A 246,560-nucleotide genomic window follows, 5' to 3' on the forward strand; every position below is an offset into this window, starting at 1 on the left:
TAACTTCCTCAAACAGGTAAAAAATTCACAAAATGTGTAAAATCCTCATCCAAGTAAGAGTTGTGCAAGGCTGAGTGGATGATCGCCTGTGCATGCTGAATGATTCTGACTTGAAGGGGGAGCCCAACCAGCATACAAAAAAAAAAATCTTTTATATCTAATATTGTTGTTTGACTAAAACTGAGTTTCCTCACAGCTTTTCCTCTCCCCGCCCTGGATGCCTCCTCTCTGAATTTCCCCTCCCTGATCTGCCGAACACACCTCCAGCACATGAAAGAGTTTAGTGACAAATCACACTCCGATGGTGCTTTCATGTCTCTTTATCTCAGTGCTTGCTCTTTAAAAGCAATTTTAAATGTGTGCATCATACTCCTCATGTGTTGGTGGTGAGTGGGTGGAGTATATTCTTATCTGATCGCATGCCGCTTGTTTGGCAAGACGAGGAGAAAGACAAAATGTGCTGCTGTTTGAGCGGGCACAAAACTGCATTTTGGTCTCTGGTTGTGCCTCGATTGCCTCAGAACCCCGTGGCTTCAACTCAGTTCAGAGCCTGTAATCCAGATTATAAAAGAATCCAACCTCACGTTGAAGTTTTGGCCACAGTTTTCACATTTATTTCTTAATCTGTAATTAAAGTAATTTAAAAAATACTAAGTTTCTCTGTTTTCTGTTTGCAGTTCAAACTCATCTGGTACCCCAATTCCAAAGACAGAGGGTAAGTTCAAGGTTATTGTGAAGTGAATAACATTTATGATGTCATTACAATGCCCCTGGCAGTGGGTGGGATATATTAAGCAGCATGTGAACATTTTGTCCTCAAAGTTGATGTGTAGGAAGCAGGAAGGAAGCTTTAGGGTGTGAGTGACTTTGACAAGGGCCAAATTGTGATGGCTAGAGTCAGAGCATCTCCAAAACTGCACCTCTTGTGGGGTGTTCCCCGTCTGCAGTGGTCAGTACCTACCAAAAGTAGTCCAAGGAAGGAAAACGGGTGAACCTGCCACACTGCAGACATGGTTCAGGAATGGTTTGAGTAACACGATAAAGTCAAGGTGTTGACTTGGCCTCCACATTCCCTAGAGGTATGTGCTGGACAAACAAGTCCGATCCATGGAGGCCCCACCTCGACACTTTCAGGACTTAAAGGATCTGCTGCTAACGTCTTGTCGCCAGATGCCTCAGCGCACCTTCAGAGGTCTAGTGCTGCTACTAATCAGGGCTGTTTTGGCAGCAAAAGGGGGCCTACACAATATCAGGCAGGAGGTCATAATGTTATGGCTGATCGGTGTCAATCATTTGTCTGATTTGTTTCCTTGTCTTCCTTCGCAGTGCCTCCTCAAACTGTATAGAAAATCCTGTAATACACTGGAGAGAGAGGTCGGCACAGGAGCCACGCCAGCAGATCACCATGGTCGCCCCTCTCATGGCCTCTGTACCTCGGCCGGCTGGATGACCAACAAACAGGGTTTTCTAACATATCCAAACCTGGTTTCATGAAGTCTCTCAATAGAGTCTGTAAAAAGTGAACAAAATATCTACCTACAGATTATTCAGTATGTGTGAGTGTTGGGATTAAAAACTTGTGTAACAAACATAAATAATAAAAAGTACTGTCATCCATGAGGCTTCATGAGGCGCGTTTAATAAAAGAAGTTGTCGTCTCTCTTATTTACATTTTATTTCAGTGAAAGAAAAACCTTCAGAGCATGATTCAATATCTATACACATGAAGAACTGCATGCAGCGATCAATTTTAAGTGTTACTTTGCCTTTATTTATAATTATGTACGGTACTTTTTGAGCCCTTTTTAAAAAAAAAAAAAAGCATGACAAAATAATGAAGTAGACACACAGTTGAATGGTAAGATTAAATAGCATTAATAATATATCAATGAAAAGAAAAGACCTGTTTTATTTTGAAACTTCTTTAAAAAATATATTGATGGATGTCATGTGTAATAAAGTGTTTACTCAGTGTTCATTCTGTGTTTTAATCTAAAGAAAAGGTGTTCAATGTGAAATTACATGAACAAATAAACAATGATCAAACTGTTACAAATAAAGGTTTATCAGTTTCTTCAGTAAACTTATAACAGTCTCAGAATAATGTATCTAAAGTTATGTAATGGTTTGTAGAAAATATGATATAGAATTTCCTTTGTGCTCTCAGGGATTTACACTGTCTAATACCAGAGATGACACATAGGTGAGAGACATCAAACAATCATTCAAATGACAGACAAATGTCAACCTCATTTCACCTCACTAAGGGTCACTGTCCTGGTAGTAAACAGGGTGAATACTACAGAAGTGTGACTGTTGCAGACACAGCTTTCTTGTGGGATGTTAAAATTTCCATTCTGCTAATTTCTGAAGCCAAATGTCAAAACAACGTGATGGAATTGAACTACAGTGTTATTGTACTTTTACTCATGAGTCATGTTTAAAATGTACAGTTAGTCAGACCGTTAGTCACCACACCTACTCATGCCGTGTCTCTGTTATAAGCACATTCTCTGTCACAATCACTTTTCAATACACAGTAATTTTACACAATAAAGTTTCGTTTTCCACAAAGAAACATAAATCATACCTGATGTTACACACATATGTGTAATCCATACAGACAGGCGGCTAAATCATAAATCATCCTTAACATAAGCGCACATGCTGACTGAAATCAAAACCATCACCACTCAGTGTATCAATATGATCACCGACCATGGCGGGGGGTTTTGACAGAGGGTTTCAGGGACATTGCCCTGGAGCTCATACAAACGATTTCACAGAAATCAACGTTACACTGGGAGTGTAGCTTATAAGGAAAATGAACATTACATCTTCCACATTGCCTTCTATTTTTTTTTTAATCACTAATGCTATTTGTATCTGATGATATCAAAATGTTAGATATCCAATACGGCCGAAATAAATACATAAATTAAAATGTGCCTAAAATCTCCAATAAATGTTACAACAATGAAAAAAACATTCCAATGTATCAGCAACAGCAGGAGCAATAAATGGAGGTCATCACTTTTTACATTACATGTGAATAGAAAAATAAATAAAGCACAACATTTTAACCGACAACAAATCACAGGTATTCCAAAATGTATGAACTAATATTAATTTGTGTAATCCAATGTGAATTATATCCAGAGATTAATATCTCAAAGTAGTTTGTTAACAATATATAAGCAAGAGACCCCCAAAAACATAAAAATAAATCCCCTTCTGAACAGAGGCAACATCAAAGACTCATTCCCTCCAAATAGGGATTACAAGTGGTTTGAATCATTCCTGGTCCTGCAAGGACACGATACGTCGACGAGAGGAGGCACTTCGTTTCTTCAGCATGAGCTTGAGCTGGGAGAAAATGAATGAAAAATAAAAGATAAATAAACATGATAAGTAATTACCCCTGAATAAAGCTCAAACAGCAGGGTTGCATAGTGCAGATGCTGCAGCTCACCTGCTCTCCCTGGAGGCCGCTTTGCAGCAGGTGAGCCGGCTGGTCGTGCTCCAGGTTGCGGATGCTGGGATCGGCTCCTCGGCTAAGCAGCAGCTGCAGGATCTCCACCTGGTGGGGGTTAGCATGGAGACCAGCTGCCATGTGTAAAGCTGTGTGTCCATGAGCCTGAGGAGAAAAGGCGGGAAATGCAGCATGACTCAGACAGTTTACAGTCACACAGTGTGTGTACAGTACGTATATGTTCATAAACACACAAACACGTGCATATCTATATTTCAGTTTTGAGTGTCAGGTCAGTGTGGGACTCACTTTTAAGTTGACAAAGTCTTTCATGTTCTGCAGGGGAATCCTCAGCAGGTATCGCACCAGATCAATGTCCCCCTCCTTCACAGCCAAGTGCAGCACGGTCTTGTTACTTTTGATTTCCTTGAAGTGGAGAAATGGAATTCATGTCAAACCAAAGAAGAAAAATAAAGCATAATGAAACCAAAAGTCATAATGATACATTTCAATGTTAAACAAGAGAGATAGTACAAAAGAGGGAGAGGGGTGGGGAACTAAACTATGGCATCATCATGGTTAGATTACACCTGGGTACTTCCCCTGAAAGGTCACAGTTTAGTATCATGGACTGTACCTGATCGTTGACCAACCGGTAACTAGTTGTTCTGACACACATCTCTGAATTATTCACTCACATGTTTATTAAAAATGCAGTTTCACAAGTTTCTGTGACGTTCAGAGAAGAGAGAGAGTGCTGTACCTGGCTGAGCAGGGACGCCCCTGAGCTGAGAAGCATCTGAACACAGGAGAGCTTCTCTGCTGCCTTGTTCTGTAGATTAACATCTGCCAGCACGCTGCTGGTCAGAGCCTTCATGGTGACGCTGTGCGAAATGGCTGCGCAGTGCAGAGGAGTCATACCTGAAACAAAGGAGAGGAAGCTTTTACATTTTGCGGAACCCATAGTATTATGGAGCATTTAAATGAACACTATTGAGTATATACATGGACACTGGGCACCCCCTTTCTCATGTTTTATTTTGTATATTAACTTGTTCCGTCGTTATGTAGTATATACTAATTTACAGAAGCAACTATAATATTTTGGTAGGTTTAGTTGTGATTTAAATGAGTAAGGTTCACACAGGCACTTCGGGCAGCCTAGGGGTCTTCAGGATACACGGTTGCACGCGCATAATTCAGTGGCCCGAGAATCCCAGCGCTAAATTTGGCCACGTTAAGCTGTTACGCTGCTTGTGTTTCTGTATTCCCAGGTGAGCAAAAGTGATGAAACCACGTATAAATGTAGCGACATAGACGTATAAAGAATGCGTGAGAGAAACAGACTACTGGTAATGCAAATAAGTCATTTATTTCGAAGTTTTGCGAGTCAATTTAAGTCTCTGAAGTGCCGCACCACCGAGTTAGGTGGTCAGTACCGTCACCACCTTAAGCTTACCGTTTGCATCGTAAACATAATACTAATAATACAAAACAATAAATTACCTTCAAAATTGCGGGCCTCCAGGTTGACATCTGGCCTGCTAGACAGAATTGCCTGTACAAGAAAAGGAACCAATCAAAGGATATTCTCGGAAGTCAGTATTGCCTAGTTAAGTCAGTGTTACTGCTACTTTACCTGCAGAACTCCAGGTAAGCCATAGTGGGCAGCAAGATGAAGAGCAGTTTGTCCATGAACATCACAGGCATTGATCTCTGCTCCTAATAACAGCAAATCTTGCACAATCTCTGCCTGGTTTGCTGTCACGGCCACCAGTAAAGCAGTCTGCACAAGAAAACACACTTTATTTTGAGAAATTGAAATTCAGTGCTTGTTGTTTTGTTTTTTTTGTAAGATGTAAACTTTTTTATACCTTTCCCTTGTGTTCTTTGGCATCCAGACTGTCCACAGCCCTCAGCCTCTCTGCAGCAGCATAGGCACACTCCCTGAGCCCCTTGGCAGTGTAGATGTGCAGGATGCTGACAGAACAAGAACACAAGATGAATTAGACTTCAACGAGTCTGGAAATTTTCAGTTAACCCCACAACCAGTTTCACAATATTGTGTGAATATACACAGTTGACACTTAGTTGAATTTCTCTTTCCACTTTATTTGACTTGAGCATGCAAGGCTGACTCATTGACATCTCTTTGTTGTTTTCATCTTTCAAGATTACCAAACTGCATTTGTGGCTCTCACTTTTAACTAATGAGTGAAAGCGAAACTCCTTTGAAAGTTAATAAATTGTGCTCTCTTATTTGCATTCAACAAAGTAAAGGTGCATGAAAGTCTGGAAAGGAAGTAAAGGCATTGTTTTTAAGTCTTCCTTCAGAAAATAAGCTGAAAAAGATCTCAAAGTAAAATGAAAGGGCCTACACAGGTTTACTGGTGTTCATTTTGGGGGTTTACTAGCCTGAAACATGTATACCAATCACACACGCTTTCACTCCTATACTCACGTGTCTCCATCTTCATCCTGCCTGGTGGCTCGGTTGTAGTCCATCCCGTTGAGCAGCATCCGGGCCTCCTCCAGCTTGGTGGTATCCATGGACGAACCAAAACTCGGCTGTGTGGTCGGACTGGGACCCAGAAGGGACCAAGACGAAGGCAAAGTGGGATCTGTGGCCGCCATCGGACACTCCTGCTCAAAAGAGGCAAGGTTGTCATTTAAACCAACAGCTTACACACACCTACAGAAGTTGCAAAGAAGGGATTTCTCTTACAAATGTCTGAGGCATTGTGTCTCCACACGGCATCACCTGTGTGCTGTACTCAGGTGTCATTTGGCTGTAGGGGGGGGCAAAGCTGGATCCTTGAAGGCTGCTGTAGTAGCTGAGCGTTGACTCTGGTGCTGTCCACTGCTCAAAGCTCACGGCCATGTCTGAGTAGCTGCTTGATGCACCTATAGAGGAGAGGGCAGACTTATATTTATGCTCTGTGACAAATTATACTTGATATAAAAGTATTTTAAGTACAAGACTGGTAATAGTCTATATTTCTGTTATCCCCAACAAATCCCCTGGAAAGGCAAAAACCAACAAATTATTCTGTCTTCCGGTGCTTTTCCTTCTCCGTCTGTGGCTTAAGTGAAGACACAAATCCTAGTAATCAAGATGTCACAAAAACACTTTGATATTAAAAAAAAAAAGGCTTATATAATTTCCATAATCTCTTGGGCATGGTTGCCATCTCCATTTCTCAAAAGGAAGTAAAAAGTGTTTTTCTAAGGGACTATTTTCTGCCATGGATTTGACGCATTAGTGAGTATTTTCAGCAGCAGGATGGTGAATGTGGAATTAACTCCAAATAAACTACTGTGCTGTTCATCATGTCAGAACTTTTCATCCAGAGCAACATTGAGGGTCATTGATGGTAGTTTGTGGGCAACATAAGAGCTCTATGGTAAAGAAAAACATCGGGCTCCAGCTACACAAAGTACTCGTCAGGATCTATTCATTGTGCGTTTAGTTCATTTGTGGGATTTGTTTGTAATACCTTTTTCCCACTGCTATAAGCGCGTTGACGCAGGCTTTTCAGACCCGGGAAGACCCGTGTATACATGCCGATTGTCTCTTTTCCCATTGACAGTGGAGTATACTGCTTTCGGTCTCTTTTCTGCTGCGTCATCATCGGACGTCACAAACGCGCCCGAAACAGGGTTAGTAAACAGTGAAGATGTTACGGTGGTTAGGTCTTTATTGTATCTATTACTCATTCAGTCTGTGTATCAAACTTGGCGCCGACAAATTTGGAACGATGTTCGAGCGCTGCTCGGACGGAGATGGTCGGAATTTGTAGCTGAGATGACAAGGAGTCGCAGAAGTTACCGATGGAGCATAGCATCGCACCGGAAAGGGGGCGGAGATTAGCGTGTCGACACACGTTTCGTGTTCCCATCAATGCCGATCAGAGCCGAGGCGATAATTACCCGGGTCTACTGCAGTCATTTTACCCGGGTCTGAATGCCGATTGTAACCTTTCCCACTAAGCGCCGGGTGTTAGCAGGTGTTAGTGGGTTTTTTCACAAATGGGAAAGCGGCTTAAGAAAAGCAAAGAACATCACCGGACTCATCCATTAAGTGTTGACTGAATGTGGACCTACCTGTGCAGGTAAATGTTTCTGATGGAGAAAGCTGCTGTGAGAAAAGAAAAAAGAGCAACCATAAGCCATCACATCTCCATGATGTAATATTTAGATAGAAGCTGAGCGCCTGTGTGTGTCTGTCTTACTGTAGCAGCAGTCTGAGGAGCTGGACTCGTGCTGGCTGCAGAGCAGGAGGGCGGCACAGAGGACGTCTCACGTTTTCTCTTCTGCTCCAAGAGCTTCTTCACTGTGGGCAGAGTGCAACACGGCTTCTCTTTCGGCGCTGAAGAGAAAAAGAATGCAGAAAGGGTTAAAATCAAAATGTCATCTGGAAATGTGAAGTCAAAAAACTTAAAACAGAGTAAAGCTGCAAACATTTCAAAGGGTGAGCTATAAGAATATTTGGTATTTGAAATGACTAAATGATTATTAATGATCTATCCCTTTTAGTCACAATATACAGTACTGTGCAAAAGGTGCACAGGTGTTTAGGCAGGTGTGAAAAAAATGTTAATAGTTCATTTTCATCAATGAACAAAATGCAGTGAATGAAAAGAAGAGAAATCTAAATCCAATCAATATTTGGTGTGACCACCCTTTGCCTTCAAAATGGCATCAATTCTTCTAGGTACACTTGCACACTGTTTTTGAAGGAACTCGGCTGGTAGGTTGTTCCAAACATCTTGGAGAACTAACCACAGATCTTCTGTGGATGTCGGCTTCCTCAAATCCGTCTGTCTCTTCATGTAATCCCAGACAGACTCCATGATGTTGAGATCAGGGCTCTGTGGGGGCCGTACCATCACCTCCAGGACTTCTTGTTCTTCTCTAGCTGAAGATAGTTCTTAATGACATTGGCTGCATGTTTGGGGTCGTTGTCCTGCTGCAGAATACATTTGGGGCCAATCAAACGCCTCCCTGATGGTATTGCATGATGGATGAGTATCTGCCTGTATTTCTCACATATACATATCTCACCAAACTTGCATGAACCTCCACCATGCTTCACTGTTACCTGCAGACACTCATTATTGTAGCGCTCTCCAGCCCTTCGGCAAACTGCCTTCTGCTACAGCCAAATATTTTACATTTTGACTCATCAGTCCAGAGCACCTGCTGCCATTTTTCTGCACCCCAGTTCCTCTGTTTTCGTGCATAGTAGAGTCACTTGGCCTTGTTTTCATGTCGGAGGTAGCCTATGGCTTTTTGGCTGCAACTCTTCCATGAAGACCACTTCTGGCCAGACTTCTCCGGACAGTAGATGGGTGTACCTGGGTCCCACTGGTTTCTGCCAGTTCTCAGCTGATGGCACTGCTGGACATCTTTCGATTTCGAAGGGAAATAAGCGTGATGTGTTTTTCATCTGCTTCACTAAGTTTCCTTGGTCGACCACTGCGTCTACGATCCTCGACGTCGCCCGTTTCTTTGTGCTTCTTCAAAAGAGCTTGAACAGCACATCTGTGTCTGACCTGTGACATGAAACTACACCTTCCACAGCCTCACCTTGGTAGCAGAGTTTGGCTGTTCCTCACCCAGTTTTAAGCCTCCTACACAGCTGTTTTTGTGTCAGTTACTGACTGTGTTTCAACCTACATGTGAAATTGATGATCATTAGCACCTTTTTGGTATAATGGGTTGATCATACACCCGACTATAATCCCTGACTTTGTGCAGGTGTACCTATAAGAATTGATGCTGGTTTGAAAGCAAAGGGTAGTAGCACCAAATATTGATTTGATTTAGATTTTTCTTTTGTTCGCTCACTTATCATTTTATAAATTGATGAAAATAAACAATTATTATTTATATTTTTGAAAGCATCCTTAGTTTCACACCTGCCTAAAACCTTTGCACAGTACTGTATATCAAGTAAAAAAAACCCAACAACGATAGGATAGATAATAATGTACCATTAAAGCTCTAAATTGTCAGCCAAACAAATACTAAAATAGGAAGCTGAAATGTTTGACACTGTAGAAATAAGATATAAATCATGCTGCATTCATAGATAATTGATTTTAAGTCTGAACTAGTTGTTATAAGTAGGATAATAACACTAAGATGAAATAACTGAGATGATACTACAAACTCAGTTTCTCCATGGTAACACTTTTTGATAAAATATCAATAACAAGTCACATGACTGCGTGTTTTCCCTCCTCTTAAATAATAGTATCATTTCCATCAAACAGGTAAAGGAAATGAGAAAAATAGGAACAAATATTACAAAACAGAATTCTGATGTTTCCAGCTGACATGATGTTACCACACAGGTTAGTTTCCCTTAAAAGCCTCGTACCTGAAAGATAAAGAGATATTTCCACCGTGTGCGTGGAACCAGCGTGCAAAGATAAAGCTCTGAGAAACCTCCTCCATTAGGAACACAGATCCTTTGTGGCTGTGCAAACCAGACTAATTCATCAGAAAATCTCTAGCATGGGATTGCCACTGCTTATTTTCTATGACATCTTCCTGTCTCGCTCCGTTACGCTAACAGAAAGGGAAACCACATCTTCCTGCCTTTGGTGTGTCACAGGCACGTCACCAAAACACGTGTAGCTGCTTTGTGCTGTCTGTTGCTCCTACATGTCTGGGAGGCAGAGAAGAAGAAGAGTGACATGTTCTTTTGTTGTTACCTTTTTTCTTTTAAAGACTGTGGATGTCGACTGCTGTGGTGAGAAGCACAGGGACAAGACAGCTCTGTTCACCAGAGCAAACACAGAGCGTGTTCTTCCGAAAAAGAAATATGCAAATTCAGCCTGTGAGAACGAAATGTGAGTTTGAAAACTTTAACCCTTTAGTTTCTGACTGACTTCTTCACCTGAAACTGATAACCTCCCAAACAGTAAGCCCCTGTGCTTCTGTGTTTGACCACACGATAAAGGTCACTTTATGAGAATACATGACATCAGTCAGAACATTTCAGTGACACCAAGTTTCGTTTTCAAGTTCAAAGGTGTTACTATATATTACTCAATCCCGACTCATTTGATCTTTACAACTAAATGCCACCTTTGACCTTTTTACAGGTGATGTAATGCTGCGACATGTAGCTAATCTCACTATATTAAACAAGAGCTGAGTCAACTGATAGCTGATAGAAGCTTCAAGTAAGGTTTGAAGTGGGTTGTCCGAGAGCAGCAGGATATTTTGCTTAACACACATGATTTTAGGGGTTTACACCGACTGCCCCCACACAGTTTTGGGCAAGTCTGCTCTATTCAAATAGGATTTGTGGAAACCCCTGGACTTGACTCATGTTGCGTGGGAGGTTGGGGATTCCGACGACCTTTCTCTTTTGGCCTTTCTGTGCAGAGAAATAAAGAAGCAGTGCAGAGCGAGTTTCCTCATTTTTGTGGTTTAACAGACCCGACACACACAACAAAACATGTAAGCATTCAGGCCTGAGTTAAAGAAGGCGCAGAGGCAAATAAAGTTAGGGTGTCACGTCACAGTTAAACTGTCTGCCTGTAATAAAAAGGGGAAATGAAAACAAACGGAGCAGGGGTGGAGGTGTTAGGGTTTCCCCACATAATGTCCCAACCCATGGATTCACCAGAACTTTGTTTTGTTTTAATGAAAACCGAGAGAAAGGCTTGTTAGTAAATGGAGGTATTACCAAACTGTACACTATCAATAGAGAAGTATTTCAACTAAAATCCCCACTGCCTTATTGGACAGAAAACACAGTTTAACTTAATGACATGCTGCAAGTTTACAGAGGCTCAAATGTCAGATTTAGGATCAAAAGTCCAAAATATAGTTAAAAAAAGATGCTATCAGAGTTGTAAGATTGTAAATAAAATTTAAATTAAATTAGTGTGCATTATAAAGATGAATGATAACAAACACAGTAAATAAAAGAGTGACAGGACTGTATTCTGTCCATAAATGCAGTACTTTACAAAAGTAAATAAAGTAAAAAAGTAATAGTTTAAGTAATAATCATAACTATCTAACCCTTCAAATTAAGACTATATGAATATAAAGACCCAAGCATAAACACCTGCACTGCCAGAACCACCAAAATAAAAGCCTGTATACTCACATTTATCAAAGTGCATGTCAGAAGCGGTGTTGCTGTGAATTCTTCAACAGGTCGTCCTCTCTGTCACTGCTCCGTTCAAAGCTGGGTGAACTGATTTACAAAGCCGGAGGGTCGTGTGATGATCTGCTTGTTCTGAAGCGCAAATGCCTTGTTGACTTTGTCGCTTCTGCTTGTACACACAGGGCCGCCCACAAGCTGGTCCACGCCCCTCCAGAGGGGAAGCCACATACTCACAGTCGTGTCACAGGATGAAAACTGAAGAGAGTGAGAGAAACTAGAAAGATAGCGATAAAAAGTATAGAAGCTATGTGAAGAACTAGTACGAGTAATCAAACAAACACAAAGATACAGAATGACTGTGGAGCTCATTTTTGATAGAAATGTCAAAATAACCTTTTAATAGCAAAAAATCTGAATGCAAAATGTTCAAGTTCAGACATAATAGCATTATAAAAATCTTTAATATGTAAAAGTTTTTATCATCCAGAGCAGCTCCTATTTCCACTACAGCACCATAATACTGGATATTATACTAAAACATCAATATTAAAGTAGCATTTTCATGATTTGGACGGTCCAGGTGATTTTTTTTTAACATATTAAGAATAATTATTTGTTTGGTAGTTGAATGTACAACAATGTCCAATCCATCATATTTTATAAACTAATTACATTTTGAATGTTTAATGTTTAAACCATTAATATTGGTCTATAAGTAAAACAGCTTAAGGGACAAGTAACTTAAGTAACTAAATGTAGTGAAGTCAAAAGTTCACTGCAGGCCTCTAAAATCTGATGATAAATAAATACATTCGTCTTTATAGCAATTCATTAAATATTTTGACCTCATTGAAAAGTGGCAATACAAAATGAGAAACATAATAATCTCTACCTTTAGTATTATTCTGTATATCAATAAAAGAGGCATGATTAAATGACATAATGATAATAACACTAACAGAGTAAAATAGGTATTTACAACAGGCTTTCTTCTTATCCCCATGGAACACTTACTCATATACTTTCAACTAAATCTTTGACTAAGCAAGTGGAAAACCTGAATAAGAAAAAAGTTTGATAACTCAATTTTAAACTCATTCTTAATTTTTAAGCTATATATTTTCAGCTTTAAACACATATTAAAATGTACCTGTCGGAGGTTCCTCATCATTCTTTTCAATTGTAAATTTTAGGCCACTGTTTTGTTTATTTGGCTCACAGATTGTGTGATTGAAAAATGTTTAGGTTACAGTGCATAAAGACAACCAGGATCCTCTGTGTCACCTAAAAAATACCATCATCAAAACACTTTAAAAAAAAACCTTTGCCAAACAGCATAACATAATAGAGAAATAAAAAATGTGGGAAATATAATAAACATCTAACAAAACATTAAAGGATCAAAGTGAAATAACAAGTGAGACAAATCATCATTAGAAAGTTTTGGAGATGATAAATTAAAGTTTTGGAGAAAGTTTGTTGATAATCGAACAGCCAAACAAACATGGCCCACCCTGCAGTGATCCTAAAGCTCCGCCCCTAAATTCGTCTACAAACTCCAGGTTCTTTTTTTCAAGAACAGCCAGCTGACCATGAGTGGATATTGGTTCTATTTGAGAAACAATGTGTTGGATAAGTTTGAAGACACTAACTTAAAGCTACCGTGAGCTGAACTTTCCGTTCGGTCGATGCCGCCCCCCTGTGGACAAAGCAATACGTATTATCTCTTTGCTGATCTTATCCTGCACATGCTTAAGTGGTGTTCTGTAATGAAAGTAAACTGATGAAATCTGCCTCCTTTTAACTGTCACATGTACCACTGTGAATCTTTGCCATGGAAAATGTAAACAAAGGCAAATGTGTGCTGTTAATTGCTTCATCTGACACTGACTCACTTTACATGCTTTTTGTTTTACAGTCTGCATAATGTTGATGAGAGTGGACCTTGATTGAGGGAAGATTTGGTAGTAGAGAAACAAATGCATAGAGAACAAGAAGTGTTTGAAACTACACTACAGATTGAAACAGGCGTCAGTCTGTGGTGATGCACATCATCCATAGCAGACTCAGAGCTCCATCTGCTGTTCATAGAGTCGGAGTCAATCTTATTCAACGGCTTATCTGAATTGAAAGTGATGACTAACTACAAAGTAAATGTCATTTTTAGGTCTCAAAGTTGTCATGTTGAGGATTTTAAAGCTGACAAAGTGAAGGAATTGATAACAAGTGTGTGAACATTGTTTTAACTAAAGCCTTTATCCTTAAAAAACATTGTGAGTTTATCCTTATGTCAAGTTAAGAGTCTAAGTATGAACAGGAAGCCTTTCTTCTCAGGGACTTTTAAATGTAGTCTTCTCTATTATAATATAATATACATCCCCTGTCAAAGATAAAACCCTCTGTAATCAGGCAGTTATATAATCGCCCCCTCGCGTCGAGTTTACACTCAAACAAACAGGCAGTGTTTCCGCCAAGCAGAGGGAAGAAGAACGTGACGTCAGGGCTCAAAAGTGAAGCTCATTGGAAACCATAATCATACATCATTTGGATTCCAGACACACGGCACTGTGGGAGAGCAGGTATGAAAAACATGCTCACACTGACTTCCTCAACTCACTTTTTAACCATTTAATGTCTGTCATCCTTTAGTTTTGTTTTTAGATTGAAGATACACAAGCAGAATATCTTGGGGAAAGTTTCTGTTATGTGACTGTGAACACAGAATGTCCTCATTAATCTTAATCTTTTAAAGTCATCTCTAGAGGAATTCTTAAAGAGTTTGTAAAAGTATTACATTTTTATTTTTTCTTTCTCTTTCTGTAAAATACCTACATACAGCATATTATTACTTATTGTAATAAGACCCCAGGAAGAATAGCTTCTGCTATGCTAATGCTGATGGGGATCTTTATAAGCAAACAATCAAATACAGCAGTTGTTCATTCAGTGCTGCACGTGGATAAAGTTAAGCCTACTACCTCAAATAATTTACTTTATTCAAGTTGACTTTTGAATAAGATTTGAAGGATATAAAAGACAAAGTTTGGTCTCATTTTCTCTTTCAGAACTGAGTTGACAAACGTGGCCATGGCATACAAAGTATTAAACCTTGTCCTCTTTTTTCTTTGTGGTAAGCACATTTGCATCGTTTTTCACCCCCTCCATCACACAAACAGACATTAAGGTGGTCCTATACAGGAAAGAGAAACCACATTTTTTTTGAATGACGGAAACTGAGCTGACAGAGGTGTTGCAGACTGACACCGATGTTTAAAAACCAACATGTTGTTTTCACGTTTGTTTCTTTCTGTCTTTAAGGCCTGGCTGTGGCACTCGCTGGTATGTGCAATAAACACACACAACTTTTAAATTCACATTTTATGAATATTATCATTTAGAAAAACAAGCAAACTAGATAATGACAGCTTTTTCCAGTCAGTCTGGGTTCACATCCTCCAACCCACTCTTTTTTTCTGTCTGACTGTTTAATAACTGTCTGTGTTTGCCAGAGAGCACTGGGTCTTGCTACAGGATCGAGCCGGGGACATTAGCGGGCATCATCTCTGCAGACGTGTTGCTGACTATTATCATTGTCATTGTCACCTACCGATGTGCCAGCGTTCGGCGTCAGAAGATAGAAAATGGTGAGGCGATGGAACTGAAATAAGTGAAACTTTCTAATTTAAAGGTTAAATTAAAAGGTTTATCAGCGCTCGCTCCTCTAACGACCTTTCAGAACTGCTCATGACCTTTGAAAGTCAAATAGATTTTTGTTTACACTTATATAACGTCTTGGCCTTTTGACCTTTTTAGTCATCAGCCACACCTGCCGAGTGCCTTTGATTTCACTCCCTTGTTATGTTCTTTGTTTATTAATGTCTTTCTTTTATCTCTTCACAGCTAACAAAGTGTATATGAATGTCCGGGCCAACTGCAAGAGCTAATCCAAAGATGGTGCAGTAAATTGAAAATTGTTCACATGTTTTTTTTAAAAAATATATTACAAAATGTGAGGACAGTATCTTGCACATGCTAAATTTCTTCTTAGTTTTAGCCTTTTACATTTGGTCACCATGTGTGCTTTTGTTCTTTCGCCATCTGCATAGACACCTTTTTGCAAAACATAAAAATTTAGAAACTTAAAGTGCATATTTATCTCATTCAGAAACCTTGTATAAATGTCACTGTGTGATCTCTTGTTTCATGAAATGTTGGCACTGTAACTCCACCACACAGCACCCTCTGCAGTTAACTTTTGGAAGTAAATTGTCTAAACACTGCATTTAATCAGGCCCTGGGGATTTTATGTAAATATTGCCAGTATCAAAAGCTGCATTAATATAAGTGATTTTGAAAATTAAAGACAGTCTAACTTAATAGACATTTGTTGGTTGTTGTTTTTTTTTAACATGTTTGCTGGGTTGGTTTTTTCTGCTTTGTTCTTAAAAACACTTCCCCATCGTTTTTGTCCTACTTTACAAAAGTGACATTTCAGCTTCCTGTCTAACACAGACGACCTGATAAGATTCCAGACAGATAAAGTAAAGTCCGACTGAGTGTTGAGGCGATACTGTGGTTAAACGGCTGTCTGCTTTTTCAAACAAACGCACAAAACATGTTGACCAAGCTGATTTGCTATCCCTATAAAATCTGTCTGATGTACCTACAGATTCTCAATGTTAAATCACTCACAAGAGGTAGTCTGTCTAAACAGGGGGAAAAAACTCTTGAATAGGTTGACAGATTTCAAGAGGTCAGCTCGATTTGTCTGACTAAACTCTAAAACTCTTTGAACTTTAACTAATTTGAAATTTAACAGGAACATTGTGCAAAAGGATTTCCCTATGAGTTGACGGTTCTATTTAGTGTAAGGACATACAGTAGCTTTTGATAAGATAAGATTCTTTAATATATTCTCAAAATATACGTATTTATATGAAAATAATTAATATATTTTGAGCATATAAAGGGAAGATAAAATATACTATTGCATTTTACTGTAAGTAGAAACCAGCAATACTTTAATTCACATCTGTTACCTGCCCCTATAATCTGTGGAGTACCTCAAGGTTCAATTCTGGGTCCAATCATATTCATCCCTATCTTTCTCTGTTTTGTTGATGGCTCAGACACTTCCATGTGAAATCCAGCAACTGCGTTTTCAACTGTTTTGTGATTGGTACTAAAAACCTGAGGGTCATCCTGCTGACCCGTGGGTGTTGTACTGTACATGTAAAAAAAACGATGTCTTTTAAAAAAATGTTGGAAAACAGAAGCTGTTGAAAAATTTAGCTCTGGAGTCATTTAAGTCATTAATAATAAGTCACAAGTTTCTCCCCTAACAAAAAAGTAATTTGCAAATTCAACAACAATCCATCGTCTTTTCTATGTTAATAATTTGCTATTTACAAGTATTTGTTCAGCTGCTCTACAGCCCCTATCCAGAACATCAGAGGTCAAACCATCTCTATGCTAGCCGAATAAATTTTTGTTGCAACCTCACAAAAAGCTGTTTTCAGTCATGGCTTAAAATGGTACATAGGTAAATTATTAGTTAACCATTTACAAAGCAATTACTTACAAGCAACAAACTTTTAATGAAGGTGCATTACTTTTATAGATCAAAAAGCAATCAAAAGACCTCAAATTAACTTAATGCTTTGTTTAAAAGTAAAGAGGAAAACAAGATAAATCGTCTTTTAGTGTTGTAAAACTCATCTTAAAATAGGGTTGATCATTGGTCTTCTTTCTGTTCCCTTAGAGTTTGATAACTAAAAGGGATCATGCTTACGCTTCTGAGGCACCAAGCTTCTTGGGCAGTCTGCTGTAGAAACCCGGGCTTAGTACATAACTGTCTTCTTTTAACTTCCTCTATGAACATTACCTTACAGAAACTTTCATTCTCTAGTTTCCACTTGTTTAAAGTATTTAGTTTAAAAATATACTTTTAACATCTGGTTATTTTTTTTCATTTAATGTGTTATTCAATCTTTCTTATTTTATATCTAAGTAGTTATGTACTTGTATGCAAAGCATTAAGGTCTCCTTGGCTCGAACAATAAAGGTGTGCTTTCCTTTTGCTGACAGCACAGCATCATTAGATATAAACCTGCGGTTGAACAGTGGCACACACTAGGTAGCAGAGACTGTGCGCTAAACCACAGGTCAAGAGGAAATGCTCTGTTTCGAGATATGATCACTTATATTTCTGCTGAAACTGCAGGTGAAATGAAACTGACTTTGAACAGTTCCTTATCTTGGTATCACATTGCCAAGACAGACGAAAAATAGATATAGTGTTAAAAGCCAATAAAGAATAATCCTTAATATCAAATCTGACACTTAAATGAGACATGCATGAATGTGAGAGAAGAGACAGAAACACCAGCTTCCTCTTCTCTGAGTGGACATCTCCCTCCTCCTATCACAGTCACCCACACACTACAGCCAGTATTGCCTGTGTACATATATTTATCTGTGTACACTCCCACCTTTAACATCTTGTTTATGGGTGATACGGCACAGACATTCGAAGAGAAGAGAAACACCAGTGACCCTCAACCTCTCCTCATTTCCTCCTTTACCAGCAAACACCGAGAAGATGGCTGACGCTCTTTGTATTGTGGGCTCGTTTTTTGGTGCGTGGTCTGTAAAATGTGTTTTAACAATTGTAGCAAAGACATAATAGTAAGTGAGGCTTCATTACTCTTTGTCTTTCAGGATCTGCAGAAGGACAGCAAGGTATGTAGGTTTCCTTCCCCTTTTGCTTCTGCGGCATGCTGACAGCAGTCATGTTTGGTGTGTTTGTTTATAGTAACAAACCTATGTCTCCTCTCTTTTTCAGACTGCGCTTCTTGTTACATGATAAATATAGGGTCTGTTATGGGCATTATTGCCTCTGATATCATCCTGACCATCTTCATCACTATTACAGTGTTCTGCTTTGCGTCTCACCACAACAAGAAAAGGGAGTGGGATTCACATGATGGTGAGCACTAGCTTTGTGTTTCATGCTGCTAGTTTGTTGTAATATGGCAGGTGGTCAGTAACTTGACAATGTAAAATTTGTGGCAGGTAGGAGAAGTCAACTATCTTCAATATCAAAGAAAATGGCAACTGAGGTCACAGAATCCCCCTACCAGGTAACAAAGAACTGAAATCGTCTTAAAGCCTTAAGGGCTCTTTAAAAAATGTCTCTATGATGATATGCTTTGACTTTTTTTCCAGGAGTTACATGGAGTCCAGTCAGATGTGTACAGTGAGCTACAGCACTTTAGGAAATGAAACAACGGACTCATTAATATCTCAACAATGTCTCATCGGTTTTTTTAAGCTATAACTGGGTGTTACTCTTACGCACATTTTGTCGTCACTTATATATGGACAGCATTATAAAGGGAATCAAATTAGCAGCCAAAAACAGGTTAAGTGTTGGCTGTGACAGGTAAAAATTTTACGTCCGGTAGTCCACATTTCCATTGTCAGGTACGAGTGGACCAGTCTGTGCTGTTCTTAAGATTTTGACATTGATTACTGAATTGGCAGACATAAAACTGAGTTGCTGGTTTAATGACCTGCTACAGTGACAGGTGAGAAAAACACTTAACTTTAGACTGTGGTGATAACATCAGTGTATATATGTATTCTGCATGTAATTGATTTATATTTTATTCATTGAGCGCTGTATTTCGCTAAATATGATGTCTGTTGTATCACATTCTTGTTTTCTTGCTAATCTTTAAACTGTCTTAAAATAAGTATTTGTATTTAACTAATTATAAATTAAAGTACATTTTAAATCAAGGAATTGAAAAAGATGCATTCTTTACTTTTTCCTTCTTTTTGTATTTTTATTACAGATTACTGACACGTTTCCACACTGCAGTCAACTTAAACAAAGGCTTAAGATTATCTAAATAATAAACATTTTAACACACCGTAGCTTTAGCTTTAAACCAGTTTCCATGACTAACACAGTATTGTTAAAACCTCTTTATTTCCTAAATTTGGTCCACATGATCTCCTTACAAAAAAATACATGTAAACATCTAAATTTGGATGAAAAAGTCCCAGCAGCGACTGTATTTGGAAGCAGCCTTCATGCCTCCTATGACTCAACAGATGTTTGCTGCTGACTCATTATAGGGAACAAAAAGACTCTGAAAAAAGAGGGAAAAAGAATGAACGACAAAGCAAGGTCTGGCAAACCACTTAATCTTATAATGGATGGAGCGTAACTAATCTAAATGTGCATTATGTGGTAAAAATTACAGCATGTCATGGAGTTGTTGCCTATAAGCTACTCTGGTGGGATATGGAAATATGTAGAAAACTTTGTCTGATTCAAACTCAGAGGAAACAAACCTTTGTGTGATCAGGACGCTCGGCTCCTGGCTGGAACAGATGAGCCACTGGGCGTGTGCACTAGAGGTGCTGAAGCACAGATAGGAAAGAAGATAACATGATATGATCTTTAAGGAAAGCAGTCACTCCACTCAAACAACATTGGGACTATTTTCACTGGTCATGATAAAAACACTTCTTACCTATTGGATTGATTTCAGAACTGAGAAATTCTCTGGTTTCTGTCGGGATATTAAAAACGATTGTTCAGCCTTGGATTGATCAGAGTATTATTCTTACAACAATGCATTTTGTTGTATGTTATAAAGAGAACCTGCTCTTACCATCATAGTCTATTTGTACTCTGTTTCCCACTGGAGCAGGTCTGCCATTGTTCTCCTCCAAACTATCCAGATCCAGCACTTCTCTGCCCCGGCCTGGGGTCAACATGCCAGTTAACCCTCCTGGTGTTGCCTTTCTTTGGATTTTGCTGCCTAGACTGGCTCTGTCAGTCACTTGGTCTTTGCTTAAACTGACCACTTTACCAGCATCTACTGTCATTACTTCCTGGCTGTTAAGATCAACCTGGTCTCTGCTTTCTTGAGGTGTCATGACAGGCTCGATGTGCTCTCTGCTCCCCTGGTCCTGAACCGGCCTGTTGCTCATATCCATCAGCCCAGTGTTGTTCTTGTCTCCTCCTAGAGCTTTCCTCCATGATGGAGCCCCTCTATCTTTCTCCACAACCTTACGATTCATGACTTCATGGCTGCCAGGGTCTTTGAATGCACATGGGTAGAGTAAAAGTTATAGCTACAACTTCTGCATCAATATGTTGTTTAAACTATTACTGACATTTGGATGCCTGTTTTTAACGAAGGTTAAAGGGTAATGCAACCATTTTTACACCTCTTTTTTTTTTTAAAGTTTTTTTATATTCAATTAAATATTTTTGCAACATTTTCACATGTAATAAAGCCCACATACCTGTGAATCCATTGGCGTCAAAACCCTCTCTGGACTTTGCCGCTGACATATCTGTGAATGAGTTTGCTGTTTTTAAAAAGAAATCCTGACAAGCACAGAAATCCACAGCTGTTTTGTATTCTGACGTGTTAAATGTAAAATACCAAATTCATAATTCAAATAGATATTTTAGCTATGATATGTTATTACATATTTGTTTCTTTTAACAGTAAAAAAACACAAAAAATGTACCTGCAGAATTTTGCTCTTTCACAGGTGCACTCGTAGGGTTTCTATCTGCTGCAGACATGAGAAAAATAAATCATGACAATCACTTCGGTGGTTTTATACAGTAACAATCAGATAATGTCAAACGTTTTGCTACAGTACACCATGAAGTTTCAACACAACCATGTGGCTCTGTTCCTTTTTTTTCAGTTGTTCTTTGGAGAACTAAAACTACTTGACATCTGATGGCTAAAATTGATATCACAAACCTGTTATAGCTGCTGTTATGGTCTTGTCCGTGGTTGTATCACTTGCATCTATAACAACAGGAATCAAAATGTTACATGATAGTTCACAATAACAGATTCACATATCTAAAATAGCAGGACTGGAGCTATTTAGCTTTTTAAAAAATCCAAAACAACATACAAATCAAGAAATTACATAAATAAACTCACCATTCAGGAATCTTAACACATTTTCTCTCCGGGCTTTAAAGACAGACAAAAAGAAGAAAGAAAGATGTTATCAATTTTTGAACGTGCAAAACAAGTTGAAAAAGCTTGAAACAACATTTCATTATTTCCTCTCTCTTCAGATAGGTACCTCTGATTGGGGCTGTTGCCACCATAGTTGCAAACGTAAGCAATAGACAACACATAAAGCTGAAACAAAAAAGCTACAATTAATACATTTAAATTTAGAATAACATCTAATTTTATGGCATTGTCAAATGTTAGTGTTAGGGTTACAAATATCTCAAAAACTTACAGCTTCATGTTGACTTCGGTCCCCTTCTGTTTCCACTGTTTGCAAGCAAGAAGAGTGCTGTGGCTTTTATCCAGATTGTTCACCTTTAATGGGTCTTGACCCATAATTATAGATTGTAGCCAGATGTATCAGATTGACCTGCAGTCAAAGACTATTTCTGTGTGTTTAACAGAGCATGACTTGCAGACAGAGGAACAACAATTAAGCTACAGGATAACTTTACAAGGGCCTAATTATAATATCATTTCAAGATGAAAACAAAGGTTCTCAGCAGTCAAACTCACAGAAAGGATCAGTCTTTCTCTCTATTATCTATAGATTACAGGTGGTTGCTTACTTCGGGAAAATGCCCCTGGCTATTTCTATGACTGAGGTAGCCTTTTAAATGATGCCACAGAACATGCATTGTATCCTGTCACTATTTCACCATTGTCCATTTAGCCATTGAGCTCTATATTTTACCTAAACAAAGACCTTTTAGCACGGGCTCTATTGAGCATTAGTCTATAGAAATGTCTCTTGGTAGAAACATCCTGAAATGGACAGCACAAAAATGCAATAATCAGGTGATGGAAAGCAATGACTTGTTTAATGTGTGAATTATCTTGTGTGTGCTGTCTGTACTCCTACTATTATAAAAAAAAAACCGTTTGCAGGCCCACTGAATATTATCTGCCCTCACCAATCAATAAAAGCATCCAACATGCATGTTGCTAGAAGAAATTAACAAATGTAAAAGAGACACAGAAAGTTATTTTAAGTAACTGAAAATATTAACATTTGAATGCACATAGTAGATAAGCATGTAGGTAAAAGTTTTTTATCGAACCTGTTGGTGACAGAGGGAGCTGCAATTCCCCCACATGAAACAAAAAAAGCAGAGCGCCCTCTGGTGGAGAGGCTGTTCGCACTAAGCTCTTGATCCCAAGCATCGCCATATTGACGTCCCAACAACGCTGAGAGGTAATCGTCTTATTTAAGCACAAATCGTCGTAGATTTGGAACTGCTGTTGACTGTTTTACCTGTGAGGAAAAGCTGGGAACAAGTTACACAATCGCGCTGCTATTCTACAGCTCGATCACAGTGTTTGTAGGATGTTTTTTCAAGGCGTTGTCAGTCAGTTGCCTCGCCAGCCAGCAGGCTAACAACTCCCCTAGCCTGCTAGCTTAGCACTTTCTAGCTTTAGGAAATATCTTTTTCGAAGATTGTTGTTCAATTCTGTATTAATAAAGACCACTACAATGTTGTTGGAGCTATTTTGACGCGGACTTTCTATTTCCCGCCGTTAAAGTCTAATAATGTGGTCGAGAGCTAGTTGTGACTTTCCAGCCGGCTTTTCCCTCTGCTGTTGATGAGCTAATGCTAACTAGCTAGCTAGCAGCCGAACCAGCTGCCCGGTTAGCCTGCTGGCTAGCTGTTAGCTTCACTGCACTTGTGCAGGCCTTGGGCCACAGGGTTTGTGCGTACACTCACCTTTTCATTAAAGTACTTAGCGGGCAAACTGGCCATAAATGAACGACTGTTTATTACTAGAGTGACCATTTGTCGATTGGATGTGTCTCCGAAACCCATTTATTTAATGTAGCCTTGCTAGCTGTATTGGCTGGAATACGTTAGCTCACACAGTTTGCTCACGTTTGCTTAATTGACAACATTGATTTTAATCAACCTACTTTCTGCCTTTTTCAACAGGAGTTGCTGCTTGGTGTAGCCCCCAGTGATGACTGTATTGAACCCTGTACCTCCCGATTAAACTGGTTGGATGCCCCCATTTAACATTCAGGTTTCTATATTTCACACGCCACCATATTTAGACACAATAAGCACTAATAATTTAGTTTGAGTGTATTTTTTATTTATAGTCATGTATTTGTTATGTAAGGAACATATGCTGCTACTTCGGTTTGAAGGGTTTTTTTTATATTTCTGCCTTCCTATTTGAGATTTTCAGTTAAAATGATCACATTCAGATTCTGTGAAACAATAGGGAATATATTAATGTTAAAGTGATAAAAGATTAAATTGATTAACAATACTCAGTTCTTTATATGTGGTTTAAGTCAGTTGCGCTAATATGAATATTTAAACTGCTGCTTTTATGTGCTTATCTGTTTATATTTTTTTGTTCGTAGATTTCTTACCATAAAGGCATCTCGATTGCTCCTGTTCTAATTCATCTGTCACCATCATCCTGGAGGAAACCTCCCAGGTATTGTGTTGTCTTACCATTCATTGACAATATGCTAGATATATTTTTTATATTTTTATTTTCATGGCATCCTCAAGTCCACCAAACAATTGGTTTTTAAGTTAAGTTTTACTAAATTGTATTTCTGTGGTTATTTAAGGCAATTACATTTTGTTGTATTGTTTGTTTTGTTTTAGGAGATCTAGAGAAGACCCTGTGTAGAATATGTCTGGCCCTGTTCCAAGCCGTTCTCGAGTTTACCCTGATGTAAACACACAGAGACCTCGGGAATATTGGGACTATGAATCCCATGTTGTTGAATGGGGGTAAGTTGACACATTAATTGTTTCTTTCCTTGTTTTGCTTCATTGGGTAACCCATCCCTGCGTTGTTAACTGTGGCATTTTGATTTAATAGGAACCAAGACGACTATCAGCTAGTCAGAAAACTAGGGAGAGGCAAATATAGTGAAGTGTTTGAAGCCATAAACATCACAAACAATGAAAAAGTGGTCGTCAAAATACTGAAGGTATGTAGATAATAAATTGATCAATCTGTTTTGCAAATGTAATTTTTACAGTTCAGTGGGGATTTAATGCACATCACAAACCCATTTCTTTTCACAGCCTGTCAAGAAAAAGAAAATCAAGAGAGAAATAAAGATCCTGGAAAATCTGAGGGGTGGCCCTAATATCATCTCACTGTTAGATATCGTCAAGGATCCCGTGGTAATTGGGTTTTCCTTGTTGCACTGTAATAATATAGAAATCTAAATATTTCATGCAATAACATACATGTATATTTTTGTCCTACTTCTCTTTAGTCCCGAACCCCTGCTCTGGTCTTTGAACATGTGAACAACACAGACTTCAAGGTACAAAATCTTCACTTTTGGTCTCGTCATTTTGAATATGCCAACTCTAATTAATTTTTCTATTCTCATCTTTGTTTTGTTTTTTTGTTTTTACAGCAATTGTATCAAACCCTATCTGACTTTGACATACGATTCTACATGTACGAAATCTTAAAGGTAAGAAGCGGCTTCTGGTATAATTCATTTTGTAATGTTTTGATATTTGTCAAAAACAATATCACACTCTATTCAGCATTCAGTGGATACTATAGCCATATTTTTGTTTCCTTTTTTACCTGATAGGCTCTGGATTACTGCCACAGTATGGGGATAATGCACAGAGATGTCAAGCCACACAATGTAATGATTGATCATGAACACAGAAAGGTATTGTCTTGTCTTCAATGCTGTTACACAAGCTAATTGAATTTTCAATACGTACATTCAACTCAATTTTAAAAACATTTTTTGAATGTCCAGCTTCGCCTAATCGACTGGGGTTTGGCAGAATTCTACCACCCAAACCAGGAATACAACGTGAGAGTGGCATCCAGGTACTTCAAAGGACCTGAACTGCTGGTAGACTACCAGGTGAGACTCCAGTACTGTTCCTTTACATGAACTGCCGTGCCAGTTTTTCACATTGGTCAAAATGGCGCTCAGGATTAATATTATGAAAGAAGAAAGAATAAGATTTCTATTTTTTTTTAGTGCAGCCATGAAGTCAAATCTTTTCACCTCTCTGTCATTCATAGATGTATGACTACAGCTTGGACATGTGGAGTTTGGGCTGCATGCTAGCCAGCATGATCTTCAGAAAGGAACCGTTCTTTCATGGTCATGACAACTACGATCAGGTATGTAAAATCTCTTTTGTTTTTTTTGTATGCATTAGTCTTTTATGTATAAAGTCACACACCTGCAGCATGTAAAGAGCAGTGTCTGGAGATGTTTTTTTTTTTTTTCAACATTGCTTAATACATAATAATGTGGTTTATGCTGTCAAACTACATTCACCTTGCACTGAATTGTTAGACACATTGCAGCTCTGATGAAGCAACAAGGATTATATTTCCACTATTATTGTGCAGGGTAGATATCTTTTGACTTTCCAGGAGGTTGGAGTGCTAAATGTAGAACACTACCAGTGGGCTTAGATCATAACATATTTTAGTCCCCTGGACCTTGTCATTTGTGTTGTAGGCTTTCCCAGTACCTACTATGTTACATTGAACACAGTTTCTAGTATCTTCCATGGCTCATTCGGGCATGTAAGCCTATGTGACATCATGGTTGAAATGGTCATTCAAATATTTTTTTATTTTTCAAGTAATCTTTTTGTAAGTCTCTTGTTTAAAACTCTTATCATATCTCTTGTCATCGTGCAAACAGTGTATCACTTTTTAAAAATGTATTACTTTATAACGCGTAAAAAAACAAAGTTTTACTTGTCTTCATAATATCAAATTAAACAATTGTATCAAGCGTAGTGTTGTTAATGTAAATGTAGCATGATGATGCATATTGACTCTGAAAGAAGGAGGTCCACTGGTTTATGTGGGTCTGATATGAAACCGTACAGAAACAAGGACTTGATAATTAAACACAATATTTGCACTCCAACACACTAATAATTTAATCGCATCTAATTCCCTATTGTTCTGTAAACACCATGCCTTTCATATACATTAATGAGTTTCCAACTGTTCTGTTTAAGTTCTAAAATAATTTATCTTCTATCTTCCAGCTTGTGCGAATCGCAAAAGTACTTGGCACTGAGGACCTGTACGACTACATTGACAAGTACAACATTGAGTTGGATCCACGGTTCAACGACATTCTTGGAAGGTAAAACAGTGAAGCTCTCTGACATGAGCAAAGTAAATTCTATTAGCCGAGATGTCTGCTGATGAATACCTCACATTAACACTTGGTTCCTGGTCTGCTTTCCAGACACTCCCGCAAAAGGTGGGAAAGGTTTGTGCACAGTGAGAACCAGCACCTGGTCAGCACAGAGGCTTTAGACTTCCTGGACAAACTGCTGCGCTATGACCATCAAGCCCGCCTCACGGCCAGAGAGGCCATGGATCATCCCTACTTCTGTGAGTTTGTTTTTCTCACATTTATATTAGCCATTTTGCATTTCTCATTATTTGCTTGAGTAAACTGCTGCAGGCCAAAACTTGAGCTCAATATGAAAAGTGGCTTTGTTGTGTAAACACGGGTTTAGTTTATGAGGCGCTCAAATCCACTTTTGTTCTCAGACCCCATCGTAAAAGATCAGGGAAGGGGGGCAACTCCTGGAGGGATGGCTGCAAGCTCTACACCAGTCAGCTCCTCAAGTATGATGGCCGGTAAGTAAATTCTGCCCTTGTCTGCATTTTAGAGGTTTCTCTTATTATCGGACTATGGAGGTATATCTTTTATCTGTAGTTACTTTCACTGACATCACTAGACTCATATGTCAATATTTATTAGGCTGGAACCTCCCAGTTAATTTTTGATCAAGGGGCAGATGCAGGATAGCACTACAACCAATTAAAGCAAATATATGTGTTGCAGAACAGTAGGCTGCTAGGTAGCAAGTTCCAATATCCAATTTATATTGTTTGTTGTCCAACACGGTTGTTTGGCATAACATGATTAAGTAGCAACACTTGCCATGTTTGTGTCACCTTAACTGTCCAATTTGTATAATGCTGACTTGTTGGCAGATTTGGAACATTCCAAATCACGGGCAGCCATCTTTTTGTGTCTACAAAAATGCCTCAATTGTGCACAGTCTTTGAATTTTTTTATTATTATTATTTGGCTTTTGCTTCTATTATATAGGACAGCTGAAGAGAGACATAGTTAGGGGAGTAGAGAGTGGGGGATGGCATGCACCAAATGATCGGCAGACTGGGAGTCGAGCCTGCGGTCAGTGCAATGAGGACTGCAGTCTCTGTACATGGGGCGCATGCTCTACAAACTGAGCGAAACCCGCACTCCACAGTCTTTGAATTTAACCTGCCCCATATTAGTTAAACGCTTGTTATGGCTCGGCCCGCATCAGGCCAGATGGAAAGCTGTCTGAACAGGAGGCGGATCGGCCTGCATGTAACAGAAAATAAAACGCGTTCGCAGATTCCCAGGCGAATTTGTTGTCACAGTAAAAATCAGATTGATAAGTTGCATAGAAATCCATCATCTGACTAGTTGTTTTTTTTTAATAAAACTTTATTTGTAGCCAAAGATTTGGTCAAGTTGTACGACGAGCATCTTTTAAATGTCTTCACAGACTGTTTCTTTGGATCTTATCAAAGTTATAACTGTAGTTTGAGTGTGAAGACTTTGACCCATTTCCCTTATCATTACTGACCCACCGTCTCTTCTCTCCTAGGCATCACCTCAATGTCCTCCTCACAGCCGCTGGCTAACATTGCTGGATCACCCGTCATCTCTGCTCCCAACACTCTGGCCACACAAGTCCCTGCAGCCACCGGGGCTCAACCCTGAAGCCACTTCCTCACCCGTGTTTCTGTGTGCTCATGGCCATGTCCTGCCTAGCTCTCACTGCGGCCCAGGGCCATGGCTCCCCTTTTTATGTTGAAAAATAACAAAGAAGAAGATTTAAATTGCTTTTCACATTCAGTTATATTTTGACACCTGGACTTGACAGAAATGTATTGTTGCACCTGTCAGGATTATTAGAATTAATTTGGGTGTGTTATTTGACGATGCCATTGTCTAGAAATTCTAATAAGATGTAGACATGAAGAGAATGGATAATAAAATTTATTTTGTATGTTCCAAATATACAGTCTTGCTTGAAACTGTTTGATGGGGATCCTGCTGTATTACACTGTGAACCTTTACACGACTTCACATAACAGAGTCAGGAATCTGGTGTGCCCCACTGAACAGTGCTCGCTGGTTGCACACGATGTAATGTGCAGGAGTTGTTGGTGTTTTGAAGTTGTTAGATGCTATAATTCTTTAATTGGACTTTTGTAGATATTCTACAGTTACTGTCAGGTTGCATGCACCCAATGCTGAATATCACAGGGTCAATAGTTTGCCAATTTTATGTTACTTTCACTTCTATATGTGTATGTATGTGTTCATGTTTGTTTTTTATGAAGTCTCTTACACATGATTTTGATTACATAGACAATTTTGTAACTTTTTGTTTTATGTTGGGAGGAGTCATCACCTACAAAAACAACTTCAAAAATAAACAATTTAAACAGGGTTTTGCAGCCACTACATGTTATTGAGTATACCGTCTGTTGACCGGTTGCATTGGTAATATGTGAGTGAATTTGAAGCAGACCAGCATACTTGGTGTAACCCACAAGACTATTTCCCAAGTGGTTTAACCAGCTTTTCAGTTCTGTTTGTACACTTGCATCTCCATTTATGTGCAGGTATCCTTAATCATTTTCAAATTTGGGGGAGGGGGGGGGAGCATTTCTGGAGAGCTTGAAATGGATAAAAAGTGGATGTGTGCATAGGAGCAGTTATCTATGTTATTGGCAATAATGGGAGAAGGTAAATGCACAGCTTAGACCAAATTAGCGTCGAGCACATCACAATAAAGTGCAAGATTATTCTTCAAGATTCACATGCAGAAAAACATGAAGACATTAATGCGACTACAAACCAGGCAATGCGTGAAAGGATCCAAGTTCACAGAGGCTTAAAGTAAATATATGTCACATGACTCCTGCCATTGCATATGCAAATAAAGAGGGTTCAAAACTGTCAGTTAAGACGTAATTTACATTCACAGATGGACGTATTTCACTTTCTAGTACAAATTTAACACAGAATTGTAATGCAGACAACTAAAACTGTCTCATTTGAGCTGTTTTAGACGGTATTTGGCTCCGGTTATAGTGGCTCCTACTATTCAAATCATGCCGTGTTCAGGTACTCCTCATATGTAGGAAATTCCAAATTCTAAAAACGTCTCGTGTGTGAGGTGTCTCTTGGTGAGAATATTGTTGACAAGAAGTAAGTGCATGATTGAAATCACCTATTTGTAGGCCTATATTTATGGTGAAAATGAAGTAAAATGCAAGATGGCAACGTTAATCGTTAACAAAAACATTTGTGGACATTTGATTACTTATTTCCTGCAGCCCTGAAGGCAGCATTAGTCGCGTTACTCTGGCACTCCTTGGCTGCAGTAGACTATCAGTTAGTTTGAAGCAGTTTGATGTTCGCAGTGGCTGCAAAATGGGAAAGTTGGTCTGTATCTCGGTTGTAGTAGCTGCTTTATCGGCGCTGTTCGGAGAGAGGATTGTAAACTTCAGGTAAAAGAAGAAGTTGCATGAATGTCGAAACGATACGGCTATGTTTGGGCGTGAGTTTTTTTTTAGGGAAACAAGTCTTGTGGTTGCCACCTGATATAATGCTAACCTCTCTGATGAAAACATTGCAGGAAAAGGTCCCTCGCTTCAAGGGAGATTGTCCAGAATCACCTACCTAACTGTGTCTTACTGAAAAATCTGGGTAAGTACCATCAGAAAAAAAGTGCAGCAACAAGTTAAGGAGAGCATGAAAAGTAACTGTGCAACTTTGGTATTTTCAGATCATGGGTCTGAGGATATCACGATCCTTGGTAATGGGCTCGCCTTTATCAGCACTGTAAGTATTTGAGTTGAAATGCCGCCAATGTTCGCCTCTGACATTTGGCATTGCGTAGCTACATAATAGCTACGAACATACATGAAACAACTCAGAAAGAAAAGCAGGCTTTGTACAGTCAATAAAACCATGTATAGGCTATGGCCATCGTCTGCATCTGATTAATCTGTAAAAATTAAATATAATATTCAATATTTTCTTTATACATTGTATAGTCTATAATATTTCCCCTCACAGTTTTCCAGAGACTTCTTCAAATATCCTGTTTGGTCTAACCAGCAGCCCAGAACACAAAGCTACTGAGATATAAAATGACATTAATCAGAGCAGGAAATATTATAAAAGCAGTTGTATTGGCATTTGTGATTAAAACAATTATTGAAACCTTTATTCAATACCCAAAATTGTTTAGTGTCTTTGTGTTGATTGACTGATAGGCACTTTGTGCAATCATTATATTGTATGTTATTCATGTTACTTTCTATATGTATAATACTAATATAATATTCCCCTCATTCCACGTAGTTAGTTGAATATGTATAACATATATTTATGTATTTGTAGTTCAGTGTTTTAAAAGTACAGAGAAACGACAAACCAGAGTCAAACTTTTTGTATGCGTTCACATAGTACATGCTATATGCTCAATATTTGATCCAAAGAAGGTGTTTTTGTCCTCTGGGATAATCTCCAAAGATAAAAAAAATCCTTTCTCACCCTACCTATAACTGCATGAACTGGTTAATCTGCATTTCTTTCAAACTGTTCTTGGCCATAAGCAATTTTACTGTTATTTAATAACTATTCAAAGGTTCTGCCTCTAACTGTGGGCTATAAGGCCTGATCCCTTTTCCATCCACTTTCCCTGATCAAAGGGGGTTCTTGTTTTTACTGTAAGTTTGGGGTTCTTGGTAATTGTGAAGTGTTGTAATGTCTTTTTATGAATATATTTTTGATGTCTCAAGGGTCTGAGATATCCTGGCATGCCACCCTCGGATGCGACAGGAAAGATTTTTGTTGTTGACTTGAATGATGCCCGCATGAAACCAGTGGAGCTGCGCATGCCAAGGAACTTCGACCTGGAGTCATTCAACCCTCATGGCATCAGTATATACATTGATCCAAGTGGTAAAAGAACTTCCTTATGTGGTTTATCCCATGTTACACACAAGTCTCTACAAGATAGAACCTCAAGGGAAAAAAGCGATGTCCAGTGGCCGCCTTATGCTTGAACAATTATATTGAAACGAATAGAAAGCACAAATATAGGTACATTCTGCAATATAAATAAAATTCACTTTAGCTGACTGTATAAATACTAAAGCCCTTTTATAATTCACTGTTTGTAAATACACACCTGTGTGTGCAGGCAGAGTATGTAGACAAACCTGCTGTGATAATTCCAGTAGGTATCCTGTTGGCTCTATTGGAGAAGCAAAGATTGTTTCAATATCTTGGGTGTGGGTGTTTATTTTGAATAAAGTATCTAGAAATAAACATAATCCGTACATTTCCCTTTTGATATGTCAATGCTAAGGAAATAAGTTGTCAAAAATCTTTCCTTTTTGTTTACAATGCTTTGCTTGTTTCTCCTCAGATGACGCAATATACCTGTTTGTTGTCAGTCATCCTGAACACAAGAGCCAGGTAGAGCAGTTCAGATTTGAAGAGGAAGACTTTTCGCTGGTGCACCTGAAAACAATCAAACATGAACTTCTCTACAGGTACAGTATGTTTAAGAGAGAGATCATTCAGTCTGCGTCGCGACAATAGCGGCCATTTCCTCTGATGTTAAGGGTGGGAAGCTTAAATGCTGGTTAATGTTACACTGCTGTGATCCAAATCGAGAGAATCTGACAAATGATTATCAGTTCACTACTTTTTGATTGATTAGCAACCGAAAAGACTATGAATAGTGAAAATATGGAGGGACATCTGACCATACTTAAAGTTAAAACAACCAACTTGATAACTCGGTAGCTACCATTAGACAATGGCTAATATTAGCACTTAACCACTTCCTTGCTCGCATTACAGTTAGCTAATGTAGCACCATATGAGAAGAAAAACATTACCGCCTAGCTAACATTACAGTTAGCAAGGGATTTAGGACTTTCCTCTAATGTTGGCTTTTCTATTATCTGGCTTTTTGGCAAGCTAATGTGTTAACCCTGCAGTAGCTAATGGTAATGTTAGCTAGGAAGTCATGCCTTTTCTTTAGTCTTGTATTACTATCAAATGGTAATGTTAGCTAGGAGGTGGTTGAATGCTAACATTAGCTGCTGTTGCTAACGGGTTATCATATATGTTTTTGTATGTTTAAATATGGCCAAATGTCCCTCCTAATTCTTGCAATTGTTTGTCAGATTCCCTAAGTTTGACTTTCATTTGAAGTTTCCAACCTAACTCAGGATATTAGGCATTTAGTGGTTAACATTATTATTATAGTATAAAATAAAAATGTCTGATTCTGATTTATCTTTCCAGTGTAAACGACATTGTTGCAGTAGGAGTGGACTCCTTCTATGCAACCAATGATCACCACTATTCCAATGAAATCATTAAAGGTATAGTGGAGCCTTTTCTGTGTCAGCCTTGGTCTAATGTGGTGTACTACAGCCCTGAGGAAGCCAAAGTGGTCTCAGAGGGATATTACTTTGCAAATGGCATCAATATCTCACCAGACCAAAGGTAAGAAAGATGTGCAGGGATAGGCATATTGTACCTTAGCATGTTTCAATATTTTTTTATTTTTAATGTTATCTCTCATTTATAGGTATATATATGTGGCAGATCTATTTGACCACAATGTTCATGTGCTGGAGCGGAAAGAGGACAATGCCTTGGTCTCGATAAAGGTAAAATTATTCTAATTTAAAAGTTAAAAGTTTTTAGTTTTTTAGTTTTTGGACCACACATTTCAGGAATCAGTTTCTCATGAAACATTTCTGTTTTTTTGTCATTGTATTAATGAACGAATATACAATTATCTGATGAAATTAGGGTGTATGCAGCATGGAAATCTATACAGATATAAATCATCATTGTATGCAAGTGATAATCATCCTTATTAACAACCAGCAGTTACATCAGGTAACAGGTAACTTGAATTGTGCTTTCATGGATTTTAAAAAGAGGAGAAAATTATTCTTTATTTAATGTGATTTAAGCGCTAGACAGTAGGGAGAAAAGGTACAAAATCAGGTCATGCTAGCATTGTCTTTTAAATTCAAGGCATTAACAGAAATGTCTGATTATAATCTTGTATGTGACTCCTCACCAGTCTGTGCCCGTTGGGTCACTCTGTGACAACATTGAAGTGGACCCTGAAACTGGAGATCTGTGGTTAGGCTGTCACCCTAATGGATGGAAAGTTTTCATGTTTGACCCCAACGACCCACCAGGATCTGAGGTTTGTCTGGATAGTTAATAGTTAAACAAGATCAGACTGTATTTTTTCTGTTTCTCATTTACTCTGCATACATTAACAGCTGATCTGTCTATTTACGCTCCGTCATCTCTGTACTATTCTCTCACAGGTCATCCGCATCCAGGACATTCATTCTGAGCAGCCAGCTGTGACTCAGGTGTACGCTGACGACGGCAAAGTGCTCATGGGCTCCTCTGTTGCAGCTGCCTATGGTGGAAAGTTGCTCATTGGCACTGTGTTTCACAAAGCCCTGTCCTGTGATCTGGAATAGGCCACAACTGCTTGACTTGCGGTTTTAAGAAGAGTTTAAGAAATGAATCAAAGTTAAATAAAAGGAAATCAAGATTTGCCTTTCTGCTAGGCACTCAGTCAGACAGGGCACGTGTGATATATGTTGAAATGAAGGCACAAAATGTTACCAGACATGATATGATAATAGATCCAGAAAATCTCTGCTGGTGTAAGAGCTTAAAAATCCACTAGGAGGAGCTGGAGAGAGATAGATGGTTGATTATCTGATTTGATAGTAATAGCACTGGGGTTCAACTGCATATTGTGCTTTTGATATAATATTTTCTTCTTTTATCTTATTTTTTGGGGTTAGTTAAACATACCACTAAAAACAGGAATGGGGTATTATTAGTGCAGATTTAGACAAAACATAAAAAATGTGTATACCAAAATAAGAGTGTTAAGTGAAGATGTGTTACGATAAGACTACTTGGGGTGAAATGGGAGAAAATGAAAGAAAGAATAAATCAATGATTCAAATATAAAAAAGTGTATGAGGGAGTGTTTTTGAGTTTCATGTTTAAACAGGATATTTATTGGGAAGGGTGAGGGTGAAGTGGGTTTGTGCATATGTTTGCTTCGTGTAATGATACCGATATCCATCCAGCTTATCGCGTTCAGGGTCACAGAAAGAGCTGGAGCCGAGCTCAGCTGTTATTGGGTGAGAGGCGGGGTACATCCTGGACAGGTCTGATACCAGTATTTCATCATACGATATTTTCAATCAAACATGTAAGAAGCTAAATTAATATCTCCGGTGCTGATCATGAAAAAATGCTTTTCTGTGACCTCTTTATACATGCACTGTATGAAACAGAGTTTAAAAATAAATGTGTGAATTGCTTTAAATAAAAAGTGTTACAATTTTCATGCATTTGAATTTAAATAAATAAGTGAAAGGTGTATGGTGAAACTGTACTTTGTCTTGTTTTTCTACACAGATCACTGATTAAAAAAATATTAAACTCTTAACTGATGTTATTGTAGATCAAGTTATGCAAGTTTTATGTTGGTTGTGTGTTGGCCACAAAACATTCAAGTCTGTCCGGCTCTCTTATTATTCTTTAACTTCTCCGCCCCTCTGCGCTTAAACAGTCCAGCATTCATACTGCAAAAGCAACATCCTAACTGACTGACTGTTACATATTTCATATAAGTCAGTTACTTTTAATGTCTTGTTCTCGTCCTTTTGTTCTATACGGTGGTTACACACACTGAATGTTGTCCCTGAATAAACAGTGACTTGCATTTTTAAAAAGCAACAACAAAAAAACAAAATGGTGCTGGCTGAAAAGTTTTCCACTGGAATATTTGTGCTGCCGATTTGTTATAGCCCCTCCAGGTATCATAAGGTAATCATGTGGTAGGTAAAATGGGGCTTCTCACATACACACTTCAGCTCCCTCTGTGGTGGAGCTTTGTAACTGCTTCCAGGAAGTGTCCCTGCGTTACCTCCTGTGTGTAATCTGACCCTTGACCCCTAATGGCTGCCATGAAGAAAGCACTGATTGCTGTTGTTGTCGCTGCTTTTGCAGTTTTTGTTGGACAAAGATTCCTCAAACTAAAGTAAGTTTTTATTAGACAACATGTGAAGGTTAGTAGATGTGTACTTGTACTGCTTTTAAATGTTGACAGCTGTTGCTTAGCTAATACTAAAAGTAAAAGATCAATTGTGTGTAGGTAGTGAAGAACAACCCTATCAATGCCAGGCACTGCTAATTACATGGGTTATATAAAATAGCACAGTAGACCTTCAGATTGTGGTTGTGTTTTCTAATAAAAATGCTTTAATATTTCATTTTGTCTGCAGGGAAATCAGCCTTGCCTCCAGAGAATTACCTGTGAAACACCTGAACTGTCAGTATTTAAAGAACATTGGTAGGTTCTTTTGTCTTAACGGTCAAGTTAGTGTCTTAATTTAGGGATTTACATTTTCAAAATGGTTACGCGATTAAGTTTCTGGTCTTGAGTCATTAATAATATCAACTGTTGTCATAAAAGAAGAGTTTGAAGTCCAGTTTGCTGACAGTGGGTCAAGTGTCAGCGGTGTAATATTAGGGCTGTATAAGAACTGAAAGAAACTCTTATTTTGTTTTGTTTCTAACAGAATATGGGGCAGAGGATATCACAATACTCAGAGATGGACTGGCCTTTATAAGCACAGTATGTACATTTATCATATACAGTACATTTGTATTAATTGTATCCACTGCGTCAATGCAGTCTTCTTAAATTGTATTAAATTATTGATTAATGCTTTTAAATCACTTGGAACTACCAATAACTGTTGTTGACTTAATTCAGAAAGTAATGTTTGTTGAATGACCTCCTAATCTAGATCACAGATCTGCACTAACATTAACACACTGTGTTTTCAACTCAGGGCTTGAAGTATCCAGGAGTGCCTTCATTCTCTGATGAACCTGGGAAACTGTACATTATGGATCTTCTGCACCCAAAACCAACTCCTGTGGAGCTGAAGATCAAAGGAGAACTGGACCTCAGCTCGTTCAACCCTCATGGCATCAGTCTTTACACAGACGAAACAGGTGAAGTACAAATCAGGAGCAACATCTGCAGCTACGAGAAAATACATCATTCCTTTTCAAAAATGTTCACCTTTTAACATTCAAGGCCAAGTAAATTATTCCACCATTAAAAGACAAATGCATTCATGAATGCATACTCTGTTTATCCTTTCTGCACGTAAACAAAGTAAAACACAAGTCCTGATGGTGCATAAAAGGCTGGACAAAAGAGAAAAAGCCACAATAAAATAACGACAAAGGAAGAAGTACAGAATAAGCCAGTTAATTAGAAGGCACAAAATAAACAAGCTGTTAAAATTTGTCTTCACCGATAAAGAGGATTGATAGGAATGCAGTGTGTGATCCAGTGTTACTGCTTGTTATTGGATCTCTATGATTGATATCAGACTGTTTACTGATCATCCTCCTACTGTTATAACACAGCTGTCTTAAATTACCGCTTATCCTTACCCAGCATCTCCTGCTCATGTGGATTTAATTGAAATACTTAAAACACAGGGTGGCTTTTATTGTGAAGGAGCCACAGGAAACTTGTGACAAAGGTTAGAAAGGTAGCATTAAACCAGTCTTTAAAAATGTGTCTACAAAACAAAACAATTATGCATGTGTGTTGCTGAACAGGGCAACAAGTATTACGTTTTTTGAAGTAAACAGAAAAACAGTATTGTATAGTGACAGTATTTCCAGGTCAAAGGTCAAACTATGACTTTATAAAGTTCAACACTGCTGTGAGAAATCTGTATCTTTGTATTCTAAAGGTAAACGAGGAGAATAATGACGACACATTGCTGTTTTCTCTGCAGATGACTCAGTGTACCTGTTTGTTGTCAATCACCCTCAGCACAAAAGCCAAATAGAGATCTTTCACTTTGTCGAGGAGGACACACTTGTGCACCTGAAAACCGTCACCCACCCCCTACTCCACAGGTATGTACTCCACAGATAACCTTTCAAAGTGTCACACACTTTACAATCTAAACATATCGTATTCATCATTTCTTTCAGCGTAAACGACATTGTTGCAGTTGGAGCAGAGAGCTTCTATGCCACAAATGATCACTCCTATCCCAATGATGTACTTCACTTTCTGATCATCATCCTGGGTCTACCCTGGTGTAATGTAGTGTACTACAGTCCGAAGGAAGTGAGGGTGGCAGCCAATGGCTTCATGTCTGCAAATGGCATCAACATATCTCCTGACAAAAGGTTATTTCCAGTCACTGGACATGCATGTTATTTTTAACTGAATCTATTTCCACATCAATACGTTTGTCATGAAATGCCTAAATAGTTAAAAAAAGGAATTCTCTCTTTTTTTTTTTTACAGGTATATTTATGTTGCAGATATCATAGACCATAGGATAGATGTTTTTGAGAGACAAAGAGGAGAACAGCTAGTGTTTCTTAAGGTAATGTAGCGGTGTCTATTTTATAACCTCAGCGAAATATCAATAGAATAGTTTGATATTTTGGGAAATATGGCAATTTTGCCAAGACCTATCAGACAGATCACATCTGCCAGCTAAATATGAACCTACAGCCAGCAGCCGGTTAGTTTAGCTTATCATAAAGAAAATCATTAAAAAAACCGTCAAACCTAAATTGGTTTTTTTTTGCGCAATTTTTGTACAGATTTAACAAACAAAATATAATGTGTTAATAAATGAGCTTTAAGTTGTTGGTCAATGGATATTGTAAGATTCTGAACCAGCCAGGCTGGCATAGTCTCTCTTTCAGGTATTTTTTAAGCTAAGCTAAGCTAACTTGCTGCGGCCTGTAGCTTTATATTTACTGAACAGTCTATAGTTTATGTTCAGATTAAACATACTAACTAACATGTATTAATTAGTAAGATTTAAGGTGTTGGTCGGTGGATATTGTAATATTCTGATACAGCCAGGCTAGCATTGTCCCTGTTTCAGGTTTTTTAGCTAAGCTAACTCGTTGCTGGCTGTAGCATTGTATACAAGCATTAAAAAGAAAGCCGAAATAGGCTAACCATATTTCCCAAAATGACAAACTACTTTTTAACATAGCTTTTACTAATTAAAAAAACAATATTCATATACATCCTTTGTCTTACTAACTGAATGTAATGTTTCCATCTAGTCTGTAGCTGTGGGGTCTCTCTGTGATAACATCGAGGTGGACCACAAGACAGGCGATGTTTGGCTCGGTTGTCATCCAAATGGCCTGAAGTTGTCAAACTTTAACACTGAAGATCCACCGGGCTCAGAGGTTAGTAGTTTTTAAAATTATATTGTACATTTACACTGTTATTTAAATTTGTCTTTTAAATGTATTCATGTTTCTTTCAGGTCCTTCTGATCAAGAACATTCACTCCGAGAGGCCAGTGGTAAGCCAGGAGTATGTTGATGATGGCAAAGTGATCATGGCTTCTAGTGTCGCTGCCCCGTTTGAGGGAAAGTTGCTAATTGGCAGTGTTTTCCAAAAAGCCCTGTACTGTCATCTGAAATAATGGGAACCGTATTAGTTTGTATAGAGGCACAGAATATTGTAAAAAAAACACAATACATCATTTAATAAATGTCCAGACTGATATTGTGACCAATCGGCCCTTGGAACAGGCTCTTTCATGGGAGCCAAATCTGGTCCCATTTCTTTCCAAGAGTTCTTTATAATATTTCTTTGGCATTTATAAATTTAGCTTACCCCACAAATCTTTACGTCTTGATGAAACCAGTGCAGAGCTGCAGTACTGCCACCTAATGGATTGGATTGAAACACAGGGGGAGGACTTGGAGAGGCAATGGAAATTGGGTAGATAATAAAAACAGATTTCATGTACAACTGTGCTCCCTTTATTTGTACCAAAGAGCCCATGAAAATAATCAGATCTTCATGGACACAGCATAGTATTTACATTATTGAGTTTCAGTACATTTTTGATCAGGTGAAGTGCATTTTTTTACATTCTTTCAGAAAACAACATTATTGGATGCTACAGATATCATTCTCACTAAATTTGTTCTTTGATACACAACAGTATTTCTGACACTTTCATTGAAAACGTCTTTTCGTAGAAGTAAAGGAACGTATAGAACGTTTAGATGACATCTTTCACCCTTTTTCATCTTTATCCATTACCAAGTGTGCCTCTGCTACCTTGGATATAGTAAACCTTGTCCCCCCTCCATCAGGATGCTGCACACTTTCCTCCTCTGCTGCATCTTTTTTAGGTACAGTGAACTTTATACCCTCAGTGTCTGAAAAAAATACACAGCTGTCCTTGTTCTCATCATTATCCGTCGGCACACCTTCTGCTGGTTCAGGTTTTTTGATGCTTTTTCGTTTTATAGAACCCACCTCTTTTTGTTCTCTTTCATCTGTCTTAGCTTTTGCATTAATGAACACATCACTGATGCTGATCAAGCGTCTGTGCCGAGGCGAGTGATCCAGAGTCTGGATGTTGTGGCCCAAGATGTCGCTGCAGCTCTTGGAGCGATTAATGTTTTCTGCAGCAGTACTTAGATTATTTGCTGTGGCCCCGATCTCCTTGATGACAGTGCTGTAGTCTTCATCCTTCGGGAAGTTGAAGATGTCGATAGAGGTCGGTTTTACATCTGGTTTGGGCTTGTCCTCCACAGACGGGGGATCCTCATCGTAGAAGTGTTTGTGCCTTAGTCTTCTTTTCTTCTTTAGCACCTTGTGAGCTTCCACGACCATGTGGACGTTCCAGCTGAAGAAGAGAGACAGCCAGGCCAGGCCCATGTAGATCCATAACTCTGCAAATACTCGGTACAGTCTTGGGTACTCTATTTCAGGATTTACACCTGAAATGAAATTCAAAGAATTCAGATTCTTAAATAACCTCAGAGAAGCATTAACCTTGGATAAAAAAGATACATTATGCCATATATAACACTCACCTGCAACATAATCTCCAAAACCAACCGTTGTGAGTGTGATGAAGGAGTAGTAGAGGCCATCCAGGTAGTTCCATTTTTCCACAGACATGAAAACTAACGGAGGGATCACCAGGTGCACAAACAGCCCCCATAACAGGAACAGGGCTGTACAGGTAAACTGGACCTTTTTCTAAAAGAAGGGTAGAAAGAAACATCTTAAATTACCATTAAGGCAACTTTATGGATTATATAGTAATTAGACAAGGCTTTTAGTGAGTTTTCTACTTACCACTGAAACACCTTTACGGATCAGAATCTGGGACAAACGTTTGGCCCGGTCTCCAAAGAAAGAACCGAGCTCGCTGATCCAGACCAGACACAGAGGGATGCCGCACAGACCGTACAGGATGCAGAACAGGCGGCCACCTTTAGTCTTTGGAGCGACATTACCGAATCCTACAGATTACAAGAGGGAATTCACAACACTGACAGGTAAGTGAATAATTGTATAAATGTTTAAACAAAGTAATTATTAGCTTCATTATGTGTTATTTATTATGCCCTTTATAAATCGTTAAATGTGGGTTGCAGGTTGAAAAACAATTTGCTATCTTCCACAGTGTTTAGATGCTTTTACTTGTCATCTTGTTTTGCAGGAACACCTCTCAAGCGAGCATTTAATCCCTGTAACATTTACAACAGCAGACTTATGTCTTTATTCTTTTATTTTGGTTTCTTTTTGATATTGTAAGCAATCAAATGTACAGTTATTGATGCTAGAAATGTAATGTAATGGCCCTAGTAGGCTATACTTCCACATATAAACAAGAAGGTTTCTGTGTAACATTTACGTTGTGAAGTAAATTTGTCGTAATATAAAAAAAATGTATTACAAAGAAATGTGTTAGAACAAAACAAATAGTGTAGCTCCTATACATACCTATTGTGGTGACGATGGTGGAAGCAAAGATGACAGAGTTTACCCAGTCCCACGTGTTCCGGTGAATCTCCCCGGTGATGGTCACACCTTGGCCTGCAGCTTCAGACACCACCTGCGTGTGTAAACATAGAAACTCTGTCACCAACTACTGTAGGTTTCTCAACGATACCGATCAAATCCAAACGTATAGAAATTCCTTCTTAATTTGGTTTGGAAATGATTTAGAGAAGTTACAGGTAACGCAGCCATAACCGAGGGACACACCTTACGCAAATATGTGTGGCTGAGGGAGACATGTAGCTTCACGCTCAGCTCACCAACACACGTTTTTTAAATCAGGAATGCTAACAACTTTCCAATACTACCAGATTTAAAGACTCTACAAAAGATGTTTGGTCTTATTGTGAAACGGCCCGAATCCGCCAGATTGATAACTGTTTACTAAACCAGGCTACATGTAAAGTGGAAAAACCGGTTATGATACTGATATGTGTACGGCGTACTTCACTTTTACCCTCTGAGAACAAGTAACTATAAGATAAGTTACTACAGCTATTAAACGCACTCTAATGGAGGAGAGGTGGACATTGTTTGGCTTCATTACTTTAATCTAACAACTTTATTAGAGTTGCTGAGCTCTTTATTACTCACTGAGGCTGATAAAAGTAGAAGACAATTTATCTCTAAAAGTCATGATTTCTTTTTTTTTCGGCCAGGCGATTATAACCAGATAGAAGTATAGATAAGCTACATAGCCTACCTTCAAAATTTCATCCAGACTTTCTTTGGTTAAGCATGTATAGTTCTTCAAGATGTTCTCCTTTTCTAGGATGTATTTGTCCCTGGCTGATTTCCAGTTGGGTTCTTCGAGGATTTGAAAAATTGCGGCTCCGATTGAGAGGTAGAAAATAATACACGAAGTTAAAAATGGACCCGTATCAGCCATATTAAAGTCATAACTTTAGTGTCACGGCGCCGAGGAGCTCATATTCCTGCTGAGGGATGTCGTTATCCTACCCACAGTGCACTCTTCTCTTCCTGGTCAAACACAAAGGGTCACACAGCTCTTACTGACTGATAGGCTACAGCTCCATTGTTCAGCTCCATTGATTATATGATCAGTAAATACGTCAGTTAATTTTCTGATCTCATATACAAATGATCTATTAATATTATTATTATGAATATCACTGGAAAAATGTCTATCTACCCTTACATTATTACGGAATACCTGCATTAGTAGCCTAATTATATAAATACTCAACAGGGGCAACATGTCCACACTAGACTAAATAGTGGTTATGGAGGTATGCATGCGTGTGTATTAGCTGTTGTGTCTTGGCAGTGACGGTTGCTCTTATCTTCATGTGCGAGGATCCAGAAGGCTGGATGTTAGTGTGTAAAGTTATCACACTGGGTGGATCCTGGCTGCTCAGCATGATAATGGATGAGAGGTGGCTGAGGTGTTGTCCTCCATGTAAGAATATGCTGTGAGTTGAATACAAGTGTACTGATGCTGGAGTCTATCTATATATTTATAAAAAGAAGATTAAAAAAACCTGATGTTGGCCCCTTGGTAAATAGACTGTATGTAAGGTGTGGTTTCTGAAAAGAGAGGGAATCTTGAATGATGCTATTGAATTACACTGTTACAGCTTAGACATAAAGCGACTTAAACCAAAAAGCATGTCTCTTGGGCAGGCAGGTTAAGACAAAAGTTCATGTTTACTTTGATCAAAAGGCAGGCAAAGGTTAAAAAACAGGTAGACTGTCAGATCAGGCAAAGTCAGGGAAATGGGAAGTAAGCGCGTGAGATTGAGTTGAGATATACAAGTGAAGGAAGTCGCTGAAAAGGGGTCACTGAAGGGCAGAAGGGAGTGGTAACGTTTTTGAAAGAGTTATTATGTGACAAAGAAAACAAGCAGGTTACTTTATACATTTTTGTTTTTTAGGGCTAAGGCCATTTTTCATAGTTCTAACAACTGTTGGGAGATCCTTGCCCCTTTTTCTCATGTTTGCACTGCAAGAATTGTAAAGGATTCGAGTTCTCTGAACTCCGTTTAGAGAGACTCTTAAGCTCCTATTTCAGAGAAGGTACTCTCCCAGCACAAGAAGAACCTTGAGTGGCCAATGAGAGGTGCATTGTTAGGTCAAATATCTGAACCAATGCAGAGCTAGCAACGGCCATCATTAAAAGACATTTTGATCAAACAGGGATAAATTCAACTACAAGTCTGTTCTGTTCTCCTTTCCAACATTATTACTACACTTTCAGGACAAAACAAACATACAGCTCAGACTAGTGTTCATCTTGTTTTGCTTCTTGTATATCACATTAACATGCTAACATCTGGCCAGCCTGTAACTTAAGCATCTATATGTAGTGTGAATGCAAACAGAAAAAAGCTCTTAAAATTACACAGCTCTAAGGGAAGCTCTTGACTGAGTAGTTCCTCTCAGGGAGTCACCAAAACCGTTTGGAAACCTCTTTTGTGACAGATCAAATATTTCCTCTTAACTTTTCTCTCTTGAGTCCTCAACCTTTCCAAAAGTGCATTACTGTAATGCTGGAGTAGGCCTTTAAGGCCAGATATATTTAGCTAACCTCCTGGGACAGTGCCGACATGAGCAACTGGGTTTTAGGTAATACTGAGACAGATGTTCCAGCTGTAGCAGATGTTAGACTGAGGTGTGCTGTGCCCTCTGCGAGTTCACTCTGCTTGTAAACATGGAGGTCGTCAAACGGAGCCATATCCTGTATGCCCTATACAAGCGGGACACTATCGGAAAGATATTTTAAGGCCACCAATAATTTAAAAAGCAGTCATTAAAGATCCACTTTAGACATATTTTAATGTGTTAAAATACTCATCTTGAAATAATAATTTGAGTCTGATAAATTTTTAACAACAGTGCTCACTTATCTGATAAATCTTTAAACTGTTATTCTAGAGTAGCTCTTTCTCCCTCAAGGTATACTACAAAAGCCATATATATGCAAATACTTCTAATTTTGAAAGTTAAACTACTCAGCAGAACCTATTTCTGTTGAGGGCTTTTTATTTATTTGAGGGGGACACCAAACATTTAGTTATGTATTTAATTATTAAGTAGTGATTCGTAACTTCCTGCTTACTTGCATGACATCAACTGGAAACAATCAGTAACACACTTTCTATATCTCAGACCTATTTTTCATTCATTAAGAACTTTTTGCAATAACTATTATTAAGAAATAGCTCCTGCTTTGTTTCTGGTGACTATAGAAACATCTCTATTTAAACTCCATCCACAAATACACACAAACATCAAACAGCGACCCCGTGTGGAGACACCAGTAGCCTAAGGTTTGAAAATGTGTGGAGCAGAATTGGCTCCATATATGAGAGTAGTAGCTGTGCCTTTGCTGATATCACACTGTTTGAGACATGCCAATGTAAGACTGGTACCAAGTTGGCTGTAGTTGAACAAAAGCTTAATCTTTGACTACACATTCCTCTGATATCATGCCCTTACACTAAAACTACTCAAGATAGCTGCACCTGTTATACAGTGAGCTGACATTTTGGTCTTACCTTAACCTATTATTTTTAGTGCATCAACATCTTGGTAAGGCGGTTTGGATGACTTCACCCACTAAAACCACTGTGCGGCAGGAGTTATGCCAGACCTAACTCACCTGTTAAGGTGCACATGAATGCCTTGTATAAGAGTACATAATGTATCTTTCTTCCTCGGAGACTTCCAGGTTTTTATTACTTGTATTATTAACAAGTAATCTGTGAGGTTTTTTAAGTAACGCTCCCACCTCTGCTCTCCACCCAACTCCACTTTTAGTGTTTCGTCATTGCTGCGACACCGCCTCTCAGTGGTAACCTGATCGATAGGCTCTAACTTGTTCTGAAGGGAAACACCGGAATTATGGCACCTAGCTAAAGGTGGAGGAAACACACACAGGAAGCGTCTGTCTGCTCAGGTATGACTCGCCCACTCACACACTGCTATCGTGTTTTTATTGCACACCTTTCAGTAGCGAGGGTTTACATTTCATGTTTCCTCTCGGCGCGGCGGCAGTTCGTTTAGAGTTCACTGCACCGCATTAGAGGGATTAAACAAGAAGAGGTCAGGGATGTTTATGCTGTTAGCCTACATTCAAAACAAGAAGCACGACTCCAAACCCGAATATAGTCTATCGAATAAACGATAAAAATGACAAGAAATGAACTCGGGAGGTTTTGTTATTTCTTTCACGAGTCTCTACTGGTCCTCAAATACTTTCATTTATCTGATCCAAATATCACCGAGAGAACATAGCCAAGCTAAACCCTTATCTTAAATGTATTAATTTAACTGTATAGGTCTGTTTATTATACTGACAATAGAAATATAAACTAGAGAAAAACCTCTGGTCAAATGATTATTTTGGACTTGTATAACCTGGTTACTAAAATATGTTCTCAATGATGCTAGCACTGCTATATTATCACTATTGCTACTTTATGTTGTGTTTAATGTCCATCAGTTATTTAAGTGCTCATGCTATCATTTTTTATGTTCGTCATTAAGTAATTTATTACATTGATAGAGGTTCCTATTCTTTACTATGTGTGCTGCCGTTTAAATGTAACTGTATTAACTCTCTATCCTGTGTCTTGTTATATAAATTAAATAAGTATTTTTTTTACTGAACTGACGCACTCTTTTCCCCTCTTTCTGACCTGGCCACACTGTCTCGGACTGTCCATGCAATCTACAATGATCTTCATCATGGATGTGATGTGAGTATGAATACAATTTAAGTTGTAGTAAGAATGAGGTTTAACTTTGGCATACAATGCTTATTTTGATTGCACAGATGTTTTGCATACAGTGCAAACAGAGTAAACTTTATTTTACTTGATCAAATGTACATGCATAAATAAGTCCCCCTTAATGTACCACAATATATTTTAAATATATTGCAAAGTATGATCATAATTAAGAACCCTGCTCTCAGCTGCAGAGAAGCATTTCATTTATATTTATGCACTATGAAGTCATAGCTCATCAGTCTTTCTAGACGCTATTAAATATTCATTTGCAATGATTTCTAAGTGGGATCCCAGTGCAGGCTCCCTCTGTAACTTTGCATGCATATATCTGCTGCAGAATGCTTTTCTATCATCATTCTTTCCTCTTTATGTTTAAAAATATTTCTCAACCTTGAATATATCTTCATACCACAGGGGAAAAACGGTTGTAGTTTATGGTTGCATGATTTGCTTAAAAAAATAATGAAATCCTGAATCAGAGAGATGAGAGCTTTGGAAGCTGAAATGATGGCCCGTTGCTGTTGCCGACCTGCTGCTGTCCACATCGGACTAGTTTTGGGAGGGGTTTGTGAGACAGTGTCGCCCTCAGGGATCATCCACGCAAACACATCTTTATCTCTATTGAACACATGCTCCCAGCATGCACTACAGCTCTGTGTTTAGGTAGATTAGTGTTAGGGATTCCCTCTCTCTCCTTCTCTCTCTCTGAAGCAAACAGTTAATTTTGAGCTAGTGACTTAATCTACAACATGGAGTTGTTTTTATTATACAACTTTAGGTGCGCAGACAGTAATAATATCCAAATTGCTTTGTATTGATACAGTGTCTGTACAAAAAATATATATGAGATTTAAAGCAGTGCAGTGTTTTAAAATGTTTTCAAGTAAATGTTTCGAGTATTAACATGAGGCCTGTTTATACTGCTATCCTGTAACACTGCCTGTTCAGTCCAATTAGCAGCATGCATGTTAAAAGCAGTTTTATCCACCATCTCGCCACCAGGGGGCAGTGTAAACTAAGGAAACATGTCCTCTTACAGTAGCAGCAGATGATCAAACACAATGTAGCTGCTTGTACTTAGGTGGCCTAGAATGTCCACCACAATCTGTTCACAGTACTGTGAGCTGCAGGGCTTATGCAGGGTCTTTTTTGAGAGATCTCACATGACATACAAGCATTAATATTAATATATGCATTTCATTTGCAATTTGACTCGTTGCTTTGCATAGTTTCTGGATGCAAATGTTGACGGCAGTTTCAGCAGCTGCAGAAAAATCATGATAGATTTATTTTGTCCTTTATTTCTTTGTATTTTGTTAAAGCAAAGAATGTGCTGAATCTACAACATAATTTAATGAGATATCACCATGCTGTGTCATTTGACATCCCTATGAGTGAAGGTTGGAATGAAATGTGTCCTAAAACAATAAGGACAGGCAACATGTCTGCTGGCAGAAAGGGGCAGGAACATGGAACAATCCTGGTTCATAAATTCTTCATAACATAATGGTGCGGTATGAATATTGATGCACTGTTACCATCTATCCCGTCAGTGCTCTTGAGAGCTCAGCTCCTGATGCACAAATAAATAAAAAAAACCCTGCAACCCTGCCTCCATCACATGCACACTGCACGCAAAATTCATATTTAAAGCTTTTTCCAAGCTGCACGAGTTGTTTTACATAAGATCCTGGCGGGAAGGCGGCGGTTGTGTGATGTGCACCCAGATGCAGCACTGAAAGTCACAGAGAGATGAATTGGGTGGAAGTGGTATGGGACATTATGTAATCCCTGAGTGATGGAGCCAGCGAGGGATAAAGATGTTCCAAACAAACATAACCCCCATGCACTCAGCTGGAGTAATGCATTGCAGCATCGTGTGTGCGTGTCAGCCCGCGCTTTTGAACAAAATAAGGGGAGAGAAAAAAAGGATAGTGTGTGTCAGTGTTTTTGGGTGTGTCTGCTGTGTGAGTGACTCGTCTCTGAGTCTGTGGCTCCAGTCTGTCACTGTCTCAAGGGACTGAGGGTCTGCGAGTGCTGCTGCTCCTCTTCTCCTCCCCTCTCTCTTCTGTCTCTCCTCCCTCTCCTGGGTCCAGCTCAACACCTGCTCCTTGGGCAGGGCAGGGTTCCTAAGCAACTGAAGGCAACGCGAGTAGTTCATGTACTCTTTGTTTGTCAGCCTCACTCTTCCTCTGTTATCTCACTACACACTTATTCCATCCAAAACTAAAGCACAAAATATCTATATTACAAAGTAGTTTCTTTTTCCCCCCAGCTGGGATTCTTCATGTGAATGCACTTTGCTGCTGTAAATGTTTAACACCACCAGTTTGTGTGCCGTAGTCCTGCTTGTGTGTCATCGGTGATCAAAGTCTAAAGAGAAAAAACACGATTATCGACAGTTTCCGTTAAAGCGAGAAATGTTCTGTTACAGTAACTTGCTGTCTCACTCGCTTCTTTGGACTTTTTGACACCATTTTCGGACTCACCTTTGCACTGGTAAGACTTTCTCTTCAGCAAATAGCAAATCAGAACTAACATTTGACACAAGCGTGCATGGCACATGCAGTTGCTTCTGCGAGACAAAGGTGGTGGTTCCTCTACTCCCGTGTGGCTGAGAGAATAATGAACCCCTTTACGTCCCCCCTCTTCTGCCTATGAGCCGTATGGCCCTAATGGGGTCAGGCAGATGGGTGGGGACCATGCCGGAGTCCATAAAGACAGCTTGTGTATATGTGTTGTGCACCTGATCTGACGCACATGTGTGTGCTGGTTTGTTTTTGAATTTGTTGAGATAATATGGTTGAGGGTGTGTCCGGTGTTGTGAATTACATTCCCAGTTGGTCTTTTTATTTAAACTCGTTGCAACTTTTAATATCTCGCCAACTGGCTCCAGTTTATAGTCCTGACTGCTCTCATACTGTGCACATGAATGCACCACGTTGGTGCCTGAAAAGACTGGGCAGGACTGTGAGGAGTATTGCTGTAGCCTCTGTGCTTCCCTCCTGTTTCTGGACATTGTACTGTGTTAATGATTGCACCCTTTGACCCGCCTCGCTCCATGCTTGTTGGGGGATTTAGGCTGAATGTATTGTACCACCACAGTGATGAGCTGTGATTTCAGAACTTAACTATGTAAACACCGTCTTTTAGAAGCACAAATATGCACTAAAACTTAAAGAAATTTGTTTTTTTTAAGTATATATCATTAAGTTGTGTCGGGCTCCTCCACCTCGACATGCGGTTGTGAGGCGTGCTCGCGCTGCTCAGTTGGTCAACTGAAGTCCGAGCCTCGTTGCGAGACTCCACCCATTTACGAGCATCGGACACCTTCAGCAGCACAACAAAGCATGTGTCGCTCCGCAACATTGTTTCTCCTCTGAACGTGCGGAATATAGGATTTTATCGGATTTTATCCCGTTTTGTCTCCCATTGATGCAAATCCTAGAGTAGGTAAGCCATATTTAAGATGTATGTTCCTCACGCGCTGAGGATGAGTTAGTGTTTATTTGTTTTCTTGTACATTCGGCGCCATTTTTATACACAGATTGTTTAAATACCCTGGCACGCCGGACAGATATAGCCTGTAACTGTTTTGCCGTTTAGTAGGAAAAAGTTGGAAAATTTGCTAATTTTAAGCGACATAACCAAGCGATATTTCAAATTGTATTTGTTGAAGCAAATTAAAATGATATATTCTATTTATTACCCGATTAAAAGAGCCTAATAGCAGTCTAACACATCCCCATAAATCAAAAGTGGTCCGTGTGGACGGAGGCAGCGATGTGGCTTCGACATGTGTGAGTTGTTTTTGTGAAAATGAACGGGCATGCAGGTTGTCTCTGCTTAAAGAGGACGAACATTATATTAAAGGAAAACTCACATTTTATGTAAGCGTCTGCTCGTTTTGTATTGTGACTATATGCTTTATAAAATGAAGTAATTGGGTTAATAACAAAAACCTTAATGTCACTCTCTATCCCACAATGGTCTAAATATCAAGTAAGTACAGTATAAAGGTTATTATAATCCTAAATTATTATTTAAACTGACTGAAGGTGAAATTATAGTCATATTTTCTTCCCTAAATCCTCCATATATGAAACAGTAATTGTTCCAGAGATGCACTTGTGTCTCATGTGAGGGTGTTTTTGGTCTTGAATGCATCTCTGTGAGCTGTCTTACTGCTATTTCCAAGAACACGTCTGCTCAGATGTACAGATGTTGTTTTTCCGTGCTGTTTCAGATATAGCATTGCTTTTGAATTTCAGTTTCTGCTTGACATGACTTGCTTTCACCCCCAGGAGGAAAGCATGGGTTAAAAATATCCATCTTCACTGGAGGGCGGCATATGTGTATGTGTGATCAGTCCTGTGTGTGTGTGTGTGCACTCTCGTGCACTTAAGAGAAACTCATCCAATAAGCCTCATCTCCATTGATGATAGCGCTGGATATATATAGTCAGATAATCTTTTATGGAGCGCTGCAGATGTGACGTAGGGAGAGACAGAGGCAGCCTTATTGCAACAGGATTGCTGAGTGCTCGCATGAGCAGCAAATGTAAACACAGAGGTTACAATATGATCAGACCCGGGTGCTCGGGGTCTCCTGTAGTACTGCTGAATCAGCAGTGTTGTGTACACAGAGCGGCTGAAGTGATGCTGAAGGATGTTTTTGGCTCTGCTGTGTGAGAGTGAGGTCAACAAGGTCCCAGAGGAGCTTGCTGGTGTTAATCCTCTTTTGGGAGTTATGATGCATTCGTGCAGTTAGACTACTACTCTGATGTGTGAGCATGACTAAATACAGCCTGCACAGACTCCACATACTGTACACAGTCCTCTGCGCTTTTCTTCATGAATGAGGGCGTCTGTGGAACTTCAAAGCCATGGAAATAAATCAAACTTTAAAAGCTCTATGCACAAATAATTCTTATATCAAACTGCAGAATTATTTTATTCAGATAAGGTAAATTCAGTTCACAAAACAGTCCTCCCTTTAAATCATTTCAACCCTCTCTACACACATCTGGATTCTCCAACATGACAAAGAACCCTCTTATAAATGCACAAATAACACAGATATACATTGTTTTAATGTCTCAGTGGCTGAGGTGATGTTGGAAAATGGATTCAGGATAGCTTTTAGGGCAACCGCAGTAAATCAATCAAGATACTTCATTCTTTTCCCATGTCGGTTCATGTTACAGCATCAGGTTCACAGACCATCTGTGTGTATTGATTAGTTCAGGACTGGGTTCGGGATCGGTTTACACAGAGGGCAAGGCTGAAATAAGCCTTTGTAGCCCAAATGCTTTTTGTCGAGTGTCCCCCAGAACACACAAAAGATATGTTGTCATTGAAACTATAATTACTGCTGACGCTATCATTTCACACCAGGATCGTTTAATAAGATTCATGTGTACTAGAGCGTCAATGATTGGTCCATCTTTTGATTAGACTATTGAAAGGCACTTACTGCCTAATAGACTTGCTGGTTGTGCTTCCTAAACGTGAGGATCTGCAGCTCCTCTTTGTTGTTTATGACAGTAAATGAAGAGTCTTGTGGTTTTGGACTGTTTGTTAGACAAAAAGTAGCAGTTTTAAGACGTCACTTTGGGTTCTTGGAAATTGTGATGAGCATTTTTTACAGTTTTGTGAGATCTAACAGACTAAACAATTTATTGTTTAATTGTGAAAAAAACAGCAATGATGAAAATACGCCTTAATAAGTCCAGTACCATGATTTACGACAATCAGCGCCATCCCGTTCAGTGAGCATCTTCATGATGTTTCTGGTCAGGACAGGACATACGAACAGTTGAGCGAGGCACGTGTTAGCGTGTACGTTGGCATGTGTGTCTCTGTTTACTCAGAGAGGTTAATAAGAGCCGCCATGTGGCCAGAGGACTGATATCCTGGCCTTCGGTTCATTTCTGTTGATTTTCAGCCAGGTAGGCGGGGCTCCACATAAAACCATGAATCAGCACAGCTGATCGCCGCTGTGCTTCTGCCAGCTTTTCTCTCTCTCCCACACACGCAGATGCACGCACACCCAGGGAGGGAGAATCAGAGCGGAGGGAGACAGTGAGATAGATACTGTAGGCAGGTAGATGGATGGAGATAATCTCACTTGGTCACTTGGGGGCTGATTAACTCTAAACTCCTTCTAATTCCTTAAGCCTACTCTCAGTACCCAGGAAACATGCTTTCTTTTCGTCCTAGTGTCCCTACCCAGTAACGTTGATTTAGAACTTATGTTATGTGTCAGCAAGTTGGTGAAAAATGGCAGCAAATTAAAAAACAAACATCATTTCTCTCTTCTATCCAATGCTGTCGATGTGAAATGTGTGCATTTGCGGCTGTGCACACACGCATGCACATGTGCATATGCGTGTTGTGTGCAGAACGCTGTGAACAGAAATAGACGTGAGCTCGTCTGTAAAGTCTAACTAATGAGTCTCTGCATCCTGCGCACACATAGCTATTTATATACTTTACCTCCTCCTCCTTCTCTGCAAGCTCCTTCTCATTCAGCCTTCTTGTCTTATTTCATCACACACATATATATACACCTGCTAGCACGCACTTTAGCATCACCTGAGATAATATAGAGGCTTTGGTGTCTAGACAAAGTGAAGACTCTTTAAAACATGCACGTTATTTGACTTTGTGAAATTGTGACCTTTTTTTTGAGTCTTTTTCAAAAAAAAAAATCTACCTGCTGGAACATTTAATTCAATTTAAAGTGACATAAACTCTAAATCAAATCCTGATTCAAGCCCAGCCCATGTGTTTGCACCTGATCCAGCCGCTCCTTGCTAGAGGGTGGCCTACTTCATCTATAATTTAGCTCATTAGAGACTCTAATTATGTAGGATTGAGGGCAGCTTTTCTTTTTTCAACAGCACAGCGATATTTCATCTAATTATCCCCACATCAGAAACGAAATACGCCTCGTGTTATGAGAGATTGATGCTGTATTTAAAGATCCCGGCGTGCTGTCTCCATCAGTCACGATGCAGGTTAGTCCTGCTCAGCTGGCCGATAGCAGAGATGTTAGAGAGGCGACACAAAATGGAGGAGGCAGCAGACACAAGCTCAGCTGGTCCATTAGGAGCATGTCTGTTTCCTGACAATCACAATTGAGATGACAGAGCATTAAAAGACCCAGAGGAGCCCGTGAGCAATGATGCATACCACTGTGTGCGTGTGTGTGTGTGTTTTTGTGTGTGTGGTGACCTAGGGAATACGCCTATGGGGGGTCTTGTGGGGGGAAGGGTAGGCAGGATTAGTTATAGTGTGCGGCACAGTTATTGGTCACTGGACACAAACAATGGGAGGGCTAAAGAGGATTTTGTCTGTGCATACCCCCCCTCTCCTCCCCCTCCTCCTCCTCTCCTGCTGTCCCGCAGTGCCAGTAGGAAGTGTATGGTATAGAGCGCCAGGCTGCACCCATTGGGGCGGCCTGGTACATCTGGAAGATTGGCCGTCCTGCCTGTCTGCCTGTCTAGCATCTCCCCTCCCCCCACCCCACTCAAGGCAGGGTGCAACTTAAACTACATATGGAGGAGACAAACACGGCCCCATTAGGCACCAATTAGACTCCAGACGGGATGCAAATGAGTCAAATCGCGATCAATTTCTGTCTTCGATGAGCGCCACTGTAACTGATGAGTCTCGCTCAGAGGAGGTGTGGCGTGGTTGCGTAATGCGTGTGGTGTATTTCAGTCAGTTGTGTGATTTAATCAGATGGGTAGAAGTTTCTAAATATACCAGATCTGTCCTCTTGCTGCCTCTATATATATATATGTATATATATGTCCGTGCTAAGCTAAAACCAGCTAATTAAGCCTACCCAAATTCATCTTTATGGGTTTAATATGTTATTTCAGAAATAATGAAACAGAAAATTAGGTTTCCTGTCACTTTAATGTAAAATCACTTGTATTGCTATAAATCCATGCTGCTCAGTGGTTTGCGACACTCCCCCCAGTGACCTTACACACCAAGTAATATGGATATTTAACACATCATTTAATCACACCGTGGTATATATCAGTACATAGCGCCTTAGATGACCCGTACAGGACGGGTCGGGGTGACGATAAAGAGCCGGGGCATGCTCGTCGGCGAGGATGATCGGGGCGGGCGGTGCTAATATGCAGCCACAGGACAGAATGCCTCCTTTGTCTCTGAGGGATTTAATGAGTCTGTGATCGCCCTCAGAACTCCATGCAGACACAGACACACTCTTCAACAAGGAGGGCTATTGTGTGATGAGGTGATGTTTGTGTATGTGTGTGTTTAAGTATGTGTGTTTATAATCTGTGGGTGGCAGTTGGCTTCGTGTTTTATGGAGTAAGTCTCATTGATGCCATTCAGAGTAGGCTACTAACACTGACTTAAAGCAACATATAAATGAGTTATTGTAAAAGAAATACTTATTGTACGATGAGAGGAGGAGCTGAAACGATAGCATTAGATAAGAATAATAAAACATGCAGATTAGCCTGTTTGCATGTTTGAATTAAATGTTCTGCACTTCATCAAAATAGAAAATAATTACACAGTAAAAATAAAACAGAAAAACTGCATAATTAAGTCCTTTTTTTAAATAAAAATTACTTAAACAGCAAAATTATTGCCGTTAAATTTTCTGTCAAACGATTCTTTCATTAATCCTTCATCTCTAGTTGTTGACCGTAATCCTGAGCATGATAAACTGACTGATCAACACCAATACGACTGCTCATTGTGTCAGTTAAGTCCCTGTAATACATTTGCTTGTCATTCACAGCAAAGTCAAGTGTAATGTGTCCCGCACACACTCCACTGCTCCTAATCCGGTTTGTTGTGTTCCAAGTATAGCCGTGCTGTGCACCGTCACACTCTGTGCAGCGCCGTGACCTTTTCTCCATCTCTGACTCCTTCTGTCTCCTTCCCAGTGGCTACCATGACAACAGAGGCGAGTGCAGTGAGCGAGGCGGACACTGAGGGCAAGCAGAAGGCCAGCGGTGCCGAGCCAGAGCCCGAACCGGAGAACAAGCAGAAACCAGAGGCGGCGGCGTCCGAGCCGGAGGGCGAGTCTTCCAGCAAGAAGGCCCAGGAGCAGGCCACAGAGCCTGGGCCCGCCGATGTAGCTACCTCCCCCGAGGAGGAGCAGCTGAAGCCTCGTACCCGCACCTCCGCAGGCAAAGGCCTTTCTCGCCTCTTCTCCTCTTTCCTCAAGCGCCGCTCGCAGTGCTCCGAGGGAGAGGGGTTCGAGGCGGAGAAAGCCAGGGAGGAAAAGGCAGACAAAGAGGAAAAAGCTGACAAGACAGAAGAGGAGAAGGAGGTGAAAAGTGAAGAGAAAAGTGAAGAGAAGGAGGCCAAAGCAGAGGAGGAGAAACCAGAGGCAAAAGAAGTGAAAAAGAAAGAGGAGGAAAAGGTAGAACAAAAAGAGGAGAAAAAGAAAGAGGAAGAAAAAGTTGAGAAGAAGGGCAGTAAAAAGAAAAAGAAAGAAGCCAAGAAGAAAACTGAGAAAAAGGATGAGGAGAAAGTGAAACAGGAGGAGGAGAAAAAGGAAGAGCAAAAGGTGCAAAAAGAGGAGCAAAAGGAGGAGCAAAAGGAGGAGCAAAAGGAGGATGAGAAAGCACAACAGAGTATAGAAAAGGAGGGAGAGAAATCAGAGACAAAAGAAGAAGAGAAGAAGGAGACTGCTGAAGCTAAAGACAAGGAGGCAGAGGCTGAAAACAAAGAGAGTAAAGACGGAGAAAACATTGACAAGAAGGTTGCAAAGAGAAAAGAGAAGGAGGAAAAGGTAAAGAAGAAGGAAGAGGAAAAAGCAAAGAGGAAAGCAGAGGAAGAAGAAAGGATAAAGAAAAAAGAGGAGGAGAAAGCAAAGAAGAAAGAGGAAGAAAAGGCAAGAGAGGCCGAAAAAGCAAAGAAGAAAGAAGAAGAAAAGGCAAAAGAGGCAGAAAGAGCAAAGAAGAAAGAAGAAGAAAAGGCAAAGGAGGCAGAAAAAGCAAAGAAGAAAGAAGAAGAAAAGGCTAAAAAGAAGGAGGAGGCGAAAAAGAAAGAAGAAGAGAAACCAAAAGAGGAGACAAAAAAGAAAGAAGAGGAGAAGCCAATAGAGGAGACGAAAAAGAAAGACGAGGAGAAGCCGAAAGAAGAGGTGACGAAGAAAGAGGAGGAAAAGACAGAAGAGAAGCAGAAGAAGGAGGAGGAAAAAGGGAAGAAAAAGGAGAAAGGGAAGAATAAAGGAAAGAAGGAGGTGAAAGGTCAAAGTGAGGAGCAGGTTAAAGCACCGATTGCTGCTCCAGAGCCCGAGCTTAAAACTGAGCCGGAGGCTGAACAGGCTCCTGATCAGCACTCGATAAGCAGCGCGGAGACGCAGGTGAGTGTGAAACAGAAAGATATACACTTCTAGATTTACACTCTCATATCTGTCCTGTATATAAGGCTACAGTTAGCTTAGCTTAGCATAAAGGCGGAAACAGGAAGAAACAGGGAGCCTTACTTTGTTCTAAGGAATTGAAATCTACCTACAAGCATCTTTAAAGCTCACTAACACTTTATATCTTGTCTCCTAATCTGCCCACAATCTTATTTGTAAAGACGACAAATGATGGTTTTCCAGGGAGGATTATTTGCCAGACCACTTCTTGGTCTGGTGCAGAGGCTTCCCAGAGTCTCGGCTAGTTGCCAATGTGATAACAAGATTTCATGAAATATCCGATGCAGGCCAAGAAATAGTCACGCACACTCAGTGTAACCTGCTGCAAAAGAAAACACAACCGTTGTTTTAACTTAATTTTTTGAACAGATAAAACAGATTTTGTAACATGTTTGTAATGAGCTTCGTGACTGATTGGACAGCTTTTATGCTAAGCTAATCTGAGCTAGCTGGCTGTTGGCTGCGGCTGCATATTTAATGGACAGATAAGCACATTTCCCTGAGTGTAAAACTTTACGTTTAATCACAAGTCGTAAAAAGGTTCAAGAAACAAGAGAACTATCAAACACTGCTGTAGATAAAGGTCAGAAACAGAGTGCACAAATTCATGCTGCAGATTCGACTGTAGTACAGAAACACATGTTTTTCCTTTCTAATGAATATTTGATGATGTGGACAGCTTGGACAGCTTGCTCAGCGAAAGTAACTCTGCGGGTTTGAGCTGAAAGCCTGAAACCAAAAAGTGATCCATGCTGCTCCGAGCTACAGCTAACATCAACAGAAGTATATTTTCTGTTTAATTCCATCTGTAGTTGTCTTCATTAAAATGCTTTCATCATTAAAAAACAAAAGCACGCTGTGTTCTCCCCACATCTTTTCATCTGTGTTTGACATACTCTGCAATGTCTTGTGTTGATTCTTACCAGCCAGCGCAAGAGGAACACAAGGACGCCGCTGCGATAAAGAAGGAGCCCGAAGCAGCGGAAGAAGTGAAGGAGGAGGACGCGGAGAAAAAAGAAGAAGAAGAAGAAGAGCCGGCAGAGCAAAATAAAGACGCTAAGGGAGAGGAGAAGGCTAAGGAGGCGACAAAGAAGGAGAAGCCCGTGAAAGAAAAGAAAACGGACAAGAAGGCAGAAGAAGCTAAAGGCTCCAAACGTCAGAAAACCATGCAATGCAAAGTCACCTTACTGGACGACACTCAGTTTGAGTGTGAGCTGGATGTAAGAGACCTTTGAAATGACTTTATGTAATGTCTATAACCCCTCTTAAAGATTCATATGGTAATAGAGACTTATGTCTATCTCCCTCTGTCTCTCTGTTCCTCCCTGTCTGTAGAAACATGCTAAAGGCCAGGAGCTTTTAACAAAAGTGTGTGACCATGTCAACCTGCTGGAGAAGGATTACTTCGGCCTCGCTAACTGGGACACCCCGGCCAACAAGGTACGCCGATTTTTCTGCTCTGTGACTTGTAGTTTCTCTGCAAATACATAACAAGATATTTTATGTAACGATGACATGAACTTGTTTAATTTCCCTTATTTTCTGCAGACATGGTTGGAAGCCACCAAAGAGATCAGGAAACAGGTTCCAGGTGCTGTGTATGAGTTTACATTCAGCGTCAAGTTCTACCCTCCTGATCCAGCACAGCTTACCGAGGACCTCACCAGGTGAGTGTCTCATCTAAAGCATGTCATCACTCAAATCTTGCATATTCTATCATGAGAAACAGTAAAGTTTTTATCTTTTAAAACTCATGTTTTTGCCTCTTTCACATCTTCAGGTACTTCCTGTGTCTCCAGCTGAGGAAGGACATCATGCGCGGTGTTCTTCCCTGTTCCTTCGTCACTCTGTCCCTGCTGGGCTCCTACGCGGCCCAGTCCGAGCTTGGAGAGTACGACCCCGAGACCCACGGCACAGACTATGTGAAAGATCTGAGCCTGGCCCCGGGACAGAGCAAAGAGCTGGAGGACAAGGTGATGGAGCTGCACCGCACATACAGGTAATAACAGGGGAGGGGCAATGATTTGAGTGACATGGTAATGGCCGACTAACATTACTTCTGGTTTAATTAGGTTTGACTCAATCTCAGATCCCATTGGCTACAGTCTGACGATATAGCTTCTGGGGCATGTAGCCGGCAGTTAGCGATAAACGACTTCCTTTTCCGCGTGCTAGATTGTTTACAGAAAAATAACCTGTTTTTCTTCTGATTGACTTTAATCAAAGACTCTTACCTCTGCCGAATTTTCAACATCATGATGCAGATTTGTAAGAAGTAAAAATGAAGCTTTGTCAGGTCTGTCCTCAAGAGGAGAAGAAAACTACTTTTAAAATGCACGTTTGTTGAACGGAGGTCGGATCGGTCATTTCTGATGCATTTGAGGAAGTCGGGAAATCTGTACGCTGAGCGGCTTTCGTGACACAGCGTCAGGGAATTTATCTCAACCTAAATTTTAGATCTAGATCGGATTGTTAGCTGTTAGCATGCAGATGTCTGTTTTAAAGAGATTAATAAGAAGCTAATTCATCGTCAGGATAGCCGCTGATGGGAGCAGGGTTGGCATTAAAGCGGATTACGTTCCTCATGCTTTTGCTCTCCACACGGACTATTTTCCTGCATACGCCGCAGCCTGCTGATACGTGATTGGTCAATATTACTCAGACTACAAGCGTACTTAATATAGAAACAGGATCACTGTCCGTCCCGGGAATCCACGTCCCTGCCTACAGATTCTACATTTCTGTGTAGAATCTGTAAATAGAGGTTAGGTTTGACTAAGCACAATATAGAAGTGACAAACTGTGACTGAACCCAGCATTTTCTGTGTTTAAGTTACTGTTTAAATAGATGATTTGAGGACTTGCTCAAATAGTCCTGGCAATAAAACATAGATGTGAAAAGACCCCTTTTATCTGTGCTCTCGCAGGTCAATGAGTCCGGCCCAAGCAGACATGTTGTTTCTGGAAAATGCCAAGAAACTCGCCATGTATGGAGTTGACCTGCATCAGGCCAAGGTAAAGTTCTGTTTGAGTTTTATTTCCCGTTTACACGAGTGTTCAGTGGGTTAATTGGTAGTGCAGAAATTTGCAAATTCTAAAATATCCGTAGTTTGAGTACTGACTTCCTTTTAATTTGAAATGTATCTTTCTGCTTTGCAACAACATGCTTGCATTGCATCCATGACATCCAGATTTTTAATTACAAAATTGGTGTCAGCCCCCTCTCTGAAAGAAAAAAACACCGAGATTAATAATTTTTTTAAACTCCCTGACCTCAAAAAGCCTGTCCTCATGGTGTGAGTGAGCCTGCCTCCCAGTGACTGTTTGTTGTAACTGCAGAGTCAGGGGGATAAATTATCATAACGGTTTCATCCTGCAGGATCTGGACGGTGTCGACATCACGCTGGGGGTTTGCTCCAGCGGTCTGATGGTTTACAAGGACAAGCTGAGGATCAACCGTTTCCCGTGGCCCAAAGTGCTCAAGATCTCCTACAAACGCAGCAGCTTCTTCATCAAAATCAGACCATCGGAGGTAATATTCAATAACATTTTCCTAGTTGTTGAGCTGCATTTGAATTAGATTTGTTATCTTAACTCCATATCCCATCCACCAACATTTTCTCCTAAATGCTACCTCACCTATCTGGTAGCTTGGTGTGAGAATTGTGGGAAAACCTCACTTTTATTAATCGACTAAACATCAACGGATCGATTTTGTCAAAGAACAATTCTTAAAACTTAAATTAATTTCATTATATTGAATTTGACACATCAGATTTACAATGTAATTGTGGGATTATAATCCCACGGATCATATGCGTATATGAAGCATATCAATATATTTATAATATTCACTGCTATGCACAAAGACTTAATAACTATTTGAGTTAACTTTATTAACTAAAATATACAAACTACAATTTGGAAAATTTAACAATTGGTTTTTAATATTTTTTCAAGAGTACTGTATGTTTATTTAAAACAGTCTGTCATGTTAAATGCTGCACAGCAGAATAATGCAATCAACATAAAGTCCTTAAATTAAACTTTAACCAAATGTATGTGTTTTTTCACCCACAGCAAGAGCAGTACGAAAGCACAATCGGTTTTAAACTGCCCAACTACAAAGCCTCCAAGAAGCTGTGGAAAGTTTGTGTTGAAAACCATACCTTCTTCAGGTGAGTCCATGTCGTTCTTGCCTCAGTGTGAATGACTTCCTGCTTGCAAACAGAGGTCATTCTCAGGTTCTGTCTAACCCTGAGATAATTGGCTCACTGGTCTCTGCTGCTTAAGCCCTATATTGGCTCCCTGGCAGTTTAACCAGAGAGGAACGGCTACATGCCCGTGGTCCTGACCTTAGAATTAAATCTTAAAGGTTGCTTCTACCTAATAAGATAAAGGTCAAAGTGGTTGCTAACCTTGTTGCATAACATAGACGAATTTGAAGGAATGAGAAAACCTATGATGTAACATGATGAAATTTAACTTTAAGCTCCTTGTATGCAGATCTGTGCAGGATGCAAGTTAAACTCTTTTTTTCTGTCCCTCAGGGTTCCCACAGTAGAGCCCCCGTCATCACGTCGCTTCCTCGTCCTGGGATCTAAGTTCCGGTACAGCGGGCGAACTCAGGCGCAGACCCGCCAGGCCAGCTCCATGATCGATCGCCCCGCCCCTCGCTTCGCACGCTCTGCGAGCAAGAGGCTGTCCCGCACCCTAGATGGAGGTACGTGCAAGCGTGGGAATTATTCTTTCCTTGTGTATTTTGTAATAAACGCACAGGTTCGATGAGCTGCTTTCTGACTTCTTGCAGCTGGAGATGAGACTCTCCAGTTCCTGCAACAACTCTCGGCATCAGTCAGGTCTGAGGTTGACGATTGGTCACTGATGCTGACCTCTGACCGACCCAAGCCTTCTCCTGACTTCACAGGTAGCGGAAATTGTGTGGAGCTGCACCAGCGCTTTTTGCCATACGTGCAGCCTCGTTACATCGTCTAACATGCTCGTCCGTTATTGCTCATTTGCTTTCATGCTGGCTAACAAGAGTTAAAGATGTCCTGTCAGCAGCGGCACAGATGGTCTACTCTTGACTTGTGGGTAATGTCACCCACTCTGTACTTTCCCTGGAATGATCCCAGGGTCACTTTGGTCACTGTGAACTTTCCTCACATGTTGAACTTAGCGTGGGCATTTCCAGTCTTGAGGCAGCAGTTCCTCATTTTTTGGCTTTCAAAGTTGCTGCTTTATGTTTGTTGCTCAACGGCTTTCATTTGCTTGCACTGAATCACTCATCACTGCTGGAGTGGCACTGATTCAGGATGAAGCTGGAATGTTAAACTTTGAAAAACTTATCGCCAGTTTTGCCCTTTTTATCTGTCCTTGTTCTAAAGTATGAAAGGCGTCTTTCATTCAGCTTTGTTCTAACCTCCGCTTACTGGACTCACAATAGTCTGGTACAAACGCTTGGCATCTGGCTTGATCCAGAAAACTCGCTTGAAGCACTGCGAAGCATTCACAGAGAGTGGCCCATCATCTCTCCAGCTGAACCCTTACATAACTGCCATCACCTCGTCATCTCTTCACAGCCAGAGGGGAGTCTGAGCAGAGCTCCATTCAGTCGTGGGAGGAGGGACAGTCTGTTCACACATTTAGAGTAATGCCAGAGGACATTGAGACCAGGCTGACCGGCTATCAGACCATCACAGAGAGGGAGCTGTTTACTGATGAGCAACAGCAGAGCAGAAAGGAGGACGTGTGGTCTGACCTGCTGCATCGCCAGCCTCCGTTTCCCTTCGTCCCGCCTTTTGATTTAGTGAAACAGCCAGGTATTTGCACAGTTCATGCCTGTAAGTGGTTTGGATTTCACAGAACATGGTGCTAAAATGTATTTTGTTTACAGCAAGCACACACTTAACGGACAGTACCACTACATGTACACTGCATTATCCTCAAAGCACCAAACATGTGCTGCTCTTTCATCCCTAGTTTTGAAGCCTTTTCAGTTTGATATTTGTGTGTTTTTTGTTTATCTGGTATGAAATTGTTCACTTTTGTTCCTCTGGTGTCAGCTAAGCTCAGCTTAGCACAAATGAGCTCTTTGGACAGGCTCTTGCAACCAGCGACAACACAGCAAGATGATTGGTTCATTAACTTCGACCGAGTCTTCGGCCTTTACTCCCTTGAGTCTGGTGACAAATCATGTGAGTTTCTGTTTGGAAATATGACCTCCAAACGTTTTGAAGTTTAAACAAAGACAAACATTTCATTATTTATTCTTTTACTTTCCCATTTGCTCCTTCCAGTCTCTCCCGGGTCTCAGTTCCAGCGTCAGGAGACGGATGAGCAGGTCACGTATGTGACAGAGCAGGAAATGAGCAATAAGGAGACCATTAAGAGGCTGCAGGATATGGTGACGATGGTAGACGAGCTGACAGAGAGGGAAGATTTGGAAAGAAGGCTGAGGGAGGTGAGGGATTTAGAGGAAAGGCTCCAAGAAGTGGATGATATTGCAGAGAGAATCCAGGAGGTGGTAGAAGAGGAGCTAGGTAAGGAGGAGGTGGAGAAGTTGAATGAGGAATTTGAAAAGTGGGAGCAGGAGGAACAAGTGAAAGTCGAAGGTTTGACTAAAACAGTGGTGAAGAAGTATGTGAGGAGAGTAGAGCCAGACGAGGAGGAAGTGGATGAACTGGAAGATCAGATTAAAGAGGTGTTTTTTAAAGGCTTGTTGCCTGTGGAGGAAGAGGTTGAGGTCAAGCAGGAAGGTGAAATAGAGGTCAAAGATGATCGTCTGTTGGATGACGGCCTGAAAGAGAAGCTACAGCTGATAGAAAGGGAATGGCGAGATGGGGTGGAGGACAAGATGTCAGGTGTCGCTGGTACCTCTCCTGTAGTAGCGTACCAGAAGGTGGAGCGTAGGAGTAAGAGAGTGACTTTTGTAGAAGAGAGAGAGCAGACGCAGGAAGAAGTGGATGATGTAAGATCAGAGGAGAGGGTAGAAAAGGAGGGGACTTGGCGTATGACAGAGATAAGAGAGAGAACAGAGAGGACAGTCACAGAGAGGCTTCAGGCTGAGGATCAACCTCAGGTGGCAAAAGAGGACGTCTGGTTCATACTGTTTGACCGGCCTGCATACAGAGCTGTTGTCAAACCAGCAGGTACAGTATATCTCTTCGACTGCGCACAGCTTTTGATCTCTACTAATCCTCTCTGATATTGTTATACAGCAACATTTTCCTTCAGTGACACATTTTTCTGTGCTTTTTAACTTAACAATCACATCACAAGGTTCAACTCTTTCAGGTGCATGTAGTGTAGTAAAAGTAATCACAGTGCAGCAGCATTAAAATGTTGCATATTTTAAATTTGTCAAAATTGCACGTAAACTTCTGCACACTGTCCGACTTGTCAGGCAAACAGTGACAGTGACAGTTTTTTTCCTCTCCCATGCATCTGTCTTATGAAACAGATTTGCAAAGTTTTTCTGGAGATTGTAGATCCCTAATGGTGCGAAAGGGGAAAAAATCTGGATGTTGCAGGCTCATAAACAGCCACAGGCCCTGTTTTCTGGTTTATCCAGGAGCGACTGGGAATTCAGTCTTCAAAATAGAGATTTATTATCATATCTATAAATATAAGAGTTGAATCAGCTTAAAAAAAGACCGCTGCATGAAAAACATCCAACTCAAAGTTCATGTGCATGTGAGCACCAAAACAGCAGCATCAACACATTCACTATTTTTTGCTCTTTCCCTGTTTTTTCTGTTGCTAAAACGAGCTGTTTTAAGAGCTTTACTGTGGATTTGCAGTCCCCAAACGCCCTGCTTCTCTTACTGTGAGCTTTTTTGTGACACTTTTTGTAAACTTTAGTTCGTGTTCAAAGATTCTGTCTCTTTACTGTCATCAGTAGTTACGACTGTGGAGCGTGCTCAGGTGGACGAAGGCGAGTATTTCACCTCAACGACTGAGATTATAACCCTCGAGGAAAAAACTGAGTTTACAACCCCCGAGGAGAAAACTGAGATTACAACCCTCGAGGAGAAAACTGAGATTACAACCCTCGAGGAGAAAACTCAAACTATAGTAGAAGACAGGAGAGAAAGAGAGGAGAAAGTGTTGCGTACACCAGAGATCCCTCCACCACAGCTCACCAGAGGCAGAGAGGATGACTGGTTTGTGTTGCTGGCTCTTATTCCCAGAGAATCACCTTATGTACCACCAGGTATAGTGTGTGCTGCTTTGAAAACACAATGGCTCTTTTGTGCTTCATCCTGTGCTTGCTAACGTAGAGGAAGTGTTCTTACTGCGTGTGTTTCTCCTGATTTGTCAGTCGCCATGAAGGGAAGAGACCCGTTAGAAGCAGAAAGTTTTGCCTCTGTGGTCCAGACTGCGGCTGTTGAGGAGATTAGCGAAGTAGTGTCTGAAGACAGAAAGATAAGAGAAGAAGCAACGAGAGATCTGGAAGAAATCCCACTACAGCCAGTGTACTACAGAGATGATGACTGGTTTGTGTTGCTGGAAGTTGTTCCCAGAGAAACATCGTATGTACCACCAGGTATTTCTAAAACCTCTCGTTCTGCTTCACAGCTTAATCAAAGCGAGCAATTACCCTGAGCTTTGCAGACGATCTTATCCTTAAATCCCCTGTGCTGTTCACAGTGTGTGAGGATCTTTATCTCTTTTGTCTTAGTTGCTGGTGCAGAGCGTGTCAAAGTGCCCTCAGAAGAACGCGTCTCTGTGGTTGAAATAAAACCTGTTGAGCCGAGAGAGAAACGATTGGAGGTTGTGGTAGAAGAAGTAGAAATAGAACCAAAGCAAGTCGTAGCTCTGCCACAGGCTGCGAGACGGATAGAGGATGACTGGTTTGTGCTGCTGGAGCGTCCCACAAGAGAAGCAACATATGTGCCACCAGGTATTGTCGACTCTCCCTCAGGTCTCACAACTTATAACCGTATTATAAGAGTCTCACAACACTCCCTCATTCTTTTTGCCATTAGTTACCATGGCTGAGCCTGTTCGGGTTTATCCTGAAGAAAGCATTTCCACGAGAGCTGAAACAATCACAATAGAGTCCAGAAAGGAGGTTGTAGTAGAAGAGCCTCTGGTGCAGAAAGAGGAGCTTCCCAAGCCGATCATTCAAGAGCAGAAAATATCCGAGCCAGTCAGAGAAAGAGACGACGACTGGTTTCCTCTGCTGGATGTCGTTGCCAGAGAAACCGCCTATGTTCCTCCAGGTAGCCGCCCCCTTCGGACATCTTCAGCTTGGAGACGAGCTGCTTTCTCAAAGATGATTTTCTGTTTAAATGCTACTTCTGTTTGATTTCAGTTCCTCCTGCAGCACCGAGACTAATCTATCCGAGTGTTCAGCCTCAAATTGAAGTGATAAGCAAAGAGCGGAAGGCGCAGCAGGTTGATCTTGAGCAGGTTAGACTGCAGCCTTCACAGCCGCTGCCAGACAGAGACGATGACTGGTTTGTGCTGCTTGAAGCTGTTCGTGAAGAAGCAGTCATAGCACCATCAGGTACTAAGCTTCTATATGTCATTAGTCACGCCAGACATTATATTCTTATATGCAGTTTTTTAGTTGCTTAAAGACTCATATACATTTGGTGGATCTAGTGAAGAAGCTTTCTTTGTCTCTTGTTTGTTTGTGCCAGTTACTCCTGTTAAGTTTATTCCGGATATGAGGAAGTCTGTGGATGTTGAGGTGAAAACACCAGAGACCACAACATGGACGGAGACAATAATTGGTGTGGGCAGCTGGCAGGATGAGACTCGTCTGACTGAAATTAGAACGAGCCCCATAACACCTCCGTCAGAGCGAGGAGGAAGAGACGATTGTTTCGTTCCGTTTGACATCATCCGTGAAAAGCCTGTTGTCATACCACCAGGTACTTGTTGTTGGTCTGCATACACTGTGCTAAAAAGATTAAAGTGGTGTCTGACTTCTTTATACTTTAAATAGCTCCAACAAATATTACATCAGTGACTTTTATTTTCTCTGTTAGCGGCTGTGGTTGAGAGGTTTGTGGATGTGGTGGCAGCCGCTGAACCAAAACCAAAAGTCATCATGGAAGACGTGAGGCCACCTGTGAAGTTTGTGGAACCACTCCTCCAAAGAGAGGTGGATGATGACTGGTTTGTGCTGCTGGATGTTGCAGAGAAAGCACCAGGTATTCTGCCGATGTTTGATGAAGCCAGACAGAATGCCAGTGTGCGCTTTAAAGCTTGACATATACAGTACATGACATATTTAACCTTAAGCATGTGTTTTAGTGGAAGTGCTTTCTGACTGAGAGGACTTTGTGTTGATTCTACATCAGTGTCTGTGGACGTACCTGTCCGTGTGTATCCTGAAGTGAGACCAGCTAAGGTGTTGGCAGCCAAAGAGCCAAGAGCACAGCAGAGAGTTACGATAGTGGAGGAGAGGGCGTTGCAGCCGGAGACGGTGGTGCAGCAGAAACCGCGTCCAGCAGTGAGAGAGGTGGAGGATGATTGGTTTGTTCTTCTGGATGTGGCCGCTAAGAAATCAGGTATAATTAAAATGATTTAGGCTGGATAAAAATACAAGCATCTACTGTGTCACACGAAAGAAAGAGTCATCTTGTTTGTAATTTAACTGGGCAGTCTGTTTACCTGCAAATGCAAGCGTCATAATATGTAGTTTAACTTCCAAAATAATAACTGATCATGTATTTCTATTAGTCGCTGTTCCCGAGCGCATCCAGTTCCCGGCGGAAATGAGAGCTCCGCCTGCTGCAGCCAAAACAAGGACTGCTATCTCCACAATGAGACCACAGTTTGAGGAGCGGATCCTGGAGGAGAGACGTCCTCTCCCGCGTACACATGCCCATGCCGATTGGTTTGTTCTGCTAGATGTAGGCGTCAAAGAGTCAGGTATTTTGTTCGCCTTGTTTGGGTTTGTTGTTTCGCAGATGAGACGCTTAAAGGCTTCCTTCGCTCCATGCAACGCTTATTAACACTCGCAGCCCGTTTACAGGATTTGCTGACTTCTCTTCATCGCTCAAGGACTTCGGACTGTGCTGTGTTTCACAGATTGAAGGAACAATGCCTTATAACATCAGCTTTTCAACCCAACGAGCTGTGTAGCTCGTGCAGCATCTGCCTTTGCATCTTTCATCAAATCTTTACCAGAACTAATCCTTGCTTTTGCTCTTACTCAACTGTGTGGATATTCACTTCTGGACCACCTCGGGCCTTCTTTAAAAGAGGCTTAAAAAAGCCTGTCAGGTACAGTATACCACTGCAGTTATATGTGAGGCCTGACTGTAAGTATAATGTGGCTGTTTGCGCGTCAATGTTTTTATCTGTTTCACTCTTTTACACGATTTAATCGCAGCTAGTGTGCGCATAATCTCATCCCGCTGTAGCATATCGTGTTATAACATATTTCCCTTTAACGTTTCCACTTTGTCTCTTCTTTGTCCAGTGGTGATCCCACAGAGGGGCACCCGTCCCGTCAGCGCTCCAGTCTTCTCCCAGGCCGCTCTGGCAGAGGCGGGGATCCCCATGGCTCCCTTCGATCAGCCCCAGACCTCCACTCCCATCAAGACCGGCCGCCTGGAGGAGAGAAAGCTGGAGGTCACCGTAGAGGCTGTGGAGCCCTCGAGAATCGAGACCGTGGTTGAGGTCAAGGTATTGAATTTCACTGTTTTTCATGAGTAAATGTAAACATATGCCTTAAGTTTAGCTGGTACCAGCAACATGTTTTTATGATGTGTCCTCGTAGTGTTCCCTGGGTGTTTAAATAGTAGATAATAACTGTGACATATACTCTTTTGAATGTAATTGCTTCATAGTCTTGAGTAGTGAGCAGAGATGGTTCTCTGTGTCTGAGTGTGATCTGTGTCTCTCTTGCTGCTGTAGCCAGCAGCGTGGAGGGACACGAGAGACGTAGACTCGTCACTGATATCCACCATCAATGGGGACATCCAGGTTAGTGTCGGACACTGGCCTCCGCTCAGAACACTTGTGTCAGCTAATAGATGTGAGTGTCAAAGCCAGCGAAGCGGAGGATGCTAACGTGTGTCCCTCTCTCCTCCCCTGGGTTAGCACGAGTCTGAGGCATCGAGCACGGAGGTGGTGCGAATGCGAAAGGTCAGACTCCTTAGCCTGGTGTGCGTCTCCGTAGCCATTTCTCTACCTCCATTCTGATAATACAGAGCTTCTCATCCAAACGACTAATTTCATACTCTTCTCATGTTGTGCTTCCATACGGCTAGGTCTTAAATGAAATCCACAGCAGGTTCGATGCACATACAGTATACTTGAAGAGGTAGAAAAATGTAATAATAAACTACAGGTGTTCATAGAATAATATCAGGAGGCTAGTCTTTCCTTAAATATGATTTTATATGAAAGTTTATATGGGATTAGTTTCTTCTCATTGCTTGCTGTTGTTGTAAACCCTGGAATGTACACATGCATGACTTCAGGTTAAATGCACCTCACTAAAAAGTGGCATGATAACAGGTGTACTATCACATCTCCGTCACTCCACCGTTCTTTGTTTCGTTTCTCGTTATAAAAAGTCCTTTAGAGCCTTAAGTTCTTTACTTTGTGAGTAGTTCGGCCTCTGTGGTCACTTAGCCCAGAGTTGTTCTGCATGCAGGCTCCTCACACCTCTCTCTGTGTCTGTTGTATTAACACTGTAGTGAACTTCGTAGCATGCATGTCTCAGGTGTCTCGGCACACAGGGGGAACTCAACCAAACCCACACTCTTTTTGTTCTTTTCATTTTTCACAGAAAAGAGCTAAGAAAATTGAGGGCGACTCAATTTATATCAGACATAGCCTTTTAATGTTGGAGGTTTGTATCCCTTCCCGGAGGCGACGCTCTCTGTGTGTATTTTCTTGCTCTTTGGCACGACGGCTCCTGTTTAACATCACGCTTGCATGTGGCCTGATTCACACTTTTTGTGTAATTGATGTGTGTAGATATGTTATAAACGTGTGTGTGTGTGTGTGTGGCAACGTAACTCTAATCCTGTTGTTTCAGGAGATTGCTGTTGAAATTACGACTTGGGTACCGCTCAGATTTACTTGCATTGGAAACACAACAACAACCCTAATCATAAGCCCGGTGATGTGGTTGATGTTATAAGCCAATCAGGGACAGAGGAAGCTTTTCCGCTCTGTTTTTCAGTCTCTAAACGCGGATTCACGATCCATTTAGAAACTCTTTCTTCCAGATCATCAGTATTCTCCTGTTCCTGCTTTTGCTCTTTTTTTTACCTTCATCTCATTTTCTAACCTGCCAGTGATGCATTGCACTTTATCAGCTGGAATCTTTTGACCTAAATTCAAAATAATTGTGTACCTCTGCTGTTTTATATAAAAAGAATGATGTTTGGAGAAACATTTATCATTAAGTTGCTCTTTAGCACCACAACATGCTGTAAAGAGAGCCTGGTCTGAAGGTGTTTTAACCTTCAGTAAAGATCAACTTGATGCTAAATGTTGCCAAATCAGCGCTGCTGCTGTTGCTTTCGTTCATTCGTGAGATGAACAGATTTCCATTTACACTGATGACTTGTGCCATATCTGCTGCCATCACCTCTCCTGCTCTTTGATTTGCAGCCTGTGTCCACAGCGTGTTTCACTGCCAGCCTAATGCTATGAAATAGAGCCCTAATGCTGTGCTGTATAGTTAATAGCTCTTACCCATCCAAGTAATTACCGGCTTTGATGAATCACAGCACCGACACCTCTCAATCTCCTTTATAAAGCAAAAGGAGTTGCTGTAAATCTATCAAGAATCCACATAGTTTGATCATCAAGATCAACGTCCCCTCCTAATTGATGTCCCCTTAGAATCACAGATTAATCCTGCTTCTGCTTCTTTGTTTAATCTGCAGTGCTTTAACGCAAATTGTATAAAAAACAACATAATCTAACTTTTTTTCTTTATTCTTTCCTGTTTATCTCTCCCGACTACAAACATACCCTTCATCCTCCCTCTCTCCTCATCCAACTTTCTGTATCCCCCCACACTTCTTATTTTTCCTCCCCTAAATGTTTCCTTCATCCACTCGGGCCCCCCTCCATGCACCCTCCCTCCACACTGTCTGTCCCGTGTCGCCTTTCCTCTGCATAGGAGTTCGAAAAGCCTCAGGAGGACCTGCTCAGGCATCATGCCAGCATCAGCGAGCTGAAGAGGAACTTCATGGAAGCTGTCCCAGAGCAGAGGCCGAGTGAGTGGGAGAAGCGTCTGTCCACGCACTCTCCGTTCCGCACCCTGGGGATCAATGGTCAGCCTCTGCCCAGTGCAGACGGGGTAAGAAACCACTTTTTTTTTTAGTTAATTAAACCTTTAAATCTGTCAGTTCAGGAAAAGAAGCAGACAGAAAAAAACAATTCTTGAATTTACTTGGTTAAAGCTATATTTAGACCTACATTGTCACATTGGCTCTGCATTCTCAGAGATAACTGTATTTGATTGTAAAACCTCTCTGCTCCAGTGTGAGCAGTGTGCATGGTTTTTAATGGAACAGAAGAACCTGAATTTCTCGCTAACGTCTCGAGTTATTTTTAAAACTTCTGCCTCAATCGGAGACTATTTTTACACGATGAGAAAACTTGGTAGAAGAAGAGATCAGGCTCTTCCACTTGTCAGCCCTGGTTCTCTTATATCATAATGGATTGTGAGTGCATGTGCAGACCTATTCAAGGCAATAGCATGTGGTATGCAGCACATGCATGTGTTTGATGAATGCGGTTGGACTCGTTGAATAAGGTCTGCACTCTGGTTCTGTCACTTAAAAAGACTGATGTGGGCGAGGCATCTTTTGGGACAGGCTGTCCCCTCTGTGAGAGCTCACTTTGGTTCATCCTATCTGCACTGGATGCCTCTGAACCCTGACGTGTTTGTACTGCATGACTGACCGACCAGACGTTCAAAGTTAACTGCATGACTCATAGGTGACCCTTTCATGAATTTTTGCACGTTCTATCTCTGAGCAGAGTTGACCTTCCCCCCCCCCCCCCCCCCCCCCGTCCTCTCTCCCTCCTTCATTGATAAGCTTTCCTTTCTGCTTTCAACACTTTTTTTTTGCTTTGCACACTTTGTCTTCGCACTGCTTTCACTTTGATTTTGGCTGCTGCTTTCTCCAAACATCGGTTGTTTTTCCATGAAGAGAGAAGGCCTCATTCACAGTTGTATCAGCACTTTTGATCCCGCTCTCCCAAATCTCACTTTTACAAGATTAAAGCATAAAACTAATATGCTTCTAGGATTCATCATAGTTATGTTTCAGTAACGTGGACTAGAAACACAACCCCAATCCAGCTGAGCTGCCGTCACTTTAATCCACTGAGGTTCACCGAGCATGCCTTCTGGCGAGACATTTACTCAACTGCCACATCACTGTTTGGACCAATTACACTTTTACACTCAGAGATAAATGCCTCCGAGTTCACCATATTGTCAGGACACATTAGAGCTGCACTGAAATTAAAGCAAAGCTTAACTGACAGCTCAGAGTCTGTATGAAGAGACGAATCAGAACAAATATACAAGATGTTAAATGTGAGCAGTCAGCAATGTGACACTGGTCAGATGTTGTCTGCCCGGTGGAGCGCACACTGATTCAACCCAGTACTCATATTTCAGCTGTGAAACACCCAAAAGCTTGATATTTAAATTAGAGATAGACCGATATGTTTTTTTCATGGCCAATACCGATACCGATTATTAGTAGTCAAGGAGGCCGATAACCGATATTTGAAGCCGATATTCATTTGCAGTAAAAGTGAAAATATTGGCGTCAAAATTTTGAATAATACAAACTCCAACACTTAACTTTGTTTAAATGCCTTTAAGCATATGCATCAGAGCCAAAATAACCCAGTTTTAAATTGATCTCTTATCGGCCGTCAGATTAAAAAAAAATTAATAAAAAAAATTAATTAATTAAAAAAAAAAAAAAAAAAAAAGCCGATGCCGATATGCGTCAAATGCCGAATATCGGCGCCGATAATCGGTCTATCCCTAATTTACATTATGACAGCACAAAATGTTAGTTTGCAAGGTTAACACACAGCAGCAGAGTCGTCCCTGCTTGGTTTAACAGGCTGTTTATTAAGATTAAGCTGCAGTAGGTTGTAAAGATAGCAACTGTAGGCTCTACATCTACTCACATTATGAACCGTTTTGTTAACGTCACATTAGGTCACAGCTTCGTTGCCATCGCGCAGCCTCCACTCAGATCAAATCTCATTAACACACAGTAACACACAGCTCTGCGCTGTGTGGTTAACGGGGGGCATCTGCACGGTTTTAGCATCCTCATGCTAAAGGCTAAAGATCAGTCGGGCTGCACGGTCTCAGCTGACCTGTATAAGCATTCCTTTGTTAAGATAAGATGCTGCAGGAGTGGATGACCTTCTGTCTTTTCAAAAAAAAGTGACATGGAAAAATATAAATGCATGTTGCAGTAACATTTCCATGCTCTGAACAACAAAAATTACAATCAAAATCATATTTCATTAAAAATAAAGCTTTTGAATTTTATATATTAACATTCGCAACTATGACTTTTACAAGTTCAGTTCATTTTCGGTCATTGCAAACATTTCCAAACTCCCCCCTCTCATCTCTCTTCCCTCCTCCCTCCCCCTCAGTTTGTCATCCGCCTCCCACGCGGCCCCCTGCTAGACTTCTACTCCAAGCGCAGCTGAGGGGCCGTCTGGACCCTGCGGAGTTCCCACACAGGTGTGAGTGTGACCCCGTGAAGACCGCGCCTAGCCCATCTGTAACCCATCAGCCTCTAGCTTTCTCTTCTCCTCCTCTCCTTCCCTTTGCCTCCTCTTCAACATCACTGTAGCATTCTTCACCTCCCATCCTCTGCTCCACTCGAGACGCTGCCCCCTTTTTTCTCCTGGACTCTGTGGAACAGGACTTTTGTTTTCCTCTGTTTCCCACTGCAGCACTGTGACCTGGTTCCTCCAGCCAGAAACAGACTGATTAAGACTGGAAATGACAATCAACCCGTTACTTTTTTGGCATTTTTTGTGATGTCTTTTGGACTTTAAATCAACCAGTATTACCAAACAACTGACTTTTATCCAGAGGTTTTTAACGTGTGACCGTATCACTTTGAGCCTGCTTTTATACACGTTTTGAGGTACCTTTTTATTGTCAGTTGTCGTAGGATGTTTGGATAAGGTGATCACTGTGAACACATGAAGTAAGCACGAGAAAACAGCAGCCATGTTACTGGAAAACTTATCAATAATCTTTGTCACAATATACTTAATCCTGTGAAGGGAGACTTGAGGCAGCTTTATTGTAATACTTCTTAACCTCTTTGTCCTGCACCCGTATTTGGCGAGGCGATATGTAGCAAATGCAGAAGATTCCTTGTTGCATGACTTTTTGACAATCAAGTCTGACCAAAGAATAAAAGCCATTCCATATACAGGTCATATGAGTGCTTGTTCCTTTCAGTTACCCAGGTTTTGTTCCTCAAGTTTCAGATAATGCATCATATAGGTGGCATGCCTTTTTAGTATTTCCTTATTGAAAGAAAATTCAAGCATATGCATGGTCTGGTCTTATCATTTGTCAAACCCTCTGGTTAAATTATTGTTTATTTTAACATTTTAACATTTAATAAGAAAAAATCATCCCTCCATCAGAGCTGTGGAACCTCGTAATATGGATACTGTACATACTTCATAGGTAGTAGAATACTTTCAATATGCATGCATTATAATCTATGTAAATAAGCCCTACTATACTAAAATGTCAATCTGAAATATTTAGCATACATGCCATGTTAGTAGGAAATGCTCACCCATAATCCCATAGTGACTGTGTTGTGTCTTTTCTAGAGTGTGTGCGTTAGTCTCCTTTGCAATGGTTCAGAGACAAACACACCGCATGCAGAAACCAGCAGCACTGTGGGCTTTTCAGGCCAACAAAGTCCCACTGTGAGCCACACGAGTGAGTCTGATATTGAGGAAGAGTCCTGTGACCAGGAGGAGGTTGTGGTGTTTGAGACCCCCTTGCTGCCCATCGTAGAGGTGGAGATGGCGCAGCTGCCCCTCGACCTCTGCTGTAGAGCTTTAGATGAGATCCCGGAGGAAGAAGGATCAAATCCTGAGGTGTTGGAGGGCTCTGGGAGGATAGTTGGATCTTCTCAAGCTTCTTATGTCAGGAGCGGTGGTCCACAGGTCATACGCTGCTTCCAGGTAGCCTCCTGACCCCCTCAGGGTGGTGCTGACTCTGTCTCTGCTTGCACTCTGTTTGATCTCAAGGCTGTTGCACTTGCTCAATCCTTTGCAGCACAATTACGAATCAAAGCCTCTAAAGGTAGTGAATTATTCTTATCACATTTACATGTCGCTCTGGTTGCTGCAGAGGTGTTGCACAAGGGTGTGCTAAGTTCTCAACTATGGTGATGGGTCGCTTTAACACCGGCAAATTCTTCTCTGCCACAAAATGACGTTGACTTTACTTTCATCATCTCTCAAACTCACTTCTGGCTCGATATTTTCCGTTTCCCTGTTTCTTTGCCATGTCTGGTGGTGGGAAGTAAAGTAACAAGGTGATTTTGCTGTTTTCAATAATCATAATTGAAGCAAATTTGGTGAGAAGAAAGCTCTGTCGTGGTTAAAATCAGTCCACACGGGCGTAGAAGGGACTGCATGGTGTGAAATTGGTGTGAGGTGCAAATGTCTGGTTTAAGAGCCACTCATGGGGCTATGCTCCCATCCACAGCCCCCTCTGGTGCAGACCCAGACAGTCACCATCACAGCTGTCTCCAACTCCTTACCCAGTGGCATCTCCACCACAGAGGTCCCTGTCGTCCCGACCAAGACCTTCATCTATGAGTCTTCAAAGGTAGGGGCCTCTAGTACCTGCTCAGCCCAGATCTGTGTCAGCTGTAGGCAGTCAGTTTATCTGGAGGAGGTACCAGCACTATAGAGCTAACAGGTCTGGGAGGACCAGGCCGGGGGCTCCAGTTTGAGCACAAAGCAGCACTGCACCTTCCCTGGCTGAAGCACAGGGTCACATGATTTAAAAGTGATTAATCACTCTTTTTTTTTTTTTTTTTTTCTCAGGAGATCGATGATGGGTCAGAGGACAAAGATAGCACAACCATGTCTAGCTCCAAGACCTCAGAGACCACCAGTGGCACCTCCGTCACCACCACTACCACTCATATCTCAAAGGTCAGCAGTCGTATCTTTCTGTTGGCCTATTGCAGTTTAATTTATTTTAAATTAGCCTCTGATTCTCTTTTTTTCTTCCTCTATCAGGTCGTGAAAGGCGGATCTACGGAGACTCGTGTGGAGAAGAGAATCGTCATAACTGCAGACTCTGACGCTGACCAAGAAAAGGTACAAATTCTAAACCATATTTAGTAGTACGGAGTACTGCTGTGCTCAAAGTTTTCAAATGGTAAAAATGTGGAGAATCTGAGTAAGTAGCAGATTAATCAAGGAGTGGTGCAATTTTAAGAAAACACAACAGGAAGTGAAAACGTGGAGGGACAGCTAACGTTAGCATTCAGCCTTGCTAGCAGAAAATTACATGATACGATAAGAAAGGTGTAAATTTGTAGCTTACAGTGCTGTTAGCTAGCCAAAAGTAATGTTAGCTAGTAATTGGTTGAATGCTAATGTTAGCTGTGTTGAGAAAAATGTTGTTTTACTTTAAAACAATGTGTTTTGGCCCACTGTCCCTCTGGATTTTTACCATCCATTGTCTTTTTCAGTTGTTAATCAATTAAGAAGCAGTCAAACTATTTGCTAGGATAGGTTAATATGATTTGCAGAGATGAAACACAGCAGTACGACATCTGATAAAAATGGCGGTGACAGAATGCTTAAGTTTGCCGAATATTTTCATAAGCTTTTTCAGGGAGTTTGACAAGATGATCAATACCACTCCCATATTTTTCTGGACTACATGAAGCTTTACCAAGGAGATGCTTACATTAGCTTAGCTTAGCTTAGCTTAGGCAAGGCAAGTTTATTTAATTTGCACATTTCAGTCAATTGAAGTGCTTTAAACAAAAACTTAGCTTAGCTTAGTCGAGCTTAGGTTAAAGACTGGAAACAAGAAGAAACAGCTAGCCTGGTTGTGTAAAAGATTTTTAAAAAAACATCTGCATCTCTTAGTCTCACTTATTCACCAATCGCAGTTTTTTTTGCTAGTTTAAAGAACAAAAAACAGAAGAGACAAATTTGGTTTTACTGGAGGTTCGATTATTTCTTGACCTGGAGCAGTGACTTCCTGGAGCCAAGCTAAATGCTTCATTATGCGCAACAGTTAAAGGTCTTATAGTCAAAAGACAAACATGAGAGTTGAATGACGTAGACTATTTTAAGGAACATTAGCGTATTACATCTAATACAAGTGCACATGATGTCTGTCTTGCAGGAGAAAGCTGGCGGAGCATCAGCATTGTAACTGAACCACCACCTGCATTTATCCCCTCATCAGAGTGCTGCACTCGACACGCCGTGAGCAGCTCTGAATGCGCACACATATCCAAAAAGAAATATCTCACAAATCCACACCTCAAACTCTGGATAACTGAGTAGATAAATCTTATTAGATCCTCTGTGTTATTTTTTTTTCAGTTGAGCTGTTCATTGTAGGTAGAGGAGGGCTGAACAATGCTTATCTCACCCAGGTGTTAAAAAAGCTTAATGAATACACTTCTATTGGTTTAAAAACAGCATTTTCAGTTGAGTTACGTTTGCTTTTAAACGCTTTTATTTTCCTAGTGGTTTTTACATTGTTGGTTTTCTACAAATGCACTGTTTCCGTCCTAGTTTAGACACCATTATCAGCATTTATTCCCTTGGTGCTGCTAGGGGAACGTTAAGACTACATTCAAGGGAACTCTTATTTTGTTGTTGTTTACTTGTCTATTTAATTCAGGAGCGACATTTTTTTTTAAAAAATGAAATGACATACCTCGCATCAATATGTGAACAAAGATGTTCTGTGCTCAAATCTGGACAGTTGTTTGGCTTTGTTCACTGCTCAGGTACAAAAACAAAAATGAAATCTTTTCTTCCCTAACCAGCCAAGAACCAGTAGCCTACACGTTATTGTAAAGTTTGAATTAAAAATTGATCTATTTTGAAATATTTCTCTATTTTATAGAATTAATGCTTTTATAGGATTTGTACAAATTTTTAAGTTATTCATATCCATCTGCATCATTAAATTGTAGGTTACCATTGTGCTGTTTACAGAGCTTTGAGGTCTCTGTTGAAGACCTGCTTACCTGTCTTGCCTGACACCCTGAATCATTCTTATTCGTTTCCTCTTGTAGTCCACCAAGTCTATCAAACCTTACACAATCTACAAAGCAGTGCTTCCCTCAGCCCTGTGTTTTGTTCAGTAGCATAGACGTCATAATTGCTTTGAATATATTTGGTTGATAAAAGAAGTTTTACAAGCTCCGGTCTGTTTATCTCAGGTTTTGATATTCTTTGTAAGACTACAGACCTCCATATGATTGTACGAGGAATGTTCATATATGTATATCCACCCCTACTTTAAATGTACATTTATGTTCAGCCAAGTGAGGTCAATAAATACAAAGCTTGTCTGTCACAGTAACCACACGCGTACGAGGTGAAGGCAGCTGCCCCAGTATATGTGGCTTTTCTCTCATAGGAGCACAAAGTTGTCTTTTTTACATGTTCTACTATACAGTAATTTATTTGTAAAGTAGGAAGCGTCTCATGTGATTTGATGTACTGTGATGTTTCAACACAAGCTGGTTTCCAGGCTTCCACTAGAGATGTCACTGTGTTAAATATTGCATTCATTATCAACCGAGTTTGTAAAGCCTTTTTACCACATAGTCTGAGTAGATCGCTCACGTGCTGTTTCCTGTACTTTTTCATAGAGGAGAAAAGACTTTAACTTTACGAGTCCCTTTTAGATAGCATGTTTGTTAGCAGACTTTTTTTAGCCCTAAAAGAAGCCATTGGTATTGTAGCTACATGGAAAACAACAGAAACCTCTCCTGGAAGGAAATGTAGAATTTCACGTCAAGAAATTAGTTTTTAGACGATGGAAAATATTGTTGCTTTGTGACTTATCCCTGTCTTTTTATGAAAAAATAAAACATGCATTATTTTGCATTTTGTTGGGCTGTCTGTGTGTGAAGTATGCAACTTTTAAAAAAGTATGAGCAGGATCTTGGTAAGAAATAAATATTTAATGCCGTTCTCTTGTTCCACGGTAGATGCTGCCAATGCATGTTCAATAAACACCAAAATGAGCGGAAAAACTGTCACATCTGAGTCGATTGTAATTCCAAAATAAAACTACAAATACAGGACTATCAGGAAAATAGTGTTACAGCTTTGAGTAATTAAATAGCCACGGAAACTGAACAGTATAATAAAATTTAAATCAAGCATTTGTCCATGTTTAACACAAGTTCCCGATCTCTTCCCTTTAATTTGGTAGTCTTTGTTAATTGGAAATAGCACCTGATCACATGGTGACATTCTGCTGTTATCAATTAAATCCTTCATTTTAACAGAATAAAATGTCATGCACATACTATAATCTAGCATACATGTTAATATGATTTGATGCAACTTAATGTCTGTCATGTCTTTGACAATCACTGATAAGGCAAATCCTGTTACATTCAAACACCTCCAACTGAGCCACTAAGCACACCGTAGCCGTCATCATCACTAAATTAAAGCCACTTTGTCGCAGAGGAACAAGTTAAAATTTGTGAATATATGGACTGACATCAATTAAAAATAAACACTGTACTAGGAGACCCTTTGGGAATAATTACATATTTAATACAGAAAAAACGACACTGCTTAAGTCTAACAGTGTTTTTATAAATGAGAGAGGAAGTGTCTGAACTCTGAGGTGGGTGTGGGGAACTGCACAGGTACAGGCATTCACTGGAAATATATAATCCTGCTTCAAATATGTAGTAAATAAAGTCTTTGAATCCAATGTGTCCGTTGAAGAGGAGTCTAGCGAATTGTCTTGACTGGGCTTTTGAAAGTTGAGGCAGCCTGAAGTTGGAGTTGATAAGCCATCGGGTGGATTTTGAAACCATATAACCTGGAAAGAAAACATGAAATATAATCACTGCCTGAACCAAAATAATGTTCTTTTTAATCCTCTGAGGTCAGGGGTTGAGTTATGTATGACGTTTTTTAAACAACATCCAATTTGATGCCGAAGATTCCATTAAGATACCAAAAAAGAGCCACAGTACAGATACTTAAAGTGTCCTAAAACCAGTGGTTTAAATTTTCAATTATAATACTTAATGCCAACTAAAATTAAAACATGCCAATCACTTAAATCCTACTAATTCAATAGTTAAAGTTATTGCTCATAATATACTAAAATACGTCAGGTCAAACACACCTTGGCACAAACTGGTTGGCTGGTCGCTTTGGACGATACTCGGGGTGCACCATGAACAGCATGTGGGGGAAACCTGTCCCAAAATAGGCTCCATCTGTGTGGTGGTGTCTGGAGGATTTGGGGGTGTAAACATCCATGCACTTTGGGCAATAAAGCTTCACCATTGCTTCTCCAGGGATGTCTGACAAACCTAAATCGGACAGGAGACGAGTATTAGCTGAGTACGCCTTTGCAGCCTCAGAGGTCAAACGTGCAGCATGAGGTTTGTGTTAGGAGAAGTTGTTTAATGTGAGGTTAGAACAGACTTACCAATAGGAAGCATTGGCTGATTCTCACAATAGACTCTTGGGCAATACCCAAAATCCCCTTGTTGATACTTTTCCAACTACGGAGAACATGACATTTAGAAATCACTGTTCATTCTTGTCATAGAGCATGTAATGATTAGAACATGTATTAGGTAACAGCCTACCATCTGTGCAATGCCTCTGTTGGTGAGGATGTAGCGTGCGTGTATAAGCCCGTAGAGCATCTCTGCTGCCTGCTCTATCAGGTCACTCTGATTGGGGTTATCTTCAAGTTCCTCATCTGTCAAAATAAAGGGATTTAGGCTGTTAGAACCCTGCTGGGTCTCATTTCTTTTCAGATGGGAACTGCACTTGATATACTCTCACCTGGCTCCAGGTCAAGGATCATGTCCAAAGCCTGGCGGTAGTGAGGCACCTGCTCATTCAGACCTGTCAGGTTAAACTTGTCCTGTATGTAGTCTTCATCAACCTGCAACACACAAAGACGGTGAATACCTATTAAAGGCTTCAATCGCGGTTGTAACATCACATTGCTTGAGCACACGGATGTGGAAGCATTACATAAGAACTTAACAGGATTACTTAGATTCTGCCAATGAAGACAACAAGGGGTTAAAATTAGAATTGGATTGTGTGAGAGCTATCCAAGCAGATATACCCGTTTCAGATTGATGCCTATATTTACCACATTATTCCTGGTATTTTTATTTTGAGTGTTTTTCCCTTTCTTCTTAAGGACCTTTTTGAGTGCACTTCAGCAGAATAGATAAGTAGCAAACAGCAGAGGGAAGTGGCTGTAGCAGGCAGCTCAGGCAGAATAATTAGGATTAGGTTGCAGTTTGTAAACACAATGTTCAACTTGCACCCTCCTCTCCGGCTCAACAACAAAAGCTGCTTCTCTTAGGATGCATGCTTACAATCTGTCACCTGGTTCTTTATATTATGTCTTGCTCTTACAGTCTGCCCACTGTTATAGGCTGGGCGCTACACACCCACTGCCCACAGGCTGACAAACAGAAATCAAGAACAGAAAAATAAAGAAATACAGGCATACATATAAGGATATTTTTCGCATTATAAGTGACTTGCTAAAAGAGGTTTAAAACCTCTTCAGCAACGTCTTCAGGACGATGAAAATGCAAGATCTGCCGTAACACCCGCAGTGCAAACCCGAGTACAATTGTAAGGAAATGTAACTATAAAAATGCAATAAAAATTTTATTTTTTTACTGAACCAGACCAAAAAACCCATAAAGATAAGGACATAAAACATAGTGTAATATAATGGCTCTGTATTGAGATTAATGTACCTAAAGTATACACCTATATATAAAGTAAAAATAACATTGAAAATCAAAAATATGCATTGTGTTTCCTCAGTTTATCGATGAATTTAGAAAAACCTTTTTATTCAGTGAGATGTTAATTAGTGGTAAATATAAATCCAGGCTCAATCTAAAATCCCAGTTGAAGATTAGTAATCCGCAGGACTAACCTCGCAGAAGAACTCGTTCCCTCTCAGGCCACAGAACCAGGATATCCAGGAGACCTCCTCTGAGCTGCTCATCCTCCTGACAAACCAGAACAGAGCCAGATTCATTTTACAGGCTCACTGGTTGGCTAACGGCTAACAACCGGCAGTTCAAATTCTTTAGATGATAATTTACAAACACAAATTCAACATTATTTGTCTTCATATGTTCAACAAAACGCAGCTTTTACCAAGGGGACCTTCTACTGAAATAGGCTTTTAATATATTATCTTAAATGTATCTTGAGTGTGCGTCTGTAGCTACTTACGTTAGCTTACAGGCTAGTTATCGGCTAGCGTTCGTTAGCATTAGCACCTATATTACACATAGTGAGGGAAATAATGAATGCTGCTTTAATATATTTAGAGGGACTCTCTTCTGCATGCATATAACTGTTTACAGAAAGTCACTTCTACTCACCCTTCTCTGTATTTGTTAACACATAAACTTGCAAGCTCAGCTAGTTGATCCTCGCTCCCTTGATGACAAATACTTCTTCCGGTCCCGGATTTTCAAAGTAAAGCTCATCATGACGTATGTTCTCCCGAAAAAGTTAATGTGTGTAAAAAGTCAATTAATTTAACCAAATTTTAGTTAGAATATGTAAAATATGTTTTACATTCACATTTTTCTTTCACTCTTTTTCATTTCCAACAGAAATTTGGTAACATATTATTTATTATTCTCTTGGGCAGACGTCATTTAAAACATGTCCACGTTAGCTAATTTGATATGTTTAGTGATGTTATAGCGTTGTGTTTTGCTCTGGCACAAAAAAGGCCCCTCTCATGTGAGTTCCATACTCCTTTATGTTTTTCAACTTGTGTTAATTTGTCTATAATGTGGGAAATCTATAGTGCACATAATAAAACAAAACATAATGCCCAAACATTTTGTATAGCTTAAATTTATTTATAAAAACTGCAAATTTTACATTCTGTTTCATGTTTTTGATTCCTACTGACATGAATTTTAGAGCGAGGTCCTAATGCCTATCATTTCCTGCTGGGATGGAGAGATCCTTCAGGGCAGGTCTGAAAAAGTCTTGCGACCAGGTGGACCGACATCTTTGGACTCCTGCTCCTTCCCCATGCCTTCAAACATCAAGATCCTAAATGAAGAAAATAACATGTCAGCGCTTATAAAAGATACATCCTGTTAACTCATTATCAAGCATGTTATACTCCTAAGTTCCTTTTTTCTTTTAGGTTTTAAGTTGTTGATCAAGATTGAGTACATTTTTGGTACCAGACTAGTAGCCCCCTTTTAGTTGGTATTAATATTTTAGTAGTACTTCTATGAGCTTGAACACCAGTAGTTTCATACAAGGCCCCAGCACTAACTTTGCTTCCTCATACAGTTTTAGAATTAACCACAATGTACTCACAGTTTTAGAATTGCGTTTCTTTTCCCCAGCATCATATTCAGGAAGTCATTGTAGCTGATAGTCTCTTTCGATGTGCCTCCAACCACCTCTGACATCATCTTTTTGAGCTCTCGGTGAGTCTTGGCCATCCCGAGTTTTTCCAGCATCCTTTTTAACCCCATTATATCTGTCAAATTGATCGTTCAGAGAAATCAGATGAGTTCAAAAGATCTTATATCTATAATCTTTCATGGAAGTTTTTTTAAGTTAAGATTTTTACCTATTTCTCCTTTGTCGTTTAGATCAAACTCCATGTATTTCTCTGTAATATAAGCAAATATAATCTCATTTAAAAATGTCTGTTCATGCAGTAAATAATAAAACAATTCAGTGAGGAGAGAAAGGTGTCGAATACTCACTTTTAAACATTTCAAGCTTTGAGCTGAGGTCTTCCTCTTCTGCATACTGGGGATCTGACAGAAAAGCCTATGGGGGTGTTTAATTAAATACTGCCATTATAATCAAACATGTAATTTATGGTTTAACATGGATTCTATGTTTTTGTGCCTTCGGAAGTAGAAGAAAATATCTGATGACTTTGTGCAAAGACAACTCACCTCATTGATAGAGTTCAGTCTGTCTTCCTGTTGAGACTTGAGTAGACCGTATGCTTTACCTCCTGTTAAATCCAATACAGACGCAAGTAATCCATTAAATAAATACAAATCTTTTAATTTTTTATGAACTTCACAAATATAAAAATGTACAATAAAGTGTAAAGATGTCAAATGAAAAAGAGACATAGGAGTAAAAAGAGAAACTAACCTTGAGCACTGTCCATTTCAGCTGCCTGTGAAACAAACAGAAAGAGTGTGAACAGCTATGATGGTGTTTCTGTAAATTAAGCCTGAAGAGGAAGTGAAGCGACACAGTTTCAGTTATCATTAGTGAGGTTCCTCTGTTGTATTTAAGGATACAGGGGTCAAAAAGAGGGTTCACGTCATCACACTGACACCATCGCTCTGAAGTTCACCAAACACAGACGGAAAGACACTGGGGCATTGCTCAACAGAAGTCGTTTGCATACCTGCTGTGTATTGCTCAGGATGGACTCATTCAGAAGTTTCAGCTGTAAAAAAAAAGGTGAGGCAAAAAAATAGAAGTTTGGAAACAAGCTGACGTTCAGATTAAGGAAGGAAAAGCGATGCAGCAAGAAGAGCTGTATTTAAGGAAACAGAGAGACATGCACATTACTCTGCTGCTAATGAGGCGTGTTTGGAGAAAATACATGTAACTTATTACTTATTAGTTTATTTGCCTGTGATATTCACTTTCTCAGGAAGACTAACACCCTTCTTGTAATTTGCAGCCTCTCTTTCACTTTCCCCCGCTCAAATTAAAATGAGTTCTCAACAAATTACTTCACTCACAACATCAGCCCTTGTGGCCTCATGTCACTTTGATGTAATGTTTCATGATTGCCACATGATGGCACTATTTGGCCACTTAAACGGGTTAACAGAAGAAAAACAGTTTCTGCAGGTGGATTCATGTTGAAAATCCTGTAGGGAACTGAGAAATGGTTGGTACCCTACCGAGTTCTCTAAGAGCATAATCTTTTTCCCAATCACTCAGGCACAATACACAGAGAATGGCACTTTATCATCTACAGGGTCTCCTGTTGTTTCTTCAGTTGGTTGTTGTATCAGAGTGTGGAGGTGAGTAGGCCACTGAGCTCATTCTCTACCAGACTTAATCAATAAATGTAATAAATGTATCTATTTTTTGTATAGTAAGTAGAAAAAGGAAGTATTTGATGTACGTCAATTGTGACTGTGATTGAGCTTTTAATTTGGAATATAAACACTACTAATTTGATAATATTGTTTAAATATCAGCCATTTTATTCAGTTCTGGCATTTAATACTTTAATATACCCTATCTAACAAAAAACATAAACAAGTACTCAGGTCCTATTCTTAAAGTGATCCTAATGGTTATTTCTTATCATTTTAAAGACCCTTACCCTGTGACTGCCACTCTTCAAGAAGATGTAGGTCTCCCTTGTTTGATTCCTAACCTGACCAGCTACAGAGTCAAATGGACAAAGGATGCCACAGATGCCAGTCAGAGGAAGGTTCTTCTTGTGAGGCCTAAAACATCGAAGATCCAGGATGCTAAGCGTGTGACATGGAAAGCTGATGAACACGAACAAATGCGCCTTTTTCTGACAAAAGTGCAAAAATCAGACGAGGGAGTGTACAGCTGTGAAATCTGCCGAAACTGGGACTGTAATATCAAAAACATATCTTTAAAAGTAAAAGGTAAGATTCTACATATTATTCTCCTTTCTCTCACTTCTGTTACAAATAAACCATACACCACATATTGTATATGTCCCCTCTTTCAGATTGCAAAGTCCTGAAGCCAGTGAAGGCAACACCCAGCACACCCGTTAACCTGTCCTGCCCGGTGGACACGACCTCAAGACAATCGGGACACCAACACATCTCATGGAAAATGCTGAAAGGAGACAACCTTTTTTCTGTTACATCTGACAGCGTTGTAATTAATGGGACGTCATTAGTTTTCCAGTCTGTAAGTCACAGAGATGTTGGCTGGTACAGATGTAGACCCGGAGAAACTCAGCGCTGCTTTGAAATACATCTTCAAGGTAAGATTTCCAACTATATACTATAATCATGACAACAAGTTTGAAAGTAACGTCAAACCAAAGTCTTTTCATTTCCTTTATGAAGTGGGAAATGACGCTGTGACCACAACAATCCCAGGTATTGCAATAAAAGCTCTTTTATTTTGAAATGTTGTATTCAAATTCAATTGCATCACTAATTTCCTGTTAAACTTGGAATTGTAATACATTTAAAGTTCTTCCGGTCTTCCACAGCACTGACAACCAGTGAGATTATTTCGAAAACCACAGATGAGCACAGCAGCAGCAGCAGCAGCAGCGGAACAGTTATTCCAGTTGTCGTGCCTTTAGTCATAATTGGGATCATCATAATGGCTGCTCTGATAGGACGCTTCATTGGCAGACGCAGACGTACCACACAGCAGCCACGGCGGCACTTCTCAGGTCTGATCTCTCTAGAAGTTATTTCTAATTTAAAAGCAGTGTAGTGCACTAAGTGTTTATGTTCACTTTTTCTCCATTCAGGTGATAATACAGAGTCTATCTGTGGATATGAGATGGTGGATTTCACACCACCAGAGGGTGAGCACCGTAATTCTCTCAATTCCTTTTTCAGTCCAGCCTCTATGACCTCTCCTGGTCTCTTTACCACCTACAACTTTTTATCCCACAGGTCCTGCATACCTACGAGCTAACAGCGTTTACGAGCCATACGCACATGAAAACATGTGTACTTGTGAGTACTATTATAAAGAAATACTGCACAATAATCCTCATCACATTAAAGTAGCTAAATAACACATTCTCTCGTTGCAGTCCAATATTAGAGATTTCCTGCTCAAGGAAAAGAAGATTCCTCTTGCCATTGAAGATGGATTGACTGCTTACATTAATGCATTAGGAAAAATCATCAAAGACTATTTGTATTGCAAAGACTACACTGAGTGCTATGGAAGTCACCCCATGTTAAAAAGACCCTTCCTCGTTACCCTGTTTGTATCCATATTTTTAATAATCTGTATCTTTTAATGAATAAAATGTTTGTTTACATGTTTAAAATGTACCTATTCAATTAAATCTTTATACAAATTGAATACATATTTGTAGATTGATGATGATTAAAAAGTCATTAACACGGATCAACTTATGGGTCTGGTACAAGTACATTTTCCAATTAAAACCAGATTCTTAACAGTAACTAAGAACAAATCGCGATAAAAATCAAGGAGGGACAAAAATTAACTTTTACTCAGTTCTAGTTCACAGCCTGCAGTAAATCATAGAAACTGTCGGTTGTGGTGACAGCTTCTCTTTTGGGCTTTCTTTGCTGGTGTAGTTCCTCAATATTGTCATCCTCCATGACCTCATACACATGGGTCTGTGGAGAAGAATACTGGAGTTATTACATCAGGGTACATCAGCCTGACACTGCTTTCCTTTGACTGAAATAATCAAAAGAAAAGCTTTATTTATTATTATTACTTTGTGTCCACTCTTACCATTCCAATGCTTGACTGGACATTTCCTGCACACAGCAAAAAACATTCAGAACAAAAGAAAAACATTACATCTGTGTACAGCAGCTGAAATGTACTTTCGTTGTATATTTCAGTACCTGCATCCTTGTTGTGCTTCCTCTTCGTGTAAACGTAGATTCCCCCAACAACTATACACAGAAGGAGGCAGAGAGGGAGGGCTATCCATGCAAGTGTTTGCAGAGCTGTAGACATCGAATTATTATCATTTTACGAAGAAATAACTGCATTTATCTTATGCAGGGCTTTATTTTGAAAAAATGGGCAACCAATGCATGATGCATACTTACAGTTAGCAGTGTGCCACCTCTTTGATGCCATCACATCACCCTCCCTCTGCAGAAAGCAGATTAAATTGTCTGATGCCATTGACAAAGATGGGAGAAATAACCTTTTTATGAGTGTGTTATTAACATTAAGTAGCGCACTCTGCGTGCTGTTTTGAACACTTCCAGACCAAGTTAAATTGAAGTCTTTTTCACATTTTTTAGTGCAAGTTAGCACACAAGTCAAGGTGAGATTATCTCCGTCTGGGCCGCTCTCGGATATAACTGAAAGACAAACATGGGAGGAAATGTTTTATTAACAGTGATGCAAAAAAAAAAAAATGTCTATACTTTTCAGACTTTTTTACACTCACCATCAAGGGTATGCAGTCTGATTCTGTTAAACACCTGCCGACCTGTGATCTCTGAGCACTTGTAGTCCCCTGCATGCAGAGGGCTCACTTTGCTCATTTCTAGTGCTGAGTCTTTCACATGAAATCCCCCAGGTTGGCCTTTATCAAGTGACATATCATCTGCACCCTTCACCCACTTCACGCTGTCGCCCACACCGAGAGAGGAAGTGTTGCCACAAGAGAGTGACACTGACTCACCAACTGCAGCAAACACTTCCTCTAAGCCGTCTGAGGGGAAGAGAGAGCTGGTTACACTTCACAAACCACATTTTATTTTTAAACATTAAGGTGTTAGGTTGGGTACCTTTTACTGTCGTTGTGTAACTGACGGTGGCTTTAGCTGTGTCGTTCTGTCTCAGCCAGCATTTCCATCTTCTGTGATGGTCCGTCAGTTTTTTAGTGATGTTCAGTTTAGAGAAGCATTCAGAGGGATTCTTAAAGTGAAATCTGTCTCCATTCAAAGGTGTGTTATCTTCAGTAGTCCATGTGATATTTATCCCTCTTTTTTTACAAGCCTTATAACCTTTATATGTATTGAGAGAACAGTGAAGCTCTATGGTGCCGTTTGCAGGATTGGGGCGCTCAGTAACTAAGAATGAAAAGAAAAATATGTTACGTTTGTGACATTAAGATTGACTTATTTAAGAAGTAGCAGGTAGCTCACTTACTTGTGATAATCTGAAGGTAAACGCTTGAACTGAGCGCTCCATTGTTACAGAAGTAAAGTCGAGCATCAGTGAGCTCCAGGTGTTTAATCTCCAGAGAGCAGTCCCTCTGCAGGCCGAACCTGAGGACGTATGGATCTGTCACCCGTCCAGCTGTCACCACCTCAGTGACTGATTCAGACTGGTTCCAGTTCACAGAGGAGCAGGATGAAATGGAGGGTACGCCACACGGCAAAGTTATACCATCTCCTACTGAGGCAAACATCACAGAGTCTGTGGGAGAAGACAAAGAAGAATTTCATTTGGTATCTCAAGATGTGAAAGTTTGTGACCATCAGTCATCAATTGAACATACATATCATTACAATTCACATTCATGCTATATTTTAACATTTTAACATGAAAACACAGATTAACAAGAGAACAGCTTCTTTTTCTTCTTAATTACCTGCTGACTGAAGTCCAGCTGCAGCGCGTGTCAAACTAAGAAGACAGAGTCCTAACACTGAAAAGGAAGCCATCCCTCTCTCAGATTTTCTTCGGCTTATTGCTAAATCCTCTCACAGCAGAAGTTTTACAAAACATATTTTCAGGAAATGACCGTGAGGAAACTCATATTGAGTTAAAGACCAGCCCATGAGAGGAGTCCTATCTGTCACCCTCCCACACTGAACCTGCAATTTTATACACAACTGTGGACAATATACACACATTTATATACAGTATTGTGTGTTTTCCAAAACATATTTCTGACTTTATCATGTGCAGTTAATTAAACCTTCTGGTAATAACCGTTCTCCCTCAAATGTGTCATCAGTAGTTTATTAACTATGTACAGGATGTGCATCTAACCCAGTGATGGCTGAGGAGGAGGAGGAGGGATGACCTGCACATCTACTGAGGGTTATTTTACTTTTGTTAGCATGGTCAGCATTTGTCCACTGGGTGGTGCTGTCAGACTCTGTGACAGATATTCTTCCTCTCGTCACCTCATGATGATTTGACCCGTTTCAGAACACACCTAGCAATGCAACCTCCTGAAAAGTGTTCATTTGTTTAAACGTTTAAGCCCTTTGACTGCTCCTCAGTTTCTCTTCCATTCTGGAAAAGTTTACTTGTTTGACCAGTCTTGTTATCTTATTATATGTAACTTTAACATTATCGCAAGCACCAACAATGCTGTTCCTTTGCCTTTATACAACACTAGGTTTGGACAGGATTTGTAGTGATGATAAAAATCTATATTTTAATATATATATATATATATATATATATATATATATCTATAGGTAAATAGTAAAGGTATTGATGAGAAATAAGTTAATAATAATGACTTTAATTTATACTTGTCTTGTCTTAACAAGGTTACAAGCGGCTTCACAAAAAAGAGAGAAAGCAAAAAAAACAACAACAACAGATAAACATTTACTGGAAGGTTTAGTAATAATTGCGATGTGATAAAAAAAATGTATTTGCACACAAATGTACAACATTTAAGCAACAAGTACTCAGTAGTTCAGGGAGTAGAAACAACTCTTGGCTGAGCTATAACCGTGTAGGATTTGATCTTGAGCACGACACTAGCAACTCCCCTCAGGTCGGGCAGAGAGGCCTCGCTCTCAGAAGGGATGAACTGGAAATCTCTCAACAAGTATGCAGTGAACAGAAAGAGCTCCATTTTGGCAACGGACTCTCCAAGGCAGAGGCGAGCCCCCCCTCCGAAAGGGATCAGGGCACGGGTGGAGCCTCCTCCCCCTTCCAGGAAGCGCTCTGAAAGAGAGAGAGAGAGAGAGAGAGAGAGAGAAAGAGAGAGAGAGAGAGAGAGAGAGGTTACTTTATTTAAGATCTCCTGAGCCAAGGAATGCACTTTATCCCACAGTTAGACTGTACCTGGTCTGAAGCTGTACGGGTCAACCCACACTGCAGGATCATGATGTGCTCCAAAAAGATTAGGAATGATAACTGTGTTCTTGGGGATGAAGTAACCTGCAATACTAAACAAAGGTTTAGGTTAGACATTTTCCTTAATGTACAGTAAAGACAGTGTCAGGAGGGATTATATGTTGTGAAAGACACTAAAAAAAGGTTTTAAGAGCGAGAGAGCCACAGGTTGTCATGCTTGATGCTTTTATTTTGCCAATGTAACTGCTGTAAGCCTATGTCGACTTATTTCCTGTTTTGATTAAGGGGCTTTTATTTTGAAATACATTTGGTATGCACCGACTTCCTGGTGATTCCAAAAATACCGTTGGTGAGGAGAAACGATAAAATACAAGACCAATGGGTGAAATGTTCCATGTATGAACACCCTGAAGAGGCATAAGGTTCGTTTCTGTAGCAACACTGAAATGTTAACATATTTTTTGTGTCTAAAGAAGTTTTAAACTAATAATAGTCCTGCGGCGGTTTAAGTAGCCTAAGTACCGGTAAGCTAGTTTTGCCATAATTTTGCCATAGTTTTAACATATTTGACGTGTTTTGTCACCAGTTCTTACGTTGTGTAGGGATTTTATATAACTCTTAAAATCATGAGTTTAAGGTACCATCATTAGGTGGAATATGCTACAGCTGACCTGCTGTCTCTGACGGCTCTGTGTGGCACCGCCAGCGGGGCAACAGGCCTCAGTCTGAGCACCTCATTGATCAGAGAGCTCAGGACCGGAAGTCTGTGTCTGTCACTGTACTTGGGGTATCTTCCCTCTAGTACTGTGCACAGCTCCTCATACACCTTTGTCTGCACCTAAAGGTTCGAGCAAAAAAGAAGACAGTCAATGAGACAAACGTCAGGGTGTGTGTATACAATACATAGATAGATTTCTTGTAGATATGTGTCTTACCTCTGGTCTGTGCAAGAGGAAGGCCACAGTCCAGCTGAGCCAGGCTGCTGTGGTCTCTGTTCCCCCGATGAGAAGGTCCACAGTGGCCATGTGAACATGAATATCTGTCAGGAGCTGTAGAGACAAAGACTTGTCATTAAGTACATCAGTAATATATACATTACATTATTTTACATAATTCAGGAAAAACATGACCTCTCAAAATTAACCGGTGGATAATATATAAATGTCTCTCAATACAGTTCATTTTCTTCTCTCAAAACAGTTTAAAATTTTCCCTTTACTTTTCTATGTACTTACAGCTCCATGTTTTGTGTTCTGATGTGCGTCAAGGCCTTGGAGGAGAGATCCTGTAATGGAGTCTTCGTTTGTTTTGTCTTGAGACTGTACAGATAACAAAGCAACAAAAACATATGTGTTTTATTCATTGTAACAGGCTGTTTTGATTTTTGTGATACTAACAATTAGGCTTATATTTTTACAGTTTTATGTTATCTTAACACCAAGCCACACTTATTTCACGCCTGACCTTTGCAATTGACATAAATGTATCTTTTTTTAGTTGACAGGCAGTGACAAGTTTTTTCGCCTTAATACTAACCTTGTAGTCATTAAGATGTTTTCTTATAATTTCATCTCTCCTGGCCACCTCTTTCAGTAGACGAGCAAACACAGGATTGGGCAATTTCTTTGAGAGGACAAATTACATAATGTTTGAAATCCCTTCAAAAGATGTTTGCTTGCCTTTCCTGTGATCTACAGTCAACAGAGGGAATATTTACTGACTCTGAGCAGTGGGAAGGAGTCCAGAGCAGAAATCCAAGAGGAGCCCCACAGAGCGACAATCTCATTCAGACAGCTGTGCAGCTCCTGCAGCTCTATAGAATGCTTGTCATACTGGACAAACACAGAGGTTTAAATTAAACACATAAGTTACAGAGCTGCACATTATGAACACAGTTATGGTACTGTATATGAGTTAAAAAAAAGGAAACATAAACAGACAATCAAGCACAGGTCTGCCACAACCACAACTGTTCATTGATGGAAAAGCAGATTTTGCAATCCAACTCTGACACTCAGAGGTACAAACAAGCTGATAAAGGAAAATGACTCACTTCTTTTCCGAAAGCCAAAGTGGTGATGACATTACTGGCTGCCACTGTGAAATCCTCTGAGAGATCCACAGCACGGCCTTGATATTGCATCAAAACCTAAACAGTGAACAAACAAAAAGCTTTATCTTTTATTTGACCACTTTGGAAATACCCAAACATTTGGTTTGCTTTCTGGACTTTTCCCGTACATTGGAAGATAGTATGTTTTTTTGAGACACTGAAAGACATGTCCTCTGGAGCTAAACTTGTTTCTCTTGTGCTCTGTACCTTTCTCAGATGCAATGCCTGTCTCTCAATCACGTTGTGCAATGACTGCTGACAGCAGCGCTGCAGTGAACTGTGGACGAGACGACGATGTGCCCTCCACTCCTCATTGTAGTCCCCCAGAGAGATGGTGCGCCCTCCCCCAGACACAATATCACCTAATACAAGTCAGGTGAGGTCATACGTATGTACAACAATACAATACTTATGAATGCTATGATTGCAAAGAGGTTTGAGTTGTTTACCTGTGTATGAAACTGGTCTACCAGCAAAGTCTGACCATTTTTTCACTAGTGCTTCTCTTATGACTTCACTGCTGTTAAGTACCACCATGGCTGAAAAACAACAGGATTTATGCGTGGTGGCCAGCGTTAACCAACCGTACAAGAAAAAATCTTTTACACTTTTTAAAATGGAATTTAATTAAAATACTGTCAAGTTAATGAATCTGAAAGAATGATCATTACTTGTGTTTCCACATTTAAGCCGGTAGATGTTTCCATACCGCTGTGCCAGATTAGTCAGGTGAATTGGCAGATGATCGTGTGTCAGCTCCTTCATATTGCCTATGAGGAAGAGACTGGGAGGACCTGGGAGTGAAGGAGATGAGGGGCCGGGATGAAACTGATACAGACACTGCAGCAGTTTGGATTTTGCTACAGGAAGGCGGAATAAGAAAGACAAAGGTAGAACAGAGACATTAAAATACTAGATTATACAACCAGCATGGTCACATTTTTATAAAATCCATTGATAATTACTGGTAGACTTACTTCCCTTATGGTTTTCTTGTTCAGATTTTTCTCTCTGACCAGAGGTGCAGATCAGTACCATCAACAGCAGTACAACTAGGAGTACAGCCCCCACACTGATCACTGATATTTCTATTGCCATGCTGTGTCTTCTTAGTGGTGTCCGACTCCAGAAAGCTGGTCAGCACACCACTTGCCCCATTTATAGCCTCCTCAGCAGTCTGTTAGCCAGTCAGTGTGCAACAATGTTTTTTCAAATGAAGGACATCTAAATATTTTCTTGCGTCAGCATATCTGATAATGACATGAAACAACACAAGAAAGAGCCTGATAAACATGGCTGGATTGCTGAAGGGTATGAAAACACATCACAGTTGACGTGACAGTCAGCTACACTGGCGTGTGTTTATCTTGGAAAGCAGGGAATGAAGAATCTGTTTTCTGTACATTTTTATGTTTTAATTTACCTTTAAAATGCAAAGAAAGATGACACTTCAGACCCACATTAGCCACATTTATTCCAATGGAGTGAGACAGTGCATATTTAATTACAGTAGTAGTGGGGTGCAAACCATTGTGGCGCTCAAGAAGGTTTGAGAGTCAAAACAAACTGTTTTAATGGACGGTTTAGGCAAAACAGTAGAACAGTATACAAAAAGTAGCAATAGAAATATTCTCCACAACTTTCCAGAAAAGAAGAGACAAGAGAAGAATCTTGCACATTGACTCAAATGTACTGACAGCTGCTATTACAACTATCGAACCACTGTCAAAGCTATTTCAGTTGGAAAGTGACATGCAACAACTGTAAGATCCACTGTCTTCTGGATTTCTGGAGCGGTCAGATGAAGGGTTGTCAGGATGGAGAATCCAATGACTGAGAGACTGATGTTCTCTTAGCCATGAGTTGCAGGAGAGAATCTGGACGGTCTGAACTTCATCTCAGTGAAGGGAATGGAAGAGTCTTTACCTTTCCAGTCTATCCAGACTATTCCCTGTATCAAAAGAAGAACAAAGGTGATGATACTTGGTTAGTGTGGGGAATCATACGTGATTAAAATCGTTAAAGCCTCTGGACATGTATCTTGAATAAGTATAAAGGTATGTATGTTTGAATCGCCAGAGTCAGAATTGGAGGATGAAGCAGAGGCCCTGCCACCAATGGATGAAGCGAACGCAGGGTGTTAAAAGCCGAATAGCTGCTTTGTGACTTCTCCTATGATTGGATCAGTGAATTAATTATGTGATAAATATCTGAGCTTAACCACACCAAAGTTAAACCCAACATCGTGAAACTTCAAATAAACTTACATGACATTATCTGGGTTTTGGATTTAAACCCATTTGTAATACTGTTTAGATGCTTACTATTATATTCACAAGTCCCTAAATTACGTAGTACAAAACCCTGATTTGGGTTTCCAGTGGCTTTGAAAATACATTAGTCTAGGTTCAGTTAGAGAGGTCTATTGTACCTGATTATTACTGTTGATACCATAAAGACCATTCAGGTTGGTCTTATAGCAGTTTTTGTACCACCAGCCTCCCATGTAGGCCCTGGAACAGTGGATCCCAAGAGGATCTGGATCCTTGTCCCGGGTTGAGAATGGACGGCCATTATGGTACCTCATAGAGTCACCTGAAATAGAAATAAAAATAAAGTTAGATTGTAACAAGTTAAAAAGCATTTATTGTATAATATAGTATGTGCCATGGGAAAATGTAACTTCTATCCAGTTTTCACCTGCAGTTCCAGTATAGCCAGACACTTCAAGCGTATAATGCTTTTCCGCTGACTCAATGGAGAAGTTGGTGTAGTGAGCGTAAGCAGTATCATTTCCAGATCGCATATCCACTCTCAGACTCACAGGGCCGACACTGGTCAGATTATGAAGAAGCTCATTTCCTAGTAATGGTAGAAATGAGAAGTTAAGGCTAATTGATTGAATAAACATTTTGGTGGACATGTGATGCTATAAAAACTTCGTCAGTACCAAGCCAAAACTCTTCGCTGAGGTTTCCAAAGCCAGCACTGTATTCACTCCAGGTTCTGTAGAAATCTAGCTTTCCATTCATTCTCCTTTGGAACACCTGAAAAACAAGCACCAGATTGTTTCTATGTTCTTAATCTATTTTGCCAATCTTTCATTGAAAAAATGTACTTCTGATGTATACAGTTTGTCTCACCGTCCAGCCGCCTCCATCAGTCTCCATGTCACAGTAAACTCTGACTGGTCGTCCCTCTTTTCCCTGTGGGTAGATATCCACCTCTCCTGACTGCAGAGCTCCATTCAGAAGCTCCTGAGAGCACTCGGTAGGGAAAGGGAAGCGCAGTTTTCCTAATGGATGAAAAAAACTTAGAGCTTAGAGAAACTTAGGCTTAGAGGTGCTGATGCGTCTCATAAATCAATAGGGACTGCTTTACATAAAAGATGATACCTGTGATGAACTCTGTGGTGACAACAGATGTGTAGTGTCCATCTCGCTCGCCTTGTACCAGAACAATATAGCGTGACATTGGCAACAGCCCTGTCAGCTTATACTCTGTAATGGATGAGTCCAGGATCACTTCCTAATGTACACAAAAAAAACGCACATAGTTAATCTCTCAGGCGATTCTGTAAATGTTGAAGCTCTCTTTTTGCTCTATATGCTGATGATGTAGTAATATTCACCCTTGTCTCCTCGCCTGCCACCTGGTAGATAAGTCTGTAGCTGTGATAAACAACAGTGGTTGTCCTCCATGCTATCACTGCAGAGCGAGCATCCACCTCGCTGGCTTTAACCACTGAGGAACACAGATATTGACAAGTACTTAGTTGAAGCTGTATACATACGATAGTAAATGAGCCAGATCTCCCTTTATTCCTCTCCTTTCTACTCACCATTGGCGGTTGTAAATGTAGTTGAGATGGCCATGCTCTGAAGACTGTCCTTCTGGCTCAGGACTTTGACTGTGTACAGGGTGCCTCTCTGCAGGCCTCTCAGCTGATGCTCCACTGAGTTTCCAGACAGCATCACTGTCACAGTTACATTAGGAGCTGTGGCAAGAAGGAGCATTAACAGCATTTAGATTGGTCATTAGTGCTTTGTCATTAGTCATTAGGGTATGGTTGCATACATATGGCACACTCACTCTTGGAGGACTCATAGCTGATGATGAAGCGGTCTACTTTCCCCAGACTGGGTGTCCATTGTAGCAAAGCTCTCGTGTCCGACACATTGACAACTTGTAGATGTGTTGGAGGGGCGGGCACTGCAGGCGAGACATCATACATTGTCAGTTTGTTGCTGTTTTTAAATGCTAAGGCAGACAAGTAGCTGTACATTACAGTAAGCACATCTAACTCTGTACCTGTGGTGATAATGGATGTGAGTGCCTCACTCTGGGTTCTGCCATGTGTGGTAGTTACAGTGATAATAAAGGAGGATCCAGCTGACAACTTGGACAGAACCACATAAGAGTGCTGAGAGTCCACGGTCACAAAGCGGCTCTCCCCTAGCAGGACGATACATCATAAATATCCCACTCTGACACTGAACACTTTCAAATAGAAGATTAACACTTGTTCATACCAAGCATGGAAATTTTAAGACATGCTGTGCAGTCAGCCATTGACAGACCTGTGACGATGTTGGTGTATGTGACCCTGAAGCCTGAGAATGTGGTCTTTGGTTTAGACCAGGAAACAGTGAGAGAAGACTCTGTGACATTGCTGAAAATCATCTCTGTGGCTGGTTCAGGACCTGGTCAGAGACAACAAGGAGATTGTTATTCATATTTTAGTAAGAAAACCACAAAAACAAACCTGCTGTAATCATTGCACCCAGTACTAGTCATGGTGGCGGAAGTATGCACAATTGACAAAAGAAGCACTAATTGAATTACCTGTAATTGCAGTTACTCTGTGAATCTTTGATCTCCTCTCAGCTGCTGTACCATATACCTGCAGGACATAGCCTGTGTTTGCCCGAAGGTTACTGAACTCCACTGAGCGTACATTGCCAGGAACCACCATAGAGATCCTCTTGGTTTCAGCTTTGCCTCTAGATCCAACCGTTTTACCAGAGGTGGCAGTTGTGTTGGTGCTCTCAGTCTGTACATGGACTTCAGTTGTGTTCTTAGCTGTGGCCTTTTCTCCCTCGAGGGTTTCTTCTTCAAAGTCCTCATGGTCATCTACGTCACCCTCTGCCCGTGGCTCTCTTCTGATCACGGTAAAGTTCTTGAACATACCTTGTGGTGCTGACCATGTGACTGTAAAGCTGTAGGAAGAGATGTTTCCAACCTTTACCGAACCTAATCCAGATCCTCGAAATCTCCTTGCGCTCCCAGAGCCATGGGTAGTTGTTTGGTCCTGCAGAACCCGAGCCTCAACTGATGTGGTTGCATTCACTAAGTACTGACTCCTCTGTGTACCCTTGTCTTTTCCAATCTTGCCGGCTTCAGTGTTTCTGTTGTCAACAGATTGCACATTTGTAGTTTCTACTTTGACCTTGATGCGTTTGTGTCCAGATGACTGAGTAGCATTCTTCTCAGCCAGTGTGGACTGCTCCATGGTCTCCTTCCCTGCTCTGGTTTTGTTTGTTCCTGCAACTTTGGACAGAATGGTCACAATTTTAACCGTGCTATTGGATTTCTTTATAACCTGGGTTACATTGGCATGAGGTTCGTCTTTTAGTTGGTCAGATTTAGGATGAGTGTGACTGGCAGTTCCTTCTTTAACAAGCTTGATGTCAGTTTTTTGAAGGACCCTTTTAGTGGTCAGAACTGCTGTTTTGCCTTTGCGGGCCTCTTCTTGCTTTCTTCCCTCATGCCTCAACAGAACTTGACCCACAGTTGGGCGACTGGTTCTTGTAGCACTTGAAGAGTCTTTAATAGTTACCTTCTTTATGGAAGATTCTTGTTTTGCTTTGGCACTAGTAGCCACTTTTGGTTTAGTGTCAGTCTCCTTGGCTTCAGACCCTTTTTTCTGCTCCTTTTTCTGGAAGAGTGTCTGCTCAACTTTGGTGATTTTCTCTTGCATGTGTTCCCTGTCTTTGCTCACCTGCAGGGTCACTGTTTCCACTGTTACCTTGACCTTTCCTTTGGAAGTCTCTGAAATTGTAGGACATTGGTAACAAACAAAGTGAGGATGAGATTGTACTCAAAGTTTAACAAAATAATTACTTTATCTGGCTAGAAAATATGTGTGTCTAATGTTGCCAAATCCAAATTAGAGTTCTTACTTACTTTTATTACATTCAGCTCCTTGTGCACACTTAATGCAGTCTGGACCCGTGAATCCCTGTTGGCAGACACATTTTCCCTTCTGACATTCTCCGTTGCCACTACAGTCACGTGGACAATTTGCAGAACATGGACCTGTGCAGCAACAAAAATAGTTAAATCTATACACCTATTCACCGTATTTACACAGTAGCTATTTTCTCCTGACAGTGGGAAGATCAGTTGCGGGTATAAAGTTGTATTACAATCATAATCATTTCAATGTCTTTTCATTAATGACAAACTGAAAAGACAATGGACCTGGACGGACAACTGACCATATTTCAAAAGAAAACTGTTTGTTAACCCATTAGCTTAAGTAAGACAACAGCTAATGTTAGCATTCAACCATGTCCTAGCTTGACTAGTATCGTCAGCTATCCTCAATTTATTCGACTCAAAACCTGTAACACCTGTGACATAATAGCAATTGCGCTTCCAAACCTGAGCGTATCGTCAGAGGAAAGTGGCCGCTCTATGAATATGGTCAGTTAAGTTATGTCAATTTTGAAAATCTGGTGGACATGACAGAATCATACATTTATCTTTTAAAGATGACATTTCCATTTCCAGTCGCGCCACACGTCCTTTCAGCGCGGCCATCTCAGCCTCACATCCCCCAGTGCAGCCACCAGGCAACAAGCTGATCTTATGGGTCATCACCAGAGGAGCACCAGGCTTCAGCTTCAGCTCCTGCTCCTTGGTTTTGCTCGATTCACAGCCTTCACTGATGACCACCTTGATTGGTTGTGAAGGGGCTGGCTTTTCTTTGGTGCTTGTGCTGGTGGGAGCTTTAACTACAGCGGTCTGATTGGCAGAGGATGTTGCCTTCCCAGGCTTGTCTTTTGGATTCTTGACATCACTGGTGGAGTAAGATTTAGCTACAACAGTCTGGTTGACGGAGGCTGTGGGCTTGTTTTTGGTGGTTGTAGCTCCACGGGCAGCAGCAGACATTGGGGATGTTGACTGAACATTTTGAACTCCAGTGGGGCCAGCCTTGTCTTTGGTAGTCTTCACTTCTCTGGTTGAAGGAGATTTCATGGAAACAGTCTGATTGACCGATGGTTGGAGTTTGTCTTTGGTGGTTTTAACACTGCTGACTGAAGTGGGCTTGTCTTTGGTGTCACTGACTGTAGTAGCCTTTACTGCTGCTGACGGAGTGGTTTGAATTACTGCTGGGCTGGGCTTGCTTTTTGTGGAGGCTGGAGTGGGTGAAACAGTCTGATTGACTGTGTTTGGCTTTAGGGTTGAACGAATGGTCTGTTTGGCGAGAGCAGCAGTGGTCTTTGGTTTTGACGGCGTGAAAACGGCATTGGGTTTACTCGCTTCGCTTCCTGTCGAGTGTCTCCCCTCATTGGTCGGGGATTGAAAGGAGGGAAATGGGGTGAGAAGGAGGAGAAGTCCTAGAGTAAACAGCATTTTGAGCCAGCAGCAGAAGCAGCCAGAGATGGTATTGGCTTTGGTGGATCTTTATGTATGTTACCGTAAAATTCCTACTTCCTCTATATTTCTGTGACCACTTGTGAAGGGTAATATGCCAGGTCTCTCCTAGAAATGAAAAAAAAAATGAAAGAGCTGCGTTATGACTGAGTGTAATACCAAACATTCTATGCCAAATAATTTTATAACTCATCCCAAGAACGGCTTTGCTGAGCATACATGCTTCACTTCCACAAAGTTCCCATTCACACTTTGACGCTTCCTAGTACCACCTTTCATTAGCCATCAAGAAGTGCCTAAAGCAAGGGACCACATAACTTTCCTTCTTACATTTATATCGAACACACATTTTGAAAACACTTCAGCATTAGTACTTATATGCTACAGGTTCTCTAAAAGTTATATGCTTGATGTGACATTTAAAAGGACCTATCATTCAAGTTGGATGGCCGTGCATAACATTTCTAACATACTCAATTGGTTTTCTTGCATTGTGCTGCACATACTTTTATGTGACACTATTGAACTCTCTTTATCCAATTTTCCCTGAGCACCAGTTCAAGACAGTTGAGGAGTAGGCTTAATGAACAAAATATTACTGAGCTGAGAACTCCCTTAATTCCTCCAACTGAATAAACAGTGTCTTATGTTCTGTTATAAACCTTTTTATATGGTACACCTTAAAAGTGAAGAAAACCGAAGAATTGAAGAATTGAAGCAGTGTTCCAATCAGCCATAATAGTTAATTCACTGGCTTGGCAAACCAAGTCAAATCTAAATTAGCTGATTTGGAACAGGAAGGAAGAAGGTGATTTGAGCGGGAAGTCTACGGAGTCTGCTGGAGAGACTATGCAGAGAGGTAACAGAGCATCACTGTATAGAACTGAGGGACACTGTACGTCTTTCACTATACAGACGGTTACATAATCCACTGCACCCACAACCCATAAAACCACAAAATGAAATATGTGCAACCCAAGCTTTAAATCTGCAGAAAATCTAATAAATCATGCAGCATGCAAACACATTAGGATGCTTTGCTACACAGCAAGCTATTTTTAAAAAATATCTTTCCTTGGAGTGCACTCCATTAATAGGCTGCAGTATTATATATATATAATATTATTATTTTTTTATAGAATTAAAAATATTAAAGATCAAATAAATGAAGGTAAATTACAGTGACTATAATATTAAACATCAGGTTCTCCGCTCACTGAAACTTGTGCATGGCAGCCTTTTAATGTCAGCAACTAACACACAGTGTTTTACAACAACATGAGGTTTTCCACCAAATTAACTTATTCAAAGCCATTAAAATATGTTAAACTATCCACAATAAATGCAATATGACATGAACCAATATCAGCAGACATCTAAATTAAGTGTATGAGTCTTTCCATTCCAATAACCAATCTAATATTACACTGGGGAAAAAAAGGCTTACCAGAATAATGATTTAGTTCTTGGCTTTATCTTTTTCTTTGTGTTGCTCCCTCCATCTGAAAAGCTGGATATGATCTGGTTGGAAAGTGGTGATAGAAAGGACCACCACTAGAAAGAAGGAGAGTGATAAAGTCTGCTCCTACTTAAGGACCCCCCCACTCCTCCACCACGCCTAGTGGTCCCACTCTCTCAACCACCACGGAAAATATTTGTATTGGACACACGAAAAGGGTGGCATTTTTACACACATTTAGATATCAGATATGATCAGTTACTTTCTTATATTCAGCTTTCTTCTTTCTATTTTGTGTAACATGTCTGTTAGTTAATTGCTGTAAATACTAGACATTTTGCTGGTAGATCAAACATTTGAATGGATCCAATTCGAGTTAATTATTTCAGTAATTTTTAGACATTTGAATAATGCATGACTTGAGCTTTTTTTTGGGTTAAATTTTACATCTAATATGAACAGACTCTTAGTTAACTCGCAGTCTTGCTTTTAAACTGTAACACAGTAGCTGCTGAGACATGTTTAGTGTTCTTTCATACTGTAACTGGACGTTTGCATGTTTAAGCTTTGTATAGCTGATGACAGTTATGTCAGTGTCTGCCGTATGTAAGCTGACTTTTACCAGACATTGCTGACACCTAGACACAGCTTTGATTGAATAGAGCGCTAGTCTGAGAATCATGATTCAGCTGGAATACATAGAATAACACTGCAGGTATTCAGTGCTGACTCTGGGGGACAGCAACCTCTGGCTATATGAATCGGCTGTTTGTTGGAAGTAATGAGATGTAACTACGTGGGAGTTATGTAAGTGACCAAAAATCCACCAGATTTAAGGAATGCTCTGTGAAGGCCCTGAGTCTCTGACCAACTGGCCACCCACCATCCCACCTTTTGTAAACCACATGAAGACAAGTATATGGAGGGTCTTGAGCAAACAGGACATAAGTGACATTTTACTAATTTTACAGGGGAGCAAAAACAAAAGTTTATATCATTGGAGCTTTTTATATCTAAAAATCATGTATGATATGCTGACATTGATTAAGATTCACTATATACAATATTTTTCTTCAGTACTTTTACGATATCCTGGATTTCAGTTAGTCACCCAGCTCGAGCCATAGTTTTATATAATAGTCCTAAACTCAGATGTAATACATCCTTGAGGCTATTGTGTACACTCTTGTCCTTTAAGAATACAACTAAGACACAACCTCAATGAGTCTAATAGGATTCTCTATATAAGTAAAATATAATTATGACATAAGATTATTTAGTTAAGACGGCATGTGAAACCATGTTGCAGAATGGTTGTGAAACTCTGACCAATGCTGAAGAAACACCTCTCTCATACTATTACTGTTACATGTACTGACTCTATATATGTCACATCGGAGGCATGTAAGAACCCACACAGTAAAACTATATATTTAACATTAGGTATTTTTGTTGCTAATGTGTTGAGCAAACATGTTTTCCTTGGCAAGTACACCATGTTCTGATACTGACAGACGACCAACCTACAGTAATGCAGTATGATGGTCTTTGGACATGTCAGATGCAACAGCTGATGCTGCACACTGAGCCAGTCAGCACCATATGACAGTGCAAGAAAGGAGCTGATTGCTACTTGGAGAAACAGTTAATGGTACTTGATTGGCCTGTATATAATAATCTTTGTCTTCTAATTCCTGATAAAAACCTGGATTTTTGTCAAAACTGGGCAAGTTGAGGTTTGTTGATGTTGTCAGAGGAGAGAGGTGACTAAAGCCCCTTTCCAACTGGTGAAAAACCTGCTAACACACAGCTTTTTTGCTTAGTGGTAAAGGTTACAATCAGCATTCAGACCTGGGTCAAATGTTTCTGCTGTAGACCCGGGTAATTATCACCTCAGCTCCGATTGGCAATGATGGGAACACAAAACCCGGGTCGACACGCGAATCTCCTACCCCTTTCTGGCGCGACGCTATGACACGCACAGCTAGAAATTCTGCCTGTCTCTGTCCAAGCAGAGCTCCAACTTTCCAAACTTGTCCGCGTCAAGTTTGATAAATAGACTGAATGAGTAATAGATACAATAACGACCTAACCACCAAAACATCCTCACTGGCATCCATGCTGTTTACCAAAGAGTATAATGTAACCCTGTTTTCGGAGCGTTTGTGACGTCAGACGATGATGCAGCAGAAAAGAGACCGAAAGGAGTATACTCCACGGGCAAGAAAAAGGGACAATCTGCATTTAGGAGCGGGTCTTCCCGGGTCTGAAAAACCCAAGTCAATGCGCTAATTTTGGTGGGAAAGGGGTAAAAGAGAGACATGCAGGAAGCATGAAATAAAGTGCATCTAGCCATACCAGGGAACCTACTTATGATAAAGAGCAGCCCTTACTGTGACAAAGTTAAAAATGTAATGATCCCATTTGCCTACCAATAACATGTTAATCACATATGATGATATGATAGTAATTTAAATACTGACATTACATATACAGATATGTACAAGTAATTGGTTAACAAGCACTGCTCTGTAAGAGACAAACTCAGTCATCTACACACAGATCCTATTAACAGCATGTTTGTATTTATACTTCTGAATTATGGACCCAAATAATGGGGTCTATTTTTCACTTGTCACAGGTGTTGCCAACAAATGAGGGCAGAGTCACAGTGAGCCAGCAAGAACAATACCTTGACCCTGAAACTGACACTTCTGAATGAATTTAAACATAATTCATTTTGACATTTACCTTTTATTTTCCTACTATTAAATGTGTATTGTGAAAAGCGCCTATGCTAATAACATCCCATTCACCTCGATAGTGAGATGAGAAACTAACAGTAATTGACAGTTTAGTGTGGATTCCTGAGTGGGTGGTCCCACTCCATCAGTGCCTCCATCTGCTGGCATCCTCCAGTACCAGCTCCGCCTTCACTCTGATCCTTTCTGCACCTTAGACCACCCTTAAACCGTTGACCTCGTGTTGGCCTTTGGAAAAATGGCTGGAAACACACCTTCACAAACTAAGGCTAATGCACACCTGACAAAACACACAGGTGGTACAAGCACGTTTCACTATCCCCCTGTTCTCAGTTTCAGAGTTGATGCCTAAGCATATTTGATGTGTCTAAGTAGGTGAGCGTGTACTTATAGAGTATGTGTCGGCAAACTATGGATCTAAAAATATATCCACAGTATTGTTAAAACATCACTCTAAATTTAACTTTTGTGATAGAACAACAAACATCCTGATCCATTACTAATCTACTTCTCTTTATAGATTATGACTCTAATCATAAGCACACTGCTTAGTCATGACAAACCAATGATTACTTAAGAAAGCTTCAGTAAGAAAGAAGACAAGTTTTTCAAAAGTGCTGTTGCTGTTGGCGCACTAAAGTAATCCCAAGATGAAAATGTGTGATGCTGAAGTCTTCGTATTTATTTGCCCTTATTGATTCAAATTTAATGAAATGTCTAATGGCAGAGGCTGAAACAGTGCGGGCATTGATCCGGCTGTGATTGAAGTGATGGTCAGTACTCCCATGTTGCTTACATTGGGCCTAGCCTCAGAGATTAGAATAATATAAGCACATAAGCCCTTGCTTGTTCCTCACCTCTCCACCCATGCCCCCCTTCTACTCCTGCGGCACTGCTCCCTCCCACTGCCCCCCGTTTTGTCCCATTACTGCTCACCGAAAACGCAACACGTTTCTGTGTTATATAACTGCGCTGAGTATCTTCTGCAGCATGTTTCAAGCTGACCTAAGAGAACTATCAGATGTTTAGCGATAAGAGCTTTTACCCTTAGCAGATGATGATTGAGGTGATGACATTGAAGTGATCCAGCCTTACGTGCAAACTGTAATGCCACTTAATGTGTAAGCATTGTGCTAACCTGAAATCCACTCCCCCTCTCCCCCCTTCCTCACCTTGCAGATGTTAAGTAAGGAGGGGGGTAACTTTGAGTGGGGTTGACTTGAGTACAGAGATCCCTCTCAGGTCTTTTACTGCCAGTAAGAGAAAAAAAAACTTAAAAAAATATATTCAGCGGGAAAGCTAAATCAAACCAGTACAGCAAACTGAATCACACTATTTGGAGAGACATGAAAGAGAAAATGTTTGAGGACGTACGCCTTTTTTCTGTTGCTGTTGATTTTTATTTCAAATCTCAACATGTATGTTTAGTTAATGCATAGTTCTTTTTTTATTACTCAAACACTGGTAGTTGTATTGTACATAAAGAAATAATGAATGGTTACATTATTAGTAGCATAATTCAAATGATTCTATGATGCATACAGTCATCCACCGCCTGGCTGGCAAGCTTACCATCTGTACATATGGGTGCACTACACTATGCTTACAAGACTCTGGTTATATATGGGAGTAAAAAGACCCAGACCCATGCTGTCTGTGAATATCAGAGGAAATTACTGTAACTGAGCTATACAGAAAATGAAAGTAAAATGACATTTCCTTGTCCATCTTCTTTACTGTCTGCAGCCATCTATCTTGTACTCCGCTTTAAATGTAGCAAACTCTGTGCAGCCAGCTCTGTGTGCACTTTTCCTACATTCTTCCTCTGAAGGCTTTCTTTCAACCCAGGTGTTTGCTTCCAGCAGATACTGCATCCTACAAAAGGCAGGGAGAGATCAAACAGAATGAGAATCAAACTGTGTGAAATTAACCACAGCATTAATGAAGATTTTGTCTGTACTTACATTTTGTTTGAATCAGTTGTGAAGCCATCTTTACCCATGATGAGATACTGTTTTCCCATGTCTAGCTCTCCTTTGCAGTGACGCCTCTTAGCAAAGACTCGAATAGAATTCTCACCTACCACGACATCCCCAGCTAGTAGACAGAGGATTGATCATAAGTCTTCTAACATTCAAAAAGGTCAGTGTAACAACATCTGCTAAGGCTGGTAGTTGTAGTTCACTTACTTGATCTGAGGACCTCGTTCACGTTCGCCGTGTAGAGCTGAAAGTTACTCTTCATAGACACATTGAGGACTTCAACCATGTAAGCTTCAATAAAACAAGAAAATTATATCAACAATTAATCTCTAATGTTATTCATAATTTGGCTCTAGTATAAAATAGAGGATGTGAGATTTTTGTCACATTGATATCTTCTCAGTGACAGCACTGACCGTAATCCACAGTAGGAAAGAAGCAAGCATGAACTAAACGCTTGTTCTCTTTCTTCAGTCTTCGACCTCTTTCTGATTTGAATGTGTTTTGTATTACATGACAGGGTCCTACAGAAAAGGTGAACATAATACAAATGTAATTAACAAAAAGCTGGTAACGTGCTCTTCCTTAACAGAAACTCGTAGTCATGGCTTACTTTCTGCACATTGGCACACATCCTCTGAACACAGTTTGGAGATCAGCTTGCTTCTTTGGGGAGCAGAGTAGAACACAGTACACTTTCTATCTTTAAAGAAAGCACAAATTGTTAAATGGTAAATGGACTGTACTTATATAGCGCTTTTCTAGTCTTTGCGACCACTCAAAGCTGCTTTTACACTACATATCACATTCACCCATTCACACACTGATGGCAGAGGCTGCTACGTAAAGTGCCCAACTGTCAATCAGATATCACATTCATGGCTATGCCACCGGGAGCAATTTGGAGTTCAGTGTCTTGCCCAAGGACACTTCGACATGTAGCCTGAGGGAGCTGGGGATCGAACCTCCGACCTTCCGATTGAAAGACGGCCGACTCTACCACTGAACCACAGCCACAGCCGAAAGTCTTGGTAAATTTAACAAAGAGTGACCAAAAATGCAGATAACATTTGTTTACCTGGTTCATAATAGTCATAGAACACAGCCGGTGCAGGCTGTAGAAGGCCAATTGGTACCCTCTGTATAGCATCGAAAGTAATGCATTCCTCATTTCCAAAGAGCTGGGGGGAGAAAAGAAATCTTTTGTAGTTGACATGTCATTTTTTTTTTTTGTAAACATATGTTTATTGGTTTTTGCATTGACAAATTATGTATAAAATGTTTTCAGGATATATGACATGTCATTTTGTTGTGTATGCAAACAGATTTCAGCCTTACCTCATTGAAATATATCAGCACTCTCCCATATGAGACCTCATAATGGGAAATGTATTGTTCAGGTTCGTCTTTTAGCTACAAGGAGACAAAAAATGTAACAATATGATGCATTATTTTCCAACTTTTTCTTTCTGTGATATCCTCAGTGTTACTCATCATAGAAACGTGATTCTCCACGAAAATGTTAATGTGATGATGATGTTTTTGTTGACCTGTTTCTGTATCACGGGTATGGTGAATGGCTCTAAATACTACAAAACCCCCTAATTTTGGTATGCAGAACCAGCCAGTGGCAATTTAGAATAGTAGTGAATTCAAACCACTTGACATGACAAACATGACACAGTTTTAAAAAAAATGCCACCTCTGCTCTACTGTCCCTGCTGGCCACTCCCACCTCAACAGTCTATTCAGCTCACCTGTGCACACAGCTGCTTTCCATCTGCAATCAGGCTAGGATATAAGCCTCTCCTGCTCACTCACTCATTGCCAGATTATTCTTCACCACTCATGCAAGGGTTCCAAGTTTTACAAAAGATCAGTTTTCAGTAACCTTAAACGGCATTTGTGTGTGGATGAGAGGCCAAAATGCAGAGAAAAAACTATGTTTTGAAAGATACCATGTACGTGTAGACATAGCCTCTTAAGAGACTTCAATATCCAACCTAGCTCCAACTGTCAATCATCTCTGCATGACTATTGAAAATATGAGTATGAAATCACATCAGAAACCCAGAAAAATCTCCTCCCCCTTTTTACTGAGGACAACAAAGGCAAAGAGGAAGTACGAAGACTTACTTACCTTGTCTAGATCCTCAGTTACAGCCTCAAATCCACTCAGGAGTGTGATGTCAGCTATGGACATCCCTGTGAGATTGCTGCTCAAGCTATGACTACACATGAAAGCAATGAAAGCTTTTATAGGTACTTCATCAGAATTTGTGACTTTCTTTCTGCAAATGTAAGTGTCTGATAAATACTTTTAGCAAATGTAATGTGAATGTCATTCAACCAACCTGACACAGACTCTGTAGGTGAGAGTCTCGTCTGAATTTAAGTTGTTATCAAGATCTCTCCTGATTCTGTTGCGAACATCAAACCACTCAATGGCTGATCGTCGCACCCGCACATTCTTCGCCTGGTTGTTACCATAGTCATCGTAGTAATCATAATTTTCTATAACCTCATCTAGAAAGACAGAAGTAAATGTAGCTTTTACCAGCCTTTCATGTGATTGTGATTTGTTATCAGTGACTAAAGCTCACCAGTGTACGCCACTTTCCCCTCTACTGTGACTGTAATAGAGACTTGGTTACAGGTGTCCTTGGGTTCCAGTAGATGGTAGGCCTTCACGACCTAAAATCAAACAGATTTAACGTAAAGTAACATTATTTCAGCATATAAATACAGAGAACAATCAAACTTACTTTTAGCTTGGTCTCCCCTTCTCCTGTCACCTCCACATGAATGTTGTTTCCTTTTAATCTCTGGGACAGAAAAACAAGAAAAAAACATAAACAAACACATAGATATTTAAGTGTGTATTCAATGGGAATTCTTAAGATGTTCAATGATACCTTCAGGTCTGTTTCCACTCTCTGCTTCTTATTTTCAAGGACAAGCTTCACAATGTCTCTCCTTCCTGGGGTTGTGAACACAGCTTTTAGATTTGCTTCAGGACCTGTAGGCTGCTTTAGCTCATACTCTGCAAGGGCTTCCAGGGCCATGATGGTATCCTGGGCATGGTAATAAAACATTGATAAGATGTTCTACATCACTTCATACATCCTAATGTGGGACCAAACAGGGACTAAGTCTCGAAACGTGCATTATTTGGGTATAAGCATCTCAATCACCTGTGTGGATCTGTAGCCTCCAAAACTGTTTTCTTGGGTGGTTAACCAGCAGGCAGCTTTGTCCGCCCATTCGGTGTGCCCAAGTTCCACTGCAGTTAAGAGGGCATAGGCTGTCGTCTCTATTGTGATAGCATCTGCACGAGCTTGCATCGCCGGGCTGGGATTTTTTGTCCACAGATAACAGCTGTTCTGCCCTGATAATTAAAAAATAGATAATTATAAAAACTTCTAAACAATAGCATACCGTGATACACCCTGTTGTTTGTGTGATTATATGGCTCTTAGGCTAAGGCGATATGTAAATATATGAGATAATGTTTATTGGTCTTAATGCAAAGGTTCTGCATGAAGAAAGATAGTTTACAACATGATAGCTTAAATATATATTAAAAGTGCTTGTTATTAGCTCACTGTACTTTCTGACCAAAGACTGACGGTTCTTCTTTAAGGAAGAAAGAACCTTGTACACACTGGATTTGCTAAATACGTTTTGTTTTGTATGTTTATGTTAAATTTTTATAAACATAATCACTTCTCTCAGTTGATTGTATTTAAGTGACTATAATAATGCATTATGAGATTACACGTTATCCATATCGCCCACACCTATGTGCTGTGATTGAACATGCCTTCAGTAGCCAGTCCTTGAAGTTTTGTCCAGGCAGATGAACTATCTGGTCCTTGCGGCTGACAAACTGCGAGGCAGTAGGCTGTAATGGCAACAGCATAAGGATGCTGAAGCCCCTCAAGCCTTGACCGGAGAAATTCTGTTGATCTGTTGATGCTTGCTCCCTGGTAGAAATGAGCAGGAAGCATTGGTCATAAACCAAAGTATTTCATAGATTTTGATAATATATTTTGAACCTATAGATGTTAAGATATTTTAATCAGGACCATAGTGGTGGTTTGACCAACACTGCCATCCCCAAAAACATCTCAAATCTGTGCATTATCTTACCACATTACTTTTCACTTCTTGATTCAGGAATTCAAAGGACCTTTTCAATGCAAGAGTTACAAAAGCTGTGATGGATGCAGCTTGGTCTTTGTCGTTCTACATTAAAAGCAGAGACAATTTTGCATTTAATTAATTGCTATTAAGTAAGTTGCCACAACTTATACTTTTCTAATAAGTATGCATGTTCTAACTTCTACCCAGTAGACTAAAGCATACCAAAACTCCTCTGCGGAGCACTTGATGTAGGTCATTAAATGACCCATCACTGTTCTGCACCGAGAGCAAGAAACTGACTGGATGTCTGATCTCTTCCTCTGGTACAACCCTAGTAATCCTGCCCTGCTGTCCAAAAGCCTGTGTTTGACGTTCCATTATCAACGATAGCATCTTCACTACTAGGGCAGTCACCCTGAGGACGCAAGAAAGAAAAGCAGGGATAAAAAAGGGGAAATGTTTATTTACAATTTTAGATCTTGGTATTGATGTTCTTCTAATTCATTCTTTCTGACAGCCAGAAACAGTGCATATCACACTCGCAGGTTGAGTATTGAAAATCAACATAGTCATATGGTACCAGAGATGGTGTAGTGCGTAGTGTGACGGTTTTAGTGTGAATGACTTTTGTTGTTTGATTTAATTTTTAATTAATGGGGTGCCAGCCAGGGAAAACCTGGTCTTTTTTTTTTTTGTCACATACACTAATTAATAAACCTCACAAAGGATGTAAGAGTACTCCTACAACCTTTAACAACATAATATTTCAAAATGAAAATAGAAACAACACTTTTCTTTTTCAAAAAATTGTTTTGTATTAAACCAAAGACAAGGAAGCACAAAACATCAAATAATAAAACACTGCAATAAATGGGGTGCTGTTTAGCTCAGTCGGTAGAGCAGGCGCTCCATATACAGAGGCTACAGTCCTCGTCGCACTGATCGCAGGCTCGACTCCCGGTCTGCCGATCATTTGTGCATGTCATCCCCCCACTCTCTACTCCCAACATTTCCTGTCTATCTTCAGCTGTCCTGTAAATAAAGCCAAAAGGCCAAAAAAATAATCTTTAAAAAAAAACACTGCAATAAAGAATGAACAAAAAAAATCAGTCTCATTTCTTTTTCTTTGAAGCCTTAAATTAAAGATCACTACCGGCTTTTCAGTTCTGTCTATTTCGGATTCTCCAAACAAATTCAATCTACCAAAAATTATTCCAAGGAAGGGGAGGGAAAAAGTACTCACGGAGCGGAACATGTCAATCAAGTCATCCCTAGTGGTGGTTGCACTTCCTGGACGGTACTATCTGCAATTTTGACGCAGGCCCCGTTTGTTTGCGATCAGGCTGACTACAATCAACAACCCCACATAGGCTGAGGCACTCAGGCAGGAAATAGCAGATCTCCTGGAGAAGTGTACCATCCAAGAAGTGTATGTTCTCAAAATCGTGACACGGAAAAGTTGGTTCACGTCCATCGATTTAAAGTGTGTATTTCCACATCCCTGTAGCTCATATGACACATATGACTTTGTCGATAATAAATACTTGACCTGCACGTGTAATTATATCACTGGATTAAGCACTACCTTTGGCAGCCATTTAGAATTGAACCCTTAACTCTTGATTTGCTGTGTAAGATATTAGATGTAACTGCCTTATATAAAAAATCAGAAAGCATAAGACATGCACTCACCAATTACTTCGTGGCACTTGACTAAATGATGAATAAGATCCATCATCTTTTCTCTTGAACGTTAAAATTCTTTCATAACCTGGGAAAGATCAGAATGACTTTGTTACAAACAAAAATGTCTATTGCTTTGTTAGTGACCTGTAAGATGCAAAATTCAGAACATCCAAAAATATTAACATTTGATTACCAGTTGAACTTTCCCCATGTCAAACATGATAAGTCAGTTTTGTTTGCAGTGTTTCCCAACTGTCATTTACAGTTGAGAAACTGCATAGCAGTTAATTGCATAGTTACCCTACAACAGGTAGAACAAATCAGCCGTTCTTTGGTTTCCTTTTATCTTATCTTGAGACAGAAATGGCTAATTATTGCTATTTGCACTTATGTGTGTTTATGCCACTCCTGCATACGTCAGTTTCCCTTCCCTCCTCTTTTGGAATCAGATACTTACACTGACATAATCCCTTCAAAACTGCACAAAAGCTTACAATTGTTTTTGCAAACAAGATAACTACGAGTGTTCTGTAGTATATTATAAACTGTAACTAAACTGCACTAGAGACACATTTAAAAAAAATCTGGCCAGTAGAAACCAAAGAAATAGTTTTATATCAATATCAACAAATTTTGGCCCTGCTTACCTGCAAAAGGAGCAGTCAACAAATATTATCGAGATCCTTAGAAATTATGTCAGAATCTAAGTTAAAAGCTCAAACTTCACTCTAAATCTGTGTGCGTAGTCACAGGAAACATGGTTCATAATTGCTAAAGTCATGAGACAATTAACTGCTTGACGTGTTCCTACCAAACTCAACGTTAGTCATAGCAGCATCTCTGGCACCAGCAGGCAGGTCGAACCATTGATGACTCAGGTCAAGGTAACGGAGGGCTGAAACTGTGGGGGCAAGTCTTGTCATTGTCTGTTGTAAACATCCTGTTGGCAATACGATCAGCCTAGCAACCTTCTCAGGAGAAAGGAGATTCTTTGCATGTGAACTGCCAAATCCACCCCCTGTCAGATGAGAACATAAAAAGGATGAGAGTCTTCCAATAATTAAAAGATCTGTCAAGTGTACATCTGTGTCTATAAATACCTTACCTTCCGCTGAAATAAAAATATTTGAGCTGGAGTCGGGGACGGTTTCATCTGGTAAAGATCCATCAATAATGAACGTATCTGTGCTCTTCCCTGTCCAGGTTGAGAGAAAAAAAGTTATCATTAACATCTAATCAAATGTTAACTAAGAGTGCTTTCACACTTTAAGTCTGTTTGATCCTGAATCAAAGAACAAATTGTTACAATGTTGCATTTTGCCTAAAGTTTGGTCTGTGTTCACACGCCAGCTTTTACCAGTGGACCAAAAGTTTTGATGCATGAGGAAACTGCCTTCTGATTGGTCAGAATTTCCACGTGGGAACACTCAACACTTTAAAGGTGAACTATGTAAGATTTTACATGTATAAATCATTTTATTTTGCCAATGTGTGAAGGGATAGTTGAGGAACTGAAAAATTGAGACCTTCCCCAACTTCCTCCATTGCCTATAACAGCCTGTGGGATGATTCCTATGTAAAGCACTCGGGACGGTTTTTCCGTGAAATAAAGAGGATGTAACTTTTCTGCACGCTTGTGAGTACCTCTGCCTAGAGCTCATTCCCAGCTCCTACCATCAACAATGTGCAACACGAGACAACGCAAGCTGAGAAATGGAGACGGATAATGCTTGTTGTTAGCCTTGCCATAAGTCAGACTTATTGTTGTCATAGAAACAAAACCCGCATGCAGTCTTTTTCACTCACTGGCTGCAGTGTTTTTTTCTCTCACTGCACAAGTGCTTCATCCCAGCTCTCTCCAGCGCTTTTTTGCCAGAAAAGGGCCCTATATGGACATGGGGCCTTAGCTGACATCACCACAAAGCAAGGTAAAATATATATATTTGTGGTTTTAGCTGGTAATGTTCGCAAATGCCGTGGGAAAAAGCAGCACCAACTAAGCAGTATCTCACTGATGTTGTGAACATTTAGCCGTGAGAGCACAGACATACAGAACTATCAGGTGAAAGTCTGAAACGGTAACACTGGATGGGCACTTCATTAAGATATTGTCTGCCACCGCGCCATGATACAATGCTGAACAGTAGCCACATTGAGAACAAGCTAACGTTAGCCCGACTGCAACACCAACGTAACACAGCATCACAGTAGCCACTGACATCTTAGCAATGTGAAACAAATACAGAAGAATTTAAGCTGGGGTAACTACCTCTCAAGCAAAACTGTCTAACTCAGCATCGCTTTTAGCCACAGTTTTTTTAGTTTGCTTCCTGTATTTGGTCCTACTTTAAGTCCGTTTATGCTCTCACCTGAATCGACCTGGACCGTATTTCGTTTGGAAACAGACCGAGTCTTTTCTAACGGACCATGATCCGGTTGTTTGGTCCGCACCAGAGTTCGATTGCATGTTCACACCTGTCTGAACGATCGGACTAACAGTCCAGACCAAAGCTGCCGGGTGTAAAAATACCCTAACTGTGAAGTAAGTATTGAAAAAACTCACCATCTAATTTTAACACTTTGGTTTGTTCTTCTGTCTTTTCTATTCCTTCTGTCTAAAGCGTGAGAAAATGAGAGAAAGTTACTGTCAGTGCTCATACATGTTAATGGAGATAGAAAAATGTTGATTTAAGTTAACATTAGTACACAATTATAGTTAAAATCTTAACGTTTACTCATAATCTGTTAAGAAAAAATCTTAATCATAGGCATAGATAAATATCAAAAGCCTTTTCAATATGTAAAGACTGACCATTAGCATAAGCAACTGCTGCCAGTTAGTTCTAATCTAAGAAAAGCAGCTGACAATGTTTTTGTTTTTAATTAAAATTTGAATTAAAGTCAGAGTTAGACTTGAGAAAAAGCTGTTATGTCACATATGATGGGTCAACATAGGCAAGATGGTATTTATCAAATTTAAGTCCAATACGTTTATTATGTTTTCAAATTTGTTTGCAATTTGGGCGTCTATTGTGAAATGATTTGCTGAAATGTCTATCACTTACCAACACATGCAAGGGCTTCTCAACTGCATCCAGCCCAATTTCCTGCTCCACATCATAGAGACGTATTTTGATGGGTATTGGGCCGGTTATCATGGGAACAGCTGAGAAGGAGACAAACTGGGAGGACTCTGGCTTCAGAGTAATGTTAACAAAGGTTGTAATGGTGGCTGAGCCGGGGGAGCAAAGTCCTTCAGTTTGTTCCATATTCACTGCCACCTTAAGAGAAGAATTATGTTTAAAACGAATATTCAGTTTTACAGTTGGTGCTTCCTGTTTTACATTAGATCTACCTGTAGCGGGTCTTGGCCATAGTTGTAGATGACAGGCGTGATGGAGAGTTGCTCATATTTCTTCACTGAGTAAGGCAGTCTCAGGGACACAAATATGTTTTTAAATGCTCTCACCTCAGTGGGTTTTACGACACAGAAACCTGAATGAAACATAAACTTGTTGACTTACAACCTTCAATTCATTCAGATATCCAAGATGCATTCGTGATTACTGTACTGTTATTACCAGTGGCTGCAGACAGAGTGACGACCTGAATCTCCCATGTGGTGATTGAATCTGGTAGAGCTAAAGGATGGCTAAGGGTTTTAAATTAAGATAAAATTAGTTGGTTGGTTGTAAAATGCAGCTGATAAAAGCTTGGTTCACTTATGATTAATACTTCAGTCCTAAGGTAGTGTCTTTAACCATTACCTTACACCTAATGTAAGAAATAAGAAATTCTCCCATTAACAATATTAGAAGCAATAAATCCAGATCTATGGATCTAAACAACAGTTTTAATGACTCTAAAATATATTATTTAAATAAAATCTGTGTTTAAAATTTGATGTCCACCTCTTACCTTACTTTTCCATTAACATTAAATTCTTTAAAGTCAAAGCTTGGGGGGAAAAATCGTCGAAGATTCCGACCAGCGTTTTCCAAGAAGTACTCTCTAATGTCCTCGGTTGTTGCAGCTAAAAAAAAAATACAGAAAAGGTTTGTTATTAAACAATTATAATCATATCATAATTATGATTTACGATCTAATTAAGTGTTCAAATGACAATATAAACGCACTCCTGCCAACTTCTTTCAGGGCATCTTCTTGTCTTTTTTTTTGTCTCAGACGTTGTCCTTCAAGGCAGCATTTCAAAAACGCTTCTGCACAAAAAGGATCTGCGTCCACCAGAGAGACTCTCTCCGCTCTCTCCTCACATGTTCGTTTCATTGGGATGAGAGAAAAGCCTTGAACGCAACAGTCTTTCAACTTTTCCTCTGTAAAGTTAGATTCTGAAAAGGACATTTAAAAGAAAAATTAACAACTTATTCTTAAAAGTTCCTTACGCTTTCTCAGACTTGTTGAACGCCAGAATATTGCCTTACTTAAGGTCAGCATTTCCTGTTGAAGGTCCACTGTGCGTTTTTGTCGTGTGGATTGTGTGTGACAGCCAAAACCTGTAAAAGTATAGCAGCATTAAAACTTAGCAAGGACTCACTTTTAATGCCCTTTGTAGCTGATAGAATTTGGATGTTTGCTGTCATTTTGAAAACACCGTTTAACGGTCAATGTAACAGTTTTTCTAGTCTTGGAAATATGAATATATTAAAGTATGTTTGTGTCAACTTGGATGTCCTGTAATCCATAATTTTGCATCACACAATGATCTAGACAGGTAGAATACAGTATGTATATGCAGTCTATACTGGAAGAATAATGTATTTTAATATTAGATTTTAAAGGATTTGAATGAAATGTGTTTATGTCATACTCTTTCTGTACTTAGAGACGGAATGAGTTACAAATGACAGTCCAGCATCTGTAAGTACAGATGCAGAGTCAGATCCTCCAGCGTATGAGCAACCAAAGTCATATGACTGCATCGAGGAAAACACCTGAAAAAAAGGAACAAGAGAATATGGGTTGACTTAAATAACCTCAGAGTACTCTAACATATAGTGTGTGTGTGACAGTGTGATGGTGTTACCTGATTGGATGTAAGTTTATTATCAGCTTTGAGGGCGTAGATGGCCTTATCCACAGCCAGCAAAGCCACTCTGGCTTTCTGACCATGTAAATCAATTTCTAGCTCAGCCTTATTTCCAGGTTGAGACGATCCTTTGTGTTCCACCTACATGAGTTAAAGTTAAGATATTGAAGAGATTGTTAAGTGCAAAACATCTATGTTTAAAGGCCTCTGTGCTTATAAACACAGGCTGAGTTCAGTAGATGAAAATAACGCAGACCAAACAGAATAACATTTCTATTTCAAACAAAGGCTGTAAGAACAGACAAGCAGCTTATTTTAATCAGCTGATTTAAGGTTGTGTCCTTCAGAATAAACCTGCTCAAACACAGTCAACAGAGGTAAAGTTCTGTTTATTTACTGTCTTACTCTGCTCATGCTCGCTCTTATCTGCTCTGTTTACTCACCTTGACCTTTATCTCGCATTCCTCCCTGACATCTACCCACACCGAGTCAGCAATGATGTTACCACGCTGGTCGTAGAAGTAGCCAATCAGACGGAAGGATGGCATCATATTGGCTGTTATCTGCAGGCTGTCTTTAAGTGAAGTACCAAATCTGAGTGAGCCATCTTTTATAAGGATCCCACGGCTCAACACCTACAACACAATCAATTAAAAAATGTTAGACATCAAGAATTGTTGCTATTTTTTGTGAAAACAAACCATGTTGTGTGCGCACAGTTATGCCTCACCATGTAGTATATGTACCCATTATTTGGGCCATTTTGGGAGTAGTAATTTACAGATACAGACTCGCCCACCGAGTACCTCTTGTTGTTTATGCTCAGATAAAGGTAGCTGCTTTGAGATGAAGCACGTCGAATAACTTTTGTTTGCTGCAGGTCATCTGCAGACACCTAATGAAGTCAGAAATCAAAAAGTTAACATGATAAAGGAAAATGCTGTGATTCATCAATTTGTCAACACCTTTGACCTGTAAGCTGTTCAGGGAAACTAACTTGGACAGTGATCTCAGCTGCATCAGAGTTGATGTTAAACACAGAAAACACTGCCCCCTCCTGGTTAGTGCTGCCTTCCCACTGTCCATCTGTGGATGATGATACAGTCATCCTAACTGGCACACCAGCTGCTGGAGAACCATCTGGGTGACGCATGATCACCTATAATAACAAACAAAATCTCTTACATACAAAAAGATCACACAGTTATGGACATATTTATTAGCTTCATGCATACCACCACATCAAGCGGGAATCCAGGAGGGAAATATGAGCGTGTTCGAGAGAAATCCATGATGTACTTGTGGGAGACGATAGGGAGGTAAACTTCAGCCTCTTGTATTTCACCACCTGGACCAAATAATACAGACAAAATTTATCATGCAATGAAAAACCACTTTTTATTCTTCCTTTACCCTCAATAAAGGGGTTTATTGTTATTATTATTATTAGTATAAGTTGAAGGCCTATTAGTAGTAAAAGAAATGGGACAGTGGGTACTTGTCATTTTCTTTTGTGTCACGGGTTCTGAAAGCAAGTATATTCAATATTTATGCTGTAACTGTGGCTTCTATTTTATAAAATATGTAACTACTCTATATTTTAAGTTATTTCTGATAGCAAGAGAGGTATTTTAAAACATCTGTCATTAAATAACACTTGGCAAAATCCAGAGTCAAAACCAGCGGTCTGGCCCTTTAAAACCAAACATAAGTAAACATACTTTAAAGTACGCATATGAACTTGTAAACTAAACGCAGTCTTTTACGTCAGATTTCCATGCGTGTGACCGTGACTTATGCACATGCATGTCAGTGAGCGCCCCCCACCCCGGTCCGTCAGAAATATTCCAAGCACTGTTTTACGTCTTAAGATTTACTTACACATTTTTAGGTGAATAACTACTTTTTAGAAAGAAATTCAACATAATGCGACAGAGTGTCCTTTACTTTGTATGTTGGTGACGAATACTCCCAAGTAGATTTGTGCTCCACTCTGCATGAGGTCGGACAGGGTTAGGTTCTGATTTTGGAGTTGCAAATTTAAGTCTGCTATCCGAAGAGAAGCTGTTGCGGGCTCAGGTTCATCCTTGACCTGCAGAAAAATCATAAATAGTTCAGTTTCAGGTTAGAGATGCATTATGTTATCTGATCTCACATGCTGAAATGAGCCACATTTATCATTTTGGTTAACTAACCGAACCAGTTAATTCCAGTCCTCTGATATAGACAGGCTTCTTTTTTTCTCCACGGGTTGTGCCTCTGTGTACTACACCAAATTGGCAGTGGTAAGCCCCTCTGACTCTCTCACCATGTGAATACCTAGAAGAAACAAAAAATGTTAAAATAGTGAATGACACAAAATGTGAGTCAAATGGATAATGCCCAGCAAGTTTCCTGTTAGGAGCCAGTAACTGCCTGAAAGCCAGCAGGAGGACGGTTGCCTCAGTCATTCATTAAGTCAAGCAGGTCAAAGGTTATAACATTTGCCCTGATGTAAAATCTGTGGACTAGAACTTTTGCCTTCCTTTTTTTTTAATCAAAAGCAAAAACTTGGCATTCGTTGGTGGACTAAACCCAAACAAAACCATATAATACATATGAATATATTAATCAGATGGCCAGAGACTGAAACCTGGAAGTGTGAGTAGCTAACAGTTTGCTAAGCTAACACTTACAGTTTGTGGTAACATTAAACCTAGCGGCAATGCTAGCTCCTTTTTAGGCAAACATTTTGCTCTATGTTGTTGAATTTGAATTAGACTACTCTTGGTATAAAGCGTTACAATGTTGATTAATACAGCCTCAACAGAAACATTTAACAGTAAAGTCGCTTTAAAGGGAAATTAATTCACACTTACATGGCTGAGATGCTGAAGTTAAAGTGTTCACCAGTGAACAGAATATAGCTCTGCTCCATTGCGACGTTCACCTCAAAACTTGGTAGAACTAGGGAGCAGACAATTCAATGTTTTATAGATGTAAGAAATATTTAATGTTAATTTAAAAAAAAGCAAAATACATTAATCAGGTAAGCATACCAAATTTTTTTACTTTGAACTCCCGAGTGGCTGCATGAGCTTCATCACCTTCATAGTGTGCTGTAATCTTCCATGTGCCCAATCTTAATAAACAAAACGTGTTACCTCAAAGTTTATCGTCCTGTTGTGTTGGACATAGTTTATTATCAATCTGTTTTAACATACTTGGAGACATCAGGTATGGGAAAATTGCCTTGAATGATTCCTCCCTCTGCAGTCTTAAAGGACTTTATTATTCGGTTTCCAGCTGCATTCTGCAGTCATTACACAATAAAAACATAAAACATGAAAATACGTTTTTTAAATTATTTGTGCAGATCTTTCAAAGTCTTCTAGATGTTACTAAATATTGACTCACAAATACTGATATGTGGAACATTTCCTCATGAGGCCGGAGTGTGTGGTCGAGAGTGAATATCCTGTACCTCACTAGAGGAGAGAAGAAAACAACCATAGTTGATCTTTAGAGAGGAGAAATATTTCACGTTGTTTTTCATTTATTCACATTGGTTGACTTTTACCTTTGTCTGTTGGGTTGTAGATCGGCTGATGAGTCTGAATGAAGATATAGCCCCTGTGTTTTGATACCAGGACTCTTGTTGACTTCCTGCCCAGGTTGGAGGGGCCCAGGGCGGTGATGCCGTAGAAGTAGGGTCTGGGGGCGGAGGTTTGCGGGAAGGAGGGGCTCTCTGCTATCAGGTTAACGTAGAGAGGATTGTTACCTTTAGGGACTTCTGACAAAAAGTCCCTGTTTATCTGTAAAGATGAAAATCACAAGTTAAGGTTGATGACATATAAGTTCAATATATATATATATATAAATGTTGTATTTTATTTTAGTGTTTCTCATACCATGAGCTCCACTATTTTGCCCTTCCCTTCCTCAGTACAATCAACTGTTACTGTATTGGACACAAGAGTGTTGCCCTCCTTCTCCAGTTTGAGAGTAATAGGCACATTAAGATGAGACCCTCCCGCCTGGACAAACACTTTCTCTTTAACACCTACATGAAACACTGTGGGGGCCGACATGAAGAATCTGCAATGTGACAAAAAAAGCATGTACTTCATCCTTACTGCTGCATTTTACATTCGTTGACTTCTATGCTCACACCAGAAACATCTGCAACGCTGCATATGATCTCTTACATTAAGTGATTTAACATTTATTATGCAGAAAACATTTGTTAATCATCATGTATAATGACCTCAGAAGAAAGAAATCATATTTTACCCCTCACACTAAAAGGTTTGCATAACATTACATTATTACATGATATTCATGCAGCTATTTCTACATTTACCTGTCGGCCGGGGAACTCTCTGATTCCATAGTCAGGATCAGGAACAGAATGGAGAAGATGTAGCACTCCATGGTGCTGCTTGTGTCTCTTTGCCTGCTCCGACACAGGCTTTTTATTAGGTTATGTTATTCAACCACCCCTGTATTTCTCAATCATTGGGTCTCTCAGTGCCCTCCCTCTGTTCTTTTTTTTTTTTTAAACATCTGAAGTAACTTGTAAAGAAGCATCATTCCTCAGACTGATGCCTCATCGAGCATGTATTTACTGCTACTACATAAACTAAATCATCATACAGTCCAGTGTGCAGGCTGTACTGTCAGGTACAACATGTATACTGACTTCTATAAAGCTGTGCTATGTTGGTTTGGTAGTGTTTAAATAAAAGTTTATGATCTAAACAGAGTTATCTTAAAGAGGCTACCATAATGGACACATAGAGGGTCTTTAAATCAGACTCCAACAGGTTTCATTTTATAAACATTTTTATCACTGCTTGGCTTGCAGCATGGAAAGTGTTTGTTTCACAATGTGCAACTATTCCCTCATTGGTCCCTGCAACTCGGCCAGATTTCCCCCAAATCATGTGACTTACAAGAAATCAGGTTTAGGCTCTCTTTGGGGTTGCACTGAGTGAGAGCTGTTGACTCTCTAACACGTGGTTCAGCAATGATTTTCAAAGCCCAGCTCAAGTCTATCTCTCAACTCCCTACATCAGTAGCTTCAGTTTAATGAATCAGGATTTGTGATCGCTGATCATAAGTGACTAAAGCCTCTTATTGATCAAATATCCTGCGCAGGTTACTCCTTACTTTACATTCTGTGCCGTGTGTGTATCAGATCTGTCAAAGTGGAATAGATTTATGACAACACCTTTTGTGATCACAGCAAGTAATAAAGTTATACACAGACATGTTTAGAACCTTTATTTTTTATACATGGACAGCATGATGTAAGATGCAATACACAGTTAAACAAATGTTTTTTACAAGTGTAGCAGGAAACCAGTACGCAATGCAACATTAAACTGATTAGACAGGGAACATTTTACAGTCAGAATAAAACCAAAACTGCAACTAAATACATCAGATCTTTATGTCCTATTTAAAACGGACTTTGCACTCGTTCTTTGTGTAAATAGAAACGCCCATAAACATCATTGTCAATATTTATTTAAGGAAATTTAAGCACCAAAATCTTTTTTCCACAGCCAAGCGCTTCAGATTGACACTGATCTCTGCTACACATAGCTGGGACCTTCTCCAGACCCACTATGTCAATGTTTCAGTGGTTTCTTCTCAACGTATCGCATGGTATTCATAGGAGAAAAGGTTTGAATTGCATTTTCTTTTTATAATATCCTCCGTATATGTTAGATTTAATCATACACCATGAACATCCACATTAAGCTCCAAAGAACTGTAAAATATCTGCTCCTGCAAAGCTTCAATCTGACACATATCTTACACGCCTATAAACAGCTGTTTTTCCACTGAAAACACTGGTTATGTAATGACTCTGTATAATCCAGTGTCACGTTTGGCACATGGAAGAAACATCTCTATCAGCCTCCATTTCTCTTTGCCAACCACAAGCCATGTGGCCCTGTGCCAAATCATCTCCTCGGCCATTAATAATCTGATTCGCCCTGCTTAGAGAGAGATATTAAGTGTTGTTTTAAAAATAATTAATAGATGAGGATGCAATGTGAACTTGTTTTTTAAACATATAAAAATATTCACTGACCTAAAAGATTTTAACATTTCAGTGCCCTGATGCAGCCTTAGAGAAGGCGGGTGGCCTACAAGACAGAACTCTGAGAATTGCAAATTAATGTGTTTTAATAAAACTGACTTAAATTGTGGAACATTTTACTAAAAGCCAAAGGTCATGGTTCTTGATATAAAACAAATTTCACTTGTTTATAATGTGTCTTTACAATGTCATTACTTTAGCGAATAGTTTAAGATCCAGCACGGCCTCCGCAAAGTCAGACTGTCTTAGCCCACACAGTAACATGGTATTTAAGTAACTCCCATGTTTATCTGTATTTCCAGCGTAAGAAGTCAGGGGGAGTAAACGAGAGTCGGGTGCATGATGTCCATCCACAACTCCTGGATGTGGAGAAGTTACACAAGAATTGCGTTTGGACAATCAGCACCAGACTCCCTGTCAGACTTGGGATGAACAGCAGTAGCACCTCTCAGCGCTGGAAGTAGATCCTGCAGTGGATGAACGTTTGATGCAATAATAAAACACTTGCAGAAAAAGTCTATTTTAAAATGTGCTGAAACAGTTTTTCAAGTTTTTGTTGTTTGCTAGTTAAAAGACAAAAACATGAATAAGAGTAGCTGTTTCTTAAAGATATGATGAATAGTTATTGTTTTAAACACTAAATGCACTAAATAAACACTTAAACTGTTCAATTAGTGCGTTAACTTGGTCCTACAAGTGAAAAACTGTTTTTATACTTACATTGTGCACCATCAATAGTTCAGTGATAATAGTCCAAAAGAAGCAGCTCTTAATTAAACATCCTTTGCATAGAAAATATTAAACTCTTTCTTTCTAACTTTCTCAGATATTACAAAGCTCTCTCTGCTCTGCGTCCGTCCTCAACCGCTGCGTGTTCAGTTTGCCTGTCCATGTCCCCCTCTCTGTCTCTTCCCCTCTATCCATCTCATTTCATGCAGGAGTGGGGTTACCTAAGAGACCCGGCCTCAATGGAGAAAATCTCTTTTTCTACAATTAACTGTGAAAGTGACAGAAGGAAAAGAAGGGAGGGATCTTCGGAGGGGAGCACACCCGGAGAACAATAGGAGAGAGGGAAGGACACAAGTGCGCATGGCAGGTAAAGTTAGAATCTTATATTTACACTCAAACTTCAACTATGAACATTTCAGATTAAATATTTTTTTATAGAAAGTAAAAACATTTATGTAAACAATAAAAATGATTTGAATGTTCTGATGCTCAAACAGCAGCTTTTAGTAGCTGCATTAAACATTTTAGTTTCATAACTATATCTTACATTGTATTAAGTGAGATTCATAATTTATATTATGAGCTGACGTGTAAATTAAAGTATTTATTTAATGTCCTATATTGACAGAATTTGTACACACACTCTTAATAAACACATACATTTCAGTTCTGTTGCACCTCACACTTGAATTGGGATTAGGCCACATTAGGTTGCATTACACTGATCCCAGTGAAAGTGAATTATGTCCATCACCATAATCTCTAAATATGCAGAGGGAGTGACCACCGGGTCTCCATGGAGAGGTGTACACAAAAGGGTGTGGCGTGGGAATGTCCTCAGAGGTCAGGAGTGAGGGTGAAAGGGTCAAAGGTCAGAGCCAGCTGGACAGCACACAAGAGGAGACGAGGGTGAGAAAAGGAGGCGAGAGGGGAGTCCACAGACCGACTGACTGGACCCAATGGGACATTAACATTGAACTGATGGGAGGCTCACTGACCAGCTCCTTTTCAGGGAGAAGCTAAGCTGTGACACACTCATGTGTAATGGTCCGTGGTAATTGACAAGTGACAAGACCCTCATTGTGGATGCAAAAGCAGTTTTCAAAATGCAGCGGTGGATTACAAGCTATACGTAGCAATTTTCAGTGGTTATATGGGATTATTCAGTTTAATGATACAAACATACTCTTATAGTTATCAAATCATTAAAGCACTCAAACTGGATTATATTGAAAATACTGAAAAATATAGAGGTCAACTCTTTCTAAAGGCCTATAGGAGTATATTAGGATATAGACATGAATCATTTTACGTCAGATGAAGGTTTAACTTCAGTATGATCCCAGTATCACATTTTAATGGCTGTAGTTGTTTAAGCAATATTACACTAGATGGAGTGCTGTTGTACAAAATATCAGCACAGCTGTGATTCAGTCATGAGGCCACAGGATGTGCTGGTAAATGGCACAACCTCGAGTGTGTTATTGCTTTTATACAATAGTCTACAAATGCAAACAGTTTAAAAAATAATCAACAACAGATTATTATTATTTTTTAATTTAATCAGAAATTTGGCTGAGCAAACACAACAAGTTTCACAACTTGACTGGCACTGGACTGCACTCTTACTACAATGTGTCTACACGGTCACTGCAGATCAGCTAGTTTCTTTATAAGCATGTATCTATATGTTTCCATTTATCGTGCAGCCAGTGAAATAAAAGTCTGTTGACAGATGCTTTGATGCATGTGTGATTCAGAGGTACCAGCTTGATCAATCTAGACAATGACCATTTGCTGAAACATTAATAAACAATATTCAGAAAACCTGGGGCTACAGTCACAGTGTCGTTATACTCTATATAATCAATAATGGAACGCCTCTTGTCCAATCAGATTACTTGTTCAGATCTGACTCTTCTGTTAACTAAGCACAGTATGTTTCCTGTGTTGTATACTTCACACTGTTTCTTCTTATTCCACCTCAAGGAATATATCATCTACATCAACAACTACTACATACTAAGTGTCAAATAAGGCACAGTCATTCATGTATCTGGAGGCAATCATTTAAAAAAAAGGATGTTTTTAATTTGTCATATAAAAGTGAAAATACTCAAGCAACAGATGCTGCATCTCCAAAAGATGGTTTATGGAACAACCTGTCTGATAGCACTGAAAGCAGTACGGGTTGCATCTATGTCACACAGTTTTAGGTCAATTAAATACACTTTTCATCTATAAATAAGTTGTATCCGTTCTAGTTCCCATGTTTATAGATGTCCGTGCATCTCAAGTGTGCAGACAGGAAGGTGAGCGTCTGCGAGCTCTTGTCTTTCCGTGTTGCTGCTAGTGAAGGTCGGGTCAGTGAGGGCAGCAGGCAGTCTGGATCAGGGGCCAAACTCTGGTGGTCTGAAAAAGACAATCTTGGGGCCCAAGCCAGGGGGTCAACATGCAAATAGTAACCCCTGAGTGAAAGGCGTCGAGCAGATCAATGTTCTCACATTACTCTTGCAGCCCATGACTGTGAATGTGCACGCCTACACACCACAGGAGGTTCTCATATCTAATGAAATTCAGGCACAACAATGGAGAAGGCAGCTGTATTTCAACAAAGGTAGAAGTGTGACGTCATAGGTGAGTTAAAATAAGTCCTTTGTTGGTGTTCCAATGCCAAAAACATTGAACTGCAAAATATCATTTTAAAACAGCAGTTTTTAATAACACAGACATGTTATTTCTTCGCACAGCCTGATGAAAACAACAACATTCAAAGCATCAATTGGCCTCTGCACTCATCCAGCGCATGAGGAACAGATGAAATTCAGTTTTTCTGTCTCCGGCAAGCCGACCCACTGCTGCCCCCCTGTGGCCTCCACAGCCCCTGTAGCATCACAGGGATATTTCCCCTCAGCTCCTTGTCCTGGGGCCCAGTTCTGGTAACAGCCAGTACTTGAACTGATCCAGAACCAAAAGTTAAAGTTACAAGTGTAGCGTAGGCCGAGCCACACGTAGGGAGACGTGGCGTTTTTTGCCGTTTCAGCCACTCTTTGCTGAATGTCTTTGGTGGGAATGTGGACGAGGTCAATGTGGTGCCTCCTGCAGTAACTCATAGCTTCAATCCATGTCAGGTTTTTCTTGATTAGTATGAGGTTTCCTTTGGGGATTAAAAAAACAGAGTTATAGCACTTTAATCTCATTCTGATGCAAATTTAACACAAAGACACATGATCATTTAAACTCACCTGGAGGTAAATTTTGACTGTGTTCAGTTGGCTTTAGTGTTAAGGGCTGTGTGGTGGAGCTTGGCTGAGTTGTGGTCTTGGCTGTAGTCCCCTTCAGTGTTGTTGAAGCTGAGACGACACCTGTAGTTGCTTGTGTAGTCGTATTAGCAGGCAGCTGTGTAGCGGTCACATTTGACATTAATGTTGTGGCACTGTTGGGCTCAGTGCTCGAGGTACTTGACACAGGATAGGTGGTATTGGGTGTCAGACTAGTGACGGTTTCTTCTTTTTCGCTGGTAACATTAGTAGTATTTGATTGATTGAAAGGAGTCACAATTACATGGACTGTTGTTGTGACGTCAAATGAAGTGTTTAGAAGAGTTGTCAGATTTGTTAATAATAGATTTGTTGATGCGCTCAACTGTGTGCTTGGTTGAATGGTGGTTACTGGAAGCAATTTCCTTGCTGTAAGAGAAAGTGATATAAATAGAGACAATTTAAAGAGAAGCTATTTTGTTAGGTTACAAAACACTGACATTTAACAAATCCTTCTTTTCTGACAGAAAGCATGTAAGAAAGCAACTTACCCCCACGACAAACAAAGTTGCGTTTGCCTGTGCATCTCAGGTCGTTCCAGCGCCCGTCGTCTTTAAATATACCAACCGCACAATCCTGACCTTCGAGGTAGTTTGGCTGACCGGGTTTCCAGAAACGGAAGGATGAGTTGCTTCCATCAGACCACTTCCAGGGATCTTTGAAGAGGCCAATCCACACATTTTGTGACACAGAAATGTTACGTACTGCCTCATTATCCTCTGGCGAGTGTATGCTGCTGAGGTCAGATGATAAGCCCCTGCAATGATTCTGAGCGTTCCTCCATGATTTGGTCTCAGCAACAAAAATGAGATCACCAGTATCACTGTTACCTACAGGTACAAAGGTTTAATATGTTTGTTATCTTTGCATTTAAATGTTCTTTGTGCCTAAAATAACGTTATAATTTTGCAGTGCACTTACCCTGACAAACAAAACTTCTTTTAGTTCCACATCCACTTTCAAACCACTGGCCGCTTGGATCCATGACTGCACACGCAGCTTCATTTGTAACTTGTGGTTCTCCTTCCCTCCAGTTAAAAAAATCCACTTTTTGATCAGGACTCGACCAGTGCCACCTCCACACGCCTCCATTCTCCAGTCCTATGAATGCTCTGGAGGTGTTAGCTGAAACTAAAGTGAATAATTTATTCATTTCTGTTAAGTTGTGAACTGAAGCCAGGTCTGTGAACATCTGTCTGCAAAAGGTCTTTGCTTCATTGAAGGTCTTAAGCTGATTAACAAGGTGAAATTCTGAAGATCCAAGTGCCAAGGAGCAAAATCCTGTGAAATGAAAGGTAGTGTGTTACAGCAGTTTGAATAGCAGCAATAACAACAAGATTCTTGTACATGCAGAAAAATTCAAACTTTTTCAAACATTTTTAAAATGTTGCCTTTCTTTTGTGTAGTGTCTTCACAGATAAGTAACTTAATTTATACTTTATGTTATCATTTATAAATGCAATAAAGGACAATTAACAGCAGTAAAAAGCATGTAAGTCCAAACCTGAGATAAAAAGCAGGTACAAAGTCTGAGTCCTCTTCATTCTGAAGAATTTGTTTTCAGTCATGATCCTGGAAAACAACCAAACAATTACAAAATAATGTGTGTAAGTCCATATAATGTTTGGTTGTGACCAGTTACTGGTCCTAATGTTGTGCTCTGAGCACCTGTGAGCAGCACGTTGTTTCTCATAAGAATGCCACTTGTCTTGTTAAGAGACAGCTCTTCAGGAGCAGACACAGACAAAGCAGTTTTTCAGGATTCTTTCTGTCTTGCACACACTGCGTGGTACACGGCTTGTGTTTCCAAGATAAAACAATTTGATAACAGCTACACCTGGCATGAAATACAATGAACAATACGGGACTACTTTTTGAAAGCGCATGAATGACTGAATAATTTTGTCATTATTTGGCAACACTGATAGGTGCAAATATATGATCTGCACTCAGAAAAGGTTTTAAATCACTGACCAGGCAGGAAATATTACAATGACCCACACCTCCCATGGAGAAATAGTCCAGTCTGAATGGGCCTTTTGACATCTCGTCCATCAGTGACGTAGTTTAAGAATGAAGGAGAGCATGTTGTTGTGAAATGTGTAAAAATATAAACCACTTTCCCATGTCTCCTTTCTCATGTCCTATGTATAAGACACATGCAAGAAAAAGGTTACAGTAACAGATGTTTTTGAATAAAATATCAGTTGATGTAGAGAATTAATTTAATTTGTCATATTTTTGGTGGTTTAATTTCTTGCTTCTGTAGTTTTAATGATGACTACACAACCCCCTCAAACTTATCTATGAATATTAGAAACAAATAAAATCAATCTAAAAAAGGTGTTGTGTTATTGGGGTGTGTTTGGTCCTAAATATTGTAAAATGTTAAACTTTTGATGGGCTACATCTGACACAGGGCTGTCAAGTTTCCCTAAATGCATTAAAAATGAATTTCCACTGACCTTTATTCTTTTTCCTGTCTAAAAACTGGTTGTAACTTGGTGGCACAATATATACTTGATATAATCTAAACATGAATGAACTGAAATGAAAAAAAGTAGGCCCTAAACACTGCTTGATAGAAATTACAAGTCACTTCTGCATTCAAGGGTTAAAAAAGGAGTTTCAAGATTACCTCAATGGATCACAAAAACTCTGTGTTAAATATTTTACGTAGGAAAAATGATACTGTACAACATCACTGGAGCATAAACACCCTGTACAGTTTTGTAAATACCCCTGCTGTCAAAAGCAAAAGCATTCCAGAACGTCTTGTAGGTGTGGCTCTTAAAAGTTTGCTCAGATTAGTTCATTGTGCCACACTTAAAATTTGTAGACAGGAATCTTGTGTCACAGTATGCAAATACACTGTGTATCATATTCCATTACTCTTACGATAATGTTTTGTGCAGTGTGATGGAATGTGCATGAGCAGTCTTATATCAAAGGTCATTTACATTTCAGAACAATATGGAAAGGTCATAATAAACCAGTACTTGTAATTTATAATATATTTCATGTGACGCAGAAAAGTCTATTTATCAGCTAAAATCAGTCCGATTAAATGATAAATCAAGCTGAACACAAACTGCAGGAGTGTCATATGACAGCGCTGCTATGGGTGGTCCCATGAGACATTTTGGCTCTGTGGAGACTGGCCCTGAGCCATCATGGCCTGTAAACAACAACAGCGTCAAGTTGAAGTAAACTGGGGCTGAGTGTCGGCCTGTTGTCTGGCGCTCGTCTGATAACAACGAGAATAGTAAAGTGGTTTTCAACAATGCGTCGAAGGTGTGTCTGGTAAGTAACTCCAACCTTCAAACGACCATGAGCTATTTTGTCAACAACAGCTTCTTCAGACTCTCACTCCGAGCCGCGCGCTGGGCTAATCTTAGCCACATCGGCTAAGTTAGCTTTAATCGCAGCTAAGAAGCTAATCCAAGCTAGCTAGAAAACATTGCGTTATTTGTGCGAATTTACTGGAGTAATTCGATGGCCGTTGAGTTATCAATTCTTACGTTTCTTGGTGACTAACGTGGTATGTTTATATCCTAGTTTTATGAAGCGTTACTAAATGCAATATCCGCCAGACATTTGGCAACCGATGCTAATGTTAGCTAATGTTAGCTAGCTGTTGCCAGGGTCTTTCGAGCGTTTGCAGCTAGCTAACAAGCTAGCGGTAAAAGCAAACGTAGGTTATTATTTATAAGTTAAATGTCATTTATATAACATTTACTTATGAACAAACGCATCTATACATGTTGTTTTGTTTGTTGTTACAGCTTTACAGCTAACGAGACTTAATCCTGTTCTTCAAAGTTACTGCGTATCTCAGCAACATTTAGCAAACGTGTAACGTTATTACGATGCCAACACGGGCTTGCCAACATTAAAAACATTGTCTAACAAATGTTGTTTTTAATGTTGTTCACCACACAACGTGCTGTGTGTTTTTCTTTAAATAAGATCTATTTGATTGGGGCGGATCATGTAAAACTATGTGAATTTAGGGCTATAATGTCGATAAATGACCCAAACATATTCTTCCATCAAATCGATCTTTAGGTGGTTCAGGTTTATTTTAGGGGTTTCATTTATAGATTTTCAGACTAAACGTAGTTGTTGAATATAGCCAACTTCACTGTGTCCTGAAACTAGGGCTTCGTCTAACGATTGTTTTATGAGTTAATCGATTGCATTCTACAATGAAAAAAAAAGTCCATATCGTGTCCAGTGGACCGTATCTAATGTTGTGTTTTGTCTGATCAACAGTACCACACCCAAATATGTTATACATGTATTTAGATTAAACAGAAAAGCAGCAATTCCTCTGAGCTAGACAGTGAGTGAAATCAGACAGTAAAAGACTTTAAGTTTTACTTAAAAGCCTTAACAATAATAATCAGAAATATAATCAAGTCATTGTCTTCATACATTGTCCTTTTGTGTCACCCTCAGATTGATATCCTTCAGACGGGACCTCATCCTCTCCACTGGGTAGCTTACTCGCCATGTCCTCACAGCAACCCAACAGTTCAGCCTCCAACAGTCCCACAAACATCCTGGGTTCTCCGTTCTCCGTTATCAGTCCTTCTCTTAACTCACCAGTGGTCTCTCCCTCTCTGGGATTTGGACCCATCAGCAACAGTCAGGTAAAAGAAAGACAACTGAGTCTGTGAATTGGTGTCATGATGGGCCTTCATTTTGGCATTTAAGAGATTAGTCTGCTGTAGTTCAAGTGTGCTGGTGTTTGTTTACACTGGGAAGAGGCTACACATGTTAGTTATGGTTGGTTAGTACACTTCAAAGCATTATTGTACAAAATGTACAGTGCAGAGCAAAAGAGGAGGAAGCACATTTATAATGCTTTTGCATGCACAACGATGCCAAACTGTTTTAGATCAGGTATTGAATAATGTGTAACTAATTTGTAAACAAACAAAAACAGTGATGTCATTTATCATTGCATACTTGAAAAAAGAAAGTGTTGTCACTATTTTTATTGTGTTGCTCTGTATCCAGATCTCTTCTTCAGGTCCCATATCAGGGATGCATTCAATCAGCAGCTCAGAAGATATCAAGCCTCCGTTTGGCCTGAGGCCCATGCCAGCTCACAGTCCCGGAATAATGTTGTCTCAGAAACGCATGTGTGTCATCTGTGGAGACCGCTCCTCTGGTGAGTGGGTGCAATTAGAGCTGGATAAACAGCGGTGAAACGTTGTATTTCATTACACCCATCTTATGGATCCCTTAATGTTCGTTGTGTTTCCTTCGTTTCCTTAAAGTTCCTTGTTGTTGCTAAAACAACACTGGCTGTTAACTTGAAGTTGTTTGTGATTTTTCCATCAGCCTTTAACTTTTTATTATTTGTCATTTACAGGCAAGCACTATGGAGTGTACAGCTGTGAGGGTTGCAAAGGTTTCTTCAAGCGTACAGTGCGAAAAGACCTGAGCTACACCTGCAGGGATAACAAAGAGTGTTTGGTCGACAAACGCCAGCGCAATCGCTGCCAGTACTGCCGCTACCAGAAGTGCCTGGCCATGGGCATGAAGAGGGAAGGTATGCAGGAAATAGTGTTATAACAGAGTTTAAAAATCATTTTGAGGGCTTGTTCAACCTTTTATTGCGAGTTGACATACATGCAACTAAACAGAGGCGACATTTTTTGGACTTTTTGCAACATATACTGTATTTTTAGACTGATTTGAACATCGGCAGTCAATACGATTTCTAAAAATGATAAATGTTGCCAAAGGAAGCTCAGTTAAATTGATTACGTTTTATTGGATTAGTGGCGTATTTCTGGCGTAGACGAGGGTGGATGCTGGATTAGATATACCAAAGGGTAGAGACGAGTGTATTGGGGCTGGTTTATATAACTAACCCCTCTCCATCTCTTCTCTTCATTTTCTCCTATTCTGCCCTGTCTCCATCTTTCAATAGTGATCAAACATGTAAAGTGGATAAAAGAAGATGGAAAAGATGAGGGATGGATGAGTATGTCATTGTAATCTTAAAGATACTGTATTTAAATGTTACCTAGACAGTTAGCCTGCTTTTTTTAAACATGCAAAATTTTGGATTGGGGGATTTAAGGGTGAAAATGTACCCAGGAATGATGGAGGGCGAGAATTGTTGTGGTGTGTTGGCTTGTGATGATTGACTGCTTTATAAAATAGGCAGTCAGGCAGCTGTAGGTGTTTGCTGAATGTGTTTTACTGTGTGTAAAATCTGATGGAGTGGATCAGTGTTGAAGCGGCGAACAATATAACGGAGCACATCCTAGTCATGGCCTTTATAGGCCACTAAAAGTATACAGTACATGCATTATGAGAGGTGTTGCCTTCTTACTAGTGTTGGATCTGCCAGTGAGATACATAGAGGTAGATTTTACATTACAGTGTATTTTCACGGACATTCTGGAAGCTCAGTTTTTTTCCTGATTCCTAGGAAGTCTGAATACGTGAGGATTTTAAAAAAAATAGGCAGCAGCTTCTTTCTTCCACCTCACTAAGGATCACACTAGACAACATGGACTCTCTTTTTGTGCAATTAACAAACTTCACGTGCGAGTCTCTAGTCTCCTCCGCTGTCCTTCTGGTGCTTTGTGCTGGCTAGGAGAGCACCACTCTATAGCCATGCTGCCATTTCATTCGGGGTGGGGAAAAAACGATAGATTTCTAGGATGCATTGTGAGTCTGTCTTTTAACGATGTTGTATTCTGTTGTAAACAGGGTCTGAAATTAAGGTTTCTTCTTACCTGCCACCGTGGCAGGTCACTGAAAATGTGGCTACTCTATTCTTTTTTTCCTTAACTGCTTATAAAATAATATTAATTTTAAAATCCGCCACGGTGGCAGGTGACCTGAAATTCGAACCTGCCACAGCCAATATTTACTGCGTATCTGGCAGGTGGCAGGTGCTGATTTCACTCCCTTATAATTAAACATTAAACTAATGCATGTAAGTTAACTCGAGGGCATTTTAATAACAAACTCATGCATGTAACTTCAACCTGCCCGCTGTTTATAATGGAAGTAAATTCATCCAATGTTTGTCATGACTAATATGAATTAAGGCATTGTGGATGTACTAAACAGTAGAAAACATATGGAAGTCTAAAAGGTATCATGTATAACTGATGTATAAAGAAACATTTCACATTCTGATCTTAGCTCCCTGAATAGAAAACCTCATTTTGAGTGACACACTATAGAGATAGGTGGCCCCACATTTCAGTTATAATTGACACCATCCACAGAGTGCAACACTTTTGAGATGTATTTACGCTGTAACGATCATAATCACATTCACAGGAAAGAGTTTTATCAAGATTTTCCAATGCAGCAAAAACCCTGCAGAGGCACAACATTTTGCACATCACCCTTTAACACACTCATGGCACATTTTTCTTTTCCTCAGAATCGTTTAATTCTTCAGTATTTACCATCATCTCATTCCTTTTCTCTCCCCCCACCACTGTCTCTTTTGTATTCTGTCTGACGCAGCGGTCCAGGAGGAGCGCCAGAGGAACCGAGAGCGCGAAGGAGAGCTGGAGTTCAGCGTCGGGGTGAACGAGGAGATGCCCGTGGAGAAGATTTTAGAGGCGGAGACGGCTGTGGAGCAGAAGACCGAGCTTCACTCTGATGGTGGTTCTGCAGGCAACTCTGTGAGTTTTACGTCACTGCATCAATAGATGTTTTTATTGATCTAATGATGGGTTTCATGGGTCATGTCCATAGATCAAAATGATAATGGATGTTGGACGTACAACCAAATAAAGGTCATGTGTTTTCTTTCAGCCCCATGATGCAGTTACCAACATCTGCCAGACTGCAGACAAGCAGCTGTTTGCTTTGGTGGAGTGGGCGAAGAGGATCCCTCATTTCTCTGAGCTGCCCCTCGACGACCAGGTTATCCTTCTGCGTGCAGGTATGATCAAGCAGCTGAAGTCATAAATAAAGCTAGTGAGGGCGCACCTTTAAAACCAACATATAGTGTAGCTCTTTTTACACTGCCAGTTCAAGGCGGGATTATTACGCCTCTGTTACGTTCTGTCTTCTATGTAAAACGCACAGAGGCCGTGTGTGTGTTTGAAGCATGCGCTGTTTGTTTACACCTCGTGCACGTTTTGTTTCCGCAATGCCGGAACGCTGTAAAAACACACACTGGGGCGGGTTTACGCCGCCGTTGCTTGGTCCAATGTAAAATGACAAAGGCTGTATAATGGCAGAGCTTTGTTAGGGCGCTGAGGCGGAACCGCAAGATGTACCCCACTGCATGTCTTCGCAGGGTTGTCAGAGGCAGATTATATAGTTGCAGTATTAAAGAAGTGTAATCCTTAAAGTGTAGAAAGGCCAAGGACACTGAAATAGTCTGGTTTATTGTAAAGCTGTCTTCTACAATGACACTGCTTTTTAACATAAAGCTCTACAGAGCTGTGCAAATTGATATCATCTGCACAATCATATAAATAAACTCTAAATTAACCAGTTTGATTAAAGTGTAACTGCACCCACAGGTCTGAACATAACTCCACCCACTGCACAATTTGGAAAAATGCTCAAAGTGGGCAAGGGGCTGAGAGGGGGGTGGGTGTGTCCGGCAGCTCAGTGAAATCCCCTCCCCTGGCCAGAGAAAAATGGAGAGCGACACAGTCACAAGGCACATATGCCACAGAGGGCTCTTTTGAGGTGGAGGACTTCTCCCCTCCAGAAGGGCACTTCAGTGTGGTGGACGACCGTGGTGGTCCCGAGCCCTATCAGTTCGAGCTGTTGGCTCCAGCCCCACTAATGCCTGAAGCCGGAGCTTTCAGAGCCGAGGCTATGCAAGTGCGCATGCGCCAACGGCGTGTGCATTGACAGGCGCTAACGTTCCTTTTAATAAAAATACATTTCATGATGTAATTTTGTCCCAAAAAGTCGTGTCTACGTCACCATCGGCTAACAAGGTCCAGGGCTGATTTTAAAACGGTCAAAGTTTCATCACAGTAGAGCAATATAATTTAGATTACAGCTCAAAAAACATGTCTAAGTGTGCAGGTACTCTTTAAAGTTAACCACACAGAGAAACATTTATATCCTATATGTCGAAACTTGGATGTTAAAAAAGAAACTAATATTGTAGATAGAACCTGTAACTTGTGCAGCTATCTCGTGAGGGTACAGAGGAGTGTGAGTCAGTGTGAGTGCATCCTGGAGTGATGTCCTTGGCACATGGGACAATGTTAATAAATGATGTTTTTACAGCGCTGGTTTAACCCTCAGGAAGATTTTTTTGTTGTCATTCAGAGAGTTCGTCATTAAAACAGCATTTTATTAAGAGTGTAATTTCACACTAAGAACTACTGAGTTGTTTTTCATTAATATCACTCCTGACTATTGTTTGCTTGTATTTAAATTGTCAGGCTGGAATGAACTCCTCATCGCCTCCTTCTCCCATCGCTCCATCGCTCTGAAGGATGGAGTCCTGTTGGCCTCTGAGCTGCAGCGCGACAGTGCACACAGCGCAGGAGTGGGAGCCATTTTTGACAGGTACAATTATGCAGACTTTATATTACTAACATGCACATTGCCTACAATTTCACATATGTAATGTGTGAATTATAACGGGTTTAATCTCACACAGGGAGAGTGTGCAGAGTGCAGAAGTCGGCGCCATATTTGACAGGTAATTTTACACCTTTGTAAATATTTATGAGTCTGTGAGTGGAAGAATCTGAGCAATTTTCTCATGTTGCTTTTTTTTTTTGTTCTTATAGGGTCCTCACCGAGCTCGTCAATAAAATGAGAGATATGCAAATGGACAAAACAGAGCTGGGCTGCCTCAGAGCCATCGTCCTCTTCAACCCAGGTGCCTGCACAATGCTTATATCTCAATAGGATACAGATTTTCTTTACAAAGCAGGGTGTTTCGTTTACAAATGAAAGTATGTTGTTTATTTCCTTGCAGATGCTAAAGGGCTTTCCAACACCGGTGAGGTGGAGCTCCTTAGAGAAAAGGTCTATGCATCATTGGAAGCATACTGCAAACAGAGATACCCAGAGCAGCAGGGAAGGTAAAGCTCTCAACTATGACACAGTCTGCATTCATTTTACGATGTAAAAGTCAAAGGTAAACATGGGGCTTGTTTATCTTGTCGAACTTAATGATAGCGTCTTTGCTCCCTGCAGGTTTGCTAAGCTCCTCCTTCGACTGCCAGCGCTGCGATCCATCGGCTTGAAGTGCTTGGAGCATCTGTTCTTCTTCAAGCTGATCGGTGACACGCCTATTGACACTTTCCTCATGGAAATGCTTGAAGCTCCCCATCAGTTGTCTTAGATAGGAAACGCGTACTGTGGTTAGGTTTAGATAGCTGAAGTCTGGGAAGCTGGAGTGGGACTGGAGTGGCACTTTAAGTTCTTTGAAGATTTGTCAGTTTGTCTCACTGCTGTCTGCGTTTCACTTTCTGAGTGCAACACAGATTTGCTCTTTAGACCAAACCCAAGGCTTGGCATGATCTACAAGCTGGTGCTATATGTTGAAATAACTTCATGAGTAACTTTGGTTTAAAAAAAAAAAAAAAAAAAGGTATTTTTAAAATGTAAACATTTCCATATTTCCCTCACAGTAGCTATAATTTGGGTAAACATTTTTATATAAGCTTTTTAGACACCTCAAACATCCAGCTTCAGTTGTTTCTCCAACTGAGCTGATCCCCAAAACCAGTTTTTTAAAGGAAGCCAACCTGAATCCTGGGGATGCATAAAGGGCGCAGTCTCCTTTTTATAATTTCTAATACAAAACAGATCTAAAAGTATATTATTGTACCAAACAGCCACCAGGAACTGCGTCCGACAGCAGCTCTGAGTTTACTTGTATCCTTTTCAGAAGATTAAATCTTAAACGACCCTGCGATAGAAGGCGAGTCAGCGGTTGATCCGTCAGGTCTGACTCGTCTGTGTTAATTGAGGATCAGCTTTATGTGTCCAGTAATATACAGTTAGTGTTGTTTACTTCTTAGCCATTTTATAAATCTAATCACTTTGTGGTTAAACGATTAAACTGCACTGCACACTTGCTATGTTCTATTTCTAAAACATAACTTTTAATGAACGCCTGGCCTGTAAGCAGTCAGCCGTTTGTCTTTTGGTGCTATTTCACAGATAATTTGACTTTATTGGTGCAGTCGCACACCAAACCACGAACCTAAGAAAATATGCAAAACTTAAAAGTCCCTTTGTTAATCTTTGTTAAAAATGTAGCAATATAAAATGTAAACTGCATAAGAGCTTTCTGCCTGTCAGTCATTCAGGGGTTTTACAAAGTAAATCATGTCTGGTGGAAAGGGAATACTCCATTTTGTAATTTATCTATACAATTCTATGGTACTGTGCAAAAGTAATTGTTCAGGGAACATGTACATTGAAAAATTTGAATTATGATCAGGAGAAACAAATTATATAATTCTTAATATGTGCCCTTGTTTTTAGTTTTCAGCTAGTATAAAGCAGAACATGTCTTGGGTTGCACTGGATTTGCTGAGACTGTTTCAGCTGAATTTTATTTTTTTGTGCTTTTTTTTTGATGCTCAGTTGTATTTTCCTTCCTTTCCCCCCCTCGCCCCCTCCCCCTTTTTTTTAGGTAGCTGTCTTGTTCATCGTAATGTCTCTGCAATTTATTAAAAGCAAACCATAATCACGTTTAGATCCATAACACCTGTGGACGTATAGGAATTTTAAACAAGACCAAGCGAGGTCTGTGTGATGGCCATGTGTATACACCAGATGAGCTGTATTGGCAAGCTTGTCATCGACCTCTATATGCTCTTGAACGTAAAGTGACTTGAAGCATGGGTTGTGTGGACTGAAAATAAAGAGGCTTAAGTTTTTTTTGTTTGCTTTTTCTTCCCCAAACGTGTTAGATGTGACTCTTATTTTTCCCTGGAGGAAACTCAGATTTTAGGGCAAAATAACACAATTGAAAGATGATTAAAAAAAATGGATAAATGACGTTTTAATGAGCCTTTTTATTGAAGATGTTACATAGTTTTTGCTGTGGGCACAGACGCAATAGAAGCCTTGGTTGTAAGCACTTGTGTCCAAGTTCCACAGTGATGTTATGGCACAGGCAGCAATGTGTGTGGTGTGCTAATGTTAAATTAAAAGAAAAAATGTTGAGTGCAATGAAATCGAAGGCTTCTCAGGGATGCGACAGGACTAACTGCTGAAGTTAATCGCTGCACCACATTTGTTCAAAAGGTTTAAACACACAAACCCTACAGCTGTGAAGTGAACCTCCCTTTGTATCGAGCAGAAGTGACACCTTTTTAAACCATGCATGGCTTGGTTTGCTTAAATTATATTTAGAATAATACTGCTTTTAGTCTATAATACACTATTCTACACATGGAGCACAAAAACAAAAGAACACAAAGGACATTGTCATGACATGTACATAATTTTACAGCCTTCCTCTATAGAACTTTACACATCTATTCTGACTTGTTTATGACAACAATCAGTACAAACAAAACACAATGAGCTCCTCCCCCCTAAAACTACTAAGTTGCATGCTACACATTGAGTCTAAGGTGCTGAATATTTTCACTAAATTCTAACAAAACAAACTGCTGGTGTGGTTTTAAGAAGCGTTAACATGATGCCGCGCCAGACTCTTGCTCTCAATGGCTATGTTTCCATCACAGTGAAAATTTGCAACTGGAGACATTTTCCTCACCATGATTTAAATTGAAGTTATGCATGTTATGGATTATAGCCAAAGGCTATCTAAATGAATTAAAACAACATTGAGCTCATAAATAGTTCAAAAACAGACCTGCGTGATTAAACGGTTAAACTGCAGGCTCCTCCTTCTTCACTTCAACACAGGTTTATGTTTAAAGTAGATTAATAATGGAGAGTTTATGTGCGCCAATGTTATTATCATTTAACCCCTGATGTTCACATTCATGGTTATAGAGTAAATGACTGAGATCTCCAGTGATGCCAGCTGAACTACATGTTACTTTGGCCTGGTCTGTTAACTCTTCTATTTGATCTAGATCTCGACTAGAGTGGAACAATGCATTTCCAAATTCTACAGTAAGGCAACAGGATACAGCTAATGTGCATAACCAAATCCCTATGCTGTCACAAATACTATAAAGCTATTTCATAACAAGTTTTTATAACAAGGAGAAACTGAACTGTAGCCTGGACTTGTTACAATAAATCACAGCACATGAATGATTGCATTATTATCCTTTCCGCCCTCACAGACAGCACATCTGTCGTAACATTTCTCCATTAAATGTCCCTGAAAACGTCTTAATAAATAACTGTCTCTGAAAGGCACTCTGAAATGTGCAGCTCATAGTTTCTAGGAAATAAATCTACGAAGGTTGCTCACCTGTAACACGGCGCTGCCCTACTTTCCAACTGTGAGAACAGGTCACATGATGCAACGTGTGTGTTTATTTAAGCTTAAAATGTTTGCATGATGAGCGTGAAGTCAGTGGTCTCACCAGTCCAACCACAGCAACTGAATGTTTCTGTGATTCATTCCTTCTTATTCAGACAGAACTTTAAACGCACACCTGTCTGGAATCTGTCCACTTTGATTAGACGTTAAAAACTGTGCTACTGTTGATTTGCTGGTTAAACTGTCGAGTACATGTTCAGATGTCAGAGTGGTTCATCAGTGTCAAGGATTTCACATTCCATTGATACCCAACTTTTACATCCAGTGCAATTGTTCCTTATTTGAGCACCTTCTTGAAAAATGAAAAGAAACACAAAACTACCACAGTAGTATTTAACAGAAACCCTTCTGCACGAAGCATCTATTCAATAGATGAGATTTCTTTCTATTCAATTTGCTGCCGGGCTGACACTGAACCCAAGCAGCGGAGAGTTTAGTGTCTGTATCACACTTCGAGCCCTTTGGATTCAGTCAAGGCCACGGAAACGCACGTACTGCCAACCCTTTTGATGCCCTCACCCTTAAAAAAAAAACACACTTCAGCGCGGGTGTTTAAATGCAAAGCTGCGTTCGAAGGATGCTTCTGGTTAAGCCTTGTGAGTGCAGTTCATGGATGTTTATCCTAAGTGGTTTGAATGCAGCTCCCCCTTTTATCCATCTCTTCATGAAGCACTGGTGTCAAGCCGAACACATAAATATGAGGTCAACTCATCAAAGCTGGAGGGGGTTTTAGTGCCAAGCCAGAGCGGAGCGGGATTCCGGGTTGGGTGTGGGCATTCGAGGGGCAGTGAGGGGGCTTCCAGACGTCTTTATGTCCAGCTCACACCTGCATCTCCGAGCCACTGGACAAGCCGAGAGCGTTTGCCTCCTCTGTCGTCAAACCGCTCTTCAGTGTCCTCCTCACTGTGCAGACAGGAAGAACAAAAAGAGGAGGCGCAGAGAGACAGGAAGAATTGTGACTAGAGGTTTTGATGGGTGCATCATCACATTTCTCTGCTGTGATCATACGTCATGCCGTTTCTCAAACAGTTCACTCACATGATTTTCGGTTGGCTCGGGATCGTCTCCTCTCCCGAGGTTGCGTCCGCTGGCTGGGCCCCTGAGTGGCTGACCTCACAATCCTCTCCATGATCTCATCAGCGTTGTCGTCTGTGCAGTTCACGGGGTCGTCACTGGCAGAGCACCACGGGGGAACACGCCCTAAAACAATCAGGCCAGAATGGATAAGAAAACAACAGGCATATTGTAGTAGGGCAGGTTAAGCAACGCTAACATCAGCATGCTAATAACCTCACTATGACAATATTAAAACGTTGATGCAGCTAACAGATATAGTTTGGTGGTTATGATGCTAACAGTTGCTTTAGTCATGTGATCACCGAAGACAATAGGATTCATCCCCTGCACAAAACTTGAGTCTCATACTTTGTGGACCAAAGAGGATGTGGGACTGACCTCTGGTGCCGCTGGCTCTGGTGCGAGTCCGCAGGCCGGGCACAGTGGACGTCCCGCTCTCTCCCCCCAGCGGGCTGCTCTTTAGCATGGCCTTCATGTTCTCATGCTCAGCTGCATCTTCCGCGTACTGGATCCCCTGAGATGGGCTCTCCTGTGCGTCTGACGGGGCACCGCCAAATTTACCACTCTGGAGGAGGAGGGGGAGGACACAGGATTATAATATCTGAGGTTTTATTAGCAGGAGACTCAAATCCATGCTCTGGCACGTTTGGCAAAAGGAAAAAAATTTAATATCTAACTTGACATACAAGTTAATCTTTGGTAGTGACACAGCACTTTCCAGCCTAAAAAAGAACATCAAGTCTTTTCCACCACTTCCCCATGACTGTTTCTCACAACAATGCACACATGCCAGGTTAACTTTCTTCCAGGAAGTAGCTGCGAGTCCTCCTTCCAAGGTTTTCTCAACACTCCAGCAAACATCATGCGGCCACCTCTTTTTCTCTCCTTGTCATCACCTCCAAGCTTCCTCATTCATGTGAGGTCACACACACACACACACACAGAGAACAGTCAGTCTGACTCATGACGTGCCCTTTGTTAATCCTCATTAACACACCAGCTATTGTTTAAAGTTACGACATCACAGTCTGGTTTAATGTTAGTCAACACAAAGTTCACATGCACTTTGTTTGCACAGTGTTGACCCCCCTACCTCGCTGTCATCGTCATCCTCACTCTACAGAGACAGAGGGAACAATGCCGAAAGGTCTGCTGTGAGTACATTAAACTGCAGGTATAACTTTCATCTACAGAGCGAACATTTTGAAGGACACAGTTTAAAGGTTGTATCATTTCCTTAGATACTGAATATGATTTGTATGTTTGTTTTGTGTTGTAAAGCTTAAAGGAATAGAGCAACAGTTCGCTAATACGCTAATTAGCTTCAACGCAGAGTAATGTGAGAAGATCGCTCTCCTTCACATATAAATATATATATATATACATACACAGTAAATATGAAGGTGCCAACAGCAGCTGGTTAGCTTAGCTTAGCATTTAGGTAATAATCTTGAAGATTTTCATTTAAATAAATGTCTGTTAAGTCACTATCTATTGCCAAATGAGGTAACACAATGGTGACTGAGCCTATGGCCCACTGATGAAAGCCTTTACATTTGCAGTATATAGTATTATTATGGACTGGGTGTCTGTGGCGTCATTCGCGGAAAAAATCACAACCGGCGCCCAGTTAGTGACGCGTTTTTCCATCACCCGGCAGTGGTTGGTCTGGCAGAGAGGGTGCTTTTCCGGTCTCTTCAAGTGTTGCGAGTAAACAATAATCTACTATGGCTGAACAATCAAAGAAAAGATGGATGACTACAGATACAACTTCAACAATAAGTGAAAATCCAAATTGGACGCTCAGATGAAGCAGACAGTCTAAAAAGGAAAGCGACCGTCAGTGAGGAAAATCAAGAGTTACAATCGGAGCCAACCGTGGACTTCACACGTGCGACACTGTCTGGATACCTGGGAAGTGTGCTCCCGCAATTACCGTTTATTGCCATAGGTGGCGCCAAAGAGAACGAAACTGAGATCTTCAAGATTATAACTTTAAAACTGGGAGCAGATGGAAACCGCTCGCCTGGTTCAGCCCAGTAAAAACATTTCCTATTGCCACCTCTAAATCTTACAAATCAATACGTTATATTTTGTGGGTTTAATTAATAAAAAAAATTAATAATTTGTGTCTTTATGTTGCGTTATGGGGGCAATGCTAGCTATGGCACAGAGGGACATATTTGACTGAACATCTCTGTAGGAGTGCAGTTATGGTGTCGCTGTTTTTTCTCCTTCAGGGACGTCCAAAGGTTTGAGTTTTCACACAGTGATTGAATTAGGGTCCCTTTGAAGAGAGAGGGGCCCCTGCCAAGGCTGGATGTGGAGTCCGCTCCGAGCAGCCGGCTCCTCGGGGTTTTAGGGATTTTAATCATGCAGGGAGGTGTTTGCTCAGGCCTTTCTGAGCCTGCTGCAGCGACAGAATGAGATACACTAAAACAGCTCACTGTTTGTTGTTACAGTAACATGTACATGTGAGGAATATCCTGATGTCATCACAAATGTATGCTGTGTCTGTCAGAAACGTCCACGTGTGGCGCGTTCACCAGATTAAAGATATAACTATTGTCTTGGGATGGATCACACAGCGTCACAGGGTTGAGAAACTCCTTAAACTAAACAAAGGCGAGGATCAGGAAATGGAGAACGCCTACGTGTGAGTCTTCCTCGTGGTGAAGAGCACTTACATCTGTTATCATTTTTCCCCGGGTCTTGTTCCTCTCCCGGTGGTTGGCTCTCTTCTGTTTCTGTTGCAGCACGCGCTCTCTTGTTGTGCGATACTCCAGGGCAAATTCACTCAAGATCTTGCTGAAGCGATGAATGCTGACCTCACGTACCGCGTAGATCGGATGGCCCAGGAACAGCAGGAAGGCATGAAACCTGCAGACGTGTAGAGAAACATCACATCAATGTATAGGAAAAAAAATGTAAACATGCATCAAAAAGTAAGACACTAAAAATAGATTTTAAATACATAAAAACATATATAAATATTAGTGACAAATATGAAGACGTTTGATCGACAGCTGAACACACCTGTTGATTATTCTTCGATGCACGATCTTCAGAATAATGATTCTCTCTGCACACTCTTTGAGGAAGTCGGACATTTTTTGCTTCAATGCTGGTTTCATCTCATGTTTCGCAATGACTTTGAGGTGATCCCATGATGCTTTGCACCTTCGCTCCATCTGGGCCAGATTGTCCTGAAGCTGGTCAAAGTCCACCTAACAAAAGTATCACATACAGGCCGATGAGGACTGCGTTCAGGGGATGTGATACCTGCATGAACAGCTGACACAGTGTAGAAAAAGTGAAATGAGCATTTAAAGAGAACCAGGCCGACCTTTGTTAAGCGTGTGATAGCTCCTATTTCAGAGTAGAGGTCAGTGCTTTCTGGAAACTTGTCGACCACGATGGCGCAGGCGTGGTGCAGCAGGGACTGCTTGTGAACCGTGTCCTTCACCTCCGGGACTTTCTCCAAGTAGCTCAGCTCAAAGCCTTTAGCCTAAACACACACACACAGCGACACAGTCACAATGTGGGACGGAAACAACTGTCTGAAATTAAGAATCAAAAGCCCTTGATCGGGGGACAAATTGCAGTGAATTTCCTCTTTGGCAAGGTCAGAAAAAGGGGCTCAGTGAGAGCGCAGAGCAGACGTGTAGATTCATTAGGCTGGTGATTATCAGAAACCACAATCTGCTTCAGACCCGGCCGATTGTTCTGCGCACCGCAGCCGAGCTAAAAAAGCCGGAACACATCATGAAAGACATAATCCCAACAGGATCTCCCTTGTTCTTCTGCCAGCTTTAAATGGCTTACTGCAAAATCTAAACGCAGCCATTATTTACGGGAACTACTTGTTTTGATTTTGATGAATTATGTTTCCCTTTTGCATTTTTTGGCGCTGGTTTCTCAGAGGTTCATTCATACATACAGACTTACACACAGATGTACTGAAACAAAGGCGCACGCGAGGCCGCAGAGAGTCACAAAGTGAGACATAAGAGAAAACAGACGCAGTTCACACACAAGCAGCCAGACAAACTGTCAGGAAACACACAGCCTGCCTCCTTTTCTCAGCTCAGACAAACGGAGAGACGGAGCCAGGTTCAGCAGAGGCCTTGACAAGCGATTTGACTGTAGAAGGACAGTGTCTGCCTCAGACAGTCGGCCAGCACATTCTTCTACACATAGAGAGTCCACTGTTATCCCTGCCAAATAAATATGTTGGCAGGGGAGTTAGCGGGGGGAGGAGGGGGAGGAGTGTGGGAGGAAACGGAGGAAGTGAGTAAAAGACACGGAGGGAGAGAGAGTGAAAAAAAAGGGGGGATCCTCTTCTCTTAGCCTTATATGTCTTTAGGGTGACTCACATTAGTGCTGTTGAGGAAGTTGCCGATGGCCAGCAGCGTGGTCAAGATGTAGCGGAGCGTCTTGTTTTTCTCGAGCTGGTCCATCCCTTCCTTCAGGTCCTGCAGAGGCTCTGCCACCTCCTGAAGGAGCACAAACACGCAGTCAAGAAACACATTGCATATTCTTGCCTGTTCTTGCTACAATGTTGTAATATGTAGTCCAAAGTTTTAAAAACTCCTTAAGCTCTTTAAATATTTCAAAAATCACTTTCTCGCCAAATATAAAACAAGAGGATGAATACTGCTACAGGAAATATATCATATATTCAATATTTGTCTTTTGTTCTACATTTTATAGGTTTGTGTTTGAGTTAAATGAACTTTCTTTTATGGTGTACGAAATTTCTCACTACGACTAAATAAAATATTCTCATTTCAGTCTTTTATTTGCAGAAAATGACGACTGGTTAAGATAAAAAGATGCAAAAAAGATGTTTTTCAGACCTCGAATAATAAAAAGAAGTTCATGTTCATGTTTAAACAACAGAATACTAATGTTTTAAGTCAGGAGGAGTTAACAAGTCAATGCTTGGTGGAATAACCTGGTTCTTAATTACAGCTGTCATGCATCTTGCAAGACTTTCACGTTGCTGTTGGGTGACTTTATGCCACTCTTTGTGCAACAATTCAAGCAGCTCGGCTTTGTTCGATGGCTTGTGACCATCCATCTTCCCTTTGATCACATTCAGAATTTTCAATGGGGTTCACATCTGGATCGGGCTGGCCATGACATGTAGAGAGAGATGCTGATTTAAGGAACATTTGGAGTGGTCCGTTAATTTTTATCTCTAAAGCTGTATGTATGTTTTTTGTGCTCTAAATTAAAAGATATATTGTTTTCCACATAAATGAATGAAAGAGATCAGTAATAAAATTGTCTAATTATATTTTGGTTGCTTTTTGGTGAGTTGATGTGAATGTAACAGATCACATTAAACGGGCTACGATATGGTTTCATATCGAATTACAGGTCAGAAAAATCAATCAAATAAAAATTGAATGGGGTCAGAATTTAGATAATCTATATAATATTGTATTAAGATGAAACTTGACATTTACACCCTACAGTTATTGTAAAGGGCCAATAAATACACCAAAACATAAACACCCTGTGAAAGCAGAACTTGAGTTTTAGAGGTGTGGGTAAGCAGAAGCTGTTGCCTTTATGCTAAGCTAATTGGTTGCTGGCTGTAGCTTCATATTAACTGTAAAGACATTTGTAAAGAAATGCATAAAAATTGTTTTTCCCTCAGTAACCTGTAAATATATAAGAGGTGTCCTTTTTGCATGTGATTAAACAGGAGCGCGTCTGACCTTCTCGATAAGCTCATAGTCCATCTTGAACGCCCACAGCTGCAGGCGAGCAGACAGCTCAGTGATGGAGGAGAGGGTGAGGAGGAACTGCTCAGCGCTGCCCAGGGGAATATCAGGGTTGACCAGCTGAGCCTCCTGGATCCTCTGCTTCTCCTCCTCTGTGGGGATCATGGTCAGGATTTTCTAGGACGGAGGGGAGGAAACGAGAGGAGGGGATGGGAAAGGAACGTAGCCATCAGTTCATCCATCAAAAGTTTTTCAATGCCTGAGTAAAACTTTTACACAGTATGTCAGCGAGTGTATCACAGGGAGGGAATAGAAAACAAATTGATCCTGACATTTCCAGCTCTGCTGTCTGAGTATGTTTCCAATTTTTCCCACAAGCTTCTGTGACATCTGAACTTTGAATCCCCCTCTTTTGTTGTCTGGCTGGAAATACCTCCAGAGACAAAAGGTGGAGAGAAAAAGTCGTCTCTGCTCAGAGTGAACTCAAGGTGAAGCTCTGCAAACTGCAGGTTATATAACACCGTCGGGATGCACCATTAATCATTCTCTGCTGATGGGAAGTCCTTCAGAAGTCCATAGTGTGGTTTTTAAAACGAGCTGAAAATATGCATGTGGAGCTAACCTTTAATCAGCGCTGTGATTAATTACATGAGAACAGCTCAGAGCCGGCCATGCAGCACATGATACGTCAACATTGTGGGCTCTCCTATCTGGACGGCTTACATCTCTCTTGTTTGGGCGAATGCATCAGTGTATTTTTCATGTGCTGAGTAAATATCATTCAGGAAAACCAAGTTTATTTTGGACCCAATGAGCCTGAATAAGTTTCATTTGATGGACTACACAGTAATTATAATACACAGTACCAGTGTAGATACAGTATGTCACTAAAGACAGAACTGTGTGTTAATGCTTACCTCTATGCCTTCCTTGTTCAGTGCGTACTCGTCGAAGTTGAGGATGGCGGTCTTGATGGTGCGAGGAGGAGGTAAGACGGTCAGCCCGATGTTTATGGCATTGCTGCGTTTTGAATCCAGGACGATGATTTCTTGTCGTTTGCCATCAACAGCTGCTTTCTATGAGAGACGGAAACAGCATCATTAATCAATCCGGAATGATGTGTGGAGAGGAAGCGATTAAACTGATGGAGGTTTTCTTAGATGGATGAATGAAGAGACAAAGTGGCTACTGGTTTGGCAAAGGGTATAATGGGCGATAGCAGAGGAAACGCAAGGTTGCTGTTCTGTTTATGTATTTTCTGTTGAGCATGAGCAGTTAACAGATTATTTCCTGGCCTGAGGATGATGCTAGTCTAACAGTCACTACAGTAAGGCACTCGTATGATGTTCTAACATCTACAGTTGAAAATAATAGCTACTGAGAGAACTAAATGACAATGTCCTCTGGGGTTTGTGTCCTCTTGGGAGCATGCATGAAACTTAATGATGTGTCTTTCTAACACTATAACAATAAAGTCAAAATACAGTTGTGCCTAGCTGAAGCAGCATCCTCTCAGCTGTTATAACCAGAAAACAGCTTATTATAATGTAAAAATCGACACGTGTACAACGGAATAACACGAACAAGGAAGAAATGTTCATTCTTTCTTGAATTGAATCGACTTTATTTAAACAGCAGTGATACAATTTGAATATTTAATGTCATTGCCTGTTTGTAAATTGGATGCAGATTTTGAGCGATTAATGAGTTCCTCCTTGGCTGATGCTCCAGAATCCATAAATGCTTCATCAAAATCGGGCTAATTTATTGACCTGCTGACAAACAAGCAAAAGACCCTGAACACTTAATAATAAACGGACACGACTACAAGTAAAGACTGTGACACCTTCTGTTTTATGTCTTTTAGGTTGGGCCTCTTAGTGTAGTCTGGTGGTCTCTTCTCACTAATATTGTTTTATGCTTTTAAATGCTAACTTCACCTTGTGCACCCCCATGTAGAGGAGAAAACCAGGGTGACACTAACTCGGTCAACTTTATCACTACACTCACAATATAATCTTTTCTATTATGGAGCCAAACAGCAGGAAATCCAGAGCTGAAGCCGAGAACCCGAGGAAAATCAGGACCGCAATTTAAACTCTGAAAGTATTGAGTAACACTGCACGTTCCACTGTAACAACAGAACAACACTATGTTACCTTCGTGACAGGCAGCTCCTTGGACTTGGACTCGAACAGCTGCTCCAGCTTGGATGTGTCCAGTTTAACGGGCTCCAGTTTGGACCAGAGGGACTCCTTACAGAATTTATGACTCTTGCACTGCCAGTCCATCGGACGCACCTCGTTCCAGAAGAGACGGATCGTCTTCTTCTTCTTTTGGAAGAGAGGCATCTCCCCTCGACTCAGCTGAGGGGAGGGTGGAGGGATTGGGGCCATGAATGGTGGGGGTGGTGGCATCATTTTGCCAAGGAGCGGAGGAGGAGGGGGGCAACCGAACAGAGGCGGGGGTGGTGGCAGGGCAGGAGGCGGCGGTATCAGGTCACCTGACCCCATCACACTGTCCATATCTAAAATATCCATGTCATCCTCGTCCCTCAGGTCGGTGAAGTCCATCTCTTTGATCCGCAGCTCTCGGGGTGCGGCCATCAGCTGATCCCAGATGTAGTCCGACTCCTTCTTTGGAGGTAAAGAGGTTGATGAGGCGGCGGTTGATGATTTGTCGGTCTGCTGCTGCTCTTTCAAAGCCTCAGCCTCAGAGGGGGGCGCTAAACCTTTCACCAAGTCTCCAAACTTCTCGGCCACGGCTCGGACACTGCCCTGGTTGTCCAGATGTCCCACCTCCATTTTTTTCACATTCTCCTCTCTGGCCTGCCTGTGAGCCTCCAGCGTGGAGATCCTGCTGGCCAAGCTGGCAACAGAGTCACCGGCCTCTGTCTCCTTCTCACATTGACACTTGTCTTTCTCTGTTTCTTCCACATTCCCTTCATCTTTGCCGGCTGTCTTCTGAGCGTAGAGCATGTCCAGCATGAAGCGCTTGCTGTTCAGTATTTTGTTGCAGTTGTCGTTCAAATCTGCGTCTTTAATGCACTGGGTCCATTGGCCTGTTCATACAGAAACAATGTTGACACCGAGGGACTTATAGTTAAATATGGAAGTAGTGAATAGAATGAGCATCGATCTTACCTGCTTCTATGTCGTTGGTGAGTTTCTCGTCGCGCTCCTCTCTCTCCAGAGTGCTGCTCGTGGAGGAGATGCTGGACGCAGAGCAGTTGTCCTTTTCATTCACTTCCTCGTTCTGTCTCTCCTTCTCACTCAGAAACACACTCTCTTCTACATCCCTTTCCGTCGTTTGCTCCTTCTCAAACTCCTCCTGTAACTCCACATTAGCCTCCACATCCGGCTCTCCTGACTCTGCTACATCTACTACTTCCACTACTTCTACCTGCTCTTCTTCTTCTTCTTCTACTACCTCATCCTCGCACTGTTCCTGTTCCTCCAGCTTCTCCTGCTCTCCCCTCTCTCCTTCCTCCATGCCTGACTGTTCATCTGACGCCGGCTCTGCCGCTGCGCTCTGCTCAGACTCAGCAGCATCCTCTGTCTCTGCAGACAACTCTGTCTCAGTCTGCTGCTTGTCTGGCTCAGGGGGAGGTGTGGGGGACGGCTGTGATGCCGTTAACTCTGGCGCTGGACTTTTGGTCCTGGTCTGTGGGTCAAGGTTTGGCTCTGAGATATGTTCTGTTCCTGGAAGACAAATCAAAATGTCAGACATTTTTTTATGTTTTACTTTTAAGTACTTTAAGTACGGTTATGTTCCCTGTAATATCTGATAGAATTCACATTCTTGTTTTAAGTTAAAACAGCTTTAAATTGCTTCCCGACATATCCTGAGATGCACTGACAGATTGCTCAAACTGCAGACTGCCGAAGTAAATCACAAAGCAATCATCAAATTCTGTAAACATGGCTAATGACCACAACACATGGCTATAAAATGTAACGTAAATGGAGGGAGTGTTTTACAACTTGCTGGAAAAATTACCTGATCTTATTCTAAAGGCTCACCAAGCATCCTCTATAGACTCGCACACCCACATTAGACTGTATAAAAAAAGTGGGTGCAACTGTTAGATAGAGAGAGATGTGTAAAAATGCCTCTCCACACTGTCGTCCAAATATGGTTATTCTTAGCTCCAAAAAAGATGGGGCGGCCAAAATACTCACCACTTCAGAACAGTAACACACAAACCAATGGTGGCTCTGTCTACTCTTTAAAACACACACCAGCTTATTTTAGATTTAGTTTAAGTCTTTAGACGAAAATGCTTCTTAGTTTAAGTCACATTTTAGTCATTTTTACCCTTTATAGTTTTATAAAGTTTCATATAAAAACTCAAAACATTTCAATCATTACTTTTAGTCTAAACGTTTTCTCTCTTGACTAAGTATGCCCCCCCCCCTCCAGTCTCCCTCTTCTTGTTTTTACCTGTTTGCTTCAGGTCAAATTAACACTTTAAACTGACAATTTCTTAGTTCTCAGTTCTATTTGGCGGCACCTTATGGCGATAAAAGGCAATAACAGGCGCATACATCCCAGATAACCAAACGTCTACAGTTTTCTCCCTTTGTAACGGTTGTAACTCTTGATTTTCCTCGCTGACGGTCGCTTTCCTTTTCAGACTGTTTGCTTCATCTGAGCGTCATATTTGTTTCTTTTTCTTTGGATTTTCACTTATTGTTGAAGTTGTATCTGTAGTCATCGATCTTTTCTTTGTTTGTTCAGCCATAGTAGATTACTGTTTACTCGCAATGCTTGCAGAGACCAGAAAAGCAGCCGCTTAGCTCCGCCTACCCTCTCTGGTAGACCGACCACTGCTGTGTGATGGAAAATGCGTCACTAACTGGGCGCTGCTCATGATTTTCTCCGCGAATGTCCCCACGGACACCCAGTCCATAATAATACTATATACTGCAAATGCAAAGGCTTCATCAGTGGGCCATAGGCTCAGTCACCATTGTGTTACCTCATTCAGTGATACATTTACAAACAAAGAACACTGGTTTACGTTTTTCATCATCACTATAAACAGTCTGACTGAATGATGATCGGTCCGTTTTATGCAGAAGAAGCACAAAGTTCCTTTTACTGTGAGTGTGCACGGAGCCTGAAGCAGAAAGCCTGGGTTAACTGAGGAAGTTCATCACCTCCTTCGTGACACCCGTTATCTCTAAGTGGTGCTGGAGACTTTAAAATAACATGATCATCATCATGATTTTGAATGTCCGACAGCTGCCACTAACATGTAAGTCTCGTCTCGTCAGCGAAAACTAAACATACGTGTGGTCAGAGTTTTTATTATCAAAGATCTACTTTTAGCTCATCAACGTCTCGTCATGGAAAAATGGTCATTGACAAACATTTATCTTCATAATTTTCGTTAAGAAAATGAACAGCAATGCATCTCATTTCTGTGCATCAACCATTAAGTGTTAATGCCAAGCCCAGTCCATGTGTGTGTGTGAAACATTACAGTACATTCCTTCACATATAACCCAGGTTCTTACGACGAATAAACACCATTTACCTGATGACTGTGCGGTGGAGACGGTGTCTTCCGGTGAGATATTGGACGAAGGTGTGGCACAGCGGGACACTGCGCGGCTGGCAGGGGTGGGACTCAAACACAGGGTGATCTCTGTCCGTCCTCTTGTTGTCACTCTGGGACGCTCTCGCTCGAACTCCTCTGCAGCTAACCTCTCCACCGCCTTGTACCTGCAATAACAACACGTAGCTTTCAGATATCTGCACGCTGTAGTTTAGACGCGTTCTGATCTGCAACATTAATAGCTGAAATCTCAGCTTAATCATCTGATAGTCGTAGTATAATTAGATCGTAATATACAGGCAATGAATACAAACTGTATTTTATTAATATTATTTCCTCACAGTGAGCGACTAAATGACAGAGGTGAGAATTGTTCCAAATCACAGGAGTGGAAAAAGTGAGACATAGGAACGAGCTGTGAGTTCGATTTTACACACTCTCACACAGACATAGTCAGAGTTAGATAACAGGTCCGCATGCATGCCGAAACCCAATTACACACTTGTCCTGTTAACTTTGGGACGTCTTAATGGTGAGCAGGCCTAAAGGGGCTCTGACACCCATAATTCAGCCTGAAGCGGGGTGCAACCAACTTTACATCTGCTATCAATTTAAAACAGGATCTGAAAGCACTCAGAGAACCTCCTGTTGTTTGATCTGTTTTCAAAACTTGCAGCATTATTGTGTTTCCATGTGAATCCATGAAATACAGTGAACTCACCTTTCCTCTCTGGCGTGTCGCGCTTCTTCCATCTTGTCGACATAATCTCGACTGAGAGTTAAAGACAGGAGAGGAGACAGCAAACAGTTGTGAGTATGCAGCTAAATTAATGTTTTAATCTTATGATTGCTCAACGGAGAATGGTAAGTGCAAATAAAGCAGAGAAACAGAGCTGCATGAAAGCTATGACAAGACACCTGAGCTGCTATGATTCAGTGCATCTAATGATCCCCCATAAAGACAGACAGCCCCGCTTTTTAAAGACTCATGGGAGATTTGTGGATACCTCTCTTGAGCAAAGACTAAAGCCATCTGTTTCTAAAGATCGCTCATGCCAGCATGTCTTTATTAGCTGTAGAGCTTCATACAATACAACGTAAAGAGATATATTCTCTCTGACAAGTCCTGCAGTGTTTTATCGGACTCTTCGGGTGAGACTAACTTGAAGCGGTTCCTCTCCTCTCTTTCGATTCTCTGCAGACGTTCTTCTCTTTCCACGCGTCTCCTCTCTCGCTCTGCAGCCAGAGACTCCTGATGCTGTCTGTACGATGATGTCAGCAAGCCCCCTAAAGCAGATCTACACGCCACAGAGGAAGAACATTTGATGTAGGGACTGAATAAATTGGTAAAATTTAATCAACCATGTTAACAAAATGTGCTGCATTAGCTGAGGGAAAAATGAGAAGCCAACCTGTCAACAGGTTTGGCGTCCGGTGTGGAGGTTGTTGAACTGGTGAAGCGATGGATGGGAGATGAAGGAGCTTGGTGCCTGCCGGGGTACGGAGTGCCGTTTGCACTGATTCTGTTAGAAAAATAAAAGAATAAAATCAATGCTTTATTCTCTCTAAAGACATGTTTCACTATAAGAACATGATGTGATATAAACTCTAACATCAGACTACTGGACAGTTTACACTTCCAATATGACTGTGCTGAGTGAAAGAGAGGGATCTTAAGCACTTCTCATATGCATCCATCTATTCAGGACAGTGGTACCATCAGACTCTAAGGGGTACCTGCAGGTGCATTCCTAATCCTCGTCTGTACAAGGGGAGCAATCTTTTAAAAACTGATCTTTTCACGAGACTTCCTCTTCTGTGTTGAATCCAATAATAGCAAAATATGCATATTTTGACAACATAAAAAAAGATACCAACGATGTAGGAATCAATCACTGCAAGAAAGTCTTCTACTAATGTTCAACTACAAACTGTAAATGTAAATCACAAAGCCTCAGAGCCACTATACATCCCGTCTCTGAACACTTGTCACACTTGACCTGTTGGCCTTACCTTTCAGCCCAGCAAGGCTTTCTAGCTGGGTTAGTTGTAGGCAAGTTGTTTATATCGGTCAGACTGAAGATGGATGTGAGAAAAAAGAGAGGAACAGTCAGATCAGTCGAGTCAAAGATTGATTAAATGAATATTAGTCACACAGACAAGAAGGTGAGACAACAGTCACAGGTAGGAGGGAGGGCTGCAAGGCCACACGACAACGGATCCCACAGGGAGGAGACAATATCTCTTTACGTTTGACCGAGGCGATGTGCTATTTAGAAGGTAATAAAACTCTAATTCTAATAAATAAAACAGTTTTAGAGGCTTTTACTTTCTGCTGCAGTGAGAACAAGGAGTCGGGCTTAGACTGCAACAGGGACACTGCTTGCTTTTCTCCGTTTGGTTGCCTGATTCTGTCGCTACAGATCTGCGCAGAAACTTGAACCACTGAGAGACAGAGACTGGATCTTTTAAATTCTTTAAAGCTTTGAATTAATTTATCGACTTGCTGCGGAGCCACAAGCAAAGACAGATGAGAATTAAATGTTCAATTAAATAATTCTTTCCAGCAACTAAGAAAAAGGAAGTCATTATGGCTTTAGTCTCATAAGTTCGTCTTTTGAGATGACACATGCAACATTAATCCCATCTGATGGGAAATAAAGGCGTTTCTGTGATGGAGGAAAGATTTTTTAGACATGACGAAGGGAAGAGACGGACTAAGTTACAGCATGTGCGACATAAATAACATCGGGCGCAATTAGGAAAAAGACTTAAAAATACCTAAAAAATGTCAGGTCCTGCAGGTGTATTTGCTGTGTGCACAGTGAGCTACAAAGAGACACAGACACCAGTGATGGGGACAGCGTGTTTCCACATTGTGAGGCGTGATGCTAACGCATGGACAACTTCTAAAACTGCATCCCCTCCCTGTTCCTATAGCTTCCTTATCACTCTCCTGGGCCCCGAGTGATACCTGACTCTAGCTCAAGTCAGGGGTGGGAGGGGGTTTGCGGGTGTGCAGAGCCTGGCAGAGCAACAGGGGAAGACACAGTCAGGTGGCCGGGGAGGAACGCACCAAGGACTAAAGGTCCTCTTTTTAGGTGCGGCGGACACAGGAGGAGAAGTCCTGCTCTCGACGCTCAGATATTTTCTCTGCCCTTCAGGGTCACTGGCTTTAGGGAGGATGTTGGCCATACACATTATGTTCAAACACATGTTAGGAGTGTCTGCTACAGCTGGAGCCGCACTAGGAGGACAAAATACAAGAGAGGAGGAGTCCAAAGGGAAGGAAGAAAATATTCATACTTTCAAATAGAGAAGAGATGCTGTATGAGGAAAAACAGGGAAGCTGTATAAGGCTGGCCTAAAATACCTGTGAGCGCCCTGTCTACAGGACTCAGTGACTGGATGACTTTCATCATCTGCTTCTTCCTCGTCCTCCTCCTCATCCTCCTCATCCTCCTCTCCTTCCTCCTCCTCCTCTTCTTCTTCTTCTTCCTCTTCTCTGTTATGAGAGGAGGGTCGGGAGGAGGAGAGGGAGGATGTAGGCAGGCGAGAGGGAAGAGAAATTGGACAAAGACAAGATGAAAAACACACAGAGATGACAAACACTGAAAACATGCTTGTCAATAACAGCATTAGAAGAGGATTAGTAAAGAGGAGACAACCATTACAAGATGTGTGAGTAGGTTAGTCTTGACGATGTTTTAAAATGTTAGAAATGGATATGCATAGACAAAAGTTACAACACGTTAAAGAGAAAATTCTACGGAAGCCTTAAACTAACAAAAGAACCTAAATATGAATTGAATGACAGAAGTCAGCGGCTGCAGGAGGCGTCTTGTGTGTTGAACAGTCTGGAATATATCGTCGTGCTCGAGTCTGTGGCCAGTTGGATTTCATTAACAATATGAAAAAATGGTGATCTTCAAAGGCGGCTCGAATTTCCTGTGTTGGACTGGAAGAAGCGAGGCTGGTATCGTATGACAAGCTGGACCGAATTGAAGCACACCTAAAGACCTGAGAGCTACCAGGAGTATGTGCTCGTGCTACTTAAGAGAAGCTCACTATTAATGATAGGGGACTGGATTACGTCGACAGGGACGAGTGGTGATTTAAAGGACAAAATATACAATAGTTCCTAGTTTTAATATGTCCCATAATAAAGTGGAATAAAGGCTTAAGTTCCATGAAAATGAGCTGTCTGACTCTGTGCTTTTATTGAGTGCAGACCAGGCTTCTGTAATAATTAAACAAGATTGCAATTTGCCCTCGCCTGAATAACCAGTTGTGGTTTCTGTGAGTTTATGTGGTCACAAAGCTTTGTCACATATAAAACAGATGGCTCTGTGGAGTTTAACTGACTCTCACTGAAGGAAGCAAGGCTCGAGACTGAGAGCCGATAGCTCCTATCATGTGTTTACAGAAGCTTCCTATTTCCATCAGAAGCAGAAGAATGTCTTTGTCGGTGGGGAAATTAATTTTAATGTCACTTTCCAGCAGCGTTCTCCTCTTTGCCTTTCTTTAAATTACTATATAATTAGATTTTCCCTGTTGGCTCTGGCCAGAAGAGACGCATCTCTCAAAGACCGAAACATAATACAAGACTTGCAGTCAAGCTGTTTCCTCTGAATCAGAGTTATACTCCATGAACGCAGGAATAACTTGTGATTCCTTTTAGCTGCATCTCTCAGCGTTTTAAAAACACAAGATCAAAACATTGTTGAAGCTGAAATGGGAGCAGTGATTAAGTTTCTTCTCTTGAATGTCTTCCACTTTTCCATTTCTCTGCGTCCTCCCCCCTCGTCTCACCTTTCGCTTATGTCTTCAACACGCTGGCCACCGAAAGGCAGGAAGCTGCTGGCAGGAGTGTGAGGGCTGCTGGGTGATGCTGGGGCGGAGAAGTGGCCTCTGCTGTTCTGGAGCGAGTGTCTCCGGCTACGCCTTCTTTCCAGGCCGCGCCTCTCGTTGGTGCCGCCGACGCTGGCTCGACGGCGGTCCTTCCGGCCGCTGGGTGGCAACTGTGTTTCGTCGTCGCCGTCCTCATGGCGGAGAGTCATCTGGATCAACCAAATCAAGGAGGTACTGAGTAAATGAACTGTGTGATTGTTGTTAATAAATAGTGACCTAGTGAAACCACTTATGTGATGATGCAGGTGTTTGATTCCCGACCTCGTAGATGTTGAACTGCTCCACCAGGTCAAGGTCAGTGCCCTTCCTGCTCAGGTGTCTCTGGGCCATGGCCTCGATGCTCTGCTCCTCCAGACAGTCAACCATGTCGTAGTACGAGTCCTGGTCTGGGAGGCCTGCAAGAGTCTGAAACAAATTCACTGTAAAACATTAAAAGAGTTCGAAACATGCCTCTTCAATATTTTAAATTTATAACAAACTTTGAAAGAAACAAATAAATTGCTACAATAAAGAAAGACACAAATTACTGCCGAAGCTGTTTCGTTTAAACCTTACTTTAATATGCTGAATGAACATTCCTCACTTCTCTTTCATGTAGTTATAATGTCTGTTTATGGGCAGTTTTTCATCAAATCGTGCACGATGAAAAACACATTTGGTCTATTACATGCATGACAGTGGACAAACCAAAGTTATTTTTCAAAGTATTTTTTAAGACTTTTGTTGCTCCAGCTGTTAACTTCTACAGAGACTCCTTAAAGGTGGAGCAGACGCTTCGCAGTCTTTACATTTTCCTCTGAGAGACACCTTTTTCACAGATGACATCACAACATACAGATTACATTTGCGCTTGATTTAATCAGGCTCACAGATCTGATCACATTTTAAAAGGAATGCTGCATTTACACCTCACATTAAGATCTTTTATCCTTATACAGGAACTACTCAGATTCAATCTTAATACAATGTGTAAAAGGGGTTTGAAAGATAAGAGACCAAGAAAGAAGCAAATACAGTAGCAGACATCTTACAGGGTAAGTAAATGGTAAGGGCCAGTTCACTGACCTTGTTGATGAGAGTCATGGCATACACCAGCAGCTCTGTATCCACTCCGTCCTTCTCATCCAGGATCTCCATGACGTTTGACCACAGCTTTGTTTCTGCGGCAGCAAAAAGTAGTCTTAATTAATCCATGCCGTCATGTTAAATCATAAACCAAAGTGTTGCAACCGTGCAGCTCCTAAAAGAGTTCCTCTAGAGAAGTGGCAGTGGAGAAAGAGAGCAGGGTTGACTTGAACTCCAGAGAGGCAGCCGAGTGTCTCAGCCACAAGGGTCACATCCATCTCCTTCTCATCAGGAGACTGTGGGGGGGGATCAGGTTTAGTCTTCTTACATAACAGCAGAGGTGACGGGGTAAGACAGAGACAGAGGGATACCCGACCCCTGCAGGCTGATGCTCAACACACTGTTTTACAATGCTGTAGTATGTGAACCCTGCTGCAGGCAGGACTTACAGTCTTTCTGGATGGACCTGGTTACATGCACGGAAAGGGAGCTGCTCAGGAGAACTGATCTGACTACTGTGTAATGAGAGAGTCTGCGGTCAGCTGACAGACACTATGGATGACTTGATTATGGGACTTTAACGGCCCAAAATCACTCTAACAGCACCATATACACTTTAGTCTAAGAGATTCTGTAGAAAATATATGCATGTGAAGAGTTTTCTTTCAATTCTACGACATCCATGACATGTCTGAGTGAATTTGAGGTGGACAACTGACAGTGTATTACGTGCATGTGGAGTTGTTCACCTTGCAGACTAAACTGCGAGCTGGTTAGCCTTGACTCTTACCTCGTTTTGCATCCACAGCGTTCACAGCCTTTATGAGCAGGGCGGCGTTAGACTCGGTGTACTCCACAAACACCAGCAGCAGCTTCAGGGCCGTCTTCACCACCAGACGGAACTACACAAAGAGAAAAAAATACTGTTTACACACAGCCCCTAAATCCAAGGACATCATACAATCTCTTTAATTCCAAACACATGGATGCAGATGAAACACAGTATGCCCCGGCCCTTTAACTTCCAATACAGATGGTTTCATAAGGTCTTATAAAGGCTTTTCCTGTCTGAAGCATCTTGAGAGGTTTGATAAGAACCTTGTGTGACGTTGAAGAAGAATAGACATGATGGGAACACACTGTTCTGTACTCAAACAGCAGGGAAAGGGTGCAAAGAAAACAAGAATATAATGAATGAAATCAGAAATACAATTTTAATAATCTAATAATGTAAAAATGAGAGAGAAAACTAGTAGACAAGGGAGTAATAGGCCTGCCTTGTCAATGCTAATTTGCTTGAGAGTGAAATAAACTTCGTATCAGTGCTGATCAAACCATCAGAGTTAATCTAACACTTCTGAACAGCTGCCACTTCAGCTCTACGATGCTCATGCTGTGAGTATTGACAATGGAAATGTGCCACATAAAATGATTATGAAGACCGGCTTCTGATTAAAAAAAAACAAGGCTGGTGCCAAATATTATTTCAATATCAACACAGGAAGGCAGAAAATTAATTAGGAGAACAGAAAACACGGAGGAAAGAGAGGAGAGTTCCGGGAGCTCCTCATCTGCTGCATATTTGCTGCACGTGTCACATGTGGCCACTAGAGGGCCGAGGTGGCCGTGATTGCCTGCGTGTTGACACAGCAGTGAGGTTTGACATTTCAGTGTGTAATTATTTCAAGTCTGTCAGAGCACAGGCAGGGTGGTGAGTTTATTCTACAGCATATCTTCTTCTTAATATCTGCTGTTCTTTACCTTTGATCCCACCAGGGTGTAAAGCCACTGGACGGTTTCATTGTGAGATATGAGGCCGTTCATCCCGTCCACATACAGCATTATCTGACCCAGAGCTGGAGAGACAGACACAGAGGTGAGTTTAGGTTAATGAATCAGATTTGTCTTCTTTTCCACAAAAAAACAGACAATCACAATGTCCTGCTCAGCATCCAGGACAACTAGAAGGGCAGAAAATGCCTGTTTGGCGCCTTATTTGAACACATCAGTGCAACACTTTATGTGCAGAGTAGGAGAAACTTAACCTATATACTGTTTTCTTTTAAATAGACATCATTAGGAAGAAAAGATTTTGGTTAAAGTCCCATTGTACCCTGGGAAATTGAGACATACTCAGTCCAGCATATATGGCTCTTAACAGGACCTAATTATATACATATGACTGTAAACACAGATATTTGTTCCTGTGGTAGTTCATATGCAAAGACACAAACCTACATTGTTAGTAAAAAGGGTTAACGATATGCCATCGTGACCACATATACATACACACTTTTCAAAAGTAAAAACAATTAGTCAAAGGCCCTAAAAAGAAAAACTGCCCTCTCCCACTCATCTCTCAAGTCAGTGAACGCAACTGGAGGGAAAATATTTGAGCAGGGTGCCTCACTGGATGCTGACATGACTTCCATCTGTAACAGGATACATAAATAAGAACATAATAAGAGCCAAGGGATCTCAATGGGGGGCAGTAAAAGTGTAGGGCTTCTGTTAAAGACGGAGAGGGGGGCAGGGAAATGAACACTGCTGGACATGAGTGGAACACACAAAAGCTCCCTTTAAAAATGAACTCTTTTTTTTCCCTTCCCTCTTTAAAGAGCATCTCAGTGGCCGTCCACACAACGGGGGATAATGCATTCACACTGAGACCACAGCAACAGCGCGAGCTCAGCGTGAACCCTCTGAAACTTTAGGTGATACATTAGCTGACACAGGGGGAAAAGCGCTGAAGTATAAACAAGTGAACGCATCCAAAGTGGAACATTTTTTTGGAAGGCCTGTTTGACGACTTCTTGGCAGAGGCGGGAGGTTTCGGAGGGTAATACCTAAAAGGATTTTCCCTGAAAAAAGTCATGAAATTCCTCGGTCCTTTTCAAACATGACAAAAGCTGATGAGCTTGTACTGATGGAGCTCAGAGACGTGGGACTAGCTGGAGAATAATTCGGCTGTTTTGGATTGTTGGAAATCTGAGACGAAAGATTCAAACCTTCAAATTTCAATCTTTGAGCCACAAAAATAGATAAAAACACAGACTAGACCATCTAATCTCCTGTTGTTGTGTTTCAAAAGTTTCTTAAGACATGTAATGATGAGAGGCTGCAGCTTCTGTCATATATTTCTCCTCCCCTTTTCTCCAGAGGAGCATGAAAATCGCGAATATGCTGTACATAAGCCAAAATTCCCAGGTGCAGCTGCTGTGTGTGCACGCGGCGCAAGAGTGTGTGTGCATGTGGGTTGTACGCATGCGTGCATGTGTGTGTGTGTGTGTGTGCATGCTGCTGCAGTTCATCTTTTATCAATCAGGGTTAATTACTCACAACATGTCAGGCCAGAGCATTCCTGACAGTCCCGTCCCGCTGGGGGCTCAGAGCGGCGTGTCACAGCAGTCAGAGATGTGGACAATACGGCGAATAAAAGCCGACCACATCAGAGTGTGTTTATGAAAACATGATTAACCCCCTCAGTCAGCGCGGGCCAGAGTGTCACCCTCTCCTGTGACGCCCCCACTCTGTACGGGACTGCTGTTGACAGATGAGCGACAGCAGTAATGACATGACGTACAGCTGCTCTACCGAGTCCAGGAAGGATCCCTATGGGTTTACTATTACAGAGAAGGTTTAACAGCATGTAAAAAAAAACTGCTAAAATAACCAACCACGCTCATACTTCACACATTCTGACTTCTGCTGGATGAGCAATGAGCTGCACGCTTCTTTTCTAATTGGTAGCCGATGTCTGACCCGCAGACTTTTATCTCCCGGGTGCACCTGTGTACAGTATCTCCTCTCATGAGGTTTGGAGGAATGTCCACTGAAAACAGGGGCGAGAAAAGATCGCTAACCTTAATGAGGCTTTTAAAAGTGTCATTACGCTCGGTGAAGGTTCAGCTGCTGACAGATCAGACGATGCTGATGTTCCCAAAAGGCAGCCGCAAAATTAAACAGCTTTTAGACCTCTCTGACATGTTATCATAAGACATTACTTAAAGATATCAGCGACAGCTTATAGGTGGCTTTACTTTAACAAGAAGCCAAGTTAAAAAAGATGTGAATGGATGTCTCTATCACGTGTGGATTCAGAAATGATAGGATATATTTACACACTCTAATACACCTTTCCAACCTAAATTTAGCGTGTTGACGCAGGTTTTTCAGACCGGGGAGAACCACTTATAGATGCCGATTGTCTCTGTTCCCATTGCCAGTGGAGTATACTCATGTCGGCCTCTTTTCTGCTGCGTCACCATCTACGTCACAAACACGCCTGAAACAAGGTTAGTAAACAGTGAAGCTGTTACGGTGGTTATGTCTTTAATGTATCTATTACTCATTCAGTCTGTTTATTAAACTCGGCGCCGACAAATTTGGAACGATGTTCGAGCACTGCTCGGGCGGAGACGGGCGGAATTTGTCGCTGAGATGACAAGGAGTTGCAGAAGTTAGCATAGCATCACACCGGAAAGGGGGCGGAGATTAGCGTGTCGACAGGGGTTTTGTGTTTCCATCACTGCTGATCAGAGCCAAGGCGATAATTACCCGGGTCTACTGCAGAGTCATTTGACCCGGGTCTGATTGCCGATTGTAGCCTTTCCCATTAAGCAAAAAAGCTGTGTGTTAGCAGGTTTTTTTCACCAGTGGGAAAGAACATTAGTCACCTCTCTCCTCTGATAACCTCAACAAACTTCTACCCTCAACTTGCCCGGTTTTATCCAGGTGTTAGCGGGTGTTAGCGGGTTTTTTGACCAGTGGAAAAGTAGCTTAAGGAAGCTCCAGCGTTATGCCGCCTTTGTGTTTTTACAGAGCGGTGTTCCGGTGCTGCGGAAACAAAACCTGCACGATGTGGAAACACATGCAGTTCACGCACCCCGCTGTTCCACCTTGCCGGCTCCGCCATTTATTCTGAAGCTGTTACGCCTTAAACTGGCAGTGTAAAAGAGACTATTACCTCTTCTTTTTCAGAAGAATTCGGAATTTTTCAGCTGCCATTTATGCACAATTCAACTTTGAGTAGCAGAAACCGCTTGGACCCCAGTTACCCTCGTAACAGTTACAAGTTAAAACGATACTGTAACTGTGTTTAAAAATAAATAAAATTACCTTGAATTATGGGAAAGTGCAACCGTCAGAGTCTGGTCAGAAACCGTTAAAAGGAAACATCTAATAAGTCTCAAAGCAATCACGTTTGTGAGCTTCAAATGGAACCGATTTCCACACACTCGTGATTAAATTAGTCGTGAAACTGCTCCAGAAAATGGAAACCTGCGTGTTGCACTTAAGGCTTTGAAAGTCTGATCGAATCATCACAGAGTGGTGCACTTTTCCCAACTTTGTTGTACCTTTGTGAATAACTGAGACTGAAGGTCCAGAACCTGGGATTTGTTTTGCAACTCCACAACAGACAGTCATCAATAACTCTGGAAGTGAGTTAATAGGAAGAGCATGTGAGTGCTGAGTCCGTCACTGATCTTGGGCCAAAAATGTGGGCCTCCGATCGAGTAATCATGAGCAGCTCTTCGGTACCTCACACAAAGTACAACAATAACACTGCTCAGTCCCTTTGCATGTATGTCACGTAATGAGAAGCTGGCAGACAATGAGCTTCCCTCAAAGCACAGTGATTAGAATTTAAATGTGAGCCATTATGGGGAAGGAAGAAACTAAAAAAGAAAGTTGGAAGTGTTCAATGAGCGGCCTGGCGTCGGTGCAGCACTCTCACACTCCATTTCTTTTTATGCTTAAGTAACGTTTTTGCTTCAACATTTTACTGAAACTTGACTGCTATCTGCCGGACGCTGTTCCCGTGTCCGAACCAGAACTATGAGAAGTAAAAACGTAAGGTCTGGTGGAAGTGTTTCCTCAGGGCCTCTCCCTCTCTCATAAACCGCAGCAATTATCTTCCACAGCCCCAGGAATGTGCAGGAAGGGCTGCTCCCTGACCGCTGCCGAGGTGAGAAGCACTCTGAGGTCTGGGTGGCAGCGCCAACACGAGCCAGCAGACATTAAAAAGAAAATTATCTATGAAGATGCAAGACATTGACTCAACAGCTTCCCTCTCTACAAAACTGTTGGCTCCCCCTCCTCTCACCACTCTGCCCCCTTTGGTTTCATTTACATCTTGGAATTTATCAAAACTGGGTCAGCCAAACTGTCTGTCAGCGAGCAACATTTATTTTACCAGGACTTTGGGATAGTGGCCAAATCTGCATCCCAGGCAGTGCAACTTAGAGCCTCTTATCTTATTATGGTCTGCATTAGCCGGGCTGCACTCAGGTCTGAAGTGTGCCTCCCTGCACCCACGTGAGCTGCAGTTTTACTGCACTGTCAGGAAAAGCCTTTATTATGTAGATGTTTGCTCTAGTCTGTCACTTTAATTACAGTAAATTATTTGAGTTTCAACAGGGTGTAAGCGTCCACACTGCATTCTGGGAACTCAAAACTATTTCTTATGCCCACTTTACTGGTGTTCAGTATTGATAGTGAGTCATCACAGAACTATTTCAGAACTTTCATTCTTTAGTTTTTCTGACCAGCTTGAGACATACATGACCGTAGCTAAGTGCCAAGTTTAACCCAGGCTATGACAAAGTATAGATGAACATCCATCCATTTTCACGGGGAGTCCACGGGGGCGCTGGAGCCAATCCCAGCTGTCACTGGGAAAGAGGCGGGGTAAACTTTGGACTGATTGCCAGTCAATCACAGGGCTGACACATAGAGACAGACAACCTTTCATGCACACACTCATGGGCAATTTGAGAGTCACCACTGAACCTAACGAGCATGTCTTTGGACTGTGGGAGGAATCATGGAGAGTACATGGAAAGGACCCACACATGCATGGGGAGAACATGCAAACTCCACACAGAACTGGATGAGTTTAAGTCAATTAAATGATGAAATAAGAGCTCTTTGAAGGAGCCCAATCTTATGACTTTGTGTTCCTTTCTAAGAACACTGTTCCTGCGAATCGTTCTTTATTCTTGTATTTTTGTATCTGACTGGTCACTGGCTGGTTGGCACTGTAAACGTAAACCAAAAGGAAATTAGTTTAGTTTTCTTTAAGTGACTTATGGCAGTTATCAAACCAGCTTAGAGGTGCATTCCTGCCAACTACTGGCCAGAGGTGGAATAAGGGGAGTGGATTTCATGACAGTGAAATTTGGCCTCCATAATAAAAAAAAAGGCTCTCAAATAATGGGTTTCCTTTGTTCCTTACACATTATACATTTTTACTCCTTTAAGCTCTTTGGTCTAATATTCAGCTTGTCACCACCACAGTGTTGGTGGATATACAGTGGATTCATCAGAGGATCACGAGAGCCATGAGAGTGAACGAAAGATTGCCGGCCTAAAATGGAAACAATAATCTAGAAGACTTACTTACATAATTAGAAATACCAATTAATGCAGCTTTAAAAATACTGTCGGTTTTGATGAATTTGCAGAATTTAGTGTATTTTCAAAAAGCCATGAAGAGCAGCCGGGTTTTCTTGATACCGACACTTATCATTACTGCAGTCTGTTTACCATTAAAAGACAAGTTTCTTACTCAGCTACATTAAACAGCTCCTACCGTATGAACTGGATGGGACTTGTTCCTGGGTAACTTTCCATTTGTAATTCAGCTAATCACCCTGACCATTAGAGCCAGACAAAGTGCCTCTGCCAGACCAATTCACCGAGCCGGCTGCCAGACTGACATCGAGCCCCATACAGTAAAACAACAGGGGGGATGCATCCATTTTCAGGCCTGAGATACATGTCTGCCAGTGTTTGACACAGTTTCGTATGGGCTTAAGCCCAAACAAACTCCCTGAAGACAAACAAACAAAGCTAATGGAAGAATACCATGAGGTAAGGCAGGGGGGCCTCAGAAGCTCTGAATGAGGCGCTGCAGACCTGATGATACTGCAGTGCTGAGCAGGGCACAGCGAGCCGAGGAGACTACGACACTGTGAGGAAAATAAAAAGAGTAGAACATTCTTATTCTTTTCAATTTGCTCTGATTTTCAAAATAAAGTATAAAGCTGATAGATTAGAAGTGCATGAACATCTCGGGAAAGCCCAACAGATGATCTTTTCCCATCCCATCCAAGCGGGGAAGACTTTGGAGAAAAACTCCTGCATGACATCCACCCACTTGTAAAGCGAACTGAAAGATGAGCTGCGGTAAATTCTTACTGCTCTTGAGAGAGTAGTGGTGCGATTCGCTCTGGTTCTGGCCAGCCATATGCTGAAGTCAGTCCCACAGAAGAGCCAGCTCACAGGAATCAGCCGTAAAAACCCACTCGAACGCTCAGGATCTCAGGCCATCAGCCTGCCTGCTGCATTACTGCGAAGGATTTATTTCTTCTCCAAATCATAGTTTATGTATCTGAGACGGCAAGGTCAGCATGACAAAATAAGAGCCTGAGAAATGAACCAAATCAAACATTCTTGTAATATAATTGCCTTGTATACTGAAGTCTGTTACAGGCTGCAGCGTGAGGTTGTAATTCTTCTGCCAGCGGGTTTGCAAAGGCTGAAACCTTCTACAGATGAAGGGAGGAGAAAAAAAGGGGAAGCAGAATATAGGTCAGCCAGGTGGGGTTGAATTGGGTTCAGATGCAAGCGGCCTGCTTGTGTGAGGGGGAACTGAAGGGGTCTGCAGGGTCTGACACAGGGTGGGACGTATCCGACTCTAAGCTCAAACATAAACATGACAACAGTCGTGTTTTCAATCAGTCAAACGTTGATTGGTCATTTTTTTTAAACTTTAAACTATAACTGTTAGCCTGAAGGTAAAGACTGTTAAATGACAGGTGTTGTGACCATATAAAACAGCTCATGGTGTATACAGCAGTATATGTTCTAGTGCAGCACTGAGTGTGTCAGTCACTTTGAAAGCTGTGGATTTAATTTAATAGAGAGGCCAAGCTGCAGGCAAAGACAGAACGCTGCCAGCAGTGTAAAGAGAGTTGAGCTGAAACCATGTGTAGCACTCATTTCCTAAATTTCCTCCAACCAAATGAAGTCATTTATGTCGTCCTGAAAAAAGTGTCTCAGACCTCAAATTGCACATGAAAATATTATTGGCTTCTGCAAATATAACTGGCTTTAACGAGGACAAAACCTCGCGAGCAGTGGATGTCATTTTTGGGATTTTTTGGTGGGATGTTGGTTTCTGGTTCAGGAGTTAACTAGCACTTTTAGAATTAAGTCAACAAAACAAAAACAAACCATTCCTCCCTGAGATCATAACCTGCTCGTGTAAACAGAAGAGTGAATGAATCCTTCTGAATGCACAGGAGAGGTGTCATAGATGTGTTTGTCAGATTGAAATCTTTGTGGCAGCAGGAGCAGAATCGGGCTCCGAGACATGCAGGACATCGTGAGGAAAACATGCATGTGTTCCCATGGGATCTCATTACAAAGCAGAAGTTCACGTTTCTATCGGTACGACGGGGCATTCCTGGAGATCTCCTTCGCGCTTGTCCACATGTGTGTCAGCAGTTCCTGTATTTTCCCTCTCAGATTTCCTTCATCCTGGAGGATTTACCAGAACATTTGCTCAACTTCCCCTACGTATCATTCCTGCATGATTACACAAACAGGGCAATGTTCACTCCTACAATAAGCAGCACATGCGTCGAAACATTCGCACACAGCCTCTCGAGCCAGCGCAGACAGAATGGAAATGTTTACACAGACGATGGGCAGTAGTAAAGGTTTCCCCCTCACTCCAGAGCTGACGACCTATAACACAGCCAGACAACACAATACACACTGTTTCCAACAAGAGCTTCCAACTGCGCTGTTAACCCAACTATGTCTGGGTTTTCACTTAATGCTCGGCAAAACAGCCAAAGCAGCCAGAGGAGAATTCGGTTACGCTCTGTAAAACACTTAAAGATGCTGGGTCAGAATATTACACACAAACAATGATCCTGATTCTAACTTTAGGGAAAGAAAGTGTCAGTCTGGTATGAGACAGAATGGAAAAAGTAGTGACATTAGCTGCATGACATCACTACAGAGCCAGACTTATCTAATTGTGTTTTTTTCTTTTACAGAGATGGATTAAAATGTGTTTTGTGAAAAGACTCTTGAATCCCGCACAGAGCGCTGCTCAGTGTCACAGGACGTTCTGCCCGGCTGATCGTCCACATAAAATGTAACGCCACTACAATTTCAACAAAAGGGTCTTGTGTTTCAGGTGCACTTGTGAAAAAACACTAAAGTTACTGCTGTGTGACACTAAAAGCTGCACTGAGCGCTGTATTGGGACCAGTGTTCCCGCTCCCAGACAGTTTAAAAGGCAATGAAACACTTGACTCGAGCACATCTCCCTTTCCCATCGAGGCCCTCGGAGCAGCAGCCCCCCTGCCGGATACCAGGAAGTCAAGGTGCTTTAAGTTATGGCATTATAACTGCCCGTGGCATTAAAACCAGAAGATCTCAAGAAGGTAGCAGGAGAGAGAGAGAGAGACAGAGAGAGATGCACGGATAGAAAGAGAGAGGAAGAAAGGAGGAGATAAAAGCATAGCATGAAATATGGGCATCACTCATTTGATACAGTACTTCTCGTTCGTTCGCAGCCAAGCTAGCTATAAATTCACACATACAAGTTATAGCATGTTAGCCTGTGTATATACAATCAAAAACAGCATGTGGTGAGGAACGGCATTCTGGGAATGGAGGTAATTTATGTCATGTTTAAAAAAAAAGGTTTTCAAAAAATTTCAACTCTCCAAAGACGTAAAAAAAGGCTGTTTCTGTAAATTCCTATACATTAAAACGTTAAGCCTCACTTTCAATCTGATTCCACCAAGGCTTAGAGATGGCAAGTGTTTAGTAAACAACACTGCAGAGTCACAAGTGGCACGGCCTTTAAGGAGTGCAAACAGAGAAAGTGTTGCTAAAAACATAGCTTATGTCGAGGAATGTCAACAGAGAGCGTTTCAAAGCGGGGAGTAATTACTTCAAGTCGACTGTAATTGGTTCGTCTTTAATCTGCCCTCTCTCCGCTGCTGCCATTCTACAGTCACCAATTAAACACAGTCGTTACTTTTGTTACAGCTGTTTCTGTAAATACTACACGAGGAACGATGATCCAGGAAAAAACCTTGTCATTTGTTCCTCCACCTCGTCTCCATGTTTTGCTCATGATAATAAGCACCGCCGGGATCTGTCTCTAACCACAGTGAAGAAGTTTGAGCTCAGGGCAGAAACTTCTTTGACCTTTTGCACGAGCTGCTTTCACTTCAGGCTGCTGAGGCACTGTGGATTCAACATTCAGTCATGTGTTCCTGCAACAACTCTGAATATTATTTATTTATGTTCCTCTTTGAATAAGTAAAACAAAGTCTTATAATGACGCATGGAGCAAAAGTATACAGGGAGCGGACCAATAACAGAAACAAGCACCTACAATGTTTTGCATTGTGTGCATCTGCTTTTCTGTTTGCTCATTCACCTCCTGCTCTACGTTGTTAATGTTCAATATGAAAAGGATAGAAGACCTCTTGTGGGGCTGTATGTATTCACCAGGCAGCTTCAAAAATAACCGAACCAGTCTCCAAGCATTACGTTCTGCTTTTACATCTTCTAGTAGCAGCATTTTGTCTATTAGCTGGATGTGCTACTGTAACTCTGCTAGCAGCCCTGTGAGGCTGTGCTGAAGCACAGTCGTGCTCTAAACTGAATGTTTATATCAGTGTGCTAAGATGCTCGCAATTAAATCGCTAGCATGTTGATATTTAGCCTGTAAGTTTACTGTGTTCAGCATCTTAGTTCAGAGTGGTAGCATGCCAACATTGGCTGATGAGCCCTATGCCTAAAATGCAGCTGCAAATGTCCTCAGTTTGTTAGCTTATAAACCAGAGTATTGTGACCTTATGAAAGGGTAGAAGATCAAAGTTTTCACAAATCATTGTCAACCATCTAGAATGAATGTCTGTCATAGCACTCCATACAATAGTTGTTGATGGATTTCAATGAGAAACTAATGTGCTAAATCTATGACGACACCAGTTACTTATTTGATTTGCTGCAAATCATTTGAGTAGATGTTCAGAAAATTCAATGAATCAGTGAAAAGTTTGGCCGGATGGTGGCCAGAGAGAAAACATCACATGATCACCAACAGTTGGATTCATCCTCTGGCGACCATGAATGTACATGCAAAACTTTTATGGAAGTTCATGTAACAGTTGTTGAGATATTTCAGTCTTGACCACAGTGGTTGACCAACAGACCAACAGTAGTTGCCATTCACAGAGACTTATGAAGCCAGTTTTCTTTACTTGATGAGAACATATTTTGAATCATCCTTGTAGATCAGCATCTTGTAATACAGATTAATGGCAATAAATTCATTGTGAACGTTAAATAATATCTTAAAACCTTGTGAGACATCTGCAGTTTGAAAAATAAACATTCCCAACTACAAAAACATACAGTATGAAACCTTCACTCGCTTTTCACCTCATCAACCAAAGGTTTATGACTGAAGAACTATTTTAGAAGGACTACTTTGAAGACAACCTCTGTGATCATCTAAGTCATGAAACTAACAAGAAAAAAAATGCTTATTTCAAACTACAGAATGAAGCCCTCATGATCCCATCACTACCTTTGTGGCTCCTGTGTGTTCGCAGCACCTCACCAGGGCTGAGTTTAAAGCTTACACGAGTACCAGATGGCACAGGCACCTCTGAAAAAGTGACCTCACAGCCTTTCTCACTGATGGGGTGATAAAGGCATACAAGCTTTCCCCCTGGGCCAACGGCGCATGCCTCCGAGGAGCTAAGCTCAGGCCTGGAAGCCCTCCGAGCCAGGTGTGAGGGGCCCAGAGTGGGGGCCTGACCCCAGCCAGGCGGACCCAGAAAATCCACACATCACTGAGGGAGCACTAACTGGCCACAGACACCTCCAGGGCTTTGAGAAGACGGGATGAAAAAAAAAGAGGAAAACAAAAAAAAGTGAGATGGTGTAGATTGCTGGGAGAGCTTCACAATGACGGCTATGTTCCAGAGAGCTCGGGCTGGGAACCTGTTTCTGTCTGCCTGCAGACTGGTGAGCACGTGTGCCGTTTTCATCTCCAAAAGATTGATTTTTATTCATGAAAGAGGGCAAGATTGTTTTGTCGGGAGGCTTTTAATGCACACCAGACAGATGGGTTCAAGGCCGCATTCCTACTTTTTTTCCTTTACTGGCCCCAACTTGAAAGACATTACAGCAAAAAAACCCACATTAGAAGTGATCAATGTTTGATACTGAAGCAATTACCGCTGTAGGATCGCTCTCTCTGTCCCGCTCCCTTTATCTCTCTGCACGTGTGAACATTTCAGGCTTCAAATTTACTCCCCTCCTGGGAATCCTTCTGACATCGCTCCTCTTGGAAGTCATCAACAGTAAAGCAGCCCGGATCTGTGTACAGTTCTGACATGTGCATCTGCGCTCCAGCACATGCTCGACTTGCGCTCTCCCAACACATGGCTCACGAGGGAGGGTGACCTGCTACACTGCACATTTCCTCAGCTGGTCGGGAGAAATTAGGTCAGGAGTTGAAACAGGTTAAAAGGGCTTTTGGGAGGGTGGTAGTACAGTTTAGTTTCTCGTGGTGATGTAGGGATACATGAGGGGAAACTGCATGGACGAGGGTATGAGTTAGAACCTGAAAGAAGAAAGAACCTCCAGATGTTTTATCAGAAATCTCTGGGAGGTGAAAGGAAAGCACAAAAAGAGAGGGATGAAAGTTATAAGAACAATGACACTTAACAACTCTTACATGTGGTCAACTTTCAAGCTTCTAAAAGCCTCTCGTTCCCATCATCTTCCTTGTTTTGGACACTTCCCCCGTGTGATTTATCAGCCTGAGTCAGAGACCAGGCGAAGTTCAGATGAAGCATTAAACATTAAAGAGCAGCGCCTACAGAGGCAGTCCAGGCGGGGGTCATGTTCATGTTTATAACTTGCCCAGGGGGGGGCTAACATCAGTGCTTTGTCAGAGACATCCGCTCTTTGGTTTTTTTTCAATAACAGAAAAGGTCAACAGCGAGAAGGCTGGAAAACGAAGGGGAAGCAGTTAGGAGACGTTAATTGAATAAACATGAGGGGGGTTAACGTCTGATGGAATGGTGCTCCCAAATTATGAGGGTCAAAAACACTGTGACGGCTTAATGAAGAAATAACAAGAGAGGTTTCTGGATGATGAAATCTCAAAAAAAGTTTGTTCCAACCTAATGTCCACATCGATATAATGTACTATAAGTAAAGCAAAGATAAATTAATAATGGCTCAGGTTAATTATCAGAAGTGCAACATTTCATGGAAACGTGAGGATAAATAACAAAAAAGAGAAGGGGGGGAAATTAGTTTTATGATCTGCAATATCCTGCCAGAACTTTTATTGGCCACTTAAGCATGTGTGACCTGCCCCCTCACAGCAGGCTGTTAAATGGTAGTGACCTTCAAGTTTGTGCAATGAACCCCGTGGTCCTGTAGTATCCCTGAACACGCTTCCCCGGCTCCTCCCGGACCTTAACGCAAACAGCGTGACCTTTCACCTCCTCGACATGGGACGGATAAATCAACAAGCTGCTCCACTTGGCCTAATTTCCACATTATCTGCGGCACACATTTCAGTTTGTTTATATGCTTGAAGCATGCGAGTGTGAGAAGGTCATCAAGCAGAATCATCAATTTACAGGGTGTATGTAAACACATGTGGTCCTGGAAAGGTTTATGGAAAGAAAAGTGTTACAGGATTGATTAATAACATCCTCGATTAGGACGCGTTGTAAATTGAGGTGCAAGAAAGGAGAGAGGACTGTGCTGCTCTGCGGCTGACGTACCCCTGAGGATGTAATTCTGGTAGTTCTGGTCGGCTTCGGCTCCCACTTTTATCAAACACGTGAGTCCTTCTGCCACCACAAACTCGTGCACCAGGTCCTTGTCGTCCTGGAGGGAGGTCAAGGAGAAAGAGGAAAATCCATCAGAGACAGAACCAGACTGTATTTATTTAATCTTTGGTTAAAAAATGATAAATATTAATCGGATGAATTTAGTCTGGCTCCACTACATGACTGTCCTCAGAGTTACATAAATCTTTTAGAGCGTGAACGCTGGCTGCAAATCATAGAGGAAGAGTGAGAGCATGCAAAGATATGATGATCTGGAACGTGTTGTTTTATAGCTCACATAACCATTAGCTATGACTTTTTAATGTGATGAAGAAATAAATAAATAAGAGAGCATGTGTGTAGGGCTGTCACGGTACTGAATTTTTCTAACCGCGGTGAAACACTAACGCCCCCTTGCGGTTTGGCGGTTAACCGCCGTCTCAGCCCGCTGCCGGAGTTTTGTTAATTTAACTACAGCCCGTCCCGCAGACGGTAAAACATCATCGACATGAGTGAACACAGCATGAGCCGTGGAGTTTATTAACCACTTTGAAGTTTGTTTCCTCAATTGTTGAAATTAAATCTGTGCTGACGGGCTAGTTGTTGTCGTAGCAGCTAAACTAGCATGTCGCGAGACTGCACACATGCTTGTCGGCGCTGATTGGATGCGCAGACGGTTTAAACAGCGGCGCTCTGACAGCAAGGTTTCTTTAGCTGATTACTGTGATTTTTAAAACGAGTTAGTTGTTCATAATGTATCGTTCTGGATGCAAAGATGAGGTGCATCCCTGGGACGCATGGATAGTGAGTTTAATGCGTCCCTTTAGATTACCTAGCAACATCACTGGGTGTGTGACAGTAAAAAATAGAGGTGATGACGGTCACTGGGTCCACCTCGTGGTTGGCGTCACATAGCCGGTTAACCCCAACAGCCCTACTTATGCACATTGGACAAAAAGCTTTCATGCTAAAGCAGCAAATTTAAAGCAACAAGACAAAACTTTCAGATGCTTTAACTTGAGCTTGCTGACCTTTTTATTTTATTATCAAGGAGTCAAAAGAACAATGAGTCATCACAGAAAGAAGTCGAAAGAACAGATTCTTTGTGTGATACAGTTTTGCCAGAGAACAGGAGCATTTCTCAGTTCAGCCTCCTTAAAGTCCTCAGCTGTATTAATGCATCTATCATCTGTGTTCTTTTACATACAGTGATAGGAATATGCAATCTGTCTGCAGTGTGTTTACATAGCTTCCTGTTGCTTAGCTCCTTGATGACAAAACCACCTGCCTCTCTGACACCTGTCGATGACTCTATCATATAAGACTCACACATGTACACTGCACTACTGAGGTGTAGAGAAACAAAGCTGGTATCAGGACATTTTATTATACAACCCAAATTATAAATATTCTATCCAACTGAAGCCTGCAAATGTACTTATAGTATAAAAACAAAGTGTACTCTGATCTATTCTGGGCCTGCATCACTGTCTGTTCCTCTCTTTTCCATCTCACTGTCGGTTAACCCTCCCCCTCTATGGCCGACTGCCTGCCAGGCCAGCCCAGCCCAGTGTGTGAAGTGTGACCAGACCTGAGCGCTCCACAGCTGCCACGAAGGCAGACTCTCAGCAGCGCAACTCTGCCTCAAGAAAACAATGCTGTGTCCAAGTTGTGAGTGTGCATGTGGGCAGGGGTGTACGTCTGCAGGCTGCATGGAGTTCTTGCATGTTCATGTGTGTACATGCACGGGCACATCCGCAGCACACGGGCATTGCTGAGGATATTTTGCATGCTTACAAAAGTTGCATTTTTTGGAAACTGGTTTTGAGATCATGGAAAACAACTAAAATGCAGTGGAATTCTCTGGATCTGGATTAAAAGAGAGATTACCTGAAAAATCTGCTTGAGGGAAAAGAGCGCTCTTCGTAACTCCCGTCCGGTTGAGTTGTACAGTTTTTCTGTGCAGACAGAAAAGGAGAAAAGATCAGCTGACAGTAATGTTGACATCATGTAGACATATAAAAAGTGAATAAAACAAATGGACATGACAGACAGAGTCGTTGCACAGTGCTTATCTCGCAGTATTTTAGTGTATCCCTTGTAACACACATGATGTTTTCATGATGTACTGCAAGTATCTCATTTGAAATCACTTCCTTGTGTCTTCATCACACACACACACACACACACACACACACACACACACACACACACACACACACACACACACACACACACATCACTGACAGCAATTATTCCAAGTAGCTAAATGTGAAAAATATCCTGCAAGAGCAACAGTGAGAGCTACAGAGCAGTGGGAGCAACCCAGAGCACATCTGCAGAGCGTTAGTAAACAGTGGTTGTTTCCTGCTGACAAAGCCATATCTGTACTTTAATAATAGCATAATAGAGAGTCAGGGCAGAAACCTGAGCCAACAGCCACCACAGCTCTAAGAAACAATATAGACCCATTAATCAGATGCTGAATCACCACAGAGAACTAAAGGAGATATGACGGATGACAGATGCTCGTGATGGAGGCGAACATTTCCTACAACTGCTCCGACCATCCTTCACCCTGCGTGCGGTCTGCCAGGGAGTGGCAGCATTGAGCACAATCCCTGTAGTTCACTCATCACTGCTGGGTGAACTCTCTCTGACTCAGCAAAAGCTGCTGCAGATACAGCAACACAGCAGAGTCCAATTTAGTCCAGTGCAGCACAGTCTGGTACTCTCACTTTCTGCTTCTCCCTCAGAGCATTTCTTATTCATATTCACAGACTGCTTTTTATTGTGTTGCAAAGAGGCTTTTCTTTGACACTGACAGATACCATCTTTCTTAAAGGCGTGATGATCTGTTCAGTCAGCAAAGATGTGGTATGTACACAAACATGCATGTGCAGAGTCAGTTTGTTTCCCTGCCTTACTCTCAAAGACACACACAGCTTACATAAAGCACTTTGCAATGTGGCTATTTGCTGCACCGCTGCAGCTGCTGCACTTACAGGAGGATGATTAATCACTGTTGGTGCATGACTGACTTTTAGTTAGCACTTTGGGGAAGCAGTAAGCAGACACAACATATGCCACCTTACATTGCTTGTACACACAAAAACACATCCGTACATACAAGGGGAGGGCGGTATGCCATTTTCAATACTGTCATCGGTGTCACATTCTGCAACGACATGGATTTTGCATACCTCCACTACTGGGATAAAGACACATGTTTTGGTTTCATACACACACGTTTGGTTTTATTGCATGCACGATTTACTTCCCTCAACAATGATGACCTATCCACAGCAGTGTTTCCCACACCTAGACTAAACCTAGGCCGGCCGCCCCGGCATATTAACGGCTACCCAGGTATGTTTGGTGACAAAATCTATCGCCTCGTTTTTGTTTGTTTCAACACATAACGATTTAACATCGAGCCTCCTTCATGCTGCTACGGAATCGCGGGTTCAAAATGTCAAAATGTGAGTTTAATATTGTCGACTTCGTAAAAAAGAAACAGCTCATGATGCCAACAGAGCCGGCACAGGGAAAGGGAAACAAGAGAGGCCTCTGTGTGCAGTTACAGCAGGTGTGTGAAAAATAACTAAACAAAAGAAGTTTTGCAAACAAACACTTAGATATGGTGGAGAGTGAAGCACAATTCTAATGGTGACATACAGTATAACCTTCTTTAAAGCTCCTGGGAGGTTTTTTTGCTGCTTATGAAACAGACTGAAATTAATTGCGGTTACTTTGTATGACCTACAAAAACAAACGGACCATCAGCGACAAGATTGATTATTTCAATAGTTGTTTTTATTGCTTGAAATTGCTGGCGGGGGGGTAGATGTCAGACGAAGCGATTAACTGCACGCTGCCTTTGTTTACATTTTCCAGGGCAAATATTCAAAATGAGTGATACATTCGACCACTAAAGCATGTACAGGACAAAATCTGAAGAGATAAGAGGTGCGGCTTTGTCCACAGGGGGCGCCAAAATCAACACAAACCAGAAGTTTCGCATAGGCTAATGCATTGTCCTTTATTATATTTGCAAGGTCATATCACCGACCCCTAGAACATACGCACACAAATAAGAGATCTCCTTGTCTTCTCAAACAGATGCCATCAGTTCACTAAAGTGTGGGAAACACAAACTGATGAGTGCACAAGTTCAAAAAGGGACAGACACAGAAGGAAAAAAGGGTGTGTGTGTGTGTGTGTGTGTGTGTGTGTGTGTGTTGCCAGTTCTGTGGGCAAACACAGGCTACTTGTAGACACTGGACCAGACCGTCTGATGTTTTTGGGTTTCTTTCCAGTGACACACAACCTTTTAACAAGTCAAATAAAACTTCAGAGCCCGTATACAGAGGACAACTGAGACAACTATCATGCAACATCGTGAAATCCAATTTGTGAAAGGCACAAAACAATGTTGTGAAGATGATGTCAACATGGTAGACTTCAAACAACCCGATTAAAATCTCGCAATAATGTTTCAACATATCTTTATGATGTAAAATAACTCGTGTTATCGGGGATGCATCTGTAATGCACACAGCTTGGTACTGGGCCATATGTGGTTAAAATGCTCCCATTTAATGAGGTTGCACACTGAAATCAAACACCTCACACTCCGGTTCCAGCAGAGCTCCTTATCTCCCAGAGATGTCTTTGTTCTAATTTACGACACCGATGGTATTTGGTGTGAGAGGAGCGGGGCTGTAAGTGTTTGTGCATTCAGCGCCGTACATGGCTCACAAGCGTGATGACTAGATGATGAGTGCTGGTCTTTTACGGAAAAGTCCGAGCCGGTTAGTGGCAACAACATCCACAAGGGATAAATCTCCAGTCCAGAGGTATTAGAAGAGGAAGCTGAGTGATTCTGGTGATTTGTGTCTTTATAAATAACAGGAAGGAACTGTGACCAGGACCTATTTTGTTTGGTTCAGACCCCCCGGCTGTGGAACTCCCAGGCTGAGCAACGCAGGGTTGCCAGGTCAGAATCAAAAGTGACACATTTTTGCAGTTTTAAGGCTTAAAAATGTAAAAAAAAAATTGTTTTTACATAAACACAACTGATATAAGGGCCCAGGTGTGGTTGAATCTACGTAGATTCTAAGCTTTTGAACTGCTGCACCCTCCCCCTGCAGGTCAAGGCTGGGGCACATGCTCTGCCCCGTACCTCCGGAGGATGACTCAGAGTTCAGATTAGGGATCTCCAAACAGACAAGCGCTCTGATCACCGGAGCGGAGAGACGGGGAGGGAGATGCTCCAGGTTACTCATCACACCTTCACCCTACAATCCAAGCTTGATTTGTGATCCTACTTAAACCCAAGCTTTGACTCAGTGTGTGCTCTTTTTCATCTCAAAGTCTTAACTGCACTTCCTCACGGACTCTGAGAGTTAATCAGTCGACTGATAGATTACACACAGGACTGCTGAACGACCGGCGATGATTCTGTCCAGATCCCTGCACAGCACTGTGGCGGTGATGCATCAGCAGCAATGCTGCCACTGGGTTTGGATAGATCCCTGGAGTATATTTCCTGTGTGTGTGTGTGTGCATCAGTACCAGCAGGGCAGAGAAACTCTTGCATGAAGAATGCCACTGCCATCCGCATAAAGGCTTCTGCGCCTCCACCATAACAACAACACTGTCAGAAATTGTTTCCTTCCCAACGCCAAATGAAGCCAATCAGTTCCTGTCCCCGTCCGCAGTCCACACACCGGTGCACCTCCGAGAGGCCCGACTCTAATGAGAAATAGCTCAGTGGAGATTAGTTCCATACCATTTGGCACAAATATGCACCCAAAAGTTTGGGCCCTTAGCGTTGCTCTGTTTAGGGAAAGAAGATCTTAGGCGCTCAATTATTCAGAGGAAATATTTGTGAGCCACATTTCTCATTGAAGCGCTACAACCACCTGAAACGTCCAAAGCTAAATAGCTCACTAATTTTGTCATGGACTTGATGTTAGTCAAGGGAAATCTTCGGGCTAGGAGAATAGAGAAGGATATGATGGATAACAGAGTTTGGACAGGCATCTTTCAGTTCTGATCCATATTAATAACACATGACACAATAACAAATTACAGCAGCCAAGTAGTTTTCCATAGCCGGGCCTTAGATTATTAAACCTTATAACATCAGTAAGATTTAATACTCCAGAGACATCCAGTCATGTTGTAAATGACTCTTTACACCACACAAGACACCCTTCAAATTAAAACAATGCACGAGTGCAGCTGAGGACATCATGCAGCCTGTGTTTTTCCTGCCATCTTGACTCTCCCCTGAGGCTTTCACTGACAACGACCTGACAGTGAAATGACTCATCAGAGTGAAAGTGCTTTTTTTTTTTTTAATGCCTCATTTTGATGTACCAGGGAACAGCTGCTTTTTCCTCTTAAATTGCTACATGCAGTCACGTTTTCTCAGCTGGAATAGCTACAGGGATGTAATGGTCTCGTAATTATAACAATCATAAAAGTAGTAGCGGAATTTCTGTAATCATCAGGAATGTGCTCGACTACCAGAGTGAAGGAAAAACCTGCTGTGGGGCCCGATGCACCCAGACAGGGCAGGACTGCATGGATGTTAAATCTGACACTTGCTGCTATTGACACCTTCTGATTATTTGAGTCAGTTCCAGCACATGCCAGTAATTCTGCTTAAGACCAGCCCCCCTAATTTTAAGTGATCAAAACCAGTGTCCCAATAAAGCTGTTCACCTGACCTCATTTTTCCATTCGCAATCACGTCTAACATGCTCACTTACTCATCCGTTGGCATGCCTTTATTTCCAGAAAGTGCCATAAAATAAAAAGGATGACTGCCTCTGCTCATGCTTCACGCAGCAGGCGGAACACATAAAACACATCCAAGGCAGAGCCAGGAAAACCCACAAAGACCCCACTGGGCAGGACGACCCCGCACACTCAGCTGTAAATTAAACAGGAGCGGAGCCGTCAGGCAAGAAGCTGCAGAGGAGGATCCCTGGCACCCTGTAGGTGATTGTATATAAAATCAGCAGCTGTCATGTGGGATGCAGCGGTGATGATGCTGGGGAGATGACAGAACAGCATGCAAGGAAAATCTAGAAAAAACATGAAAATTGACACCTTCTTAAACATCTATGGTGTATGTGGTCTAAAGTGCATGGCACAGGTGCATTTAGGGTGCATATTACTCCCTTTTGCACATTGCACTGAGGGCACGAAGGGGTTGTGTGTTTCTATCATTTATAAAGAGAATGCTGTATGAGGAACTTGCATATTAGAAGTTTGTAATAAAGCATGTCTGAACATGTACTTTCAACATTCTTTGATGACAGTGTTAGGAACATGCTAATAAACCACGCTAATTTATTTCGATTTGATTTCCTCCGCTGATGTTGTACCTGCAGGAAAGCATAGTAGCCCCTTATACACTGCCAGTTAAAGGCGGAATTATTACACCTCTGTTATGTTCCGTCTTCTGTGTAAAATGCACAGAGGTGGAGTAGTGGGGCGAAGTCTTTGGAGGTAGCAGCAGAGGTGAAACAGCGTCAGTGTAAACAGCGGAGCCGGCAGGGCTGAACAGCAGCGTGTGTGTGTTTTTGAAGCACGCACTGTTTGTTTACACCTCGCACACGTTTTGCTTCCGTAATGCCGGACAAATTTAAAAGCACACACTGGGGCAGCTTTACGCCGGCATTACTTGGTCCAATGTAAAATGGCAAAGACTGCATGATGACGGCGCTTTGTTACGGCGCTGAGGCGTAAGTGTAAAAAAGACTAGTGTGTAAAATCTCACAGCAGCAGCGAGGGGGTGTGCCTGCAACTGGCTCGGCTATATTCTCTTATACATGGTAATGGACACTGGACAATTAGTATAAAGTTTTATGGGACTGCTTGTAAATGGCAATGGACAATAATAAACACAATGTGGGTCTGGGAATGGAAATGTCAACTGAGGTGGTTTGAAACTAGATATGACAGTTGTGCTGCACTATGACCACTTGGTGCACACTGGTGTTAGGTAGCGCTCTCATTGTTTGTGTTGTTTTTGAAGGACAAGTTTTCTCTGATTCTGTCACTACTGCAAGCATGGCCACAGCTAAGCATGCAGGAGAATGGGAAGTGGGGATGAATGACTCTCCACCCTGGAAAAAAAGTAAGTAGCAGAAGCATGGGCAAAGAAGAGGACAGTGGTGTGTAAAGCATTTTCAGCTTAGAATCAGTAGAATTCAGTGGACCCTTCTGGTCCACTGAATTCCTGTTGCAGTGAATAGACTTTAAGGAAAATGTGTCAATGCAGCATTGCAAACTCTGGAGCTGCTGTGATCAGTAGTTATCCTTCTGGCAGATCATAAAAAATAAAGTATATGGAAAAGATTGAAAAGCATCAGATAACATGGTGAACATGAATCAAATGGCATGGAGGAATACAAGTCAGCGTGTGCTGTGAAGTTCGGCTCTGGTCAAAGCTGGACTCTAAGGAGTGGACTTATGTCTTAAGCCAATGTCCTGCCCATGTCTGCATTTAGCTCGTTCTCAAAGAGTCCCGAAGAAGCTCCACTGGTCAGACTGAGCTCAGGCGAACTGTAGCCATCTGGGAGACCACAGTCCTGTGTGAGCCAGCATCGCCACATCACTGCTGGCCATGCTGGAGGATTCAGAGATCCATCTTTCATTTGTGTCCCCTGGTATTTTCATGAGAAACCCTTGAGTTTACATTCTGCGTAATGGTCCTCTGGGTCACGAAACACAGCAGCAAAAACAACATCAACATTTCCTCCTACTCATTTTTTCCCTTTTCCCCCTTTCTCACTCTGTAAGGCAAACCTCCTGTTCCGAAATTTACTAAGAGAAAACACAAGTAATTAAGGTGGAAGACCTCCCACCATGTGCATCGGCTTGTAACACGCTACTTTGTGGACTGAGATTTCTCCTTCTCTTTTATCCCTCTCTTCCTGAGCGAAAACCCCGGGTGAATGATGGGTCAATAAAAGCAGATTATAGCACTCAGGTGGAAATCGTTAAGCGGGAATGCAGGTACGAATGAGATCACTTTCAATGTGTTTGGGGTGCAAGCGAGAAGTGGATTGAGACAATTATATGGGCAATGTGTTTGTGTGTGTACGTGAACATACAGGGCACACACTGCCCAACTGCAGAGAGAGAATGCAGGCACATTGGACCAGGCAGTTTAGAAAGTGCACAGAGGAACAGACATTAATTAATTAGTTCCTGTTGCCTGGAGTTTATTCAAATGCTTTGGAAGTTGTGATGGAAGACATGTGGGGAGGATGGTTTAGATTAGAAGAAAACTGAGTCGGGCCACACAGAGTAAAGAAGCCTCTGTCATTGGGAGCAGGCCTCACAGGGAGGCCTTGATGGACCAAGGGGGCGTGGAGGTCTCCAAGCAGACAGCTGAGGCATGGACGGAGATCAAAATCTATGAAGTATCTAATAAATCTTAATTTAGAGATAAAAAGAGAGTCCACAAAAAGTCACATGGGTGCTGCCTTTGTTTTTCTATCATTTATAAAGAGAATGCTGTGTGAGGAGCTTCCAGGTTCAAAGTATGTTCGGACACACGTTCTTTTACCCCTCTTTAAGACGGTGTAAGAGCGTGGTTTATTTGCATGTTCCTGTTTGATTTCCTCCGCTGATGTTGTACCTGGACTTCCTGGTTGGAGAGCACGGTGTGTAAAATCTCACAGGAGCAGCAAGGAGATCAGGTTTCCCGTGCTGCGACACTCTATCCTGGCAGAGACATCTGATACCAAAGCATACCTCAGCTTAGTTCCAATAAACACGAAAACCTGCCTCACAGAGCTCAACGGCGCTCATTGTCCCTCGATGGAAACAGGGAAATTGGATTGTTTATTGATGTGTTTACGGAGCACTTTTAGTGGAAGTTTATGTTTTTGTCAGTCACAATAACTCTTCTGGAAGGCCGCAGCGGCAGCATTTGGGAGAAGTTCCCTTCTGTTTAGCGTGGTGCACCTTTTCATTACTACCTTCAGAGGTTGCACGTGTTCTGCAGAGCACTTAAAGGGCATCGCCGGCTAATTATCTCCCCGTAAGCCTCTTCAATAAACTGTACGTTAACCAGCCGTCAAGATGCTATCTGTCGCTGTCAGAGAGGAACAGCAGAGGAAGGCGAGGGTGGAATCTGCAGAATTCCACATGAGGAGAGAGACATGACAGCGAGGCCAACGTGAGGACAGACAAATCTTTCATTAGTGCCTGCCTGTCTAATGAGTCATTCCTTAGCTACCAGGTGGGGTGACCCCTCTCTATACAGCCACAGTAAATACCCCACCCTTTATTCTCTCTGCTTTTTTTGTAGCCCACTGCCCCCTTTCACCTCCTCAGCGGGGTTTCCCCACACTCGCCAACACTGACATAGATAGGTAGTGGAGCGGAGCGCGGAGTGAAGGCACGGACTCATTCAGCAGGCCAGACAAAAGCCTGACACAGATATAAACTGGGGGATCGACAATTGAAGTGGGTCTGTTTGGGGGTTGTGACGGAGACAGCTTTAACACAGTTAAAACAAGTCACCATGAAGTTATTGTGACTGGTCATTGGCAGTATATCTGCAGCTCTGTAGGTGAATGTTCCTCCTCTGTTGGAAGATGGTTGGGTCAAGGCCTTTCCCCATGTGTTTCTTGGCAGCTCCATCAGCCAAACAGCTTTTCTTACTGCAGTAAAAACCGACCATGTGCATACAGATGCCGGACCAGATGCGTTTAAAATCTCACTCCGTATATCCCCTTTCTATCACATGTGTGCACAGTCTCTCTTTATTTTAGGATTTTATCTTTTTATCCATAAAAGAGACAAGTCCACAAAGCCCAGTGCCTTTCTCAATTTAGACTTTATGATCCTGAAAATCAAATCGTTTCATTTCATGTGCTGCAATTAAATGCGATTCTTATTTTTTCTTCCTAAAGAAGGGTTGGAAAAAATCTCAACAACGACCTCAGTGACTCTCCCCAAACCTGATTCATTCCCCTCCTCGTCTCTCACTCCTCTTGGCTGTCTCTCTGCGTATGACTTACTCCGCTCCCTCTTATTCTTAACAACCTGACACGAGGGGAAACGCACCAGTGCAAACTCGGTCCAATAAACACAGTTGTGCTGAGACCACATCTATTTCAGACTCCGCTCTAGGAATAGGAAGCTGACCGATGTGGAAGCACACACATCTGTCACAGTTCACCATCTCATTTCCATGCTGGCCACACTGCGACCGTACGTAATGGAAAAGAGACGGAAAAAGAGCTCCCAAACACACCTGGTGTGCGCAGAAGTGGGAACAATCTTTTTTCTGCCCGGGCAAAAAGTGTTTCCTCGTGTTACATCAGTGAGGAAGAGGAGGACCTTTGGCACCTGTCTTTCAGCGGCTTAGGTAACAACACGATCCAGTTCACCTGACATTCAGTCTAATATAGAAGGCCCCTGTCATCAGTGTTGCTCACAACACAATAATGACCCAAGTTAATTACTTCTACAGTCAGAGGCAGATAGATACTGGCAAACACATTTGACAGGGAAAATGATATAATGTTAAGAATTCACAGTGACATTATCCAGTTGAAACTATGCATCTCCAACCTTTGGGACTTAAAGAGTAAATGGTAAATGGATTGTACTCATAGAGCGCTTTTCCAGTCTTTTACACTACATGTCAGTTTCACCCTTCATACTCACATTCACACACTGATGGCAAAGGGTACTATGCCAATCTCCAATTAGGATCTACAGACATTCATACACTGATGGATATGCCTTTGGGGGCAATTTGGGGTTCAGTGTCTTGCCCAAGGACACTCATGTGACTGCAGCAGTCAGGGATCGAACCCCCAATCTTCTGACCGAGAGACGACCGACTTATTCACTACGTCACTGCTGAAAAAACTCCCTTGACCCCTTAGGTTAAAGGCACCAATTAAAAACCCATTGGACATGTCAAAAAGCAGAAAACAGGCATGTTTTCAAAGTCCATAAAAAGTTGACCTTATTGTGTTTAATGCATTTCACAGAAAAACCAACAAAATCAATGCATAAATGTCTGGACTGAAAGTGTCAGAATAAGAGCATGTTTGAGGAAAACTGTGGCAGTAAACTGAGCACAGGATTGTACAAGTACGGACAGAGATATGAACAAAAAGACCAAGCTCTCTCTCACATACATATCTTCAAACACAACTCATTTCTTGGCTGTGTGAAGCTGAGGCTATTATCTTTGATCCAGATCCACAGTCAGACTGGCACAGACTTTTACCTACAGTACGATCATCAAACAAGCTAGCGCATGAGTTTGTTTTTACAGCGTGTGCAATCTTTCCCCGTCAGATCTGGCCTTCAGAGTCTTCAAAGTCAAGTCATTCGTCCGTGGAGGACGAGCGGTGAGGAACGAGCGTTATCAAAATGCCGTCCAGCTTTAAAGATAAGGTTAGACATTTAAATGATACTCTGCGGTGATCTATGATCATAAACACCAGTTACCATAAAAAATCCCACCCTCGCATGAGCGCCCTGTCGTGTCAGATTGTTGCACCTTGGCACCAAGCTCTGCTATGCCAGGCGGGGTGTGAAGTGTGATCTGACTGCTGACAGGTGGCGGAGCATGGGAAAGGGTCAAGTCAGCACTATTATTGACAACCAAAGAGGCAAGATAAGGTAGAGCAGACATGCATTTGCAGTCCAATCCAAATAGTCATCTAATGCGGTAAATCAGAGGAGACAGCTTCATCGTGCATTGTTAATTATGTCTGTTGTCGAGGTGTTTGTTTGGATAGGCTCAGCTTTATTCTGAGTTGTCACTGAATGAATAGAATCCACGTTTGGCACAGATAGTCAAAGGCCTGTTTTGTCCTCTGGGTTTGTCCAACTGGAACAAATTCTCAGTCAACATGACTGACAGCCTCCCCCTCAGAATTCCACTTAATATTGCCAAATGAGTGACATGTTCGCATTTATACTGCTGGTGGATCATGTTAGAGCTGGCAGATAAGGATTTAATATGAGCTTGGCAGGCATAAGGAGTGCAGCCAATGACGGCCTATTGGCATAATAAAAATGTTTGATTGAGCACCTTGAGCTGAGTAACTTGTACAAACTGAAGGTTGATGTCAGATAAGACCTGTTGCTACAACTTCTAATTGAACTCCATGCAGGAAAAAGTGATTTTCAAAAAAGTTGTGTGTAATCTCAAATAAGCATAAATATTCAGACATATTTGGACTGAACTGATTAATGCAGTAATTGGAATGTTCTGGTACCATTTATTCCTTCCCGTTACTGATTTGGTTCCCTTGACTTAAGCATTGTCCAACACTGAGCACCCTTCTGATACCAGTGCTCTCATATTATAACTGGAAAAACACCAATTGCAGACATTCTGCCAGCTCTGACTAATGTTTCTTGAAACCAGCAGTTATTATAGGGGGATAATAAATTATGGTGCATTCGCTGACGTACTCACAGATACCCAATACCTAATTTTAGGCTGTGTCGGAGGCCGATATCGATACTGGTACCGGTATACAAACACTCTATACAATACCTTGGATCATCGTACCAAACAAGGCCTGTATATGGGAGGAAAGTTCACTGCAGCTCAAATCCATCAGACTCTGAAGCGCTCACACACCCAGCAGACATGAATCCATATCCCGATGAAAGGAGATACGGAGTGTCTCCACAAATAGGAGATAAAATGCAATAATAACCCTTTGATGGATACGAGTGCCCAATGTAATCTCATGTTACCCTGGGAAAATCAACCATAGATGGGCCGGTATATGGCAGTAGGCTCCTTGTCTACATTTTTCAGCAATACGCTGGGCCTCCTCCTCATCATTCATCTGACATGTGAGATGTTACCCGACGGGTTTCCCAAAAAGGGCTGCTCAAGAGTCAGGGAGAAACCAATGCCTTCCACCATGCATAATCATTAATGAGTTAATGTTGGGTTCAGTTTGCAATGTATGTATGAGATGAAAAACAGTTAAAGTAAGCGTCTCTCAAGATTCAAAAATGAGATGAATGAAATACCTTTAAGTCACAGAATATGTAGGACATACAGTTGGCAACCACCAAATCTCATTTCTCTTGGTTATAGAAGTATCAGATCATGGCTACATCAAGAACAAGAGAAAGTTCTGGTGCTTCGTGTTTTAATTTCCCACTTTCACAGCCTTATCAATGTCTTCCCAGAATGAGGAATTCTTGAAGAATGAGTGTACTCGGAAAATTAAACAAGGCCCATATCTTCAGTACAAAACAAAGGAGAAAATCACTGGCTCAAAGAAAAGCGAGAGGTGTGCGTCACCACAACGTCTGCCCACTTTAAAGACAGACATACCTGGCTTTCAGCAAACATGCCCTCGCGGTATAAATCACACTAAGAGATTTTTGAAAACCACCATTAGGAGCCAGTCATGCATCCCTATAGCATGACAGTGTCAAGGTGGAGAGGGATTGGCTGGCACACCTACAGAGCCCTCAATTTCTGATAAAGAGGCGTTTTGGCTCGCAGCACTACAGAGGATCAGCCTCGTCTTTTGGCAAGAAAGAATTTCAAGTGTTCTTTTACCTTATTTAGCCAAAGCCAGCATGCATATCAAAGTGTGCAAAGGGGAAAAAAGGGAGCGATAGAGCCAAGACTACGATCCCAAGCTATGAAAAAAAACAAGGTCAAAAAACCTTCAAGTAATGAAAGATATTCGTGGTATGAGGATGACAAAAGGTGTGCCCAGACCAACTCACATTATTCAGGGAGGAACCACATGCCATGGGATAAGAGTCTTCATAACTTGATTTTGTAGGAGAGGAATGGAGAGGATATATGGCACCTCTTGCCATTTCAAGTGGGAGAGTTATTCAAAGACTTATTCCACTAATCTGCTTCTAAGTGCATCAATCTGACATTTTGGAACATGATAACATAAATGTTTTATCCCAGCTAATGATACTTAAGATTCCTGACCTTCTTTACAAAAATGACTGACTCATACTTTATGACTGGGGTGTCTTTACCATCCTAACCTCTAGAGGTCTCTGTCTGGTGTTTTTTTCTATGCTTCCAAGTGTTTGCATGAGAGTTAACAGGTTTAACTATTTCACCAAGGCAGGAGGCCGGTGTAATAAAGGCGAGGAAAAAAATAAGAGAGGGACCTTGCTCTGAGCGCTGCAGGGGGTGAGATTTATGCATGGTTGGATCTACATCTATGGAGACTCTAAAGGGAAAAGAAGCTCTTGCATAACTTTGGTCAATGTGGTGACATTGTGTTATTGGTATTTTACCCTCACCACCCAAAAACGTAGAGCGCAAATATTGACTGGCTGGTATTGGTTTATCTTTGATTGGGTGTATTGGTTTCTGGAATTCATACATGTTTTATAGGCTGCATTCTTATGTTTATATGATCCTTATTTATCTTAATTTAAGTGAAATACAATCTTTAGTGCTTTATTTGAGGGGTTTTCCAGTGAGGTTTACTTTGGGAAACTTAATTTGCTTTGATAATAAAGTTTATTGTCACAATTCTTGGATAACCAAATTCAACAGCTGCCAATTAGCTTAAAGATGCCGATTGAAATACAGCGAAATCCCCAAACGGCTGGCATTGTATTGTATTGTATTTATAGTGATGATTATTCCCAGACAACATTTACCGAAAAACTGTTTAAAAAGAAAAAACAACTTGGCCAACAAAGCCGCCTGGTTTGGACTCTTACACGGTGCATGACCACACATACCTTTGCAGCATGGTTTGCATGAGGCTGTGGGTGTACTGCAGGGTGTAGTCCCGGTGCCTTTCAACATTAGACCATTTTAACGTTTTTTTTCTGTGCCCCACTGGGCATGTGGTACAGAGAACATGACGGGCTATAAATCTTACAACTTACCTCACTTGTCTTTCATCTTGATTGAGCATGGCCTACATTTAAAATCAGCCAAATTTAAGAGCCAAATAATATTTACGACTTCACACGACCTACATATTCGCCTGTTCATCTACCCCACACCTTCTAAAAAAGGCACAGCAATGCAATAATGCAGAGTTTGGTGTGGGGGTGGGCTTTCTAAATCTGCGTGAGACAGGTTTGCAACAGGCAACAGCCCTGCATGATCACACCGTAACAAGTTCAGACACCTTAGCCTAACACTCTGGTACCAGAATCAGGCCGTTTGATGTTTTCACATTAAGCAACTCTATTCCTCTGGTACTCAGCCCTCGCTCGCACCCCTCCTGCCTCCACCCAGTGTGTTGACCCTGTGCCAGTTTCACCAAAACCCTTTGCAAGCGCACCTGGTAGTGGTTAGGCTCAAACACAGCGTAAACCTCCTGAGCGCTGCTGCAGATGACAGGAGGAACGTGACAGAATAGGTGCTCTCATTAACACATCTATGCTGCAGACTGTGACGAATGCAAGTAAATATAGTTGTTTTTTAGAAAATATCCAGTTGGTATTTGTGTTTGTGTGTAGTGCAGTTGGACCAAAGATATCGGCAGTAACATTTGAGGCTTGGTGTCACGTGCTGTAGGAATGCAGATCTATTATTTGTATTTTACAGAACTTGTTAGAAATAGTCCTGGAAATCGGTTTGACCCACATTCTCAGGGTTGTGTTTTGTGACATCGACTACCAGAAGTTAAGAAGGAGTCATTTCAGAGCGGGGTTGGGGTTCTCATAAAATCTTGCCACACCTGCTGAGGAGCATTTTAGAGTTTATGTACTTTAGGATGGGGTTGTGTGCGTGCGGCACCAGGGTCCTTGTTTCCATTGACCAGCTGCTATATCAAAGCCTTAATGGACGGTGTACGTTCACTGATTGAGCTCATATTAATGTGTAAAATGTGTTTAAGCACAGTTTCCAGGAGCCTCCCTCCCTGCTAAGACTAGCATCAACCGGCATAACAGATACTGAAAAGAAAACAACCCGATGATCCCGGTGTTTAATCTGTACAAATGTGTGCATGTTCTCCTAAAGTCCTTGCTCCTCTCAGGGCTGCAGTGGCTGACTGACCGGACTCTGCTCGGCTCTGATCTGGTTCAGATAAAAGTGGAACTTTGGAAATGCCGGGCCGAGCCAGCTGGATTCCATAAAGGCCTCAAAGCGGCATTTGCACTGTGTAAAAGCCATGGGACTTAACCAGCGCACAGCCTAACCTCTATATATTCTAAATATTACATGATTAGAAAGAGGGGAGGCTAGATAAGTAGAGTCGAATAGACCGCACAATTACAGACTCGCAAACACAGGCTGTGTTTGGACCGAGAACAATGGCGGCTTGTAAATGAACGCTATGATTTGCATAGTATTTAAGTTTGAAGAGGAAGAAAGAACACATTTTGCTCAATGACTAAAACAAACAATGACTGAAACCTTCCTAATGGCATCCAGAGGAGGAGGCAGACATGGTTGTTTACAATATTGAGGTGATGGCTGGGTTATTTCATTCTGACTCATTCAAGTGGACTGTTGTTGATATGTTTGATCACTGGTAAGAAGTATTTGTTTTTTTTGAGTTACAGAGCAGCTCAGAACATTTTAGTGTTTCTTATAATCAAACAGTGCAGCATCTTTATTTTATATTTCATTTGTTTTAAAACTCCTGACGCCTGTACTTGCAAGTTCAACAAAACCAGGATTCTTTTAGTTACCTGGCTTCACACCCGAAGAGGTTACACGAGAGTGCTTAGCAGATAAGTAACCTCAGGGTTTCCTGATCTAGCCTTCAAATGTTTGCAGCATGTGACCAATCGCAAATTCTGACAGAAGAGCCAAATATTTTACAAAGAGCAAAATAATATAAAACAAATACAAAAACATAATCCAGGCGAAAAAATAAGAAGACAGATGGAGCTGGAAGAACAGCTGGCTAAATATTAGCGGCTCTGTGAGTTTGTAAGTTAATGGCCTATATAATCACTGCCCATCATTAGAGCATGAGCAGATCTGACTATAACTGTGTGTGTATTTCTTTCAACTAATGTGTTGCTTAAATGTTAAATGTTTAACTAAAAAAAAAACCTCTCAATTCTGTAAAGAATGTGTCATCAATAAACTATTTTACAAGCTATCAGCATCTGGAACTGATAGAGAAAAAGCTCAGCTCATAAATAAGTAATGTTTTCCCACTGGAGCAGCAGGTTCCTGCCACTGACTTTTCTGCTTCAAACAATGACCTTTGACCCCCCCGATATCAACAGCTCCTGAAGCCGAGCTGCCTCATCAAGAGCTAATTGTCTCCTTTAAGAAAATACACTATGTTTGAGGATCCACAGGGGGGTCCAAGCCCCTCCAACCCAGCGCAACAGAAAGTCATTTGTTACCAATCATGTCAGCAAGCTCTCAGACCCCCGTATCTTATTCTTGACACTTTAAAGCATTGGCTGAAAGCGCTGTGATTGAGATTAGAGCATAACTCTAACAACATGTTTAATCCAGAGACTGTCAGGATTGTAATTTTTTGCCACATAATTTAATTTAATACAGGCACACGTGTTCTTGAGCCTCCGCGTTGCAACATCATGTAACCTCTGATTTAGAAACAATTCAGGTGTTAAGAATAGCTGTATTTACAAAGGTCACACTTAAAATCTGATCTGAAACTGGAGAAGGGTCGGGGGCATTCCTCGGGCGGCTGGGTTTGAATTTTAGAAGCTCATGCTGGAAGGCTGCCTTACATGTGTCCCCTCTTTCTGCGCAAGGCTGAATGCAATCAACAGGGAGACTATGATGCATTTCTATCAAACTGTGCATTGACTTCCACACCATATCTCCATGGTTAACCCTTGACCGGGAAAATTTGTTTTTTCACCCTTTCATCCTCAAGTTAACACGGCTTCTTGAAGCCACAGAATGTCTCTACATCTTAGACTTTCCCTGAAACAGGCCGTTACATAAATATAAAGAAATCTGTCTCCCCTGCTGTCCATGTCAAAATGTGTATAATTGCAGCAGAGTGAACACTTTGTGTTTGCATTGCGGGAGAGCAAGTCTATACTTAACATGTTGTTTTTAGCTAGTCTTAATGTCTTCCATGTCTGGGCCCATTTGTCTCTGGGTTGACTGGGCCACATCAGTGGGGAGCGAGGAGGAGAAAAGTGAAGTCTGCATGTGTGTGATGTGTGTGACAGCAGCAGGCCTGGTTCACAGGGCCGCTGTGGTCCACTCTGTCACACCAGCCAACAAGCCATCAACTGTAATTAGTAGATCCAGGCTGAAGGGTTTGTGTTCTTGCTGCTAAAGTCTTGTCTTTTTATTTTCCTAACATAAAATATGAATTCAAACGCGTGCAGCAAGTAGAAAATAATGCGTTTTACAGTGGTGAGTGCTGTGTTGTGGTATTTGGAGCTGAAATGTTGAAATAAAAATATAAAATGGCTATTTGAGTAGTGAAAAACAGAGCATATGAGCTAGATGCAGGAATGAGGTGCAGTTGGGGTGGAGGTAGGCTGGAAGTGCTCACTGGAGTTGGAGGTGATACACGTCAGTCTGTTTGACAGTGAGGTCAGACTGAGTCCTCCTCTGTTTATCCAAACTGCCAGGCAGAGAGCTGGTAGAGGTGAACGTCTGATCCCCGGAGCTTCATTTGCCTGCTTCCTTCTCCTCTGTTTACTGAGACTGGGAAATAAATCTGCAAACATGCCATTGAATGCAGGGTTGCTGCTCTTGTGCAACAGTTATAATGTAGATTTATTGTATTTGACACACTCCGCTATCTAAATATTGGATGTTATGTATCTATTACTTATATGAAATATGTGTTTTCAAAATGTGATCCATTTCTTTTTATTCATGCTCAACTTATTTAAGGTTGGACTGGGTTAAGGCTTATCCCAGAATGACTCTGTGAGAAGAAGTAAAGCCACATACATTATGGAAGTGGACATGGCCTCTTGTCAGTGGCCAGCAGTGGGGGACTGAACATCTCATTGGATTTCCTATCTCGACAAACATTTTCCTAATAAGTTGGTTTCAATTGCTAGTTGCAAGTCCTCTTCAAAATAGCATGTTGTTCATTTTGTAAATGATGGTCCCATTTAGAGTCAAACAGGCTGTGATGCAGGGTATGCTTTGGGGCATGGCTGCCTTTGAGTCCCTACCCAAGCTACCTGTCAACCAAGACAGAGATGTGGTAATGTATATCAATCCTGTCATCCAGATTTCTTCCCTCCTGGTTCCAAAACTCAAGATGGCAAGAGCCAAAATGTAGACAAGGGGATGCAAAAACTGCAAAGTCACGGTGGCTAGGTCCCTTTTATTTATACTTTAAATAAAAAACCTTAGGCAAGTAGGCTCCATCACTTAGCAAAGCAGATAAACACAGTTTCACAGTTCTTTAGAGTGTCCCATTCATCCTACTCTTCCATCGGCTTCCAGAGGAAACCACACAAACTGCTAAAAAAATGGTTATACTTATGGTGGGAACATGGAAGTGGGAATAACCGGTTATTTACTGAGACCCTGAATGCTGGCACTGTGACACATCACATTAGCCGACTTTTCAGTTCAGGGATCTAAACCTGAATGTAATTCCTTTTTGTTTACCTCATCTTGTAAATACAACCCTATCCAAGTATTGTATACTGTAACCATCCTTTTAACTGTAACCACTGGAATCTTTCAATCAGTGGCGTCCTTACATAACATAATGTGAGTATGGCCTGACCAATGAGCCACTAAACCACCGTCCAAAATACAAAAAAGCCTGCCACTATAAACTGAAATGAACTACAGTGGGAGAGAGTCAATTTGTCTGTTCTGTCACACTCATGTGAGAGCCCAGTACAGCAAAATACCAGAAAATTAGACAATAACAGGGTAAATATAAGCATATAAAAGATATTCCTATTTGTTTGACAAGCTTATTCTGTTTTGAAAACTTCGAACAGAGCTCAAGAGAAAATGAAAGCATCATGTCGTCTTCAGTGATGGAAACAAACCAAATATGTCCACCCCAGCAGTCTGTCACCACAACAGTATAACAAACAAACAATAAAATGAGTAAAAAAAATAACTAACATAATATCCATTACATCTAACTGACATGTTCAAAACCACAAACAACAGCTATTTACTCCCAGGGAGCTCAGCAGACGGACATGTGAGTTCACTTTGTGTGAATACATTTGTCCGAGGCCGTGCTTGTTGCCAGAAGCGGCTTTAGTTCCACACAGTTCTTCTCTGCAGAGCTGCAGACATGTTTGCCCCTCCGATTCGTTTGCCTGTTATTGACTGCCAACAGATAATCAGGCGATTACATTGGCCTAATTTAATTCACTTCACAAATCCAATTTTTATGTATCAATGCTGGGTGTGGAGTTAGCGCCTATAATCTCCCCTCCGGACACCATTCATTCTTCCAAACAGCTGTATTAGCTCATATGACAACACAAGATAAAGGTCTCTTATAATACTGCGAGCCAGGAGACAGAATCATCTGATTCTGCTGACCCATATTTTTTCTGTTGTTACATTGTTTTGTCCCTGAAGTGAAATGCAGGGGTGGGGGAGGTACTTTCCAGCTGTTCATTTGTTCACATCCACATCTGTCCATCAGAATCCTCTGACTAGAATTTAAAGGGGTATTTCTCAATACGGGCGGTATGGTGGTTAGCGCTGTCGCCTCACAGCAAGAAGGCTCACGGTACGACTCCTGATTTGGCCATCATATCCCACCCACTGCCAGGTGCCATTGTAACGAGATAATCAATGTCATTCACTTCATCTGTCGGTGGTCATAATGTTATGTATATTCAAGCACTCCAGAATACTGGAAAATACGGTGTGATAAGTCATTTTCAGCCTTTCCCATCTCGTGCCAGGTGTTAGCTCTGCATGGTGAGAGGACCAGGTGCACCTTTTTACACATTGTTCTGAAGGTATGTTAAGAGATTGCAAATTCTCCCACACACAGCTAAAAAAAATTCAGTGGAACTTTCGAGAAAACAAGGAAGAATTCTGACACCTTCGCGGTTAAGTCCCCTCATACACACGGCTCAGTACTGCAGCATTCCTTGGGGAACTGAAGATGTTAGAGGGGCTGAAAATGGCTCCAGTCTAGGGATGCACGATATTGGATTTTTGGCCGATATCTGATATGCCAGTATTTTACAACTCATTTAGCTGATTACCGATACCGATGCCGATATTTTTTCCCCGCACACCTAATTGCAGAGATCATCAACTCTCTTCTGTATTGGAATGAGCGTACAGTATAATGGTGATACTCTTATCACATTTGTTACAACGGTCGGGGTGACGGGTCTTGAGATGGTTAATCAAGTTTGTAGTGTTGAAAGACTTTGCCTTGGCTCCTCCTCGCATCACCGAAGCTGAGCAGTCATTGCAAATAGCAGTTCTGCTATCTATTTCGGACACTTTGAAAAACTTCCACACCACGGACATTTTGGCTTCTAACTCTCTCATGCTGCAGGTCGACACACGTGACGTCATCACGCTGCGCCGCGCAGGTCTTCTTCGTGCCGGGGACATTGCGCCGAGGTCGGGCATTTAATCAAGTATGCAGCAGCCCATTATTTTATCGGTTAATTATATCGATGGATATCGGCGTGTTGGCTGATATCCCAGAGTTCATTTTTAAGCCAATATCGGCCGATACCGATAACGTGCTGATAATATCGTGCATCCCTACTCCAGTCCATGTTAGGTAATCAATACTAGCAGGTTATTCGTTCTCTCTGTGTAGTATCAGTGAAGAATCTGATCAAAACACAGAGAAATGTGTTCTCCTTCATTTTCTTATTGCATAGCACAAAAACCTCAGACTCTGGAACAAATAAGTCGAATAAAATTACAAGAGTTGGAAAAGGTTAAAAGCATTTAAAGACAGAGCCGTTACTTTCACACATTACGCACAATTAAAGACAGAGCTGCTTTTCACTGCTCTCCTCTTTCTCTGAGCTATACTGAAAACGACCAGAATTCCTTGCACATCCTGTAAAACCATCAACCTGATTTCCCCTCACGTCTGGATTTAATGGCTGGTGGAGCACTGTGGCGGTGCTCATCCAGGCACTGAGAAAACACTACCTCGCTCGAAGCATGAACAGCAGAGTAAGCAACTTTGTGCTACACCTTGGCAAGTGTACGAGCGGGGGACAGATGCAATGTTACATAACACTGAAAGGTGAGATTTTTTACTTTAAGCAGTAGGTCCTACATTTTAAAGGGATGGATTGGACGACTTAATACACATATATTCCATGACATCACGCCTCCTACATTTTTATAGAACATGAATATGTGACATGTGGGCTTGCGCAGCTCTCCATGACCTATTATTGGCTGAATTACTCACTAAAGATAGAGCCTGCTACTAAACTAATCAGCTGGAGAGAGCTGATACAGCTGGGTCGTGCTCTTTGTATGTGAGAGGAAAGTGACACCTGTCTCCACCCAGGATATATGTGGGTTAGATCAAAAAATAAATTAGCACCGTTGCAAACACTCTTAATGAGTCACCAGCTGAGGAGTTCAAACACTAAATATAAACACAAGCACGTGTGAAACCCGGAGATAAAAATATGGCATTTGACACACAGTACGTATGTGGCACATGGCATGTGCTGAAGTCTCCAAAACAACATCATCCCCTCCCACTGCTGATGTTGAGCTCTTCTCTAAAAGGCAAAGAACGAATGACAAAGCCTCTCTGTTAATATTCAGGTCACTCTTTCATTACCGCTCTTTATCTCACCGAGAGTATCTACTTTATCACGAGCACAGCTGATGCGATATTTTAGTCACTCAAGTGGATCAAGTGACACAGAGCGCTCGGTCTGGTGATGATAAGAATAATAGGCACTTTTAATTGCCTGACACGTCTGGCATTTCTAAATAATTCCTCCAGGAACAGAGGAAACCTTACTGCATAAAAGGACAAAGATTTAGAGGTATTGTCTTTTAATCTCTCTAAATAAACAAACAGTGTAACAGGATAAACTAGCTGAGCCCAAAGTTAACTAAACTGATTGGTCCTGAAGTTTTGTTTTAACTGAGTAATGGCATCTGTCTGTATTGTCTATTGACTTGAAGATGATTCATGAAGTTGTTTAGGTCTCTTTGAAAACTTTTATTTCTATGACCATGTGTGAATTAGGGATGGCATTCCAAGCAAAATTACTATTCGGTATTCACTAGGAACTTTTCTACTACTATTCGACTATTATTCTTATTTTTGTCAAAGGACTTCCACACACTCTTTGATGGCTGCAAAGAGCGCAACACCCGTTTTACTGACACCTGGCACTAATGCTTTCTTCTTCTTTTGTTTTTTAATGGCGGTTAGCAAACAGCTTTCAGCTGCGCTACAGCCACCGTCCGGAGGTAGTACTGCATTGTAACCAGGCGCCGGTAAAAACAATGGAAAATTACATTTTTAAGATGAGACAAAAGTCAAGAGTCGATTTTTTATCAATTAATGGCTATTCGAATATTCAAAATTCATGAGCCATCCCTAGTGTGAATGCAGAGTTTTTGTTGTTTGAGGATGTATTATATGATATCTTGGTGCCAGAAAAGCTGGATTTCTACACATAAATGTGCCTAGTGCATGAAAATGTATGTAATATGATAAATGTATGGTAAGCCAATACACGATAGTACCGATAAATAATAAGATTAAGTTAAGACTTTAATAAAATATTCAGGTATGTAGTGCCCGGGGTAAAAAACAGATCCTTAAGAGTTAAACATTATTACATCATGTATGAGTGTTAAATGAATGATACAGTACACTTTAATGTGTTTCCAACTGCCATGCAGAACAAACTATGTCCAAAAAGTATGAAATTAAATAATAATAATAAGATAAACTCTTTCATATAAAGAGGACAGTGGGTGTGATGAGAAGCTGCCTGAAAGCCTCATGACTGTTTCTTTATACCCGAGCCTTCTGCTCGCCAAGTCAGGAAACGGCCATGCTGTTTGGATGAGACAAACATCCATAGAAATTCAGCATTTCTGCAGGGTGCTAATTTGTCATGCCCCGCCACAACATGCACAATGTATAGGAGGCCATCCAGTCTCCTGCTGGGGTCATTATGAAGGGGGAAAAAAATCACAGCAATATAGACAGGCAGAATGAGATGGATTCCTGCATTAAGTGGATGAGGCCCTCCTCACTACAGCACTTGGGTTACACTACAGCCTTCTGCACATATGGAGCTCTTTGTCCCACATTCCCTCAGCTTTTACATGACACAAATACCCAGACTGTGTCAATCGAAAGCAATGTCCAATCTTGGATCATCTCATTGGATCATGTAGCTCTCAGTGTCAGAGAGTGCTCATCACATTCTCTCATATTAAATATGAATCAGGCAGGAAATGCCTCCCCTCTGTATATGACAGTATAGAGAGTCCTTTAAGAGTCATGTTGTGCTATTTTCCTCTGCATTCATCAACTCATCCTCACTCTGGTGCAGCAGAATTGGTCTCCATCTTTCCTTAGTAATGGTGAGCCTGGGATGTCTAGCTGACACTGGACTCCATGCTCCTGGGTTTCTGTGGACTCGACACTTTCCAAAGATAACACGGGCCAAAGATTTCCACTCACGGGCAGGCTGAGGCCCTGCTGAGGCAGCCCGCCTGATGGGGAACAGACGAAAAAGAGCTGGCTCAAGACATCGCCTACGATCCACAGCTCTGTACTATGTGATACGCCTTCAAGGTCTATAGTTAGCTGCTATAGATGAGAGAAACAGGGACGGACACATGATGCTCAGCTGGCTTGATAACATGATAGCAAAGGTGAAGAATAATAAGGATGTGAAGTGCCTCCTCTTACTATAACTCTTCGCTAATAGCTCCTGTTACCCAATAACTCCCTCTTTCATGTAGACGTAAGCTACATGTGTGTGATATATCGTCCCTTTTCTGTTATTCAGAGGTAAATTGAGACTTCCAGGAAAGGCTTGTCACTCTTTGAGGACCTGGAAAGCCCGTCCTGGCCGCGTGCGCAGTCATACACCACATGACGTCTTAGCAGGGGAACATTCCTCCGTGTCTCTCCCCCTCCCTCTTCAACCATCTTTCTCGATTTAGAAACAGGGGGCATTAAAAGTGGTTAAGTGCAAAAAATATGGGGCAGCGGATTAATGCAAAATTAAGCCATAAAAAATCTGACATATGTGAAATGTCCCAGATGGGGAAAGAAATATCATTCCTCCTATTCGGGAACTTTCCACAGGAAGAAATACATGAGACTGACTTAACCCCGGTCCTCTGTGTGCCAATGAAATAAAGAAAAGAAAGGATGGTTTAACGGTTTACCTCTGCCAAACATCACCATTACCAAAAGTAATCTCTCTGGGGGGAGCAGGTATGTACAGTATGTCCAAAAGGTAACGTCAACACATCTCATTCTGAACGGCTCCTTTTTTTTGCGCGACTAAACAGCACAGGGGAAGGCAGAGGACTGAAATGATGCAGCTTACAGGAGCTGGGATTGTGTCTCTTCTCCATAAATCATTTAATTGTGACAGGAGGTGGTCCACTAGTCACTCAGCCCGCCCCCGCCGGCTGACCTCAGGGGTGACGGCTTCCCTCAAGCGTCAACCCAAACAAAGAGGGGGTGCAGCCAGCTCCCATAGCCGCAGCTATAGAGGTCGCACAGGCCTGTGCCAAAGCAGCCCTTTCATCCTATAGCATTTACAGGATCAGCATCCTAGAAACACAGGCATCAAAGGCACAGAGAAGGAGAGAGAGAGAGACACAGAGACAGAAATGACCTCTATGGCCTTTTATATGTGTGCAGCTCATGTGTAGGAGGGTGTGGGATAATCCTGGTGAGCTGCGTAGTGGGGGTCTCCAGGTGGCCCAGAGGGTTAGACGGGGTTAACCCCAGTTGACCCGGGCTCTCTGCTGTCAGAAGAAGGAGATGTACCGTCAGCTTGTCAAGGAACCTAGAGCAATGTGGTATGTTTGTCACGAAAGACGGGATATGTCCCTTTTATGAGTCGTTTTGTTGCATTAATCTGCATCAGGGAAACATAAAAATCCCAGAAATAAGAAAACAAACAGCCATTCATCAAGAACACACATCTCTTTCACGCATTTGTTCAGGCTGTCTTAGTATTAAATATCATACTGGCAGCATACAGTCGTGCCCAAACACAATTTTTCAATCTAACTCCAGAAGACACCAGTTGTATCTGTTCCAATAAAGTGAAACGATCTCTGTCTCAGGACAAGCCTCGGCAGAAGCACACGGCCTGCTGGCGGGTTGAGCTGAGACGCTTCCTCGAAATGCTGAGACACAAAGGAATCAGATAGCAGCACGTGGAAGGGTGAGGGTCCCCCGTTACAGCTCATATTAGGTAGTCTAGGAGCTCCTGCAGCCTGGAACAGCTGACTGTTGGCAGTGAAAGGTCACAGTCTTATTTTACTGATCAGTATGAAGTATGGGAAACTTCCTGACACTATCCAGGTGTGGACAAAAGACGAGTGTAGACACGGAGTCATCTGGAGATGTTCCCTGAAATAGATAAAATGTTACATTTGTTGCAGGGAAAATGACAAATCAGGAGATTATGTACAAAGAGAGGCAGAAGATCCTGCAGCTGTGAGCAAAAAGTAACTGTATTGTAACTTGTTTTACTGGCGCAAAGTGTTAGCTCAGCAGAAAGAGCAGAACAGTTAAAAATAACTTATAATGGATGGCGTTCAGTTTACTAACTAAATATATAGCCTCGTCTTTTTCTTATTTGCCTAATATCAGACCTCTGGAATACAGCTGTTGGATGAAATCGTTTGATTCGAGTGCAGTAAAAGATCTGCCTCGCACCATCAACATTTTCATAAGTCACTCATTTGGCTGAAATCTAACCGCTCTGATCAAAATGTGATGAATGTGTTTGTGTATGCAGCCTGGCCTCTCTCCTGCGACATGCTCTCACAGGGACAAAGAATAGCAGACAGCAGCTGTCGGAGAGCAGGTGTGCGCGCAGACGACCAGACTTTTGGCGAGGTCGACTCAGGGAAACTTTGTGCACCTAAATGTGGGACTACACAGAGCAAATCACAGTGTGAGCTATTAGTGGTTTTAATAAGTCAACATGCCTAATGATGCAACAGCTTTGGTAAGGATGAGTAACTAAGGTTAAGTATCCTCTTGTGTGACAGATGTCTAGTAACAGATAAACACCTCACACTGATCATCCGTTCTCACTTCAGTTCTGATGGAGACCAACTAGTGGTCCAATTTTTCTAAAACAGCAAAGAAGCCGTACTCTGATTCCTCCATGACTCTCTTCCCACACAGCTGCTCCTGTTGCCTGCCTCTGTGGGCCGTGCTCAGCTGCAGGAGTGGAAAGTGAGGAGGTAGTCTGAGGCTAATATGTGGTTCATGATGACACATGAAGCATTCTTTGGATGAAGTAGCCAGACTAAATTGAAGCGATTGTATTTATAAAGTGCAACAGAAATAATTCCACACATGGTCACCAGTAGTCTCTTTGTATGAGAGTAGGCTTTTCACTTTTTATTGTTCATAAGTCAAGACTTGTTATTGTGTTTGAATGGTCGTGCAGTGGTTAACTGTCTCACAGGGACTGCTAGTATGTAATCATGTCAATTAAAGCTGAAACAATGAGTTAATTAATCGATTAGCCGTTTGACAGAAACCTAAGCCCAATTTTTGACATTACCAGCTTCTCCAGAGTTAGAATAACGTACTTTTTCAAGTCTTAAAATGTGGTAATCTGAACATCTGAAAAAGCTGATGCGGACGTCTGACTCTGGAAACGATTGTTACTTTTTATAAATCAAACAACTAATGATTTGATAAAGAAAAGAAATGTTGATCGTAGCCTTATTGTCAATAAAAGAATGAGTTACTATTTCAGATTGCCAATACCAATATAGTGCAGATCCAGTATCAGGTTTGATTTAATACTGTCCCTTAGTTTTCCTCAAAATGCAAGCTGGATTAGGAATATGGCTTCTTTTTTATTTCACTTGTCTTTCATGTTTTCATGTTTCACATTAGCTTGTTGAACTTTGAGCATTGGCGTTAAATCTTGTGACATGCCCATCTATCATCGTTACTGAGCTTGAACTTGTGACCACAGTTCCTCCCTTATTTTACAGATTCTGTTGCCAAACTGAGGCAGACAATCGGGATGATCTGGAAATAAGTTATTTGTCCCTTAAACTTTTGATGTCCTTCAAAGTACAGAGCATCACATCTCTATTAAAGCTCACAGGCTGCTTGTTGCATTTTAAGGTAGAAACATTTACTCCAAAACTGCACCTCTGCAACAAACAACAATAGACGTATAACAGTGCCAAAGAGGATAATGCAATGCTTTTTCAAACTGTGTCCACCCCCTATATTTAGTATCCGTGTGTGAACAGCAAATTCTGAATGAAACCCGATCTCGCCTCCCTCAGCTTTGTGTTGAACCTCGGCGATACAAAAGGCATTCATCAGAGAACAAGCAGAGAGAGCAGCCACTGATGTCACTGAATGAGCGGTCCAGACACTGAGGGAGATTCAAACATTTTTCACATATCCAAACACAGAGATTAAAGGCTTATATTCAGGCTTTCATCTCATAAACCAGAGTGCTAGGCAAAACATTTTAGCGCTTTGTGCGTTCAATGATCCTTAAGTGACCGCTGAGAAAACCACCATTGCAACACATCTGAATAGATCTGACTGGATCACAACAGTGTGTGACATATTCACTGAAAGATGAGACTTAACTTTACGCAGTTGAAACCACAACAATGATGTAAACATGGCTCGCTTTCCTCACATCTTCAGGCAACATCATTTATGGTTTATACCAGTAGAGATTTTCACTCCTCGTTATAAGTCACACTAAGCAAAAGCAGACAGTGTTTCTTTTGCTTAAACCACAGAGGAAGATTGGGTAAGCTGCTTCGTCAAACATAATGAGAGTTGAATTTATTATTTTCAGCTTGAATTTTGACTAAATTTGACAATTTTTAGAACAAACTGTTGCGATGTCCTCCCTTTATCATATACGTTTTACATGAGTGTTTGTAAGACACTTAACTACCACGTGGGCATGCGTTTCAGGCAGTCACAGTGAATCCTCTTGTAACCAGACAGAGCCAACTGCCCAACATGCCTGAACCAATTAAGTAGGCACTTGTCCGACATTCACACGAGGCGTTCGGGCCTCTTCTGTTTCTTTCTTTATCTACTGTATGGCTCTTCTCCTCGGCTTTAAAGAACCTTACAAAGGTTGTCCAATCTTCTCCTGCTAAGGCTGTTCTAGAGTGGTCCCCTTCAAGCTATGGGTGGGCTGCAAGGCGACATTCTGCTAGTGCTTGAGCTCTTTATTTTAACGGGCTCTTCAATCACCCGACGATGTTTGGAATGAAGGTGAGAGGATCGAGTATTTCAGCTGTAGTCGTGAAAGCCAAGTGAGAACACTGCTGTGACTTTTGTCATTTTGATTGGTTAAAATTTACTTTGAGTTTGGTGGAAATATGTTTAATTACCACACAGTGTCTTCCTTTGTAGTCTAATACCTGTAGAATCTTTATGCATTCATGTAGGTTTTCACAATTAATCGAATATCATCACAATCACGATTTTGGCTTCCCACGATTAGAAAATTGATTGACGGCAATATTGAAGTTTGAATTGCGTGCTCCTAACTGGCAACTTTTATCTGGATGCGTCTGTGGTTGTCCTAGTAACAGCAGCTGTTGAAAACAGGAAGAGAATATGCAGCTGTCCTCATGAATGCCTCTTTGTTGTTTTTCATTACGAGCTCAAAATATATAATATAATAATTGTTATTGTTTGTGCAAACATGTCATGAAGGCTGCCAACGCTCAGTCGCGTTTTGAACGCTGCTTGTTGTTACGCTAAAACAGGAAATGAACAAGTCACTCGTTAAACTGAAACACTGGTCCCCCCAAAACAGCTCGTCATCAGTTGTTTGGAGGTATTTTGGGTTAAGGGGAAGTAATGTTAAGCAAGAAAAATAATATGCAAAGAGTGCATGAAACCTGTGCTGCAAAGAAACACAACTAACTTACAGTATGATGAGTGTATGAAGGCCAAGAGGAACAACAGCACTGCTCCCCGTCCTTGTCCAGCATCAAATCAGACATCCATAACAGCGATGTCGTACAGTGCCACACCCTGTCCACCCAACTCCCAAAGACACACCGAAATTACCAATGTAATTTTCATTGCATTTTGCCTCTAGAAGACGCACTTAATTCAGGTCAAGAACCCACTTAAGTCTTAGTTTGATGCAAAATTTGTACATGAGCTGGAGTGTCTCACAAAATGAAGTCGAAAGCGTTGCTTTATTTGTTTAAATGTGAAAGTACGTAAAAAAAAAAGATAAAAATGTCCCTAAAATTCACCATGATATCATTTTGGCCATAATCGTGCAGCCCTACATTAATGACTGTTTCACCCGCATAGTTTTTTGTTGCTTTTTATGGTGTTTTCTTCCCTCACTATAATTTTCAGTATCAAGAGAACAGAACCTCCCTTTTTGTGAGGGTGAAATTGATATTTTGTTTCATTAAAAGTCCTACAATAATAATAAAACTTATCAAACCTGTTCCCTGGTCTGGAGCTTACATCAGCTCTAAAAATACCAACTACAGTTGTCCCCTGGCCTTGAATATGTTGGCAGCTGATGAAGAAAAACAGACACCTCATTGCCTAGCTAATGCTTACAATGGATCACAATATAGTTGGCAAAATCCAGCCTCCCCTCTGGGTCGTTTCACCAAACCGAAACACGAGTGAACTGCTATCAAATAATTAACACATCACCCCAAAACGCCACATCACTGTCTATCTTTGTAAAATAGCTGAATGTGCCTGAAGTTTCTGTTGGCCGTCAGCCAGTCACCACAACACAATGTGAAACATGGGAAGCCACAGGTGCTCCAGAGCTGCAGCTCAGAGCGGAGTCATGGAGAGATTATAAAAAGGATATTGTTAATCTGTCATACACCGTGAAATGAAACAGCTTCTGTTAACCTGATAAAATGGTAACATAAAACCTGCAATCATATTTGCTAGAGCATAAGAGGCTAGGAGGTCAGAGGGAGGGAGATGCAAAGGTAGAATAAGGTAGAAGACAGGGTAAACTGCTGACCCTGAGCTGTCAATGGTATGAAAATCTCTCCACCAGTTCCAAAAGTGAACTTTCGAATCCAATTTGGACACCTGGTAAAAACGGAGCAGTGTAAAAATGACAAAACAATTTGTGTCAATATTTGTTTTTCCAGCTGATGTCAGCTTCAAGACTGAATCAATCTCCGCACAAGAATGTGACAAAAATCCAATAAATACTCCTTCAAAGTAAAACAGAAATAGTCAATGATTCAGAGGCAGCCAGCTGTAGCAACACGACTTGATCCAAGGTGAGAGAAGAAATAACAACGCTGTTTCATGGAACGCCGCATGAGTGACAGTTACTGTAACGACAAACAGAGGAAATATGAAGACTTTCTGCTTCTCTTGAGCATTTCTCATATTCTCCTGATGGATCCAGAGAGGGAAAGAGACATTTCCTCACAAAGGCACTGACATCAAAGCAGAAGGGGAGAAAAGGAGCCAGCGTGACATGTGAGGGAGGATGTGAGGAGGAATTCCATGGCACACTGGGATTTGGCTGAAGGCCAGTCGGGTACAGAGTTATAGGTCAGAGTTTTTTTGCTCTATACTGGCACTCAAATTCTTCCTGCCCTTATAGCACAACCACAAGTTACATCTCAAATATGACAGAGGTGATGAACTAAGCACGGTCTGGAACTCTAGAAATTACATCATAAATACAACATAAGTGGATGGCAGAGACACATATTGTGTGGTGGCATTTTAAGTAGAGCACTAAAGGCATAAAAAACACCACTGTAGATGAAACTTTGGGGTTCTTGGAGCATTTCTGGGACCAAACAGGCTGTTTGAAGACATGACGTTGGGCTTGAGTAAATTGCTGTGGGTATTTTTTACTGTGTAAAGACATTTTAAAGACCAAACAATTATCCATTAATAAAGAAAACAATGTTTAAAGCGGTAATCTTGAAGATCTCAGTTTCATTCTCTTTGGCGAGAGCACTCTTCCCAGATATCCAGACAGTGTCGCATGTGTGACGTCCACGGTTGGCTCCGGTTGTTGATTTTCCTCGCTGACGGTCACTTTCCCTTTTAGACTGATCTGAGCGCCGAATGTGTTTCTTTTTCTTTGGATTTTCACTTATTGTTGAAGTTGTATCTGTAGTCATCGATCTTTTCTTTGTTTGTTCAGCCATAGTAGATTACTGTTTACTCGCAACACTTGCAGAGACCGGAAAAGCAGCCGCTTAGCTCCGCCTACCCTCTCTGGCAGACCAACCACTAACTGGGCGGCGCTTCTGTATTTTTCTGCAGAAGTTACCACCCAGTCCATAATAGTACTATATACTGCAAATGCAAAGGCTTTCATCAGTGGGCCATGAGCTCAATCACCATTGTGTTACCTCATCCGGCGATAGATATGAACATGTTCAAGATTACATCTTTCAATCAGCTGATAATGAAAATAAACGTTAGTAACAGCCGCTAACTGGTTCATTCTTAGCTTTAAGTCATTTAAATGTATACGTTTGTGAAAAATCAGTGATGTATGTGTTTCCTCAGTTTCCTCGTCCTCCCTCTGTTAAGGATCCACAGAGAGGGCAAACACCGGCTGTGCAGCGGCCTCAGCTCCAAACCATCACGGACCCTTGTGTAAATATACAATAAACAATTCTCTTCAGACATCAAATAAATGTTGGCTTGTGTGAAAACAAACTCAGATTCCTTCCAAAGTTTCCTTCCTGTGAGTGGTCAGATGTTTAGAGTGTGCGGCTACTGAGGTTACACACCTGTCCACTTCAACAAGGACGGCTGCAGTCTCACAGCGGTGGTAAACCCCACAGTGGTCTAGTTCACATGTCATCCACTCATAGTGGTCCGATGTATATGTGGTGATGTGCCACTTTGAAAACTATATGCTGTAATGAGCTGGCTGTAAAATGTCAGTTATGCCAATTTCGAATGGATCATGTGATTTTCTGACAGGAGTTTGGCTCGCAGTCAGCAGTGAATTGCGGAGAATAAAAGGGGCTGAATATCATTATTTACTCCACTGAAACTCAATAATGAGGCTATATGAGCCCTCAACATCTACAGGAGGAGAGTTTTTGTCCCCCCGTCAGGCTGCACGCTCACCCCTCTCCCTCTATCCTGTAAACACAGCGAGGAAAAATCCTCCCCTCTTGGATGAAAACGTAGACAGCTCTCTTCTTTTTGGACGGCTGAGGAGCAGCGCTGAGGGGCCTTACAACTGGAACCAGATGGCTTCTTAATACGTGCATGCCTTTGCACATGAGTGTGTGCGTGTGAACATGAGCGTACACAAAGTTATGTTATAGTAGTCGACAGCCTTGTGCTGCATGTGAGGTACATTTACAAAAGAGCCCTAATCCGAGCAAACAATGGAAAATGTTGTTTCTGTTTTGTTTAGTTCTTTACTGTTGCCTATAAATGAAGCATTAACCTAAGCCGTGCAGTTATCTCTCCACATGTGGGCTCGTGGCCAAACAGAGTAAATAAAACCTGAGTGAGAGAAAGTGTGAGCTGAGTGATACCATCGAACCTTCTGCTCGTCTACTCCTGCTATCAGCTGCGATTTAAAAAAGCACGACCTGCACTCCGCTCACTTTTCTCGCTGAGATGTTTGCGGCCTCACATTTCTCCTCTTTGGCACGATAGTGTTTAGGTTGGCCTCCTGGGGGTGACTCTAAGTCCGTGATCCCATTTTGGGGTCTGCTTGCAGGAAGTCAAAGAAAAGAAAGAGGGAGGATATTTGATCTTCCCATGTGTCTCATGGATGCATGTGCTGATATGAACGTTTTTAATTATTCCTCGCTTACTTGGAACTCTCGCAGAAACATGACGAGATATTTGATGTGATTGCTTTAATATGACTCCAAAGTGTGGTTTAGTGCTGATCATGTGATCCAAATCAAAGATGCCTTTTGACAGAGCTATAACATTAAAAGAATGTCAAACTAATGTATTAATAGATTGCAGAACTGGATATGAGCCATAACCTTTGGTACGTTTAACTCTCTTCTCTCTGTATAAAATGAAAGCAGACGTTTTTTTTTTTTACAGGCAGGTTAAATACAGGAATTGTTTTTTTTACGTGTGTTCACAAAACCTCGGATGTCTTAATGCAGGTCTGGCAGAGTGTGTGGAAAAGAGAAGCACTGCGGTTAGGAGCACCACCATAACCCGCAGGTGATCTTATCGTCTCACGTTGATGTGTGACATCCCACACACACAAACACATACAGTACACACACACACACACATAATTATACATTAATTAGAAAAGTAAACACAGCAAGGACCACACTTAAGAGTGTATATTTCCATGCAACTAACTTTGCTTGTTAGCTGCCAGGAACTCATCATCCTACACGGTCTGCAGGGAGATAATCGCACAGAATTTACTGCTCATCTTCTTCCATCCTAGCAACCACAGAGTTTGCAGTTGTCAACCTGAAGATCAAAACTACCAATTTAAAAAAATTACAGCGCAGAAAAAAGGAACGCGAGTGAAATGCGGGCGCAATGAATCATGCGCTGAGCCAGGATTATGAGAGGTTGTAAAACACAAGGCGGATAATCCACTGAGAATGTGTCACCTCTGATTACAGCTGTCACTCCTCGGCTGGGATCAATGTGTCGACAGATGAACCAGCTTTTAAAGGGAATGCCGACAAAGTTGTTATTTTTACATTTGTGAATACTTGCCTTGGACTAAAAGAAATCTCCTACTGATCTCTAATGGGGGTCTGATATACGGCTGGGCTCAACACAAAATGATTTGCAAAAGCACGACAGAGTCCAAACTCATCCTCAGGAGATCAAGCAGAACTTTATGGATTCCAGTTGACATCAAATGTTGGCCGAGCTTTGCACAAAGGTCATTAATTGCTGGGGGAGAAGCTTCTGACTGCACATCTGTATGAACTCAAGAAAAGATTGTTTGGAGTCTTAACCAGCAAAAAGCTGGTGGTGATTACAAAACATGTGACATTTGTTCGTTTTAACTCATTTAAAAAAAATCTGCAGACCACATTTAAGTCTCGCTCTGTCTTTGTCCCTGTCGTCAAACTCTCATACCATCACCTCACGGCAACTCGGCCAGTCTGAGGAACAAAAACGACAGTGAAGAAGAGATCATACTGTACTTGTGGACAACACTAAAATAAGCACAAGAGCGCTTTAATCAGGCCCTCGCTACCACATCTAGTCCGCCGACAACAATAACAGCCTGACAATTTAGACAGGCTGTGGCCAAGGCTAACACGCAGAGAGAGACGAGCGGGGTTTATTTTCACGATCCCGGGATGTAGTGCCGGTCAAGCAAATATAAACAAAGCCTCACCACTGCTGGGTTCCTAATGATGAAAAAACATCCATTTAAAAGCCATTTTCTTTTTCCTTACAGAAGGACTAATGCAGACATCAAGTTATACTGTAAGACATGCATGCAGAGAAATATACAAGGGGCTCCATACTGTCTTGATACGTCTTCTCTTTTTGCATTTAAGCTCCAGGACAGCTTTTACTGAAAGCTTCACAGGACAAGTGTTACCTGAACACTTTATCTGAATCACCAGGGCCTCATTTGACAACACCTACAGATAAATATTTTAGTACACAAAGAGCCGGGACTGCTCCGCCGTGCAATAACAATAAATCACCGTGCCAGAGGTGGATCGGTAAAAAGCAGCTTCATGAACCATTAGCATTCTGGTTGCACTCTTTCCTTCCTCCACCGACCCTGCTGCAAAGATTTCCTGCCTGGTCCACACAGAGCCATATGTATGCGAGAGCTAATGCCTGAGATTAGGCAGGCACGGATTAAATCTTCCTGTGGTTCATGACACAGGCACACTGACACACAGACACACATACACGCTAGCCCTGTGATGTGTACATTTGGAGAAACCCCAAAACCAAAGGACATAAACACAGTTATGTACTACTTCATTAAGACTTAAAATACATGCGATGGGTTTTCCAAATCAGTGTTTAATGACACAGACTACATGCATGACTGTGACCAACTCATCACTCATGTTAATGGAGGGGGGGGCCTCTGGGATAAACAAAGTATCCTGACATCATGGGTGTGCTGATTTAGCATTCTGTCTTGAGGTGGGAGATTTTATTGAAAACAAATCAAGTAATGTTTGATTCAAATAAAACAAGATTGGTGCAGTTATTCAAGCTTGTCAGGTTTATATAAAAGGAGCTTTTCATAAGGACTTCCAGAGATTCAGAAAACAACACTCTGATGCCCCAGTACATTTTTAACTGGCTATTCTCCAAAGGCAATTTATTCTTTTTTCAGTGCATAACAACCCTCATTATAAAAAGACAAAAGAGTAAGGTCATATTAGTGACAATAACACCTAAAGAACACTGCGCCATTTGTCTTCGACGACTAACGAATTATCTCCTGTGTGGAGCAGCAAAATCACCCAGTAATTCTGCACCCATGGGGCTACGAGGTAAGCCCTCAAGTCAGATAAAATTAGGCTCAAATGTCTGGACGAGTTACAGTAACAGTGACCACCTCGGCAGTGGGACATAAATCAGCTAGCCGCGCGGGCAGTCACTGAGAGAGAGGCTGGAGAAGGGCAACAGGTGGCTGTCAACTTAGAGAGAAAGAGGGTCATCATCCACTTAGAGAAGAGCAGCGAGTCTGTCTGCCGCTCCCCAGGTTACCGCTAAGCTGAGCAAAGCAGCAGCAGGAGGAGAGGAGGAGGTGAAGCCAGTTCAGAGGAGTGTGCGGACTAGGTTCGGCTTAATATTCACAAGTAGAGCCACATTCAGAGCTGTTACATCAGGCCAAGACTGGAAAGGTTTGAAAGGTTTTAAAGCCCAGCTCCAGTCATGTTTTAAGACATATAAAATGCTCTGCTTGAAATAATAAATTGTGTCTGATATGTTTTGTCTGATAAATATGTTTAATTACCTTTTAAAAGTCCTCCCAAGGCATCTCCTCCGTCCCAAAAACAAAACACGTCTCTGCCATCGTTTAGTGGCAACTTGTTGAAACGTAGCTAGCTTGAAATGTAGTAATTAGCAGTAGTAACGTTAACGTTTGTAGTCAGTAGTGAGTTCGCAAAAATGACGATGGCTCGCGCATCTCCAAAGTGGTTGCCATACATTGCACATAATGATATTAATACCGTCACCCTGTCCATTAACGGGATTGGCTCCTTAGGTTTGTGACATCACAAACCCTGCAAATCTGAAAACGTGATGTTCAGCCTGTCCTTGGTACACTGCAGTTTAAAAGCAGACAGGCCCAGCCATGGAGATGAGTGTTGTCCCTGATATGTCTTGTAGCACATGACAAACACCACATGGAGATGTTTACAAGGTTAAACACTGGATTTTCACTGGAGGGAGTCTTAAAAGTCAGAGAGCTTCAGTATTATTAACTATAAATAAGTTTGAACAGACTGCTAATATAACATAAATCTTATTTCTCATGTGAGCTGCCATGACGGAACAAGCTAAGAAAGATCCACTCTGGAGTTTCCACACTCCTGTATCAGACGTCATGCATCGGCAGGAAGAATAAATAACCTGAGACAACCAGCACAGATAGTTCTCAGATCATAGTGACTTCATTCACATGAAAAATGTCTGGGCCTTTGGTTCACTTCTGTTGCATTAGAGAAAAACGACCAAATACTGACGATTTACAGCCTAATAGCTTTTCCAGGCATCGGGTTATTTTTACACTTAAAGCCAGTAGAGGAGGCAATGTGTGTGTGAGTGTGAGAACGTGTGCTTCTCCACGTTCTGCTACTGACAGCCATAGTGTTCTCTGCTAACAAACCCTACTTTACAAGGGCGTCTGCATTTGTTTCTTACTCTAAACAAGGTGGTAAAATGATTATCACCTATTTATCAGTTACGTCTTTCTAGAAAGATGCAGAAAAAGTGAGCCTAAAACCGCTGAATCTAAAGGAGTACAATGGAGTTAATAAAAGCTTAGGTGGTTAGCATCCTCAGCTTAATCAAAAGCCAACCTCAGATAAGCTCAGTCAGTGTGAATGTGTTCGCACGCATGTCTCGTGCTGGCGTGATGCATATGTTTTCACTCAGCTCTTTGTGCTAGTTCCCTCACATGACTCAAAGACACCAGGAGGCCCCATAAAACAAAGTGACAGAACACAGTAAGTCCAACAACATAAAGTGTTTTCAGTCCCCCCTCTGTGTTCGCGCTCCGTTTTTCAGAGTGTTGAAATGCAGTTAATTCTCTCTCAAATTAAGATTCTAGGCTGTTTCCCAAAACTGCCACTGTGCAAGCTCAACAGGGACCTCCATTAAACCATCCACCAGTAATAGAGGTAATTAAAGCTCCTACCTCACTGGTGATAGAGACACAGGGAAGACAATTTAGAGTAAGATGTGACACACAACAATACAGCGTTTGACTCACCGATGCAGGCATGAACTCTGACGGAGAGCTGTGTACGTAGGATAACGCTGTGCTTCTTGCCTCTGCTGTGAAGAAAAAAAGACAAATAAAGAGAAAGAGAAATGTTATTTGGACATAAAGCCATGTGAGACTTGTGTGTGCTTTTGTATGTGCGAGTGGGATGACATAAACACAAATGTATCAAGATAAAGAAGCAGAATACCTCTCTGAATCTAACCCTATCTTTGTGCAAGGGGCAGGCAAGTGCAGACAAGAAAATACAGCTACTGTGCAAAGGAATACAATGATCTTTTTCCTTTAACAAATTATACTGTTCAGTCTCCAATATTTGCAGTTTGGACACAACAGGTTTCAGAGCAGAGCAGGGGAAAGGTCTCCAAAGGTAAAATGAAGGATGGGAGCATCTCAGAGGTCAGCTCCGCCCCCTGTGTTAATGGAGATATGCCAAGACCCTATCACCGTCCTGTCAGCTGCTGACAATGTCTGAATGACAGTCCAAAACAAAGACAACAACAATGCAGCCCGCTTCTATTCAATGGTGAAAGTGAATGTGAGAGCAGTGTAGTTTGTGTTCGCACAAAGGACAACTTGGCAAGTTAGAAGTCTGCTTTATAATCTGTGTGCAAAGTTTCATGCAAAATCTACCTACAAGATATATTTTGCTTCATCTCTGAGGACTTCCTTACACTGTCTGTTGCAGTTGAAGATGGAAATATTTAGAAATTATATACATTCATTTTAAATAAAGGCTCACTTTCTGCATTATGGCCTGTGTCCACCAACAATTTTCAGTACAAAACGAATGTGCTTCAGCGTTTTCAACATGCAAAAATGCTCTCGACGTCAGCTGTTTATAGTCGCAGCGCTCACAGCATTCTCGGTTAAAAATAGGTCAACTCTTGGAACACTGCGCGCTCATCAATGTCACATCTCCCTCACCGACCAATCAAAATCAAGACGGGACAGGTATTTAGATATCAACTTTGCTAACAACAATGGAGGAGGAGAAGCCAATCCTTTTTTATTGAGGGTACAATTTCCAGGTGTAGAGCTGCTGCTAACGCCAGGACACGAGTCCTTTCCATTGTTTTTATGTTTTATTTGTTAAAGTTCCGTGATTAAAAGCAAATATTAAGCATACAGAGCAATTTAAAACAGACTTCGCTACCAAGGGAAGCAGAAGTGCTGCGATACAATTTTGGTGTCCTAGCAATAGTAAGCGTTGGTGGGAAACCCTCTGAAATTGAGACTGTGGGCGCTGCCAGCGCGAAAAAAATGCTGTTAGTGGACACAGGCCATTAGTCTGCATTTATGACAGTAGGACAGTGAGGCAGGATTGCTTTGCTGATGCCGTGCTGGTTGTTGATGTTTTAATAGTTTGGGGACAATAATGGAGCTCTATGGCTTTGGTTGCACAGTCAAGACTTATTGATGATAAGAAAAATGTAGAATATTGTCAGCCTTTTTCTTTAAGTGTTGTTCATTATCCAACATATCTGCCTGTGTTTGCATCCCAAATGTGAACCAACCTACAGTTGATGGTTTTCTTGATGTCTAAATTCATTTGAAAGATAAAGCACATTCCTATCCCGTGTTTTGGTAGCGGGGCCCACCGGTTTTTGAATCACAGATTGAGCCTTTAACCTCCCGACTACATAAAGAAGCATACAAACAAACCCTGTAGATACAACTGTAGACAAGAGCACAGCAGGTAGAGTTGCTCAACAACCCCCCTCTCCTAATTCGGCTCTCTGACAAATGGGCTTTTATGCCGTCTGTACAAAGGCTGTGTGATTGTTCAGGCTGGTGCAGTGCCAGCAACAGACTGCTGCTGTTAGTGACAATCAGGCAGTCTGACACAGAGAGGGAAAGTGTATCAGATAGTATTAATGTGTCACCATAAACAAGCAGCGTTACTTAAGAACAGCTCCACACATCCAGACACATCTTTCCTGCCCCGACCAGTCAGTGAGAGGCTGCACCAACATGCACATGAGCAGATTACATGGCAGAGGGGGGTCTGTAAATGCTCCCTGTTTTATCAAATATAATATCCATCAAAAAGCAGAGGCGACACAGGAGCAACATCTGTCAACATGGACCCTCGCTGGTGAGAGGAGACGGCAAACGGGAACTTAATCCTCTGTGATGCTGCGGAGGCAAGCGGGTAACCAGAGCCATTTTGTCACGAACGTCTGCTTTCTCTCTGCCGGGCTGCAACAGGATCCCTGTGCTTAACCAGGACCTGAGGCAACGCAGGCCAACGTGCTCATTATCAAATTAAACAAACGTGCATGGAATATAAGTGAGGTTTCCAGACCCCCCTTCAACAATTAAACGCGAAAATTGGACCCTCCCACAGACAGTGGTGCAGGCTGGTGAAGAAGGGCGGGGCGCAAAGTTACAGAAATAATCAGAACTATGAAGAAAGTCAGCAGAAGAACAAACTGGCATCATGTTGGGATTTATACCTTCTTAATTCTCTTTTGCTTTTATCCTCCTCTTTGCCAGAATGTTCTGGTTTCTTCCACTGGTGGTACTGTATAATTAACTTAAGCTCAAATGAAATAAATCTGACTCATCATGTGCAACATCATGCTGTTTTGCTACCATTTAAATGTCCTAGAAACGACTAAACTTGGACAATCCTTTTTACCTGAGTTTAACTTCATGCTCATTGCCCTACTGAGCAAAATTAGACGGCTTTTTAAAAGAAATAAATGGAAACATGTGCCTATTTCATCCACTTTGTACATGAAAAGAATCAGTGCTCATAAATCTTTTACCTAACAGCATAAATCTGATATTCATCATCATCACTCAGCCTATCAAACGTTACAAACAGGAACGCAGCTGTGGAAACAAAACAGCCATACCTGCCAATAAGATCATACCCCACATTATTTTCTCCTCCATTCGCCTCCATTCTCCCATCACCGCTCTGCTGAGCAGCACCCTCATAAAGCTCCGTCTTAATCTTAAGAAGCAGAGCAGCAGCAACCGGACGGGTTGACGCCCGCCAGCTCCATGCTCTCTGGCTTTATCTACGGGAGCATTACTGGCACTGTTTATAAAACAACACAAAATGTGTACCCGCAGAATTGGAGCACACATACATGGGATACAATGAAGCCAGAATTTCTCCTCGAAAGGCCAATTAATGCCAGACAGGAAGGCCCCACAGAGGTCGACTGACTCAGCACTCAGGAGACTCCTGCATCGGTATCTTTGGAGGGACCCGCAGTGCCCAAGTGGGCTGAAGAATCATTTCCACCGACCAGGTCTTAAACTCACGCACAATCAACAAGCTCTTCTATTCCCTCAGTAATACCTGCAAACTGCTCGGCAAACACAGAGGAACAACTGCTGTTTTATGTCCTTCCTTGAAGTTTAAGCTGAACTGTGTTTGAGAATTCCTCTGGTTCTTTTCAAATGTGCTTTTTCACCTCAAATAAAAATCTCATGTGCTGCGAGCGTCTGCGAATCGATGTCCAAGTGGGTCAGAAAAAAATGAAAACAATGAAAGCGGAGCTGTCCTCAGAGAGATGAAAGGATATGATCAGAAAGGCTGAATAGTTGAGGCGTACAAAACAAGAACAGTTGGATTTTAAGATGCCGCGCTTCTAAGTGGTTGTCGAACACATCAAGAACACTCAATAAAACCAAGAAGGGCATATTCAGCACAAAACTGTTGGCTTTGTGTGTACCAGGTTAGAGAAACGCTAAAAAAGTGTCTTCTTTTGTGCTGTGTGTCTGCTCCACATTTCACATGCTGAATCAATTATGGAGTCAATAACTGGACTTCATGTTATCTTCTAAAAACGAGCCAGGGAATACGTCCTTGAGGACTTACGACTTTGCTAATCATCTGCCAATCAATGTCAGATTTGAGCAAAAAGCAACACCAAGCCTGACACATAACTTCAAAGTTCAGCTCAATAGGACACTTTTTCTGTTCACCTGAATCATTAAAACAGGCTCGCTCTCTTCAATCCATGTAATCCACCGAAATATGCAAGGGCTGTAAACGTCTGTAAGCACATGTCGGGACATCTGATCCCAACTACGTCCCCCGTACTCCATCAGGAAACTGTGTGTATGGGGGTCAATCAATCTATCACAGCTACAAACCTTCATGACACACTGACTAGCTAAAACAGCGCAGATCCGTCTGAACACATGTCTGGCTCGTTTGGTGAGTCTATAACTTGAAGTGAGACTGTATCAGGATGGGACAGGGGGATTTATGAGTCACAATCTCCTATAGTCGAGCTTCAAACACGGTGTGGAAGTGATTATGGCCCTTAAGCTCCCATGACATGGATATCTCCTGGCTCTGCCGTGCTCTGTCAGAGGATCATACTTTAATCTGTTTGTAAAGACACTAGGTATGACACAGGCGCCTCAGGAATGTAACCTGTCATTAATATCAATTACAGATGGATCCAATGGCCAATGATCAGGGGAGTTGAGGAACTCAGGAAGGCGGTATACGAAAATATTACTGCTCTTTTTCCTAACGTGGCTCGGCTTTAAGGAAAAAGAACAATTTTGCTTGTTAACGAGAGTAAGTGCAGCGGCGTTACTTTGACATCAACTTGTAAAACAAAGAAAAAAACTGTGAAATAGTGAAATTCATTTCTGCTGGTTAAACGTGTTGAAGTTGGAGGCTGCTGTTGACAGATCGTATGCAGTAAAAGGAGGCTGAAAACTAAAATAAAATGGAACAAGTAAAGGTGAAATGCCCCATCAGACCTTTTATAAGCTCAATAATCATCAAATCAACAACAGCGAGCAGTGGGGGGTGTAATCCTGGGCACATCAGCACCATAAAAAGCCAGCGAGCAGAACTGCCCTATTTTCACAAAATAATTGGCTAACCACCTTCACCCCCAGCCTCCTCAGACAACACTGTGTGGGTTTAATGACACACATCCATACCAGCCCGTGCCAGCTGGCACCACGCGGGCCCCTGGCAGGCTCGGTCTTCGACGAGAGAAGAAGTGGACCACTTTAACCTCACAGCTCTCAATAACCTCCCATAAGCTCCTAACTATTTCAGATGGAGCTGGGAAAGGACGGCACTCTTGACGTCCAATAGAAACACCAAGAGTGCAGCTTATGAGTTCCAAGTTAGACAAATAAATCCATACATGTTTGTGGTCCAGCCGACCAGGAACTCTAATGCCAACCTTTAGTTCGTGATCATCTAAAGTGGGCCAACGTATGAATGATATATCAACATACCCTGCAGTACATGAAAAAACATATGGAGTCAATAAAGTAACTGGCCAAAGAACATGAAACAGAAAAGAAACTAACAGTTTTAAACCTTTCTCTTCTCTATCCAGGTCTACGAGTTACAGTAAGGCAAGTAAAAGCCTCATTTAACTACATATTAAAGGGGAATTATGCCGTTAAATCAGCTAAGCTGAGGGCTGTGAGGATGTGGGTGAGCAATTGTGTAATTGTTTGGCTACTTCTAATGAGAGCACTGAGGTAACATTCAATAGAGATGAAGGCGATTACTCATGAGACGCGTCTACACCTCGTAAGGGGCTTAGATGACCTCACTGCTGCCACTGGGCCAGGGAGGCCAGGTATTTTAAGTGACATGAATAGATGAGTGCCATGGAAAATCTGAGGTATTTATTCCTTTGTAACAAAGGCCACTAATGCCACCCCAGGACTGATAAAATATATCAAGGCCTTACCTTCCTACTATGTGTTTTTCCTTACACAGAACTAACAGCAACAGGTTACACTTGGTGATTTGATTCGGACATCCAGAGCTAAAGAGATTGATGATTGCCAATGAGGTTGTTATAAAATATTCTTTTGGCACTACAATCCCAAAGTGCTGAAAGAGCCCGACCCCTCAGCTCTTCCGACAGACCCCACCACCTCCTGAGAGCAGCTTTTGAGCAGGAGAGCTCGATTGGCTGAGGCCCGGAAAAAGGGAGTATTTCACTAATTCATCCTGGAGCGAAATGGGTATCATTATGATTCAAATCACTGTAATAGAATCAAATTAGGCAAAGGAATAAAGAAGGCAGGATATTAATATGTATCCACATAGCCAAGGATTTAAGAGCTGTATCTTTTTCCTCTTATCTGTCCAACATTTTTTATGTGTCTCTCTCTGGAAAAACAGTAATCACGCTGTACTGATTATCTGCTAGAGCAGGGAAATATTTTGGGTGTTTAATAGCCAGATTTCTGTACAGCAGGTACTCTTGAAAAAACATTTCTTTTTCTAGCTCAAAAGAGTCAATTTGACCACAATCTCTTCTAGCCTGGCAAGTAACTTACAGTACATTATCAACCTGCTTGGCACAGCCAGTCCCTCTTACGTTTCAATTTGAGCTGCTCTGCCACAAATGCATGTGTGCAAAGAATATATGACCAACTTTTATAGATGTATCTAACTATTTTTAAATGTTTAACCTTTGTGCAGTAATAGAGAATGCTTTTTATTTCAGATTGTAGTGTGCGTGCAAATGTTTGCCCCAGATATTGGTGAAAAGAGTGATAGCAAAGCTCAGAGAGAGACAAAGACGGAGGTGATTGTTATCTTACCCTCCTTCCTCCTGAAATCCCTCCAGTTCATCTCTCTGCTCTGCCAGGGTAGACTCCAGGTCCAGGTAGCTTCCATTATGGGACAGCTGAAGGGCACAGTCATCCGGCTGGAAGGGGAGAGGACACAGTTATACATTGTCTTCTAAAGAGCATGTCATGTTCACATACACAAAGTAAGTAGGAGATGCTTTGAAAGGCCTTCTGTAGCGAACACAGCTCCAGTCTGATCAGATCCCCATCCACGAGTTAGCTTAACAAGCTCAAATTGGACCTTCAGTGCCTTTTTACACGCTTGAACATGTATAATATCAAAGTTAGGCAACCTTTCCAAAGCTTTGAGACAGTCTATCTAGAAATTTAATTTTAAAAGATGTTTTCTGCCTGTGAAACAGCACAATGACTGTTCAATGTCTGTGTTTCAAGAAAAATGTGGGTTCATGACCACATGCTTACTAATCTTGACGGGGTAAGACTTTTATTCCTTAAATCCTTACCTCCGTTGCCAAAACAAAACTGCTCATTCATACTGCATCATGAACCAAATATAACAACTTTGCTCTTTATATGGGTCAATGGGCAAACGCAGAGAGTATTTGAGGTTTGTGTCTCGTCTGCAGTGGACCACAGACAGATATTTTATCAGCTCCTGTCAGCGCTCGAAAATGACAAGCAGGGCAAGGTTGAGGAGAAGTCATTCGAAGCAGCTTGGCCGTCTGGTGCCTCTTATCTCTTCGCTCTCCCTCCCTGATAAACTATCATCAGACGGGATGATGCTGCAGAGGACGTATGATTTGTCTGGTCCTGAATGGTTGTCATCAGCCGACTGTGGTCAAGGAGCAGAGGAATGAGACTGCCTGTTCACTTGTGTGGTTGACCTCCAAATTGGAGATATTAACCTATTTATATTCAGCGTCTGTCAGCTCTGCAGGACGGCGGCTCTGACGGTGAAGCAGAGGGCAGGAAGACAAACACCATTACAGGAGGCGGAGAGAGCGGCACTGCTCTACTCCATCAACAGCCAGGGTGTCTAAAACAACAGCATACTCAACTCTCTTTTAAGCCCACATGAAATGCTACGATATACTTAAATAAATTAGATTGTACATATCCCGGAACGCGTGTAAACATGTATGTAACATGTAAAACCATGTGTTTTCTGAATACGTTTTCTAAAGGCAGTTCAATTTCCTCCCGCATGCGACAGTAACTTAATTGAACGTGAAGGAAAGAGGCTGGGAAAGACATTATGGGTCAGATGGCTTTGATCTGTTAGGCCACTCTGTTTGTATTACTGCACTCCAGCACTCAAGGACTGTGTCATATTTGAGAACTGAAACAAAACATGTGGTTTGTAAGGATAACTTTCCCTCTTTCTTAAACTCCCTCTCTCTCTTTCTGTCTGAGCCGTCTTTTTTCCGATGCATTATGGTAAACCAAAAGATTATTGGTAATATAATAGTTGTAGATTTTATGAGGCTGAACATCTTCTTTTTGGGGACAAGAGACGAGGGGAAGCAGAAGGCAAATGCTTTAAACATAAAACTTAAATCACGCAGGAAATCCTATTGTTCCTAAGACTGTATTATGTTTTAGTTAAATGGTTGTTGGTGTTCTTAAAGCGAGGCAGACTGAGGGATCGAAAAAGACAGCGAGACAGAAAGGGAGCCAGGTAGACAGAGGAGACGGATAAACAAAACTACACTGTACACAGGCAGAGCAGGGAGGCAAGTGCTTCTCCAGATTACAGGACAGATTCTGGACTCAAAGCAAGGCAAAGTATTTTTATGCCTATGCACTGACATGCCTTTCAAAATAATGGGTGTGACAGTAATAGGAAATGTAGCATGAAGGAGAAGACAACCTAAATCATATATGCTGACCAGTGGCTGGGCCCGAAACTACCTGTGAGAAACTGAAGCAAACCGAGGGAGACTTATTTTTACTGTCCAACCAGGAGGCAGGAGTGGTTATCCCAAATGTTCATGGATTACTTTTGTTTTTTTGGATTAACTTTTCACTTCCTGTTTTCACTTGGTCATACCTTTGGTGTTAATCAGTAATAGAGCTGTTGTTTGGCACTTGCCAGTGATTCCTTCCAAATTTAACCATCTGGAACCATTTTCATTTGAAGAAGTCGGAATTTTTTTAGTCAACAATCTTTAGTTTGTCTCCTCAGGGTGCCCCCGATCATTGCTTATTGTGACTATCTAATTCTTCTTCTATTTATTTCAAATTCAATGCTGCTGCTTTGTCTGTAAAAATAAACACTGCTTTTAATAGAGACAAAAACTAAGATATTTTGCAAGGGTGAAAGCTTTCATAAACTGGGTACAAATGCTCATCTTACCAATGAAAATACAATTTATCGTGACAGTTCAGCGCATTCATTTTGTATCATTTTGCATTCGTTTTAACATTTTATAGTTCTAAATTATACTTCATGTAATTTTGAAGTTTGTGGATTTGATGAAAGGGCAAAAAAAAAAAAAGGTTTGTTCCCTTTCAGCTTCACGCTCTGTATCAAAACCTGAAATAGACAAAACATTTGGCTGAATTTGCGGCAGTAACCAGTAATTAGCCAACTGTGGTACCGAGAAATGCATTTCCCCTCACAACGTTCTGACTCATTGACCAAAAGCAACAAAACCCAGAAAAGTCAAAGTAAACAACACAAGTCTGCCATTAATCAATCCCAATCTGTACATCAATTCACTAATTCATGTACCAAACATCCAACCACTGTTACTTAAAGTTTCGTTATCAACCTGGATTAGCCTACTGTTTATGTCTTGCCATGTATAATGGTGCCAAGTTGATGCGCCTAAATGGTCCATAAATCCAGGAAGAGCACTAACAGATTAATAGTGGCAGAGGCGTCTTTAGCTGTCCCCCGCCCAGGACTTGAACCCACGGTGGCCCTGCGATGGCCAAGTCCAGAGACGTAACCACAAGTGCTCTGCTCACACACTGAGGTCTGGCCTCTCCCTTCAACCACCATACTGTGGTGCACTGACCAGGGAGGCAGTTAAAGCAGAAAGGACTAAAAATAAACACCATGCAGTTTTCCAATTAAAAACTGCTATCTCACTCCAAACTTCTTCAAACTTCCTCTCTTTAAAATTCGGGAAAGACATCTGGAATGAGATTGTGTATAGTGTGTGAAAGTTACACATTTGAAACCCAATAGCTTTACAATAACATAAGTGTCCTTGTGTTAGCCATCCTTACACATTTTTGTCTGTAAACTGCACCATGAGACACCTACTAAATCAAACAAAAGGAATTATAGTCAGCCACTTTAGAAGCTTAAAATTCTTTGATAACGGTGAGGTTGGTATTTGTGGTCTAGCTCAGATGGAAGATGATTTGTAACATATTAAAACACACTTAATGCATGGAAGAGAACCACAACAGTAATCTCAAATTTCTGTCAAGCATGCAGAGGATGAGTCTACGTCCACAGATGCTGCATTCTTCTGAATAGGAGCCCTGTGCTGAGACAGACAGCCCTCCAGAGTCCAGAGACCGGCAAAACCTCAACTCTGCATAACAATGTGTAAAAGAATTCAAAGGAGCTCTGACAGGCATGAAGAAGGAACCTGTATTTTACAGCATTTAGCATAACTTCTCATTATGGAGCTCTGTAATTTCTTTTGGGGGGGGAAAAATGCAGGAAAACAACCGGCCGAAAAAATTGGTGAAGTGAGAGTCCATTCTCCAAGAGTTAGCCACATTTTCCCTCCCTTAGAGTCTGCCTTGGAATTTGATGCCAGGCTTCAAGGCTGCCAGGCCAAGAACTACAAAACATTGATGGAAAAGAAAGCAAGCGAAGGACTATTGATCTATTGACTTGTGTTGACATCACTGGCAGATTTTAGAAGAACTCCAGGACATTTTGAATAGCCTGTGCACTCCTTCATCAGACAAGGATAATAGATTATTTATGGCAATATCAAAAGAGTCAGGTTGTGGCTAGATATACTCTCCATCCACAGAAGCAGTAGAAACGTTTGTTAATGGATGAGATCCCACAGCTAAGTATAATGGTTTATTGAATATTGGTCTTTATTGTTGCTCTGACAAAGCCGTTTCTGATACACAACAAATATTTAAGGTTTAAATCTTTATTGATGTAAAATATAAACCCTGGTCATAATGGCTTTAGATGTCTGAACCAAACATCAAAGCAGTTACTCCTAATTAATGCTAGACTCTTATCCGATATGCCATCCCAGGTACAAACCAATCCACAACCCAAGTATAGACAACAACTACACACACTTGAACAGAATTCCCTCTTGAGACTGCGGACTGAAACTGACAGGCACAGCCCAGAGAAAGCATATGCTAGCTGTTTTGACTCCCTCGGCACCATGTGTTGGCAGCATGCTATTTATACCAGAGTGACCTGCGCCATAGAGACAGACAGAGCTGGAAGACAACAGGTTTGTTGTCAAGGGTATTTACAGGGTCACACCAAAGTCTCTTCTGGGGGTGCAAATTGGAGAATTAATCTCTCAAATGTGGTGACAGAAAGGAGTCATCCACCTGAATGTTATTCTTTCATGAAAAGCACAAGGGCTGCTTCGTTCTTAGATCTAACCACCAACACTCATGTGACCAAATCTCCCAAAGCAGGCGCTGCAGAGCTTACAGCTGGTACTCCCTCTCTGTCTAGTTTGCGGTCCGGCTGGCCTCCTGCTAAACTGGGACCAGTCGACTGTGCAAAGTACATCAGCTCTTTGTTTGTGTTTTTAATTCTCCCCGCTTCCCGCTTCTCTCTCAAACAGAGAAAAAAAGTGTTCCCATCCCATCCTGCTGGTCAGACTCAGCGGGCTTCAGAATGAGAGCCAGGCTTGTGGTGATCCACAGCATCCTGAGGCTCCTATGACTTATCTTACCAACTCTACTCAAACAAGATGGAGAACCATTGATCTGACAGAATGAAGAAAGACCCTAATTAACTTTCTATTTACTCGACTACCCAACCAGACTGAGATGAATGCTCAATAAAACACTCAACCTCAGATACTATGGCCCCTGTGCTTTGTTTGAATTTAAAGGTCAGTCAGTGAGATGCCTTTGACAATGTGTTTTGCTGCAAAAGGTCTAATCATTAGAAACTGGACTTTCTCATGAGATATAACCTTCAGAGTTCTCTGAAATAACAAAAAAACATCAAGACACTGGGGTTCAGGTTTACATTATTTGTCTTCTTTTGGAAAACCTAAACTGGACCACCTTACAAAGGGGAACATTCAGGTATTTTGAACTGCTCATAACTGTCTGGCTGTGGTGGAATTGGGAAAGGATCACATCTGCAACCAAAACAATCCAAAAATCCATTCTGCTTTGGCTAAATAAAATATTCCCAAATGGCAAGATGTTGAACAAAAATGTGATGAAAAACTGTAATATGTTTATGTCTGGGTGAAAAAGTTGCTTTGAGATCAGATGGTTGCAAATTCAAATCCCCAGATCTGGGACAAACCGGGAAGGGGAATTACGCTCTTCCATCCCTCAACAGCTGACCAACTGGACATATGACCCCACCTACTCTAATTGGTCCTGTGTGGCAACAATACCACAAGTAGTTTCCAAAATTGCCTTGATGGATAAAAGCTTGCCTATTCATAACCAAAATGGAAACTACCTTTCTGCATCTCTCTCAGAGTTAACACAATAACCTGATTGAAAGTTGAGGGAATAATCAAGAAGGAAAATATTAATACACATATTATAACAGCTTTGTATTGTCTGTTTCCTCATTTGTTTAGTTTCTATTACATAACAGGACACAACATAACAGGCACAAAACTTGTCCTAATGTTGAGATGTCTCCTCAAGTCTTGCAAATGAATACTCAGATAAGCAGGTTAAACTGAAGGGGATTATTGTTGTTTGCGAGGTAAACATTAACAGATGCCTCCCTCCCCTCAGCACATTAATGGTTGTTGTCCACTCCAATATCATCTAAATCCACCAACTATTCTGTAATGTCACACCAAAGCATTGCACTGTGCATGCAATAAATCTTTGGCATGTTGATGCTCCACCAGCAGCATCCCCCATCAGCAAACTGGATCAAGTCACTGACTCAATGAACGGTCCATTAGGTTTGTTTTGAAGTAACCCCATCAACATGTTCAAGCTAATTATTAATTTAGCATTCTGTGGGTGCTAACTTTTCACTAAGCCCATTTAAAGCAACATGGATATAACTTAAACAAGAGATTAAGAAAAAAGTGTGTCCATACCTTTTGCGGGGCTTTAAGCAGCCTGTGGACTCCAGCAATCTGATTTATCAGAGGAATATCTTCCCTGAAGGTGTACAAAGGTGGTCTGGTGGGCTCGGGGAAATTGGTGCTGTTAAATGGATCAGTATCATCTAAGAACTGTACCCTGCATATTAACGTGGCCATGATGTATCCATGCAAGGCGATATGAGAGATTGAAAATAGTGGATGCGACACCACAGCCTCTGACAGACAGGCAGCCCCCCGGGGAAGCGAACTACCGGCAGGTCCTCTGCAGTAGCACGATTCTGCACCCTCTGTTATCCTTGGGGTTTCTCCATTCGCTTCACGCAGCGCAGAGGACTCAGGACAGTGAAGTTAAGATCCAGGGCTCCTCGTAGAGCGATACGGTTAGTCAGAGCGGTGCGGGAATGAGCGGGGCGGCAGTATCCAAGGGCATTGCGGGCGTATGAGGTGCTGAGGCAGACTGCGGACGGGACTGCTACACTTGGCGCCTGGTCTGCGAGAGCGATGGGAAGAGGCTCCCTCCTCAAGCACAAACTCTGCCAGCGGACGCAGCAGCCAGACCTCAGCCGGCCGACACAGCTCATGTTACAGGCGCAATGGCGGCCTCTAGTGGCGAGTGTAAGAAGTTTACACACGCCGACACAAAACTGCACTGAGCCAAGCAATGACTCAGCTATACAACTCACGATGCAATTAGTGAAGAAGTATGTATACAACTAACATTCGGTCTGTACTTTATGAAACAAGCAATTTGATTGGACGAGAGGCATTCCATGTGCGTGGAGTACAACAGGGACCTTAATTAACGCCACATATTTAACGTTACAGCAAACGGTCTGCCCAGACAGATGAAGCTGGTACCTCGAGTTACAATTGCCATCAAAGTAACTTGTCATTGGACTCACTGGTTTGCATGATAAATTAAAACATATGCTACATATAGGTAAAGTACAAAATAACAAGTTGTGGGTGCGAAGGATTATTTTTTTTGTATTGGTTCATCCATTTAAAGTCAAGTTGCGTTACTAGTTTTGTTGGTGGAGCAAAATGAATGATTGAATTGACAAAAATAATAGCTGTTGTGTATTACTATTAACAACAATATGCTGCTTATAGAGCTGTTGTATAAAAGCAATATAACACGCCAGGTCGTGGCAGGGCACGGCTGTCTTTCAGGCCTGAGACCACAGGCTTCGCCGAACATAATCACAGTGTGCTGATATTCAGTACAACAGCGCTCACTCACGTGATATTGCAAAGCTCACCATAATGTAGTTTGAAGCAGATATAAGGACATGCTTGAGTGTAAATTAATGTACTTGTAGAAAAAACAATGGATTGTCTCCTTTTTTGAAGTAATCAACAACAGTTACTCATGAATGATTAACAATACAGTGGCTTGCAAAACTAAAGTTCAAAGTGTTTCAATAAGTATCGTGTTGCAACAGGCCGCTAGTAGCTTTCTTTGCATTTCAATGTGGCATATTTCCTTTTGTTAGTATTTTTAATTGTTACTCTGGACATACATCTTCATTTTGAGTCCTTAAAGAATTAAGCTTAGAAGATTTATATGTTGTAGTTAATAAAATATACACAGGAATATAAAATCTTTAAGATGTTCTGTTTGAATATGAACTGTTAAGTATTTTTCACGTATATTAAGTATTTATTTAAAAATATGTCCTCCATCTCTATGACAAATGTGAAAACACAATCAGCTGACTATGGCATTTAAGAATTTCTTGTCTAACTATTGTTTCTATAGTCAAAAATTAACCATCAGCGTTCTTTCATCACATGCGTTTTTATCTATCATTAAAGCCAGTGTTTTTAATCATTTATTAATTTTGAATTGACTAGTAACCTATGTATCCTAGGAGAAGTTAGAGAAGATATTTGACAAATATATTACGCAAAAGTAATCACCAAACCATTTGCATGGTGTTGTTTTATATCTTTTATGCTTTTTTAACTGATGATGCCTGAGACTCATTTGACCATAATGAGTGACCTCAGTGCCCCGACTTACTTCATCAGATAAGAATAAGATAAGATTCTTGTTAACTGGCATGTGTGTTCCTGCTCAGCATTCACACCACCAACTGATGCTTTTTGACGCCCATGCCTGGTCAATCTATAACAGAGGTCCAGTACATAGTTAGATATCACGTTGTGAGCCTCAATTTACATTCCAGCAGTGTACAGTGCGCTTATTGTATCACCACAATACTACAGTGTTTGACACATCATGAAGTTACAGTTCCCCAATCCCGGACTGGAGGACAGGATATTGTCCCATCAGCAGCTGGACGATCTGGAGAAGGAAGAGGCTGGAGACAGACCAAAATGGGACAACAAGGCGCAGTACATGCTGACATGTGTGGGGTTTTGTGTGGGACTTGGAAATGTTTGGCGTTTCCCCTATCTGTGTCAGAGTCATGGAGGAGGCAAGTGAAGCTTTCATTGTTTACTGCCATTAATCCATATTACTATTAAGATTCTGTATGACTTTTAAAAACTCAACAACTTTCAATAACTGTGTTTGAGCAGAAGCAAAATCATTCATTCCTCAATGTAGCCAATCCAGATTTACAGCAAAGTAAAGGAACATTAGGAGTTCTAGGTTTACGTATTTGTCTAAATATATTAAAGATTAACTGTGTAAAAAGAAACCAAGCAGGCATAGCACAGTTTGGGGAACTCATAGATTTTATATTTACAAACTAGCTTGACTCAATTTTCCACCATGGGACAGACTCATTTGAACTGAAGTAAATGTCATTTCACTGCAGTTCTGGATCACTGCATGACGATGAGGTCTATAAAATAGTTACTTAATAAAAAATATCCCAACACCACTAATTCGGTAACAACCACTTCTTTACACAATGGATAAAACAGCTGATTTCAGGAGCTGTCATATTATAATCAGCAGTGTTGGCTTAAGACTGTGGTTTATGACTGATCTGTTCAGATAAGAAATGTGATGTCCTCTGAGTAATAGGATTTTCTTGTAAAGTTCTTAGTGCAAAGGTTTGAATGGGTTGTAGATTACATAATAAAACTATGTACATTAACAATCTCTGCATGTGCTCACGTGTATCCCGAAGACTCATATAAAATTGGAATCTATACATAGTTTCTGTTGAATATATTATTTTTGTCTCATTTTTAACACAGCACGTGTCTAAAGAACAGTTTAGGATGTGTGCACTTATAAAAAAAATAACTAAATTGGGGGATTTATGATTGCAATGACACTATAAAGTATATAACATTCTTTTATTTTCTCCAGGTGCATTCATGATACCATTTCTGATCCTGCTGGTTCTTGAAGGAATCCCTCTTTTGCATCTTGAGTTTGCCATTGGTCAACGTTTAAGAAGAGGCAGTTTGGGAGTGTGGTCTACAGTTCATCCATATTTGACTGGCATTGGTAAGAAAACAGTTTGCATAATGCTTTTTCAACAACTAGTTGGGAACGTGCCTTTAAAGAAACTCTTTTCAAACTCTGCAGGTATTGCATCCATGTGTGTTTCTCTGACGATCAGTCTCTACTACAACACCATCATCGCCTGGATCATGTGGTATTTCTTCAACTCATTTCAAGAGCCTCTGCCTTGGAGTCAATGTCCCATTAATGCAAATTCAACAGGTAGCGCTACAGCAGATAATACTGCACTTACACAGAAATTTAAACGAAGTAAGAAGCTGCTGATTTTGGCCAAGTGACACCCATTGATGTCAATTGTTTCAGGCTTTATCTCAGAGTGTGAGAGGAGCTCCCCTGTGGATTACTTCTGGTACAGGGAGACCCTGAACACCACTCCATCAATGGAGGAGGATGGTGGTCTACAGTGGTGGATAGTAGTGTGTCATATATGTGCGTGGTCAGTCCTCTATGTCTGTGTTATTCGGGGCATTGAGACCACAGGGAAGGTACAGCACATTGCACACTATAGTAAGAGAGAAGATATTAATTTGGCTATACAATATCTATATGACTACTTTATTTCCCCCTAGGCCGTGTATGTGACTTCAACCCTTCCCTATGTGGTGCTGACAATATTTCTGATCAGAGGATTGACCCTTAAAGGCTCTTTGAACGGAATAAAGTTTCTCTTCACACCAGATGTAAGTTTCACTTTCTAACTTTGTTTTGGAAACCATATTCGTCTTACTTTAGACAGCAAATCACAATTAGGAGGTACTATACGACCATATGAGAGCAATAACAGCTGGTTCTTAATTGTCTTCTTTACTAATTTTTCCAGTTAACAGAGCTGGCAAAGCCAACAACATGGCTTGATGCGGGTGCTCAAGTGTTCTATTCTTTCTCTCTGGCTTTTGGTGGACTCATTTCCTTCTCCAGCTACAACTCAGTGCAGTAAGTTCAGATGTTTTGTTTTAAACGACCTAAATCAATTGTATTTAAAGCCATTTGCACTTTTCCCTGAATAAAAATGTTTTTTCTTCTTAAGTAACAATTGTGAACAGGATGCAGTGATCATCTCCGTCATCAACGGTCTTACCTCAGTGTTTGCTGCAACCGTCATTTACACCATTATTGGCTTCAGAGCAACGGAGAGATTTGACAACTGTCTCGCTGGGTATAATATGTTTTGTTTTTTTACGTTGTAGCTGCTATATCTTTTTTTCACCAGCAATACACAAAATGAGAAAACCCTTTTAAACCTGACAAATGTTGTGTTTCAGAAACATCCTAGCATTACTTAATGAGTTCAATCTTGCTGAGGGCGACATCACAGACAGCAACTACGATCAGGCTTATGGTCGTCTCAATGAAACCTTCCCTGAGGTTATTCAAGGGCTGAATCTACAGTCCTGCAACTTAGATACTTTTCTCAGTGAGGTAAGACTTCAGCAGGTCTGTCTTAAATTATTAAAGCACCAGCAAAGCAGCTTCCATTTAGAGGAAAAATCAACTACTGTTTAATTTCAAATGAACTTTGTGTTTTGGGCCTAGGGAGTTGAAGGAACAGGGTTAGCCTTCATTGTGTTCACTGAGGCTATCACCAAGATGCCCGTCTCACCTGTGTGGTCCGTCCTGTTCTTCATCATGCTCTTCTGTCTGGGCCTGTCGTCTATGTTTGGCAACATTGAGGGAGTTCTAGTGCCACTGCAAGACCTCAAAGTGTTCCCAAAGACATGGCCAAAAGAGGCTATCACTGGTAAGTCCCACACTCATGCTCTCATTTTTCATTAGAAAGGGTGTTTGGTCAATTTAATCAATTCTTCGCTCTCTTTCAGGTCTAACGTGTGTAATCTGCTGTCTGGTGGGGCTGATATTTGTCCAAGGATCTGGCAACTACTGGCTTTCACTCTTTGACACCTATGGGGGATCCATCCCTCTGCTAGTTGTTGCATTCTGCGAGATGGTCTCAGTGGTTTACATATATGGGATAGACAGGTGATATCAAAATACAATGACTGTATTAATCTCTTTAAAAATCATTTGTCTGAGTGTTTAAAGTCTGCTTTTCTTTTGATGCTGTGTGATGAAGCTAGGAGGCCATAATGTAGTAAAAAAATAAGTTGTGCCACTCAAAAGATACGACTTAATTAAGTGGGGGTTGTTTGCTGTTCTGTTATTTTGTCTACATACTCTTATTAATGCAGTGTGTGTCTCCGTCCTCCTAGGTTCAATGATGACATTGAGTTCATGATCGGACACAAACCCAACATCTTCTGGCAGGCATCATGGAGGGTCATCAGCCCGCTCATCATGTTTTTCATCTTGATCTTTTACTTCATCACTAAAGTTTCTGAAAAGATTTTTTACAAAGCCTGGGATGTTGAATCGGTAAATAAGAACAGATCTCCCTACACTTCTCATAAAACATGTACTGTTATATACCATTATCAACCACAATTATCTTGTCTCTTTGTGTTTGCAGGAGAACTTCCCCACACTGGAGGAAAAGCCATATCCAGTGTGGGTCTATGTGGTCATCTTTGTACTGGCAGGGATTCCCAGTCTTGCTGTACCTCTAGTTGCTGTCTGGAAATGTTTTAGGTCAAAGAGAAAGAATGGCTCTCATCTCTCTGACAAGATTCAAATGAACGATGAGACCAAACACTCCCAAGCCTAGTATCGGGATTCCTGATTTTCTCTTTTCTTTTTCAAGACCATTTAAATAATTGCTTTCATGGTTTAGCTACAAATTCAAGTGGACGGTGAGAGTACTTTAAGCTTTCATTTCTTAGCAGTGGAATCAGGAATCTATGACAAGCTACAAAATTCAAAGGACGCAGTTGCGCAATTTTTTTTTGGATTAGTGCCAATCTGTTACCCTATTTATTTGAAAATGTCTTACCTTACAAAAGCATATTGGCTTACTCTACTGTAATATTTATATCCCTTCTGTCTTATCTGACCTGAAGTGACCCTTGCAGACCATAAATCTCTGCTGAGCAGGAGGGCACTGAGACAACACTCCACACTTTGTTTCCTCCTATACTTTGGGCGAGACTTTGGTGACGGGAGACATTTTATATACAAATTTATATTTTGTGTCTAATTTATGTAAATAAATTAAAATATGGCAAATAAATGTAATGACAGCTACAGTGTAGCATGGGATTAGTGAATTAGATATTAAAACTGGAAGGAGGTGTTGGGCGAGAAGCAAGCTGACTTTGAGCTGTTTAATGACAGTACATCAATCCATCCAGCAGGGGGCACTATTATGACGTGTTATCAGTTTGGATTGTTTGAGGAGTGAATTAAATATTGAATAAAGCAGCTGCATTTGCCTAATACTTGTACTGTGTGCTTTTCATGACTCTACTCGGTGCTTCCATGTATAATTAAGAGGAAATAATGAATGAGACTGAATGTATTCTGTAGCAATACGATACACAGTAAAAACTCTGTACAAGGCATTTTGATTAGTGTTTTTGTGGCCATTACAAGTCTGTAAGGAAGTCCATTCATACTGTATATAAAAGTGATACTGTTTACAGATAACAGTAATGTAAACTGTATTAGGTAAAATAAAAAAGGTATATGTACAATCACAGTTTTACTCCCTCTGTTCCATATTTATGCTGTGTTGTATTACAATCAACTGTTGCTTGATTAACCATAATATGAATAGTCTCTTTGATACAGGCGATGTAAGTGCATATGAAAACAGTTCACCAGCGTATTATTTCAGGAATCTTTAAACACCAAACATAGAGACCAGTTGCTCCTTACAGTGGTGGCTCTGCTATGTCTTGCACCTGCTTGGTGCCTCATGTAAATCTGCTTAATTTGTTGAAATGAGACTATTAGAAAGCTAATGTAGATGTGATGTGTAGATGTGATCCTACAACAATGTTTTGATATATGAAATAGTTGACACACTATCTATTTATCTAGATAATTTTTTTTTTTGCACCATGCAAGTAGAAAGACAGATGCCTTATCAGCCTTTGTCACATAAGGTTTGAGAGAGAAGTGAGACCTACTGTAGATCCAACTTGTTCTGACTTTAACAGCTTAGAAATCAGGCTGTCTTTAAAACAGCAAATTACAATAAGTTAAGTCAAAGAAACCTTGCACGTGTTTTTACTTGTGTATTATCCATCCTTGTAGAGGTTGATTTAAATGCATTATAGTCGATGAATGGAATTCTTTGTAGGCGAATATGAAATGTCTTATCAGCATCAAACCTTTTTAAAAGGCAATGTATGTCAACGCCACCTTTCCTTATCTTGCTTTGAGCATCTTCTTGGTCAGAGCCATAACTTTGTTTTGTGCCACCAATGGTTTAATATACCTCATTATGCCATATTTTAGTTTCCATCAGTTTCTTTTCAAAATAAGACTTATCGAGTTAAATGTGGTATCTCACTTACAATAAATGTGGTGATCACAGAGGGAAACCCTGAATACTTGCAGGAATACTTGGTAAAGAGATCTCCTGATTGTTGGATCTGTGAACAGTTTTACTTCAATATCTGCATCATTTTCTATTTTTGCCATTCTTGAAATTACAGAAAATAAAAACTACAATGAATGCTAAATTGATCTGTACTGTGGAGGTAATTATGGTGTGCCTCAATATATTATATGCAACCATATAATTATACAGTATAATCAATGGAAATGCAGCTGGTAATTATGTAATCACTCGTCACACTTCAGAGCAATGTGACTGCTGTGACTTCACCATATACAGTTCAGAGTTTGTGATGTGAAGTAAAAGTCTCACTTTCAACACTGTAACACTTAATGTTATTTAGACAACTTTAATGATTTATTCAATATTCAAAACATAAAAAGGGTTTTTTAATTTTACGGTTAATTTAAGGAATATAACACTGACAAATGCATATAACGTTGAAAATGAAAACACAACTCTATCTCAATAAACTCAGAGAGGTTGAAAGCCTCAATCTAAAGACTTTTGTAAACCAGTATACAGTATATAGTATATCGTCTACTTATGAGTTTAGTTTTAACAGCGTGGCATGTATGACGTAATGAATCACATCCTACCTGTAGAGCGCCTCTGGAACCGGATTGGCCTTCATTGTCTATACTGAGGGGCTGCTAAATGCCGGGCTCTCAGGTGCGGGCTGTGCTCTTCATTGTCATGCTCTTCAGCGGGCATCTGTCCTCCATGTTTGGAGTTCTTACAACCTGGATTCCTAAGGATATATTCACAGGTAAACTGAAAGATATAATAACTATATATGGTGTTTGCAATCATGGCATTAGGGGAATGAAAAAATGTGTTTATATTTTACTATGATACTAAAAAAACATAATAATGTCTTCAAGACACACATACATAGAAGTCATGTAAAAAGAAAAAACAGATGCTGACTCAGAGTAAATATAGCCTTCGAGATATAATAATTTTGATAATAAAAAAACGACCAACATAAGAAAGATTGATTTTACAGTTTCTATACAACATCACTCTATAGAACGACCTTACACTCTATTACCCCTACAGGTGCAATTCTCCCTTCCTGATGTACCATCCTGATTGTTTTTTTTATTAGGCTCTTACCTGTCCTTCTTTTTGTCTCAATGTCTCTTGTGGCTTTTGAAAAATAAATAGGCTTCCTGAAAAAATAAGACACGAACAGAACACAAACCCAAGAACTATAAATGAGAAAGAAATGCAGCCGTTTTATCTGATCGGTGGTCAAGACCAACAGAAGTATGTGTGAGATATTTTGTCACTTAATAACAATTAATTTTGCATGTTTTTACAATTTTTTAAAATAGATGTTCATTATTTATTTTGTTATGTATGTTATTGCAAGCTGCAAATTAAATGACAGTATTATTGACATAATCACCAGTATTGCATATTAACAGTAGCAGCTAAAAAATTCAGTTTATCAGCTAAATCAAAACACATTACTTTTGTCTCGATTTTTAGTGCATTTTTTTGGTTGAGGAAATGCAAACACTGCCAGCCAGATAAATGAATGCAGGACAATATGCCCGATATGAACAACTTTACAGCAGTAAATATGAGGTTTGTGGTAAAAGTTAATTAAAGGAAGACAACCGTTAATTTCTTGTCTTGATATTTTGAATGCTAACAAACGAAGAGAGATTGATCAGGATTCTCTAAGTGTTTTTTGATAAGCACATTATTAATTCTAAAAAAAATTAATTTAATTTAATTTTAATTTTTTTACAATGATTTTCTTTATAAAGGTGTAAAAGAAAAGCCAGTGAAACTTGTAGCAATGCTATGTTTGTATGTTCTGTTTACATCATCATCCATTTATCCAATAATATCATGCATCATCTTATTAACCGCATTCCCAGGAACAGGTTTTGTTATAATATAGTTACCTGCTTTCTAAGCGTGTGACTGATGTAGTGTTGCATGATGTGTCCTTTGTGTAACTTTTTTGCATGTCAATAGTGCATGTGGGTGTATGAGAGTAGTAGGACTGTGCTTGTGTGCTTAAGGGCTACATGCATGTGCTCAGTGGCCATAAGCATAAGTGTGTATGTGCGTATTTTGAGTCATACGAGCTACACAGTTGTGCTTTTTGTGGTGTGGGTGGACGCTGATATTGTCCTCCCGGTGTCACGTGCTGTGGAATATGCTGGCTGCCTTTGTTGTCCCTCTGCCCGTTCTGCTTTTCTGGCACTTTCATTCAATGGTGCACTTGAACACTGTGATGTTATTAAGCCTTTCAAACTACTACAGCTTGAATTCCAGCTCTCAGGAAAGACTAGCATCCTAATGTAGGATACATGGCACAAGATACATCATTGAGGAACACCAGCAAGGATTGAGTGTAACATCAGAGCAAAGGTGATGATTGACCCTGCATTGACTTGTGAGCACTTTAATTATTGTCGGTGTAGAGCTGCATTATAGAGCTATGCTAGGTGTCATGCTAATGCTAGTTTCAGTATTGCTATATGTAATTAACTAATGGACTGTGATTCATTCTGACGTAATTACCCATAGCAGCCGTTATTTACGCCTTGTGTTTTTGTAAAAAGGATGTGTTTAAAGTTTTATAGCGAGTGATGAAATATTGCCACTTTGATTTTTGTTGTTCAGATCATTTCTTCCTATTATATGAATAAGTAAATAACCAGTAATCCTAGATATGGTCTGCGCATTTATATAGTCATCAACGACAGAGTAACCGTAGTGTCTTTCAGAACTTCTAAGTGATGCTGTGGCCTAAAGTCATGAAACTCTGCACTATAATAGGCAATGTCCCAGCGAGCAGATGCCTCCCAGTGTGGCGGGGTTGTGGTCGAGTTTGAGTCTGAAGACATCAGGGATGCAAGGGCTAATAAAGCTAGAACTATACCAGGTGAACACAACTTAAATCACTCTAGTAAATGTGCAATGTGTTTGCAGTATATCTAATTTATTTGATTTTCATGCATTTCCCTGTAAGGCTCAGCTCTTATCTACCTCAAGGGTCCCAAGTTTCTCATCTATGTCAGTGGAGCATTGTCGATGTGGGTAAGGATCAACTCCTGAAGAAATAGATAAGTTATTGAAACTTTAATAATTGCACAGTAGTCTTTACAGTACACTGTGTTACAAAATCTTGCAAACCAACAATAACGATGCCCTTTTATGTTGTTTTAAACAGGGCGACCGAATGTGGCACTTTGCAATCTCTGTGTTCCTGATTGAGCTGTACGGCCGTAACCTGCTGTTGACTGCTGTGTTTGGATTGGTTGTGGCTGGGTCGGTGCTCCTACTTGGAGCTTTGATTGGAGACTGGGTTGATCGCAATCCCAGGAATAAAGGTATGCACAATAATTTTCCACCCATTTGAAACATTTTGCATGCAGTAAATCATAGTAGAGTGATACAGATCTGTGGATCTCAAGCCCGGAAGTCTGCTGATTTCCTATCCCAGAGGGTGGTATATTGCATTCCCTTGCTGTCGGAAGTGTAAATCAGCCCCTGATTTGATAGCGAGACTCAATACCAGAAGGACTCAAAGTGAAAAATATACAGCCCCTGATTCATATCTATAAATGCTGGCATTGCTTTTATAATTGGTGAATTGTCTTTTCTGAGAGTCTAAAACTGTTTTTCTTTCTCCCATTTTAGTTGCACATGCATCTCTTTTCATTCAGAACATCTCAGTGACAGTATGTAGCATTGTGCTCATGTTGGTGTTCTTATATAAGCAAAGGATTGAACAGATCTGGGACGGATGGCTTACTGTGAGTAGACACAACATATTTGAATAAATACTATTCGTTACTTGAAATGTCATGTTGCAAACAGAATACTCACCGTGATTATGACACAGAGGAGTTATCGCTGCTGTTGTTCCCTCTGTCCTGTGTCCCTGTTGTCTCTGCTTCTGAGCTTGTGGCTACTCTGTGCTGTCATAGTAACATGTTGCATCGCAAAACTCACACAAGGTGGTTTGTTATACGGTGGTGATCGTCCTGGCAGATGTGGCAAACCTTGCAAGCACAGCACTGACCATTGCCATTCAGAGGGACTGGATTGTGGTTATCACAGGCTACAACCGAGGTCACCTAGCTGGTGAGGAGAATTATGCTCTGTTAATTCATATATTGGTTTGAAGTTAATGTTTGTCACATACTTTGCATTGCTGGTTGAGCTTGATAAGTCCTTAAATGACAGGGAAGCATTGGTTGGCTTCTGCTCATGCTAAAGGTCCTCTAGTGGAAGCACATTAACCTCTCTGTCTATGATCCTAACAAAAGGAATGAATGCCACCATGAGGCGGATAGATCAGGTGACTAACATCCTGGCCCCACTAGCAGTGGGACAGGTCATGACCCTGGCCTCCAATGTCGTTGGCTGTGGCTTCATCCTGGGCTGGAACCTTGTGTCTCTCATTGTGGAGTTCTTCTTCTTGTCCCGGGTGTACCGCATCGTCCCTGCTCTTTCAATCAAACCACCAGTGGTGGAGGAGGATCAGGCTCCGGTCCATCTGCAGAGGATTGAGAGGAGAGGGTCTGAAGGTATGGACTGATCACCTACTATGTTTTAAAGCTGTGTATCAGTCTAAAGCACAATGTTAAAAATACTTGCTTATGGTTGTCAACATATAGATGACAAAAATCTACTATAAACTGCAGGTGAAAAGCACTTTCTCCCCAGTCTCTTTATCACTTACATCGCAAAGGTTCCTCTTTTAGAGGCCATGGCATAGTGCTTAGATAAATAAACACAAATTTGAACTTCAATTAAATTATTGTAAACCTCTGTAGTGAGATTTGAGCTTTTTATGAGGCTTTTAGAAATGTCGCAAAAAAACAATTACACACTAAATACCTGGTATTAAAGGCGCAATCCTCAGTATATTTACAGCAGCCAGCTGCCTGTATGTGTTCTGTATTAGTGTAGATAGTCTGTCATTGACAGATGATGTACATTCTAACTTGACATGGAGCAGAATGAGTGCAGAACACACAGTGAGGATTTGGCCTTTAAAATTGATGAACAGAAGTGATGGATGATATTCCTCTCTCTCATCAGAGGAAGGTGATGTTGCACAACCCCAACCTTTGACAGAAGGGAACTGCAATTCAAGCCTGAACCTGAAGGAAATCACCAACCTGCCACTGTGCTTTCGGAGGTTTCGCTGGCTTGTGAGCACCTGTAAGGACGGCTGGAGGGCCTATTATCGGCAGCCCGTCTTTCTGGCAGGAATGGGTCTGGCTTTTCTCTACACAACAGTCCTGGGCTTTGACTGCATCACCACTGGCTATGCCTACACTCAGGGCATAAGCGGCTCCCTCCTCAGTCTCCTGATGGGTGTTTCAGCTATCACAGGGCTGATGGGCACAGTGATGTTTACAAGACTCAGGAAGACTTATGGTCTGGTTAACACAGGCATCATCTCCAGCTGCCTCCACCTGGGCTGCTTGCTGCTGTGTGTGTGCTCTGTGTTTGCCCCTGGCAGCCCCATGGATCTTAGCTTGTTGATGCCGCCTAATACCCCCAACTCCTCGACTGATCTAGGAGGGATGGCAAGTCCAAGGCAGAAACACACTTATCCTCTGCGGGGAGGGAGCAACCAGCCACTGCTACCAGACCGCTCCTCCATCCACTGGACCAACAACACTGTGCTGTTTGACAACGTGCCCTCTGGCACAGCGCCAGAATCCTACATCTCCATCATCCTGCTGTTCTTGGGTGTCATCACAGCACGCATCGGTGAGTAGACAAACATCCAATGCGGACTGGTTTCATTAATATTATGTTGAAGTACAGTATATGAAAATGCTGTCAACTGCAAAGCCTGGCTCATTCGTTGGCAAAGTGAAAACTATCTGTCAATATTATAATTTCTTGGCTACATTTCAATCTAAGATGGGCAGTAAATTACACATTTAAAGAAATTGCAATACAAAACTGCAAATTCTAAAATTATATTGGAAACAATTACAAAAATTACATTTTCCGTTATAATTCTGGCAATTTTTAATTGATATGAAATGAATAGTATCTTTGCAATATCTGTATATGTTATGCAGCATTGCCACTGGGCCTTCAGGATGCCACACAAAGACAGTACTTAATAATCACAGTTTAAAGATATTTAATAGAAATGTCAGCATCAGCCAAAAATAGTTCTAATAATGGTAATAGTAACATCTGCCAGAACTGTAATAATTATTATAAGAGATGAATGGATGCCCAGCTGTTGAGACTATTGGCAAATGAAATGAACAACTTTTAAATCCAATAAAATGTGTTTTAGGTCTGTGGTCCTTCGACCTGACAGTGACGCAGCTCCTGCAGGAAAATATCTGTGAGTCAGAGAGAGGAGTGGTAAACGGGGTGCAGAGCTCTATGAACTACCTGATGGATCTGCTTCACTTCATCATGGTGATTTCTGCACCACAGCCACAGCACTTTGGCATCCTGGTTATCATTTCTGTATTATTTATCACCACTGGGCACACCATGTACTTCCTGTATGCACACAAAGCCAAGAGAAAACGTCGCCTCGACACATAAGGAGCAGACACGGCCCACACATCCAGGCATGAGATGCCTTAACCAGCACTGAGTCCACTCTGCACCTGTGAAATGAATGTCTCCCTCCTGTTCCTGCAGCAATCTTATTGCAACACTCCACTCTCAACTTAGCCATTCATTTCAGTACAACACAGCAAGTGCCTGTCCCACCAAGGTTGCTATACCTGCAGGGCCACGTGCCAAAGCAGTAAACAAGAACTCAGGTGAAATAGAGTGGGAGACACGCTCTCCGTTCATGTACACAAGTTGAGGTGGCAACAATAATGCAGCAATGGTACCTCCAGGGGAAATGTCCTATCTAACGCACAACAGGACGCAAAGGCGACAGCTAAGGTAACAGCTAAGGCACCAGCGCATGCCTTCGCAAAACCCTGTAGGATTACTGCAAGACTTTCATCAAACAAGCCTGTTTATTTACATTGCTTTTTGGATGGGAGGGTGGATGGATGGAGAGGTTTTCTAATCTTCACTCAGTTACAAACTGGTGTTGTGAGGAAAACTTAACAGTGACACATTCAAATACAAACAAAGACAAGACAGTTCTTCTACAAGTGGCATCAATGTTACTGATCCGTCCACTTGGAAATATTCCAGGATGTCCAAAAAGGAACATAAAGGGAACTTGTTGTGATTTTGTTTGATAAAAGAAAAATCAGCCGCCCCTTTTAATGGACAGAAGAGACAGGAGAAATGATTTCCTCTCCCTGGTTTGTTTCTGTGTGGATGAATCAAGCAAACATTTGCCTTTCTTGTATGTATGTAAACCTGGCTAATGGCTTACAATATCAGAAACATTATTTCATCACGCCATGTACTTGAGTCAAACTATTTTATTCTAACTGCTTGTGTACTTCGATAAATAAAAATAGTTTCCAAACTTTGTTTCCTTCCAATATAAAGAGTGATATTAATAGTTTTATAGAAACCTAAGAGGAAAGCAATCTTCTTTTGTGACATGTTTGAGATCAGTGATAAGCTATATGTTGATAGCAAATGTTGATCACTGCTTTCAGCAGTGTTGTATTACTCCTTGCTTCTTTCTTTTGTAGTTCTGATGAACTTAACATCATCTTACCTCAACTAAGAACACTGTTGGGAATATGACTTGGGGCTTACTCTCAGCTAATGTATGTTTTCATATCTCCTTCATGTACAGTGGAAAGAACATCAAAGTTTAACCATTTGTCATTCAACCAGAAACACATCTCAATATATTTGTATAATTTCCCTGTGAAATTACTGTATTGTATGTTGTCCTTATTTTTCAGACTGATAATAATGATAATAAAGATGACTGAAGATGACCGTTGACCTCTAGACCTTTGATCAAAACAATAAATATATATGGAATGTAAAAGCACCTATAAAGCTATCATGATTGTTGCCAAGGAATTCCCAAAGTTTAAAGGCAGAAGGACAACTGCAAGGAGAACATATAAAGCATGTTCATATCATATTCTATAAATGTTGGGACATGGACATATCATAGCCGGAATCATGCAGTAACAAGATGCAAATGTAATTGCTCTTTGTGGCCAGTAGAGGTCAGTGTCACATTAAATGGTAATTACCATGCCAGTATGTGACATCTTTGAGCCTTTCTGCATTATCATTACATGGTATCCTTATCCTTTTGATTTCCAATCAAATGTCAGCACCATCCAGAAGTGGTGATGCTGATAACTATCATCGAGAGGATGACATCTGAGGGTGACAGAATAATGAAAACTGAAGAGGGAAAACATCAAGAATAGGAAATCCAGTCTGCACTCCAGATATCCTCATTTGCAATGTTCAAAATCACCATGGTGCAAGATTATTTTAACTGAGTATGAACAGGAAGTCAAGAAGTGATCGTCACCATGTAGGTCAACAGGGATTCCAAACTACTGTGTGTACTTCACATTGATATTGACCGCCAGTAGCAACTTTAAATACTACATAACGGTTGTTTTGCTTCCATCACATAACTGGCAGTGTGTAGTTACCTTGGTAATGAATAGAAGCTATGAGTTGGATGGTAAAGGCAACTAGCCAGGAGGAGCTGTTGTTGGAGTGGGTGGTTGTTTTACAGGAAGCAGCAGATACAGTAGCTCTGTAGAAAGATACATATTGCGCTTGAAAACGAATGAGTACAGGTCAACAGTCCACTAATTTTTTCCCTATGCTAGTTTGCAGGAGTCTAGGTTTTGTGTAGTGCACTACATAAGATCACTGTTAAGCTGAAAATAAATAAAAGGCATGATAAATATTCCATTAATGTCTGCAAACATGTTTTCTGCCTTTTTATGAATTATGGTGGTCACGTACACCACCATCTCTGGTGTCAGAATTTGCCTTGATCCAACAAATACATCAGGAAAAAATAAAGCTGCCCTGACATAGCTCCAACACGGTATTTTAATGTTTTTTGCCTTGAGGCAATCCTCTCTAGACGGAAGTGGACATACTTTTTTAGGAGCACTAGCTTTAAATTGACTGTGGCAAGTTGGAAGATGTGCCAAGCTCAGGTGACAGGTGGTGAAATGACGTGAAACACCCTGTACACCGCATGTATTCGAAAAAAAAAAAGCTTCACGTAGTAGCAAAAAAGCTTCTGACTCAGGAAACACTTTTTTTTTTCCATGCGCAGATGATTATATTTTTTATATGACATTAAGAAAATAAGTCAACAACTTACCACTGTAATGTCGTTCAAGCCCTTTAACAATAAACTCCCAAATATTGTGATTAACTAACTCTACATTTCCAAGTTAAAGCCATCTGTTGAGCAAGATAATGGGGATAACATTTCTATAATATCAATACAAATATGTAGGGAATCCCAAATTGAATGTACATCGATGAGGAAATCCACGGCCATAAATGTCGCTTGTGCTAAATAGCTCCACCATGAGGTAGACGCAGGAATACACAGTAGTGATACAATACAAATCAATAAAGTTCAGGGACTAAATGCAAGAAAAAGGTAAGTTAGCCACAATAGAGAATAACAACAGAAATTGATAATGTTTGTGTTTGATATAAAAAAAAACCTGACCCTTTGTATCGTGTCATTATCAATTGCCACTGAGTTTCTATGTAGCATACTTACTACTAGCTAGCTAACTTACTAGTTAGCCATAGCGAGCTAACGGTAGCGTCTACGGTAACGTCAAAGCTAACGCTAGCTAGCTAACTCTGAGTTCCAAACGTTGATAATGTTAACGTTACTAGCTAACATTTTAGTCACAGAGCTAATTATTTTCTACAAAGCAAAACTTTGTAAACAAATAAGTTTGGCATGACTTACCAATGTTTAAATATATTTACCAAATCCTAAAATCCACAGTTTTACATGTTATTTCCGTGGGTCAAACAGTATGAAAGTTTTTGACATTTTTGTGCGTACAAATCAAAGACTGTCTATGGTTCAAACAAATATGTTAACCGGAAGTTGGGGGTGATCGGCGGTTGACGCAATATAAATAATAACGTGCATTAATGTTGCTAAATTAAAAGATCTGTAGTTGCATTGCCAATAACAATTATATTAGCTCTGTGATTATATATATATACACACACATACATAGATATATATAACCTGACATATTATCATTTGGTATGGTAAACATGCAAAGTCCAGAACTGACTCTCTTCTAACGTCAATTTTGGTCTCAACCAAATCCTCCTCAAACTATCAACTTCTAAAAGAATGCCATAGGGGATCACATTTCTCTTGTGTATAAAGACACTAGGATATTTTAGCATAAATAACTGCTTACATTTATCATTCATACACTATGTAATGACATCATTGTTCTGTTGTTCAGTCTATTCTTTCATTTTTATGAGATTGTGCAGAAGATAATTTTTTAAAGGATATACTGTAACAAGCTCACCAGCATTTCATCACCTTTTCCCTCTTTTACAGCGCCACAGGCCGACAGTAACAGTGTACCTCCTATGGTTGTCATGGTAGTCCCTGGTTAGAGACAGAGCGAGCTCGCTAACAAGTCTGACTTTAGGCGTTCTCACTTTGCAATTCATTTACTTGAGAAACTGGGTCAGTGTGGTAGCACATTAGAGCTGGAGTTGTCCTCCTGGCTTTGTTTTCACTTCACAACGTTCATCGGGAAGGAGCAGGAAGGAAGAAGAGGTTGTTTTTAGATACACAAGGCCAATAATTTCCTTAGTTTCCTTCCTGTAGTGAAATGATATAGAATAACATACTGCTAAATGATAGTTACATATGGTACAGTGGCTAGGTGTACTATTTGAAAAGGTCAAAGAATGTAGTCAGTTATTTTTATCTCTATCCATTTAAGTCCATTTGTGTTACCAATAAACTTATATTTGCTTATATTGAAATAATGCAAAAATTGGTTGATATCTGCTGATAAAGACTTACAGTCACAGTATTGTATCTGAGGGCAAAAGGCAGCTTCTCAATCAGTCACTTCTTAAGAAATTAAAAGCGGTTGTGGTTTGATGAGCCTGAACCTCACATGAAAGAGAAACAGCACCTCGAGAAGAGATGAGGACCTTTTCTCATTCTGCAGTGTGCTTTATCAGCAGTTTGGAACGGCACCACAATTGAATGGCTCTGCAAGGACCCAGTCAAGCATCACAGTGCTGACAGAGGGGAAAAAGATATAACGCTAATAGATTAAGTGTTCATAGAGAGAATTAATGTCCTTGCTTTACCTTTGTCAATACATGTAGGATCACACAGATCCCTCTGAAGCTGCACTAAGCAACTAACAAGCTTCATTTCATTAGCAAGTGTCTGACAAGTCTGTGATCTTTATAAAAACTGACACTTTGGGAGCATAACACAGATGATAGGATAGGACAGTATGAGGAAGGATCAGCAAAACTTTGCCTAATGGCACCACTAGTGATTCAAAAATTATCTCATCAGAGTACCTTTAAGGCTTTACTGTAATGTAGCGTACTTTTATAAATTATTTGACAGTTAAATGATGTAGAGAGGAAACAGTTT

The 246,560-nt window shown here is 41.1% G+C and overlaps 19 protein-coding genes across 30 annotated transcripts; 10 read left to right on the plus strand and 9 right to left on the minus strand.

Annotated features, from left to right (window-relative positions):
* Positions 1–3,211: 3,211 nt before the first annotated feature.
* On the minus strand, positions 3,212–11,682 carry LOC138584748 (NF-kappa-B inhibitor delta). The gene is made up of 12 exons (XM_069657054.1): positions 11,607–11,682; positions 7,705–7,841; positions 7,577–7,610; positions 6,198–6,376; positions 5,934–6,115; positions 5,347–5,452; positions 5,112–5,258; positions 4,979–5,030; positions 4,236–4,393; positions 3,782–3,898; positions 3,473–3,637; positions 3,212–3,366 (listed from the first exon to the last, which is right to left on the minus strand). The coding sequence occupies exons 1-12, from the start codon at positions 11,620–11,622 to the stop codon at positions 3,295–3,297; spliced, it is 1,365 nt and encodes a 454-aa protein (XP_069513155.1). The 5' UTR covers positions 11,623–11,682; the 3' UTR covers positions 3,212–3,294.
* Positions 11,683–14,096: 2,414 nt separating this feature from the next.
* Positions 14,097–15,977, plus strand: hcst (hematopoietic cell signal transducer). The gene is made up of 5 exons (XM_069656910.1): positions 14,097–14,185; positions 14,672–14,736; positions 14,925–14,945; positions 15,116–15,250; positions 15,507–15,977. Exons 2-5 carry the CDS (start codon positions 14,694–14,696, stop codon positions 15,548–15,550), a joined length of 243 nt encoding a protein of 80 aa, XP_069513011.1. The 5' UTR covers positions 14,097–14,185; positions 14,672–14,693; the 3' UTR covers positions 15,551–15,977.
* A 2,150-nt stretch (positions 15,978–18,127) lies between these two features.
* On the plus strand, positions 18,128–19,341 carry tyrobp (transmembrane immune signaling adaptor TYROBP). Its single transcript, XM_069656992.1, has 5 exons — positions 18,128–18,244; positions 18,327–18,347; positions 18,451–18,594; positions 18,681–18,748; positions 18,834–19,341. Exons 1-5 carry the CDS (start codon positions 18,208–18,210, stop codon positions 18,888–18,890), a joined length of 327 nt encoding a protein of 108 aa, XP_069513093.1. The 5' UTR covers positions 18,128–18,207; the 3' UTR covers positions 18,891–19,341.
* Positions 19,342–22,818: 3,477 nt separating this feature from the next.
* On the plus strand, positions 22,819–29,187 carry LOC138584283 (casein kinase II subunit alpha-like). The gene is made up of 15 exons (XM_069656472.1): positions 22,819–22,874; positions 23,605–23,695; positions 24,045–24,121; positions 24,298–24,426; positions 24,518–24,629; positions 24,727–24,828; positions 24,924–24,974; positions 25,071–25,130; positions 25,257–25,340; positions 25,434–25,544; positions 25,709–25,810; positions 26,701–26,801; positions 26,907–27,055; positions 27,218–27,307; positions 28,336–29,187. The coding sequence occupies exons 4-15, from the start codon at positions 24,326–24,328 to the stop codon at positions 28,449–28,451; spliced, it is 1,179 nt and encodes a 392-aa protein (XP_069512573.1). The 5' UTR covers positions 22,819–22,874; positions 23,605–23,695; positions 24,045–24,121; positions 24,298–24,325; the 3' UTR covers positions 28,452–29,187.
* A 956-nt stretch (positions 29,188–30,143) lies between these two features.
* LOC138583874 (serum paraoxonase/arylesterase 2-like) lies at positions 30,144–35,221 on the plus strand. Its single transcript, XM_069655923.1, has 9 exons — positions 30,144–30,253; positions 30,382–30,452; positions 30,532–30,587; positions 31,553–31,715; positions 32,185–32,311; positions 33,075–33,278; positions 33,364–33,445; positions 33,871–33,999; positions 34,127–35,221. The coding sequence occupies exons 1-9, from the start codon at positions 30,177–30,179 to the stop codon at positions 34,286–34,288; spliced, it is 1,071 nt and encodes a 356-aa protein (XP_069512024.1). The 5' UTR covers positions 30,144–30,176; the 3' UTR covers positions 34,289–35,221.
* A 570-nt stretch (positions 35,222–35,791) lies between these two features.
* LOC138584117 (serum paraoxonase/arylesterase 2-like) lies at positions 35,792–39,634 on the plus strand. The gene is made up of 9 exons (XM_069656271.1): positions 35,792–35,874; positions 36,119–36,186; positions 36,416–36,471; positions 36,692–36,857; positions 37,661–37,784; positions 37,863–38,063; positions 38,185–38,266; positions 38,967–39,095; positions 39,176–39,634. The coding sequence occupies exons 1-9, from the start codon at positions 35,792–35,794 to the stop codon at positions 39,335–39,337; spliced, it is 1,071 nt and encodes a 356-aa protein (XP_069512372.1). The 3' UTR covers positions 39,338–39,634.
* Positions 39,635–39,679: 45 nt separating this feature from the next.
* On the minus strand, positions 39,680–42,675 carry LOC138584420 (potassium channel subfamily K member 5-like). Of its 2 annotated transcripts, none has more exons than XM_069656651.1 (5): positions 42,428–42,675; positions 41,668–41,779; positions 41,017–41,183; positions 40,749–40,917; positions 39,680–40,652 (listed from the first exon to the last, which is right to left on the minus strand). In XM_069656651.1, exons 1-5 carry the CDS (start codon positions 42,611–42,613, stop codon positions 39,940–39,942), a joined length of 1,347 nt encoding a protein of 448 aa, XP_069512752.1. In that variant the 5' UTR covers positions 42,614–42,675; the 3' UTR covers positions 39,680–39,939. The 2 variants fall into 2 exon arrangements, with proteins under 2 accessions (XP_069512752.1, XP_069512753.1); XM_069656652.1 differs by lacking the exon at positions 42,428–42,675 and adding an exon at positions 41,902–41,917.
* Positions 42,676–46,179: 3,504 nt separating this feature from the next.
* LOC138583746 (uncharacterized) lies at positions 46,180–79,194 on the plus strand. 8 transcript variants are annotated; one of them, XM_069655712.1, is made up of 33 exons: positions 46,180–46,445; positions 55,423–56,852; positions 57,839–58,132; positions 58,248–58,352; positions 58,461–58,579; positions 58,693–58,911; positions 59,840–59,927; positions 60,292–60,444; positions 60,993–61,090; positions 61,463–61,635; positions 61,723–61,839; positions 62,495–62,734; positions 62,978–63,109; positions 63,212–64,063; positions 64,813–65,127; positions 65,236–65,460; positions 65,596–65,817; positions 65,903–66,139; positions 66,232–66,426; positions 66,563–66,796; positions 66,914–67,078; positions 67,229–67,438; positions 67,611–67,802; positions 68,356–68,561; positions 68,793–68,861; positions 68,979–69,023; positions 69,673–69,735; positions 71,023–71,202; positions 74,760–75,119; positions 75,649–75,771; positions 75,993–76,103; positions 76,191–76,271; positions 77,317–79,194. In XM_069655712.1, the coding sequence occupies exons 2-33, from the start codon at positions 55,431–55,433 to the stop codon at positions 77,344–77,346; spliced, it is 7,275 nt and encodes a 2,424-aa protein (XP_069511813.1). In that variant the 5' UTR covers positions 46,180–46,445; positions 55,423–55,430; the 3' UTR covers positions 77,347–79,194. The 8 variants fall into 8 exon arrangements, with proteins under 8 accessions (XP_069511813.1, XP_069511812.1, XP_069511810.1 ...); XM_069655711.1 differs by lacking the exon at positions 46,180–46,445 and adding an exon at positions 49,821–49,931; XM_069655709.1 differs by lacking the exon at positions 46,180–46,445 and adding an exon at positions 49,821–49,927.
* LOC138583749 (casein kinase II subunit beta) lies at positions 79,106–82,645 on the minus strand. The gene is made up of 7 exons (XM_069655718.1): positions 82,574–82,645; positions 82,117–82,192; positions 80,988–81,090; positions 80,786–80,901; positions 80,623–80,698; positions 80,314–80,503; positions 79,106–80,001 (listed from the first exon to the last, which is right to left on the minus strand). The coding sequence occupies exons 2-7, from the start codon at positions 82,186–82,188 to the stop codon at positions 79,911–79,913; spliced, it is 648 nt and encodes a 215-aa protein (XP_069511819.1). The 5' UTR covers positions 82,189–82,192; positions 82,574–82,645; the 3' UTR covers positions 79,106–79,910.
* Positions 82,646–83,050: 405 nt separating this feature from the next.
* LOC138584153 (allograft inflammatory factor 1-like) lies at positions 83,051–84,624 on the minus strand. Its single transcript, XM_069656319.1, has 7 exons — positions 84,607–84,624; positions 84,345–84,369; positions 84,137–84,198; positions 83,939–84,005; positions 83,800–83,841; positions 83,541–83,706; positions 83,051–83,264 (listed from the first exon to the last, which is right to left on the minus strand). The coding sequence occupies exons 2-7, from the start codon at positions 84,358–84,360 to the stop codon at positions 83,177–83,179; spliced, it is 441 nt and encodes a 146-aa protein (XP_069512420.1). The 5' UTR covers positions 84,361–84,369; positions 84,607–84,624; the 3' UTR covers positions 83,051–83,176.
* A 534-nt stretch (positions 84,625–85,158) lies between these two features.
* Positions 85,159–86,660, plus strand: LOC138583742 (uncharacterized). The gene is made up of 5 exons (XM_069655705.1): positions 85,159–85,237; positions 85,538–85,843; positions 85,930–86,193; positions 86,279–86,311; positions 86,428–86,660. The coding sequence occupies exons 1-5, from the start codon at positions 85,171–85,173 to the stop codon at positions 86,658–86,660; spliced, it is 903 nt and encodes a 300-aa protein (XP_069511806.1). The 5' UTR covers positions 85,159–85,170.
* Positions 86,661–90,567: 3,907 nt separating this feature from the next.
* cyp21a2 (cytochrome P450, family 21, subfamily A, polypeptide 2) lies at positions 90,568–94,164 on the minus strand. The gene is made up of 12 exons (XM_069656936.1): positions 94,044–94,164; positions 93,738–93,926; positions 93,516–93,605; positions 93,274–93,428; positions 93,007–93,102; positions 92,675–92,785; positions 92,490–92,576; positions 92,189–92,272; positions 91,889–92,002; positions 91,625–91,791; positions 90,942–91,045; positions 90,568–90,821 (listed from the first exon to the last, which is right to left on the minus strand). Exons 1-12 carry the CDS (start codon positions 94,162–94,164, stop codon positions 90,568–90,570), a joined length of 1,572 nt encoding a protein of 523 aa, XP_069513037.1.
* Positions 94,165–94,826: 662 nt separating this feature from the next.
* tnxba (tenascin XBa) lies at positions 94,827–99,948 on the minus strand. Its single transcript, XM_069655706.1, has 14 exons — positions 99,828–99,948; positions 99,253–99,384; positions 97,912–99,117; positions 97,647–97,769; positions 97,378–97,521; positions 97,159–97,278; positions 96,908–97,063; positions 96,698–96,810; positions 96,462–96,594; positions 96,210–96,361; positions 96,017–96,113; positions 95,767–95,928; positions 95,498–95,661; positions 94,827–95,017 (listed from the first exon to the last, which is right to left on the minus strand). Exons 1-14 carry the CDS (start codon positions 99,946–99,948, stop codon positions 94,919–94,921), a joined length of 2,922 nt encoding a protein of 973 aa, XP_069511807.1. The 3' UTR covers positions 94,827–94,918.
* A 6,383-nt stretch (positions 99,949–106,331) lies between these two features.
* On the minus strand, positions 106,332–122,262 carry c4b (complement C4B (Chido/Rodgers blood group)). Its single transcript, XM_069655848.1, has 41 exons — positions 122,153–122,262; positions 121,701–121,887; positions 121,370–121,604; positions 121,207–121,277; positions 121,014–121,102; positions 120,849–120,931; positions 120,669–120,756; positions 120,006–120,129; positions 119,758–119,902; positions 119,046–119,158; positions 118,808–118,969; positions 118,541–118,705; positions 118,254–118,445; positions 117,808–117,951; positions 117,592–117,715; positions 117,206–117,277; positions 116,900–117,112; positions 116,682–116,796; positions 116,345–116,415; positions 116,119–116,258; positions 115,829–116,044; positions 115,327–115,378; positions 113,869–113,958; positions 113,575–113,781; positions 112,770–112,848; positions 111,300–111,492; positions 111,084–111,179; positions 110,755–110,917; positions 110,126–110,319; positions 109,847–110,005; positions 109,697–109,756; positions 109,535–109,625; positions 109,286–109,457; positions 109,072–109,162; positions 108,270–108,344; positions 108,010–108,112; positions 107,545–107,634; positions 107,348–107,455; positions 107,139–107,222; positions 106,914–107,046; positions 106,332–106,824 (listed from the first exon to the last, which is right to left on the minus strand). Exons 1-41 carry the CDS (start codon positions 122,221–122,223, stop codon positions 106,683–106,685), a joined length of 5,202 nt encoding a protein of 1,733 aa, XP_069511949.1. The 5' UTR covers positions 122,224–122,262; the 3' UTR covers positions 106,332–106,682.
* A 3,950-nt stretch (positions 122,263–126,212) lies between these two features.
* LOC138584321 (macrophage mannose receptor 1-like) lies at positions 126,213–129,613 on the minus strand. The gene is made up of 5 exons (XM_069656520.1): positions 129,458–129,613; positions 128,875–129,234; positions 128,445–128,783; positions 127,879–128,322; positions 126,213–127,790 (listed from the first exon to the last, which is right to left on the minus strand). The coding sequence occupies exons 1-5, from the start codon at positions 129,519–129,521 to the stop codon at positions 127,429–127,431; spliced, it is 1,569 nt and encodes a 522-aa protein (XP_069512621.1). The 5' UTR covers positions 129,522–129,613; the 3' UTR covers positions 126,213–127,428.
* Positions 129,614–131,120: 1,507 nt separating this feature from the next.
* rxrbb (retinoid x receptor, beta b) lies at positions 131,121–139,827 on the plus strand. Of its 3 annotated transcripts, none has more exons than XM_069655792.1 (12): positions 131,121–131,256; positions 132,415–132,608; positions 132,979–133,132; positions 133,337–133,516; positions 133,901–133,954; positions 135,466–135,626; positions 135,760–135,889; positions 137,364–137,490; positions 137,585–137,626; positions 137,718–137,809; positions 137,909–138,014; positions 138,130–139,827. In XM_069655792.1, exons 2-12 carry the CDS (start codon positions 132,468–132,470, stop codon positions 138,275–138,277), a joined length of 1,335 nt encoding a protein of 444 aa, XP_069511893.1. In that variant the 5' UTR covers positions 131,121–131,256; positions 132,415–132,467; the 3' UTR covers positions 138,278–139,827. The 3 variants fall into 3 exon arrangements, with proteins under 3 accessions (XP_069511893.1, XP_069511896.1, XP_069511895.1); XM_069655794.1 differs by lacking the exon at positions 131,121–131,256 and adding an exon at positions 131,353–131,494; XM_069655795.1 differs by lacking the exon at positions 133,901–133,954.
* A 95-nt stretch (positions 139,828–139,922) lies between these two features.
* On the minus strand, positions 139,923–227,237 carry fhod3b (formin homology 2 domain containing 3b). Of its 2 annotated transcripts, XM_069655790.1 has the most exons (26): positions 227,073–227,237; positions 220,816–220,922; positions 214,237–214,301; positions 176,566–176,633; positions 174,628–174,733; positions 161,531–161,625; positions 160,560–160,671; positions 159,770–159,864; positions 158,966–159,109; positions 158,606–158,853; positions 155,807–155,869; positions 155,206–155,316; positions 154,957–155,091; positions 154,515–154,565; positions 153,773–153,960; positions 151,374–151,931; positions 150,390–151,291; positions 149,148–149,306; positions 148,225–148,407; positions 146,872–146,991; positions 145,842–146,003; positions 145,532–145,722; positions 145,183–145,375; positions 142,874–143,060; positions 142,457–142,618; positions 139,923–142,321 (listed from the first exon to the last, which is right to left on the minus strand). In XM_069655790.1, the coding sequence occupies exons 1-26, from the start codon at positions 227,235–227,237 to the stop codon at positions 142,239–142,241; spliced, it is 4,653 nt and encodes a 1,550-aa protein (XP_069511891.1). In that variant the 3' UTR covers positions 139,923–142,238. The 2 variants fall into 2 exon arrangements, with proteins under 2 accessions (XP_069511891.1, XP_069511892.1); XM_069655791.1 differs by lacking the exon at positions 155,807–155,869.
* A 2,089-nt stretch (positions 227,238–229,326) lies between these two features.
* On the plus strand, positions 229,327–233,191 carry slc6a19b (solute carrier family 6 member 19b). The gene is made up of 12 exons (XM_069655707.1): positions 229,327–229,525; positions 230,374–230,514; positions 230,596–230,733; positions 230,836–231,017; positions 231,102–231,212; positions 231,353–231,465; positions 231,560–231,688; positions 231,795–231,951; positions 232,066–232,270; positions 232,350–232,509; positions 232,740–232,902; positions 232,997–233,191. Exons 1-12 carry the CDS (start codon positions 229,327–229,329, stop codon positions 233,189–233,191), a joined length of 1,893 nt encoding a protein of 630 aa, XP_069511808.1.
* Positions 233,192–237,796: 4,605 nt separating this feature from the next.
* On the plus strand, positions 237,797–241,555 carry LOC138584453 (ferroportin). Its single transcript, XM_069656698.1, has 8 exons — positions 237,797–237,899; positions 237,987–238,054; positions 238,188–238,347; positions 238,658–238,773; positions 238,978–239,104; positions 239,290–239,550; positions 240,074–240,748; positions 241,296–241,555. Exons 1-8 carry the CDS (start codon positions 237,797–237,799, stop codon positions 241,553–241,555), a joined length of 1,770 nt encoding a protein of 589 aa, XP_069512799.1.
* The last annotated feature ends 5,005 nt before the right edge of the window (positions 241,556–246,560 follow it).

Source organism: Semicossyphus pulcher, unplaced genomic scaffold, assembly GCF_022749685.1.
Source record: "Semicossyphus pulcher isolate SPU_LCO1_2020_fin unplaced genomic scaffold, fSemPul1.0.p SCAF_9, whole genome shotgun sequence".
In the NCBI taxonomy this organism is placed as follows: domain Eukaryota; kingdom Metazoa; phylum Chordata; class Actinopteri; order Labriformes; family Labridae; genus Semicossyphus; species Semicossyphus pulcher.

What these genes read in the sequence shown, in the direction of transcription:
- LOC138584748 (XM_069657054.1), bottom strand. An exon ending in GGAGGCCCGCAATTTTGAAG is followed by an intron (nt 4,394 to 4,978) that starts GTAATTTATTGT and finishes CCTTTGTTTCAG; the next exon opens with GTATGACTCCTCTGCACTGC. An exon ending in AAGACTTTGTCAACTTAAAA is followed by an intron (nt 3,638 to 3,781) that starts GTGAGTCCCACA and finishes TTTTCTCCTCAG; the next exon opens with GCTCATGGACACACAGCTTT.
- hcst (XM_069656910.1), top strand. Translation starts at nt 14,694, where the DNA reads ATGGCATACAAAGTATTAAACCTTGTCCTCTTTTTTCTTTGTG. An exon ending in TGTCCTCTTTTTTCTTTGTG is followed by an intron (nt 14,737 to 14,924) that starts GTAAGCACATTT and finishes TCTGTCTTTAAG; the next exon opens with GCCTGGCTGTGGCACTCGCT. An exon ending in CCTGGCTGTGGCACTCGCTG is followed by an intron (nt 14,946 to 15,115) that starts GTATGTGCAATA and finishes TGTGTTTGCCAG; the next exon opens with AGAGCACTGGGTCTTGCTAC.
- tyrobp (XM_069656992.1), top strand. Translation starts at nt 18,208, where the DNA reads ATGGCTGACGCTCTTTGTATTGTGGGCTCGTTTTTTG. An exon ending in TATTGTGGGCTCGTTTTTTG is followed by an intron (nt 18,245 to 18,326) that starts GTGCGTGGTCTG and finishes TTTGTCTTTCAG; the next exon opens with GATCTGCAGAAGGACAGCAA. An exon ending in TCACAGAATCCCCCTACCAG is followed by an intron (nt 18,749 to 18,833) that starts GTAACAAAGAAC and finishes CTTTTTTTCCAG; the next exon opens with GAGTTACATGGAGTCCAGTC.
- LOC138584283 (XM_069656472.1), top strand. Translation starts at nt 24,326, where the DNA reads ATGTCTGGCCCTGTTCCAAGCCGTTCTCGAGTTTACCCTGATGTAAAC. An exon ending in ATATCGTCAAGGATCCCGTG is followed by an intron (nt 24,829 to 24,923) that starts GTAATTGGGTTT and finishes ACTTCTCTTTAG; the next exon opens with TCCCGAACCCCTGCTCTGGT. An exon ending in ACATGTACGAAATCTTAAAG is followed by an intron (nt 25,131 to 25,256) that starts GTAAGAAGCGGC and finishes TTTACCTGATAG; the next exon opens with GCTCTGGATTACTGCCACAG.
- LOC138583874 (XM_069655923.1), top strand. Translation starts at nt 30,177, where the DNA reads ATGGGAAAGTTGGTCTGTATCTCGGTTGTAGTAGCTGCTTTATCGGCG. An exon ending in TGTCTTACTGAAAAATCTGG is followed by an intron (nt 30,453 to 30,531) that starts GTAAGTACCATC and finishes TGGTATTTTCAG; the next exon opens with ATCATGGGTCTGAGGATATC. An exon ending in ATGCCTTGGTCTCGATAAAG is followed by an intron (nt 33,446 to 33,870) that starts GTAAAATTATTC and finishes ACTCCTCACCAG; the next exon opens with TCTGTGCCCGTTGGGTCACT.
- LOC138584117 (XM_069656271.1), top strand. Translation starts at nt 35,792, where the DNA reads ATGGCTGCCATGAAGAAAGCACTGATTGCTGTTGTTGTCGCTGCTTTT. An exon ending in TCAGTATTTAAAGAACATTG is followed by an intron (nt 36,187 to 36,415) that starts GTAGGTTCTTTT and finishes TGTTTCTAACAG; the next exon opens with AATATGGGGCAGAGGATATC. An exon ending in ACCCACCCCCTACTCCACAG is followed by an intron (nt 37,785 to 37,862) that starts GTATGTACTCCA and finishes CATTTCTTTCAG; the next exon opens with CGTAAACGACATTGTTGCAG.
- LOC138584420 (XM_069656651.1), bottom strand. Translation starts at nt 42,613, where the DNA reads ATGGCTGATACGGGTCCATTTTTAACTTCGTGTATTATTTTCTACCTC. An exon ending in GTCTGGATGAAATTTTGAAG is followed by an intron (nt 41,780 to 42,427) that starts GTAGGCTATGTA and finishes TTACACACGCAG; the next exon opens with GTGGTGTCTGAAGCTGCAGG. An exon ending in TTTTGGAGATTATGTTGCAG is followed by an intron (nt 40,653 to 40,748) that starts GTGAGTGTTATA and finishes ATTTCATTTCAG; the next exon opens with GTGTAAATCCTGAAATAGAG.
- LOC138583746 (XM_069655709.1), top strand. An exon ending in TCAAAATCAGACCATCGGAG is followed by an intron (nt 60,445 to 60,992) that starts GTAATATTCAAT and finishes TTTCACCCACAG; the next exon opens with CAAGAGCAGTACGAAAGCAC. An exon ending in GAAAACCATACCTTCTTCAG is followed by an intron (nt 61,091 to 61,462) that starts GTGAGTCCATGT and finishes TCTGTCCCTCAG; the next exon opens with GGTTCCCACAGTAGAGCCCC.
- LOC138583749 (XM_069655718.1), bottom strand. Translation starts at nt 82,188, where the DNA reads ATGAGCAGCTCAGAGGAGGTCTCCTGGATATCCTGGTTCTGTGGCCTG. An exon ending in GGAACGAGTTCTTCTGCGAG is followed by an intron (nt 81,091 to 82,116) that starts GTTAGTCCTGCG and finishes TGTGTGTTGCAG; the next exon opens with GTTGATGAAGACTACATACA. An exon ending in GCCAACCAGTTTGTGCCAAG is followed by an intron (nt 80,002 to 80,313) that starts GTGTGTTTGACC and finishes TTTTCTTTCCAG; the next exon opens with GTTATATGGTTTCAAAATCC.
- LOC138584153 (XM_069656319.1), bottom strand. An exon ending in GACTGAACTCTATCAATGAG is followed by an intron (nt 84,006 to 84,136) that starts GTGAGTTGTCTT and finishes ACACCCCCATAG; the next exon opens with GCTTTTCTGTCAGATCCCCA. An exon ending in AAACGACAAAGGAGAAATAG is followed by an intron (nt 83,707 to 83,799) that starts GTAAAAATCTTA and finishes TCAATTTGACAG; the next exon opens with ATATAATGGGGTTAAAAAGG.
- LOC138583742 (XM_069655705.1), top strand. Translation starts at nt 85,171, where the DNA reads ATGGCACTTTATCATCTACAGGGTCTCCTGTTGTTTCTTCAGTTGGTT. An exon ending in TGTTGTATCAGAGTGTGGAG is followed by an intron (nt 85,238 to 85,537) that starts GTGAGTAGGCCA and finishes ATCATTTTAAAG; the next exon opens with ACCCTTACCCTGTGACTGCC. An exon ending in CTTTGAAATACATCTTCAAG is followed by an intron (nt 86,194 to 86,278) that starts GTAAGATTTCCA and finishes TCCTTTATGAAG; the next exon opens with TGGGAAATGACGCTGTGACC.
- cyp21a2 (XM_069656936.1), bottom strand. Translation starts at nt 94,164, where the DNA reads ATGGCAATAGAAATATCAGTGATCAGTGTGGGGGCTGTACTCCTAGTT. An exon ending in AACATCTTAATGACTACAAG is followed by an intron (nt 92,273 to 92,489) that starts GTTAGTATTAAG and finishes TTATCTGTACAG; the next exon opens with TCTCAAGACAAAACAAACGA. An exon ending in AGAACACAAAACATGGAGCT is followed by an intron (nt 92,003 to 92,188) that starts GTAAGTACATAG and finishes TTGTCTCTACAG; the next exon opens with CTCCTGACAGATATTCATGT.
- tnxba (XM_069655706.1), bottom strand. Translation starts at nt 99,948, where the DNA reads ATGACCCATAAGATCAGCTTGTTGCCTGGTGGCTGCACTGGGGGATGT. An exon ending in AGGAGCTGAATGTAATAAAA is followed by an intron (nt 99,118 to 99,252) that starts GTAAGTAAGAAC and finishes CTACAATTTCAG; the next exon opens with AGACTTCCAAAGGAAAGGTC. An exon ending in ATACACCAACATCGTCACAG is followed by an intron (nt 97,522 to 97,646) that starts GTCTGTCAATGG and finishes TCGTCCTGCTAG; the next exon opens with GGGAGAGCCGCTTTGTGACC.
- c4b (XM_069655848.1), bottom strand. Translation starts at nt 122,223, where the DNA reads ATGGAGTGCTACATCTTCTCCATTCTGTTCCTGATCCTGACTATGGAA. An exon ending in GCAAAATAGTGGAGCTCATG is followed by an intron (nt 121,605 to 121,700) that starts GTATGAGAAACA and finishes TCATCTTTACAG; the next exon opens with ATAAACAGGGACTTTTTGTC. An exon ending in TGTTCCACATATCAGTATTT is followed by an intron (nt 121,103 to 121,206) that starts GTGAGTCAATAT and finishes TAATGACTGCAG; the next exon opens with AATGCAGCTGGAAACCGAAT.
- LOC138584321 (XM_069656520.1), bottom strand. Translation starts at nt 129,521, where the DNA reads ATGACTGAAAACAAATTCTTCAGAATGAAGAGGACTCAGACTTTGTAC. An exon ending in AAGAAGTTTTGTTTGTCAGG is followed by an intron (nt 128,784 to 128,874) that starts GTAAGTGCACTG and finishes TTGTACCTGTAG; the next exon opens with GTAACAGTGATACTGGTGAT. An exon ending in CAACTTTGTTTGTCGTGGGG is followed by an intron (nt 128,323 to 128,444) that starts GTAAGTTGCTTT and finishes TTTCTCTTACAG; the next exon opens with CAAGGAAATTGCTTCCAGTA.
- rxrbb (XM_069655792.1), top strand. Translation starts at nt 132,468, where the DNA reads ATGTCCTCACAGCAACCCAACAGTTCAGCCTCCAACAGTCCCACAAAC. An exon ending in CATGGGCATGAAGAGGGAAG is followed by an intron (nt 133,517 to 133,900) that starts GTATGCAGGAAA and finishes ATCTTTCAATAG; the next exon opens with TGATCAAACATGTAAAGTGG. An exon ending in AAAAGATGAGGGATGGATGA is followed by an intron (nt 133,955 to 135,465) that starts GTATGTCATTGT and finishes TGTCTGACGCAG; the next exon opens with CGGTCCAGGAGGAGCGCCAG.
- fhod3b (XM_069655790.1), bottom strand. Translation starts at nt 227,237, where the DNA reads ATGGCCACGTTAATATGCAGGGTACAGTTCTTAGATGATACTGATCCA. An exon ending in GGATTTCAGGAGGAAGGAGG is followed by an intron (nt 214,302 to 220,815) that starts GTAAGATAACAA and finishes TTTTCTTCACAG; the next exon opens with CAGAGGCAAGAAGCACAGCG. An exon ending in GGGGAAAAATGATAACAGAT is followed by an intron (nt 143,061 to 145,182) that starts GTAAGTGCTCTT and finishes CTCCTCCTCCAG; the next exon opens with AGTGGTAAATTTGGCGGTGC.
- slc6a19b (XM_069655707.1), top strand. Translation starts at nt 229,327, where the DNA reads ATGAAGTTACAGTTCCCCAATCCCGGACTGGAGGACAGGATATTGTCC. An exon ending in TCCAGCTACAACTCAGTGCA is followed by an intron (nt 231,466 to 231,559) that starts GTAAGTTCAGAT and finishes TTTCTTCTTAAG; the next exon opens with TAACAATTGTGAACAGGATG. An exon ending in TAGATACTTTTCTCAGTGAG is followed by an intron (nt 231,952 to 232,065) that starts GTAAGACTTCAG and finishes TTTTGGGCCTAG; the next exon opens with GGAGTTGAAGGAACAGGGTT.
- LOC138584453 (XM_069656698.1), top strand. Translation starts at nt 237,797, where the DNA reads ATGTCCCAGCGAGCAGATGCCTCCCAGTGTGGCGGGGTTGTGGTCGAG. An exon ending in TAAAGCTAGAACTATACCAG is followed by an intron (nt 237,900 to 237,986) that starts GTGAACACAACT and finishes TTTCCCTGTAAG; the next exon opens with GCTCAGCTCTTATCTACCTC. An exon ending in TGAGAGGAGAGGGTCTGAAG is followed by an intron (nt 239,551 to 240,073) that starts GTATGGACTGAT and finishes CATCAGAGGAAG; the next exon opens with GTGATGTTGCACAACCCCAA.